Below are 224,100 nucleotides of genomic sequence, written 5' to 3'. Positions count from 1 at the left end.
TATTATTATTATTATTTCATACACATTATAAAATCTAATCGAACATTGCGTATCGTATAGTATAATAAGATAAGTCTGTTGTAGCAACAGTTGTAGTGTATAAGTAGTAGTAATAGCGTTAGTGGGGGTAGAGGTGGTATACCACTAGTGGTATATATTGGTTTAACGTGTATTATTATAATAGTAGAGTAGTGTAAGTTGTAGTTGTATTTGTATTTTTAGTTTGATTACGAGTAGTAAATCTAAGGGCGCACGTCTGAATAACGTTTTATCATAGAATTGGCCTTTACATTGTACTCGGTGCATCTATAATAAATATGATTAGCTATAATAGTATACCGGCTCCATAATAATAAATATCGCCAGGTAAATTATAACCTTCGGGTTCATAATATGAAATCCGAACCTATATAATATTGTAATTGTTATATAGGTATTTATGCGACCAAAACCACCCGAATAATAATAATATTATAGTTTTTACCGTATAGGGCATTCACCGATGTCAATCGTGTATTCGTGTGTATTTCAACGCTAGTCATTCGTTGGATTAAATTATTGGATAGATAATAATATATTAATATATATATGTTTATACTGAGGTTAAACATTTGAACACATATAATATTATTGTTATTATAACATTTCACACAATTAGTCATAACATGTTAAATCTTGTATTTTTTTATAACAATTTATTGAAAACGAATATATGTTATCATGTCAATTGTTTGATTAATAGGTATCTTATAAACATATATGCATGCATAGATAATATATATATTTATATATTATATATATACATACATAATATTTATTATTGTATAATATAGGAGAAGGATTATTTTAATTTTATAAATTATTTATATTTTGAAATTTGTTTACTAATCTAGCTCGATGTTAAACATTTTTATTATTATTAATACATAAATTAAGTGTACCTATAGAATTTCCCTTAACTTAATTTTAAGTACCTAATCTAAAAGTATTGTTAAATATATAATAATATAATATATAATAGCTACCTACAATCAAATAGCATAAAAAAAATCAAAAAAAAAATCATTGGTGCGTTAAAATATAATAACAAGATTAATATTAATATATTATATATTGGTAATATAATTAGTTATATTTTGAGTAAAATAATGACTTTAAATAATACGAAGGGGTTTACATATAGTGAGTAACCAACCTGATTGTATACAATTCAAATAGTTCAATAGTATTTTAACATTTTTCTAAGTAAAATAGTTTACTTTTGTTAACAAAATACAAAGTGCATCATCTCTAGTTAGATTAATAAATTATCATTGACATTAGTTTCCGACCTATTTTAAATATTGGATAAAGGAAACTTAAACAATCTAATTAAATTGTTCAATATTATTCAATTCGTATTCTACAATATTATTTATGAATTATATATGTAATGTATACACTATAAAAAATTTACTGTGTATTAAACTGATGACTTGAATCGAACGTTATTTTGTTAATAATTATTCGGCCACAACCATACATTCCTGTGAACAAAACAAAAATAACAAACATTAAATTTATAAAAGATATATTATAAAGCAATACTAGTTGATAGATACCTACCTAAAAAATTGATTACCTAGTTAATTTTTTATCAATAATTTTTATTTGTGTTATGGATATTTGACCTTAGTTGAAAATGATTATATTAAGTAACTACTGCAAGATTATGTAGTTTCTAAAATTTAAGAAAGACCATGTTTTTGTTGTTTTTTTAGAAACTCCAGAATGGTGTTAAACTGTTAAGTAAAACCAATTATTATTGTATTTTATTCGGTATTATAGAACATGAAAGAGGAAACATCAAACAAGATTTGTAACTACCTACTATAATTTGTATAATACAAAAAAATCTCACGTCTACCAAAATGGAACATCTATCCGTGTCTAAACATAATATTGTACCTTGATAAAAAAAATATATAATAATATTAAACTCGACCAAACGGAAGATAAATTTAGTCCGAGTTGTGTTATTTCCATTGTTATACTATATCACATGTTTAATTATGAAAATAATTTAATCTGAATAACACAATACTTATTAGAGTTACTATAGGTAGTTAGGTTGTTGTAGGTACCTATTTCACGTGTATTGATTTAAAAGCATAAAGTGATCGTTTAAATTAATTTAAATTAAATTTTAAGGAAAAATGCATTTGTCACCAACATCATTAACATTTAAGTGGTAATTTATTTTTGGAATACAGCATTTGTGTCTAAAGTTTATTATAATATGGGTATACTTGTTACTCACAATGGATGTATGTTGTACCACAGGTTGATTTCTGAATTGCAGTCGTTATGTTAATACCTCGGGATTCCCGGTGGTGCAGCAACTAGTATAAAATAAACAATAATAATATTAATATACATTGAATCATACAACTTACGGTAATCGTCAAGCCGATAGAATAATTTGTGTTGTAAATTGTAATATTAAACACTTTTTATTGTTTTAACAATATTTCATATAGATTACAATAATAAATTATGTAATTTTTATAAAATATAATCCCCACGCTCAAATATTAAAGTGTATTCTGTCTTTTGCCATATAAAATGATCAAATTCAGATAACGTGTAGGCGGCAAGTGATGCCCTGGGATAGCATACAATTATTTATATTAATTTTATAAATAAGTGTATGAAATATATTTTAGAAACAAAAAATATCTCTTAGTTCACGGGGAAAATTCTTAACTTTACATTTTTTTAAATGCAATAAGTATGAATTATAACCAAATATTCGGGATAAAAAATTATAATAAATTTAATTTTTAATTGAATTATACATTTAAGCGTGATAAGAAGATTATACATTATACAGGACAATATATATAGTTTATTATTTCTAAGAGAGGGAAGGTAGTTTCGTTCTTTAAAATAATTAAGAGTAGAAATACGAGATAATATTTCATTGTAAATAACTGAAGGGATGGCAACAAATAATAACCACGAGTGGCACACCGTCCACCATTGTAACCACATAATACGTATAGCTATATTTTACTAAGTTTATAGCAGAGTGATTCTTTAATTTGACAGTCAACACTATTGTTATCTTAAAAAGTGAAAATTTTTTTTTTTAATATTTATCTTACATAATACCTATTTCAGTCACAAAAACTACACAGTTTGAAACAAAATTTATTATGTTTTTACTACTTTTTGAATCATCATTAAGTTTCTTACTTTTTTAAAACATTTATTTTTAATATTATGTTCCAATGCACGGAATATATAATAAATATATTTAAAAAAATGTTATGACATAAAATAATATTTTTAAACAGCTTGTTGATTAATGACAAGTACCTTAGTATATTTAAATTTTAAAATATTAATTAATGTAGTTGAATAATAAAGTGCAGGTACACGCTATATTATGTTGGTCCTCTTCTGTGATGTTAGATATGTTTGATATGTTTGGAATTAGATTTTTAAACATTAAAACATTCAAAAAAAAATTTTTAGCAATATGCACTTATTGAAAATATCTTTTGAAAAAATTGAAAACTTAAAAATGCTATCACGATAAAACTAGTAAAATGTACGATTTTAGTATAGTTTATAAATCATAAGCTGTAAACAGGATCTATGTAAGAATACAGCGAAAACTCTAAATACCGGACACTCTCAGTTGCTAAAGTTGTGTCTGTTATTCGTAGATATCGGCTAGGTAATCAGAGGATTCAGATTGTAGAAACTTCGTAGTTTGTTCCCTGAAAAACGTTCGCTATTGAGAGGAGTCCGTTAGGGGATGTTCCACTGTATTATTATATGGTACCCAGTTTATAAAAACAATATAAAAGTTTATTGATATTATTATTTTCGATCTAGAATATTAAAACGCATCCGATATCGTAATAATCTTACGACTGGACAGTATAATATAATATCTTAAAAGTCAATCGGCTCTCCGGAACATCTGTTTCCCATTATTGTATAGGTACTTACAGCATCATCTGTCTTAGATATTTGCCGAGATTGAATTTTGTTGATTTAATCAAATTCTCTTATATACTGGCATACGTCACGAGAATAAAGTATTACCTACCTATCAAGAGTTTCGTAAATATTTAAGGAGACTTACAAGATACGGTTGGCACGAATGGCTGAAGCAATTGTTGGTAAGCTCCCGTGTTCTGTTGAAACACCGGCATTCCAGATTTGTCACCCGCAGCTCGTTTGTACTGCATCATTCCCGGAAATGCCTAGAAACCATTAATATTTGTCTTGTATAACAACGTAAAACACTGAATTTCTGCACTTTAAATAATTATGGAGTGTACTGAGTGTAGGCACTTGCAGTCAGACCGATTTTAATTCGTCCGAATACGCAGTGGGTATAATATTATGTATGCTAAATAATTTATAATTTATAATAATAATTAAATAAATGTAATAAAATAAAAATTATGAACTGACCAACTGACTGCTAAGTATTAACAATAATTGAAAAATAATGTCGTTCATATTATATTATTACAATTATTATTATAATCCAAAATATAATTTGGTTGACGTTTAAATAAATTAACTAAGTTAATATAAAATATTTATTTAATGCACAAAATTTCATTTTTATTTTTTTGTAAATTAGACTATATAGTTCGTCATTATTCTGCTGATGGTGCATAATATTATTATAACGCTTTTGGGTTCATAAACGTGGGAACCCTTCGGCGAGCAAGATGGGACCCAACTCTAAAATATATACCTTCTTAACACCATCACTATCAATCAAAATTGAATAAATCTATTTATTAATTTCAACTCTAAATAAACATTTTTTATTTTTATTTAGACATGTATTTATAAAAATATTATAAAATATTACACAGTATACATATAAGAAATGTTTTGGAAAATCTAAAAATAAAAAATACTATTATCTAAGTAGAAAAAGTATTTTCAGATCATTTTTTTTAATTCTGGCTTCTTCTGAAGGAATCGTTTTATAAAAACACTATTAAATTTTATTTTAAATGCTTAAAAACTTTTATTTATTAAGCTTATTATTTAAATTCTTTTAGAAAGTGTATACTTTTTATTTTCAGTTTATACATTTTAGGCCAGTTGAAAAAGATTAAAATTGCATCAATCTACATATATATATAATATACAGATAACTTTAAAATGTAATTTTTCTATTTTAAAATAACTTAACATAAATTTAAAAAAAACAATTATTTATTCTTGATTCAAAATGATTAACTAAGAAACAATAAAATACCAACAGCACTGATGTACTGTTATTTATACATTTTTATAGATATTGTAGATTTATATTGATCATTGATCCACTTTATTAACTGCAGTTAACGATTATTATCGAACATTTTTCTGAATGTAGGTATGATTCTTAGTTATAATAAATTATACATAATATTTATAGTTTAAACCATTATGTAACTTAAATTACCTACATAATATATAAACAATTGTTGTTAAGACTTTAAATCAGTGTGGAATAATGACGCACCACACGTCCACACACCTCTAGTATACAAAGATAGTCATAAGTGTTTAAATTATATTATCTTGTGGGGATGAAATTTGTATTGTGAACTGCCACAGTGCAGTCTACATTTTACGCAAAACAAATATAATCATTATATTATAATATTATATAAGTTCTATTATAAAATATCATATGAGTATTATGTAATTAGGTACTTAAACAAAACGATAAAATATAATATTTAAAACTAATAGCATGCGTATTTTATTTTTTTTTATTTTGTAATGCATAGTTTAGTTAACAGCTCAAACCACGAAATAATAAAAAAATATCCAAATAACTACAGTGTGTACAAACTATAATTGTTGTATTCAATTCGATACATCTATATAACATTATATCGAAGACACGACGACTTGCAGTGCTTAAGTTGTAAAAAAAAATTTGTTTAAATTACTTTTTGTACCTTTAGGTAGATACTGATATAATTTGTTTTCCAAAAGATTTATCGACTTGTGTGTCATTAAGATAAATTAGAAGGGTGCGTTGAAATGTTTTTTTTTTTTTAAGAAGGAGTATTATAGTTCGCTACTTTTCAAATTAAAGCAATGGAGATAACTTTAAACAAGGGGTGCAATAAACGCGTAAATAATTGCAACTTTTTTTGGGCAGGGTGTATTGCGTTGTTTTGCATCTGTTGAAATGTTTTATTATTTTTTTTTATTTTTTATTTTTTGATAACTTTAGATCCATATTCAATAATAAGTATTATGTTCAAAGTTTTTACATTGAGTATTATAAAACTATAAAAAATAACCATTGGTATGAGAATGGTAGCTTGAACGTCATATGTATATTTTGCTGTTTTATTGTGGCTTATTAAAAACAACGAAACTCCGCGAATGAAGCGAATGTAAGAAAGCTTTGAAACGGATAGATTTTACTTAAGTTCGATTTGAACTTGATAATATTTTGAAAAATTGTTTACATAAAAAAATTATGGATTTGTTGTCATGAGAAGTGCATGTAAACAGGCTAAAATAATAAATACTCGTAGAAGCTTTTCTTATGTAATAGTAATTATAATAATTATGGTGATACTTTATTTTCGAAGTATTTAAATTTAATAGTATTATAATGGACAAACATAAAATACGACACACTGTGCATGGTGTGCATTTCAGTTTGAGAGTACCTACTTACTACCCACCTTAGCTCACTGTTAAGTTGTGCGCGTATAAATCCGACCGAGACGCAGGTCAACTTTTCTGCGGTGGATTGGGTACCTACATATATTAGCTTGTGTATGTTTCGGTGTAAGCGTTGTAACTTCGTTTAGGTTTATTAACGGGAAAAAATTTTCAAAAAAAATATGTAAATGACACAGTTAGCGAGAAGGAAAATATTTTTTAAACACATTGCAAAAACCGGACAGATAGCGCCACGGATTTATTCCTATTTCATCGCTCAATTTTCGGGGTATTGAAAATACTAAATTTGAATTTTACTTAAAACTACTTAAAACCTGTTCCACCACGCGGGTGTATTTTATAAATTGATATAACTACTTGTTAGTTGTTTGAATGACAAGTGAAATCAATTTAGTCTAATAAAATACAAATAGATATATTATACAATAATATGTATTTAGTTACATAATATATGAGATCGAATCTTGAGAGCTGTATAAATGTATGGCTACGTGGTTAGTTTGAAATAATTGCGATTATTTAGTTGTCTATGTAAAAAAAAAACCCCTGATGAAGCTGAAACAACTGAGGTAGCCTTGAGAGTAAAAATAGAAAAATGAATAATATGTTAGGTATTATATAATTTACAAGGGGATTTACCAAGCGTCTCTCCACTTTTATTCTTTAATAATGTATTTATTCAAATTATTTTTGGTATTTTTAGGTATAGGCACTTAAAGGCCATGCATTCAAATACTTATGTTTTTGTGAGTGTACGATTATTGGTGAATCGCCACGAATATCATACTTCCATACGAAAATTGTGCTAAAGATCCATAAATAATGATGCCTACAGTTTATTAAGTTTATATTTATACTAATATAGGTTTGAAAATAAATGATCGGTTTAGTATTACGTATATCAAACTTTTATATAAAAAATTAAAAACAAACTATGACACAAACGAATTAATATTTCTTAAACAGTCCGGTAAACAAATTACCGAAGTCCGTATTAAGTTAGGATAGTTCTCTACGAAAATGAAATGTCTCATTTGATTACTGCAATAATCAAGTCTGTTTTGAAATGTATTCCATGCATTCATCATCTGAGCACCGTGTTCTATAAATTTTAACGGTTTTCGGGGTCAAACGTGGAAAATTACGTTTACCGAAATTTCAAAAATATGAGTCTCTCCTTCATTGGAAACGTCCGGCGGCGAAAGGGTTAATTTATTAAGGTCTAAAATAGCCGTTGTTACTGTGGTTTTTGCACCACATTATTAACACATAAATCACCCCCTCCAACCTCCCCGAGTTAGTAAGCTTCAAGCAGATAAGCAAATGGTAGCAATTAACAAAATAAATAAGGCACGTTAAGCAGCATTTTCATAGTATCGATTTCCAAAAATGATTATTATGTGATGATATGAAAGCAAACCGAATACATGAATTAGCCCCGCATAAATAATAATATAATATTTTATAGACAATGATAAAAATCGTCACAAATTTTTATAGAGCTATTATTATTAATGTGTGAACAATTAGGTACGTAAGAACCACAACAATATATATTAGGCACATAAATCATATTTGTATTTGCAATATTTAGCTTGGACCTATTAATACTGCACGTAATGCCTCTCTATAATGCGTTATTCGATATCAAAAATATTATCTTTTGTATACAACACATTTTCAGAGCATTGGAACGTGAATATTTGAAATGCATCTTTTCGTAACAAAAAAATTGCACATTAACAATATCAACAGTATTTACAAGTTATTTACTTACAAAATTTTCGTAATAAAATGTTCCAACGGCTTTCATATCCATCTGAAACACATAACTTGTTGATAAACTATTTGTAAGCCTTAACACATTGAGCTGGGAAGTGGGAAGTGATTACAATATTCAATGGGAAAAAAATTATTATTATTATTTTACACTTTTATTTACAGTAATAATATTATTCCCTACATCATATTATGTAAGTAAAATATAGGTTATTTTACTTTCGATCAAATTATAATTAACATTGAAATCGCACAACACCGCTAAAGTGAGTTATATTATATTATACCTAAAAATTATAATGTCATACATTTGGACTTGGTTAGCTCAAAGTTGAAGTGACCGTCCAAAAAGTTCAAGTTATCTGAAGGTTCGAGTCATCTAATAAGAATATAACAATGATAGGAAATTCTAGGAGTGGAGATAAATTCGAGTCAAAATAGTTCGAGGTTATTTTGTTTTCGAGTTGAAACAGTTCGACGAGTTAACTAAGTTCGGTTGTATAATAATATAGTATACCTATATCGTAAAGCAGATGATTATTTTTATGATCACCCAAAAATCTCATTTTCTCGATTTTTTTCTTTCTTTTTTTTATACGAGTTGAGGACATTTCAACATAACTTTTTTTTTAAACAGATATATTTTTCATTAAAAAAAATTTTATTTTGTATAATGGAGCAGTGAAAGAGAGGGTATTATAGAAAGGTTGGGCTTTACTAATTAATTACTGGATCGAAATAAGGTTTTTAGATATTAGTATTCTAAAAATAATATTGTTCTTAAGAATAGGAAAATTAATTTTATCATTTGAAAAAGTAAAAACACTAAAAAAAAAAATCATAAATATATCGTTAAAATTATGATTAAATGGTTTTCAAAGCGTTGTATTGGACTTAAATTATGTAAATAAAAACAAAAAAAAAAACATACATTTATGGATAAAATGACTGAACTTATAAAGTGATCAAAAATCACCTTTTATCACAAATCCAACATTTATAGTTCTTAAACTTAACCTGTTTATTAAACACATATACCTAGTATATTATATAAACATTTAATAATAGTACCTAAAGGTACAAACCATATTTTTCATACGTTTAGTAGGTACCTCGGGAGAACCAATGTATGCCATCCATATAACTATATAGTCTATAATATTATGTGTATTGGCACATATTATACCTTACAATAAATTAGTACATAATAACAGTATTTATAGTAAAAATAATTCAGCATAAGTCTTTATTTTTTTTGATAAATCTTGTATGAAACGCTAGTTGTGCAAGCGTTTCAATTTTCGATACTATGTAGTCGATAATTTTTATCCTTTTATCCAGTTCTTCTGAATTTTGTCGATATCTTTTTCTCTCGAGTGATGAGCATCAAATTTATTTGTTGAACGGCGAACCACAATAATATTATATATTAATAATAAAGTCCCGTTGTGTACGAGTACGTATCATCGTGCTCTTTTCATTTCTTTTAAATTTAGAAATGGCTCGTTTTTATCAATTTTTTACAATAAAGTATTTCAATTGAAGTGGAAAAAGTTGCGTATCTGTGTGTTTGTTCGCTAAACTTTATTCACGATCATGCGCGTGTGCAGTTATGGGTTGTGCAGTTTTATCCTTTACGTTTTTCAAATAGCTACGAAACACGAAAACTCGTAAATTGTTCGATCGAATGTATTAATGCTATAAATCAAAAGTAGATGTGCTTCGCAAAATACACTTAGCTAATCAACATTTATGAGTAATACATTTGAATATTAAAATTGCTATCTCTAGAATGTGGGCTGCAGTTAATTTATGGCCTTTGGACATGGACGGAAATTCTGTGTAAAGCTTAACTGCTTAAGAAAACTTTTGGACTATACCCGTCGTAATATACTAATAATTCCGTATAGATATTATGTAACGTATGGATATTATTATTGTATATCGTTAAAATAATTTTCGTACCAGCCGTGTTCCATTATATTGCAGGCGACGATTATTATAATTACAAATTTCTGAGAATAATAAATTATTATTAATTATTATATAGTATACTGTATACAAACGAAATAATTATTTAGTTAACAAATACAAAACAAAATCGATGGTTCCAGCCTTGTTGTGCTGCGTAGATTCATTATTAGTATTGATTGCTGCTGTGTTCTGTTCTTGTATATATATATATATGTATGTCATCATATTATATTAAATTATATTATTATTTGAAATGGCTGTAGGCGCGTATCTGATGAAATAGTTAAATATAATTTATATATTATTATAATTATCATTATTTGTATATCTGAACATCGTGGGTTGGTGTATTGAACGGTCCGTCATTTCCCTGAACATCATTTAAAATTGTTGGAATAAAATTAATTTTCATTCAGGATACGCATGTAACATGATGTATTATTATATAATCGCCATATATACACAAGTTACATAGAAATGGAAACCTGCAGCAGATCGTACATTTACATGTTGACAAAATAATATACATTTTATTTACTATGCATATTATTTGTATTGAAATTCGTATATTTACTCGAAACCCAAACACGGGGGAACATGCGATTATCGCATGATGCGAACACGTACCTACCTAAACCGATCGAGCAACGAATTATTGCCACACAATGATTGTACTATACGCAATGTATGCGTTCTAGGTAAGAAATACTGGATGGAAAATATAATAAACTGCACATTGCCACATTGGGTTCTCTCTATAGTATAAGGCGACCAAACAATCAATGTTTTAAAAACACGGTTTTAAATTAAAATCTGGTACCTTGTTATAGGTATAAAACGGAATTCGCAACAAAATTGAACCTTAAAATTTCAGAGTTATGGTCAATAATATTGTTTATCTTGCACTTCGCTGCAACGATAAAGAAAGTTATTCCCTTGGGCTCGATGTTCAGGAGTTGTTCGTTACAGATGTGACGGAATATTTAACCATTAGATAATTATTAATAGTCAAATAAGGAACAAGCGATATTTTTGTATATTATATAAAAAAAATAATCATGTATTATTATAACAGTTATCCGTAATTGTTGTGTTGTGCTAATCTAGATAGGTAGGTATATTTTTATCTTTATCTTATCCAGATGAATGGGAAATATAGGTATTATGTCTTTTGGCTGTTATTGTCTAAGATAATTAATTAGAACATTCGGACAAAATTTGATTTTTAAATTTTTATATTTTAATTAATGACGATTAGGTAGGTGTTTTATTTTTTCCGATTACAATATAGCAAATTTATATTTTTACATATTAGGTACAAATATCACAAATTATTATTTTCATTATCACTTATATAATATATTAGTGTTATAATTTATTTATATTTCATTAACACACATGTATAATATATGTATATGTCATTCTTAGGTTATTAAATTTATCAAGTTCATATTTTAAACGTTCTTATATTAATACACTAATAAATAAGCGTAATAATTGGTTTTAGCCGCGGTGGGTTCACTCAATGTGTCAGCGTCGTATCACTGACCGTAACATACCTAGTCACGTAGAATATCCGCTTTCCGCTCTTAAAATTTGAATCGATTACAAACCAAAATTATTATTAATTAATAATCAATAAAGTATAATTATAAGTATTCCCTAGTATAAAATTAAATACTAATTTTAGCATTTCAATAAAATCTTCATAATCAATATATATTATACGAAACATTTTAATAATGTATCAAATTAAATATACCTATAAAATGTATAAGTTATAAACGGTATTAATCACGAGTTACACTCGCAAGTCGCAGTGCAAATTTCAAATCTTTGATAGGTACGATGCGCTTGTTGATAGCAATTTTTTCTCTTCAACAATAAATTCATCTCTTATTGCTATGATCGCCGATAGGTCGTCACGAGACTTATGTAGATATAGGTATATTATTAACTATTATATTTTTAAACATTCAGACTGCGGTGGTATATTATAGAGGTTGGTTTGAATAATTTGTCGACTGCAGTAATCGAATGGAATAAGTAATGATAACAACACGAACCCGATAATATTATATTTATATATCATTAATGGTTATATTTTATCCTCACACGTTGTACAGTCTCTTTAAAGACACTCTCACGCTACTACTGCAGTGTGAGCATACGCCACCGCGTGTACGAACAATCACTTTGGTTTAAGCTCGCATTTGATTTACGCAAGTCCGTTCGTATACTGCAATACATAATATACGACGTATGTCGTCGTCGTTTTTGTCGTTCTTTGTTCAGGATGGGATCCGATGGCGTTTTAATTAAACCCGGGTTAATTGGTCATCTCATACATTATATGTATATTGGATATGTGCGAGCGCGTGTGTGTGTATATATGTGTATATTCTGCGACCCTCGACGTTGACGGTCCTTCCGCATAATGCATAATGTATGGTCGTCGGTATTTTTAATTTGCTATTAATATTCTTAACCTAAACGGTTAATGTGACGCCGTGGCACGTGTTATAATAAATGATGAAAGGAAGTTCTCCAAGTGCGTGTATGCATATTTTTTTTTAACGGTATTTTACTCTTGTCGCGATAATTCTTGAGGTGGAACCACACTGAGCGAACATTATTTTTTATTATGTTCGTATTGCGTAATACGCATATTGCACTGCTGAAATTAAAAGACCTTCACGGTCGAGGGTTGATTTTTAACTCGAACGTCGAGCACACATTATCTTATTGTTATAACATACAATCGCTTTGAAAATATTATTTTCTGTGCTTTTTTCAATATGGTATTATGGGCGCCGTGTGCAGTCACTCTGTACCGTATTACAGCGGGTATATAGGCGCACGAAGAAAAATATTATTATTAATTAACGATAGGACGGCAACAATATATATTGCAGCTGCTGTTCGGCAGCTCAGATATACGAAGGTGTGAACTCACACGATTAACAAGTCAACAGAATATAGTATACAGTATACACAATACAATATTATATTTTACAATACTTATAATATTATGTAATTATGTGAAACAAGTCATGGCATCGACGGCACTGACAATCAGTTTCAAACGATTTTTTATTTGTATACTGTCTTAATAAGCCACCATTAATTTTGATACATTATTCGTAGATTAAATTTACAAACCTACACGACTCACTCGTGTGCACTAAATCTCGTCCTTGTCTTTAAATTGTTCCTTATAACCACGCCGGCTGTTTCTTAATGAGATATAATATACCTATTCTTATTTCAATTTTAAAACATCTTCTCTCCAACTATTATTAATGCAAGCCAATAAACACGTCTTAATAATAGCGTTTCACATCTCGGTTTCCAAATTAACGATTTTTCGTCTTGTGCATTGACACTCGCCACCAATGATTTGTCATATTATTTTCAGTATTGGTTCTGCTTGTTTATATAGGTATTACATCGTTTAACGGATCAATATATTTCCAGTTACTCGGTTATATATGTAGGTATAGCTTATTGAACATAGAATTAATATTGTGTATAGGCGTGTACGGTGAACGGATATATATTATATATTTATATAACATAGGTATGTATTGTATATTACACAGGTACAAGCTGAGGCCGAAAATGTATAACGCGTGACAGGATTTGACAATGTTACTTTAACCTAGCACGACCATAAAATCATGATCACTGAATAATGGATAACTGTGGTTAAATAATAATATGAAATAAAAATATGGAAAGTTTGTTCAAAACGTTAACACCCAATCAATCGATAGGTATATATATATAAATAAAAATTAAAGATTGCCATGTATATCGAGTATCTGAATAGGTGTATGTTTTTATTGTTCGAGTACAAAAAACTGGAATTAATACGACCGTCCTCCCGAAGGTGGAGGAATCATATTTTATTGGAATGCAGAAAGTCGACAATATTATATATTTATATTGTGTACCTAAATGTGTATTTGTTTTACCGATAAATTATGGTACGCGAATAATGTGTTACTATATCTTAATAATAACAAGCTAAGGGGGATCTGAAATCGAATTCAAATTAACACAACACCCATTTCGAAACCAACTATGCTATAAGCTGTGCAACTTCCCCGCGGTGTTTATAGATGAGCTTTAACGCTAACGTCTGATTGTTAATAGGATAAAACTAATTAAAGTCGTTTTTATAAATCTTTTTCGTGACCACAAAATCCATGGTTGAAGTAGCAGACCAAATGGAAAAGAATCGTGTGTGGAGGATACTTTAAAAATAACCCTCCCTCAACACACACACGCACAGATCCAGGTATCAGCGCTCAGAGGTTTGTCGATTAATTACTATTAGTTGTTGGTACTCGGGTAATGGTATGGTGGGAATAGGATTTCTGGTCGGCATAAGAGCACGGTGATAACAATACAAATATCTATGTGTTGCTCGTCGTTGGCCCGGGCAACAGATTCAGCCTCGGCCGCGCGACCCTCCCTATCTGCTGCACTGCAATTCAAACGTTACGGGTCGGAAAAAGTTACTAATGCCAAAATAAATTGGTGGGTTATATATCACGTGTATCGAGTCAGCATACCCAGGGTCACGTAAATAAGCCGGACCGGAGTTCATGCCGACGGAGGGTGTTGCTATATCCGTGGTGTGTCAGTGTAGGTAGACATGACCTATTTCGTAATATATAAAACGTAAGTTGCTGCGTAATTATATTATTGTCGTTGGCTTCAGTTTACAAATTATTCCGTTTCGCGGCATTATACCATTATAATATTATAACAATTTATATTATGTATACTCCGAGGAATTTCAAAAAGTTAACTTTATAGTATTACGTGAAACGTTTATTATAGGTGTATAGTAGCGTATTACTGCGTGTTGTGATTAATATTTTATTTATTTTTTGTTTAGTTCGTTATCGATTAGCTTTATGTGATAAAAAAAAAAAACAAGTTTACAGTAGTTGTCGGTTATTATTGCAATCTATTGTATAATACGATTGGGCGTTATATGTTAAAAAACATTTTTACGAGCTCAATCGAATATAACTGATGAAGGTGTGTTGTAAAAATTATGTTTTTTTGTGACGACATGTAGATAATATAGCGATTGAATATTGATTTTTTTTGGTTTCTCCTATACATTATAAGATTACTCATTTAATTGTATGTATAATATAAAATGATGATGGCTACGAACAGCAATTGAATTTATTTCTAAATTATTGCCGAGCCAGTTTAAGATAATTTTTAGTTACTATGTTATTTATGATTTACAAATTTATCAAAAGTCGTTTAATCATATTTAGGAATTATAACAATTCTTGACAAATATATAAATAAAAAAAAATATATATATATATATATAGAAAGAGAGAGAGAGAGAGAGACAGACAGAGAGAAAGAGAAAAAGAGAGATTTATAGTTAGAAATGGGGAAATATATCTCAGAATCACGAGTAAATTAAATTTTGGCGAGAAAGCAATCAACTGTAATTGCATATTAATGAGTAAACTATCTACGAGTAATTTTATGATCCTATATCGATTTACCTTGAAATACAGTGTGATTTATTTCGACTACAACTTTTCTCTACTCATTTTACAGTGATTTCAACTTTTAATTAATATTAATATTATTAATATTATTCGAACAAATGTACAGAATAGTCCGAATAGTATGTAGGTAATAGGAAAATTATGTTGACTATCAATCTCTCTACTATAAAATTAAAATAAAACGATAACCTTACGAACGCTTTCCGGGATAAGATTTACTTAAAAAATAATCATGCAGTATTATACGAAAGTACCTACTACAAAACGTAATATTTTAATATTAAACGAATGATAAATTATTGAATTTTAGATTTAGATTTAGATTTTAGACTAATCATTTTGACTCGATTGGTGCTAATAATACGTATACAACAGGATCGAATTATCGAGGTGCACTTAAGACGTTGGTGCAATTATAATTATGGTATTAGGTTATATGGCATGGGTCACAGAGCTAAGTTGATATTGTATAAAATCTATCTGTCCGCGATGCCTTTCTCAGATCCTCGTGATACGCATGTTAAAGTAAAAAGTAATTTTATAATAGCCACACGACAGTCGCAGTAACAATAGTATAGGTAGGTATAGTTATAATAATATTATTATGTATATATTAGTATGACAAAGAAATAAAAGGTGTGCGCTAAATTTAAAAACTTTTGTCGCATTAAAGGTAATTCGATTTTTATCAGATAAGCAATAGAAACATAACTTTGCCAACGGCATCGTACAAATCTACGAGGATGTTAAAAGTTCAAAAATAATAATAATAATAATAATAATAATAATAATAATCAAATAAACAAAATGTCCATCGGTTGATGCGAGTTTGTTTAGCCATACAAAAGTTATAAATGTTCATAATCAACAATCACTCGGCACTATGAAATCTATATAGTGTTATTAATTTTCATTAGTATTATTAGGTAAGTACTTATGTGTACCTACGTTCCTACTATAGAAGTAGTATATAAGTATTAGAAGTACGCATATAATAATATTATATATATATATATGTATACAAGATGTAATAACAGATAGAACTGACTTTTGAAATAACTTTTGTTCAAATAAAGTTTTTTGTTCTTTAAATGACCCTTGCGCTACATGTATAATGCATTTTTTTTATGTTTATTTAATACTAAATTTGCGAATCCGATTATAAAAATAATTTTGATGGTAAAAACTTACTTGATCTAAGTCAAGTAATTTATTTTTTAGAATTTTTTTAAAATTCAATGTTTTTTTGGATAAATTAATGTTGAACTCACCTAATAACTTTTTTAAAAATATGATTTTTGAGAATTTGCTGACGTGAGTATATTTCTGAAATTATTTATTTATCATGTAATATTAACAATTTTCGTCATACGTTGAATTAGCATATTTTTTTTTGTCAGGTATTTCTGTATTTCTGTTACACCCTTTATATATATATATATATATATATATATATATATGAGACTTTTATGTAGAGGTATATATAAATATGACTGGTGATAATAACGATATAATATAGTAATAATAATATATAGTCTAATAAATGTATAAAAAATAACAAAATCAACGCCACGTATTAAGAGTAATACGTTTGTATTAGCTAGTAAAAAAAATGTAAGAAAGGAAAAAAAATATTTTGCTAAAAGATCATGTATAATAATGATAATATTATAGTTTGATCTCGCGGTCATGCTTGCATTTTTTTTTTTTTTTTTTTTTTTTTTGATAATTATTAGTATACAAAAGTAGGTATAGTATAATATACCTAAATAATTAATAAAGATGATACTATAATAAGACTAGGTATGGTGAAAAAGGGTATTGCTTTTTATATTTTACTAACGTCTAGACGGTCGTTCCTAGGCATTTTCTGTTGTGTAACCATTGTCTGCTGCACGGCCATGGCCAGCGGATTGTTCGGGTCTGACGTGATTATCGTGGTCGGTCCAATCAACGGGCCGGCGGCGCTAAAGTACGGCGTGTAAGTGTTTCCGACCTGGGTACTCGCGCCAGGGATTCCGGTCAAATATGCTGTTGGCGTTGCCTACGAATGACAAAAACATAAACATATCAATATAGGTATTTTAATATTGTTATTGTATATAGGTACGTAGTAAAATATTAAAATTAATAATTATCGTATATGGTATAGGTATAGAGGTATAGGTATATACATTAATAGAATAAAATTAATATTATAACGATTATAGCTACGTTTAAAATATAAAATAATATTATATTTACGTAGGTACAATAAATTGTATTATATCATTATTAGCCGCAGGGGTATATTGTGTAGGTACATACAGTGTATACACATAATATACTCTGATTCCCCCACCAATCGGATTCAAATAATTCGACCTCTCACCAAATCAGATTCTTATCAACGACGGTCTATACTGAAAAGTATTCAGAATTTTTTATCGATACGAATTTGTTAAGTCTTTTTAAAGCAAATAAAAAGCCTTATTAAATATTTTGAATATAAAATCCTGTTAGATAAATATTTGACGGTGAGAAATTGTATCGACACATTGTATAAGTGAGTTACGATTCTTATAGTCTCTATCATGTTATATGGCTTCATCATTTCGATTTGGTGGTAAATCAAATCCGACCACAAATTAAAATCCGTTTATAGATCCTACCTGCCTTATATTTCTCAAAAGCATTCATAATTGATAAAAAATACTGTTTTTTTTATTCCACGTGAAGTTATGTATTACTCATAATACCGGAGAAACGTTTTTGTTTGCACGGACATAAGGGAGTATATAGCTTAAAATCAGGGGTCAGTAACCCGCGGCCCTCATTGTAATTATATGTGGCTCGCTAGTAAAATGTATAGATTGTGTAAAAAAAATCGCGAATTAAAAAAGTATGGACTAGAAACTCCGATTTAAAATGCTGTTTGTTTGTAGATACCTTTTTAAATAATTTAACCCAAGAGTTATAGGGACTTGAAAAAAAAACTTAAATTTGACATGAATATACATTTTTGTTTGGAATAAAATAATTTATTATTGAATTGTGGTCCGTGAAAAATGTTATATTAATTTTTAGGCCCTTGACGCATCAAAAAGGTTACCGACCTCTAGCTTAATCGTCTTATCAAAAACTCACCAAGCTTTTCGGGGATATAGATACTATACAGGGTGATTCTTTTATCAAACAACACTCATTATTTCAAAAACGAATGACTTTTTTCAAAATTTTAGAACCATCTTGTTCTAGAACTATATATTTTTTAAATATTTTCACCCTTATATTTATCAGGTTAATCATTATCAACTTTTGATTTTCAAATGAGAACCTATACTTAAAATTTCATAAACTAAAAAGGCTATTTTTTCAATGAATTTTCACGTTTAAATTAGTAATTGATTAAAGATATAGCCTCCCAAAGTTGGGAGTTTTTGGGTGGTGTTTGTGTGTTATAGGTGTATGTTAGGTGATACCATATGAATGTTGTTTGATAAAAGAATCACCCTGTATACTGCAGGGTGTTCCGCGAGGCTTTACCCATGGCGATATCTCACGAAATAATAGAGGTATCGAAATTATGGTTTTGTTATAAGACTCACAGAGATAAGAACTTTAGAACTACAATTATTTTTCTTATTTTAATTTATTTTAATGTTTTGGTAAAAAATTTTTAAAATATATTTGACTATTTCCAAAAATATTAAAGATAACCATTTTGTAGAGTTTATTTTTCTGAAAATATTGATGTTTCAACATTTTATTTTTATTAATTTACTAATTTTTAATATTTTTCCTAGTTATAAAGAAATAAAATATGATTATAACTATAGGCATACTGAATTCGTTCGGCCGGCATTACGCGCGACACGGCGTTTCACATATGTTTAACAACTATAACACTACGGTATTAAATAACTCGCAATTTTTCTCGAAACTAAAAAAAAACTTAAAAATCAGGAAATTAACGAAAATAAAATTTTGAAACGTCAATATTTTCCGAAAAATAAACTCTACAAAATGGCTATAATGGTGATTTTTTTTGGAAATAATTAAATATATTTTTTTAAATTTTTTACCAAAAAATTAAAATAAGAAATAATTGTAGTTCTTATCTCTGCGAGGTGAGTCTTATTACAAAACCAGAATTTTGATATCTCCGTTATTTCGCGAGATATCGCAATGGGTAAATCATCGCGGGAAACCCAATATAGGGTGATAATTATATGATTTGCATCCGTGGGGGAGGGGGGTTGAATCACCTCAGATGCAGAAACCCGCGCGACAAGGACGAAAATAACTTAATATAATAATATACCCATGGTAGGCATGGTACCTACAACATAGCTAGTTTATAACATATACCTATATACCGAGTCTCGGCGGTAACTTGATTTAAAGGATCGAAAATACAAACTATATTGGCTATTTTTTTCTGCCTGCGAACAATGCCGCTCGGCGTATAGTAGGAATGAGTTTCACTTTGGAAAAAACTTTTCGAATAGTTACCGGTTAGGGAACACACACACACACACACACACACACACACACCCATCTACACCCCACCCACAACACCCAAATGCGTGCGAATATTACATTATACGATCGTGTTTGTTATCGGCCATCGTTCGTTGTGCTGCGGTAAAAAATCGATTCGGGTGCGTTTTTCGCGTTTTTTTTTTTATATTATATACATTTTTTTTTATGGCCTCACAATGCCGAATGTGTCGTGATACTATAAAATATTATATCGTAAATCGTAACAATTTAATCGTATAATAATAATAACAACAATACATTACTCCGTCGACGGCGGCGCCAGAACTATATTGTAGCCTATAGTTGTCGTGGCGGATTTATTATTTTCGCGAAGCATCCACCGGCAACGTTTTTATATTCTATTATTATTATTTAAATCCAATATCCATTTAGCATTTAGCATCCTGTGGGTCACGCTGCAATATAACGGCGGTTGACAGTTACATCAAATCATATTCATAATATTTTATTAGTTCAATCTATATATCTCGCCGAAACTGCGTAATAATTTATTAAAGCCACACCCGAAGTTATTGAAGTTTTTATTTCTTTTGAACTTTGAAAAATAAACACGTTTTTCACAATACGATGTAATGATATTTGGAAACTAATGTTTTTAGTAGTTATGGTATTATAACCTAACTAAACCGACATTTATTTTTATTTATTTATACAATCATGCAATATATTTTATCAAGGTAGACCCGACGGGCGCCGCCACTGGCGCCACTGCGACAACGGAGCTCTATAAAAATATAATAACAACGCGACGGTATGCCGACTTTAATAATGAAATTGATGTGAGTGTGCGTGCGTATATACCTCTGCGCGCGCGTGTGTGTGTGTATACTGTAGTGTACTGTGCACACATTCCAAGCACCTAAAACCGAAAGTAATTAATACCAACTCGGCTGAAATCGAGCGCAGAAAACGCATTGCTTAAAAGGTTGCGTGACGCTCGGGCGTGGACGTATAAATCATCGACTATTCTCTCTGTATCTCTCTCTCTCTTTCTCTCTTTTTCGCGCACACTTTTGCCTCGCATTCCTTCTCCGGCGATTATACCAGCCGCATACGATTATTATTATTCGCGAGGACATTTTGTGCAATTATGCGAGGCACCGAAATCGCCGGATATACCGCCGTGACACGACGTAAAACTATAAACGACGAGAGTATTATTATTACGATGGCATTCGATTTGTCTGTCATTAGAAAAATTGAATATAGGAAATAGTATTGTATAATAATAATAATGATAATAGTCATTACTCATAATTCATAAGTCAAACCCTACAGGCTGTGTCTATCGTGCACACGCACGGACTGCTAAATTTGACAGGACACGTTGTGCGAAATATGATAACAATAATGTCGTGACGGATCCGTTTGAATATTAATAATTTTTTCTCTTCGAAATTTGGGCGTCAAACAGCATAAATCCCCATTTGCAGGTTTCACATCACCCTTTTATTATTATAAGCATACGACACGAGTGAAAGATCTAAATACAAGCTTGCTATGGCCGCAATGATGGCCACAAAGACCGGCCCTGCTTATATTACTAACATTAAATGTCGAAATAAATGGAATTTAAGTGTTGAGAGATCGATGCGCGTGCACTAATAAATTGTATAGCATTATGCATAGACGCATAGTTATTATATACTATAGTTGCAGACAATACTTTAAACTACCACCAGGTACTTCGTGAATCCTATATTTGAATTTACAGATCTGGTACAGGGCCTATCTCATATGATGGTCTTAACCACCATTTGTTATGCGGTCATAATAATGATACCACGTCTATGTGCACGCAATATTTGCATACATGTGACGAAAAATAATAAATCTACGTCACGAACCTAGATAAACTATAGTTATCTATGGTTTATTATCATAGTCTATAATTCACTTATATCGTTTCGTATAATTGTATATACGGTCTGCAAGTTAGCTTATTATTGGCAACAAAAGCGTCTAAGGGGACGTTAGTTTTACTTCATCATCCACTTATAATAATTCGTACGGTTTTTTTTTTTACCACCTGTGAGAAAGTACTAGCGAGTGATCATATTATATATTCATTTTATTTTAAGTTTGTATTTAAGACAGAACAAATTAAGCGACTATCAGGAAAGTAACGCGATGACATCCGATAAGCCCACATTTAGTATTGTTTAGTATTACGGTTGTATAAGTATCATAATAATATTTTTTTAATGACGATGACTATATTTCAATACTATTATTATTGTCGAGAAAATAAAGTTTATAGTGACATTACGATGCTCACGCGCTCAACTTTTAGATATCATCATCGTCATCGATGATACGTGTCCAGAAAGCAATACCCATTGTTACACGAGTAGGTATAATGTATTTGGTAATTTTACTATTATACATATTATTATGCATCGAATATTGTCAAGTGAAACGTCAATAATAATAATAACAAAAATGTTCGTTGGAACAACGGAAAACGAAATAAACATTTTTCAGAGCTGAAAAATAATACATATAGGTTATATAATAGGTACGTATAATATTGTAGGATGACGACGAAGACTAGAGAGTAGGTACCTATACCACCGACCATATTATTGGCATTTCATTTCACGCGTCGGATCGATAGACGGAAACAAAACAATTCGATAAATTTTTATTTTATATGGGATGATGGCACGGGGTTTATAATCCCGCAGTCGCCGTCACCCCGTTCGACGTCTGTGAAAAATCATGTAATCAGTGCTCGTCTATTCTATGTATTGCGGTCCGCGATAAGGGCGAATCTCACGTCCGGTTTGTTTTATTCGCTGTAAAGAAAAAAAAATAGTAATAATAAAATCTGGTATTTCGTTCACGTATTACGCTGACGGAGTCTGATTCGGTGGGCGCGAGGAGACCGTTTCCTCGACGAGTGTTCGCGAATTGCTCATGTGTGTGTATTTTGTATTCGGAGATCCCTCGTAAGACGCATTCATCGAACATTCGTCATATTATTATGTACACATATACCGCGGGGCCGCTCCCTCCCTTTCCCACCAACCAGTGAAACATCACTCGAATTTATTATTATTATCAGATACCATATTATAATAATTTATAACGTAGCAGGTATATTATACGAAGTGATTTGCCTCACCATTCAGGTCACACCATTCGCATGCTTGAATCGCAGTACGTTATTTATTATAATTCTGATTATTTGACATTTTAAGGAAGTGGGTAGCTACGCATAAAAAGATAATATAAAGTGGGTAAGTACTAAAATAAAGTACTCAAAGATAGGATTTTCAAATACCTAGATTTGTTACGGTATTAAAAGGCCGTAAAAGTGTAAATGTTACCTATATTGCAGTAGCATTTTTTTCTGAATGTAAGCCTCTTTTTTGTCTGTGCATTATTATAGGTTTATTTATTTTTTTTTTTTTTTGAAAACGGTCATGTAGGGACTTGATAAAATCAAAAAGATTTTATTATCGATATTCGATTTATCATGGAATAATGTCTACTAGTAGTATTTAATATGCATAGTGATTTTTTTTTATATACTTCAGTATTTAGACACTGCGGGAATAATATGCAGCAGATAATTCGTATGAGATTAACTTGGTCCTTAGATGTAGGTGTTTATTGTTTGATTGACAAAATAACCATAAAAACAAAAAAATGTAATACTAATTATTTAAATATAAAATATAATATAATATATAAAATTAATATGATCATACAAAACAAAATTATCTCTATACCATGACTGGACTTACGAGATATTGGAAATCGTGCATATACACCAGGTTTTGAGCATTTGTTACCATATTTATTGTTATATTTTTATTTTTACTGTTATCATCGTTGAGCCAAACATAAAAAATATTTGAGAACAAAAAACAAATAAACTGATACAGTTTAAAAATTATTGATCAACATCTTTTTTATGTTTTATGTATTGCCCATATGTACCAAGCTATACATAATAATGTTATATTCAAATATTTAATAAGCTATAAACCTTAGATCTTGGTATACATGCGTGATTCGTAGTAGAATGATTCAGGAACTATATTCGTCTAAATTTCGATTTCAATATACATCAGAATCTTCAAACGAACCATCTGTTTAAAAATTCACAAAAAAGGGAGGTTCTCATTTTGTTTTTAACCTGCAGAGAAATAGCTAGGAGGTCAAGTCTCTTCTCTCTTTGGTCGTCGTATTTGTTTTTTTAATCGAATATTATAATATTATCATAATATTATATTGAACATTTTTAGAATGTTATACTTAAGTTGCACAGATGGTAATTATAGTAAATATTTTCCTATTATAGGTAATTATTTTTTTAAACAAAACAAAAATGTTATTCAAATAAAATGTTACGTTTTTGTAAAGTCACTTTTATTCATAGATAGGTACTTAAAGATGTATATTGTACTCATTTCACTAGCATCTCAATTAGCTTAACCTTACCTAAATAGGTAGATATATTATCCAATGTCCAACATCAAAGAATGACGGCATATTTTAGTATTATTGTGTTTAATGTTCTAAACTTTGTTGATCACCAAACACATACTCGGGTATATTATTACAGATTTTAATTTTTTTTTTATATTGTTCAATAAGAAATGAAATAAAATTATGTTTTTTTTTTTTAAATAATAAATAGGACGGTTACCTTTAAAATGTTTAAATATAAAATATAACTTTCATAGAAATTGGGTGTATGACAATGACATAGCCTTTAAACCATAATTGATTGATACAATTTTAATTATTATTTTTAAAATTTAATTTAATTTAATATTATTATTAAGTGTCATCAATAGCCTGCAAACACTTCGACACAATTCAATAATTGAATAGACGCATTCACGACAACGTGGGGGTTCAATTAAGAGACACTATAATATTATATTATTTATGGACGACCGAAATAGACAAGAAAATTGAAAAAGTTGTCAGCTCGTGAGTTAAGCAAGATGGCCAACATCACTGCTGCAGTGTACAAAAAACATCCATATAATGAACAGTTAAAAAATGAAATATATTAAACGATTTCATGGATAAAATATGTCTAAGGTGAATTTAAGCAGTTCACAATCTGCTCAATTGTTTTATTTCAATTACGAAGCCGAGCGGCACTTACTAAGTAAAAATATTCGGGACGAATAATAATAATAAAAAACCATCGATTTGCGTGTCTCATCTTATTTCAGTGAGATATTGGTTTGTAACGACAACGCGTTGTCTCGTTTCATCGTCTTAGACACCAACTCGCATTAACGTCTATCAACATTACGCGTACTGGCCAGAACATACTGAAGAACGCCCCCCGAGACTTCTCGTAAAATTTAACATTATAATATAATATTATTTTTACATCTCGCTTTTATTTTTGCATTGTTCACATCGATTTAAGTCGTACACGGCGCTTCTGCGAAAAACGATAAATATTGCTAAGCCACCATCGCCGCAAGTCGCATCTTAATACCTACCGATATTCTTCCACCGTAAATTTTTTTTCGTCAAAATAAAAACAAATCGGGACCGTTTTGCTTCATTATTAAAATTAGAAATTTTTGGATTCACTTATTAATTTGAATAGGTACCTTACTAGTAATCATTTTATATTTACGAATGTTGCGTTCGATATATTTTTATGTGCAAGTAAACATATTATCAAATAGCATTAAATAAATTAAAATTAAAAATCATTGTGATCAAATATATTCAAATATTTGTTGTTAAAAAAAAATAAAAAATTAATTGTAATATAAAAAAATTAATATATACCAATTTTTCAAGTATAACACGATTGGGCGTGATAATCGATTTAAAAAAAATGTTTTACCTACCTACTAAAAGTATGGTTGGTAAACGATAAATATTTTTTTGTGAGTGCTGGAAAACTGTCGGTAAGGGGTTGAATGATTTCTCATGAATGTAACGTATTGACTTACTGAAGGTTAGCGACTACACCGTAGCCCGGAACAAAATATATTGAACATTTACTCGACAAAGATGAAATCGTTGCCACCGAAACGATCGAAATGATTATAAATCTATAGCTAGGAAGTGCCGAACGAGCAAAAACTAAAATATTATTAGTTATTGCTTATTACCATCGGTGCTACATATATATATATATAATATTATAGTAATAGGAATCGTAAATTGCACCAACTGAAACCATACGATGGTAAATAATACATTGCAGGCACAACATGCATTATGCAACCACGGCAGGATAACAATTTATAACAAATGCCATTGATTAATTAAAAACCAAACCGAGGTTGCTTTTATACTTTTTCCAACATAAATTATTATTGAAGTACTTCACCATCGTAATGTTTGACAATCGTAAAGGCATAAAATAATTCGTATTGCAAAAAAAATAAATAAAACGAAGTTTTGAATATATTGAACATCGGATTGTCTCCTCTGCATGTTGACCTGCAACTAACGCCATAAAACCACACCATAGTCCACTGATCTACTCAAAGCCCCAGTCAATATTATAATATTTTTTGATAACCGTTGACATTATGGTAATAATTTTATGCTGTATTAATGTTGTCACCCTTAATGTATGGGTAATATCATTTATCAACACGATAGACGAAATAAAAAACAAAACCTAAAACTTAAAAGGCATGAAAACCAAAACCAAATATGTATATATTGCCTATTAGACATTATTTAGTTCTAACCAAAAAAATATTCAGATCAATATTAGTTTTAGTTTAAATTTTATTTTTCTAAAAATGCATTTAAATAATTAAAACAATGTATAATTTGTGTACCTCACCATTTTTTTTTTTATACTATGACATATATTAAATATGACCAACTATTTATTTTTTATTTTAATTGTTTTATTTTATTGAACTGACCAAATTTTTATTTTCCCATCTTTTTATTATAAATCATGTGGAATTCAAAAAAAAAATTAAAAAATCTACTTAAAAATTTAATTTTACTTTTATATAGATAATTGTTTTGGGTTTTATGTCCTAGCTGTATTTCATTCATTAACTTCATGATATAATATTATTACGGGTTTACGTAACAAGTGAATCAGGTCAGTTGATAAATTAATAGATTGATAGTCAATAAATTATTTATATACATTTTTAATTAGAAAATTAGAACAAAATACTATGTCTAATGAAATATGACAAAATAGAAAAATAAACAAATTTGTTTTTTGTTTTTTTGAGGTTTTATTTCCTTGATTGTATATTCCATAATTGATTAATATGCACCTGCTAATAATAACTGTTATTTTTATTATTGCAAAAAGTACGTTATATCTATATCACAAAAACATCGACCCATTCAGTTATTATACGCAAATATACGCAAATAGATATATCTCTGATGCCACGCAAATACCTATTAAAATAATAATAATATATTATAGTACGCCGATTCACTAAATATCATCATATTATTTATTGACAGTTAAACCGATTACTGAATATTGGAAAATAAATGTTATTTATTCCGTATTTATGAACCAATAATAATTATAGTACTAGCTAAATTATAAATGTGCTCTAAATTGCAATTATACGTCGTTATATAACTGATCAGCGTAGGATTATGTAGATTATGATATTATCGTTAAACCATTCGTTTTACATTTAAAAAAAAAAAATGTTTATACCTCCGAAATGTAATTAAATAAATCGTAATTCCTTTGCAACAGAGTGCTCGTATATCATTTAGGACATATTATAGTTATATGTGTGTGGGTTTTTGTGCGCGAGCGCTTACGCACAATTATTGTGATAAGATAAACATTTTTTGATCTATTAATGCGAATGCATCCCGCCACGGACATATTATTTTATAAAGCTTCATTATTACATCTGTATAAATAATCAATTCGTGTACTTTAACTGAAAATTAATATTATACAAGTTTAATGAACTCACCACTGCTGTAGGAACTTGCCCCGTTACAATCTGTTGATTAGCAGCCATAGTCATTTGCTGCATTAATGCATTCTTTAGGGCCAAGTGGTTACGACCATTTATCAACAGCTGGTCCTTGAGATGCTGCGGTGGATGGAAATATTTGCACGGCGGTTTCTCTCGGTTACATCTGCCCTGTAATTCGTTAACATAAATAAATTAAGTATTGAACATTCGCTTATTGTGTTAAACAGAGGTAAACATAATAAATTAAACGGCGTACACAATTAAAATGTGTCTGTTTTATCAAAGAAGGTAGCTAACATAATTTACATGCGTTTAGCAACATATTATGCACGCACGCATGTGACATAGTATTCACACCAAAAATAAGGCACTATTAATGTCTCCGAGTTCACCAGCATCTGTACACAAGCCGCGGCTGTACAACATTTATACATTTTTTTTCCGCAGTAGAGGTATGCGTTCTTGGGTTAGATCACACAGATCAGTGGTGCGTAAGTTTTTTTGACCTACGGCCCCTGAATTTATTGATTTCGACGAAGTGACCTCCTACCAACACTTGTCTACAAAAATTATATACAATATTTTTTCATTTGGAGTTAAATTATTTGGCAACCATAATGTTAAAATTTTGTGACTACCAGGTTGCGCACCAATGACTCAACGTCGTTGTAATCGAGTCAAATATTACTTTTTGTTTGAGAGGAATATACATATTTTATAACGTGTGTGACGTGAATATTTTGAGAGATTTTTTAATGTTATAAAAGTGCTGATTAACTAACGATATTAATATCTCTTAAATAATTAAATGCTTTTGAAAATATGAAATGCATATACCTATTTAATACCTATAGCTACATATTTTAGTTAGTATTAAAGTAAAAGGGTGTAATCACTTTAATCGTTAATTTCTAGCTGTAATAGATTATATACAATAATAAAATGTCTCATAATATTTGGATTCAGTTTTTACCTAAATTTAATGATCTACTACATTGAACCACGCGAATGACGAGAGAGGATACCAATCGGATATTCAGATTGATGTGCGACTATTACTGATGTTTATCATTTTAGTCTTAATTCTTTCGTTACAGGCTTACAACACTGACGCATATTAGTATTATTATATTATTATATTAAACATTTGATTCGACTGATTCGTTATTATTATATTCGAACAAATCAGTTTTTTTGACGAAAACCAATCTAATATGTTTTGTCTTACGAACCAATAAAAATTGTAAAGTTATAAAATATTATTCGTCGACAACAGATTGGCGATATCTATGTGCTAAATTTTTTGCAACATAAATGTGTTGTAAAGTAAATAGTGGTTTTTTTAAAATCGATGACAAAATGTTTTCTATTCTTTTCCAAAATATCATCTACTTTCAAATTGTTACCCAATAATATTAATGTTTAGATAATCTGTCTAATCTTAGTCTATAATCAGGAATATACTTATACAATATGATAATGTCAGACCAGAGTCGACGTGTTCTAATGGATTTCTACAGAATTTCGAAAAGTACGCAACAAAGAACAACGGTTATGAAACGGAAATACCTGTAAAATATTTTGAGATTCTATTTCTTATTATGAAATTTTGGTGAGATGTATCGTCATTATATTATTGTTATAACAATATAATATGGGAATACCGTCGTAGTAGAATATAATAATAATATTGTACGGCAAGACGTATTATTGTATTTATATTGAAATATCTTATTGCTCATAGCAGCGAGTGATGATGCGGCGTCAACCCATTTTTCTATTTTGCATCAAACACCGCCGTCGTATACTAATGAATAATGATTTCTCGGCACTCTTACAACTTTAATCATCGTGATGATAATATCATAAAGATTTAATATGATATTATATTAGTCCGAGTGCGTGCAGTCTCTATAATAATAATATTTAAACACAAAGTCCTATATAATTATTTAATGCGTATAGGTACCTATAATTATTGTAACTGAACCGCATTGATGATAATATAAAATGATATAATTTTAATTGTTTGTTACGTTGTTTTATGTTATAACTTATAACTTCATAGTTGTCTCCTCGCAGTCTTAGCGTTCAGACGTGTTTTCTTGTGTCGTGCTACTTATCTTATCTCGCTGCGTATTATCGCTCTTATTTTAGTTGTGCGTTGGTTATGCCGTCGTCATCGGGCGGCACAAATCGTGCCGGCCAAAATCAGATTTCAAAAAAGCTTAAAAATCAACAAGTCAAAAACACTGCCGGCCCCGGTTACCAGATAGTCGGCAGGGATGGTAAGCCAATCAAAAATACTTCTTGTCCAATTTCACCAAGTTTTCAACAAATTATTGACAACCCGCCGACTCTAGATATATCTAGCTCCGCATTTAATTATAGCTCTTTATCTACACAAACCGCAATTACGCCTGGGTCTACGGCTATCGATATGGATGTGATCGTTAATGATCGTTCTAATGAGTTCGATACTGGTTCTACGTCTTCTTCACTCAATGCTACTTCTATTCAATCTACCTTCACTACCAACAACGATATGTCCAACACTAATAAACATATCAACTTATTACAAAAGTCGTTTGCGCCAGATTATATCGGGCCTATAACCATTCTTGTTGAAAGTACGGACGCTAATATAAATTTAGGAAACTGGCATCCTATTAAGGCCGCTAAATTTTTCTCTAACAATTTCACTGGTATTACTAATATTAAACCTGCGGGTTCAAAAAAAATAAAAATTTCTTTCGACACAATTTTTAATGGTAATTGCTGCTTGAATTCAAACATCTAAAAGGAGAATAACTTTAATGCAATTATACCTTCTACGCTAATTTTTTCTTACGGAATAATAAAATTAGACACTGCAGTCTCAGAAGCTGAATTTTTCGAAGGCGTCCGATCTTCAGTCAAAATTGATGCATTCAAACGCATCAGTATTAAAAAAGATGATAAAATCGTTCAAACCCGTATAGTTGAACTTAAATTCGTCGCTTCTAAAATACCATCCATAATCTCTGTATTTAATATGATTTTTGATGTCAAGCCCAGTGTCCGGTCTCCCGTTCAATGCAATCGTTGTCTACGTTTTGGACATACACAAAAATATTGTCGTAGCTGTCCCAGGTGCAGTCACTGTGGTGAAAACAATCATTCGGTTGATTTATGCCCACGCGCTCAAGCCACTGATCCTATATGTCTCTTCTGTAAGCAACCTCACTTAGCCACTGATCGTAGTTGCCGTGAATGGACCACTCAAAAAGAAATTAAACACATCATGGCCACCGAAAATATTTCCTATAAGGATGCCTTAATTTAAAAAAAAAATAATTGTTACACTACTGCTTTTTCTTTTTCCGATATTGTTAAGAGCCAGCCTCCAATTTCTGAAATATTAAAACCAAATATCTCCCTAGAGGAAGAAAACTTCCCCAAGCTAAATAATCACCATCATTATTTCAATTCTAGGAAGACAAAGCAAAAATCTCGCTCCCCGATTAATAAAGACAAATTAAATTTACCAGTTGAACCTAATTTTTCTTCACCTAATGGTTGCTGTTTAACCAATCTCCCTAATCAAAGCCTTACCGAAGACAATAACTCTGTTGATCTATCTTGGATCCATTCTCTTTCTCTTAAGCTCTCTGAATCTCTTATAAATTCCCCCTCCCTATTTTCCCCTTTCTCACCCGCCTCTCTTCAGTCCCTAATTGAATCTTCTCTAAATTCACTCCTTAATATTCCAGATTCTAATTTCACTTCTGATTAGTCTTGTATTATACACCAAATGTCCTCACCACAGTTAAGAAAATACTAAATATATTGACTCAATAACTAACATATTACAATAACAAAATAATTTAAAATTACCATGGCTTTTTTACAAAAATATAAAAACCAGAATATCTCAAACAATTATACTAACATTATTCAGTGGAATGTGAGAAGTCTCCCTGCACGTCTCCCATCCTTACAACACCTCTTATCCGATCATAAATGCTCAATTGCACTTCTCTCTGAAACCTGGCTTTTACCTTCACGTGCCCTTACAATGCCACAGTTCAAAATCTATAGATCCGACCGCTCTGATGGCTATGGTGGTGTAGCTATTGCTGTCCATAACTCCTTCAAATCCAAACTAATTCCTTTAGATATCGCTACCAGAAACAGATTTACCCACTGTAAAATTGACATCATAGGTGTCGAAGTGCATCTTATCAATTCACACCCTCCTTTAAAATTTTGGTCCTGCTACATCCCCAGTAATTCTAATGTTCCTTCCAATTTATGGCATGAATTTTTTAACCTGATATCGCATAATACGCTACTGGGTGGCGATTTTAACGCATTTCATCCTGCTTGGGGCTCTCAACTTGCATCCCGCCGTGGTTCTCAGATCTATGATTGCATTAACTCATTAAGTCTTTGCTCTCTCAACGATGGTAGTCCTACACATGTGGGTCGCCCCAACTCATCTAACTCAGCAATTGACTTATCTTTTTGTTCCCCTGATATAATCTGGTATCTATCTTGGAAAGTCCTCAATGATCCTCACGGTAGCGATCATATCCCCATTATCATAACAGCTAATTTTAACAGAATCACCGATCCTGTACCATCTTGTTCCGATTTGGATTCCTCACCTCCAATCTACTTACCCTTTAACTTCAATAAAGCCAACTGGTCATCGTATTCTCTTCAAATTCATAATTCTATCTCTTCATTGACAAATTCTTCCTCTCCAGTTTTTTCCTATTCTACCTTCACTAGTATTATAAGCAACTCCGCCGATTCTACAATTCCTAAGAAAAGATTAAATACCAATCCTTATCCACCCTCCCCTCCCTGGTGGAATTCTGACTGTACCGAAGCTGTCAAAAACAGAACCCTTTTTTTTAGAAACTTTCGTCGCTCGGGCTCCATGTCTGACTTTATTAATTACCGAAACGCTTGTGCCCAAACCACCAGACTATTAAAAAATGAAAAGAGGAAAAAATGGAAAAAATTTTGTTCAAATCTAAATCCATCTTTCCCCATACATCACCTTTGGTCAACAGCTAAGCGCTATAAAAACTGTATCAACCCTGTCAGACCTCCAGATAATGACGATTGGTTCGACTCTTTTTGTTTTAAAGTCGCTCCGTGCTATGTCCCTTCTATATCAGAGGTTTGCCCTTCTGATCACTCTCTATACTCTCCTCCTCATGTTCTCACTAATATTTTTACTATGTCAGAATTAAATTTAGCCATATCTTCACGGAAATCTACTGCGTCCGGTCTTGACAACATATCACCTATTATGCTAAAACACCTCCCTTCAAATGCTCTGGTTTACCTTTTATCTATTATGAATAACATTCTATCATCTAATCAGGTTCCTCCTTCATGGACATCTTATCGAGTCATCCCTATCCCCAAACCTAATTCTAATGTTTCTTTTCGTCCAATTGCTCTCTCTTCCTCTCTTTGCAAAGTTTTCGAATATATGCTGAAAACAAGACTTGATTGGTGGCTAGAATCCAACTCTGTTTTACCTGCAAATTTGTTTGCTTTTAGGAAGGGCTTGGGTACCATGGAATGCCTCTCGACTTTCATTGGTCACATTTACCATGCTTTTAATAATAAGGAATTCCTTGTCGCCACATTTGTTGACATCCGCGGCGCCTTCGATTCCGTGAACATTCCTACCCTCATTACCTATCTTCTCTCATTAAATGTCCCCCCTAAGTTCTGTAATATTCTGTCTGCTCTCTTCAATTTCAGAAATCTTGTTTTCTTCTCTCCCTTTGGATCGTCAAATACTCGATCCACTTTCACTGGCCTTCCACAAGGTAGCTGCCTTAGTCCAATCCTGTTCAATGTATATATGAGTATTGTTGAAAAGCATCTTTCCCAGTCTGGTCATGAATGTCTTATATACGCTGATGATTTAGTAATATTCTCTTCTAATAAACATCTTAACCTTGCTATTGATAACCTCAACTCTGCCCTGAAGGATCTGAATGATATCCTAATCAAAGTGTCTTTTGATGTTGCCCCTGAAAAATGCAAATCAATCATTTTCACTCGTCGTAGATATTTAAACAACCTTAATACACACCTCAACAATTATGTTATCCCTTTTGTTCCCAGTATTACCTATCTTGGCATCACTCTCGACCCCAAATTGCGCTGGATTCCACATATTTCAACTCTCACGGCGTTTGTTTCTCGATGGTCCAACTTCCTCCGATCAGTAACTGGTACTTGGTGGGGCTCTCACCCTTCAAGTCTATTATCTATATATTTGTCTATTATACGCTCCAAACTTGATTACGGATGCTTTCTTTTCGGATCGGCTTCCTTTTCTAATTGGAAAAAAATCAATAAACTCCAAGCCTCATGCATCAGAACCATTATGGGTTACATCAGTTCTACACCTTGCCCTGCTATGGAAGTTGAATCTACCTGCCCACCATTTAATATCAGATGCCGCTGGCTTGCCGGCAAATTTCTCTTGAAATCATTATCCTATAGCGATCACCGTATCTTTGACACTTATTACTCACTGTACCTTAATTGGCGATATGTTCCTAAATCTATGCCCGTATTATCAGTTATAGCACATTCTATCTCAAATTTCCATCAATATATTATTAATTCAACTAAACTCCCTCTTTACGAGCAATCCTACGACTCTCTTATCTTTTCCCCTCAGATTCATTCTGATAATAAATTTTTTGATCTATCCTCCAATGATTTTAAATTCATGTCTTCTTCCTCGGTCAATGCAGCCGTTTTGAATTATCTTAATGAACGCTTCCTTAACTTCATCGCGGTTTATACTGACGGATCAGTCTCCCCTCTCTCCGCTGGATATGCGTTTTATATTCCTGATCTACAACTCTCTTTTAGCAATAACCTTCCCCCTACGTCTTCTTCCTTTACAGCTGAGTGCTATGCCATCACCGAAGCCTTAATACTTATCCAAAATTTCCCCCCCAATAATTACTTAATTGTATCAGATTCCATGTCGTGCCTCCAAGCCTTAAATTCAAACCCATTTAACTCTCATCTGTCTCCACTTATTCTTCGCATCAAGTCTCTTATTTTTACATTAAATCAAATTAACTATAACATCCACTTTCTTTGGGTTCCTAGTCATACAGGCATATATGGTAATGAAGTTGCAGACCACCTGGCTAAATCTTCATCCAATCTCATCTTTCCTTCCTTTTATCAACTCCCCCATTCTGACTTCACACCTCTTATAAAACTATACTCTAATAATATTTGGTTCTCTCTCTGGAACAATCTACCTGCTGATTTCGCCTCAAGTTACAGAAATATTACACCAAATATCCTTAAAAAAACCTGGTTCAATAACCTACACTTACATAGACCATATATAGTACAATTTAATAGGCTACGCATAGGGCATCACCTTCTACCCAGCCACTCCTTTAAACTTGGCCTTAATGATTCTCCGTTCTGTACTCTTCACCTGAATGAATGCATTTGTGACTTATCCCATATTCTACTTGACTGCCCTGCCCTACAACTCAAACGCATTATTTTAGTTAATGAACTTAAGACTCTTGATATCCCCTTAAATATCCACTCCATACTTAATACAAAATCTACTACCGCCATTAAATTAATAATTACCTTTATATTGGATGCTGGCTTTATTATTTAATATGTATTATAATGTTTAATGTATAATGTGTTTTATGTATCATCTCTGTAATAGTCGAGCTGTCATAGTTGTATACTAATAGCTAATAAAAAAAAAAAAAAAAAAAAAAAAAAAAAACTTATAACTTAATGCGTAGTGTTACATCTTACTACTTTATTAGATCAAAAACACGGTTGATTGGTCAAATGGCACAGCAAAGGCTCATCAGATTAAAGGGCTTATGCGCATAAAATGTCATGTACCTACACACACTCTCATAGACGTTATACCTATACATCATATGTATACCCATAGAGTATAGTTAATTAATTTTAAAAAAAGCAAAGAGAAATTCTAACCTAACCTCTAATTTAAGATTTATGATTTATGAGTTGTCATAGTATATTATTAAAGTTTTTCGTGTGCAACAAAATGTTTTGAATTTATTTATGGTTATATCTTTACAAATTATAATATGTGTTTTAATGTCATGAAAAAAAAAATATCTTTATTGTTAAACGTGATGTACCTTGTACCTACCTATAGCCTAAATATTTCATTGGCTAATAATAATAGTGAATAATAATGTACTTTTGTTTTCAAACCTAACTGAATTGTTGTTAGGACGAATGATACAATATCGTTCGTTATCTATCTTATTGACACATGATACGTTTAAAAAGTTTTTAGAATTCTTTTTGTAAAAAAGTTCAGTTCGAGCTCTACCTGCATGGAAATTTCAAGAGTATCAATCTCTCTGGTTCGTCCACAAAAATCATGTATCGTAATAAAACTGATACCCATATTTGTACAAAAAATTTCGTCATACCATACCGTATTAAATAATATATGAATGACGATCGTCGTCATCCATCACCATTACTTTGGCTTAAAGTGCATAATTTAAGCATGTACCTATAATATCATATTGTGTGTAGAACGTTTCTCTAGAAAGTTTGATAACGTTAAATTCGTAACCGTGAATCGATCGGGGGAGAGGAGGCATTGTAATACGTGACCTGCAATGACGCACTGTATTGTAATAATATAACTAATATGCCTACATAATAATATACATATACATAATAAAATTAATCTTTGATCGGTGTAGGCTTTCTTATATCTAAGTATACACGTGATCCATGTCACGTATGTATATATTATTGTGAGAGTCGGCAAACATATTCGGACATGTATACTATACACAACTGCAACGATGATAATATTATAATAATATGAGGACTGAGGGGCAATGGCATGAGAAAAAAAATCTGTTGATAAGATTGATACCGCCCGAATGCATTAAGTACCTTAGGTATCTTTGGGTTAAATCGAAAATTAAAAATCAAAATTTTGGCCATGGTAGGTAAGTGTCAATAAAACCATAACCATAATAAAATATTGGTACGTATTATACCAATGAATATTAACGACCTGGCAGTGTTGTAAAGTAGGTGTTCAGTAGGTTGAGTATTATTCGTAGGAGTTCAAATATTTTTTTAGGTATTGAATATAATACATTTAAAAAACCGTCCATTGACAATAGTAGTTGTGTATTTATAAAATAGGTAGGTAGGTATTTTATCATATTAAATACGAGTATTATAGTAAATTTCTCTAAAATTTCGTTTTCCGACTTTTATCAAAATGTTTTATAATTTTTAAAACAAACACATTAAATAGCTCTACTACAATATTTAAAATTGGAATTTTTTAGTACTTATACGAATATATTAAATTGTATAATGTAACCTAACAAAAGAAAATATTTTTTCCAACTCTGTGCGGTCTTTGTCATAAATATATAAGTAATATCATAATATGGGTTATTTTAATTGTATTATTTTCTTATATTTATTGGTAATTAATTAAATCAATTAATAATAAACATATGTGGTCACCTATAAATTATTATTTTCGTAATCTGCAGTTAATCGAACAGAGTCCCTCTGCCAGAGTGCGTTGGTGTTATTGTTATATTGTCGGAATTTATTGCACGGTCGTACGATATGATTTTCTCGTCTTAATTTTAACGGATTATCCTGACAACACTTTTCCAGGAAATTCGCAAGTTCTACAAGTTGTGAATTACACGATTGAAAACTGAACGCTTTGGGTCGTTAATGTTTCTTCCAATAGTTTTTGTGAAGAAAAAAAATTGTTACAAGAGAGCGAGTGAATGTCAAAGAAATATTACATTATCAAGCATTTTTAAAAATATTTTTTGAGTTATTATCTGACTTATATCTACAGCATGATATCGCTATTCGAGTGCAATGATTTATAACCGCTTTCCATATCATAAGTTCGAGTCCTGTAGGAAACTTAAAATACTTCGTATGATTATAAACAATATTTTTCTGTTTATACTATAGGTATATTGTAGCCATGCACAAAACGCAAAATGTGAGTACACTCGTTATAATTGTTAATAGTAATACCGTAGGGATTGTAGCACTTTTAATCATAGTGGAAGGTACAAAGGTACCGTATCATAATGTTATATGATTATTTCCAAATCCGAAATTTAGATTATACAATCCAAATAACAGTTAGATTTTAAGAATTCATCAAACACATAAAATTCTATCTATAACTAAACATATTATAAACGATATTAATACTGTTTGTACCTATACTTAAATTGTGTACGCCTTATACGAAACGCATAATAAATGGATTTGTTGGTACACTCGTTAAAATTGGTAATGGTAATATGGTAATATATATTGTAGTCCGTATACGGTGGAGGGTTTGCTGCACTTTTGAAATATATTCATAGCGGTACTTATTTTGTAATACGAGTATTAAACTATTATTTCGAAATCTAAAATTCAGATTGTACTGTCATGCGACAATATTTTACTATTACCGATTTGTCCATTTACAAATAACTGTGCTTAAATATTAAGAATCCAACAACCACACCATTTCTCAGTTATTTAAATGATTTTTTTAGTATACGATCTCTGTGTTTCCAAAAACATAAAAGAAAAAAAAAGATTGTATAATCTGCACTTGGGATAATAAACATCAATGATTTTCTATTATCAAGCGTTCCTTGAACATCAAGAATAATTTTATGAATAGTACATGAGCTTTATTCAGCCTGGAAAACAAATAGTGATATGAAATATATAATTTAGTCGTCGGTAGAAGTCCGATTTATTATTAGTTCATAATATATTTATGCAAGCAACTAAATAATATTTTGAAAGAAATTTTTGTCGTCTACTCTTTACGGGACTATGTGGACTATGTGTAGGTACTACCTATATACTCACTTGGAAATATCAAAGCAATATTTAGAAAAAACAAGCTAGTCACGCAAATTATTATAATTTGACGTTGTTTCGATAAAGAAATTGAATATGTAATAATAGTGGAGCTTGCTAAAATATTATAACCTACCTGGTAGTAATAGGGTTGGACGATTCGCTCCGATGCGATTACATTACGTGAGACTATAATATATTGTAATCAGGCCAAGTTCACTTGTTAACCAAAATGTAATGACTGCTACGCATCCAAAACATAAAACTCTAATATTATGAACGGTTGCAGGGAAGCCATGTTTTTGGACGGTGAGTTTGTAACAACTGCAGCAGTTCAAATAATATCTGGCATGAGATCTTATAAATTTTAAATCATTATTACTGTCGGCTTGCACAACAAGTGACCTGCAATTTGCATCTGGTTCGCTCTAAAACGATCCGAATGGAATTATATATACGATAATCTATTATTATACGTATAGTAGTTACCTGCAGATGACGTCGCATCAGCTATAAATATTTTATAAGCAATTCTGTAATGGATTAAACGCGTTTATGCGTTTACGTCATAGAAGATAATAGTAATAATAATATGTTTAATTCATTTTGCATTTTTTTTTTCACATTCTTTCTCTGATAGCCTGTTTTCCGTAGAACATATATTATTATACGAGTACATTGGACATTCGAATACTTGCTAGAAATTTGTTTATACATTTTTTGTTTTTACACCTTTAAAACGCAATAATGGGTATCGGATTATTTCGGGTTCACTCTATTCGATTAGGTATTGACATGATGTTTATTTCCTATCGATATTGTTCGGTCCAAACAAATAAAAATGAATTTTATGAAATAATAATAGATTATTGCTGTTTTGTGAAATGAATTTATGTTCTACGTACGCTGATTTTTTTCCTACAGGCCATGCTTGTGTATTATATATTATTATGTGTGACACTCGAAACATTACGATTCAATAAACATCACCATTAGCCCGAAATCATCGAATAGGCGTTCGAGGGAGTGGGATTTTCAATAAAGAAACGGTCTAACGAGATGGCGTTTATTTTTTTTCCATAGGAAATCTTTTTATATTTTTTCTCAGAACAAATCCACGTTATTCGCAACAATGATCAAGGAAGCCCAGCATTTTGTACTCCAAGGACTATGAAACACTAAACGTATAAGTACTTATCCCACCACCAACACTATTTCCACGGCCAAAAACGGTTTACCGATTTATTTACGATTCACTCACTCTCAACACTCGTTAAATATTACAAACAATCTAAAGAATTCGTAAATATTATGGGATTTTAGGTATATATTTAAATATGCAAAAAATCCGATTTTAAATAACTTCATTATTGATGAAAACAAAAGGGCAAAGCATGCTTGATTAATCATCCTGTATACAGTGTCAAATGTCAATATTGTTATAGATGTTTAAGTCGCGACGTGACTCATAAGTGGATAAAGAGATCAAATAATTTATGATTATGTACCAAAATCTAAAACAATAACTGAAAATTATAAAAGACCTATAATATGTAAACACTCCCATAACAGCATAAAACAACGCCATGCCTTCACGCGTTTCCCCTAAAAATAACCGCAATTACCAAAAACCTATATCACAAAATGAGACCTCTGAATAATTAAATAGTCATCGTAACTGTACCGTGCACGTTATTACATTGTAATATTCTCATACATAATAATGATATCAGACCGATGGTTGGTGACTATATATAGCTACCTATACTACCTAAATTATATTTCGTTCGTTTCGTCGGGAAATAGATAAAATATAATAATTTCCCGTAGTTTAATTCTGCATTCCGTCGAAACTAACGGTCGGTGATAATTTGCGCCACCTATAAAGTAAATAATATAATAATAATGTGGTACATGTGTGCGTGGCTCCATTTTAACCCGACCGGAATGGCAATTTGCACCACCATCAAATCTAATAATGTCTTGTATATCATAATTGTCTATAGATTGTGTCGTTGTCATACATAATTTATATTATAATGTATATAAATATTTTGTATCAGATTATAAAATCAAACGATGATAATAATATTATTGCATAGATACGCTGTTTTTGTATTTCAACGTTCAAAAGCTGTCTTTTTAGTTTTTTTTCTTAGTAACTTTTGGAGCAATAATTTCGCAGATGTCAATAATGATATTACTCTTTTGCAATAATGTTTCCACTAGCTCCGTTAAACTTTATCAAATTCGCTCGGAAATAACCTGTCAATCAGGTGTGGATCTGTTTGTTTGTTTTTTTTTAGGGGGTGGGGATGCGGGGTTGGGTAGGGGGGAACATGTTTTTATTATGTTATTTTGTCACTAGCCCATAAATTTACGTCTCAGCATATGCTGACATTGGCCACGAGGGCAGTCCCTCTGTACCCCCTTCGAATCCACCACTGATGGTGGTTATGAACTTGTGCCTGCACTTGAACGCGAATGTTAAAATAATGTAATAATTTGTAGGTACAATAGGTACATATTAACATCACAAATAAAGTAAAACCAGCGGGCTGCCAAGACAATTAATATTTTATTTTCGAATATTTACACTGCGAAAAGGTAGAGATACTTCGTTATTTGGATAGTCGCACGATTATTCGCAATGTATCGAGCAGCCGCCGACGGTTAGGTTAGGCTAACATTATTATTATTTAGGTACTGCGTGTGAACAAAAAGTATAATCATTGTCTGTATATAATTTTAGCAGCCGCAGCTGCAGCGGCGCAAAGTAAAAGAGGAAAAAAAATCATCGTAATACAAAAGATAATATTTGTACAAAACCGTTATATATATACGAATGAATACAAAATATGTTTGCTCTATCTCTTTCCCCTCCCCCTCTCCCAACAATACACACACACACCCGCCGCAGCGAACCGGGAGCTTTTGATATTGTTTTACTTTCCTTCGTTCTTTTTTTTTTTGTAATTGTACACACTGCGTTTAATGGTTATTTAATTTTTTTGAATTACCGACCACAAAGTCTCCGCCGGATGTTCAATTTATATCTCGTTTGTTTCGTTTTAGCTGCGCTTGCAATTATTATCGACCACGGCATTGCGGCCGATGCGGTGCGATTCGAACTCGGCTAAAAACAAGTCTCAATTAATCACTATTGCAGCGTGATTATTGCATATGGGTACGATCAGATCGGCGTGTGTGCGTTTACGGCAAATCGGGGATACAACGATGACGGTGGATTATTAATATAAATTATATTATTATTAATTATTATATGTGCCACTTACACCTATAGGCGGGTGCTAGAGCATGCAGCGAAATTGCAGGTTTCGGGTGCCGAGCACCACATAGAATTTGATCAGATATTGTTAGTAATATTAATGAGTTTCTTCTTGATAAATATTTTTATTTTACAAATACATTTATTAGATCAATGGACGAAACAACAGAAAGTTCACGTATGGAGCAAGTGTCAGCATTTGTATGTTTTCAAACTGTAGAAAATAATCATTAGACGTATCTTCAGAAACTAGGTCCAGGATTGACTAATTCTCGGACTGAATTTTGGTTCCCGACTCAATTTTCACCATCGATAACAAACTCTCGTCGTCAGAGTGTTATGCGAAAATGTTCACATCACAAGTGACGACTGGCGAGTGATATATTAACTGCGGGCAAATGCATATTTCTGGACACCCCAAAAAATGTATATAAGTATTAAGTGCCAACATTTTTTTCAATATAGCTTTTGGGCCCATAGCAACTCACATTATCTTGCATTATTAAATATACATTATTACAGTAAATAGAAATGTTGGTCAACTAAAAATATAGTGGTACCTGGTAAAGAGGCCCCCCTCAAAAATAGACGAGATCAAACACCCGTTTAGGATCTATGTTCGCCAAGCCACTGTATATCACTATTATTATACTGATTGAACGGTTAAAACCTTTACACACTAAACACATTTTGATGGCGGGGAGGGGGATTTTCATTCAGACCTTCTGACGATTTTTTTCCAAGTCTTGGCACCCCATGATAGTATTATTTTTCTGTAGTCCATACGACGAATTAAAAATTGAGTCCGTCTTGCTACAGGATCTCCGCGGTCCTTTGCTACCGTGCCACACACACGTGTCTTTTTTGTTTACCATATGTTTAACCACACAATGTTAACGTTTTTTTCATTTTTTTTTTTGCGTTTTTATTATTTTTTTTCCCAACGTATTGCGTCAAAAATAATATATTTTAGTATACCTAATATGTTGTAGTGCTGCGCCAACGGTTAACCGAGATGATCGAATCGTCGAATAGCAGCCGCCGCCACTGCAGCAGACTGCGGGTTTAGTGCCTTCTAGACGGAATGGGATAAATGCTGGTGACGCGATTGGTATTTTTTATTTTTATCAAGAATCTCTTCTGTGGCCAAAAAGAACCGTTTAAACGAAAACCTTGATCGTTTAAAAAAAAAAAAAAAATGATTTTCATTATAATATCTATATTAAATCGAAACGAAAATTGTACAGTTTCATTATTCTATTTCCTATAGCGTTGATTAATTATTTAATTTAGAAAATAAAACTATAGGTAACAATTACATAACATTAAAATAAATAATATTACGATTTCCGCACTGTAAACCTACGACGTACTAACTACTAATTTAAATAATGTCTTTTTATTTGAACAATTTTTTAAATCCTTTTAGTTCAGTTCACGTTACAACCCCATTAGCCGCAGTAAATGTTTTTTGAAGGCGTGTGTTGCCATGCCCAAAGTAATATATATATATACGTAACTAGGTCACCTCCGACTACGATACAGAGATTTAAATAGAATGCTTTTTATGAAATATTTCATTTTTTGCGGGAAAAAAATCATATTTAAATTAGATTAATGCTGTAGTTGAAAATTACCTAAGTTTAAAATATAAAAATATTTCATCATAATATTATACGTAAACTAATTGCGGCCATTTATTTTAAATGTATGTACAGTCATTCTGCATTTATAAAAATGTTTTGCATTTTGGTCCAATGCCACAAACAACTATATATTAGCAGCTATTTTCATTAATCATTGATAAATATTAAATAGTTATATTCACGCATAATTAATTTGATAACTAGTTCAAAATACTATTCATATTCATGTCTCAGTTATGTCGTGCGATAAAAGATAATAATATTTTCATATTGCACGCAACCAGCCATACGACAACAGACAACAGAACATTCGAAAAATATTTCATTAAAAATAAAAAAAATAAATACTATTTCTAACATCCTATGGAAATATACCACACAATATCGTGATGCATTATACAATTGATGTGAACAGCAGGTAAGTTGAGTCAGAATAAAAACGATTCAGAAAAGTTCAAAAGTTATTTGTTCTAACGTTTCTTTTTTCTTTAAAGGCCTAATTGCAACCCTCACTATCAATGTAAAAATAATTTTACAAATTAAATAATATTAATCATGATTTGTTATATACCTTTACTTGTACCTTATTACTATAACCTCAGAAAAAGCACTCAAAAGTAATCATCATAAAATAGTCACAAGAAAAATGTTTGGAAAAAATTATATTCTGTCAATTCTTATATAGTACTCAATATAATATAGTTACATAGATACATATTTAGTTTTAGATTTACTGGTTGCAATTTGAAAATAAAATTTTTTTAAATCAACAACTGAAATATGTTATCATAACTATAATTAAATTAACATAAATACATTTTAATTGTAAATAATAATTATAATAATTTACGATTATTGCAATAAATAATAATCGAAATTCGAAATGGTTTTATCTTAATCTCGGTAAAAATATTTTACACTGCATAATGAAATTTAAAGTAAAACGGGAATACCATATTATCTCCAAAATATCGATTACCAACTTAAAATTTTGTTAGTGGTGCGTTTCTCACCTAAAACTACATTATAGGTAACTAGTAATCTTAGTAGTTAACCATAGAAGTTTGTGTTTTTACACTAAAGCAACATATCCGAGCAGGAGGTAACGCTTCCTTTCAAGAGACGCTCAAATTACTTTTTATCGATTTGCAAATTCAATTTTTAATCTTAATGGAACTGCGTGTAAGATTGGATGTATAGTCGGATGAGTTATTATTATTATTATTTTTTTGATTAAATTTAAATATTACATTGTGCATATTCGCGTATTAAATTTTCGCATTCGTCTGTATACCCAGGTTTATTTCTCAAACCATTCCAACATTTTATCATCTCCGTTAGTTATATACACATGTCATGGCCTACACTCCCTACCCATACCTTGTATCACTTCGCACTTTGTTAAAATTACAATTCCACACGTTATTATTACTTATTCATATGTTTATACTTTTACGTTTTTCTTGGTATTTATTCAGATATTCCACTGGCGCTTCCACTAGCTCTGGGTAGGCACTCCAACAATTATAACCTCTTGTATTATACATTTACCTAACCGACTCGTTATTAATTCTATCAACCTCACGACAATATTCACACGCATTATGGCCAGAGCCGTAGCTGGAACAAATTTTTTGGTGGGGCGGGGGGTGGGGGTTAAATCAAATAATATTTTCATTTTAAGTAATTAAAAAACACTTATTTAAAAAAAATCACATTTTACTATATTAATGCATTATAATTATTTTAAAGTAAATTTATATTATATTCAATATACAATATTATGAATTAAATTTATTAGTTGTAAAACATTTCGGGTGTGGGGGGTGGGGGGGGGGGTTGAACCCCTAAATCCCCCCCACGTATACGGCTGTATATTATTATAAATGAGTCGACTGCTCTACTAATATTTCACTGATCGTACCACGAACTCAATATCATCGAGTATCATATTATTATAATAATATATTGACAATCATACTCAGTATTCTTATAAACCAGAACTAAGTACCGAATAATATGATACTTTAGACGAAATCGGAAAATCTAATTTAAGCATCTTCTAATAATGGCAATGATTGAAAGTTTGATGTGTATCAAATACGTACATCAGTCAACTTGTTAGGTATGCATCAATAATAACTATCATTTTATCTGCCACGAAATGTTGACTTTAGTTTTGTCGTCCATCAATCTCAATGTAATGACTGTAAACTACTGCAATATACTGTAATATATCTACCTATTTTATTAATATATTAAGATTTCAGATTTTTGTGTAAGTACTGAAAATGCCTTAAATATGCAGTCGAAATTGTGAATATATTGTAATGCAATATGCAATGATCATTAGTCATTACATTCAAGTAATATGTGAAGAAAACAAATTTAACATTGTTTTAAATAACTAAAAAATAAATTAAAAAAATATTAAATAAAATATCACTAAAATTAACTTATTCCTAACCAATACTAACCTTATAAATAAATTTTAAAATTGAATAAATCCTACTCCATATTTTTAAGACTCAAACAATTTGTAAAAATTTGTAATTACCCTAATTTTCTTTTTTAATTTTATTTATATCTCTTTTACACTGCTGTAAACCTACTCCAGGCTAATGACCGGCGATGTCGAAGCCTTATTTCTAATAAAAAAAAAAACCAGAAATGGATTATGATCCATAAATTTTTATTAATAAATTATGACGAAAAACCAAATATAATGAAAATGAAACAAATATATAGGTATATTATAACTCAAAAATCGGACGGCAATTGCAATCACATCATAAATTCCTCGACACCAACTCACGGCCTCAAACCCATACATGGCGCATATTATTGTTTATACAATCCAAGCGAGCTTATTATGCACATGCGAAATAATGACCGGAGAGCATATGCGGTATTTATGCGATATATTATAATTTATAATATTATGGCGCCCGCACAGCGAATCGCGTGTACATGTGCGAATAAATTAGTCGACAGCGTGGCTGAACGTGCAATCGTATATAATAATTCGGATCGCGATTAAATGTCGACGTACTGTAAATTGTAATAAATTCAATTATAGGAGATGCAGTGGCGTCGTCACATCTGTGCCGCCGCATGACGGTCAAACTGCAACGTGGCGCCGGTACACTGCACCGGTGGCGCGTTTGATGGCTGGGGGAGGGGTGGAGACTGAAAAATGCATAACGCACGACATCGTACATGGAGTGTGACAATAATATAATTATTCGCCTTCACACACTATATTAATATGTGTATCGCACGCATAATATTTCATTATCGGCCCTTTTTTGACGCGGTCACTGCATTTCGGTGCATATATTATTATTATTATTATCTCTGATAGCGCTGTTCTGTACAGTCCTGCAGCTGCGGTGGTACTTACATATGTCGAATTTAGAAAAAAATTGTCAGAGACAATTTATGTACGATATACGTTATTTTTACCGAATAACCACCTACTCGCTCCGAGCAGATTTCCGTTTATTACCATTTACCATTCGAGATACTTTCACGATCTCGATTCCCCGATACATGCGATTTTTGTCGATGTACGAAATGCCTGCACCGGTGATTTCTATAAATTATTACAACTGACAATGTCATAATATCATTATTAACATGTGTGGATTAACGACATTTTAATTCTCTAATCGACAAACCTCCTTGTTGATACGGTAACGGGGAGGAACATGGAGGTGGAGGAAGAGTATACTGATAGTTGTGTATTATAAAAAAAAGTTATCGTGTTTCCTCCTGTGGTCCTGTGGTTATAATTCGTTATTATAAACCCGAGTACAGATTTGGCGATCGGGTGTTGGGTGGGGTAAAACGGACCTTCGAAAAACGTAAGTGCTGTGTGCGAATAATATATACGAAAATGCTCTTTACAAATTCCCGAGGGTCACATGCACGGCTGGCATTTGCCGTTTAAAAAGTTTTTTCCATTTCCATTTACGAAACCAAATAAAGACATACAATTTATTAGAAGTGATTGTTAATAACAAGTACAAAAGGTCATCGCATCGTGCCTGTTGTTCTTGGGGAGTGGTCTCTCTAGGAAAAGGCGACTCGACGGCGACTACGTAGTGAAACGAATTGGATGGCGCCAGTACGTTGGCAGACAGTATATCGCTGTCTATAACCATGGCAACATTAGTAGTGTATATGGTTTAAAAGTTAGATTACTGATTAAATACAATTATTCAAAGAGTTAGCGCCTAGCAGGGTGTATTGGGCGGGTCGTCGTGTACACGGTGTGAGGGTGCGGTTCAGGTGGATGTAATGATGGTGGTGTAAGTGGGTGAGGAGGGGTGGACATTCGTGTCGGGATTTACAATTTTTATCTATTTCGATCGGACGGCAAATAAAAAATAAAATAAAAACACACCCAAATAATAAACTTTAACAATACTTGTGTGGCGTGCAGGAAAGGAAATTATATATAGAATACTAATTTGGCGATTGTCGGACGGCAAAAAAATATATATACCTAATGATAATTGCGACGTAGGGTATACGTATTTGGACTATTAGGAGACTAATCAATCGTCATTCGCCATAATGTATATAGCTTTCGAATATATAAAAGGGGAAATAACTTTGGTAAGAAGCTAAAGAGAACTATAATACAGGACGAAGTCTAAAATATAATGACTTACAATACATAATCCCTCCTCATCACCACTATTTCAGGATTGATCGCTTCCTGATTTGTTTATATATCATATTATAGGGTCGATTAGATTTTTGATGTGCTAAGAAATTGCTTATAGTGGTCCTAAAACAAATATAGGTACTAACATTTTTATACGATATACGATACGATACATTTTTAAAATTATTCCAGGTATCTGCATACCGTATAAAATTGGCGAAAAATCGTATCGCATACCTACAGAGTGATTCACTATAAACATGCTCAATGCTCATCCCCATTTTTCCTTTTAATAATGAATTTATTAAAATTATGATTTATGAAACTTTTAAATATATTAACCTACTTAAAGACCATATTTTTCAATATTTGAGATTTTCTTTACCCACTACATAAGGAAGTGCCCTTGTGATGATACAAATTTCTATTTAAGTACAAGTTATACTTATATAGTAGAAAAAGTAAAGCTCTTCCTTTTTGAAATACAGAAGTTTGAAAATTCCAAGTATGTGATATCTTTAAGAACACATTTTAAAAATTAAAAAAATCAGATATTGCATAAATGCATTGAATAGAATCAAATATTGAGTATGATTGATGAATTGCTCTGTATACACAATTTATACAAATTCATATATATATGCATTATTCATACAAAATACTTTATTGATAAGGTTAATGACTTTAGTATACATTTGCTATTACGTCTATCGGCATCAGCTCGTGACTTTTTCCGAAAAATATGTATTTTTTGAGATATTGGTTATAGGTTTTATACGTGGTAGCATAATATTTACATAGGAATATCAAGTATTAGTAGAATAAAAAGTGATATCAGCCCATTTTATAGTTATATATTTATATATATATGTCGATACCACTGATACATAGTAATATATATAGCAGCTCTTAAATGATAAAAGTTTTATTCAGTAGTTGTTTATCTATTACAATACACAACTATGTCGTATATCATATACGGTATATGTATAGTTTACTTCCGGGATACAAGCAACTCTATATCACTGGGCTTATATGCACTCACTTTTTATCATATTCTTATCAACCCTAAAATTCTTCTCTCTACGTTACAGTCGAAATGCACCTACACCTAAGTAGGTATAACATAATAATATAGAAACGATAAGTTTACGAAATCCAAACACCGTCAAAAAATTCACTGATCAAAATATAAGTATAATAAGCCAAATCTATGTAACAATATATTTAATTATTAATTATTATTTATTATTGCTATACGATAAAATATGTAATCGTTAATTTTTTAAATGTTTTTTGTTTAAAATATCAGTATAAAATAACGGTAACTTTTCGAAAAACTTTTAAAATATGATTTAAATAGTTATTAACACAATTTAAATGGAGGAAATATTTAAGTAAAAGTATATTAAAATACTTTTAAACGCTTGAGCATATATTTGTACATTGTACATAAGTATTTTTTTTTTCAGATGCAATTTAAACAATGATAAATAATCATAAAATAAAATTGAAGTTTTTAGTATTTTTAAATATAAAACTACAAAATATGTATTCCGAATAAATTTTTTTCTGAATTTGCCTGTTTCAGATGCATTTGAAACGATATGAAAAAGTACACTTCTCAAAATTCAGAAAAAAAAAAATTAATTGTAATTATAAGTATATTTCTGTAGAACACGCATAAACGCATAATAAAATGTGTACGGTGCATGCACCGACTACAATGCACTGTTGGTCCAATTGAATCTCACCAGCAGTTAAAAAAAAAAAAAAAAAAACAGCAGTTTCGTCCGTATGTGCATGCATTATATTGTATAATAAATATTTTTTTTATATTTTATTATTTCAGGTGCAGCATGCTGGTCCTCGGCCAGATTTTTATAATGCGCGTGTCACAAGAGCTCTGTTCACACTTCGCTGAACTTACCGGTACGGACACTTTTCCGACAACGGTCAACAGTTTTAATAGATTCCGATTTGTTTTGCATATATTATTACCTTCCAATATATTAATGTCCTGTGGGCGGCCACTGCAGTTGTTTAAATATCGTTACATAATGTAATCAGATGGTAAACGATTTCTAACGGCGAGCGCGTTTATCATATTTTTGTTTCTAAATAAAACACGATGCGCACACCATATACAACGTGTCAACATCTAAGTACAAAATTATGCGGTCCATACGCTCATACGCTACAACAACTGCGTGGTGTTGCTACACATTATAATAAATTACAATATTCACCGGAATGTAATGTTTTCCAATTGAATCGTTCTAGTCAGACGACCCGAAAACCACAAGTCATAATATCGTCGTTGTCGTCATAATAATATAATACATTCTGCTGCAGAGTGAGTTAATTTTTTCCGTTTTATCGCTTTCGTCTAACGATAAAACGCAGTGGCCACCCTATAGGTATATGCGCACTGGATGATTCATCATGACGTATACTCATATTCGAGTTTTCTTTCAACTATTCGAAATTTCTATTCGTATTTCTCTAACTTCTTTGAATTCTGATTTTTGGAATTTTTAATCATACTAAAAACTGTATATTATTATGATACCTATTCTCGAATACTAAATTGAACTTAAGAAGCATACCGAGGAGGTGCAAAAATCTATTTCTATCAAAAAAGAGTCGATCTTCTCGGCGTTTTGGTATAAGTAATTCTTATGAAAATTTTGACGGCCATAAATTTAAATGCTAACGAGATGATTCATCAGTGCATAAAGTACCTATATATGATGACACTCCTCAAATAAATGATATAATTAATATGAATACTTGAAAATATATAGTCTTAGTCTTAAAGTATACTAAACAATCATGGTATTCCTAAGATCAGAATTTGAAAAAATAAAATTCGTGTAAAAAATCACACATGCTTTAGGGTGATAATCATGTTATATTACATTATATTATATAAATCTCAACACAGAGATAAAAAAAAAAATCGTATTAAAAATATGCATAATATATTATATTGAAGTTGGATCCTACTGGTTCTAAATTTATACTTGTGACCTCAGCTGCAGTATAGTATGCTATAAAAACGTTGTGCCGCGTTAAAATATGCAGTTTTCAACCTCCATGCGTGCAGCTGTACACCACACATAAATATATATTATTTCATTGTCATAACGAATCTCAAAATATAAATATCATGTCAAATTACACAGTTAAACAGCGTTGAACGTGTCTAGAAAGTTAGCGAATTTTGAATATTGTGCGTACACTGTCACCCTCGTGACAAAGTGCAGCGATTTAAACTGAGAACGAAAACTTTCTTTATCTTGAAGAAAAAATCAAACTGTTAATATTTTCATAATAATGCAATACAATGTATTATGTCATAATGGATATGGTTATAATAATAGTATTTATGTATCTGTACCGACCACCTACACGATGACAGTAAGTTATCAGTTATCGTTGTTTTCATGGTCGTCGGGTTAGAGGCTTTGTGTTTACAAACTTTCCAGACACACCGATACCCTGCACCTCGTTCAACGATTCCGTCCGAAACGCGCATTAAACCTTATCCTATTAATATTACTACTATTTTACTACATGGCATTATTATTATTAGGTATATCGCATGAATACAAGTTATCCATTTCCTGCATTCTTTCGGATTTTGTATAGGTACTCAGTCTTATCAGTTATCTCGGCAGTGATGTGGATTTCATATGGACCATAAAATAAAAACCAGTGACTTCATATATACGAACACAACCTCAATTTTTTTTTATTCACGCAGGTTTTTACGATTAAAATACGAAATTTTCGATTAATTTTTTATTGCAGCGTCTTAAAACCACTCATGCATAGTACCCACATATCCTCATACGCCCTTCGATCCGATGCGAAACACTGGGTCGAAAATATTTTAATATCGCGGGCAGAATCAATGCGGTACCTACTAAAACACGAATTGATAATGCGAGGATATTATAAAAACGATTGAAACGCTACGTGTAAAATGTTATGTTCGATGTGTCGTTTCCACTTGTTTCCACGGTGTTAGGTTCACTGATATCAAAACCGTTTATGTAAGAAATATTACTTTTTTCGTCGACTGTCGACGTGGTTTGCTCAACGCGACGCATTTCCTGAAGCTTTATAGGTTTACATAAGCTTAATGGCTGTTGACGGACTTGATGTATGCAATATCGCTGCAACGTTTGTGGGTGCGATAGGATAATATTATACGCTCCCGTCGTCAATACAGTATACGACAGCGATAATATATCGAGAAGGCTACTATTATTATTAGTATTGTTGTTGTTGTTGTTGTTGTTGTTGTTGTTGTCATCTGTTTGCCACGTCGACGATCACGCGTTGGTGGTGTGCAGTATATGATATGGAGATGAGGCAGCTCGTGATTTGTATCAAAATATATACGCGTATAATAATATATTAATATATTATGTTTATGCGATTCGCATAGAATTCGAACCGATATCAAAAAGTCCTATAAACTATTATAGCTAGTATACGCGTAATAAATTTGGACCGGAACCTAAAAAGTCACATTGCGACGATTTGAACCATTTCGGTTCACAATAACTTCCCTTCCACCCCGCCGCACAGACGACGACCGTATAATATTATGGGAATATCTCTTAAAATTCGGTGTATACGAACCCCTCTTTTCATGGACGACATTCGTATTTGGGGTGGCGCGTGTCCAAACGTAAGCGATTTCTAAATTGACACGTCAAAATAATAGATATTGTCAAACGCGCCTACGTCACATTATTAAAATATTTTAATATAATATTATAATCAATATGTGTTTTTTTTTGTTATCTATACTACTTTACTCCAATTACATAATATATTATGTAACAGTAAGTATTATATCTGCCTATATAGAGCCACGCGTATATAGCTGGTGATTTGGTAAGTCAGTGAGTTAATCGTCGATCAAACATTTTCGAAAGTATGTTTTTAAAAATTTAATATCATTATATCTGTTCATTCAATTGATTGTTATATAAACCAACCAACGGGAAAAGACGTTTTTAAAAATATTTTATCACAGGCTCTCAGGGGTGCCATCGTAACACGTAGATGAAAAGAGCATAATAATATACCGTAGTCCTATATTATTTCTTTAAAAATGCATAAGTTGAAGTCCGCTAACATTTCTGAAAAAAGGGCAGGGAACTCGATCTCCATACAGCTTTTCTCAAGCAAGTTTATAACCTAATATAATATGTATATAGTTATAATGTGCCTATTACCGATTACCGTTAACCACGTGGACCACGTATCGCTATACTGAAAATATAATCTATGACAAATTACATTATTTTGGTTTATCGAAATATTAGGCGTTGACGAAACCACCACAAGCAAATGTTGACAAACTACACAGTAGTGGTCCTCTATACAATCTTTCACACACCTGCCGTGGCATATTTACGATTTTAGACGATTTTATCACATTTATTATATTATTAGTATGTTACACGCATCGTACGGTTTGAATCTTAAGTAAATACGTAAAGTAGTTAAACATTCGATTATGATAATAATAATATAATGGTACCTAAATGTTCGCTCCCATATTTTATTATATTACGACGATAGACTATGAGTAGGTACCTAAACGTGTTATCTGCAGCTAAGGTTGTGACTAATGTTTAGATAGGCTCTTACCATTCCATTTACATATTTATAATAATATAATATTAAAAGTACGTTTCGTTGTTTTTCGCTATAGGCCCAAAAGATACTGTACTGTTTTCCATAAAAAAGTTGTACATATCAATAAATTCTTCGAGACTCTGAGATTGTTTATAGCTTATTTTTACAACCCTTACAAGTTGCACAACCCATAGGGTGGCTCTCACAAATAAATTCAGTTTTCGTTCATGGAAATCGAAAATTTTTTTGTTTTTATAAATGGTTGCATTTGTCACAGATTTTATGACTATTTTAATTACTAGAAATGTGGCACATAAAATGTTTACAAATATATTTATTTAATACGCGCAAGATTAATTTAGAACCGCGAGCGAGCTCGAGTACCTATCACTGCTAGTGTAACGTGAACGTTTAATGCGTTTTTAAAAATAATATAATAAATAGGTAGGTGCTAAGAGTTTAATAATAAATAATAACAGTTAACCTAATCGACTCGACATGGCGTAATCTTACGCGCGGATGACAATCATTTATGGGCGTGTGCTGCGAGGTGAAGCAAGATCATCGACAGTCTATATATTTCTAGAGATGTTTAATTATATATTTACAATTTACATTGCTATTAGTTACTTAATATATTTAATTTAGTAGTATACACTAGCACGGTAGTGTGAACTAACTTTGACCAAAAACAAATCGCAAAAATTCTATAATAGTATTAATAAAATTTCTTACGATATTATTGTAACTGCTATTAACTTTTGAGTCGATACTGACAAATCATAGAACGAAATGAACAATAAATGTGTGGTATAAAAAGCTTAAAATTAACCCAAAAACGTTTAAAATAATATTATTTATAGTAAAATGTAATAACTGACGGAACAAATTCCTTCAAATATCTATGATATAGTTTGAATTACATAAAAATAACTAAAATCGCTCTTTTTTCGTTTGAATATTAAATTTCAAAAGAATTTAAAAGATTGCGAATAATAGTATGTGTTTTCGATATTTTCAAGTCATTCTATAACAATATACTATGATTTATATGAGAAACTTTATATTACATTTTCATTCCTCGTGTTTTATGTCATATAATATTTAACTGGCACTCATATGAAATTTAAACTATACATATATTATGAATATCAATAAGTACTTCAAAAAATCTAAAATTGAAAATTAAATTGTGATTACGAAAATAGTGGGTATTGTATAATATAAACTCGTTGAAAACTCCAAGTATTTACGATTATTCGTTTTTTAATATAAATCGCATCAGATAAAACCTAACCGATTTCGTCAAAAACTGTTACATCGTCCCGCTCGGAGTCTAAAATTTATTTTCGAATCACCAGCTGTGTGTAGATGCTAAATATTATAATATGTACACTGTACAGTGACGCCGCCGCGGACTATGTACCTACAGCAACAGGTACGGCTAATAATAATTTGTCCCCGAGGACTAATCACATCCGATTCCGCATCAAACACTACTAAATTATACGAGAACGATGCGCATATATACATAACGATAATAATAATAATATATAGGTAGGTGCCTACTGTCTTAAAATAATAATTATACATGGTCATGTTGGATGTATAATTTTGATTTTAAGATAGGTACAGCACGTTCCGTCTGTACCCTGTAATTTTTCGGGTATTGAGCACACCAACTGCCCCCTCCCACGCCAAAAATCGAAATAGTGCGTTCAAATAATATTTTCAAACGGTTGCGATTTCCTTAACAGTTTTTCTTTGAGGGTGCGAGGAAAAACAAAGAACACAAACCAAGTATATACCGAAGGAAATAAAATCAATATTTTACCGTGCTAGTAATAGTGACGCGTGGCATCACCTACCCTCGATTTCTGTTGCGTTCTAATACAGAACTAGAATATAAATCCGGACGAAAACTATTTTATTACGTACCTATTTCAACTAGATACATCTGTATATAGATACACTGTCATAGTATGTCGGTTTATTGATTTACATAGCACAATGTCATCATAAATCATTGCGAGTGGAATTATATTTTATTTCGATTTGCAAATTTGATCGACGGCAAAAACGGAAAAATTTAATGACGACACACGCGCAAACGATTATTCTTTTGATGTACCTAGCGGGGAAAAAAAACCAAATATCTTCGTCACATCGTCACTGCAGGCTGTATGTACGACATATAAAAATAAATTTATTGCACGCGTCGTGGTGAAGCAGCGGCTAGATCAATGCAAAACATTGCGTGTTTCATTATAAACGAATGTAAGCACCATGGTTTCTAAACACTCGACTCGCCTTCAAGGCCTCCGGATTTTTGTAATATGTGTTGTAAGTGATGATGGATTCGTCGAGCGGAGATTTTTGAAAGTGTATGAAAAAAATGGAAATTTCTTTTGATGAGTGTATAGTTGACAATATAGTGATTGATGGTTATAACGTTATGAGTAGAAAAACGAGTCGGTCACCAAACAGTGAACGTTTAATATTAATTTGTAAGGGGTAATCCGGTTATATAGTTTTGTACAGGTTCTTAGGTACTTTTACCATACTTTTACCTTTTTACCATCATACACGGGAGAACTTATTCGTAGTTTCAGAAATGCCTACACAATATTAACCGTTCAAATAAGCGACTGGGTAGTGAAACAAATGCTGCAAAAGATACGACTTCGACGAGACCATTGCACGATCGCGTTAGTGGAATTAATTCATTTCGATTTCATTATTATTAAACGACTTGTCATAATATATAATTCACAGAGTTCACGACTTTATATTTTATATTCACGGAATGATATGTATGTAACAACAAATTGTACGATATAAATTTTATATATGTTATGCACGATTGAATTGTAATAAATAGAGTTAGGATATTTGTGACCTTATAAAAATACTGAAAAATGCATGCAAATATGCACAATAAATATCGAAATATGTAAAAAATTAAACATGACATTTTAAAATTTTATTTCTAATCCGAAATGTATTTAAAATTAATTTACAACTTTTTTATAACTTTAAACTTAAATACAAATATATAAAAATATGATATTTTGAAATTAAAAACATGTAAGTAATAAAAATAAGTTGATTATATACTACGGGTTTCATATTTTCTCATATTCGTTAAATGTGAAACCGACTGTGCCTACCTATGGGTTTTTATTGAGTTTTATATTGTATTTAAGTTATTTTTTGGCAAAATATGCATTTATTTACTATAGTTTTGGCCAAATATGCATTTATTTACAATTTTTTTCAAAATATGCATTTATTCATAAAAATCCCTAAATATGCAAAAATATGCAAAATAAAATTGAATGTATCTGATTCTATGCCGCACAAAACAAATTTGTTGCATTGGTCTGCAAAGTGCACGACTAAAAGAAAAAATATGCAAAAGTCATAAACATCCTAACCCTAGTAATAAATTAAGCACAAACAAAAAAAGAGTTAGGCACGCTTATATCATATACGGATCTTTGTTCGCGAACATCAGATCAGTAGAACATTAATAAGTATTATTTTAAATTTTCAGGTTTACTATTATACTCGATATGGATCGCGAGATATAATTTTGGATTAACTTGAATATAATGTGAAAAAAATTGTAATTTTTAGTTTGTTATAATTTATAATAATTGAAACCTATATACGACATGTCGATTAATATTAAACAATTATTATGGTGCACAAAGGAAACATTTGTTTTTAATCATCACTCACGTGTTGTATAAATTTCAAGTAACCGTTAGATACCAGATAGATATACGTAACCATGCTAACTTTAAGTTAGGCACGCATATCAGTTGCGTTTTTTGATTGAAGTTAAGGTTAACCTACTTTTATCTATAAAATTTGGGTCCAACACTACAACGACAAAGTTAGCATTGATTCGCACGGAAGGCTAATATATTGTAAACAAACTCCGAACAGCAAGTGGAAATAGTGCGGAATACACGATAATCCTCTCAAGGGGAGAATACTAATTGCATTGCTTTTACCCTTTTTATGAATAACACTCGTCCGGTCCACGGGTTAAGTTGCCCCCAAAAAGGTATATAATATAGTTGCATGCGGATTATATTATTTTAAAATGATTTTTTTTTTTTTTGTTATGATATTACGATTGAGCACCACACCAAAAATAATGAAATAAAAATACATAATATTGTCTGTAATGGTATATCATTAAAAATGAATAATTTATACCTATGACAAATAATATGTATATATTTTGTTGATATTTGGAAAAAATGCAAAACAAAATATCAGTCCGACGTTAAACGTCCACTTATCGTACTATTATTAAAAGTAATTAAACCCATGGGCGTAGGTAAGGGGAGAGTTTTTGGGTGTTCTAACACCCCCCGAAATTAAATAAATCAATCTAACCTAACCAAGAAAACAAATTTTATCTTATAATTTTTTTTTATATTTTTAAATTTGTAAATTATATGGACAAAATATTGTATTTATATTATAAATAATTATGATTATAATTATATTATTTAATACATACAAATAAATGATTCTTAATTTTATCATATTAATATAGATTTAGACAAAAACCCCCTCCGAAAATATTTCCTACCTTCGCCCATGATTAAACCAATATACATTTATTATATCAAATCAATAAATCAGTAGCTGGTATAAATAACAATTACCAAAAATAACATATTTTGAACAAAATTTGTGAATTCTGGACAAGACTGTAGTCCACAGGTTCCTATTTCTTTCTCTCTATGACACATCCCCAACTATAATGAATTTTCATGTAGAGAGAAAGAAATTACCAGGCATTGAAAAAACGGCTTAATTTTTAATACTAGTTCCATTAAACAGAAGTTGTTTTTACCTTAGGCCTTATTATTTCTATGATATACATCATCGATTTAAAATAAATGTTTCATACTATAATATTGTAGTATAACGATAAACTAAATAATAATTTGATATTAAGTAAAGATAAAAAAAGACGTAATGAGTTTAAACACGAACGTTTTTATAAAACTGAGTGGTAAAACGTATTTATATAATACTCGCGTTAGATTACTGCAATTTATTATTTGGTATTATTATAATTGAAATTAATTGTTTTTTTTTTTTTTTTTTTAATTAAAGAAAAGTTACAAGATATTCAAAAGGGTAAATCATATTTTAAAGTTCTAACCGGGAACACCGACTCAGACGTTGCGGAGCCAATATTCGGAACCATAACGGGAAGACAAAAAATCCAAAAACCGTATTGTGTTTTCGCCACACCACCTGGCGCCGTGCTCTTCTACCCCGCCACCGCCACAGCGTTACGAGTTTGCGGGGATATTAATAATATAAATAGTAATACTATTTGAGTATATACAATGTAATATAATAATACTCGGTTGTAATATTACTAATAATAGTAATAATAATCGCGTGAGCATGACAAGTTAAAGCCACTATCGCGGTGGCGATGACAGTCTGCACGCACAGCAAACCAATCAAACGCGTCAATTTTTGTAATAATAATAATCTACGACGGCGACGACACGGCGCGACGGATTTTGCCCGTTAGCCCATATAACTATTATATCTAGCACGTAGCCTGACGTTTTTCAATAAGGAACCTAACATCCTTTCGCACCTCTATGTTTTTTCTGCCCCCTACCTTCCTTCTCTTTATCAAATAATATCTGTAAAAAATAATACTATTTACATATTAAAAATGGCGTATTGCGTATTGGTTTATACATTTTAATAGTGTCTTCCAGTTTTCAATCTATTAGTTGACGTATTATTGCTGTAGTGCTATATAAAATTATTGGGCGACGAAAATATCTTATGAGAATAACATTACGATTTAAGATTGTTAATCATACAGAGTATAATATCTATAGTATACATATGGGATTCTGGACAATCAAATGTTATAATATTTAAAAATACAATTGAGTGGAACAGTTCGGCAGCCACTGACTTTTCTTAGGAGGACAGACCTTCTAAGCCCACCTTGATGACGTACCTGTACCTATTTACGATCGATACATACAAATACATTGTATAAAATATAAAATGTTTGTATGGTTATATATTTTTATATTTTTTAGTAGTGATAATGTTTTCATAATCACGTTATTATTTTACGACGTCATCCCAGCTGGGTATTCAGACAATAAATTTAAATTACCTAGATGCATTATAAATGATTGCAAATGGAGTATCAGAAATATAAGAATAGTTGTATAGAAGTACTCGCCGAGATGTGTACGAGACTTCCTCAGGAGATATCATAACAATATTAAAACTATTTAACTATTTAAACTATACTATGCCAACTGCCAAGTCACATAATTAAAGATTAAACTCGCAAGGATCTTTGAACGCGATATCGTTTAGACCTCTATAAATACTCAGAAGCATTCTCGGGAATATTCTATGATGGTGTGTGGGAGGGAGGATGTTAAATATTTCATTATGATATGCTTGTGAGGTGCGGCACAGTGGCGACGATTCAGTTTCAAAAAGGGGAGGTAAAAGTTTTGACCAGCCCATTTGATTGAAAAACGCACACAAATATTTTCCACTTACATTTAACATTTAACTCAACACAAGTAAAATGTTTAAAAATGTATTGACCATTAAATTTTCAGATTAGATCCACGAATTTGAATTGTTTAATAAATAAAAATAAACAAAATGATGAGGTATATCTCTATAAAGTATAAACTGATATCTAAACCTTTGAGTTACAGATTTATGTAAAAAGTTGATGCACTAAATTATTTTTTAGTGTGTGACAGAAATATATAGATAAAAAATGAAAAACTGTCCTTATGGTCTTAATATGAATGTGTTTAAAAAAATGAAATTCGGGGACTGGCGTAATGTTATACCATTGTTTTACCGCTGGGACGATCAATGTGTATAGTATTTCTTCGGATTATATGTAATTACAGTAACGCTCGACAGACTGCCATTCTAAATATTATAAGTACGTACTAGAATAACAAATGAAAAAACATACCGACGTCTTGGAGTTCACTTCAGATGAGTGGCTCAACACGAGTGACCTCAAATTATTCACACCGACCCCATATACAAACGAAATTAATGGACCCGGATCTCTTACGATCTACGAATTTAATTTTGATTAGGTAAAGCGCCTGCATAAAGTACTAATCAGTTCAGAATTCTGTCGCCCACCCACCCAATTATATTGACGGTTTGAGAACATCACACACCTATAGTGTACTCTGTGAGTTGAAACTTTTTGTAATAGTTGTGACCATACTCACAATTTGTCATAGCCACCACGGTGGCTATACTTGACTTGCTCCTTTTGTTTAACCTATTTGTTTGAAAAAAACAAATTGAAAATTGAAATTGTGGTCTGTGACTAAAAAAAATAAGTTATGGTAATATATTATTTTATAAGCGTAAATAGTAACTCAATATGAATACATATTGCGCCTTTGTGAAACGGTTTTGAAACTATTATGCTAGAAATGCACAATCTTCATGACTTTGATTACATTGAATTTTTCAGATATATCATAACAACCACTATTGGATAAGTTTTAATTACTTTTTGTTTTCAAAAAATATAATTTTTTTTTTTTGTGTAAATATCTATCTGTTATTAGTATTGATTTTGTTCTCATAAAAATATGAAAATAAGAACATTTAAATATCTGTGTCAATGTACTAAATTACTAATTGCAATCGTATTATTTAAACTTCGAACTATTCAAATTTATTCTCAGTATTCGATTAGTACACAAAAAGAGGTTTTTTTTACAAAATAATATTCTGAATAATATCTAATTTGATGTTATTTTTTTCAAAATGAAATATTTTTAAAATTTAAAACTTTTCCTCTAAAAATTTAAACAACGAGGAAAACACCTTATAAAAAATATATGCTATAATTTTTAACAAACAGCTGTAATGAATAGGCACCATTATAATATTATGTATATCGGATGCAAGCCCCAGTGCCCCCTCCCACTATCGACATACACCCATGAACCATGACTGCAGTGACACACACTCAACAACAGTTGCCGGCAGTCAGGTCATATATTTTCGAACAATAATAATTATCACACATTAAAATATTATCGTGTAGAATTCGATAAAAACCGCGCGTGTCTGGCATATTATATTAAATTATAATTCGTGTAGTGAGTACTAGTAAGTATTAGGAAGGTAACGCCGCACCGCAACACGATTCTGTAAATTTATAATATATTATTATTATTTTATTCCTACAGCAACAGCATTTTTCGTTATTTTTTTCGTGTACAAACAATATAATACACGGTTATAGCGTATTATTATATTATGTATACATGTATGCGTATAATTACAATATTATACACAGGGAAACAGTCATTAAATTAATGACGCCGATGGCGAGGATGGATGTGTACCTAATTTTTATAGTTTTCAGCTTTTGTTTTACGGGTTAGAGGGTGTTAACTCCTTCGAGACGATATCTCCCAAAGTATAAAAAAACCCAAATGGAATGAATAAATTATAAAATCGTTCGTGAACGACGTGACACACATTTTTTATTGTGGACATGCGACAATAATTTTACATAATGATCGCTATTATATAATATATTGTAATTTTAAAGTCAATGAAAATAGATTTGGTTAGCTAAATACCATTCATACCAAATGTATTAGTTTAAAATACGAGCGTCGATAAAAATAATTTAATTAGTCGAAAAAATTGTATTTGATCAAAATTTGTCACATTCATATCGGCGGTCGTACAGAGGCGATCGTGGGAAAAACGTTCGGAGGGGGTTCATCGATGAGTAAATACATTTCGAAAATATTATTATCTTTTTTAAGGATACATAGAGTAATTGAGAATTATTAATTGTTGCCAGTTACAGAAATCGATTGGGGCGTAGATGATATTTATTGATAATTACTTAAATTACTCATACTATATTATAGTAATGATTGAGATTTTGGAAATATATTTGTATAGAAAGCCACGTGCACCAATCTATCATGGCACTTGGGTCTTATGATAGGTCGACGGACGTTTTCAAATCAAATACAGTATACACTTAGCGAACGTTTACAAAATATTACGAAATGCTAGTGCATCATAGGACCCTTTCCGGTACTCCGAAGATATGAGTATGTCCTGAATGTAGTTTCATCTAAGCCAGCGGTTCTCAAACTTGTTTTTTCACGTACTACTTAAGTATAATATTATCAATCAGTCGCGTACCACTGATGATTAAAAACATCAACCATTATACCTATACGATATTACGATATCTTATTTATTGACGTATTTTCCGTGAAATCTTACCTTTATTATCTGAATATAAAAAAAAAAAAAACACACGACATTGTAAAATTATCGCTACGCTAAGAATCTAATATTTGTTTTTAATTTTCCATCCTATCACCATGCGGCCTTTCACGTACCACCATGGAGAGTGGTACGCGTACCACAGTTTGAGAACCGCTGATCTAAGCTATACCTTCTTCTACTTACGGACTTTGTCGGATGGGTTCTTAATTCTTATCTATAATGTATCTAATGCAGACGGAAGGAACTGAATCTTATTGTGTACCTATACACCACCTTTGGGTGATTTATGAAACAATCAAATTTAATATAATATAATCTATATGTAATCTCAGAATTAATACCTATGAAATATAATAAGTATATCTACTAATATTTACCAACTATGTATGTGTTTTCAAAAAAATTTCGGGTAAAAACAGATTATTCCGCGCAATTCCCCCCCCCCCCCCAAAAAAAAAAGCATGCACGATTCTTTGTAAAGCATAAATCGTTCAAATATTATTATTTATTTAAACATTTTGATCTCTCTCTCTCTATGTATATAGTATATATCAGTGCTTCTCAACCTTTTTTGTTATAGGGGCCCCTAAATTTGACGTAAAACTGGCCCCCTTAACAGTTTGATTATTATTTAACAACAGTAATCTAACATTAGACTTTATCGACAATGATTATTCATATAGCCGGTTATAATAGGTATAATTAAATAACCGAAAATATTTTAAATTAAATAAATATTTTAAGTTCCCCCAGTCATATAGACACGGCCCCCAGGTTGAAAAGCACTGGTATTTATGACATCAGATGTCTCCATATCAGACCAATAAAAATAATTTAGTCTGTATATACCTACTTATAGTGCACACAGCACGTGAACACAAAGACTCTAAGAGGTACCGTAAACTAATAAATTAAGCTGTATAATATGATCTTAGACTAAAATGAGGTTTAGAAGGAGAAAAGGAATGCCAAAATAACCCATTTTGAGAAACTTAATAATTGTTTACCCTTTAGACATATGCGCCAGTGCAATGTAATTTACTAAGTCATTACGACCAACCTAAAAATCTGATTATAACACTTCCGTGACTTGGTAATTTATTCAAACTTAACTTATTTATACTGCACTTGCGAGGTAAGATAAACAATTAGTTAAGGTAAGAAAAATCATAAAAAATAACTGTCTAGAAATGGCAACGTCGAGAATACTTGAGTATAAAATAAATGAGGTTAAAATATTGTTAAAATCTAACTATCCATAAATTTCAACTCACTTTAAATTTATTATATTGTAATAAATTATAAAAACTTTTCATACCAAATTTGTCTAAAAAAAATATAATCCTATCCTAATCTGTAGAAAACAATTATCGTCGCAAGTAAAAAAAAAAAACAGCCAACCTGAAACTGTAGAAAAAATTATCAATATTATTAAAAAATATAATAAGTGTTTATTGCGCATACCTTTCCTAAAAAGGTTCAACATTTTTCATTTGAAACGATTTAATCTTTTTTTTCGCCTCCTCATAATCCTATTTCAATCTAAGTAGGCCATTCAACTAAAATCTGATATATTTATTGGTAGTTATCAACGTGAATCACATGGCATATGTATATAATGTACGTTCCCCATTTTCGAACTAAATTCAATCCCGATTAGCAATATACATGTAATCCGTGGTGTAACTGTTTGAGGGTCGTTTAGGTATCTAAGCTTTGTAGAGATGATCGGTCAAGCGGCCACCGGAGGATAACAGAATAATCTCTTATGTGATCAAATTTCATATATTTCCCTGAAACCGGAATGGGATATTGGGTGTACGAAACGTTACCGGATACCTACGTCCTACATAATATTATAAGGGGTTCAGTTGATATGAAGATAAAACAAAGAACCGAAATAAAATTTAGATCTTCATCGTCAAACGTTTTTTGTTGTCCAATAAGCTACTATTATATTATGGTGACGAGAGTGTAAGATTTTTCAGAGAAGGTCCCATACACGGTATTATAAAAAGATCCGTTGACCTATTTTTGAAATATCCACACCTCGAAGCGTTTACCCTAAAGCTATTTTTAATTTTACATCTAGGTGCATTGCGAATCATCTATAGACTTTTGTATTTCTACGTAGAAAAGAAAACAATAATAATAATAATGGAAAAGATAATTTTGGTTTTAGGGCTTTAGATATTTTGATCATACTACACTCGGGTAGTCGGGTTTAACTTTTTATAAACGTAGGTATAAGATAATCGTTTTGATTTCCATAAATATTTCTGATTCGTGGAGAGCGTATGAAAAAAAGCTAAAACAATATCGGTGGTGACACATTATTATATATGAAGCCAGTTGGAGCGGCAGAGAGGAAAAAATCGGATGAATCTACAAGCGTATCACCATTGAGAAAAATTTCAAAAAATGATACCATCGAAAAAAACTGACGCGTGCAAACTGCTATTATATTCCATATAATGCGACGACAGTAGTTGTAGACGATTCAAGATATTACGCATATATATATATAGGTAGGCAGTGTTGATAACGTTCCTTTTATATAGAAAATATAAGTATTTTCAATTTACCATCCCTTTAATATTAATAGGGACTCGATTCATTCTTCGTCTTATACCAAATTCTTTCCGCACCCGCTAAGTACAGAATATTCGTACATAATTTAAGTAAATAAATTAACATTTTACGATATTTCTCGTCTCGTTGTATGTTAATTTGCTTGGTATACGAATACAATATTCATAAAAAAGAGTATTAAAAAAAGATTTTTAAAGTATATAATACACATTTTTAAATATTGATAAAATTGTATCTTAGTTCGAGACAGAATACGTCTTATAATATTATGTTAGAAATAATGAAACTTCATAATCGTTGTAAAATAATAATACTAATTCTAAATTATTATATATTGAAAACTTAGTAAATACCTATAATCGCATTGAACTGGAGAGATAAATGACTAGAAATTGCGATTAAAACCTTTCAAGTCGAAAAATTCTTCGCCCTAAATCATAACGTTTTTTGAAAACATATCAAGCGGGAGAAAGAATTACAATATTTACGTAAAAACGAGGAAATAATTCAAGTTGCCATTCTTTTGAAAAACAATGGAACCCGTCGTCCCTTCCTGCAGCGCTTCTTAAAAGACGAATGGATCCTTAACAACGCTGCTCGCGTGAAGGTAATACGCTCGCCTAAATATATGCCATTATAATAATACGCGTTCGCCACATTAGCCCGTATAGGTAGTACTTGAGGAATTTCGTTTGCGAAAAGACACCGTATAATATTATACAACGATCGTTAGGTGTTATTATTTCTTTGTTTTCGTACCCGCAAGAAGTTGTGCCAGTTCAAACAGAATTCTACACACATCAACGTGAAAGTGTGGTGTGTGCAGCTTGCGCGATAATTGGCAACGACTGTCAACTGCTATTAACTATATATTTTTTTTTTCATGCAACTTTTGCACTCCTATCGTCTTGATTACACTTAGGTCTCAGTGTCTCACACACACGTGCGCGCACGTGCATTCACGCCCACGCTAAGATGTGCGCCAAATAAGTTTACGTGCTTTTAAACGGTTTACGCTGATGGAGAGGAGGTGAGAGGAAATTGGATACAACAATATAATATTATAGGTATCGTGGTCCTACGTAATAATAATATAATTTTCCGTCGTCTAAGTATAAACGCGTTTATCATGACGTGTTTGAGTTAATAATAATCGTTAATGTTTTATACGTGTAGTGTCTTCGACTCGGGGCTTGGAATCGTAACTAAAAATACTGGAATTTGGGACGGGCAATCTGACTAATATTAATTAATTTTCTATCGGTAGCGTTTTTTAAATTGTGAAATCTCTAAACCCGTCTGTTGTTTTGGTAATTATAAATAGTAATTTTTTATTTTTATGGTAAGTTCCTAAAAAATTATAATCACTGTATAGTTCATATGTTATTTTGTCGATTTAATATTTTAAAAGCAAATTATGAGAGGTAATTAGCACTGTGTACCTGTAATGATTTTGTATAATTGAACAAACCGTAGAGGAAATCGCCGTGGGCTATATAGGTATTATAAACCGTATAATTATTTGGCCTATATTTGTCAAAAATAATTTTGTATATTTTCATCTGTTTACATCAGACACATACTAAAACTAAAATTGAAACCATTTTTTTTTCTGATTTTAAAACCAGAAACTTAAATGTTGAAAACCTTCACAGTATACATGTTGGCCAGCATTTTTTTGTAGTGTTGTGATCATAAACGTCCTAACCCTAGTTATAACTCTTGGATACAGCAAACGATCTAGGTACGAATTTACATTGGAATTTGGACGGGATATACGAAGGGTTCAACGTTGAAATAAAAAAATTATAATATAAAAACCATTAAAGCTACTTTTGGGGACGACGGTTCGGCTAAAATGTACGCTAGTTATACGCTGACGGTAGAATGAATTAATAATATATTGTGACATGAGTCACCGATTACGAGTGGCATTCGAAAATAAGAAAATAATAATAATTGCGATAATGGAAATACGAATAGAGTCATCGCATGCACATCCGTTTTCAGATGAAATAAATAATTGTTATTCGCGTCTTGTCACAATAGTGCGCCACAGAGTGTCAAAAAAATATTACAATGTCATAATACGAGTCTAAAACGCATCTTTACAATATTCAAAACGTTATATTTTAATAAGTATTAGGTATTACGCGAATAATGGAATAAGAGAAAAATGATAAAATAGGTATAACAATGTAAGTTACTTTTCGCGGACATTTGCCGTCTGTTGCCATATATCCATATAATTATAAACGGCCAGCCGTATTTGTAGTAGTTTATGTTATTTTAGGACGGGTCTTCTAAGACACCAACGTTCAGGCTTGAGTAATCATTTTAACAATGAAGAGTATTAACTTTTTGAAAAATGTGAGTTGCATTCAATTATGAATTATCTGCCATATTATTGGCTTTGCTATGTCTTTTAATACCAATATATTAATAACATGCTTTAATATGCTTTAATGCCAACCTATCGGCTCTTAATTCTTAATTTGCATCAACTATTTCTGATCTATGATTTTAGGCATGTAGCATAAAGCAGACGATTTTACTAAGTATACGATTGTTGTTTATATAAATAACGACTTTATTAAACGGACTGCCCACCATGTAGGTGCCAAAAAATATACATATTCAATATTGATGTACATATAGGATTGTTATAAAATTATAGTAAATAATTAATTAATAAATTATAAATCATATAATAAATATGTATAATTACAGTTATTATAAAAAGGTAAAATATCTACTTGGTAGAAATGGCGAAGATTAAAAAAAGGAAGAAAAAATATCGATGAAGTATTGAACTAAAAGGTTTGTTTTTTATTAATAAATAATTAAAGTATATTTTATGTGCCTGAGTGTCTTAAAATGATTGATGGTACATCGCTTTCCCTTACGTATTCTTTAAAAGTTTGAATACGCGTAGTTGATTTGTACTTAAAACCGCAACTCTATAAGTCAGTAAATATTCTTTATGCCGTTGGAAATTAAATTTAACGTGAAATAATAAAATGTATTAAACATTTCTTTTTGTATTATTATTATTATTATTACTTCTTTTTTATTTTGTTATTAGAAGATATATACAATAAAACTACTTACTAGAAAGTCAACAGAACTTAAATGTAAAATATTGTATGTACAAATGTACATGTATATAATATAATGTATGTGAATGCGCGTATAGCAGAAGTTTGCGAAAAAAAAGGCGAAAAAACGTAGGTAGGAATCGAAAACTTGGAAGCGAGGCGAATGCGATATTATAAATAATTCCGTGTGTGCGATATAATACACGTAGGTATATAAAAAATAAACGGACTTTTTGAATAAGAACTACCCGCTGTGTGTGTGTTTTTTTTTAATTCCTTTGAATAAATAAATACTTGTATAATGATTCATCTCCAGAGCGTACCGATTATTATAATACGCACGTAACATATTTGTACGTTAAACTTTTGTATGTATACAGTGCAATGTCGTATTATGTATAATATCCACGTGTCGAATGATATGCGATTAACGGAAAACCGGAAAATAATTACGACCGATGTAATTATTTATTTTTTGAGTATACGAGAACTGCTCTTTATAACAACAACGAAAATATAATACAAACATAATAACATACAATATGTATCATTAAGGCACGCGATACACAATATTATTATAATAAGACGCAAGTGATGCGTAAATGAAATGATAAATATTATATGTTATAATATTTTATGTTTTTTAATATATACTTATTATTATTATTATTATCATCATCATCGTCATCATCTTTCCAGGGATGTTATTCAATGCGAATTCTCCAATTTTAGTGGAAAAAAAGGAGAAGAAAAACCATATGGGCGGGAGGGAGTGGAACGCAGCCATACCGTAGCGCACACTTATCATATTTGGGCTCTTGAGACCTATTATGAGTTTCATATACCTGCTGAACTAACGATGTACTGGAATAAATTTATATTTCCATAAAAGTAAAAGACGAAACCAATATTTTCCGAAAAAAACTCGTAATGATATACCCACACACACATATCTACCCGCGCAATAATATTACAATAATAACAATGATGATGATGATGATACCATAATTTATTCATGCGGTAACCATAAAAAGTATACGTTTGTGAACATAATAATATTTTTCTTATACAATTTTTTGGCATCTTCGACTACGCCATGCCACCCTTAACGCTATACACCTACCTACCTACCTACTGTGTATTATATATTATGTATTTTTTACTGACATAACTATTCATTAATCGGGGCTTATTTATTTCCACTGTCACACTTGTCAAGACATTTACAGTTTGTTCAAATCCACATTCTACTCAAACTTTTTGAAATATTTTATGGTTCGTCTATGCACTGTTATACCTTTGCCTACACTATCAGGACACCGGTGTAGACATTATGTATTTAAATTTAGGAATATAAAGCGAGTTAAATAAGATAATACAAGACAACAGGATAAATTCGGTGAAATGAAACAAAAATCTTGCAGAACGAGTGTGAAATAATCTTATGAGTGCATAATATGATATTATATACAATATTTAAATAATATTTATACTTTAATTCGAGTCCAAGTACGTTTAATTATGATTATTAAAAAAATAAATGTACTCATCTGTTCAATGTCAAACATCATAGAAATAAATGTCTTCGTTACTTTTATAATTATTTCCAATGAAAATGAACGTCAAGTGCGCATAATAACGCCACACTGTAACAATTGGTAATTAGGAAAAAATAATAAAATAAAACTTACCAGATGAAATAGAATATTATTGTCGATTGACACATTAAAAAATAAATTAAAACGATAACAACAAATAAACATTTATATAATATGATTATTTAATACAAACGTTGAAACATTTAATAGTTTTTGTGGAATTATTGGTCATGTGGAAAAGAGAAAAGTGAAAATATGTACTTTATGAAATATAATAAAAGTATATTAACTTCGCCCTGATCCTTGTATTGTCTTAGACGATGTTTCAAATAATTGCTAAAAATAATATCCATTCTTTGCCAAGAGAATATTATTTTTATACTTTATTATCCATCAAATGAGTGGAATTCAGAATAGAAAATTATTATAGCGATGGAAAAATGTCTTCTTAAGGTATTGTTTACTTTTTAGTATTGTTATAATGTTAAGGTGACTGCACAACGTCATGTTATTTGAAAATTTAATAATAATATTGAAAAACCCTCGATGGATGTTTTGACGAAGAGGAAAAATCCGTTTAAACATACATGTCGAAATTTCCTTTTGTACATGCAGGAGCATTGGCATTATTTCCGTTGGTATATTATTATTATTATTTTTATGTGTCTTTATTGAAAAAAAAAACATATATACATATATAATGTACTATATAGGAGCCCAAACCACACGATTTTTCGGTATGGACCAAAAACCAATTTATCCGAAATTCTGTAAAGGTTGACGTGGACATAGTGCTCTCAGAAGTCCCACGAGAAACGTCGACCTGAGTCAATCGCATATCCCACTAAAAATAAAAATGAAATGAAAAAACAACCACGCACGGTGTCGGCTACACACACACACACATATACACGAGTTTTCACAGTTTTATTTGTTTTAAGATGAATGGCACAAGCAATTTCGCTGCAGAGATTAGGAAGATAGGTAGCTCACGCCGGTATAAAGGAACTTCCTATAGGCGTTGAATATATACATCCAAAATAAAAAAAAAACCTTTTTTACTCGGCATTTCCAATTTCGCGACAATGTTCTCGCGTGACTTTTGAATTTCTTATAGTGAAAATATATACCGCATTAACTTCTACACACAAAATAGGAATAGGATGGGACGCGCGTGGTTCTACTCTGAAATAACTTTGTTTCGGTGAAATGTGCGGTGGCTATATATATACATATTACATATAGTACACACGGGTGGCGAAGACTGAAGAGTATAAATTAGTACATTATAAATTATAACATATATATTATTATAATGTACACGCGTCGTGCACTTATCTATTTTTAACCATAAAAACCGTCAGATCGCGATGCTGGTGGTTCTCGTGTGAAGTGCTCTGTATGCGCGGGTAACACGTTTAAAACACGTTTTCGATAAGCTTTTATAATACGTTTTATGTTTATCTTCCTATTCAAATATTTGACTACGGCTGTATACATATATGAGCGAATAAAACACTAATAATAATAATAATTAATCAATGAGAAAATCATGCACGGTACGCAGCGACGGGGTTTATGCGGCTGCCTTATCTCGTTGCCGTGTGCCCGTGCGTGCACCTACGTCTTAAAATTGTTTATAAATATTTTAAACACACGGCCCAGGTTAGTAGGTTTCTGAACGCCACCCGATTGGCGGTTAGGTTTTCGGTGGTCTGATAGTAACCAAAACTTCGGATTATGGGTATATTTACTCTCGTGTTGTTATTGCCTCGTAGACATTATGTTTATCCGTTCACTCGTCACTAGGGCTCGGCGTATACATTTGCCACTGAGGAAAACCGCCATTATTGTAAGCACATTATATTATAATATCCGTTGCCTGAAAATCGTTGGAATACAACAATATTGTGTACATAAACGCGATCCTAAAATAAAATATAATCACCGGACATTTTCCACGAGTAGAGATGATGTGATAATTAACAGTATTTTAATACTAATATTGTTTTGTTAGATTTTTCGTCTCGTCGTTTATTTATTTTATGGTTGAATTGGATAACACTATAATATATTTATGAATTTATTATGTGGTTCAGTTTATGTTTAGTGGTTTATAATGATAAAAAAATTAAATAAGCGAGAATTCCATCCATATAGGAGCGGATTATTTTTGCAACCCAATAATATTTTTATAAGTTTTTCATAAAATTTGTCTCGAAACGTTACAAGTCGCTACTATTTTATAACGACGAATAAGAAATGTTTGTTTTTATAATAGATTCTATTAACAAGTTTGGATAAATACGAGTATTTGTTTGATTGTAATAACAAATAACTATATACATTAACAAATATCTAGCTTTTAAACTCTAATAGAAAAAACATTTGCATATAAATATCAAAAATAATGCGTAAAATTGGGGAAAATCTCGATTCGCTTTTTTTAAACAATTTGAAAGTTTTGTACCGACGAACTTACCTATAACGAAACGTATTTCTATCGAAACCGGCGTTAAACGTTATACGGGTGGCACAGGATAGATGTGTGCTTGCCACACAGTATGTCGTAAACTTTCAGGTTAGACTAAAATATACAACACATTTATGTATAGGTTATAACATAATATAACAGTTATATATCTATATGATACACCTATAAATCATCTAAATAAATAAATTACGGTAACGTTTAAAATAAATCAATAGTCTTCGTTGTTCAACCTATTCTTCAAAGCGTGTATAAATACAGGATGAACATGAACGAAAAATATTGATTAAATATACTTAATAACAATATATAAATAATAAATTTAGTATGCATTATGCGTTTTTAATTTAATATATAATTATTCACTATTTAATCATACATCATATTGTAATAATAATATAACTACCACCACCACCACCGCCACATAGCGTATTACTATTTTATTAAAATTGAAATCAAGTGTTAAAAAAAAAAGAGTATGCCATTTTCACCACCACCCAATAACGTAGAATAACGATTTGTGCGTCTGTTGGGTGAACGGTCACCGTTAATATAAGTTCGTAATATAATTTTCTAACATTCTGTTTTACAGTAAGCCACACTATACAGCTGACACGCAATGCGAGAATCTTCGTGCCTAAAAAAAACTGATGCTGTAATACAGCGTTCAGCACAGAAAATCCATATTGTAGTGCCCAGCAGGGGAAATAATAAAAAGAACAACATTGCATACAGGTGAACACAATATTATTACTATTATCGATAATTATATATTTTCTCATATTTTCTAGCTCAACGACAGCCAAACTACTGACTAACACGCCACACTATACGGCTTTGCGAAGACGTCCATACCATTATTGCGGGTATACCTATATAATATATATATATTTATCGCGAACTAAGTAAACGTAAGGCTAAAAGCGTTATATTTCCGCTCGTGGCGCAGGTACATTACGAAATTTATGCATAAAAGCGTATACCCACCTACGTATATTATATTATTATTACTATTATTTTCGTAATAAAATAATATAAAATAATACACGAAAACGGATAAAACGCGCATGGGAATAATAATACGCCTCGACACGTCACGCCGACATCGACGTGACGGTGCGGGTTTTCATTACACTAAAATATTATATGAATATCTGACCGGAGTTATGTGACAGATTCAAAAAAAAAAAAGTAAAAAAAATAAATAAATATTAAATAAAAATTTGTTTCAAACATTTTCGTACGCCTACAACAAGTGTGCCTATACCCAGTATAATTTATATGTTTTGTGAGTAAAAAAAAATAAGTTTTTTTTGTCGACAAAGAACTATTGGGTTTTTCACCGGGTGTGAACTTTAAAAGACACAAATTTTAATATTATTCAAAACTTTGCTACAGGGGTGACAAAAATAAGCAATACTTTCGTCTGAAATCGCAATATATATATATTCCTACCCGCTCGCTAACCAGTAACAAGATATTGTGTTAAATTAAAGTAAAGCAAAATTAACTTATTTTCGAAAATTATTTTTGAATTTATTATTAAAAAAAAGCCTCCGTAGCATACCAAGCAGTATATATTATATGTGTTTTATTTTTTTATTTTTTTTTAAAACCTAAACTTTGATTACGCACAGAATAAGTAAAGCGAAACATTATTATAAAGTAAAACTCAACGCGTGCTTTTGTACATCAAATGATATTATGTTTCGTGTTTTTATTTTAACGTGTTTTTTTCTCCTCGCAGCAGTAATAATACGTCCAATAATGTACGACGAAATCGTGAAGAAGAGTGTAATGTATAATTTATCGATCTCGTTCGGGTTTTAAATTATCGACATACATGTTACTATGTTATGAATCAAACATTTTAAAAGTTTGGCTATTAATGTTTATGGTATTTTCGTTGGCGAAAGTTATCTATACGTAAGTTTTTTCGGTGGCAATAGATTTATTATACACACAATGCACTTATGTGCAATGCGCATACATAAAAAAATTACAATAAATAAATAAAATATAGTTAGCGCTGGCTGGGCGAACAGAGACGGCAAATGAAAGCAATATTTTACGCGTGTGTAATATTATCACAGAAAAACTTATCCCTTAATGGAGACCTCTAAACAACGGACACTTTAAATAAAATCTGGTGGTTAGTATCGTTTTATTAAACTAAATAATAAGAGTAAGGCTGAAAGGTTTTGAATTTTGTCTCGTGATGTACATTACGGAATTCACGTTTAAAATTGTATGCGAATATAATAATATGTATATTATTATTTTTTGTAATAAAATACAATAATACGAGAACGAATAAAACGTGCATGGGAATAATAATGCGCCTCGACGCGTCACGCGATATAGTGACATGATGGTGCTGCGGGTTTCATTATATATAATATATAATATGCACTAAAATATGGATAGGTATACGTGATAGATTAAAAAAAAAAATATATATATATATATATTTATTAATTAAATTTTAAAATTTTCATATGTTTAGTGTATAGAGTAGTAGTGTACACGCATTACGCTTAGTATTAATTAAAATAAGAGGCTTCTTATTTTTTTTAACAAATTACAAAATTCCTACAAACTCAACCTCCTGAATAGTGGACCAAATTTCAGCGACCAAAAGTGTTAGGTATATAGACGGGTTTCGATGTATACATATAAACATATTGCGCATAAGGGTTTGAAAAATAAATGAAAATATCTAATTTAAATCGTTTTTTAAATTCAAATTTTAATACGTTATTATTTGAATTTTTAATAATATAGTTTATTGATTTTAATTTTTTTCAGTTATTTCAATATCGCTAAAAAGTTTTGATTTCAACTTTCGATTTCAAGCCATGGTAATAAATTTAGGTACTTACTGCAGAATACAGGGTGACTGAGACGTGCGCGCACATAAACAATACTACTGTAACAGCTTATAAGAAAATGACGACAGTAATTATTGAAATAATAATAATATTGCGTAGAGCGTGGAACCAGAAAAATTGATTAGATCATTAAGATTTGTTCTCTTCCCGTCGTTAATCGCAACAATACGACGACGGTATTCATGTACCATATTATGCTATTTGCGAATTGTTAAGTCTTAAACGTACAACAATGCGATGGCGGTGGCGAATAATAGGACGTCGTCGTCGCAGGAGCACAGAAAGAATTAAAAACGATACAATAATAATACATAACGATCATCATCGCAACATTATATTATATAATTTTTGTAATAATTTTTGCCGGCGTGCACTTAAAACGTGACCCATCTTCATTGGTCCTTTGGTTCGGTTATTAAACCAGCCAGCGACGACCAAACTGCAACCATTTCGGTATGTGCTCGCATAATTTATTATATTGTATGTAAGTACACGCGAGTCGTGTGAGATGTCACGTTTTATTTACTTGCGACAGTGACACATAATTATTAATATATATTACATATATTACAATGAATTGCGATCGTTGAAGTTTATTATATACATGACACGTGATAACATTAAACGCGCTTGCGCAAGAACGGTCAATATGTATAGCGAGTAAAGTCAAAGTTAATTCCAGTCGAGGTCGTCACGAGCAGTAAGTTTTACTATTTTGATTGACAATTATTAGCTTTCGACTTAACATAACTCGAGTTATTTTCTTCTACCATATATAATGTTATAAAAATTAGGTATAAAATATGTGCCACCATAGTATTATTGTACGCGATGTTCCGAGTTATTTCGCAATCAAACGATACTTTATCATAAGTTCAAATTTATTATACTATTATTATTATTACTGTTATTTGTCGATAGAATTGTTTTCATATTTTTATTTGTTCAATTATGTGAAATAGGTATAACATAATAGAGAGCTATTAAAAATGAATTATCCGATTCGTTACCGCTGCAGGCTTCTTATCCTTCGCTGAATCTTACGTAATTTTCTCTTGGGGGTGTATTTAAGATACTGTGTACGCACCATCATTATCATCGACCATCATAGATGAGAAGCTAAAACATTATAGCAAAGTTAATTATAACGGATATGCATGGAATGCTGAACAATCTGATGTCGTTTGTGTGACCAAAGGAAGTCGCATAGGTCATATATTATTTTATGACCTCCATTAAATAAATTTGAAATATTTTTCTTTTATTTCTTAATTATAATGTGTCGTATTTAACTCTTAACCCAAAATCTAAAAATATAAATAAGCTCCTGAAACAAGATGTTGAAATCCGTTAAAAGTCGTTATGGGTATGTCAATCAATTGATGGAGGACGTGAACACTTTTTTTCAGACGTCGATGGTCTAATGATGAATGAACATAAGTCTGCAGACATATACATAGTCTTTAAATCTCGTAAGACAACGTAGTCCTAACCTACTAAGAAGCGAAATTTAGCGATTCAGCAATTTCAGATGATAAAATATAATAAATTATTTATTCTACGTGAAAATTAAAAATCGTTAAAAACAGTTCAAATACTTTGAATTAATAGATTGGCTTTACAAATACATATATGAAGCTATATTATTATTATATATATGACGCTTGATATAATATATTAAACGATGCTCGTAGCAAAATGTTGGAAGGTGAACCGTATACACTTTAATTTTTCAGATATCGATTGATTATTAAAAGATGGTCGTGTTATTCGCAGAAAAAATGTCTAACTCCGAGAATATACAGTCAAAAATGTATGATGTTTTAAAAAAAAATTGAAAAACTTAAACGTGACGATAAAAATACGATAATTTTTATTCAAAAATATCGTGTTAATAATGATTTCAAATTCGGTAAATAACACAAAAATGTTTTCGACAACATATTATTAATATGTTCGCCGAGGAAACAACTTCGTGATTAAAGAATCGGCCTGAAGTACCTACGGTACCTACACGGTTGTAGGCGTTTAAAACGAGTCACCGTCCTCAAATTACGCGGTCCGTAAAACAATTACACATAGGTATGTATATATTATTACGTGTATGCGTGTGTAAGTAATATACGGTAGAAGGGTCGTCGCGAAGCGCAATGTGTCCGACCGCTAATCCGATTTAGTCGATATACATAATATATTATGTTATTATACCCACCAATTATTACGTAACGTTAAAAATCAACGGTCATAAGTAATAAAATAGAATCCAAACGGGTGCGTAACGCAAACGATGGGCTTTCGGTGAGTTTCGAACAATGTATAATTAATATAATATCCGTTCTCTAAATATTGTATTGATATAATATTATGTTATTATACGAGGTTGTCGTTTGCTGCAGTCTCGCGGACAGACACGAATCAATGCAGTGTAAAATAATATATTTTGTAAGTATGCGAGTTTTATCAGTTCATATTATCCACTAACGTTAATACGTTCAACAAACCAAAAAAACCCATCCACTTCCAAATTTACAGAAAAAAAAAAATAGGGATACTTAAAACTTCGTTTTGTTCGGATTAGAATTTGATAAAATGAGTGCTATAATTGGAGAATAACATGACTGCGCTTGATGAATTTGCTCTAAGCATGATAAATATACTATATTGTAATAACTATATCTAGTAATGAAATCAGTGGTATTGGTATACAGATATTGGAATTTCAGGGACAGAAAACAAAATAGGTAGGTATTATGTAATCGATTATCTGTAGTTTTCAGTATTTTTGGATTGTATTTTGTAGATAATCAAAAAAATACAGCGCTGAGTATATTGAATAAACCCATTTATAGGTGTAAATTGAGTTTTATTGAATTTTTCTGAATTTATATGTTCCCAAACTTAGAGTGTCGTTAGTGTGTAGCTTCTTTTCTGTCACGTTTTCCATTGGGTTTTTATCATTTTGGAAAATGTATTACAGTAAATATCCACAAAAGAATATCTTCGCAAAAGTATTTTTTGCCTGATCATCATATTATATACACATACTATAGAATTGCTAGATTACATTTTTTTTTTTTTTAACTTAATGATAAGGTTCTTGCGACTGTCACTTACACGTATATGTTCCAGCAATATTTCACTGGAACAAAAGTGATATTTTTATAATAATACACGCGTATATTACATAGGTTATAACCTATCTAACATCAGTTTTTGTTGACGGCGTGTACTTCAGTGGCTGTACCTTACAATAATAATAATAATAATAATATATGCTCATGAGAATAAGGCATCATCATAATAATTATAATGGTAAGCGATTGTGATAATCGAGAGAATTTGAGGATAAATGTTTCGGTTATGTTGAAACTTTTGTCATGAATATTTAAACGCACGACAATATAGTACGAGTATCTATAGGTTTCATAGATATAATATACCATCACCATAACGCGGTGTATAACATTATAATGTTTGATAAAATAAATATACACTTTGGCGAACATCGCATATTATATAGTATTTATATATATATTAATATATATTAATATATATTTATAATGTTATACTTTAAATGTGTCATATCATGATCCTATAATAATAATAATTTAAATATATTACACCTTGACCTAATTACACTGCCACGTGTGCGATGATATTATTTATCATCGAATCAACGAACATTACAGTTTTGTCAAAATGTATTAATATGCCACCGACGCACATTTTAAGATCTACACTTATAAATTAGTTTTAATTTCCTTATTAAACACACTGCATCAATAGAAACTTTAGACTCGTGTCCGTTTCGAGCGAATAAAAACTCAAAATATGTGTCCGAAACGTCAATGAAACGCTTAGTGGATGGTAACAACAACAATTGTTATGCAACACATTTTTTTGATAGGGAATCAAACGGAATACGAAAAACATCAAAGTATACGATGATAAAATGTTGTGACTCTTGACATTTCGATGTAGACTGCACAGCAGTGACTTCTGCAGCAGTAACCGAATCTCGTTGACTGTTTAAGGTACGAAAATCGTAAAACGGCACAAATGTTGTACTATTATTTAATCGTGAACAATATTTTACCACATGACGATTAACCCAAATAATTTATCGCGATAAACATTTACTGAGTCTATATTCATAGTAATTTAAAACATCCTATTGTAGGTGTTTAAATGTTGGCGATCGAGCAAGTTAATGAAAACAATTAGCTCAAAATTGATAAAAGTCAACTAACCGTACATTTAATTGATAGGTAAAAAATTAATGTGGAAAAAAAATTTGCTTAACTCGGTTTAAAATGAAGAAGTCAATATACTTAAAAAAAAATAGTAAGTGCTTAGTGCATCATAATATAAAAAGTAATTGTTTTCTTCCCAAATTATTGATTTTATCGTGATGTACAATGTATTCACCTTTTTTACTTTACAAGAGTATTAAATATTTAAACTATACACATTTTAATTAATAATTTAACAAATATTATTTTTTATATCAAATAACAACTTTAACTCATATAATATTATCACCCTTACTTATCTAATAAAATAAAATATATCTAAATAAAATATTATTTTGCCAAGAAAAATAAAAAACATGTTTATATTATTATAATATCATAGTATGGGATTATTTTATTTTTATTTTTATAATAATATTTATCATAATACATTCATAACAATATCTTAAAAATCAATTTTTACTTGAATTATTTTTAAACAAACTCTGAAAAATAAACTTATTTCAACTGTCAATTAAACTAGTGAAGTTCTTAAGTTGGTTAGAATATTTACAATAAGATTACTATCATACCTTGCGACTTATCATTAATAATTTTGCAATCAATAAATTGTCGTTTGATGAAATGATTGCGTTTGATTGTTGTGCGATGAATTATTTATAATCTTTTGACGTCTATCCACTAATTGTTTTGAAAACTGCAGTATCCATAAATTATAATAATTATGTCTATCAACTGACGTTCCCGTGAAAATGTGAGTATGTTTGTCATATTGTTATAATTTATTTTATACGAAGCATGGAGAACAACTGATTTTCAAATATAAAAAAAATAATATTATTATACGCTGAAATAATTATCAACTGTTTTTGTAAGTTTATTAATTATATTTCAAAAACAAAAGTTCACGATGAACTCGACGAACTCGACGTCAAAAACACTTACACGACATGCACGTCATATCCACAAATATGCGAATATTTTGCGCATAATACTATGATTACATAGTAAGACATAAGACTGCGCTCGATTTGCATACCATCCCTTATAAAGGATCAGTTCAAATTGCATACCATCTCTTAAAATGGTATGTTCAAGTTTCATATTATGCGAGTCAAGAACATAAAATAGACTAGTTAATGATTATATACATATATTACTATCCCAGCTAAATTAAACCTATCTTCTTCTGAAGCTATTATTTTAGAAAACCAAGCATTTCTTAATTTTTTTTGGAAATAAATACAATTACTCGTATCAATAGCCAATAACCATGGCTATTACTTGATCTTATACTATCCAATTTTAATTCTCATCTTGTATCATTAAATAAGGATGTTGTAGTGATTATTGATAATTATTATCATCCTCCCAATAATGCCAGTTATACTCAGTTATACACACCCTATCGCCACTATCTTTTTTCTAAGAAACCTATGTTAGGTTCAATTAACTGGATCAAATTTTTTACAACTAGTAACATTCATTACCGATGCATTTTATTCACTTCTCTTCTATACTATTAGCATATTTATACCAAAAAAAAGATACTTTAGATCTAAATTTCCGTATCGGTTTTCTAAAGACTTAATAAATCTTATCAAATTAAAAAAAATACCAACATTCTATATTTAAGTTGTCAAACTCTTATGATGAGTATCAACATTTCTCTTCCACGGGTGCACAATGTAAAACCAAATGTAAGTAGATTAGATTACTAGATTACTCCCGATATTGAAATAATATTCAAAAATCCTTTAAATCCCATTAATTATAAGAAATGTTGGTCTTTTATAAATAATCTAAAAAGTTTGATTGGTTTTCCCAACTCATTGTCATTATAAACCAAAAGATAGCTGAAAATGGTCAAGAAATTGTCAAATTTTTCAGTCAATACTTTTCGAAAGTATATAATGATATAGCTCTTAAAAAAAATGATTTCTAATCTAATATAGTTCAATCCATTGATCCGTTAAAAACACTTCATATTTATTTTCCTTAAAGTTTTCAATGAATTAGATACTCTCTCTAATAAAAGTATTATCGGTCCTGATGGTCTCTCTCCTATATTTTTATTTCACCGAAAATTTATATTTTCTCCACCTATCACATATCTCTTTAATATTTTTTAAGTAGTGGCTCATTCCCATCGCTTTGGAAATCCACTTATATTAACCCAATTATTAAAAAGGTAATAAATCATTTATCTCAAACTAACATCCCATTTTAATAATTTCTATCTTTCCGAAAATATTTTCTAAAATAATAAATAATAAACTTACTCCTATACTTAAAATATTTTAGCTTCACAACAGCATGGTTTCCGTAATAATAAATCATGTCTTACTAATTTAATAACTATATAACATCATATAATACAATATTTTTCCAATGAACAAAAAACTAATGTAATTTATGAAAATTTTGAGAAAGCCTTTGATAGAGTAAACCACGCCTTATTAATCAAGAAACTTCAAGAAATTCACTTTGCCTATCCTCTTTTATCATGGTTTAACTCTTTCCTAAGACATCGGACTCAATTTGTTAAATATAAAAACTTTATATCGATACCTATTAATGTAACTTCTGGAGTTTCTCAAGGTAATCACCTCTCCCCTTTTCTATTTAATTAATTTATAAATGATGCTGTGTGTTCCATTACCCACTCCAACATTTTATTATTTGCCGACGATGCAAAAATATATAAATTAATAACTTCCCAAAATGATATTAAACTCCTTCAAAGTGATTTCGCTGCATTTAACGAATGGTGCATTTCAAATGGTCATTGAGTATCAACAAATGCCAAATTGTAACATACTCTAAATGCATAATTCCTATCATTTTAACTATAAATTATCATATAGGTACTTGACATAAACTTGCATCGCTCGACCTTGATTAAGGATTTAGAGATTTTATTTGATTCTAAGCTATTATTCAATGCTCATTTATATGAGATTATATGAGATCTATTTATCAGAGATAAAAAATAAAGCCTTAGCTATATTTGGTATGATAATAAGAAACTATTCAGACTTTTATGATTCACTTGCTCTCAAATGTCTATAAACTTCACTAGTCTGTTGCTAATTAGTATACGCTTCATTAATTTGGGACCACGACAATGCAGGATATAATGATGAACTAGAAAAAGTGCAAAATTAAGTTCTCAGATTTATATTTCATAAATGTAATATTCAGAGAACTCCTTATCCTGGTAACAAATACATCTTAAAATTATTAAACTTAGAACTTTAAAACTATGTAAAATTCTATCATACAACACTTTTCTCTCCAAATTGTTGAATAACGAGATTGATAACCCATTTTTTATATTAAGTCAATTAAATTTCAAAGTTAATAAACACTATACATTCGCAACAATCAATTATTTTATATTCCTCACTCTACTAAAAAGTATATATCAAACGACCCAATAAATATTTTTATGTATTCTGGAAATAGTTAATTACTTTAATAAAATTATATATTGAATTTTTATTATTATTCTATGTAGGTATTAGTCTTATTATCTTTTATTATGTTGTATATTATTATTGTTATTTATACAGATATATTGTGAATTGGTTATTTGTCATTATGAATAAATAAATAAATATTAATTACTTGAAATTTTCAATTATTAAAGTAATTGCGTTATTATTCTACAAACATGAATCAAACAATTATTATATACTATTAAAACTAAAATTTGTAATATAGGTAATAGTTTATTTTTCTAAAAATTAAAAAAACAATCTTTTTTTAAAGTAATTTCATACCTCAATTGATGATTCGCTTATTTCTCAAACTGACTCAAAAATTATTTTTATTGGCATTGCATTAGATTAGTATTGCGTTAAGTACTGGGAAAATATTTTAAATTGGAAATCATCACTCTGAAAAAATTATTCACAAAGGTGAAGGTTCTGTACAAGGATTCAGTGATTTTATAACAACCTTAAACAATAAATTATTATGAGACTTTAATGTCATTGAAAAGTTGATCAAAAGGGTATAGGTACATTTTGAACATTATTTCACTGATTATATCGCTGAATTTCTCTAGAAAATGAAACTAATTGTTTCTTAAATTATTCATCAAATGGGATGTTTTGAACAGAATACGTTGAAGATAAAAATGTATTTCATTTATTATTATTATTGTGCCTTACTCATAGAGTAATGTCAAATCACATTTATACAATCATAATAATGAACCAACATACTGATTCAAATTTAAAAATAATATATCTATGATACATTTCTTTTTTATTATTAATAACGCGTAAAAGAATTTTTACGAGTAATAATGATCAAAGCTTATAACGTGTAGGCAACACACATACTTCATTTATTATAGTTTTGAACATGATTAATACCCCACATATGTTTGAAATGGAAATAAGTCACTGTCAATTAAAAAAAAAAATAAAAAAAAACGTAAGGAGCACCGTTTGTTTTTACTGCGTTTAAATTAATCGAAAAAAAAATGTAAAAAATACCACTATCCTTTGTACAATATGAGAACCCCGTCGTTAATGATGTTTCCAACACATTTAAATTTTTTTCAATACCCAAAATTGAAATATACCGAAAAGGTAATCTCGTGGTATTGGTTTGTAGGAATATAATAAAATTATAACATCATTCAGCCTATAATAATATTTCAGTGGTCGGCGTGACTAATATCCTAATAATAGGAACCTCTGGTACATATATTTTATGGACCACGGTAGTATAGTTTGATCGTTATTAATGTTGGACAAAACGTACGACCTTCACACGTGTGGCGTCTACGACACGTGTTAGGCGTGTATGCTCTTATAACATGACGTATATAATGACAGTAATATAATATCATCGGAAAACATTAAAAATCCCTCTTTGGACGAAAATCGATTTAAATCGCGGTGGGGATCGATGTATGTAGGCGCCTCGTCCACCATCAGGCACGCCCATTTTCCGCGGCGCTTGTGATAGTATTATAGAAATAATATATACACAAAAAGGTCGGCCGATGGTTTTTGAACTCTCTGCCACCACCAGAACATAATATGTATAATATTTCCTTATGTAAAAGGCAGCTGGTATATATTATACAATATTTGCGCATTCAAACCGTCTGAATAAAGCGTCTGATTAAATCACCACTACAAAGGTATCGAATAACCTAGGTAGGTAGTTGGTTAATCATTAAGTCTCTGCTTTCCAAAGTCATTCGCTTATGTCGCGGTGCCTTTAATTTCGAAAATTGGATTACACGCGCTTCGAATATATATATATATTATGTATTATGTGTATATTGGAACTGCGACGTGAACTCGCGGATAAATTAGCGGGCTGACTCGTCCATTGCATACTAAATTTTTGTCGGATATATACGTCACACGTACACCCACCCAAACGTATATATATATATATATATATACAGCGGGTTTACCATACACCCGCATACACGTGTTCGACTATACTACGTTTATAATATTATATACGTACCTATACCTATGTGATATATTGCACGACACCATCGCACTCATATTACCTACGTATATATTATATTATATTATATTATACATAGGTACGTGTGTGTATGGTGAATGTGTAATCATATACCGCAGCGGCATTATAATAAATAATAAATATACATAAGGGCACATATATAAAGCATAAATGCGCGCCAGTTGTGGGAGGGGGGGGGGGCACGGAGACTTTTTCAGCTCCCGTTTGTCATTCACTTCCCGACCCCGCTTCCAATTTTTCAAAAAAACACGTGAAACTCTGGAAATTTGTAATTTGAAATGCGATGTAATAATATTATGGATTTATTGAAAAAAAAAAATACACTAATAAATTTAAAAATCAGGATTGACCTATATGCACAAAAGTAAAGGTTACTTTAAATGTGTATGAGTGTTTTTTAATAGGATTTCAATACTCCATCTCCAATTATTTTAAGTCACTTAAAACTTTGGATGTGCTTTGGGTTGAGTGCACCAACCTGTATTAATTATACGATGCGATTATACGTATTGGTACAACGGAAACTTGCTAAATGTACTTATTATTGATTTTTTAATTAATAAATAAAATTAATTAATATTTACATAAAAATGTAAATAAAACTTTAAAATATTTCAATTGAAGTTACTAAAGTTTTGTTAAATGTTTATAGCATTTTAATTTTAATTTCAATTAGGATTAATAGTATTTTTGGAGTAATAAACGTATATAATTCTGCAGATTTTGTAAACATAAATTAAAAATATATGAAACAATAGTTATACCCAATTCTTGTAGCAATTTCACTTCATTCAATTTAATTGTAATTGGTCGTTATGAAAGATAAATAAAAGGCTTATATATATATATTTTGTTCAACGTTCAATATTAAATTATGTATACCAAAATTATTAGTAAACTGTAAACTGTTCTGCTTTCGATAACGAAATAATATTTAATGGTAATAAATGAAAAGGTTGTCGTATAAAAAGCAAAAAACAACTTATACAATTCAAAGGTATACCGCTGCCATATAAATGGTCGGTACATAATATTATCATAATAACGACAGATGGACTATCGTTGACGGGAAATTTCGAGAGAAAAATCTCTCCTCCGAGGATCGAACAGGGTTGCGAGGCCGGTGGTGCTAAAATCTTCGGGACGAATTTTACATATATATTGTCAGAGGAAAGCCGACCATTGTGCAGACCAAGTGGCGGTGTATCTATAATAATATACACATGCACCGTACACACACGTAGCTATATATATAATAATAATATGATGGCTTAAGTTTTCGCTGACACGTGAGTGCAGCTTGAACCTAACTTGTGTCGCACGGTATCTTATTATATTATACTATTTTACATTCAAATTTATCGACAATATTATCCTATCCATTGTGGCGAAAAGATTTGTACGATTCCTACACATATCTACGAGTATATTAGCGTAATAATGTAGGTATAGGTACACAAGTGTCATCGAGATTTGGTCCAGTTATTCCGCGTCAACGCGTTTTGTGCGAATTTCCGCGCAGTTTAAATATTGTAATGTCTACGTGCGTATTACTGTTCGTAAAATTACAATATGTTTACCGAACACGAGCAAACATGACTTTGCGATCCGAGTCTATACTACACATCGTTATCGATTAATCGGAATTTTCGCAGCGTTACCACACGCATTGTTTTGTTTGATTTGATTATAATAATTTATTAAAAACAACCCCCGACATAATATATCCATCTACGTATTTGAATAGAACCGTTTTGCAGTTGTTTGTGGATGTCAATCACGACGAGAAGAGTGCGTTGGCTGATAGTACGGCGGTCTTATAGGGCCGGACACCACAAAAACAGAAGTTAACAAATACGACGAAGAAAGCAAGCACATGTGCTACGGAAATAATTCTGTGTTGTTCGGAAAGTGGTTTACTTTTTCTATGAACACGCTTCGTCCAATAACACTACACATTCGTATTTCGTAGATGCCCTCCCATTCCGTATGTACAATAATTCTCAATTATCTTGTCGAGCCCCTCACAGTGTTATAATGTCTGTTGTACGAATGCGCGATCGCGGCGTTGGCCCGCTCTAGCCGCTTTCAAGTCATCACCCGCAATAATGTGGTCGGCATAAGAACAGACGGAGCAGACGCGCGTCTTTAAGCAAAGCCATTTTTCAAGTCATTCTTAAAATCGTATTAATCGAAAAACAAAAACCACATCGCCCGGACACGAATATTTGCCACTCGGCGCGGGGCCGACAAAGGTCATACTGCAGAAAATGTCGTTGGGTCAGTTGACAAAACTACTGTTGCAAAATATAAAATTGCAAAAAAAACTGCTCAGGCCAATAATGCGTATGCATATTATACGGAGTGAATTTTATTCGCACCACACGTCTTGATATTCGTATGCCTATAATATTACTTAATCTATGGTCCAACCGATGGGGTTAGGTTAGGTTAGGTTAGGTTAAGGATATCGCAGAATCGACTATTATACACATATCACGTCGATGGACAACTATCGAAGTAATAACTATAATAAGCATGCATTTATGATATCGATATAGTAACGTCAACGTGCCAGAGCGAAAACTGCGCTGCAGTCTCCACTCTTCCCCCGAAAAAAAAAAACAAAAATAATAATAAGCTAAAATAGCACACACACACACACAAACACACAACTTTCAAGTACCTTTATGCTGTCGTAGCAAGCAGTGACGCGGCCGTTTTGAACCTCCACATTGGCGGCCGGATGCGCGAACTTGCAATCCGTATCGGGTCTGGTGCACTTGTTTCGCTGGTATTCCCTGCACACCTCCAACTGCAGCCATCTCGAGTCTTTGCCGTTCAGCAGATTGTTCATGTTCACTACGGCCATGTTATCGCGGTTTTTTTTTATCACGGATTTGCGTTAACGTAGAAAAAGCAATCTGTCGTAGATATTCGGCTGCTGTGGGCCGCGGACGCGCGTACAATTTTATTACACTCGGAGGAGTATAATATTACGACGAAACGGTCGTGGCGGCTCTATACGGATAATATATCCGGTCGGCGGAACTACCTGTCGCGCGCGGTGCAAGACTCGCAACAATGAATGCGATCGGAAGACGCGTGCACGGCGTACGCACACACTATGCCGACTGCCGGACGTTGTTTTAGTTTATCTCCGTTGGACCGACTGCGACGGTGTCAAGCGAGTGCTGCGGCGACGATTCCTCCCTCTCCGGTCAGACGTTTTCTCCGTTTGGTTTTTCGGTTCACTGGGCGGCTGTCCCGTGGCCGTACACCAGCTATATTATGCTATACGCTGCAGGCAGGCACACAGGTACACAAAACGACGGCCGTACGACTCGCTCGAAATGACGACGTGCGTACAATATTATTTTAATATTATCAATGATTTGATGGACACGGCGAGAAGCTGCGGGCGCGAACGAACCGTTTCCGGACGAGCGTGGCGTGCGTGAGCTATCTGAAAAACAAAACGTATCGATATAGTAAAGGTTAGGTAAACTCGTAACATCCGTGTATATGGATTATAATATTATGCTATAAAAATATTATAATATTATGATAATGGCAGTGTAGTAGTAGAAATATGAATTCAAGACACTTTATTATTATTATTATTATTATTTTTTAATTCACCCTCGGCGACATGGGCCGTTGGGTTACAAGGATTATTGTTTCCTGTATTATTTTTGTTGCTTTATGTGCAGTGTGATGACGTGTTCTTTGATATTATAAAAAAAATAAATCAACCTGAAACAATTTTCCCCGTAACTGGTCGGGGAGGGTGGGAGTGTGAATAATTTACTCAATATACCATTTACTAGTCCACTACACTCCGTCGGTGTAGCAAAATAAGTAGTATTGTCTAATTATTTTGGCGAAACCATAGCACTTATATAATACCTAAATGTCATCATTATTATGATTACGATAGCTATTATATTATGCTTTACAGTATTGTTTTTATTTAGCTACCTATACTTATAGTAGATAACTACTGTAAAATATTATAATTTGGCGTGATTTTTTTCTCTCGATTCTCGTAACTTACTGTTAATGACAACTATTATGATAAAAAATACGCTTATCCGCCACACCCACCCAATATTTTTTATTACATCGTTGCTGGACGTGCTAATTACCGGCACATGCTATGCATATACAATACACATAGGTATAATACGTGTCTATATTACATGACGTAATTAAGGCATTTGACTGCAGTAAGTGTATATACTTACTGAGACGTCGTATTATGACTACCTCATCAGTCATCGTTTATAATATATATAGCGAGTTCCGTTTAATAGGACGTGTTCGCGTTTGTGCGGCTCATTTCCCTTCTACAAAATATTATATTATACCAATTGACATTATAAAATACTTTTTTTTTTGTTTTTTAATTATCTCATGTCGTAAACGTTCGCGTTAAGTTTGCATTGTTTTTATTATTCCCCGCAGATCGTGGAAATGCACGCCATCGTCATCATAACGCTATAATAATAACTTGATCTCGCCTCCGAGTCGACCGAAATGTACCGCACGAATGCGCATTTTGTACAGCTAGAGGTTTCGATCTCACTAGAATTCCCGAGTGTCCTCAAGACGTATACAATCGTACGACATTCAAATCGACACACTGGCAATTAAACTGTTTCGCGGGTACAGTTGTACCGCGTGCGGATCTCACAAAACGTATTTCATTAGTTCATTACAATGGTGCAGTGTACATATTATCATTATTATTTCGACGAAAGCTATACGTGTGGCGACCAAAGTCCACCGACGTTACACCGCACGCCCAAACAATAATATTATGAAGGTAGGTATTTAATTTATTATTATTGCAGACTGATTTTCGTCATGATTTTTCAAAAAAAGTTGCCGGACACAGTTTTTCCGCCGTCCGCCATCGAGGCGATATTACAAAGTTATTATGACGTAAAGAGTTACATTTAAATAATATGTATTTATGCACATACAAGACACCTAGCTACCACAACTGTCTCGTATATTATACAATATAAGTTGGTAATTTATAGTGTAGAGTATGCGTGTAGGCGCGTATAATAATAATAATATTAAAATTCATTAATTTCGCATGGTGTAAAAGGACGTTTTTTTCATCACATCGACCCACCACGAGTCTTTTAAGTTTTGAAACAATCCTGTGTAGTACAGTCGGCACGTGGTAGGTTCGCCGTCCCGGGCGCATATATATATATATATACATATAATGTATAAAAGCAACGTCAGCGTTGGCGTTGGACTGTGACGACGGGTTCTTTTTTTTACTTCTCCGCGTGAAAAGGACCTTCGTTGCGGGACGGTGGTAGCGGAAGGAGAAGGACACCGCTGCAGACGGTGGTCGGCGGTGGCACATCGGAAGGAGCGTGACGCGAATTATAAGATTGCGGCTAAAACGTGTGTACGAGAATATAATCATTACAAAAGGGACGTGGTGGTCGCTTCGTTGTCGTCGTCGGTGGAGCGTGCTCGAGAATTATTAAGAGCCGCCCAAAGACGTGTGTGTGTGTGTGTGAGAGAGAGAGAGGGAGCTATACACACGCACACAAGCAGTAAATCCGTGTGTAAAGTATACCGCAAGTCGGTGTAATGTAATAAGGTGTATATGTGGTAGAGAATAAATAATATGCGGATAACAAAATAATATAACTATTTCGTGATGCAAAGTCCGCGACTACCGAACTATATAGGTAATAAGTAATAATATGTGCTAACTTGCGTAAGTTTTGTCCATTCAATATGTGTACGAACAACTATTTATACGACAAACCCGTCTTGCGATTGATGCAGTAACCCAACGAGGCACATCACTCGTAGTCAATTTTTATAACTGTGAATTATAATTCATTTTTTTTTTATATATACCGGGTGATTTTTTTATCATTGAACACTCATTATTTAAAAAAGTATTTACTTAGTTTCAAGTTGTTAAAAAACCAACGTTTTTATTAAAAAATTATATTTTTAAATATTTTTTATCCTTATCATTTTTTAAGTTTTTTACTTTTTTGAATGACAACATAGAGTTTTAATATCATATTCCAAAGCAGAATATTTTTCTAATTATTTTGATACGTAAAAATCGAATTTTGGACGAGTAGTTTATGAGTTATAAGTATATAAAGTTTAGATTGGCGGAGTGGAGTGGTACGGGGTTACCCCGCAAAATGTTTGTCCACTATTCCGCTTGTCTAAACTTAAAATAATACTTATAACTCATAAACTACTCGTCCAAAATTCGATTTTTACGTATCAAAATACTTAGAAAAATATTCTGCTTTGGAATATGAAATTAAAACTCTAGGTTGTCATTCAAAAAAGTAAAAACCTTAAAAAATTATAAGGATAAAAAATATTAAAAAACATAATTTTTTAATAAAAACGTTGTTTTTTTAACAGCATGACACTCTGTAAAAAAATATTTTCAAAAACATTGATACTTTTTGAAATAATGAGTGTTCAATGATAAAAGAATCACCCGGTATTATTTTGGTTACATTAACTACATATTATGTATTGTGTTTTATAATATTCATATGTTCATAAGGTTTCGTACTGATAATTTATATAAATAAATAAATATATTTTCATTGCAGATGACTGAGAACTAATCATATACCTATACGAATAGTGGCGACTTCACCAAATGTACACTTACACGAATTAAACAATATCGCAGGTAATTAAAATAATACTTATATTACAATACTACATCAACTAGGTCCGAGGGTAGGCTATAAAAGCTAATTCATATCCCCTTAATGTATTATTATCTCTTATACAATTGTTTTTCATCTCGTTGATGAAAGATAATAATATCTACAAAAGTAGGTTTATTTAGTTTAACGTTATATTATTATAGCCTCCTACAATATATTTTGATGTGCTTATACGGTTATTGTCTGTCACTATTAGGTTCTGAGCGTAGTGATAAATGTGTTGATTTTTAAATGAGTGTTTTCATAGTATTGTAGAGCTTTAATACGCTTTATCGATCAGAAAAAAAATTCCATCAACATCGAGGAAGAGGTTTATAGTAGAAAATTGGGTCTAGAATAAAAAAGGTTGTACTTTGGTAGTGTCGAAATTTTTTAGTTCTTTTAAAAGACCAACAGCATAAAAATACGAAAAATTGTTTAAGCTTTCAACTGTAATATTACTTTAAAAATAATTTTCGGGTATGATAACCTCAAAAGTTAGAACGTCTGTCGTGTTTGTAGATAGGTATTATAGGTAAGTATAATTTAATTCAAATTTTACACATATATTACAAGTGTTAAGATACACCCGACAACTACATAACTATATAGCAGAGCGGTTATGTAGTTCAATTTTTAAAAACCACAAATATTCAATTTAAATCATTATAACAAGAGTCTAGTATTCCTCACTTTTTCATTTCTAGTTACAATTCTATGATGTGAGTAACCCACGTGGAAAACTATACACCATAGATTTAGAAGATTCGAGACAAGGCACAAAATAATTAAATATTTAAAATTAAAATTATTTTATTACTATCCAGAATATTTTATTTTACTTATTGATTTGTTTTTATATTTATGCAAGAAATCCTAACTAAAATGTTCAGGTCCGTAACGCGATAGTAAAAATAATCGTTTATGGAAAATTTCATTTAAATATATTCACCCCGAAGCAATAGAATAATGACAACAAAGTTGAGCAAATACATTATACAATTATTGGTAAAAATAATAATAATAATAAACACACCCAAAACCATTATAGACGATTACATCAATGCGTTTATACATGTTATGTATCAATACGGATTATATCAAGACAGCCTGCAATGTTTCAGCAGTACACGTGCTTTAAAGTTCCGAGAACTGTCGGGTCGAATATAATACCTATTACATGTGCCCATCATTATTAGGTTTTTCGAAAACGAAATACAACCCGATTTTCCGGGGATATTATCTGACGTGATCGTATACACCGACGTTCGCCTCCAAATTATGATAATGTGCACCCGCCGATGAGTCGACGACCTCTAGCTGGGTCGTACCGCCTCGGGTGGAAACAAAATCATTTGCATTCATTACCTGCTCCATAGTTTTCCCTGAAACGCTGCGCCCCTAATCCACGCCGACACGGTTGCACAAAGTATAATTATATACTTCTTTTATTTTTTCAGGACAGCTATAAAATACGTATATATTTTGTCAGGTCTTCTGGATCAATGTCGTAATGGTTGTACAGCAGAGTTCCTATACACCTACCATTTCTAGCTATCGTGCAGCAAAAAATAACATGTCCAAAAACCAAGTCGATTAATAACTAAATAACGTTATTTACGTGTGACACTGATACATTTTTTAAAGGTGTCGTAGATATAAAATTTGAAAAGTAAGAACTAAGTATTTATAACTATAATATTAGAAATGTAACAAAACGCACAATATTGTAATGGAATATCGATAAAATGTACAAGCAGGTACATACAATTTTTTCTATAAATCCAATTTTTTTCCTCTTAGAGTTTCGAGGTCTACTGTAAAATTGCTATATGAAGTGTGCGCAATGTTAAGTATACAATGTTCAGGGTGCTTAAATTGTTGATAGTCGCAGATAATGTATTATATAGCTGTTTTTTTTAAATATCTGTTTAAATATTACCGACTACTATTTATAACAATTAAATTATACGGATTTATAATATTATAGTGGAACCTCGATAACTCGAATCGGTTGGAAGCGAAAAAAAATCGAGTTATCGAAAATTCGACTTATAGAAGTTCAACTGTATATATATACAGTCTATGTTGTACGGAACTCAAAAAAATAACTTCAAAGCACAAGCAGAATAATTTTAGTCGTGGTCAAATTTCGTGTGGACCTAAAACACGACAATCAATTGTCTGCAGAGTACCCCAAGTCGCAATATTTGGAATTTAAAAAATTTCACTGTTGTTGTTTTCGTGCGATGAAACTAGTCAACGTGACGGCGGCCATTATAATATACCTAATATTCATCTTGCTAAAAAATTATAATACGTTTTCCGAGGAGTAAGAGACTCTGATTTTTTTCTGGTACTTACTACGTATTATATACAGTGAAAACTCTTTATAACGAAACTCGTTACAACTAAAAACTCTATACTACGTAAATAATATTAAGTTAACTTATAATGGTTGGTTTGATTTAAAACCTATTAATTACTCTCTATTACGAAAACTCTCAATAACGAAAGATATCACATGGTCCCTTCAGATTCGTTATTGAGAGTTTTCACTGTATTATAATATAAAAAGTGACTACACCGATTGATGTGAGCGTGACACGAATCGAAAATGAGATGAATAAAAACAATGATGAAAACACACAACATAAAAAAAAAAAAATGAAAAATGTACTGTCCGGCCGTTATCGGTATAAATATTTACATATATATGTAAAGTTAATTGTTTCAAACGGGCTTTTTCACATCGTCGATGATGGTAATATAATAATATTATACTCCACGCCAAGCTCAATAAAATAAAACCCTTGGCTATTCTTCTCATTACCAAGACGCCAGGAAGTAATTTTAATCAGACTACGGATGGGTCACTCATGGGTGACTCATAAACACCTTATGAACAGATCTGAACCTGACCAATGCCAAACTTGCGGTGAAACTTCCACGGTTGAACACCTAATATGCCACTGCCGTAAATTCACCGATATCAGATCTAAGCTCAATATAGAAGACAACCTGGAAGAAGAAGCTCTAAGTCCACAGCCGATCAACATAGAAAAAATAACTAATTATTTAAAATTAACTAAACTATACCAACTAATATGATCTAATGATCTAGATATATTTCAATCTCATTATTTTATACTATTATCATTATTATTATGTAATGTATATATCATTATTAATGATTCAGACTTGGGTTCAAAAATATTAACGTTTGTAGCCAATAACCTTTGTTGTTGAGGCTTAGGAAAAAAAAAATATATATAATGGAATTATAGTCGCTGGCATTCATCATCTACTCTGAAGAGAATATAAATTACCATGACGATCAAATAATATTTAGTATCTTTGTCCTAGGGCTAGAGTTTTACAAAAAACGATTATTATTATTATTATTATTATACTGGTAAAATCATATATTACCAGCTACAATATGTTAGGTCAATCCCTATATTATGTGCTTCACATGCATTTGTTTCACATTGCACCGATAATGAATAAAATGAAATTATTTTTTTACGTAAATGGATTTTTTTTTTTTTTTGTTCTTTGTTCTGAGTCTAGAAAATAAAAATTACGTTTTTCCATAGGTTCGGTAATATAATATTTACTGCACGATAGGTCGCAGGGGAGTTATATCCGCAACTACCTACCAACATCGTCTCTCATCCCTCATATGCGAGTACCGATGTATTATATATAGGATTATGAGTATGAAATATTTCACATGAAATTTTCACTTTGAAATATTTCAAACTTGAAACTTTCAGCCTTCTTGAAATATCGAAAAATTTAATATTTAAATATATTATAAAATATCTTGTTTTTGATATGTTTGACAAAATCATCACTAGACGCTGATTTCATATAGCTGATTAGTAATTATCGGTTCACGATTATATTTTTCTTTGATGTTTTTAAATTATAATGAAAATGTATAATACTAATATAGTACAATATTATTTATATTTATATTCATAATATATTAATATACAAATATGATATTATATTTGCCCTATATGCTGTAAATTATAAATTATAATAATACTATTATACTAAGGATTTAATAAATATAACATTTTTATTTTATTTTAATTCAAATAGGAATACTATGTAACTTTTTAACTATATAGATTATTATAATAGGGAATCTGGTTATAACTATATCTAATTAGTAAATCTCTTTTCGTAATGGTTATTAAAAAATTCCACGAAGAAGTGACTTGAAAATGCGTAACCCTGCAAAACTTTTATTTGAATTTAATTAGAAATATTATTTGGTTTAAAACTTATTTAAAAAAAAAAAAAAAAAATGTAATTGACCAATAAATTTATTAACTTACTTTTTAAAATCCATTGTTTTGAATTTTTATGGGATGAAAGCATTTTTCGGTATTTTTAGTGCTTTAAATTCCCAGGTGTAGGTATTATCTGTAGGTTTATACTCAAATATATGTATTTATTATCATTATTCATTTATTTACAAATGTTGTATAGATTATATTATAAAATTCAGAAATCAATAATAGTACCTATATTGCAAAAATAAGACGATAACACGCGTGGGCGTGCTTGAGTTATAACACTAATAGTTATATATTATACCATTCTCAAATAAGTACAAATTACCTGCGACGTACGGACTCGCGCGAAGGGTATAAAATTGAATTTATCGAACGTCCGCCGAAACGATTACTATCATAGAACATAACGGTATAATATATTTACTTGTACAGGTACATTGTCTATATTGTTGTTTATCGAAAAACTTTTCTCCGGTGGGGGGGGGGCTCTCGTGTATGGCCTATAAATATAATGATAATATTATTAACTCGAATAAATATATTATATAGGTACTGTTACAGCTACAACCGGCGCTTATATTATTATTTTATGTATGACGTATTTTGTGCGCGAATGGTGTCCGGCGGCGGTGTAGGAGTTAGGGACAGCGGAGAAAAAAAAAATACGTTGCAGCACAAAATCGTCAAGGAATAAATTCCTGTAAAGTTTATGGGCCACGCTCGACCGTTTTTCCCCACCCGCCGCTCGCTCTTTCCGAGTATGCATCTATTGTACCGACATAATAATAAACGCTTATAATTAAAACAAAAATCCCTCGACCGGAGGATAAATAGGGTCCAGCGCAGCAGTCCCGGCCTGACGACATCGAGAGAAGTCCATGTAAGCCGAACACACACGTCGGTTTTTTTTTTTTTTTTTAAGGACTTTGCAGTATGAAACACGCCAAACAAGCACAAATTACATTGGATTTATTTTTACAGAGTCATATGTGGCAGGGTGTGCGTGTGTAGGTTATTCAAAATGAGTCATCTAATATCCATTTCCAATAAATATAGGTCACCTGATCTTACACCAAGTGCGAACACGTATTCGTTTGAGGACATGTTAAATATAAAATACTTATGACTGTACAACCACCATAATCGTCAACCCCGGAGGAGCTGTAGACAATTAAGTCCATGTCTAAAGCTTAGAAAGAATTCGAATTCCGACTGAATGGTTGGTTTAATAGAAGCCAATAGTATAGCTAATATTATATAGGTACTCGTATTTTATAGATACATCATAAAATAAATTTTCAAGATTTTTTTACTCAAAGTACCTATATCAAAATATATCAATCAAAGAATTAGAATCTAAAAGTATATTAAGAGAATTTGAAATCAGGTGAATCATTTTTTAATAACCTTGCAGCTAGTTTAACGAAAGCCGACGAGGAATTTATATCTCGGCTTTATTTCGCTGCGATTTTGTGACTAAACGGTTTTGATATTGTACAAGAAAAATATATCAGCTGATAGCTTAATAATGATTATACGCGCATCTACCTCTATACAACGGACATAATATTGATAGGTACTGCTGATAAATGCTCTGCAGAAAAAGGCGTTGGAGGAGAGATGAGCACACCAAAAACTGATGACCATGAAATTATATACTCTCGCACATTTTACAAGTAAATATAAATATAATATGGTATAGGTATTAGTAATCATTAATGTTGAAAAATAGTAGTTAGAATAAAATATAATTTTTGGTGGACCTTATACACTCCAATGAGACCCATCTAGCTCACGGTAGTGAAACATGCATAAATAAGAAAAATAACATTATCGTGAAACGGTGAAACCAATACCGCTCCGCTTCGTTCGGAATTTAAAATGTCTAATGTAACGTATATATAGTTGTGGGTGATGTGGGGAGGGTGTACCCTCGGGTTATTTTAAGTAAAGCGAGTGACACAACGGGCGGCGTCTAATATATTTCAGTACAATAAAGATTTTTCTTAAAACGTTTGCGGATCGTAGGTCGCATAATATATTATGTTAACTTATCTATAACATTGTGGCTGAAAATGAACAAAATATAAGCTGGCAACAAAGTATCGTAGGTATTCAATAGGTAAATCGGTTGGAGACATAATATTGTATTGATTTAAATCGCAAGAAATATTGGACGTTCAATATATTTTAATGTCAAAATATATTGTATACCGTTGAAATAATAATAATATTATTGATCCTGCAATCGAGACGTTCAATATCACCGCGCCCAACACGCTGTGTATATTATTTGGTACATAAATATGTGTATCAAATAGCAGGTGCAACCTATGAGTATATATAGGTGCCTAATATATTAGTATATTACCTTCATATTGTCAACTTTAAATCCAAAAATTTTTTGCAGTACAATAGTCGATGATAATATACATATAATAATATATCCTTCTCTAGAGTTATTATTGTTTCACTTTTTATTGTTCAATAATTTATTCGATATACGTGTAATACTATTTAACGTTATCTTGTCATGTCTGGTCATTTTGATTTTGTTAATTTTTAGTTTTTGTTTTTAGACCATGACAAGTGACGAGATTTTTGAAGAAATAGTTTACTCGTTAAGGTTAGGTTAGTCTGACCTATAAGGTATACTATTCTGTGTTTTTATGTTAACGTCAACAAACTGTTATTCCCTCTCTGCCAAAACAAAAAGATAAAACCGTAAATACGTCGCTGTAGGACTCTTATGCGTATATGTATAAACTTAACAAGATGCAGACGAACAACACAATATTGTCATAAAGAAGTCTTACCAAAATGGCTTACGAAAAAAAAGCTCTCTAAATATAACTCAAAATTAATGTAGGTTTTTTTCAACGCGACTACGTATTACGAGCATAATATATATATTTTTTTTATATTATCGTTTTTCCTCGCACTGTATAATATGTGTATACACACTATACACTGTATGCGCGTACTTAAATTAACATTGTAATATTATTTTATTTATTTTTAACCCTTTTTGAGAATCCTTTCCTATAGTGCGCCCCATCACTAGTGCCACGAATCTATGATGAAGATTTGCAGCCTATACGGCAATAACAATACAGTTTTAGCTGTGCGTTAATAATATTATAGTCATTCTACGGGCTCAGGACGTATTTTTTCATATTACTTACAATGTAACATAATATACAGGCAGAATGTGTTCGGGCGAGATGCACCGTTTCGTGACGTTTGACAGCAGAGCAGACGCGTTAACGTTATGACGTCGTGCTTATTGTATTATTAGCTTTTACAGTCCACGTGTTATCCGATGACTCGAACGCAAAACTATTACATCATCAGCTTACGGCTGCATCGATGGACTGTTATTATACCCGTGTATCGACTGAGCGTTTATATATTTGTGATGGCCGCCTATTGCGATACCTGCAAGTCGATACTGTATATATATATATATATATATTCTTCGATCACACGGTGTATATCTAATATATTATATATATGGGCGAGTAACACTCAAAAGAATCGATAATCAGTTGCCATCCGTGGTTGGTTGAACGTCGCCTGTACAGGAAAATAACGTCATGACCGCATAAGACGCGTGCGGTATACGGTCATATCATCTATATATATATATATATATATAGGCACATATAATACCTATGTGATAAACGAAGGTACCGCCTACGCCCATGCACCGATGGCATTCTATTTCCGATTTTCCCTTTTTCGCTTTGTCATCGTACGGCATTCGCGGATACTACACGTCATGCACAGTCGGTACTTTGTCGTCCACTGCTGCAGCGTTTGCGCATCAAAAAATAAAATAAATAATAATAATATTATATTTAAATACAGGATGATTCTTTTGTCTTCGTTGCAGCGACTGGCGACGTGATAATATCATCGATTAAACATAAGGAATTTTTCCATTTGATTTTAACCTCAAACAACACGAATACACTATTTTACATCAGTATTTTTGATACTTTATAAAATAATTCTCTGTGTTCACAAACATAAAGAATTTTTTATGCTTCCCACGAGTCCAGATAAAACGATTAACTTATCATTCTGCAGATAAACTATTAGGTCAGGTCAGGAAAAACATTGTTATTTTAAAGGTATTAGACTCATAATTTCTTCAAAAATTATTTTAGAAAAAAACATATTTTAACTATTTTGAATTTTTAATTTTCTTAATGTTTTGAAAGATAGCATGCAATTTTCATTTTACATTTAAAAAAGCAGAGTGTTTTTATTAGTGTTACAAGGAAACAAAATTGAACCTCCAAACGCGTATAATACGTAGTTAATTAGTTATAACTTATAAATATCTATTTAAAGTTTAGGTAAGTGGATTGTAGTGGACCAACATTTTGCTTGGTGTCCTTGTCCGACTACACTGCAATCGTCTAAACTTCAAACACTTTTATGCATTGATGTTTTTAGAAAAAATGTTATTTGGAAATGTGAATTCAATATGTATGTTGTTCGCTCAAATAAATAAAAAATTTATAAAAATAATGAAAAATATTTTGTTTTTTTTTTTAATATAAAAAGAAGGACTTTAAATCATATAAAAAAATATTTCAAAAATATCAGAGACACTATGAGTAGCTTAACTTAAAAAGAATTGACCTACTTGTGGATTTTTTTTTATTCTCGTACAGTTACCTCTTCACGCCCAAAACCAAAACGAATCTACCTATGTAGTATATAATATGTATGATAATAAGCTGAAATTATACATGCGAACTGCGAAGTGATATTATATTTCTATCAATTCGTTTAGGATATGCGTAACACACTATATAACTATATTATAATACAAATAAAATACAAATTATAACTTAAAATGTATTTCTAATTTCTAATTAATTGAATATAATGATATTGCAGAGGTGCAGCGTCCATCCGAGACGTTTAAATTAATAATGTATACACAGCAAAACAATATTATATTATGTGAACGAGACATTATTATGCGATCTTCTTCTCGATACTTTCAGGAATTTCATGATAATAAACTATAAGTGTTGGAACAAATTGTCTGACATATCACGATGATGTGTGTTTTTTTTTTTTTTTAAATCCGGCGGAATGATAGCATTGCTTCCTCCATTGTATTTCTACGACTGACTTTTCGTTAGACACTGCTGCAGGTACTCTCTGCCCGACATTATTTTCGTCGTAATTTTTCTCTATTTTTCCGGAAACCATTAAAACCGTGTGCTATGTGTGTGCAACATCTGTGGCCGAATTCCAATCTGTGGGGAGGTGGAGCTGCACGACGAAGATATTTCGTCGCCCTCAAAAAGTATGCGATTAATCGAATAACCGAGTGAAAACATCCCTTAGATGTCGTGGTCCCCACGCAAATCGTAGCTTGTTCGCGTTGTTCGCTTCGCCGAGAAAAAAAGTTTCGCAATCATTCATAATCAACATCATCGCGCAATATTCCGGTCGATCGCTATAAATCCGCGAAATCATTATATTTGAATTATGATCGTTCGCGAGCTCAAGACGTGTTGGCGCCGCGGGAATTTTTGCATTTATATTATATATGTATTCTGTGTTATGCCTTGTCAGATGATGCATAATGTTTAATACAAAAAAAATATAGTAAAATCGTGTCAGATGGCTGGCCAATATATACCTGCGCGGACTAAGACGAATGCAGATTTTTTTACAATATTACAGAAATCTTTTTCGATCTCCGTTCGAAATTGTATGTTATTAGTGATGTTGTACAATATAGCTATAATATAACCATCGCTTTATACGACCGTATTGTTATAAACTATATTATATGATTCCATCAATGTGCTGTTGAATAAAAGTTTTGTTTTATTCGAGTATATAATAATATAAACTGTGCTTTTTTTAATTTGTTTTCCTTCAATCGGATGAAAGTGCAGTGTATCTATAAAATGTTTATTCGAGCAACTCGCATAATATTATTACTTAATAAAATATAAGTACCGATAAATTGGTAATATTATGGCGTAACGAGGTTTTGAAGTCGCCCAACGAAATTAGAACTTAAAACTTGTAGTAATGAGGGTGGACATAGGAATTGTGTGTGTCTCCCACCGTCGCCACTAAATATGCCACTGATGCCTTTGTTTGTAGATACTAGGGTAATATAGCGTTTCGAATACTGTCGTCTGTCACCTGTAAAATGTGAGCAGAAACTATATATAATATAGGTACACACGAAATGCGTACATATTATATTATATACAGAGTGTGTCTGGGGCGTTGGACAAATTACTCTGAAATTTCATTTTGATATTGTTATGTCATGTCATTCAGAAACACCCGGTATACACGACGATTTCATTTAAATATTATACATTTTTACGATGAAACGACAACCGTGGGCTGCGGTGGTGGTGGTGCAAAGCCCGCGTATACGATACAATCGTGTACAACGCAGCTGTTACAATATTATACATTTATGAATAATAATAATAATAATAATAATAATAATAATGATAATGATATACCTTCGCACTGGCTTAACATTTTACGCGAATCAAAGAATAAACCAACATCATATATTATGTAAATTTAATAATGTTCGTATAATAAAATGATCTTCATGAAATATTATTATTATTATTATGTTACATTGTACTGGCTACCGTCTACTAGTGTAATATACAGTTGTATTTATTGTTAGAATAAAACACAAATTATACTTATGAAGGTAGACCGCGCAGGTATAGGTTGACAGGTGGCAAGTGGGTATAATAATATTTGAATCACAAATAATGTGGTATAATTTTTTTCAACACTATTCTTGGGCTACAAATTCAATTTTATATACTGATTTTTGTCAATGCGTACTGTGTAATAAACATGGCTATCCCGATGACTGAAAGAATTAAACTGTATACCTATGCTACCCCTCCAACCACTTCGAAAATATTCATAAATTGTCAATGGTAAAGTCATTTCATGGGTATATCTATAGAAATTCCCCAATACTTAAATATTACCTACTATATAAGTTTTCATAAAATCAGAATGAGCAACTCCATTAAATTTTAATTAATAGGTACCTACTACAAAGAGACGAACGAGTGACGAAAATAAATATATATTTGATAGAAATTCATAATATAATGAAAACAATAGTAATAATGTCCTATTATACTCAAGCAGCCTACACATTCGCACAATAATGGTTGGGTCAGGCTTAATAATGTTTTTTGTTATATACATTTAAAAACAACTTGAACTGTACAAGGTGCAACCCTTTAGATTTGTTTTACAATTCGTTTTTTGGTTCCGTTCAACGATTGTGGAAATAACAGGAGCGAATAATTAAGAATATATATTTTTTTAATTTTTATTAAGATCTGATGTATCTTCGTGATATTATTCATGATCCGATAAAGATGAGTAATCTTATCGTCAAAAAATTAATAAAAGTATGCTAGTCACGCACCACGACCGAAAAAGACATCTCTTGACACAATAATTAACAAACGTAAAAAAAACCACAAAATCTCGTCCCTTCTCAGACGTGCAGTACCTAAACCGCAAAACGCTATAACGATATTATTATTATCCAGTCGCAAAATATATAATATTATAATATATATAAAATCGGGCCTGCTGCTCTATCGACCTACCGGGTTATGGAAACAAGGACGTCATGCTCAAATAGTACAGTGCACTTATATATATATATATATATGTAATATTAATATGGATTTCTGGATGACCGCGTGCTCTTTCCGTACATATATAACACATAGACCGCACTAACATATTTTACGCACGTCGCATATGAATATTGTATATATACCTACAATACATCCGTTGCGTATATTATATTATTGTTATCATTATTACATGTCCTACTGCGCGGTGCCTTTAATATGGTCGGTAGGTGTACATAGGGATATGAATATAGTATGAGTGAGTCGGTGGGTGCAGTGTAAGGTGCGCGGAAAGTAGCCGAAAACCACACAAGACGAAGCGGTTCTTATAGGCATTTTCGGTAATATATATATATATAATACATGTACTGTATAATGTACTTAACTTCTGTTCGACTAGGTGCGTGTAATATATATTATATACATATATGCGAGTAGACCGATCCTTATAGGCAACACGCTTATTGCGCAGCGAACGACGACGACAAAAGCTTCAAATAAAACAGTACATCCCCGATGGCGTTTCGCGTGTACGGAAAACAAGAACCGACTAATGTGTGTTTTAAATAATGCTTTTCAAAGTTTTCGTCTTCTTTCCGAATCCCAATGCCAATTCCGTTATCAGACTATAACCAAACCACGAACGCGGTCACAAGACATACAACTCATATACGCGTACAATATACATTATGTGTGTGTGTGTGTGAATTTCTGGCGAGCGTAAAAATAATATTGCGAGGTGGACATCAAAAGAAAGTCAGCCATAAAAAACAACCGCCGTGGTGAACGGAAAAAAAAAAAAAACTTTTACGGATAAACGACTTTATAGACACTAGGAATCCGTAAAAAAAGTAAAAAGCTATATACTGCAGAACCATCTCGCCCACGCGGGAAAAGAGAGGCAACACACTGTGCAGCGTCGGTTATCTCGCGTACATACGTACAACTGCAGAAGTGTATAGATATACATAGGGCAGTTCAACATTATTATTATTATTATTATATATAGGATCGGCGCTATAAATAAAAAAAACTTTTCGTCTCGCGTGCGTTATTAAAAATAACGAAACGAAACGATTTATGCTCGCGCTTGACTTGTCTTCAGCGGCGTTATACAATATTATATGCTATACGGAGTGATGCATTTACACGGCTACTACATACACTGTGCTGTGTTTCTTTTATTCGAAGTACTTATAAGCACAACATTATTTATACTATACAAAAAAAGAAAATGTTTGACCATTACCTAACAAGTTCTTATCATAATGGTTTTTTGTGTTTATTATATTATTTTGATCACAGCATGTAGGCATTTTCAAGCTTAATACTTGGTGTTCTAAAAAAATGTCGATAATAATTTAACGTCGGATAAATAATAAATGTAGGAGCACAAGAACTTTTCCGGGTTATAACAACCCTTCCCATTTATCGATATACGCCTTCCAAACTTTTAAGACCGCTGCTTGCCAAAAATAAAAATAAAAACTATATTCAACACACCTGAACAAATTGTTTAGAGAAAAATTTTGTATCTGATCAAAAAGTTCAGGTTGTAATTGAAAATTCAAAAATCTAAACTGCAGCTATATGAAACAAATGCAATTATGCTTACACAATCAATGTATTATCTGTTGAAACAGATCACTCTGTACATTGTGCAGTATAATAGTTATACTGTGCATATACACAACTATAAACGCGTAATATGTCGATCGATATACGACATGAAACAATAACATTATCATTACCTAGATATATAATATTATCATATGCATAATATATAATATGTGTGTGTGTGTGTGTGCTGCATATAACAATAAAATACCGAATCGATAAGTCCGTCTGCGGCGTGCACGCGTACCTACCTACCTATATTATGTTATAACTTACCTATAACATAGGCATGGCTTATAAAAAAGAAAAAAAAACGAAATAGTTACGTAGGAAAACCTGCGACGACGACTTCGCCGTCGAGAATAACTCGCGCTCAATAAATTGATAGTAAATTAATAATTAATTTTCTGTTTTTTAATGACAGATGTTTCGTTTTTTTTTTTTTTTATTCTAGACGAGAGACGCACGTAGCACAATACGTATATAGTATTATAATCCATACCACATCACTTGGGAGTTCACCGGTTCAACTATTACAGACATACGCATCATATTTTTATAATAATATATAAACACTGATTAATCAATTGATCAATCCATATACAGTTTTCAATAGTTTTGTTTGATTCAGGTTAAAACTACTCCTCAGCGTGCGCAATAAACGACCTTCCTACTCATTTCAATCGATTCGATTAAGCCTGGCAGTCGAAAATTGGTCGATAATATTATTAATATTGTACGAAATTTAAGACGAGTCAAACATTATTGTGTCAACGTAATATGCTATATGCTTAGCTATATGATAAAAACAAACCTCAATACGACCAATTTGATATATCATATAAACGCCATCAAACTTTAACTTCATTAGATTTATAGTTTATTATTTTATAGGTATATAAAAGGTACCATAAATTAGGCATACTCGTATTTAATAGGTACTGCTTAACAAGGGTCGGCCAGTCGATACTTCCTATAATATTGTTTCCGCTTTACTGTGTATTTAAAAAATAACATCAATATTTTATAAATTTTTAATTGACATCCAAAGAGAAAATTATTCGCAATTTTCGCCACCTAATAATAATTATAACTTAAACTGATAATTTTAATATTTCAATAAGAATAAATCAATAACGTGTCGGTCTTGTAGAACGAGATATTTTTATGGTTATTTTTTTTGCACTATGTGTGAGCTGGTATCTGTCACTCGCACAAACTTGGATTTGTGATACAACATCATTTACCTATATAATATGATATAATTTGTGATACAATAGGTACTTGTGTATCTATATACAACAATACAACCGACGACTATCGTCAAACTCTCACGCAATGTTCGGAGTTAGTGGGTACACAACATTATACCTAACCAGATAATACTATTAAACTGCATTATCCCAGGGGCCTGCACCGTCCGTTCGAACGATAATAATTATTTTATTGTTAACGGACAGTGCGCTTGCGCATTGCGGCGCGAACCGATATCGATCTAATTATTAAAAATTAAAAAAGATATTATTGTACCATTATAATAATAATAATGATAATAATAATAATAATAATAATGATATTAATAATAGTTGTAGGTATATAGCCGCGATATTATTACATGCACGCAAACACCATATTATTATGCAGTCAGGCCCCAGTAGCAGGAAGGGGTAAAAAAAAAGGGGGCTCAGAGGGCTCCTTTGTTGCAGTGTTTGTGAAGTGTAATATATTTAAATTATGTTATACGCGTATGACTGTAATAAAAATACACGACATTACACGTGTGTTATGCAAAGCATACGTTGGGCACGCGCTGTCGAAGAACTGCACTCTTTTGATGGTGACGGAAATCGGAATGCATTTAAGATCCTACTGCAGGCTACTGTCATAATTGATGCAGTTTCGTTTGATTACATACTTACACAAGTTTCCAACGCAATATTGTTGCAGATAATTAACTTGTCGTATCGATTAAAATTCACGACATTATAGGGCTCTTTGACATATTTTCAAAAGATTACGATAGTAATATTGTTTGCGTCATTTTTTATGAATTTTTAAAAACAAAAATATATTTAAAACACAACGAAGTTCATTACACACTATCAGATATAATTTTTTTTTCGTATCAATGAGTACGCCCGAATATAAACTGGAAAATTATGATTTATTTAAAAATGATTTATTCGATAAAATATAAAATATAATATATAATATGATGATTATAGAGAATTAGACTATTATCCTATAGAGAATTATTTAGTGAGGCCGGTTAAATGGATATTACATTGTATTATTATATATCGTACCATAATGTATGTAATAATAAAATAATATTGCATTGCATATTATGATCATCTACAACGTGTCACATATTATATATCAGTATAATACCTGCATGCACACTTCTAGGTCAGGATTAACGTGTACTCAATTAAAAAAAAATCCTCGAGTGTCTGTCCGACATTTGAATATTTTATGATTTCTATAATATATTAATACTACCTACCTGCTTCGCATTAAATGCGCCCAAATGAAATTCGGTGCACGTTTAGTGGAACCTATACTGTTGGAGAACAATGGAAATGCATTATACGGAATTCAATAAAATATATTGTTGTGCATTTATCGCATATTATATTCATCATGTGTTTTTGAATAGGTACAAACACAGTATAAGAGTATAATATAAAACGTATAAAAAAGTATTTAAAAATCACTGTGAAAAGTAAAAACTTATAAACACGTTAAAATATATTTATATAAAGGTGTCTATTACGCTAATACTTAACGAACAAAGTGAAAAATAATAATAGCATTTTATTTTATGCATTATATTATATAATTATTTCGAAAGTTAAGAATTAAAAATGTTATTGGCAAACCGTGACATTATAGTATTTTATACAAAAGCAAATTTAGACATTTTAGTGTCTATTAATTCGCAATGAATTATATGATATTGCTTTTAAAGCTAACCCACTTATCACAAGACGTACCTACAGTTAAATTACAACAAATAAAAAAAATTCTAAAAATATTTAAAAAGCAGTAATAATATTATTATTCGTGTATATAAACGTTTCTTTACTTCGTTATCGGAACTGAAGCGATATAAAACATAATACGTATATTGAAGATTATATAATTCATCAAGTACTATCATAGTGTACCTATTATTATTGGCAGATAGGATTATGTTTTAAATATTTTTAAAAGTTGTTTGCCTGTAATTATAACATTATATACTTGTGATAAATGTGAATTTTTTTACACCCAAGTCGACCTACAATGTATGTTTTGATAGTCTTCCAACAAATAAATTAAAACAATAATAATATTTATAATTAAAATGCATCATAACTACATTTTATACAACGATTTCACGTCCACGGTAACAATTACGCGGATATTGTTATGTAAAATATTTTATTTCACTTTAACGTAAAAAGTCTGAAATTGGTTTTACTTTTTATATAAATAAAAAGTCCGGATACGCTGTATACTCGTATGTATGTGCTCATCTATATAGGTAGGTACACGTACAAGTCGATCCCACGGTAGAGGTAAATATTATTTTTTAAATCTACATTGGATATGCATCCGTTTAAACATTTTTTTTACGACAAGTACACTATATTTGGTCCTAAAAATACACGAGTCTGTAAACCGAATATACAAATTTTTAGAATATAGTGGTTTCAGGTTAATAATCGTTACTCGAAACGAATTTAACGAAAAACCTTGCCCAACTTTTAGGTTTTTCGGATGTCTATTTACCACATCGATATGTGTCAATAATAGTATACACAAAAAATTACGTATAACAACGTGTTTTAGCGATCGCGAATTGTGTACGAACGACGACGGGATCGGAGTGGCTATATTTAGTAGGTCACTAGCATGACATCTAAATCGTGATCTAGACGGTCGCAGATGTTTGTCGTTAAAATTCTTGATGGTACGTAATAATATTATAATAATATACAGATCGGATAACCTTTTTTTTCTCTTTTCGTTCAGCGGAATCTGACTGCAGACACTTGAACTAATACAACATGCAGCTCTGTCGAAGAATTTATTCGAAAACTGTTTCTAGTTAGATTTCTATCGCACCGACAGACAGACAGATGACACATGGTAATATTATACACACGCCAGTATAGCGATACGACACGATCAAATAATATATTATATATTTAATATATAACAGAGAGGTCTGCACCATGCAACATACCCCATTTTTCCACACTTTAAATTCAAAGAGTGTAATCGAATTCTGAGTTTTAAAATTATCGAGTATGTACTTAAACTCCATAATATATTATAAAACCACTTATTATTTTAGAATAAATTGGTATAATTTTTTTTGTTTTGGAATCGGACTATGTGCCGGTACACCCACAAAGCTGACATGTGTTCGTTTGTGGATTTATAAAGTTTAGGGGCTTCAGCAAAATCAGTAAATGATCTAGCAAAATCTAACGAATTCCTAGCAAATATTTGATGTCAGTTTTTTTAATCATAGCTTAATATGCCGGCGCCAACTTGATGGACATCATAAGCATAAAAAATGTACAAAAGTACAGAATGTTGAATGACACTAAAATTATAGGTAAGTAAAAAAAATCATCTGCTTAAAAATTTATCGAAACAGAAGAGTGAATCACATTTGAAAAAAAGAAAACTGGTATCGTCACCGAATACTTTTTATATGGCCCACAAATCTAATAAAATTATCAGAAAATATAATTATAGTATTTAGATACAAATAAAAAATCCAAAATTTAGAGTTTGAATGAATTTCCATATTGAAATAACAAATCGTGAACATCCTGTAGATTATTATTATTATTACAGCTCGTAATGACATCATGTCCAATAATATTATACACATGACGATCGTAATACATTATATTATTTTGTATGTATATGTATAGGTACTTGCGCATTCGAAAAATGTTTTATTGTACGCATGTGTGCGATTAGATTTTATGGCATCGGTCCGCTTAACAATAATAATAATAATAACAATAATAATAAATATAAACAACCCGTCGGATCCGAGACGATAGAGAATAGAGTTGGCCAGACAAATGCTGCGTGCAGTGTGTTTGTCTGAAAAATCGCTGACTGCACATCCGATAGAATAATATTATTAGTTATTATATACGTTATGAGCCGGAGCAGACAAAAATGTAAATAAAAACACTAGATACGAAAGTGGTCTATGGGGGGGGGGGGGGATGAACCGAAGAAATATTATAACATTTAATTCGTATCAGAACGAAATCGTTGTTTACATATAGATCAGCGACGCGTACACAATATTATTATATTGATCGGCCGGTTTTTTATATTATAAAAAAAAAAAAACAAGAGAAAGTGTGCACAAAGAAGCCGCGTGAAGTGTAAAAAATAATTATACATCTTACTCTTACATACAACTGACAATAATATTGATAACAAATAATATTAATATCGTGTATGGTGTATGGTGTACGGCCGTCAGGAGGATTCTGCAGTAATCGCGACGATAAATCTTCCTTTTTTTCCTCTCTAATCGTTCCTCGCGACGACCGCGACGTAAATACTCATCGGCAACCTTAATCTGCATACCTCAGATAGCTGATGATAACTAAAACTATTCAAAATTAGACATCGTTCTATATAGTTAAAAAAATTAACATTTCGAATTTTTGAACCTAATATAATCATCAATAATTATCTGATTATCTAATTAACTTAAAAACTTAGCATCGACGAAGTCATATCCATTGCCATTGATTCAGTTGATTTAAAAAATAATGCGTCAAATTAAAATCATTTGTAACTCGTGTTATCTATATAGTTGGACTATAAAATCGATTTAATTTTTAATTTTATCACTTAGTACACAATAGATTTAAATTTAAATAAACAAATAAACGCATTCAATGATTTATTAATGAATTCAATTGACACAAATTTACGTAATATTTATATAGCCCACTACAACAACTAAACTGCAGTAAGTTTGTAATAAATATAATAGTAGAAGGCACTGTAAATAAAATGTTTAGCTAGAAAGATTGGTATACTATTAAAAAAAAAAAAATCCTAAGCAGCATAATCGCTGTGACCCAGGTGTTAAATAAAAACGCGAAGCAATGAACTTATTTTTAACTGAAATAAGTTTCTGTTCTAATGCATATTTTAAATTTTAAACTTTTAGAGTTAAATAATATATTATTTGTTAAATATTAATTTATAAATAAACTGTGATACCGTTGACTTAACTTAATTAACTGTATTTTTTTTTTTATATCTATATGACGTTAAGCCATAGGTAAATGCAATACCGTTTATTTCGATTAAATATATATATATATATATTATAAATATTATATTGCTATTTCAACCGACGTTTGATCTAACGGTTGAAAACCCTTTTCTGCAAGGATGGACACATTTTATAGCGTCAATTTAATTACCTATTAAAAAATATAGGTTCTTTAGCTGAGAATTTTTTTATTTATCAAAGACTTTTACTTCTACGATTCGCTATAACTAATATAAACAACTCTATAGATCACCATAATTCGGTTACGCGATGATATCATTTACTACCACACGTGGCATAAACTTATTTTTAATTTGATGACAAAATGATGCTCAATAAAGTTGATTTATTACTAAAATTTGACCCACTATGTAGGGCGTTGTAGGTCATGTCAAGAGTTTGTGTATAGAATAGACTTTATGCAAGATTTTGTTTGTGATGGAAACTAAAAAATAATGCAAATTTGCTTAATCTTGTTTATGATTGAGTTTTAAAAAAATATATAAACTTCTAACTAATTACTTAATTTATGTTACTTTTTCATTTACCTACATTGAATAGTAATAACTTAAAGCTAATCAAGTTAACATTTCTTTTAGAATAACTTTACCTAATTTAGTTAAAAATAATAAATATAAGCAACCACGCTTTTTCGCAATGTGCCCTTCGTCTATCTTCCAAACCAATTGACATAAGCGTCAATAATATTTTGATTAAAACGAAAAATCGCATATATTTAAATTAGTACGTATAAAATTAAATAAACCCACATTACTCGCTATGTTTGTCCAGTAACATTATATATGTTTGGAAATCGCGGGGGAGGGGCTAACTTCACGTCTCCACACATATACACAAACCACGTGACAATTTTTGCATTTTTCCGTACTCAAATTCGATAAAAACTGACTAGGATGGCAAAATGTCCGTGACCTCGCACGGCAGCATCTTCAGACATTTTATATTCGTCGAAATGGATTTCTACATACATCCAATGATTTCAATCTACATAATAGGTGGTGAGAAGGCGAACGCTGTAAACCGGGATGCGACGTAATGAATAATAAAACAGGAGAAAACAATTCGAATTCGACAGGAGATCGATATAGTATAATAATATATAGGCATATAGCTATATGTTTATGTTTAACGTCGAATCGATAGGTACACGATAAATGTCATTATGTCGAGAACGGGTTGTCTCGTACATTTTCTTCTTAATCTTTATCATTCAAATACATATAACATTATTATTACTATATTTTGTGACTATTTGCATATTATATACATAATAACCATAATATTATTGTGTACGTCTGCAGAATCGCCCGGTGTGCCGTTTAAAATCGATTTATTTCAGTGTCTTTTTAATTCAAGTCTCGAACGCTTGATGTGTATTGTAATAATATGAAGTGTCTTGCTCGTGGAAATTACCATTCGTTTACAGTACAGCCGACTAAAAGAACGGCCAAACGCAGCACGAGCTCACGAGAAAACGTTAACGAATTCAAACGGCATTACCAACGAAAAGTACGTGCTGGGTTAGCCCTTTTATAATAATAATAATAATATTGAATTGTTATTGTCGTGTCCTTTGAACCGCAGTTTGCATGCCGTTGATAGGTTGGAGGGGACGAGAATGGGCGTGATCAATTGAACCAAAAACGGCATTACTGCAGTGTACGTATTTTACATTTTTACATTTCATTTACTCGGTTTTTATTTTCAGTTTTCACAATTTGTGACAATATATTCGGAAGAAATCTATTAGACACGAACTCTGTACCGATCGACGACGGTGATAATAATAATAATAATCGAGTAACGGATTCTGGTCGGAATACGACACGAATAATATGGTTATTGCATACATTGTAGAAACCTGTCACGGAATAGTCACCCATTTTTTTTTATTTATTTGTTTGTTTGTTTTTGTCTTCGTCGCCGTTGTTACTTAGTGACTATTGTTTAGGTATTTAGAATATTTTTATTTTCCAAACGCAAGTCCTGCAGTGATTAAAGAGGATTTACTAGGTTTCGTATAATGACATGCATTGTATATTATTATACTTTGTACGGCTAAAAATAGCACACCGGTCGTGGCTCCGAGAATTATTATACCCAACCGACCGTGTATCGTATACTATACAAAAATCTTCGACTTGAAGGACGGTATATTTCGTCGACCTAACCTACGAATTACGAACAGTTCATATAGGTAGGTACATACAAATATATAAAATACATTTTGATCAGTGGCGTCATTTGTGGGGGGGGGAAGCAGGGTGGGCATTTGCCCCCCCTTACAATTAGCGAGCCGCTTTTAGTCCGGATATAGGCCGCCAGCGGCGCAAGCCCGCTAGAAATAAATTTTTCAAATAAATTTATTCTTTATATTATATTATGAATTATTATTCTATTTTCAATGAGTATTAATGTACGTCCTATTACTCTATTATATACCTATATTATCTATGATTATACATATTATCATCTGTTCTGTGATACTATTATCTATCTAATCAGTTTTACTTTTCATTGTTTATTATCACACTATAAAGTTTAAAATTTAAATTACGAAGTGTAATTACCTAATGAGTAAAGACTTAAGAGTGTTTAACACGTCATATTTTTAATATTAAAACTAATAAATATATAAATTTAAGCCTTAAGGATGGAAAAAAGAAAAAATAATTTAATGTTTTATTTTAACAAAAAATCAAAAACAGATCAAAATGAAAGTAGCAGTAATCGTAATGAGGTAAATTTTTCTTCTTAACATATTATGTTTTATTGTCTTATGATCAGAAGTATAGAGTAAAATAAATTAATTTGTATTAAAATGATTATTTTACAATATATTTGTTGCATATACTTACTGTAAAATAGTATGATACTATTATATATTATGTTTAATAATTTATATTATTTAGTCATTGTCATCCTTCAAAAAGTGAGTTATTTATTATTTATACTTTATCTCAGGTAACCGTGATAGTAACTAATATTTATAAAATTATGTAAGAAGGCTATTTGTATTGAGACAAAAATGTTTTTGTAATGTAAGTGTTAGCGAGTGTTTTTTTTTTTTATATATATTATGGGCTGGTAAAAAATTTTGCCCCCCCTCTCAAAAACTGAAATGACGCCACTGATTTTGATGTCAAATAAATTCGAGGATATGAGTGGACAAGGGCGCGTATAAAACACACGTGCCATGAACATCATATAAGCGTAGTCCAACCTTTGAAAATCATGAATTAAGATAAAATGATTGGAAATTCACAGCTAATAAACATTTTTTAAATAATTCTTTGACCATGGCCACCCGGGTATATCAAATAATAAAGGGTAGGTAGTATTAACCCTTTTGGTTGTATTCCATTAGGAGGGTGGAAGAGGCGGACAGATCGTTTTTGGGGACAACCGCACTTACGGTATATTACATTTGTATATCATATTATTATTACATTATTGTAATAAATTACATAACATTGAATAAGATGTGACGATTTGTAAATATATTATTTATAAATAGTGTTGGAATTAATAGATAATTAAAAATTAAATCAAAACCTATCTAGATGACGATAAAATATAAATACTTTTTTATTTAGATAAAAAAAAGATTTTTTTAAATATATTTAAATCTTATTCTTAAAGAATAGCCCTATTGAATACGGTTTAAGCATAGATTATATTTTTAAATAAAAATTTATAGTAGACATCATTATTAGCGAAAAGTATAAAGTAATACATTTTTTAATTAAATATTTAATAACTATAACGGTATAATACTGAATAAAAGAACATTTTGTTTGATGTTGAATAATATTATTATTATTTATATGTATAATAATTATTATTTATAACGTAGAAATATTATTATTTATACAAACGAACTTATTTAGATGAATTTTATTTATCTTAATTAACTAATTAGATAACTTGCAATTATTTACCAAGATAAGATAAAAGATAACTAAATATTTATCTAGATAATTCTCAACACTGCTCGATAAACTTTTCGATGACTACATTTTCAATGGCGACCGAGAGACGATGAAGATTTAGACATAAATACGCACGCCGTACGTTCAGAGTGTTATTTCGTTCAGTATAAAATACATTTTTCGTGTCTTAACCACAAAAGACCGCTTTCGCCATATTATATTATGTGAAGTGAACAAATAGGTACGCCAATGAATTATTTTTATTTCCGACTCTGCGCTTTTCGTACACAAAAATGTTTATTGTTTAAAGTTTGCGAGGCTATATATTGGAACCGTAATCAAGGATAGGTACCGATAATTCAGGAACCGGAACCCGATCGGGACCATTATATATTTAATCATCACTGTACTCTGTGTACCATATTAACTTTGGCGATATATTCTGATGAATGTTGTACTGTAATATATGTATAATATTTGACTTTATACGAATTCTTTGCTTTATGTTAATAGTAAGTCAATTGAATCTCGGATACTGATTTCATTCTTTTGATACCGCAGCATAGTATTCACCAAAATTCTTTTAACCGTAACTTTAGGAAACAAAATCGACAATCTCAATCCAGAAATTTAAATTATAAATATCGAAAGACTATTAAACTTTTGAGGATTTCGAGCATAGTTTTTACGTCAGTTACATCACATCACTTAATAATAATATAACATAGTACAATTATTATTACGATATACTCCTCACTCGTATTATATTATGCATAAACGATTTTCGAGGCGTTTGTTTAGAGGGCTGCATTGTTTTCGCCTCCGCTACTGTAAGATCGATCTCCTCCCCATTTGGATGCGCACCCCAAACTTCCTCGTTACATACACATAATATACACTTAATTAAATGATTAAAACTAACGCGGTATTTTAATGACTGTCGTATTTATACAACTTTCGCACGTTTCGTTTTTTTTTTCTAGAATCTTTTGAATCCAACTATAATTATGCATGAGACGAAAGCTTGATAGGGATTTAAATAAATTACAACCATGATCACGATGATATTTAAAAATTTTTTAAATATTTAAATATTAAATTATCATATTATTTGAATACAACACATTTATAGCATATTATACTAACCACGAAAATGTGCTTCCATTGATCATGATACATCTATGATGTTATATTTGCATAATATTTGCATAATATATAAATAATAAAATTAAATATTTCCAGATAATCTTTACTCAACGGATAACGCTTGTAATGTGGAGCGTTGAACCAAGAACAGTCTACTGCGCAATACTCGAGAAAATAGTACTGGATCCAAATAATTGCATTTTTGGATTTTAAGATCCAACTTAAGTCTTTTTCATTTCACGCATGCTATTTGTAGGTATCTGAGCTTCATCAAATCGAATTTCTTTTATACACTTTGAACGAACGAGACGAAAATATTTTGTGGCGAATAATAATTATGTTATGGTGATGTAATAATAATAATAGTAATATGTATATACTTAAGCATATCATTATAATGAAAAAAAAAAGAAATACTATTTTGCGTGTGTAAATAACATTACTTATGTGATTATTCATAATTTTCCTACCATTTTGATAAACGCCAATGTTACTGATTAAAAATACAATTTTTCATATTTATTCAATGCGCGAGTATCATATATATTATACTAGCTTTATTTAAACACTCAAATATTAAACGCTCATTACACAGTTGTCTGATGTGGGTGTATATAACCAAATAAACAATATATAAGGAAACTGAATAAAAGATTTCACGGTACTTCGATCACAAGTAATTAGTTTAAGTTATTTTATAGATGAAATCTTTATGTTGCGAAATTCGTGGGTATGAGGGGAAGGGATTATAGAGAAATATCTCCAATAATTTTAAACGAAAATCATATTTCCGAGCGCAGGGATAGAACCTAATAATAATAATATAGGTAATTTCTTCGTTTCCAATATAAACAAAATAAAAATAGTAATTAACTTTGTTGACAATATTTTCGTTTGATTGTACAACAATGATAATAAACAATAATATAATAACATACTCTCCAACTCTATAATTTTCTCTTGCTCTCTATCTATCTCTTTCTCACTCACTTACTGTGTATATTTATAATATATATATGTGTATAGGTTAAACATATTTTTGATAACAATAATATAAAATTACCGAACATAATTTATTTTCCCCTCGGCTAATATATAGCAGCTGGTTACAGTCTAGAAATCAATTTCCAATATCAGAATATAATTTCATAGCACACCCGAAAACTTGTACACGCCAATAATTGCGAAGATCAAATAAAAGTCTGTTGGCCGAGAGTAAAAACATTATTACGCTCAAGGTGACAAGGTGTATAATGTAATATGGAATTATTTTTTGGAAACTGATGACCACGTATTACAACAATAGCTGCCGTATGTTATAAGTTAATTTTATTGTTTTTCAATTATTAATCAAATTCGTGGAACACGACGTGTGGCTTAATAATAATGAGAAAAAAATCTTTCGATTCCCACGGGATATGGAGAAGGAAAATCGCAGCTCGTTGACTGATGCCGCGTGTTTCGTAGAGCACAGAAATACATTACCTATCTATTACAATTTCGGATGTTGTGATCATCGATAAAGCAATAATATTATTAATTATTATGTTTGAACGAGGAAACACTTGTATTCACGACGGAATAAAATCGTCGACGTTTATGACGGGGAAAAACAATGACGTCGTGTATAGGATACGATACAATATGCAGACATGTCGTATGTAGGTACATTATATTTGGTTTATCCGCGGAAGAGCGAAAAAATAAAATGAATGTAATGTAACACGAGGAGATTTCCTCTGTTTTTTAAAATATATACATAAAATACTTGTGGTACAAACTATGTGTATAGAATAATCGCCCGGATATCTCTGTCTCTGATGCGTCGCATTGAGGATAAAGTGTGCGTTTTCTCGAATATTTTGATTTTTTTAAGACGCTCATGCCGTGTTTATCCGGTCGTTCGCAAATATTTTATCCCCCAGACATAAGACAATTTAATATTCTTTGTGCGTTGCAAACCTATTTTACCGTTAGTGAAATCTCATGGTTTTGATAATATAATATGTGTATCATATATAAACATCATAATATTATATACCTCTGATATGTACCTATATTGTACCTATACCAATTACCAAGTATGTGTCTGCAAAGAGATTTCATAATATATTAATCACGCGCACTCTCGTATTCGCAGTGCATGATACAATAGGGTAATAATATTATAGAGCAATTGTAAAGATGTGTATAATGATAATAATGATAATGATGATGATAACGATGCATCATGGATTTATGGTGATGGTATTAATAACACGTATATATGCATATATTATTAACTTCGGGACGTTTTCGAGTCACCCAGTGATATAATATAATTATAATTAGATAATCGCAACTTTTTGAGATCTTTCATAGTAAGATCGTCAAGTATTGAGTGGACATGGACATGGATTTTAGAACCAGGGTTGACTAAATGTAAAAAAAAAACAACGACCAAGATTTGTGAAATATAATTTGAATTAATTAAATCAATTAAAATCGATGAAAAACAGAGATCTTGAACGTCTGACTACTTCACTAAATCACTGACCTATAGTCACCTATATAATAAGTGCCTGCAGGCCTACCATACGATGTTCAATCGCATCGATGGCCACGATGCATAGAAATCGAAATTTTTTAATGCGATAATACATTACTATGCACGAAGACAATGTAAAATACTAAAATTATTACTAATGTATTTATATTATTAATAAAACTTAGTTGCAAATGAAGCCATCAACATTTCATTAAATTAAATTTAACTATAACCTCAGAGACACTCAAAATAATCATCCACTAAAACAAGAAATAAAACTGAAAATCGGAATAAAGTAAACTTAAAAAAAAATCAAGATATCCTTTTATTTTAAAGGATATATAAATGTAACAATGATTACTCGCGTTAGAGTATGTTCTATAAACATTCATTTAACTCACTTCTATTTCTCATGAGAAAAACCGTGGCCTAACATGTGGCATTTGCAAGGAAAACCTTACGATCAATCACATTGTGACCTAATGCCAAAAACACACCGAATCACGAATACCTCTCAATAACCAAGCCCCAATCCAATAAGCACTTAACAGAAAACACGAAAGAATAATGTATTTTTTTTTTCCATTTTATAAACTTAAGCCAAAAATTTAAAAAAAAATGTATTTTGTTTCACTATAAACTTATATCTGCAGCAAATTTAAAAATAAGCCTAATGACCTAACCTAACTTGATCTAATGATACATAATAAAAATAAAATATTGATTAATAAATTAATGATGAAAATATGGATATAATCCATTCTGGTGATACCAAAATTAGCATAAGCAATAATACTTTCATTTTTACGTTCTCGCGTATTATGATAAATCTATTTCCAGATTTTGTCCAATTTTTTAATCCACATAAATACATTAAAAAATACCCACAGACAGATGCACACTAGCTGCTGCAGACACATCAGAAGTAGATATGTTTATGGTGTGTGGCGACTGAATACATACCTAAACTTATTCAACGGGCTAAACTCATTGTTAGATTTTGATCACATGCCGCTTCGATGAACTAACCTAACCTACGATAATGGCGCAATCGCCAATTTATACTTTTAAATTAAAATTTTACTTTTTACGATCACCGTGGTAACCAAGACATCATAATAACGTTTTCGGAATGACCTCCAGTCATACGACATATTATGCAGGTCAATATAACCCTTCAACCACGTGCATAACAAAATAATAGGTAGGTACGTCATGTATTCACTATATTATGACGGAGAAAAATTAAATTTTGGTGCCTGCGGTGCTGTGAAATAATAAACCAATAGCGTTAGCTGCAGCTGTTACGACTATTACACACGTTTACTATCGACAGATTAATTAATATAATGCATAATAATATATCGATTGATTTATTACATTTACGAATTTAATTTTGGTACAAATTATATACTACCGACTGGACTATATAGCGACGGAGGTAGTAACACTGTAACCGTACCCATAGTACAGTTCAGTAAATACAAAACTGAGGGATTTCAATTCGTTACGGTTGTCAGCAGACACAATCATAATACCATTGGTACAAATAATAAGGAGTCGTGTGGTGTAAGGTAAACCAAAGTACAACAAAAACATAATAATAATAAAAATAAAAATAATAATAATATATTGTGATAAAAGTACAGTGCTGGATGTACAGTATGTACTCACACGCGTAATATTATACGTATATATAACTAGTTTATAGATTAAAGTGTATTTTTACCTGTAGTTTTGACGAGTGAAGATGACACAAAGACGACGTCACAACGCGGTTTTCAGCCTTTTCTGAAAATAACAAAATATCATTAATTTATATATAATACTAGACTATTTGCAACAAAAATACTTTTATTTTAGTATGTGTAACATAAGGATATCAATATCCTCCACACAAAGGTTATCGGAACGCAAGTAGGTACTCGATTAGAAATATTCCATTGAATATTCGTTTTATGATATATTTTATGAACTACGATTCGACACGTTGAAGAAATCAAACTACGCAACGTTACCTAAACTAAATTTTATATAGTTTATCTTTTTCTATAATATGTGTCAGGTACCCACTACGCATCAGCTCACAACTAACCAAAAGCTTTTTTTTTCTGGACATTGACGACACTGCTGCTGTATAAACGCTTGCGCATGACTTCAACAAAACCTAACGAAAAAAACACCAGGTGATTTTAAATTGAGCCCACAATTAGATCTACTTTAAACACTGTTACTTTTAAATTTATTTATGTATAGTGTATACAATTTATTTTTAATTATTATTAATGCTCTTAAATATTATACGATTAAACTAATGAAAACAACTTTTACCTACCTAATATAATAGCCTACTCAATACTCATAGTATTATTATGTTTCAATTTTGTTTATTTTAATCACACAAATCATTTTTTTTTTTTTTTTGAGAACAGTGATAGTCACCATTTCTGGATAGTGCTAAATTGCTTTCAGACAAATAATATTACTTATAAAATTATTACTAATTGTTATCTTTGTCGGTTGCAATTTACTGCATAGAATTAATTGTATAGCTAAAATTTATTTTTCTCTTCGCAGCAATTTTGTGTGTACATCTTTTCATCATATTCCACCCACATAATTCGTATACCTATGACTCAGCAGGAATATAAACGGATTTCTTGCGGTAGACAAATATTCAAAGAATAGAAAAATACATCTGCAGATGCCGGAATCAAAATATTATAGCATGGATACAACAATATTATGTCAATAATAATGCTATTGCTATTATTGCTTTGTGTTAGGAATTGTATACACTCGCGCGACCGTTCGAGTTGTATTTATTTGTCAGCTAGAAGGTGAAGGTAGTTTTCAACCGAAGAACACAGACTTGTTTTACACGTACAAAACGAAGTTATTCGATACGGAAAGGGTTTTTCTCGAGAAACACAGTATAGTTATGTTTTGCCCGTCATACCCATACACACCGTTTAGTGAGAATGTGATTATATTATGTAAAACGAAATATTATGAAAACACATTATACCGTTTTTCTGCAGAAGTGAGCTCGATATCAAGTGTCATATTTTTTATGATGTCGACAATTATTCATATCCTCTTGTTTCCCTTAAAGTTGATACATAGGAAATTCAGAAATTTTCAAGTAAACTGCAGATGTAGAAAAACACACGATATAAGGATAAAAAATATTTATAAACATAATTTTTTGATAAAAACGTTGTGTTTTTAACAACGTGAAACTTATTAAAAAAATATTTTCAAAAACATTGATACTTTTTGAAATAATGAGTGGTTCATGATAAAAAAAATCACCCTGTATATCGACGCCACGCGGTGTCTACACAAGCCAATTTAGAAATCTGCGGCCATCGATCTGGTAATAAAAATAGATTATTTTATTTGATAATTAATATGCATATATAGAATACACGTCGCCGTGTAAAAAAAAAAAACCATAATATATTATGTAATATAATAATTTGACTTTCCGATACCCGTCGGTTGTGTGCCTACAAAGGGCAGGCTAAATCAATATGATATGACGTATTTCCTACTTTGTACAAACAATAATGAGTAGGTACAGTGTAATAATATGTATTTGTTGTGGTCGTGTACTGCACACTATTTACAGACGGCTGCATGTGCCGGGTCGACGCCTTTGTGCCACACCGGACACCGCGATGAGTATAATATTATAATATTGCTGCACCATTATAATACGTTTACAATAATGGTAATTATACAATTTATAACAATTATTATGTATATGTCTCTTGGAGTACTAGCTGTCATCTGACCTTTTATTCCGTCGAGCGCGCCTAAATCGACAACATTTTCCCAGTGCGCCTATCATAATATAAGCACTCGTATCATTCTTTACATTTTTTATGACGTGATAAATCGGTGTCACAGGAACTTAATGAGCCCGGGCATCACGTAACGGTTCATGAAAGAAAAAAATTGGATTAAGTTATTCTTATATATTGATCTGTTCAGATCTATATAAAGATTTGTGATCGATATCAGATGACAAGTGGCTGTCTATAGGTTTATAAAATATACGTTAAATACGTTATATATATACTTATTTATATAAGTTGGATAATGGACTACAATACTCCACGTCTGAGCAAGCCGAGCAAGGTTTGATTAATTGAGTACCTACTATTAGGTTAGTATCAAAATAATGAAATGTTTAGGTAAACAGAGTCTCATATAAAAAATGTAAAGCAATAAATCGAGTTCCGGGTAAATCCTACCCATATTTTAAATTTGACGGGAGAAAGGTCAAAAACAGTTTAATTTTGACTGTGTTTACCTATTTAAAGAGCAAATGAACCACTGAATTTCAATTCATTTTTTCGTATATATTCGAAAAAAATGTATAAGTTTTTAACTATTACAAATGGATGTTGTTTTGTTACATTTACCAATTCAGCAATACGCTATCTATTACAAGCGTTTATATAGGTACATTATATATATGTATATTGGACGTATATTTTTATGTGAATAAATATACTCAATGGTATTGACAGTAACGACTGCACATTATAACTAATTAATTGATTAGAAAATGCATATTTTGGTTTGTTTAAATTGCAATAAAAACATCTTCATCATGCTATAAAATCGTTAGAAAAATAATATTTCATACGATTTTTTTAATGTAGGCACTTATTTATTTATTTTATTATATAATTATATTTCCAATGAAAATGTAAGATTTAATGGAATAAACCATTCCAAGAATCATTCAATCGTAATCATGACTAATACAACTGTATCATATATTATTAATACGTACGCTATACACAAATCTTTATGCATATTGCATAATGGCACATAGATACTATAATATTATTAAGTGTACCTAACTTAAATTATATTATGATATTTATTGATAAACTATAAACAGTATTACCTATTATTTAATATACTATATTAATTATCGTTTGCTATTCATCAAATATTTTATATTATGATTTTTCTTCACAATTTATTTAATCACGGGTTGTGAAATTGGTATTTAATAACATAATAAAATATAATAGAACTAATAAGACGCATTATTTCATATCATGTTAATAATTGTTGGACAGAAAAAAACGGGAAATATTGGAAATTAGTTAAAATTATTTCATAAAATGATGCATTATATTGTTTCTATTTAAATGTAATAAAATGAAACATTTGTTTTCTTATGAAGATCCGAGATTATATTACAGTATAGCAATTATTATATTTAACTGAATTTTTATTATTTTTAGAAATTTAGCAGTTTTTATTTTTTCATTTAAAGTGTGCAATTATGGCAACTATTTTATATTTTTAAATATATAATTTACATTAATATTTACTTTAAATATTCCTTTGAAATAAATAGTTAAAAAGCATGTTGTCGCTAAACAATTCAGAAAAATGTAAAAATTATAATAATAATAAAAAAAACATACTTATATTATTTTTAGAAAACTGTTGATTTTTAACGACTCAAAATTTCGCTAGGATATATTTTCAAAAATGTTAACAGAATTTAAAGTGATGCGTGTTTTACGTTAAATGGATCACTCGATATGATAATATAGTATAATGTATTATGAAGAAACGAAAAAAATCCGATGCTTAAATTCATAAAATATTTAATGGAAAAAATTATCGCTGTCTTATGATAAAATGATATTACGACGTGCAGCGGGTGTATCTAAAAGTGCGGCGGGCCGCAGCAGACGATCAGAGAAAGATTCGAGATTTGATAGTGTGAATTTCCGATGCGTGGATTTGTCGTGTGCCCAAGCATACCACAGTCGAGGGTTGCGAAGAGTGCATTCTGTCAATGGGTAATCTCTATTTTTTTTTATTTTTTTTTTTTTCGAAATGCGATCGCGATGTGAGAAATGCAAGGGGTTATGAGGTACAGTTTACTGACGATCATGTCAACTGGAACGGTTCCATTTTTTTTTTCAACCGCAACGTTTTTGTTTACTTCATATATATATATATTACGTGGTGTATACAGTAAAGTTGCGGTCCGTGAATGCGTATATTTCCGAAATTCCTGGGAACAAAAATGTTTTAAAACTACTCCCTATATATACAAACCCGTAATGAGAATATCGATAGTGTTTAATGTATATTTATGTATACCACGATAAGGATCGATGCAAGTATTGTTTGAGTAGACACGCGATTTCCGGTTGGTGACATTTTGACAATTTTGCCGTTTATGGTGGTGTATACATTATACTTATATAGGTAATACAAACAAATATATTTGTTCTTCATTGTATCATGCATTCATGCTTCCGGTTACTTCCCACTGTTATATTATACTTTTATTCGTTCAGATAAATTGGTACAAAATATTTTTTCACGGCCATAAATGCTATTATGTATAATAGGTCCACATGCGATGGATCTACATAAAATTACTAAAATTACTACATTTTTAATATTTTAACATAATTCAATATTATTTAATGACGTTTTATGCATGCAAGTAAACAATATACAATTTTAAGTCTCCCCCCTAAAAAATGTCAAAACTATGGCACTGGTACCTATACATATATTACTGAATTTATAATATTCCCTGATATTCTTCGTAAAAATAAGACTGTTTAAATATGTTTACACGTAAGAGATTCAGACGTAGTATTTCGTTAAAATAATGTAGAAAATAAATGGGACTAATGAAGATTAAAAAAAAATCAAACATATTTAAGTGAGCTTACACTTCGCATAATATAATCTAAAATAAATTGATTTTCAATTTCCAGCATTATTATGTCCAATATAAAAACAAAATAATACTTTAATGTTGAATAAATCTATTTTTGATGATGACCATAATACAAAGTAGTTTGCAAATTTCAAATTTCATCCTAAAATAAAATTAGGTATGCAATAAAAATAATTAATACCTCATACCACGATCAAACAGATAAAAGGAAAATGTACAAAGTAAATAGGAAAAATTTCAAGTCAAGTGTTTTCTATAACAGTTGGCTTCGATGGCGGGTCGATATCACGTTCACCATGGCCCTGTAGTTGGATTTCGTATATACAAACAATATTTATAGCCCGTTTATTTAAATCGTCCAATCACAGCGAAACACGTAGTTCGGGTTCGCGAAAATCCGCTGAAATCGATTTGGGTTCAATATGATGGACATGATTAAAACGATGTCGAGAAAATTCCGGTCGACCGATGACGTGATGTATAGAAGAGAAATTTCAATCTACCCTATAGCTGGTTTGTACAATATATGTCTGTGCGCAACATATACGTATAATATACGTATGAGTGTATATATACGTTTGTTGTAGACGACAGGCCAAAAATCGTAGATTTTCCTACAACAATTATTTCGATTATATAGTACGTGTATAATATTTTATCGCTTATGCGCCCATTTAATATAAAAGTATAACTGTAAAAGACTATATATACATATGGAAAGTACATAATATATTATTACAGGTGTAGTGACGATTATTCGTTCGCTTGTTTCATAATTCTATGATAATTTTATAATAGTTATGGAAACGTAGGACGATTTTTTTCATTGCGCTGATAAATCGAGAAAATCGTGTAATATAAATATATTATTATAAAATGTGTTCATAATAAATTAGTAAATTAATAAGCCTCTTTATTGACGTTGTAAACAGATCCCGGATTTCGTAGACTAAAATGATTGGTAATTATAATTTAAAAAAAAAATAATAATAATAATAATAATAATGATTTAGTACAAAAATCATAAAATGCTTTTTTAATGCTGTAGTAATATAACGTATGCAATATTTTAGATTACAATGCTTATTATAATATTGAATAATATATAATCAATAAGAGAACTATACAAATTTGTAATCATAACAAATCATAATAAGATATGGTAAACGTCCCAATATTTATATTGATAATATTTAAAAATTTACAATATTTTTGAAATTATTTAAGCGAATACCTAACCTATAAACTCTTAAAATTAAAATAATTTTAAGTTTTTTTAAAGTCTTATAAATTTATTAAATATCGGACTGATAGGCACGTGAGTCAATATTGTTTAAAAATATCAATGACAAAGTGCACTAGCTGCTGCAGTGCACGTCATAAAACGAGCAGCGGTCTTTTCACTGTAGTAGGTATATAAACAGAGAAGAGTATTTTGTTATCATTCACTATTTATTTTTTCTTCATCTCTCGTTCTCGACGACGAGACGTATTTAATTTAACGCAACTCTTATTTTTTACAATACGTTTTCTCTTGTTTTTACGCGAAACGATTATTTTTATGTTTTTTGTCGTCGTTGACATTGAACATCGCAACACACACATACACACACTAACGTATAGGTACGTTTATAAATATATAAATTATTATTATACGGTGAAGTGACTTGTCTGCCAAATATTTAAATTGCTTTTACCGCATTTTTACGGATCAGACACAACGCCTGCGCATACGTACCTATACGAATAAAATAAAATAAATTATTGTTAAATGTATACATTCAATTTTCTATATTGTAATTCGTAACGTCATATAGTGAGTGTGTATTTATTTAAAATCAAAATTAGTAAAAGGCCAGTTGACAAGATTAATAATAATTGTTATTATATTATTATACACAAAAATGAAATTAAGTTTTGTAATAAATAACCATGATCACATATACACATATACACGATGAGGCCATACCAGTTACTACTCGCATAAACTAAATGAGGAAAGAAAAACAAATTAGGATTTCGTCGACGCGAATGTATATAAATTCACAAATAATAAATGTATAAATATTAATAGTCGACAGCGTCATCTGTAGTTTATATTATAATAACTTGTATACGCCGATTGTAAAACAACGCAAACGGTAGGTAAACAAGTGAATTATTACCATTATAAATAAAATATGACGTGTTCTTAAATTATTATATTATTTAATATTATTAACATAATCGTCCGACGAATTGCGACCCATTCTGCGGTGACGATGACGCGTCTTTATTATACGAATCTCAACGGGTCCGCGAGAAGAGGTTTTAATTTTGGTCGTTGTATATATAAATTATTATCGGCAGCTGAGCTTGCCAAGTTGAATGTGTTGTTAAATCAAAAAGTAAGTAATTTCAGATATCCGAGACATCGATGATGAAATTGAATACGAAAATTCAATCGCTCAAATTAATATTGGGGCGTCGGAAGCCGTTTGTTTGGGCTGTCGATGTTCACCTGAGGACGAATATCGATTGTGAATAATGATATTTAATCATCAAAATATTAATATGAGTTACAGCCGATGGCAGGTGCGCACTAAGATGGACCCGAAATCCATTTCGAATGAAAATCCACTCTGTCGCAGTGTCACTTGTCGCCAAGATGTCTGCTTGGGCTCTCATCACGATCGTCTCGCAACATCAGCGCAGCCGCCGGCGAATTGAATGTAATAATAATATGCGCCTTTGAAGTGAACAAATATTTTCTTATATTCATAACGTGTACATAGCTTTGTATTATTTTCTCACTTCGGGTTTAATACGAAATTCTGAGAAACTCGAGGCTGTACTCGGCGTTGGACAGCTGATGCTTTGGTGAGGGGTTAGCGTAGGAAATCGCGACAGAAGATTTTACGCCCATTGGCGGTGTCGAGAGATTTGTCAGTGTGGCTGCCGCGCAATGAAATCGGAGAAAAAACAATAAAGACTGCATGTACGATTTTATTTTATATTCTGCGTATGTGCACCTACGGCTATCACACCATAGAACTCAAACACCGGTTTTATGACACGATTGAGAAACTTTGTGTGCACGTCACTGTAGGACACAGGAATACGACTGGAAAAAATTCTCGAATGGATCTCTTTTTCAGGAAATATAATATAGAAACAATAGAATGAGTCGCGTAAATAATTAGGAAATAATCTAGTTATAGTATTTGGCCAAGAAGCACATAGGTATATGGAAAAACATTTTCATAATAGAAAATTGATGGAAATATTTAGACAACATTATTATACAATCATATAGCGCATAATATTTGGTTATGAAAAGAAAATGTGTATGCAGTTTTTTAATCAAATAATTATTGTTCGATCACTTCAAAATATATTCACATAAAATACTATCATTTCCAAATGCAGTGCGTGGGATATAATTATATAACAATATAATATTGTACTATAACATGACGACTGGGCGATAATTTATTTTTAGGGTAGTGAAAATAATTGTCTACACACACTCTTTTTTTCTTTTCTTATTTCCCTGGAACCGTCGGCACACGCGTCTATTATGGGCCATAACAGGAGAGAAGCAGCAGCAGCGTGTACACACACATTTTGCACGCAGACCTCATCGTTTTGGACGCGCGTTGGCATCTCAAGCTCGGAATAAATTTAAGCTGTCGAGTCTGCCCGCCGCCGCCACGCACCGCACGCACATTGGCGTTTCGCGGTGGAGGCGCCGCCGAGTATTATTTTTAAACTCGCGGACGAGCTGCCGCTACAAGCCTGCTGCTGCGGCTGCCGCCTCCGAGAGGCCTCGACGAGTCTCCGTGGGTGTACAAAACACGAAGCGACTACATGGTACATGGTCACATTGTAAATTGTAATAATAATAATAATAATGTTATAACGTCGATAAAATTGCCATTCACAAAAATACACTATGATATCAATCGCCGTCGGTCAGGAAACCGCGTGTGCATTATACCGAGAAGTGCACATTACGAGGTGATTATGCAGCTGCATACCGCGCATACCTGCATCATCATCGTAATATTATGGCGGGCATTGCGATGCTGCAGTTTCATCGTCCTGACAGTATATTATAATTACCTATTATATTATCATCGTAAATTATTAATAACGTAGCACGACGCATCTCGCCTGCATAATAACAATATTGTTGCCATCATTGTTTTTTTTTATCGACATAGAATCACGTGACGTGCCATTGTCCCGCATCGTATATTATACCACTGCGACATTATAATAATATAATAATATGTATAGCGGTGCAGTCGTTTTAACATAACAACAATATTAATGTCGATCATAAACGGCTGTTTGCATTAGCGATCGACGACTTACGACGACGCGCGTACTACTATACCGCTGCAGTGACATAATACTATGGTAATAATTATAATGACAATATAATTTAGACCTAAAGACGGCGCGGGCCGGAACGCGTAGGTAGTTATGTCGTTAGCATTGTAACAATGAGAGCCCGGATGAATGTCTATAGACGCTCAAGTAATGTCGAAATTCGGTATCGTAATAAAAAACTATAGAATGTTATCATTATTGTTCTCGTCCGGAATTAATAGTGATATAAAATACCTACGCCCCCCACTCCTCGCCCACCACGCGACTCTGGTTAGGAGAAAAAAAAAATATCATCATTATATAGTTGCGTGTGATCCGAAAAGCAGATGTTACCTAATTAGTTGGCCTCGCCGACGGATAGATCTATCGAACCGTTTGTTATTATGTAGTAGTATAACGCCCACCCATTGTTGCCGGTCGAAAAACTGCCCAAAGTCGCGATGTATTAACCGCGGTTATGGTCACGTGAACTAGAGCCGTACACACTGGTAAGAACCGGTTGCAGTGCAGTCAGAACCTCGGTGGAACTATTGTTCAAATATTTTAGCAACCAGAACCAATATTTTGATATATTATCAACGACGATAATCGATCGATTTCTTCCTTTTTTGTCTATAGACATGCGCATAAGTTGTATCGGAACTGGTTGAATATTGCAGGAAATCGGAATCAATCGAGACAGATAAGATATGATAGGTTACCTTTTTGCGATTATGTTATGAGTGCGATCTTCGTTATATTTTAGACGTTCACAACCATATAACCATGGCAATTACATTTTCATCCACGTGGTAAGCCATATACGTTTTTTACACTTGATTACAGGGCTGACTGTTGAGCAATGGTACTTTTTTTCTGAATTTTGTAGTTTTTAGAAAATACTTAAAAAAAGTTATAAGTTAATAATTTAACAATTTTTTTCTATTAACTTGGTTATAAGTGAAGAGCTATAGGTACCGTCCAAGTCATATACCTTGATAACAATTAACTCACTGCATTGATAAAAGTTAATTTTCTTTAAACATACAAATAGCCAATAGGTAGATAGTTTATTTTAAAACGCCCAAAATGTATCGAAATGAAATTATTTCAATTGAGCTATTCTAATGGCTAAAACAGCGAAAATAAGTAAACTTAAGAATATTGCATTTTTAGTTGCCTATTATTATGATATGGTAACGATAATCAATAATTTATTATTCAACTATGCTCAATACGGTGAACTAAATATTCAAAACGACCTATAGTCAAACAGTTATAATAAAGTGTTAACAAACACTATTTGAACTCGATTATATGCACTCAACATAATGCTTAATCGTAATAACGTGCCGTATAACCGTGGGGCATAATTTTCATCTGAACAGGTACCTATCATATATTAGAAAGACGTATGTGTCCTTATGACTTAATGTTCATCTATAACAATACAGTATTTAGACATTTTAGTGCACGCCCGCAAGGCCGTCGTCGTCGCTTATTATTTTGCGACCGATACAAGAGGGTATGCAATGGACGCTTTGTCTGGATTAGCCGCGTATACAGCTATATGTTATACACCTTTTGTTGTACGATGGAGGTAGGATGGCGTGCACGTGAAATCGGAAAACAAACAAAACGAAATAATTTTAAAGTTACTAAAATATAATATTGTTGTTGGATCAAAAGTATGATGCGTACAATATATACCATTATAATTCGTGATAGGTACATATAACATTATGCGCAGATTTTAATACTATATAAGTAAATGTACAATCGAAATTTAGTTTTACTCAGTCGAGATTTGAAGTTCTATTCCGGAAGTATATATTCGTTTCGTTGTACACGATAATAGTCCATTTACGTTTATGAAAAACGATTATCGCTCTCGCAGTGCGACTTATTAAATCGGAAATTTCATAGTGTTTATTTCGATGGCACTCGTTATGTATTGCGTCAATATTATTATAATTTTATAAGTAACGTAAAAAAAAACAAACTTTTTTTAATAACCAGGATATTTTAAAAACTAGAGTTAAATGAGATAACATTTTTTTTTTTTTTTTTTGGAATATGTCGTCGGATTTTAGAAAGGTAGATTCCTGCAGCGGTACAAACAAATTATAGTTAAAACCGCGGACCGCTATACGCTTTGTCCAACCATAAATCTAAATATTTCGGACAATGCGCTGCCATCCCGATTATATGATAATATTATTATGAGGGACAATTCTGCGGGCGGTGCAGTATATTCGCATCTAGATTATAATTATTAATTCTTTCGCGAGATTTGAACGGAACCAGTGGTTTAATTAGGTCCGAAATATCACTGCAGGTCTCGTTTCCGGCCTTTTGCCACCACCGTCAACACAATAAAAATAACAACAACAATAATAAAATAATATCATATAAAACATGTTGGCGTGCGTATAACGTGTATAATATAATATCGAATAACATGATATATATATATATATGTATATATGTATATATGTACCCGCCGGACTGGCCCTCGAAAAGCCAATATCCGCGAAATATAAAGGCTGCGCGCGCCGACCGTTTGTTTTTATTAGGGCGATGAAACGACGTAATACTATTCGCAGCATATAAAATCCGAAGCAGCCGCCGCCGCCGCCGCTGTCGACGCAAACAACTGTGTAATAGTAATAATATAACATGACGAGGAAACGCACTCTCTTTTCTCCGGGACACATTTATTTACATTACACTATATATATTATAAGCCTGCACACACACACATAAATAGTGTGTATCATATTATATTATATATTGTGGTCGGGGGTCGTGTTTGTTTGGCGCTTGAGGGCACACAAACGGATCGCGCGTCGCGTTTGTGTATAATAGGTACTTCGCGAGATGTGTTGAAAAAATGTCGAGTGGCCGACGAGTAACCTAACCTTCGTTAAACTGTTATTATTATATTTATTACTGTCATCACAGTGCAGTCGCCGTTTTCGTATAATAGTTTGTTGTCTATATACTTAGGTATATAATATTATTGTATATACAGGGCGATTCTTTCACCGGTTAACGCAATGTTGGCTAGATTTTCGGTTGAATTTTTTTATTTGAAATTGTAATATCCGACATAACCACTCGCCAAAGCTTTAAGGTTTTAATATATTTTCCATAGGGAGAGGGCGACTCGAGGGACGGCGATATAACCTAACCACGTATTTCTAAAAAAAAATGTTTATCGTTAAAATCAAAATCACGAAAAAAAACAACGCAAAATTATATATATATATATATCGAAAATTTGTTTGAAAATCATTACTTCGCCCCCCCCCCCCTTCAACCATGTGCCTGAAGACGTCGCTGACCATATTCATAAACAGTTATAGAAAATGTTCACTTCCGGTTTCAAATTCGATTTGTACGAAGGTTAGGTACAAAGGTTAGGTCATATACCGATGAGCAAATAACTATCAAGCGATACAAGGATCACCTTGTAAAGCGAGATAGGTAGTCCGACGTATATAAATATTATGATGATGTCACAGTATTATTAAAGCAGTTTTCGATGCCAATGGATGGCAATAATAATTATTGCCATCTCATGGAAGTTTAAGTGCGAGAACAATAATAATTATCTCTATCGTTTGAAAAAAAAACAACGAATTTCACGTCGTTCACGTACGACAATTTATTTTTACGAATAATGTCAACATATTTTGTATCATATATATATCATAAGATTGCTGTGACGAAAGTAAAAACTGCAAACATTCAGTCGGTCATGTGTTACAAATTAAGTAGCAAGTACATACCTACCTTGGTGTGTAATATAAAAAATCGACACGACGTGTGTATGCGCCATAACAATATTGTAGTTAACCGACCCGTTAAAAGTATTACACATTATACGATACAATACAATCGATCAATATAGTAATAAACTTTAGCTGCAACGTATTGTGATTTATCACTTTATTTTGGTACAGTATGATGATGATAGACCGGAATTTTCAGCATATTTTCCTCCATTCGTGACAATAATATATTATATTACCATAGTTTCAGACGGCCGTCTTAGAATCGCCCGGTTCCGAGTACCCTATGTCATGTCACAACGAAAGGGACAAAAACGATTATTGTCCGTCAGTTCCGGTCGCGTTTTACTCAGATTTCCGCAGAACCGCCACCAATAATAAATCGCACTACGTTCCGGTTCCGAGTCGATCCCGTTGTGCACTTCATCCGTGCAGCGCTGCAGTTTATATAACAATATTATACGATGCATCACCTAATAACACTTCTGTTCCTGTCTAATTACATAATATTACATTGTATCGCGCATGCATTCACGCCCGCCATATAGACAAAAGTGTGTCTATACTTCGTCATCGCACTGCACCGGCAGAACGTTCGAGAGCAAAAGTGAAAACAGATTAAAACACGATTTGAATATTTAAATTATACCGCACACACAAACCAATGAACACTCACACGTGTAATGCACCATACGATAACATATCATGTTGAGTGTTTGCTTTTAAAACACGTGTATTTATCTATATATATATATATATATATATATATATATATATATATATATATATACATGTATTTGCACAATGTGCACCGTTTATAATTCATTTCGCTTGTTTGCATAATACAATACATGTATATTCGCGCACATGTTTCGGTGCATTCCGAATATAATTTAATATCATAATATGTGATATAGTATACGCAGAAACTCTATATAGTAGTACTAGTAGTAGTAATGATAATAATAATAATTATTATCCTCATCGTCGCGTTTATTATAATATACAAGACGATTATCAGACCACCATCACACGGTTTTTATATTTAATACAATGCGCCGCATAGTTATTCAAAATCTGACTTTCGAAATGATCGAATATAACACTTTTTTTTCTATCGCACACTCGACATTTTTTTATACCTTTTAATAAATGTTTGTAATATAAAAACGGTATGAAAATATTATTTCCTAGGAAGGATTTGTATTATAATGATTCGTGCTTGATTTTTTATTAATTTAAAAAAAAAATATATATATATATATATATATATAACAAGTAAACACTATGGACATTTACAATTCGTTATAATTGTTTGATCAATAACTACTAACAGCACTACACGACTAAACAAATATTAAATTTACATATATTTATATATACATATATACATATATATATATATATATTGTATAGCTATAGTTTGTGTTGGTATATCATCGAATATTATCCATGGTACATAATGTTTAATAAGTTGGAAGCTACTGATTCAAATGGATGCACTTTATGATTTTTAATTATTTTTTTTTTATGTGCTCTAAGAATATTTAAAAATTCAGAAATTCAGATTTTTAACAACTGCATTGCTGAAATTATTATCGCTGGTAAAACACCCTGCACTACATTACACTTATATTATATCACATTATCAGCTATTTTTGCCATTTAGGGATCGGTATCAGGCACTATCAGCTATTACTGTTGACGTATGTTCGGGCGTAGGTATATATTGCAAAAAACGTGTACCTAATAATTTGCCGATCGATCACGGGCAAATCTTTACACCATGACGTATTATTCGACTAGAAAACATTTTACGGTGCGGCGATGGATGCGGTGGTTTCAAAAACGACAAATCGCCAATTTATAATGTGATGGGGATTATTGTAATTGGCCGGATATACGTGTATATATATATATATGTACTTGGTATTGAGCGATTTAAATTATCGCCGAATAAAAACTCGAACATCTAAATAATTATATATATATATATATATTATTATAATTATTATGTATTGTAGGGCATGGGAGATTTATTATTATTATTTGTTAGTTGGGTATATATGTTTGCAGTGACCCGAAAACCGCTTTAGCACACGATGTGCCATTGTATAGGATATTTATAATATAACATTGCCTCAAATGCGATAATTTAGTATTGTTAAGTTTTTATAATAATTATGAATTGTGCGACGAGTGGTATATTGGTCGTTGCAGAAGTGCCCATAACAATCGCGCGCTGAAAATCTTCATAATAATATTACGAAGGCGATACGCAGCAGCGTGTAGAAACGAACAATTTATCATACCAGGTAAGAGTGCACGTATACGAGTTGAGTGTATAAGAAAAAAGCTCGTTAAACTATACACGAGTAGATAAAAAGAAAATGTAATCTTAATGATTGACCTTTTTTTTTATATTTTTTTCCCTATCAAGTATAGTGATAAAAAAAAAAAAAGCGGCGGTACAAAATAAAAAGACACAGACGGTATTACTGTACAATGGGAGAAATTGGCTTAAAAACTCTCAACAGGACACCCCCTCAAAAAAAAAGAACTTCGCAACGCCTTATTGTACATGTTTATATATTATATAAATATATTGTACACGATTACAACTAAGGGAAAGCGTTGAATAAAAAGGTCTAAAAACATCCGTTTCTTCGGATGATAAATCGTATACGCGACGATGGAAAAAAATAATATATATTCCGATCATTAAGGGTAAAACTTTCGACGTCACACCTATCGCAAAAAACGCACAGCGTTGTGTCGTTATTTATATCATATTATATGTATCTGTATATAATATGTTTATAGTTTATGACGTGAAAAAAAAGGCCAACGTTTTAGGTAGGTTTGGACGAAACGAGTTTAGACATTTTAATGAAATAAATCACGGTTTTAATATACACTGCTTTTGTTTCGCACTCACAAACACGGCGGCCGCTTACATTTACACGTATTCATTGTGGACGCGTGCAATTTGTTATATAGGATTGTACCGAAATAATTATTGAAATCAAATAATATGTCACATTCAACAACACAATGTATGGTTATACGCAGAATAAAATATTTATTCTAATTCGCAGTTTGCGTAAGCTCGCTTTTCGAAATATTCACGTCTGAGATCATAACGTCATAATATATTATCGCTATATACATGTGAGTAGGAGCGATTCGTGCGCGAACAGAGGGGCGTTTTAATTAAGGGCGATGAACATTTTACAAAATATCGTTGAATCAATATGTAAGTATATTATTATTATTATTTTTTTTTATTAATGATACCCTCGGCAACATATGGAGGTATATTGTATGATATGTGGTATATGCAATTGCTGCAACTATAGCAGTGCATTTACAAAACTCGTTTCGTTTTATTATTTCCACGACGGTTACATTTACGGTATTATAGACATTAGGTATAATAGTACGATTATTGAGTTCTAACGAACAATTATTAATATTAATCAGTCGCGGTGAGTATGTATATGATATAATATTTGGTTGTTATTTTACAGTGCGAAAAGTTTGATTGAACTTCACGGGGAAAGCGAAAAGAGATTATTATTATTCTTTATACGACGTCCATGATGACCCGATTTGACAATATTAACCGGCCCGGTCGATAGAAATTATAAAATAAGACTAGACCGCACTGCGTCTTTGTCAATCGATTCGCGGTGTATTATCGAACAAAGAAGTAACGAAGATTTTTCTAATGCGTGTTTTTTGCAGCTTTGATGGAGAGAATGTGACTCAATATTGTCTCGTGTAAAATTGTGTAAATATTTACCCGATAAATTCTACAAAAGCGTAAACAAGCTGATCGGATCTGGTAAAAACTTTATACTATACCGAACAGACGTGTTTAAATCGATTAATTGCCGAGCAAAAATTATACTTTTTATAATATCATAATATATATAGGTATGCATCACGCAATTTTTTTCGGTCAGATAATGGTTTTTATTTAAGCCTCGCCGTGTATTACACACTATACGCGCATATGTATATTTTTTTCCCCTAAACTTTTCACTTCGGCAACCATCATGCCGGTGGTCCGCGCGCCTTCGAAAGTTTCCGAACTGTGCATAGTAGTTTTTTAAAGCGTGCTAGCGACGGACGGACAGACTGCGGCTGAGCAGAGCGTTTCGTATGCTGGGCAACAACGAATAGAACAACGACAAAATCATAATAAAAAAATAAATAAACTGACCGTTCGAAAATCCACGCAAAATGTCTCGACCGTTTTGCCACGTAGGTATAGTTATATTGTAATGGGAATCTGCGCCGCAGTTTTGAATTTGACAAATTACGCGTATTATATTATGATACCACGTGTGATACGCAGCAGAAGTTCGGCGGAGTGCGTGCGCGAACGTGATGGGTGTTACTACGATGATATTGCAGTGACGTCATAACGTTATTCGTATACAAATATGACTAATACAATATATAACAACGATGTGCAGTTACTATCGCCGAGTGTATCGACAGCACAGAAGTTGTTTTATGTAAACAAATCAGTTCGGATGACGAGAAAAAAAATGACAAACACGATTTATAATGTTTGAAAAAAAAAAAAAAAAAAATGGAAAACTTTAAATAGCTTGCTGTCATATTTGATATTTGAGACATATGACTTTTGGTGATATTATAAGAGCGAAAAGCCGTAATAACCTCGCTGCAGACTTGGCGAGGCAAAAACTTAATCTCCGCGTATTATTAGCGGAGGATTGTCGCCGAGAATTGATCATCGGCCTTAACCACCGACGACGACGACGCCGCCGCCGAATTCGAGTTTCCAAATTACATGCGTGCGTGTGTAGAGCCTTATTCGCGGGGTTGGGGAGGAAGGGGGTTGGATGGAGAGGGATGGGTAGGTTAAGGGAGCCACCGATGAACTCGCGTGGCGGCGGGTGCGGCACGGTACGCGGGCGAAGGGGTGGCGGCGAGTCCTGCAGGATGTATACGCGACAAGCGTACTTATAAGGAAATAAGCCAAGGATATACATCCTTTTATTCTTCGTCGCCAAAAATCGATCGTTGTACACATCGCTTTTCGTCACGTCGGAATATATATATATATATATTATATACAAATAAACTGTCAATATGTCGTCGTCGTCGCCTTTCATTGTCCGTGTCGTACATCACGCGACAATGTTGATTTATCATCGTCTCGTAGCTACCAGCTACCTAAAAATGTATATATATATATATTATTATAACGTGTACGGGCGCGCCACCGATATACTTTGTATCAGCAGAGCTCTTCTCATACGCGATCGTCTGAAGTAAGCTAACCTATATCTGTGTGCATAATATTACATATACACGCAAAATGTATCGTATAATAATAATATACAAAGGTTCGAAGAGCCAACTCGAATCGCGTGTCTCACCGTTTAAACATCGGTGCAGATGCTCGTACCGCGTATATTATGATATACGACAACACGTGTGTGTGTGTGTGTGTGTGGGTACTATAATATTACACTATTTATGCTGTACGGTTATAATATATTTGTCGCGAAACGCACTGCAGACTGATGATATATTATATGTAATATACATGATGTTACGTGCATATTTTTATCGTAGTTGGCGGCGACTGCAGCAGTCGTCTTATATGCAGCTGCAATAACCAAATAGTCACCCGCGGCCGTTTGCTGCCATATTGTGCGGCTCAATCGATTTTTATTACATAGACGCAGTGGCGTAATTAGACATTTTTTCTGAGAAGGATTACACCCAAAATACAAAATTTTTAAGCTACGATGATGAGATATGCGGTGACTGAGAATACTATTTTTTCAAAAATCCTAAAGCTAATAATTCATTACCGAAAAATTATCTTAATTATATTTTGTCACGATCTTAGCATCACGTATAAAGAATCGTATGATCCACCTCCCCCTCACCTCTTAATTACACCACTGCATATAGACGTACAAAAACGATCGTCGAGTGTGCGTGGTTATATATAGTATGATATAGGAATGACTTGGCCATCCATATCCCATTATTGTCCGTCAAGTTGGCACCGGCTACAACCTTTTGCAACGCATATAATATTATGTATACATTTTTTGCAATGAATTCGCTATACATTTTGTTATTATACTTGCAACTCGTTTATCGCTATACTTTCCACGTGCCAAAAGCACGCTCGTATGATATCATAATATATGTAGACTTGACGATAAAAATACGCCAGGGAATTGATATCGACGATTTTCCTGCAAATAGATTTAGAATTTGATCCGGTTAGATTTTTCCAGAACCCCGCATATAGAAAATTTTCCAGCACTGATACTTTGTAATTAATTTGAAAAATGTCCATCAAACTTTTGACATTTAGTTATTTTGCTAGAAAACCGTGTCGAGTATTTAATATTGTTTAATAACTGCACATGAATTTGGCCTTTTGACTTTGTCATAAAGATCCCGTGCCAAAAACTTATGCCAACATTTAGGAAACTACATTAAATGTTCAAACTTCTGCTTTACGGTGAAAATATAAACTGTTACAGACGACTTAAGGTTTTTATAAGTATTTGAATAAATTAGTTTTGTTTAAATTATGTGTTACATAACATGTCTATGTTTATAATAGTTTTTAATTACTGTCGTCAACATAATAATATTATACCATTTGTAATCGGTGTCACAGATAAACTAAAATATTTACGTAAAATTATTATAATGATATTAAGTCATGAAACGCCCACAAATTGGACATCTGCAATAGGTACGACTGTATCCATTCTAAACTGATAAACTCTTCGTACAGAGTACCTATTTTGGTGTTCTCACTTGCGACGAGATGCTCACAGGTAAATTCGACGATCGCTTTTTTTTTAAACTATAATTTAAAAAAATCATTATCTTCGATCACTACATCCGTATTACAACTAAAAAATTAAACTTAAGTAATTCATCAAATGTTGTTAAGAAGGTATCTACGCATCATGTACCGATGATATTATTTTAAGTTTAACTTTAATGTGAGAAAAACATATTAACTTAACTTAGTTTAAAAAAAGTCATATTATTAATTTTTAATTAGTATTCTAAATCGCAAAGAAGTGACGCATGTGTCTAATCTAACAAAACATACCAATACAAAAAAAAACTATTTTATGAAGACAAGATAAGAAAATAAAATAAATAAAATAAATATTTTTGTTATTATTGGATTATTTCAATTTCATATTAATATGTATTTACGTATAAACGAAAAATTTCAAAATATTTTTTATTTGATGCATTATTTTCAAATAAACTGAGAAAATCTAAGCTATTTCAACTGTCAGTTAGACTAATTAAGTTCACAAGTTAATTATAAAATAAACTATCTAGTTAAGTTAAAAAGTTTAAAAAAATTAACTTGGCCACCTTTGGATATTACAATATTACCAAAAGTATATTACCTAACCTACGTGAAATCGTGTGTCCGGTGGCGTTTCGTACAAATCTATTTCTTTAATATTAAATATCAGTGCTAACAAATTTCGTACTACTCAAAATTATCAAACGTTTATTAAACATTCTACACACTGACATATACCTTACCTATAGTACCTATATATTAATATATTATATGTATAATATTTTCATGTATACATGTATATATTTCAATCTTAAACCTCGTCATGTATGAAACACGATTGACCATTTTCTGTCATTTTGAATTTGGCATAAAGATTATATTATATAATACGGAATGAAGTATACTTTTTGAAAACATGGGTCAAAATAAACATATAATATTACATCATACCATTGTTGTTATCATCTCCAAGTACCTACAACATAATAGAATCCCTTCCAGTCGAATGTATTTTTAGTATATAACATTGACGGTTAAATGAAATCAGCATAAATGAATTCGAAAATTGAAAAAGTTTTCAATGTGGTATGGTCAACGAAAGTTAATAAATCAACGTATTTTATTCGTCAATAAACAATAATGAAATAAAACCATTTTTGTTTAATAACCTAGTGATATTGTAATACTTATTTACCGGCGATCCATTTAAGAGCCTACGCTCATTGTTTCGAAAAGTTTGAGCTTTTTTGAAAGTATTTTTTTTTTTATATATATATAATTTTGTCATAATATCATAATAACATTTCTGGGAAAAAAGATTACGTTTTTACTATTTTTTATCGTTATAAAAGTATTTAAAGTTTAGATTGGAGTGGAGTTGTAATGATGGGCAAAATTTTGCGTGCACCACTCTACTCCGCTCGTTTAAACTTACTTTATACTTACAACGTTGTGTGACTAATGATTACTGTTCCGTCCGAAATTCGATTTTTAAAGATTGGAATACTCCGAACAATGTCTCGTTTCGGAATCTGGTATTAAAAAAAAATATCGTGTCCTCCGAAAATATATAACAAAACTTCGATAATGTCAACGATAAATAAATACAAATAATATTTTGTTTTCTTCAGAAACGTTGTTTTTTCGACATATGTCATCGAATCGAAACTTTTTGAAATATTGATGGGTGATGTATACATAATATGTAGACATCCATAATAAACGAATATATCTACCTGGTACCTCCTACTCATATATAACATAATATATTGTGTTAGAACTGTACATCATTTCATAATGTCATTTCAACCGTACCTATACAAGACGCGTACTATATAATAATACGAAGAATAAAATAAACGCTAAAAAAAGCTGTGCCTACGGAGAATATTCGTACATAGGTAGACATACGCACACGCACACATACACGCGTATATTAACGACCAAACTTGTGCTGCAATACATTATGTATACACATATACATAGCGTGTAGTGTACCACGGTGGCGCATTGTTTGTATTATTGAAATATTCATTACGAGACGTCGCGCGTCGGCGGCGAGTTGAACAAAAAAAAAAAAAAAAAAAACTAATAAAAAAAAGCGCAATTTCTTCGTCCCGAAGATCCTAGGGCGGTCGCGCTCGTCGGCCGTTAAGCTCGCCCGCGAGTTAAGACGCGTTTTAAAAAATTCACGTCAAGACTTGAATCCAACGCGGTGCACACACACCCACACACACACACATACTTAAGCATATACATGTGTATTTTACGCCAGCGCAGTGCGGACGAATCCTATTGATTTTCAACCGTGTATATACGAGTGCACCAGCTTTTATTTTTCGAAACCGTGTGTCTATATATAGGTGCCTATTTATATTGTATTATTATTATTATTATTATTATGTTATTTATGCACGAGTGTGTGCTTTTACACGCGTGGGTTATGATACGCGAAAATATATAGGACGTAAACGGAGCGGAAAAAAATACACAAAAAAAAAAAAATCGTCGCTCGTGTACACACTTGCACAATACGCATATCATGTACTGTGCGGTTCGCCACCGCCACCGGTTAAAACTCGACGAATTGTATGAGTAGAGTTCTAGAATTTCATTGAAATCTATTGAAATATTCCGCAAAACTTTCGTGAAACATAAAAAAAAAAAACAATCAAATCTTAATCTAAAAACTATGATATAGTGTAGGAAGTACAGTAAACACATCAACCCGTCAGTGAAACGTTACGCGGAAAACGTTATAGAAATATCGCATATAATATTATATCATATAATATCTTCTCTGCATGATCGTGACCGGAAATCAAATCACGATAATCACTATAGTTATGAAATCAGTCTTAACGTCATCACCACAGTGGCGATTTTATGAAACATGCACAAAAAAACAATAAATTTAAAAAAAAAATATTGTTTTCAATATTTGAAGAAGGGCGAAAGTTTCAAATTTTAAATATTTCATACTTCCGCACATGAAATATATCATATACGTGAAGACAATTATTAGAATATTATATTAAACGCGAGAATAATATAATATTTGCGTTCGGACGAAATGACGAGGGTGCAGCGTGTGTATGCACATATACTTTTGGCGGCTGACAGCGGGCGAAGACGCGATGAATATATTATTATATCTAAACAGACCGGACACACGCATATTGTTATAATACATATAACAATAATAATAACACGATGCGATATCTACTATGCGAAAAATGGAATAAAAGGATGAAAACAATTTCGGCACGAGTAATAGTAAAGTATTACGCCCTGTCCGTGCATACGACCTAAATCTAATAATAATAATATGTTATTATAATATTACTGTGATACGATATGCGCTCATGATTGCCGGAACTGCAGAGATTCTAAGATATTATCATTGAGGTCAAAACCGCTGACAAACGGTGTTTTTTTTTTTTTTAGATTTCGAGCGAAAACATTGAACGTATGTTACGTATTATATTGCATCAGTACAGTGGTGTATATAGAAATTGATTTCGTGGGGGGAGTTTAAAGTCCAAAATCTTTACCTATATATGCCACTGCAACAGTATGCAATTGCATTTCTATTAATAGCAATAAATTAATACGCGCGTGGTGTGTTTTGCTTGTTTTCCGTGATTTGAGTGTGAAATTAGTTAACTTGTTTGTTTTTTTTTTGGAGGGGGGGGGGGGTTGAGGGGGAAGAGTAGTAGAAGTGACCCGCCGATTACCTCTTAGAAACTTAGATACCAGGTTTCGAAAAGGAAATTATATTGTGTATGCTTAAATTGTACACTAAATAGAGGCAGGCCAACTTTTTGATTTTCTCACGTTTTTGTGCTTAATGCCTTTAAAAAATCCATTTCAATATAGTTTACGACACTGGGTATCATCGCATGATTTTAGTTAATTTTTTTTAACCATCAATAATTCACGTAGGTAACTGATTACTCGAATTTCTCACAAATAATAATTTTTAGGTAGTTTTGATTAGGATTATACATATTGAAATAAAATCCGAGTTTTTAGAATATTGTTATCTATTAAATTTTCGTTCAGAGTTTCGTCGAGAACCTTTTCTTTCTGTTTTTTATATATACATATATATATATATATATATATATATATATATATATATATATATATATATATAGGTACATATTGGTATTATGGCTTCGGAGAATGGTGAGTGACATCAAAAAAAAATTCATTTCGTTCCCGGGCGACGACGATTATTTATTATAGTGGCGTCGAGCGAAAACGTACGTCGTATTCTCATTGTCACGACAAACGCGTATATATTATTATACGGTACAATATAATGTAGAGTAGGTAACTACACTTCTGCAAAGTGTCAATCGCTTTACCGGCGCAATATAATGTTGAATGTCTATGCAATACCTGCAATGTAACGTTCGCGTACAAAATGTTATTTACACTCACGCACGCCTTTGCGTATAAAATAAGTGCCGGTGAACATAAAAGGTGGTTCGGATAGGATGTAAACTCGGTGGATGTGATGCTATATAATAATATTGTGCACACACACATATATATATATAGGTATCTAAAAGGCGTGTTTACCGTGTAAGGATATAGGTACGTGTACAGGATGATTATATAGGAATTTATTCAGGTTCTGATTTTTGGAATTTTCAAACATGCGCATTCTCTTACTCAAAGGTCATATTTCAAATTCACAAGATTTTTGTGTACAGTATTTGATCTTAAATATTTGGTACAAACTTTTGTTTTTAAAATAAGTTCTAAAAACAATTTTTTACACCGTACACCTTTAATCAATATCGAAGTCTGTCTGTTATTAAAATGTTTTTACTAAGGAATAAGGATAATAGAAAATAGTTCTTAAAAATGGATTTAAAAAAAATATAAAATTGCAGGATTATAGTTGTACAACAGTATAATATTATAACGCGAGGACAGGGTCTTTGAAATCAAATTTTATATATACAACTAAATTATTGAAGAAATAGAAGAGGGTTATCAAATTATGTTGAATTTTGAACATATTTTGATTTGTTAAATCGAAAAATTATTAAATTAAAACGATAATGCACCTTAGCCGTACGTCTACCTACGTATTTTATAGAGAAATGTAATCGATTAGCTGCAGCAGTGAACAGCAACAGCTGCAGTATTTGTCCAGATTATTATCTATTCGACAACGATGATATTATTATGAAATGTCGCCGTTCAACTTAACGTCAGTCAGATTAATTTTCATTAATTTTTCATTGAAATTTTAGACGTATTATTTTATCATTAAATGTTTCGTAAACGGCAATATAGTTAAGTTATATACGTTATAATTAATTGTACTAGATATATAGGTACACTTAATGAGAACGATTTGAGCGCGTTTATTATTTTATAATTATTATGCGAATCCGATCTTTTACGGATGTAAAATATTATATCATCGAAAACAGTTTGGTCACGTCCCGGTCAGGTTTAGTCACGTGAAAAGTTAAAAAAAAAAGATACCTACTCGAGTGGGTCCGGCACGCGTGTGATGTGAGAAAAAATGGTTTACCGTTTAAAATCAACCGATGATGAGTACTATCTATATTCTACACACACGGACACTCATGAATATATGGGATATGATGTGTACTCAACTCGTCAGAGGTCACTCGTAAGTAACCAAAGCAAGTATTTTCCGATTTACTATTACATTTTTTTCACCCCTCGAGTGCCCAACGAGGTAATATCGTGGCTTACTTCGTGCTTGTATAGAGTGCGACGTTATCCCTAAACAAATCCGCAGAATTCGCATAGGTATCGTATTTAAAGGTGTAATTTATCATAAATTGTATAATATTATGATACTATATCGACGGTTATAGTAATTGACGGTTAAAGTATTTTCCGTCCATAAACATCAAATTGTATACGTATAAAGGAGCAGATTTACGCTTACGTGCAGTTTATTAAATGAACATTTACTATTACAGGATAAAAAAAACAAGCGGATTTACACTTGGACGATATTTTGATCGTGATGGCATTGGAAATGATTGAACCCACAAATTTACTCGTAAAACGATTTCGATAGAAATTGGACGTGTGAGTTTGCAGGCTTCATGTCAGACGATTTATAATACTAATATTATGTACGCGTATAAAAGAGGACGACTGGCTGGCTCGCCAAATATTTGACGCCTAACGCGTCTTTTATTAAAAAATCGTTAGAGCCGAGTGTTCGACGCGAATAATTTCAGTCGTGTGTAATTCACATAATATTTGAATAGAAGTTAAATAAATACTCGAGCCACTCGCAGCGGAACAGGATACAGATGAATGCCTATACAGTGAATACGATGATATTGTACTGCAAACTAATTACAGGAAACTAAAACGAACCGAATGAAAATCAACTATTAAAACCTATGGGTATTAATGTATAATAGTGATACGAATCGTAAATATGTCGATACCAGAACATCTCTAAACATTGTGGATCACCTATATGAAGCACTTGGACCCTATTTTGAAAATTGCAGGAACATCGTATAACGTTTCTAGTTTCTACAAATAATACTACCTAAACTGTATAACCTTATATAATATTATATAACCTACCATAATGTAATAATTTAAATTATATATTATAATATAGTTTAATAATGTATCTTTAAAATGCAAGCCGATAACCTAAGTTGTCGAGGCTTTTAATAAATAAATAAAAAACTAAAAATCGTTTCCCACCCGAAAACCCGAGTTTGAATACTATTTCAGACGTTCTTATATCTTTTATAGGAACTACGCACTACGTGTCAATGAAGTTTAATTAAACCGAATAGTGCCCAAGGTACGTATATATATATATTATTGTAATCTTTGAGTTATTCCTGGCTAGAATGAATGAATGTAGAATCGGCAAGCGTATACCGTCGTACCTCACGAATTAACAGCGTCATTCTAATTTATTTTAGAGACTGTTATTAGCCAGAGAGTACGGTACTAAGGCGTTGTAGATTTAATTGTGCGTCCGTCGATACTATAGTGATACAACAATATGTAGTCATAACGTTTGTGGCGTATGAATGGCGGGTAACGTAGTGGTCATAGTCGTAGGGTGGTAAAATACATTGGGGGGGAGGGGGGACTGCAAAAACAAATAATAATAATAAACACTATAAACTAAATGAAAATAATATATATTTTATTTGTTTCCATCACCTATAATTCCAAACGTTTATAATTTTTTGAGTATACATTTAATATATCATTTGGATCAATATTATATTATTTAAAATACAATGAAAACAAATAATTCTGGGGGTGCTTATATTCACACTGTTGGGGGCGGAAGCCTAAAAGCCCTCTCCCCTAATGATTGTGGTGCAGGTCATGATTTATTAGTATTTTAGCTGGTATTCGAACGAATACGATGGTTGAGTTAAGTGGTGGACGCGGTAACTGAATCAGTGTTACCCGTAGTACCTCGGTGTTTGTATAGTACTTACCACTCCGTTCAAATACGTATCACTCACAAATCATATATAATGCACACATCGTGGAAGCTGCGGCCGCGGTGCCAGTCGAACTGTTCGACTTGTTTGAAGTAGGTAATAGCTGTGGCGTAGGTATTATACAGACGTCACACTCGGAGTCCGGTATAGGTATATTATTACTATCGTGACCGGTGCTCACCCACGTCATATAATACCGTTTGTAGTTTTGAACTGTCAATATGGTGTTGAGTTCAGGACGAGGGCATTTGCCAGTGTCAGAGTATTATTGGTGTTTGCTATTTAAACTGATCACATTATTATAATAATTATTGTGCTGATTCCGACACACACACACACACAATTATTATACATTATTATTAGCTTACTTTGACTGTTTATTATTATTTTATACTACTATACTTAGCGCATACTCGCACGCCTATAATATTATATAAATACATTGTGTGTACCTATGAGTCTGTCACGCGACCACGATGAGTGGGCTAAGTGCGCAATATAGGCATACTCGATTATAACGTTATCCGCACGCAGGACACAACGTCATCTCATAGTAAAACTAGCAAGGCTGGGCCGCGAGATAATGATACTTGTTAACTGAGTTCAATTAAGGCGATAGAACAAAATTATTGTTAATAAAACGTTTAGAGGACAATAGTTTATTTATTTGTTTTTAAATCATACATTATAAACATCTAATATAGATAGGGTTTGAAATAATAAAAATATGAACATCGTTGACGGCAGGTAATACGCATTTTTTATTTAATACACATATATATAAAACTAAATTTGGAAAATATAAAGACACCGATTAAAAATAAGTTATTTTTGTTGAGTGATTATAATATTAAGATTAAGAATTAAATTTTACTTTCCAATTATGTTTCATCAATACTTATTTTATTATACTAACGTATAGATTAACGTTATTATTGGATTTTATTGAAAGCCGATCGTTATTTGTTATGTTAATATTGATAAGAATTAATTAATTTAATACAACTAAATTTAAAAATGTTAAGTTTTACACTTTTACTTATTGACTAATTTAAATGCAGCATTCAAAATTAATACGAAAATGTCAACGCCCTAAAAGACTCACAATAATACTCTAAAAAAGCATTTATAAACTCAAAATCCCAAAATTGTTTTTCACAGTTTTTCATCTGTAAATTTGTCAAAAACTTTAATCTGTGATAACGCCTACCGTTTATACGATTATAAAATGCGCATGAATGTTGAATACTGCAAATTACGATATAAATCGTAAATGGAAAAAGATCAATTTAAAAAAAATCATTTATTTCTCAAATGGAAAATGCTCAAAAACTTTAAATTAATACTTGTAAAAAATATGGAAAATACAAAATTTAAATCAGTCATTTAAATCCGTATGCAGATTTATTGAAACATGTTTTTAACAAGAAAGGCGTCTAAGATAATTCGTCCAAGATGGTGGCTGGAAAACTTTCATTCTCTCCACTTCCTTAAAATAATTCTAATTCTAACAACTTTAAGAAACAACAAATAAACAGAAATATATGGTTATTATGTCGTTAATAAAATTCATAATTTAATTACGATACATTTTCTACCATAACCAATATTATCAGATTGCAATTCATAATTAACAAAATCAAAAAAATCTCTGCCAACGTCGAAATTATAGTCATCCAGGCGTAAAATTATATAATGTGAATAATATAATAATCTGAATGTGTGTCGTTTAACAATACTTGAAAAATACATAAAATGCATACGATATAATATAATATGACATGGCCAGACGAAATATAACATAGGTACCTACAATAATTATAATTTATAATCTACAATAATTCAATCATCGTGTGCCCACAGTCGTCCGACTTTTGCGGCTCGCGACTCCGACCCGTGGGCATAGTAGTGCAGATTTGTACCCAGGCATATGACACGGCCACATGGTTATCTACTAAGAGTTTATTAAGGTAACCGCGGCGGTATAAACCATAAATAATACTTTAGCGACGCAGATCATCTCGGGCAAGTGATAAAACTTTCTGCGCATGATATTTTACTATCTTGTAAACACAATATGGGTGCTACGATATATATATATATTTTTTATAATATTTTACGTTTTCAAAACTTCATTAGAAAGTATATGTATAAAGCGAACTCGTATACAGTACAAAAGTACAATATAATATAACTGACAGCTGCCACGGCGATTCTCGTTTCGTTTTTCTCTCCCTTCCTCCTGCGCATTTCCGACACGATTTCCGAAACTTTCCCTCGCGCCAAATCGTCTATAACAAATACGCGAGTTCAAGATGCGATATGTTTCTTGTAAATATATATGTGTGTGTGTTTGTGGGGTAGGGTATTTATACAGAACGAGGCAATATATCCTTCAAGAAAATGACAAATTTCTCAGGGCCCTTTCCATAATTGCTTTTGTTCTCGGTCGAAGCGATAGTGTTTTATCTCATACGCATTTCTACGGCGCACTCACACTGAGACACGGATCGTTGTTAAGCATTATAATTGCGGGAGTTTCATTAATAAGACATTGTATTTTTATTTTGTTATCCTCATCTACGTAACAGACGACAATTATGGGAAACCATATAATATTTTATTGACTTTCCCGACAGACGCCACTGCTGCACATTGCAATATCATCTACCCATTTATTCGTAAATATCCTGGTTTTCCAATATTTCTTCAGTATTTCTCTTTTTAACATTACGACGTATAAAACAACTCCACGTTATACACAGTTGTAGCCTACGATACACGACCTATATTTACAGACGAGAGTTGTATATTGTGACGAAATCCTGCAATCTAAAATATTATATAATATTTCGCCGAGTGGTTTTATTTTTCTCGCGACTCCCGCACTCTCACATTGCACTTATCGGCTCGCAAAACTCTCATATTATACTCGTTTTTCACCCTCAGGCCCCGATTTATGTATAACAAGTATTCACAATAAGCAGCTTCAGCTGCTACCTTTATATTATATACATTATATTATATACGGCGCATTGTGTGGTGGGGACTAACACGGCCGTTGTAGAAACCCAAAGGTACGGGTTGTATTCGTGTGAATATATACGTGTGTTATGGATAATGTAGGAAATAATACCGTATGGGTGATTTTGGCCTTTTTTTTTATAGTATGGATAAAATTTCTTAGACTTGTTGGCCGTGACTAACTTTTTTTTTCTTCGTATGTCGCTATGTCTGGGAGTAGGCCCGAAGGCCTAGTTCGGACGCCTGTTTGGCAGAATTTCTATTGGGGCACCCGTAGGTTTCTGCCATGCCCCGGAGTGGGGGATGGTGGCAGTTGTTCTCCGGACACCGTGACTTGCCAGGAGAAAAATGCCGCCCGATGGTTGGGGATCGAACCCTGTCCGGCTGAGCCACAGCCGACGCGTTTAGACCACTCGGCCACCTGACTAACTTAAAGAATTGAATGGTATTTTTGAGTAAAAATTTGATTTTAATAAAAACAAAGTTGTTTATACGAAAATATTTTAATTTTGATGACGAATTCTTTGAATAACATTATACATAATATAATATGTATAATATAAATACCACTTAGAAAATAATAGATGGTGTTTTAGACGATTCTTTCACCCCTAGTTTGGATGGGGAGGGATTTGATGTATAAGCAAAATGTAATTATTAAAAGTAGGTATAGTTCTGAATAATCAAAGTCCTCCATTTGATTCACTGATTATAGATATAACGATTGGAATGTTTACCTATCTTGGATAAAGAAAGAAAACGATGATCCGTACGATTCTTTGACCACAAACGATATATTATTTATTGTACACATAGTTTACATTGCCCGTGACTTAATAAATTTAAGCTTAATCTAAACCATTAAGTGAATCCCATACATATTGTTACTGAGCATACAGACGTACGTACGCAAGACGGGTGAGTGAAACAAGCGATTTATACATATAGTTATTTTAAAACCGCCCCCATTTCACTGCCCCACTCTGTATTGCACGAGTACATTACATCGACATATATATTATATACACATAAGAAGATGTAATGGAAAGGTCCACAGGCATGTATACAATAATACAATATAATATAGAGTAAGTGCTACTCGTGCGGTAATACAGTTAGCCCCTTGGGGTGCGCCGAATGTCCGACGCCTCACCGGGGCGGTAGCACCATCTTGCAGCATACTTTACAGTATCGAATTCTGTGAGGTATCAGGACCTCAAGACTGGAGAGAAAAAACCATCAAATTTTCGGAGAAAAACGGATTTCGGTTAATTGGTTCGAATTACCTCCCTACCGGAAAGGTTATCCACTATATACAGTATACACACCAGTGGACAGAAGGAGGGAAGATAAGGGATAAGCTGTTCACAATGCGATGGAACCGGACGAAAACGATAAAAATAATTAAAAATACAAACTCCCCATGGAAGTCAATACATGCCGGGGTTGGTTCAGCGGTACGTTAGCCTGCAGACATACAACATGAATGGAGTGAATATTTGGTAAAAAAATCGAATGAAAACCACATTGTTCTAACGAGTTCCGACGCCGCCTTTGACGAAAAGAGGTTGTCGACAAATTAGAGACGAAAAAAATTGATGACGGATTACGCCGGAAAGGCGGGTCAACGGCGACGTCAGGCGTTATGATTAGACGACGCCGACGGACGCAAGCGGCCGGAAATTTCGTAAATCCTTCCACTCGCGTGTTTACCTATGAATATAATATATACTCGCGTATATATATATATATATATATACGCTATTATATAATTTTCCACTACTTAAGATCCGACAGCGTTAATTATTATATGATCGCAGGAAATTGGCGTGAGCGTTGGAGGTAGGTAATTATCGCGGGAAAAATAAAATTATCTCATCCCTGAGGAAAACAGAGAACACGTTATTATGGTTATGACGATGCATTGTGTTGTGTTGTAATTCCGTCCAAACTTTATTTTTAGGATAGCGATTTCATCACGGGTGGTTGTTACACTTCGAAAAATTAAAATAATAAGAACAATAAAACATTATACTTAGTATATTTAATGTAATAAATTAATGTTGATGACTATAGAATTATGCATTGAACTTGAGACATAAATGATAAATAGCAGAGAAACTGAGAAAGATAATATTATTATCGCATGAGATTAAAATACAATACTCGGCTGGTTATTAAGTCTGAACAATGAAATTTGGCAAGAGATTAATTATCAGCATTGTGGTAATGTGGGTAATTAGTGAGGCTGATACAATTCGATGGGTTGATAGGAAAGGAAACTAGATACAATATTGGTAATGTTAATGTAAAAAGTGGAGATTTTCATGTTGAGGAGGGGGCAACATTATTTTACACATAATTAGTTAAATTTACATTCATATTAGGTAATATTAAATTTTTTATATAAATTATATAGGTACTATAGCAGTAACAGTTGCCATTTAAAAACTATTTAAAATGATTCATGTTTAAATCATTTATTAAAAATATGTTTAAGAAACTTTTGCTGTGGCTGTACAATAATTATAATTAATACATTCAAGATATATGGGGGAAGTAAAATTAATCTCTCAAGGGTGATGCACTTATTGTTTCTCCCTAAAATACGCAACTGTATGTAATGATTAATTTATGCTGTTGTTTTTGGTTACTTCCGCTGTTGATTTCATCTCTAGTAGAGAACGGGGGTTGGATTTGAGAGGGATATCTGGAATTTTATTTTAATTTTATTTTTAAGAATAACGTATAGCGCTTTCAATTCTAATTACCTTAAAGATTATTGGACAACGGGAAACCTTGGTGTTAAGGTGGGATTTCCATATACAAAATGATAATTAAGATTTTTTAAGGGGGGGGGGGAGGCGAGAGTTATAAATTAATGGCGATTTAAAGTTATAACACGGTAAAACAAAATAAAACAGTTACAGTATAAGTATAAGCAGCATACAGGTTCTGTCGGTTGTGAACATGTGGCCATAATATGATCTTATTAAATGGGTAGAGAGATGAAGCTGTTTTCGGGTATAGAACAGGGAGATACTCAAAACTATACTGTTCCAAAAATGATCGTAGCATCTAGAAACCCATTTAAAAGGAAAATAACAATAACTATTGGTCTGGTATAGTGCGTTGTGAGAAAAGAGTTTCATTTCCGTAAGATTTAATTACGGTTTTCGGAAGACTCGGCTGTTCCTCAGACTATATATGTTTATATCACATTACATGTACCTATTACGCGCAATTTCGTAAACAGAGCTAAAAGGTTCACGGGTAAGCAAGCGTACACGCTAGTGGCGTGTGAGTTATAGTTCATCTCGGGCATAATTGTGCCCATAAAGGACACGATTACCGCTTCTGACGGTATTTAATTTCGGCTCTCTCCGGTAGAGAGTATCATCTCGGCCATTAACACGATACAAATCGTATTACACGTATATATTATGTATATGTACCACGGTAACACGTATATTATATACCTGTACAAACCAAACGTGCAGGTACATAACACGATAACATTAATGCATACTTATGACCCGCAGTGTTTGCGAAACCAGTGTAATACAAGTCAACGCAGATTATTGCGATTTACATTCACCTATTACATAGGTAACCATGATAAAGGCGTATCGGTAAATTATAATTGTCGTTCACGAGTTCGTCACATGTATATTGTAATTATTAAAAATATAACATGATTGTAGGTGTACTTACCTATATTCGCGAAGTGTATTTATAGTAATAATATCGTTGAATTTCGCTTACACACATCTTAAAATATGTTTTATACAAATAATGCATTAAAGTTCTGAATTGTGTATACCTCTAATCGAAGTACTTACTTTATACCTATACAGTATCCGTCTTATTGTTTACGCACGACGTAATAAAAATAATTCGTAGTTTTAATAAAAGGATTTGGAGAATGTGACCCCAATATAAGAATAAAAGTATATTGTATACACTTTACATGTATGTATATGTATGTATATGTATGTATATGTGTGTATATGTATGTATATGTAATGTATGTATATGTATGTATATGTATGTATGTATGTATGTGTGTATGTATGTATGTATGTATGTATGTATGTATGTATGTATGTATGTATGTATGTATGTATGTATGTATGTATGTATGTATGTATGTATGTATGTATGTATGTATGTATGTATGTATGTAGTCACGTAGGTTATACACGGACATATTATATATACACCATTACACCTGCAGGCTATAGGATATATATTGAATCCAAAACGAAGCGAGCAATCTATATTGGTTTCGCGGTATAGTGATGCGTTTTATTTTTCATTTTTGTATGTAATCGGTTTTTTTCCGGTAGAATAGAGAGCACTTCGAAAGTTTCATTAAGTAGCCCTTCTAATGCAGATACAACAAATCGAACACAGATGCGATAGGTACTTTAGTGGTATCATTGCGATAGGTAGTTTTCCGGAAAATTGCGAAACCCCGAGATTTTGCTACGGTGAACCACATTCGCTGCAGGTGGTCCAGGGTTCAACTTTTTTTCCCCATCGGCAGGGAAAATGTATTTTAAATCCTACTTAAAAAAAAAACTTATTCATATCGATTATACTGATAAAATATTTCAGTCAACGCGATGTCATAATATATTAAACTTTTCAAACATATTCACAATTTTATTTGAATGTATATCTTAAAACTTTTCAAATTGTTTATTATTTGGTTATTGATATCAGTTGATTTCGAATGAAATTTTTTTTTTTAATCACTAGCGTATTATATTAAAATGTCAGTAGGTGTATTGATTTTTCGAAAGCATTTCTATATTTCTAACGATGATAATACAATAACTATTATAAAAACAACACTTGCTATACGTTTGAATCGCTTCAAGGCTAGTGACACAAAATAATGACGACCAATGAGCATCATCGTTCATCCGTATACATTTTTCTCAACACATTTATTGTTGAAATAGGTCACCTGCAGCCTGCTATCTACAACATAATTCACTCGTAGTAAAAATGATATTATGATGTCTACAATATATAGTTTTTGCACGAAACAATAATTCACGTTTATTTATTTATTTTTTATCGCGCCGTTGGTGTTTGCTACCATGCACAGCACACTTTTCCTAAACCGTTTTCGGCATCGTTTTTGTGTACCAGAGAGGTATATCAGAGTATACCAGAGAGGTAAAAAATAACAATTCTAAACTGCGTGCGTATCGGTCGCGCAACGAACACGGATATTCGTTTGATCGTCGTATACATGTACCTACACCTACTTCATTGCCTATATATTATGTATATAACACAATGGCATTACGAGTTTATAGTTTTATTTCCCCCTCAATGTTTTCCAGGATTTATCGCGCACGTCCGCCCCCGGTTTCAATATTCATTCGAATGTGTTTTATGGAAAATAAACCCCTATAAAACATTTGGGAATTTTCCGTGTTTCATTTTTTTTTTTTTTTTTGAATACTTTAAGTCCTTCGTTTATCGTGAACGTGAAAAAGTGTTAAAGTTACAAGTGAAATATTTAGAGATGTGCGCGCACAACATAAATCGGCGGTTACATTATTATAATACATCAACCCGCCTAATGTGTGTGTACCGTATAGATTTCGCGGTGCTAAGTGACTGCCCACACATTTGGTGGGTAATGCGTCCTTCGGGACGGGGATGGGCGAGGAAATATGAAAACTAAGAACTCGCGGACGAGCGTTATCGACGAAAAACAGTCGGATTTGTGAGAGCAGATAAAAAAAAACATTCAGAACTTATAAATCGAGATTTCTTTGCGGGATTTAGTAAATGTCGTATGGACGTAAGTGTCCAAATGAAATAGATAATATCTATTATCTTTAATATATCAACGTGAATTAATTTAATTTAATTTTAGTGGACGAATCGTCGAAAAATATTATTTCTGCACATGTGTTTTGAGGTGTGATTTGCTAGTTCATATCACAGTATTATATAGTATGATCAATAAAAACATTAGGCATTTCAAAAACAATTATCATTATTATTTTTTTTTTTAATTGGCAACATGCATTTAAAATTCATGGTTTTAAAACAGAATACTCTAAGAGTACTTTGACACACAGTAATCGAATTGTTTCGAGTATAGCTATAATGAGTTATAACTTTATAATTATTTAAAGTTTATCGAGTGTAGTCGAATGTAACAGCTAAGGGTAGGTACCCCACAAAATGTAGGGTACTGTCCAAACAATACATATAACATCTAATAAACCGTTTGTTCAATTTTGAAATCATAATATTCTGCTTAGGGCATTTAAAGTGCAAAAAGTTTTTTAAAAATATAATTTTTTCCAAAAACGTCGTTTCATAACGAATTATAAAATCGTGAAAAATAAATATTTTCAAAATCGTTAGCTGTTTTTTTTTTTTTTGCTGAAATAACTCTATTGTCTAACGTTTAATGTATTATAATAACCACCTAATGACAAAAAAACAGTTTCGCGCCTTCGCTCGGATTAAACACCGGTGGTCTCATTTTGTGACATTGTTGACCGTCGCGTATGGAAACCTAACCCACTTATGTGCCTAAATAAATTCGTTAGTCATTATTATCAGATACGGAATATTATAATATCGGTGTGTAATGTAGTACGTCACACATTGTACCTATCGGTTCACGAAAATCAATTTACACGATGTATGATGATGTATATATATTATGTATATTATATATAGTGTGCACACTGTTTGGGTGTCTAATACAATATTATTATAATATACGATGAAAACCCGGCTCGATATAGTTAGGCATACCCATTCTGACGATATCCTATTATATCATAATATTATCACATGCAGCAAACGAACGATTTTTGCTGTTTAAAGTGGATCGGGTGAATTTTTCCTTAAGTACCTACCTATATATAGTAATGAATTTATTCAAATCCCATTTCTTCAATTCCGTATTTTCAAGTGTATGCCTTAAAGACCTCGTTTTCAAATAATCGTTTTTTTTTTTTTTTCTATTAAATTCAATCAGAATTCAGTTATGAAGAGTTTGAACTTATATTATGGGCACTTACCTTAACTATTAAAAACAAAGTGTCTCCCTATATTATGTATTTTTTTAATGTGGTAAGAACGTTTTTTAACCACATGTATCATGATAACGAACCTTGTATTCAATTTTTAATCTCTTATCATATGAGTATATTTTTGTTATAATAAAATTTATTTGTTCAATTAACAACAATATTTGCACTCTCATCTAATATCCAGACATTTGATCATTGGATATTATTCAAATGATGACTTATAAGTTGTTTTTTTCCACGAGGTGGAAGCGGGTAACCACCGATTGACTACTAACAGCTGCAGAGTGGATGATAATATGATGTTAGCGGCGAGCAAAAAAAAAACCAAAAAATGGTTAAAATAAATGCAGACTGCAGTCATGTACATAGGTAGTACATAACGTGATATATAAATACATATAACATCTATAAATATATACAGTGTATATATATATATATATATATATATATATATATATTATATTCATGTTTAGAGGGTATGATAATATATTATACGAATAAACGCGTATATAAGTAAGGCTCACGGGACGTCGTAATTCGAGCCCGGACCACTTTCGAGGGCCGCTGGTCGTAGTCGCCTGTATATAATATGCGTGTGTGTTTATATGTACATACAATATTGTATAGGTGAGCGATGCTCTCCCGACAAAAGGAAATTCCCTTGAGGCCCACCCGTTCACTATATATCTGTATAATATTGAGTTTAAAAAAGGTGAATTGGAAATTCTATAGAAAACCGCATTTTTTTTTTCTTCAGCCGTCCGTCCGTACGTGCGCGGCCCACTCGTCCCGTATTATTATACACGTACACAAAACTCATATCCGGCTCGGAACACGTCGCATTTCTGGATGGGACTTCGTTTTGGAGATCGAAAGTTTTCCGTGGCGCACGGGAACGAGCGCAGTATAATATATGTTGCAGACGTCACAGTCGATCGTCTGATTTTATTGCAATGTCATACATCATAACAGGTACACATTGTAATACGATAGTAATCATAATAATAATAATAATATTATACAGCAACCAAACTGCATTATTATTGTATTTCGCGAGAGCCGCATTGCTGCATTAAAATTAAAATTATTTTAATATCGATCTGCATCAAATCGAATATAAGTATCTATATAATATCATAGTTGGAATTCGTACTTATATGTAGTCGTCTTAAATCCGTTTATTCAATTTTAACACAGGATTTATTTAATATTTCAGAGTAAGTTGGCACCGAGTACCTAATTTTATTTATAAAATTTAATGTTCGATTGTGAGTCTTATGAATATTTTTTTTGGATTATACGGTCGCACCGATGCTGTTTTGTCATCAATCATATATTATTATGAGATATCATTTTATTTATAATTCGACATTTTATATGGTAATAATAACGGTAATACAGGTAAATTAATATTGAAAATATCAAATTCTTAAGATGCAAACAACTATATACAGGTTAGAAACCCCATCATCTTACAAGTGAAATCAATCATTTTAATAATATGTTATACTTAAATATGAATTTTTTTTTTATAACTAAACTTGTATTGACGGCTGTCGCTCAATAGAAATCGTACGCCACACATTAATGCGATTTAATCGTGCGATTTTTTTTTGCACAAAAATTTATTCACTCGATCTTAGATGACGTGTTAAATTTTTTTTTCAATCAAAATTCAACTATGGTGTGTTATTCAAACAGCATAGTCGACTGTAATTCAATATAATATGTGTTAACATTTAACCCGTAAAGTTGTTGATCTTTAACTCGGCCCAATTAAAAAATGAATCAATGAAAAAATAATATATATTACATAGTCGGTCGGTCGCTATTCGATGGGATTTTTGTACACTGCTTACCGTGTAACGTCGTTATTGCGTTGTCGGTACGTATATGTTATACCTAATATATTTTACTTGTGACAATAATCACGTTGTTATAAACGATACTGCGTGTGTATATTATAATGACGGTTTATAACGCAAATCGACGATTTGTTTCTGACCTATAGGGGTTAGTCTTTTTTCCTCCCACGTAGAAGTACAAGAAGCGTTTATTAATGACGGTCGCGTTTTGTGATGTATTATGTGCGACCGACCGACATAAAAGATGGAGAAAAAAAATCAAAGGCCTCGCGCATATATCGGGTCAGTGACATTTCATCCCCCCCCCCCATACAATCAGACGGAATAGTTTTCGCGAAGAAAACGGGACTGTCGCGCGCGCGACCACCATAGAGTTCTATTGAAAACCAAGTGTGTGAAAGGGTTTCCGGTCCAACGGGATGCGAAACGAGTAAAAGGCTTTCTTGAAATCATAATGTGTGTATGTGTATGTACATATATATATATATTGCATATATTTTTTCTGAACGTATATAATAACTGACGGGCTATAAAAATACTATAGAAAAATCGTCGAAAACCACTCGCCAAGCACTGACGAGTAATACGCGCGCCCGATTTACTTCATGCTGCACTGCTCGGTGGGTGATGGCGAGGGGAGGTAACACGATCTGTTGGAAGGAGGAAGTGAGCGCGGGCGAACGTGTAAACCCGATGGCGAAAGCTGCGGAGTAAAAGACAACGAAAATTAATAATTTAACGGATATAAAATAATTTCGACGACGCGTAGATAATGATAATATTATACTTATACATACGATGATCATCCTAACCAATCATCCTGGGATGCAATCACTAGTTCTAATAAACTTAAATTAATAAAAAAGAAAATAACCAAGTGCACATATTATGGTATATCCTGCCAATATCTCCAGACGTTCTGAAGATATTAATACAAGAACAAGGATCGGCCATACAAACATGAGGAACAGCCACTCTGTAGTCAATGCAACGAACTGCAGACTTTTCGCTCTTCTTCAACGCAAGAAACATCCTCAACCAACCTTCACCGATTGGAGAAACACTAGTAGAACACAACACACATCTGATCCACAACAACTTCAAATCCATTGCCATCGACTCGAAAATTTAATATTAAGTTTAAACTGTACTGTGTGTAAATATATAATTCTGTAAAAACTACTAACCCAATAATGATGTAGTCACTAATCACAACTAAAACTACCTTTATTAACAATAATATAAAAACCTATAACCACAGGCTAACTGAGCCCAGCTGTTGAAGCCTTTATATTCTGGCAATGAAAAGATAAAAAAATAAAAATACGAGTATCGTGATCAACCAAACTCTAAAATAATACTATTTCGTAACCGTCTTCGTCCCGTCTTATGTACGTACCTTATATGCCGATGACGCTGTCGCCACCGCACAACGTAACATAATATCGTTATATTATTAAATTATTTATAATACTATATACGCGTGTAGGAGGCCACATCGACTAGCGAGGGAATGTGTGTGTCGTCCGTGTAGGTTCGGTCGCGGTTGTGTCCAAAGGGGAGATTGACTCGGATCTACCGTATTCGTAGTCCACCGCAGTAAATATAATATATACGGTTCGTGCACATCAAACCAAGCGAAAAGTGCGCGCGAGCTCCGAGATACAATGCACACACACACACATATAATACATACCTAACAGTATACAGATATATTTTAAGGACATTCGTGTGTGTGTGTGTGTGGATGGTGGACGACAAAAGACGTATCTCTCCGCGTTTATATATAATATGTGAAGTCCCCGAGTATATTTTTTGATCGAACTTTAAATTAAAATGTCCGTATACGTTTATACGAATTCACTATATTATGGTCTATAGTATATTGTGTTGTTGTGTGTACCTTTACGAGATTTATGTATATATACACCATATATATTCATATAATATATATATATATATAGTATATTGCACGGTCGGATGTGGGTACTCGTCTACGCGATCTCCAGAGACAATATAAAAATAGTCACGTCACTCGTCGTTCGGTGTGTATGTTATATAAATTGAATATGGTGTCTGACTGTATCTATAATATATACATTGTGTTTATTATGTTGTCCATATAATATTGTTATTTTTCTCGAATAGAACGCAAAATCGTAAAATTTGCAGATAATTTTATTGTTGTACAGGTCACATCCACGCGATGGAATCAATAGTACTGCACTGACACGAACATATTATCGTAATGTGTCCAATATGTATAATTAAAAAAATATAAATATTTCACTGATACCGGATATACCTGTATTGTGTGTACGCCACCATGTATATATATACATGACATGAATACATACAATTTATTAGGGTTGGGATTTGGATGCTGCTTTGTATCTTTCTCTATATAGCTGTCATCGTGTACGTTTTGTTACGAAATCTGTTTCGTGCCGTATTGAATATTTTATCGAAATATATGGTTTTTAAAATGAAAAAATTCCATTTTAAAAGAAACACAGTTTTCTCATTTCTAGAATATTTTATTCGTGAATTAAAATTCGAAAAATGTACTTCGATATTATAATGGAATTATATACAGATGACAGATGGACCATTCCATTATACCCATTTTATTTCAAACACCTTAGATATACGGTATTTCACGAAGGAAAAATAATTTTCTTTTCACGTCGACCAGTTGGGTTAGTGGTTTTTCTCGCGCAGAACAACAACAACTCATCTGATACGGTAATATAATATATACCTATGTCCTATATTGGTAAATGGGATCTCGGAGCTGCTAAAAAAGTACACACAAACATCAGTCAGCGTGTTGTGCCGGTTCAAAAAAGGTCAGCCCGCCAGAACTGGCCCTAGGGGCGTCGTACGTTGGACACCCCCCGTGGACTTTTGAGGGAAAACCCATTGCGCGGCGCCCCCGCCCTGTTAACATTACGTAATATGGCATACACGCTGCACATAATATAATAATATATAACATTATGTCGTTTATGTTCTCACCGACGACAATGTGGCGTTGTTGTATCCCTGCTGTTGCAGAGTGTGATAAAACGTTACGATCACTTCTCGTGGAGGTGCGGAAGCAGGGAGGTCGCTGAGTTGTGATATATATTATATATATATCAGTATACACGCACACACACACACACACACACATATATAAAAATAAATCTATTCTATATATAAAATATATAAATAATAACCTCATACACTATAATGTCATTGATTGAGCATAACATTATTATACAGAGTGATTCGTAAAACATCATGTTCGCCCATTTTTCTCATTCAATTATGCAAATATTCGAAATCTGATTTTCGAAATTTGTATATATATATATATATAGGTAACTATAATACTTATATAGACTTCATACTCGTAATTTTTGTGATTTTTTGTACCACACATCTTTGAGATTAGTGATATGTGGATGTTATGTAACTTTTGTTTTTCGAATCAAAGTTCCCTCCCTTCTAATTTTATTTTTTAAATTATAGGTATAGCGGAAATTATTGATTTTCTGAAAATGTTGACACGTATATCAAAATCAAGCCTCAAACGAGTAATTCAAATGAGTTGTTTAACTTAGTGTACTGAGGATAATGAGTTTTAACGATATGAGTAATAAAAGAAAAAAAAATCTCAAAGAGTTAAAATATTGTATTATTTAAGTTAGAAATTATTCAAATTAAGAATTCAAAAAATCAGAATTTGAATGAATTTATGATTCAAGAAAAAAATAGGGTTGAGAATTCTTGGTTAGTTACTCTTTATACACCAGTGATGGATTTTCAACATTTTTCTGGGGGAGGATTCTAAAATATAAAATGTATTTCAACGGTTTTATTTTTATTTTCATGAAAACAAGCGTTTACTGTATTTTAATGATTTAAATATCATACATAATGTTCATGTGTATAATGTGGAATATGGAGTTTATAGTATTATCATAATATAGTGCATTAAATAAATTATAATGAATAAATATATTGGCGTCTTGGGAAGGGACAGTCACCATGGACCTAATACAAATTATTTTGCTGAAACTTTTAATACCTACCTAATATTATTCTTTATTTTTATGATGTTAAGTGCGTTAAGTAAAAATGTAATACAAACATTTTTTTTTAATAACAAAAAAATGTATTAAGAAAATTAGTGGAACCGTGTAAACAAATATAAAAGTATAATGACTATATATATTGTATTATATTATTATGACGTGTTTTGTTTGAATTCTGCTCATGCATATTCACAATTATGGCAAGAGCGGTAATTCAGTAAATTGATAATAATAATTTTAATTTAAAGAGTCAAATTTTGTACACTCGCATAACGGCGATAGTTTTGTGTTGGATGAAATGTATCCGCGATACGAATACCGTCTATTATTTTGGACGTGGCTATACAGCAAAAACACCAACTCTCACTTATTCACTCACATTTTAGTGGTTATACACTTTATGAGTATTCTTTAATCAAATTCAACTAAAAAATAAAAAAAAAAAAAATAATATTATATATTGCACTGCATATTGAATTTAAAACGATTTTTACCGGCACCGAACGAACATTATTTTACGGGACCACTTGTGAGGTGATTGATTATAATATACTATAACCGAACGGTTGAACCATTAATAGGGACGCTCAGATTGAATATGGTCCATTAAATTTTAAATCAAAACCGCTTTAGTATGAATACTGATGAGTAGGTAGGTGTAGGTTTTAAAATGCACTTAACATTGATTTTTTAAAATTAATTACGACCTAGTACTGGTTTTGTTACAAATTCATTTAATGTATTTTTTACCGAATTTACACAATTTTATTTTGCATTTTCAACATTTTTAGTGTTTATTAATACAGCTAAATTCGATTTCTATTTCAACTTTTTTCGTGATATAATATTTTTCTTTATTTTGTATATGATATATTTATGCATGTATTTCAAAACAATATATGATATAAAATAATTAAAATAATAATTCAGTGATTAGGGTCTTTATGGTGATCATTTTAACGTTAATACACTCAAAACGATGCATTTTATTATATTTACATATTTTATAGTAATGTACCATTTAACTATCAACATAAATTGTGAGACCAGTTTAAACTTTCAAAATGGTCTATTTACATTTGCAATCAAAAGTTTTTTAATGCTTTAAAATTATTTTTTACTGAACATGAATATTATTAATTTTGTTTGTAACACCATAACATTTCTATATAGCAGTTTTATAGTGACGATCGCAACGATGATGACTGGCGCGTGTAAAAAAATATTTAAATGTTTATCGATCTACCTATATCTATTTAGATAAATAGACGGTTTTAGAAGTTAGAACCGTAGTATAAAAAGTCTTAACGTGTATTTTGAAGAAACATATTTCAGTGACAATATTTTTATAATAAACCATTTTTCAATAATTCGATAATATCAGGTGTTACAGTAATGCTTACTATAATCCTTTAATGGAATAAAAAACTATTTTGACGTGTTCACACGAATGGTTTCTATTACGCTTGCAGCAGTGGGCAACATTTTTGATGAGCATATAGAAAAAATTGTCAACATATGCGTCCGTGGTGAAAAAAATTCTTCTCGAACATCGGTGCCTTTTGATAATAACCATAATAGTATTACGGTTTGTAAATATTGTAATGAACAGTAACTATAATGACTTACACATTTATTATTAGAACCTATCATAGTCCTGAACAACATGTCATCTTCCACCGTCAGTCCACACTAGCTATTATTGCCACACTCTATTTCTTCATTATGACGATAGTATTATTCATATATTGATTTGATCGCAGTCTATCGCGTACAATACAGGTCGCGCAATTTAATAGAACATACCTACATAGGTAGCTGCAGTAGCACGCGAGTTGTTTGTGTTTTTTTTTTTTTGTCGTTTTCGCTTTAACCGATGCATTTTTAAAACAATTTCCACGGCACACGGCGGCCGGCGAGATTAAATATTATAAATTCATAAAAAACAAAAAACCGAAACCGTTTTGTATCCGACCCCCGACTACACGGTTGTGCGTAGTATAAATACAGTGTGATTCACCGAGCATACTCGCCTCCATATTCTTCAAAGATTCATTTATACAACATCTGACTATTGATAAATCGATCCAATGTAACATGTATTTTATATTTTAGTATAAAAACATTTTAACAGTTGAGAAAATATATTAAGTATATCAACATTGTGAAAAAGAAATTTTCAAATAATTTTCAGACAAAAAGGGGAGTTTTCATTCGAAAACAGAATTTTAATCGTCACCCGGCACTCTTCAAATAGTTTTAAAAATGTCATGCATTTTAAAATGCAGTTTTTTAGTTTACATTTAAAAATAAGAATTCGAATAAACTCATTATTATAAACGAAGAAATGGGGCTGTGCGTGTTTGGTGAATCACCCTGTATGCATACATATTATATATGCTTACCAACGACATTATGCCACGCAAAGGATTATATTAGACGATTTCAAATCGGAGAACTCTCGCAGCTCATACATATTTCAACGTGCATTAATATAATATGGTCGAAATACCCGGTTCACACACGCGCAATAATATATTAGGTATATTAGATTTTTCGAATCGTGCGCGCATACGCTTGTATTTCGTTACGACATTTTTCGATGTGATATGTAACATAAAATAATGCAATTATTATTATTATTATTATTTATGTGTACAACCTACTGCTGCAGTAGCAGATTCGCCGACAAATAACAATTTATCCATGAGCTTTATTCGTCTCGGGTTTGGTAGAAACGAAAAGTTAGAAAAAACAAACTTTTAGGCCATGTCAGATTTATCAGATTATGTAACGAGAATCGGAAGCAATTAGGTACCTTTCTTCCTATTATGAAATGGTAATGATTGGCAATTTTATCCATTTTTTTTTTTTTTACTATATTATATTTAACGTGGGTGCTCTACTATTACAATAATCACAATAAATATAATGGATTTTGTAGATTAATAACTCAATTATTATTGATTGATTTTATCCCAGACATCGTTTTGATTCGGTAAGTGTGTCACGTACTCATGTACCAGTGAAGTATGTTTAACCAAATTATCTCCAATAAATAGTGATAATAATGCACTTAAACATTGTTATTTGTTTTAGCGATGCTTTAAAAAAGAAGTTGTTTGCTTATTGGGTACTAAATGGATATTCATGTTCTGTCAATACTTTGTATATCCGCTATATAGTTACATAATATTTTTTTACAAATTTGTTTGCTTGTTTTTATTTATAGTTATTATTTTATTGCAGTCGATAAGAGGTTATAACGTTTTATATAATTAAAAATGGCTATACAATCACCTTAGACGATATGTTGGTAGCAATGATATGTAACTCAAATGCAAAAAGATTCACAAATAAAACTGTAGTCGCCAGTAAAGGAGAATTATTACTAATATATTCAGTAAAGGAAATAAGTTTTTCAAAATAGTTCACATTTTTATATAGAGGTATCTGTTTTTATGAAAAGAGTTATAGTTTTGATAAAGTATATTTTTTTCGATAATAGCAAAGGATAATAGAGAGTGAAGCATAATATAATATACCTATAATATTGTGTGAAAATAATAAACAAGCACAAATGATTTATCAGTATTGGTAAAAACAGTATAGCGTAGGTACAATAAAAGACAAAATTATATTTTTAAGACGAGATGACATAAAATTTTACTGTTAACACACATTTGGAGTGAGAATAGTATTTTTATCTACCAAAAAATTGTATTAACTAATAAACGTTATCCAACGAATAATTATCAATCTTGCGGGTAACAATGAATGTATATCATGAAAAATAAATGAATAATTCCTACTGATCAATTCGAAGACCGACCTAACCGATTTATAACGAACCTTAAAGATGATGTACAGGACACGATAGGGATGAGATTTTATATTCTATTATATTATAAGAGCGAAAATGGAGCAAGATCTACAAGCTGAGCATAAATAATTAAGAATTATATTACGTATAATAATTAAAAACACAAAATAATCTAAAAAAAATGTATCAGTTTTTGAAAAAATAGGTATATCATAGAGAGACATAACATTATCTAACCATTATATTTAGTGGGCATAATTAGTTTTTTTAAAGATTTGTTTTAAAAGTTATTATGGATTTTGCGCCTATGATTAAATACGCACCTTGGATCGCGCGTAAACACGGGTAACAGTTTTGTCCCACTGATCGGTTAGGTTACGTATATACGGAGAAACATAAAACTGGATTATTCTTCATCATATTACATAGGTAGGTACGCTAAATTATATAGACCAAAAAGAGTACGACGATATCGTAACGCGTGTCGGACGGAAAGCGGAGCTGTTCATCACACACGTTTTATAACTATATAGCTCAGCCAGCAGGGCTGTAAATCACATCGGAGGCGAAGTAGGATGGAAATTATTATTATACGAAAAGTTATGCCCGCGCAGTGTTATAATATTATTATTATACTCTTCGTGCAGGATACTCGTCCCGCAATAGATGACTGCACCGCCTGCGCCTGGTGTAATGTATATTATTATAAGTAAAATTATACGTAAGCGCTTCCTCTCCGCGGTTAAGTTCGGATGATGATTGTTTAATACGACGTACGTGCATAAATCAAAACGATAATATTGTATACGATAATAATACAATATTATTATTATACACGGAAGTCGTCGTGTGCTGGTGCAATGTAAGAGTCGAACGCAAAAACGTAAAAGTATTAAATACGCGTCTACGGTGAATGTTATATTATATGATATTAATGCATATAATATTATAATGCAGTAATAATTCAATTATTATAACAATGTACAGGTATTGGGAAACTGCACCGCAGATAAAGCAACTGCAGTTGGTCTTAGACAAAAAACATCAGTCGTTATTATAGTTTATACTTTATGCCGTAATAAAGTAAATAGTTACGTTGAATGGGATCGGAATATTTGGTCACCACGAGGAGGGTCTCATGGTGTGTGCGCACGCACACACACACGTACCTACCCGATGCTAAACTCTGAACTTCCATTGTATGACCATAATCACGAGCTGCAAATTGCAAAAACAACACATTGTGGTCTTGCACGTCTGTCCTGCAAATTTTACCGTGAGGCCAGAAACGAATAAATTCCATATATCAAGTGGGTATTTTCCAGAAAAATTGTTATACAATTTATAAAACCAACTGACCGTTATTTTCTTTCAAAAATATGTGACGTTTAAAAAAAAAAGAAAAATTGATACGTAAAATCAAACTAATCTATCGTAAATTATTGGACGTAATATTATAGCTAGTAATGTTGCAGCATCATACTCGATGGTCGTTGCTCAAAGTAAAAATAAAAACAAAATAGGTGTACGATATACATGTTTCTTGATGATACCAGATCATATAATAATGACTTACGTGGGAGGTACCCCCCCCCCACTTGGTGACCGTTATGCCACTATTGTGGTTTTATTACGGTCGATCGAATTTTGTTAGAGTACGAGCTGAAAACGATATCGCGATTATAACATGTTTCTCGTTCTATACAAGTAGGTGACATAATATATGGCATACGCTCGTGGTTGTGATGACTTATGGGTCAAAACATAACTCGCACCGCATAATATATTGTATTATCCAGGGCCCAGCGCCAGGTCTAATAGTGACGTATTTTTATTTTTATGCACACTTTACGAAACGACATCATTTAATGAATATTCACTTTGCTACTTTGTTGTTAATCTATACTGACACGGTTCTATATATTATTACATTATTATTATTATCATTACCTGTCACTATAATATAAAGTTTCTATTTACAAATACACATTTTTTTTTTTTTTTTTATCACAAGAGAATTTTTTTCATGTTTCTAGACCAAACGTCATAAACATCATAATTTCGCCTATTATTTTGGACTATAAGGCTATATACAAATGAAGTATACAGGTTTATCTGGTTTTTTTTTTAATTTTAACCACAGTGCCTATTTTGAATTCAAAAGTTCTATAATTTCGATAACATTTAATTTTGAAAGACCATTGTCCTACCAAACCAAAAAGAGTTGAATTTAAAAACCAAAATATATAAGATTCAAGATTGATTTGAATAAAATTAGAATTAAAATATAAAAACGGTTCAGGTCCGATTTCTGAAAATAAAAGTTAAAAAGAAAAAATTGAAATATACTACTGTTGAGTCAAAAGTTTTGGAAATTATATTGTTCAGTTGATTAACTTCAAGATTATGGCTAATAGTACCAGTCTTTAATAAAACCTTAATAGTCATTATAGTTCACGCTTTAATGAATAATATATTGAATAGTAAGTTATACTTTTTTAATCGTTGATGTATTTTAACGAATATAAAATAATTTTGTTGTTTAATGGTTTTTAATAAATAATACTTCTTCAAAGATCAAACGTTCGAAGAACTACGTTGTTTTGGGTTACTTATATTAAACATAGAGCATAATAATGGTTTCAACTTTTCCAGTACAATAGATATTAAAATCGTTTAGAGATTAAAATATACGTCTCTCTTTATGTTTGCATAGAAACAGCCGAAAAGAGAACTTTGAAAACAATATTATAGATATACTACATCTAATATATAATACAGTCACGGTGCCTTCGGACTTTTTAAGGTTTTTAGAGCCGAAGAATTGTTTGTGTTTAAAATTAAACAATAGAGCAGATCAGGTAATGATTGACGTGGATAATTTTTTATTCATTATTCTAGAATTACAGAGTTTGGAATAAGTTACTAACCTTACTACCTAACCTAACGTACGCAGGAAGAAGATCCTTTTATGCACGCCATATTTCGTATAATTATAATATATTCATCCGTTCCCTTTAATTTATTAAGTACGTGACTAATGGGGAAATGGTTAATAAATATTTCGTAAAGTAAAAATAATAATAAAATAGCGACAAATTCTGTCAAACGAGAATTTGATCGCTTTTGCCGGTCGGAATTACACCAAATTAATACTGACAATTCGCTTTTAAACGGTGTGCGAGGTCGTGAATGGAAATAATTTAATTATGAATCCCGTGGTGCGAGCGTCTAATATCTGAAACGGGTATTGGACGGTGTTGGACGGTGTTGAACTGTTATCTATTTTATATTTATGTAAAAAAAAGCAGTTTTTGTCTGACCTCAAAGTACCTCATTGTATTAAATTTCATAATTAATAAGTCGCGTTGAAGTATCGAATAACTGAGGAAAATTACAATAACAGTAGGTACAAAACATATCATATATATTTTATGTATACAACAACACCACATATGGACGTCCCTTCGATCAAACGATTAAAATGCGAGCTGGTTTTAAAACGCCCAAAAGATAATATACTTAGGTGGACACGTTTATAATATTACATTACAATATTGTTACAGATTATGAATAATTATTACTATTAATGTATAATATCAGGTACATGAATAGTGCGATATATTATTTTTATCGATCAGTTTTGGAATTACGATTGCAATTATAGTCAGCAAAAATATGTGTAAGACGTGCTCGTTCAAAACTTATCTGTGAGTCATGACATATTTATACCTATCTCAAAACATTTGTCCTTTTCGATATAATTTAAGTGGTATATACAGAGCAAAATATAGGTTGATACTCCCCCACCCCCTCCCCCCAACAGTCAGTATTTGTCGAGCAAAAGACCGACCGTTAAATCTGCCACCGTGATCGATACCAAATACTTTTCCTACTCGGTTTATAAGCCGACAAAATCTTATCGATCAATAAACGCTATCTTTAGCTACTTGTCCTTTTACAACTATTTGCAACTTTGTCCGTGAATAATAATAATATAGTGACCAAACCTCAAGACATCAGAGTAGCCATTTTCTACTCTAAAATTACTAAAACTCATACTAGCATTTGTAAATTTTACAAAAAGGAGATTGGAGATTTTAGGTAGAATTATAACTTTAAATATTACCTAGATATTATTATGTAAATAATAGTGAGCAATACATTTCCACTGATATACCTATTAATATTTTGTGTAATGTGATAGACAAACGGATAGGAATCGTCTAAGTATCTCGAATAAAAAAGTTAAACCACTTCCCTGATAAAATAATGTTTGCTAATATTATTCATTTTTCCAAAAACTCAGGACGGAAAAACATAAAACTAATGTTTCTGCATCGATATACCATAAATTACAATATTATGTAAATATCTAATGCGTTCCAGAGCTTTTTCTTTTACACGTCAGAAGGTATAAACTATAAACACGGTATAGTACGGTGCATATACCTATGATGTACATAATAATATATAGTATTACGTTATAATGAAAGGGACTAGAGAAGTGGTGGAGCGAATACGAATAAAAAAATGTCTCGTTTCAAAGGATAACGTAATTCACGCTGCCGCAGAGGTGCTACCGTGCAAAACAAAGGTCATATATTAAGGATAATTTTTAGGTTCAAATCCACCCTTGAAATTGAGTTTATATCCCGAAATATATACCCTCTTTTGGTGTTCTTTATGAATAAATGCGGCGTAAAAAAGACGTGTCATTGGGCGGCGGTGGTGGCGTACACTCTGCACGCTGTAAGTCTCGTTTATACCATCTGTGTGACTGTCTCTCCGGTTCATAACAATATAATATTATTTTTCTTTTCGGCTATTCAACATAACGTTATAATACCACCGACGTTGTCTATCATTTATATCAGTTTATAAGTATCAGTCTATATTAAAACATTGCAGTCGGGGAGATCGACCATTGACAGGTAAAAATGTAAAATGTAAAATAAAAAATAGTTTATACGTCCATTCGAAAAATATAGAATTAATAATAGAATAGGATCATCACACGAAACGATGAGTTGAAGATTTCAAGTCTCGTTAATTTTAACTTGTTGGCTTACCTTAAAATGATGACAAAATTTCGGTTTTTATGGACTTGTTTAAATTTTTAAAATCATATTATTATTAATTTTAGGTATATATTTTTAAATTATTATTTTAACGTGTTTGAGAACTTTTAAACGTTAGTGCAATTATTGAGTTTAACTGCAGTTTAAATAAAATATTGTATACAAATCATAAAATAAATATTTTCTACCTATCATATTAAATTGTTTTAATTTATTTAATTTGTGTAGATGGAGTACCCTTCTGCCCAACATCGTTGCCCACTTTAGTAAAATTAATGCAGTGTGAACAAAATATATAATAGGTACTATGCTTAATTTAAGTTTTATTATTCAATATTCTTACACAATATTATTTCAAAAATATAATCAAATAGTACTCTTTGTCTCTTTCACTCGCTTAAGTGTATTTTATTTTTCCTCGACTTAATCGAGTTAAAATCATTTATAATTTAGGTACTAATAAGGGATATACATTTTTAATATTATTATTATATTATACTTATATATTATGTATACTTTATGCGCGTACACTGGTTAGTAATAAGCCTAATTGTGTGGGGCTTGTTGGCTAAAGTTAACAAAATAAAATAATTTAACGATTAATTAATAGGTAATATTTTGGATTTTATCTGCGATGCTCACCCTTCCCACCCGCCAAGAAACCTTACGGATTTTTAGAACCTGCTATTTTTTTTAATAAAACATTTTATAATCATATCATTATAAGTCAAAATAGGTCAGGTTAAATAATATACATACACCTAATTTCTCGTGATTTAACACTGGAGTTGTGACCGCGGCACTCATAAAACGTATAAAACAATAACAAACAATCACTTATATACGTTAAATACAATATTAAAATATACGAAATATCGGATAGGTAGGTAGACGATAACTGTATAATAGTGAATAGACGAAAGAGTAGGTAGGTACCGCGTGTACGAATAATAATAGTAATAATAAAACATTGTATTCGGCAGTCGTAACTTTTCTGCACACGATAATAGAATAATATTCTTCCTTTGTGCTCACCCGCCAGTATATTCCTTGTTCCTATCCACCTATCTACCTACCCTCCAGGCCCGCCAAACCGTTACCGTGGGAGGAGGACTGTCGTCGTCGTCGTCGTTGGCTCACGCGTTGGAGACGCTATGGCTGCACGCACCGGGTGCCAAGACCGCCGACGTCGTCGTTAAAAACGGTACGACTGGGCGACTATTGCAGCTGGCAACCGTATTGCGAAGTCCACGGACAGTTTTTTTTTTTATTTTACTAAAAGCGAATAAGTTGTGTCCCAAACACGGAAATGTGTCCATTGGGGATTTCGAGAGTTGTGTCCTGACGGAAAAAAGACGATTTCATTTAAGTACCTATTACTTTGTCATGCATATACCGAGAAATTTGTCCATTATAATACTATTATAAATTTTAAACATGAATTCAAATATTATTTTACTCCATAATATTTTAATGTTTCACCACGTTTATATAATTATTATAAATTAAAAATAATAATTTTAACACACTGAGCAAAAATTGAAATGAAACAGTGTTTTTATACGAATTAAAATCGTGAAATTTGTTCATTAAAATATTATATTATAGATATTACAGACATATATTACAAAAGAATAAAAATGTTAATAATTTTTTCATGTTATGTTTTTTATAATAAATATAAAAAAGTAAGAAAAAATAAATACGTATTTAGTCAGAAATGCATATTATGAAACTATTTGAATCGACTTTTTTTCAGAACACTGCTCGTTAACTACGTTTTATTTTCCAACGGTGATTTGACATGCTATTATATTATAACCGTAGCGTTGGCCTATAGGTGTCGAAAGTACACGCATGTTTGTAAAAAAAAAACGAAATCCTCACCCTCACAATATAACATATACATATTACATGTAAAAAGTATTTAATACTAAGTATAAGTAGGTATGACGTAGACACGCAGTGGTGTATACATATTTGGAGTATGGGGAAAGGGAAAAACTTACCCCTTTTTAGGTGCTTTTTCTGCCAGTCACCTCTATAAAGGAACACTGTTTACTTATGTTATAGACGTTAAATAGTATTGATTAATCAATAATAGAAAACATATTATGTTTAACTTCCAAACAACATAACATATTATTATTGCAATAAATTTAAATTCCAATTAATATACGACTGTATAACTTTACAAAGTCTAGGTATCTATAATCACTCTTTTTTTTCCTGCAGATTTTTATACGTCTGACGATAAAGCTGATCCTGCAATTATTATACGATTATCTTGATTCCATTTCTGACATTAACCGTGTTTTTAGTCTACCGTAGGTTACGTTAGGTTAGTACAGCCAGCGAGAAGGATTCCAAAAGATAAAATAAATAATTTACTGCAGTAACATCACTTTTGAGCGGTTAGCGACAGTGAGTAAGCCAAGGGATTATATAAAAATCTAATATAAGCATCCCATCTACGATCAACGATTATTATTTATTCTATCTATACAACGCTGTGGTTACAACGATATGGAACGGTAGGTAAATAAATACAATTAGCTTACGATTTGATTACGGGTATATAACACATATAATATAGTATACTTATGGTGTGTATAATGATATGTATAGCTCTAAATCTGAGAACACTGATCTCTCTCTCACTCTCTCTCTCTCTCACACACTCTCACTAGAATACTCTACTGTAGGCATAAACGTTACAAAGTCATCGTCAAGTAGTGCTGCAGTGGCAATGTTGGCCACGACAACTTGCTCGACTTATACATCACGTCGTATGTACACAAATTATTATCATAGGTATTATATTATAAAAATAATAACGTGACTGCAGCGCTAACGGATTAAAAGGATGCATACGATATGACGTGACTGCCGTGGAACTATTCGACAACATAATAATAATTATTGTTATTATGCTTACAAAAACCGTCATAGTCAATCTAATAGAAATTCGAACTTTTTTATTAATATATCAATGGATTCGTGTTTTTAAGATCCGTGAGACCATGTTCTGTGTTATGAGTTTAATAATAATAAAATAACTACATGTTCACTTCGCAGTAAAAAAGTCAAAATGGCATCATGGTCTATATCTAAAATCATTTGTTATCATTCGGTCTATCTGAAAAGCGAAATATTATATAATATCAAAATTTTAATCTCACGAATATCTTTATACTTTAGTAATTTTTTGTAAAACTATCACGGTCTAAAGAACGACCAATCTCAGATAACATTCAGATTGTTGATTAAACGGTGGATATTTATTTAAAAAAAACGTCATGTGGTTTTGATCAGGCTGTCTAATATACATTTTAGGCGTTCGTCACGTGTAGGTATATTATTGTTAACGTGGTTGATTATAGGTTAGTGTGCTATCGAAATCGTTGTAATTCTTCGTCAATTTGACGGCCATGTTGCATGTACCCCAAAACATCTCGAACTGGCATTTGAATAAGTAGCATGATATTATAAACCGTGGTGAAAAATATTATATTATATAATTTTACATAATACCTACCTACTATATAAACACGCTATCGCCTCTCTTTGACTTCTCCTCACTACTCGTAATCAATATCTCGCCGAATCGATAACAGTTTTCGTTTTTCCGGAACATTTCACTAATTTATTATTTTTACATTGACAAATTGCACGTTGTGAATAGTATATATTATTTTCGATTACATTTTTCAATTTTTTCATCTACCCGCACGATACTGTTTTCAACAGCCAAAATTATATAATCACTTCGTGTAATTATGTAGTAATTATAAAATACCTTCTGGCAATAGGAAATATATAACGAAGAAGCTTTTTTCACCATTAAACATTAGGTAGGCAAAATGTGTTAATTTTTTATTATTATTATTCACCTCATAATATAATGCAAGACCAGACAATGCATTACCACTCTGCAGAACTCGTCCGCGGTTGTGGTCATATTCGAACGAAGTCAATGTAATCACAATCAAAATTATCACTTTGCGTCAAGCTATTAGAAAGAAAAAACCGTATAACCATACTCAATGTGTGATAAGTATACCATATAATATTATTTATCATTTTCTGGAGAAAAAAATTCTGAAATGACATCGCCGCGGTCATAATAATATTACACAACTCGCGGCATGGCATTTTAGTAGACAGCGGTGGAGATAAGAAATAGGAATCGGGAGGAAAACATAAAATAAATAAATGATAGAAAAAAAAATCCAAAACTGCATTCTCATATTATCTGTGCGGCATTCGTCGCTTTATGACGATCCCGACGCCGCCACAAAACACTCAATGTCGTTTCGCACGCAGCAAAGTTGTTTTTAACTATTATATCATATTATTATTAATATTATTATATAATATTATAAGGTATATATAAAATTCACTTTGCGCTATAAGCTCGTTTTTGTTTCACTCGAACGCGAACACACAAACGACACTGTTTCATATACTCCTGTTATTAGACATATATGATATACTTAAGTATTAACTATTAAGTAAGTATGCGCATAAATATTATTACCCGTGCAGTATATTTTATATGCAATATAATATAATATTCAATAAACGGGAGACTACAATATTATAATGGCAGTCTTTATTATAATAATATGTTTTTCCACTACTGCCATTTCCCACGGGTTTCTCAGATTATTTTTCAATTTTTGTTTGTTTTTTCTGCCAGGAAAAAGGCAACGCATATAATATTTTCTTAGTCACATTATAATAATAATAATGTACGAAATCGGTCATATTTCCGTGGCATATAGTTCTTATCCCGTTCGCTTAAATAAACGCTCGTATTGTGTGTGCATCGTCGATTGGAAAGTTTCTGTACCGTGATCGCAATAATACAATAATAATCCGTTTAGCATTATAATATTATATTATTGTTATCAATGAGGTAGAGCGAGCGCCTCGTTAAGGACTCTTCTCAAAGCACTACAAACTTCCAATACAATTTTTTCCCCCGTTTTAAAACGTGTACTTAAATGATTTAGTTAAAGATTTCGAAGAGAGATTCAATAGAAAATTTAGAACAATGTTATTTTCAAGTTATAAAATATTTACAATGTACATAATACTATGTTTTTCACCGTAATATATTGTATCATTAAAAACCAAAATGTAGTAAAAGTGTACAAAAGTATTAAAAAAAACGAGAAACGAGTTAAACAAAAAACAATGAAATTTGTTTTTATAATATATTGTTATATGTTATTATTATTCCATAATACCCTTACTGTACATTAAAATTAATAAATTCTTATTTCTTATCAACTCTGTTATAAACATAATACGTATAATATAGAATTAACATCAACACGAGCTAATAAAAAAGAAAGATTATCATGCGTTTATACGTCATATTATATTATAATATAAACATAATATTATTATTATTTTCAATACATATATAACAAGAAGATCAAGTGGTGCAAGTTGTATGCGTAGCGTATATACAATACGATTATAATTCAAATAATTATAATATACCTACCATGATTGTTATAAGTGAAAATGTTTATATATATTTTCATTTCAAACAAATGTCACGTAGAAGTGTAAAATGACGACGTATAATAATAATAGTAATTATTGTGTAACAACGGGTTATTATTATTCTCGTGTTTACTGTTATTCGAAATCGATGAACAGAATATCATATTATTATTATCTCATATTAAATGAAAGCGTTGTTTTATCTCGACATCGAGCCTCATGAATCAAAAACAGATCCGAATCTACGAGTTAATTAATTTGGGGTTGGATGTACGGGTAAATTATTTAGAGATATAGAGTGGTAGAGAAAGAGTGAGAGAGTGTGAGAGAGAGAGGGGGGGGAAAACAAGCAATAAATAATAATCACGTGTGACTGTACTAGCGCGCGCAAAAAATTTCGATACCTCTAAATTTGCTGTATAATGAAAATTTGCTGCGAAAACACGATAATAATATGGCATTTAAGCGTATGATTGTCGTAATTTGCTACTGCGATCGAAAATATAATAATACCTATAGGCTATAATTGTACCTATAGATTAGGACGGAATGGAAAGGTTTTGACATTAATCACAACTGCAATATTCAAACAATAGGTATCTGTGGGAGCTGTTGTATAGTAGGTACTTGTATTTTCTATACTACGAAAAGAAATCTTAATCAATGGAAATAGCATATTATAATATAAGTATAGTAATAATACGATGTGGATGCGAACAAAATTATTTATTTGATCTAATAATATTATATGCATTTTGTATATTATGTTGTATATACATATTACATAACAATCTCAATATTAAACTTGTTTATTCATACTTCTTTTTTTGTTTATTCTTTTTTTTTTCGCGCATAAACAATAATATTACTTTTCTTTCTTTTTTTTACTTGAATTTTTCCACGGACGGGTGTTCAACCGGTCCTCAATCATTCGAATCTGAATAAAAGTTTTTTTCACATTTGTGAATTTTAAATGGTCTATTGTCGTTTATTTATTTATTTTTTATCCTTGTGTCACTGTCGCGCACAGTAGTCAGGTATATATACTCTCTTTTCCTGTCTCTCTCTCTCTCTCTCTCTCTCTTTTGAACCTCATCATACCCCAGCGGAATCTTTTAACTCGAAAAACAAAGCTGTAGGTACTCGTATATATTATAAATCCCACAGCGTGCGCATACGATCATACAAACCGAGTTTTTCATGAATTTTTTTCTTACTAAAGATGCGCCAATATACATAGAATATCGTTAAGGACATCATTAGAATTTAAACGATAAAACGGAATACTGTAATTTATATGGTTTCGAGGAGAATAGCAGCAAATGTTTTTGTATTCCCCCCCCCAACACTCACCATCAACCTGCCACCCGGTTTATCGTATTTACCATTACCGCGAGTAGCATTGAATAATGATATTATTATTATTTATCGACTCTCGCTCACATTAATGGGCATTATTAGGCGTTCAACAGCTGCTGTGCGGGGCGTTATAATCGCATATACCGTCTTCACGTTATGTTTTACGTTCGGTGGTCTATGTAGAGTAGTTTATTTAAATACTTATAACACAGTGTTGTATACCTACTTACACACAACCAATGCAGTCAGATTTAACATTCAAAATGAGAGTGGGAAACAAAAAAGCTTCTAACTACAGTATTGGAATTCCAAAGTTTGCGTTTTGTTTTCGTTAAAGGATTCGAAAAATAGTTTATGTAAATTAGGCAAAACTAAATTTACCATCATTTTTTTTTTTTGTTTTTTTTTGTAATAGAGGGAGTGGAGACGTCAACCACGAAGGTAAAACGAAAGCGAGTCTTATTGATTTTTAGAAGGAAACGACCGTGTAAGAAAATGGTATCTATAATTTGGAGGAAAATGGTTACGACCGGAGAAATAAATAAAACGCAAATGTTTGCAAAAACGGGATACGTTGCTTATTTTTACTGCATTCGGCTATAATATTATATGCCATATTATACCACAGCAGTCTTGGCAGTGAAGCCTAACCGTATTTTATTTGATACCCAGCGATTACACTGGTATAAATGTATGGCTCGACTTGATTTTACATGTTAAAAATGGTTCGAACGTTTCGCATAAAACATTTCTTTCATCAAGGACAATAAGAATTATGTTTTTCCTCGATGAATAGAACGGATGGACCAGATGCCCATTTCAATACGTGGTGGTTGCCGACGACTGCTCTATTTCTGCCGTTTAAGAGATTTAAAAACGATTTATTCATTTTGTTCGTATCATTGCGTACGCGAAGCTTAAAAATATTAAATACACGATTACACAAAATATATTATACATTTATGCGCGCGCGCGCGCGTGTGTGTGTTGTATAATATGTATTATAATATGACTATATGAGTCATGATGAAACTATACAGCACTGGAAATACGTCGTAAATATTATTATTATTATGTACATATATTACTGAAAAGTTTGGTTTTACTACCGTCTTCCTAATGGAATTTTCGGTTTTTGTGCTCAAGTTATTCGTGGGAATGGTAAATTGTTAGAATTCATTGAAAAGTAAATACTGATAAAAAAAGTTCAATTTTCAAAAATTGTACATCAATAAAAAAGTGAAATGCATATTATGTTCAACCCCCTTTTTTTAAGGAACTCGAATAATAAAATAATAATATGGTAGATGTTTACGTCCTGCTATTGTTATTGATATTTATTGATGATCTGTACTTAAATATTAATAAATTTATAACAATATTCATCACATATTATTTTAATATCTAATTTGATATGTTATAATAAACCAATAATTATTTCCATAAAATAAGAATAAGTTTGTTATGTATCAGTTCAAAATCCAGTAAATAATTCAAAATCTTACAAACGTCTCGATTGACAAGATAAAGTCAAAGAATAAACGAATAAACTTTGAAGTTGGAACACTCAGTAAATTCCAGAGCAAATTAAATTTGAAATAAACTTTTTATAAGCTATAAACGAATTCCAAGATTAATACATACCATAAAAATAAAATACATTTCTCAATTAACGTTTGACTGTTTATTATATTATATTAAATAAAATATTTGTGTATACAATTATTGTGGATTTATGCATTTTAAATCGGCGCAATAAAAAAAAAATTATTTTAAAATATAACAAATCGTTATAAAGACGTAGTTATAAGTGATAAATTAAATATAATTAAAATTTCCGTTTTACATTAGCATTAATAGTTATAGTAATATCAAAAATAAAATGTGTATAATATATTATTATAACTGATTATGACTGATGACTCATTATAATATATAATTGAACTAATGTGAGTTTTGGTAAATGGTCTTATTAAGTTGTAGCGTACGATTTGGAATAGCTATGCTTAATGTATTCATATATTTTTACAAATTTAATGATCGTGTTTATTTTATTAAGTATTTTAATTCCACCATCCCTTATATGTTAAAAAAGTAATCTAAGGGCTGAATTATTCAGGTATATATTTACATAATATTGTTTTGTATATGTGGTGAAATTTGATTAAATCTAATATAGCCTGCTATATTATAATATACAAGTCGAAGTATCTGCAGAAAATTTACACTTATGACGTTCAAAAATGTTAAAAATAATTTAATTATGGTAATAAGTAATAAAATTCACAGTCTTTGAATTACAATAACATGAAAGCTGTTTTAACGCGTTTAAAGAATTAAAATTGTCTAGATATAATAAGATATGAAATACAGATACTTAGCATATTTTAATGACATAATGATTTTCATGTTTGAACACAAATAATAATGTATGATACAAATTCTTTACCTATAATTAATTCATTACTATTCGTTATAGTATCATTACAATATTATAATTACCTATAGTAGCAAACAATGGTCTCTTATAAACACGCCCTGTAGTACCTAACTATATTATTTTAAACTATCATATAAAATAATATTATCTTTGATATTAATTATATAGGTAAGTGTATATTATAAAATATATCTTAAACTTAAAGTCCAAATCTTTATTAGTATAATTAATAATAAAAAAATTGTTAGGTTTGTTGTAGTATACATATATACGAGTATGTCATTTATTTTAATACCCACATAAACTATACTTTATTCTTTTTTTTACTGTTAAAATATTTGGTGAGGCTAAAAGCTTGTGCTCACGTTTCATTAAACAGATAACCTTTCTATATTAAATTCACACAAAACCACCCTCGAAATACGATTGGTCATCCAATAATATCCTCGAGGGTTAACAACATAATCAATTCTGTTGATTGATATCGGTTAAGACAATTCGGCTATTCAGAAATTAATCAGAAAAGTGGATCGCGCACAACACTGATGAGGGAGTAAGAAATACTGTATTATCAAAATTTTGAAGTGGGGCGAATGTTTTGAGGGTAGAATATGATATAAAGAGGAAAGTAATATCGAACAGTGGTTGCGGTGACCGCGGTATAATAGTGACTGATAAATGTTTCCTTTTACCATCAATACAATATGTAAAAGTACCTATACCAATACAAAACTCACGTATAATATGTCAACATTATTTCTTAAAAAATATGATTTCAATCAAGTATATGTTTTATACAGATATATAATTTCATCTTTACTGTACACACAACCGATTCAGCAAAATCAACAACCCCTGCAGTGTATAATCGTAACAGTGTTTCTATATTATATTATTTGATGATTAAATGTTCGTAGTGCCACAAAAAGCGCAGTTAGATCGCAAAAATTATTTTACTACGGTATAACATGGTAATTCGTCATTTTTAGAACTTTCTTAAAACGTTTATTTTTTAATACTGCCAAAAGCTAATGAAAAAAAATGGGGTTACTCCGCCCGGTATTAAAATGGCCTAAATAATTTTCTATACATATACATATAAGTTTGTGTGTATGTGTGTGTGTTCAGGATGTATAATATACTCGATATAAAGTTTTTATATATAGATATTCTGGAACTTACAACTTCCTATACTCGGCCAGCCAATGTTTAATAATAATAAAACACTATATAGGTCACCGGTAATTTTTTTTCAAACTCCTAACTGCTATTTTAAACTCGACCATACAAACCGTACGACCGTATGCAACAGTACCTAAATAATTTGCTGTGCTCGGCTGCATACGGTGGGTGTCCTAAATGTATATATGCAGTTGCCGTGAGAGTAACAATTTTGGCGAGTTAACATTAAATTACAAGCGTGTAACATGCGTACCTACAATGTTTTAATAGATTGCACTGAATCTAGCCCTAAATTTAAAAGAAATTAAAAAAAAAAAATTAAATAATGCACACCTCACGCAGAGACGTGTGAGCTGGGTATTTTAGATTAGTTGGATTTAATATTTAACCTAAACATATTGTTCACTTTTGAGTGGACCGCATTGCACGGTAATATTCTAAATAAAGTTAATAAAGTATCATACATTTATGTACGGTTTAAAATAATAATACATCACAATAAATACTGGATTCTATTATTTCCAATACAGTAATATAGTATATATCTTAAACAGTGCTAATATAAATTTTCTTTACGACTTAAGTTTCAAATTGAACAGGCAGTGTTTTTTTTTTAACGACTTACGGTTTGACACCGTGTCACCGTCTCATTATAATAACAGTGATAGTAAAATAATAGCGGTCGACTATAATATGACAGTAGCGTGGAACACGTCAAGTCTCACGCGGGTCACATGATAAAAAAAAAACTAATTATAGATTTGCAGACGTTATAAGAAAAAAATGATTTGAAAAATCGGAAAACGCTACAATTTTTCATTTAATCGTCCGTGACGTTATCTAAACCTCATAAATGGCAATAATGTTTGTTTCGTGAGAACTGTTATGGAATTTTTTTTTTCATTTTTATCAGAATCCGTGTAATAAAAACACATACACACATACCCACACTCGCACGAAGCGTGCCGCGCGATAACATGGAAATTTGAATTCTATATCATAAAAATTATTCAACAATAATTCGATATAAACGTGTAAAATTATTATATTTTATACAAACACGATTGCTATTATTATACCTGGCCCTTCGTGTTCAGTATATAAGGCATAATAACATAGTGATAATAATAATATTGCCTTGTATCGGTACAATTTATTTTAATATTATATTATACTTTATACGAATAATAATGTTTTTTATAACTAATGAAATTTCGTACTTACCTATATGTTATAACTTGTGCGGGCGGTGCAAGTACAGGTGCAGTCGTAAAGTGGCGTCGGCGGGTTGCAGTACCGCGGTGGCTGAACGGGACCGGTTCTCACGGGCTAACGAATGAATGACAAATATACGTCAGAAAAATTTAAGCTGAGAGGGGAAAAAAAATTTTTTTCTCAAAATTTTCGATGCCTCGAATTTTTTTTCGAAAAAAAAAAAAATTATTTAATTATGAATGTGAAATTCGGCGAGCTTACAGGAGCGGTGGGGATGACGGCGGTTTAGGTGTCTCGCGACGGGCGGCGTGTAAATGTGTGTGTGGAGGTGGTGGCGGCAGCGGCGGCGGAGGCGACGGCGTCGAGCTGCAGTGTTATACCGCGCTTGGTATAATGCTCGTGGCAATGGTCTACTGCAGTTGTAGTCGTACGACGGACTGTCGCGCGGTCTGCGTGGCGGGTCCGCGCTCGTGTACGGGTTGCGACGCCGTCGAGTGGCGCGGCGGCGGCGGTGGCGGCGGCGGCTGTTTCGGCAGAGGCGACGGCGGGGTGGGCCGAAGCGATATAGCGAGCGTGGCGATCGGTGTCGGGCGGGCGAGGGACGGACGACCGCGGCAGACGGGCAGACGAAACGATATTATGCCGCCACGGACGTCGCGGGCGCGCGCGGTAAGCGTGGGCGGCGGCGCGGTTGGTATCGCCGCCGGGTGGAGCGCCACCGTCGCCAGCGCGCCCGCTACCCACCGCCGCCGCATCGCCGGCGATAACTTGCCGACCGCTTGCCCGCCCGCCTGACATTCGCACCAACGACATCGCCGCAGTAGTTTGCCGGCCGGCCACCAGAGGAACGCAAAGGACTCGACTGGCGCCTATCGCCACCGCCGACGCGACGCCCGAAAACCACACCGACTGCAAGGTCTTGCTTCCTCCCTCGCGAGCGCTTCGCCCGTCCAATTCGCAACAGCTAGTTTTCGTTACGGATTTTTTCTTCTTTTTCATTTCACTACCATCCCTACTCAATACCCTCCACCCACTTCCGAATGATATACCTGCGGCAAAAATGAGTTTCCATTTTTCCTTTAACGATGGACGACATTTGCCTATAATATGGCACTACCTTGTACCTATGTATTATATAGCTCGCTTTCGGCTGGGATCTCATTACCGCACGACTCGCTGTGCCGCTGCTGTCGAACATATTATATAGGTGTGGGTGTATCTATCTTTAGGAATATCATTTTACCAGGGTGGTATAAAGATTGTCTATCATCGCACAGAGTGGAGGAATCCACACTAGGTCAGGCACTTCCCACTGATCCATCCATCCATCACTCACACACTCTCGCCCATTTACCACCATTCACACAACACCACATCACATTTCAATACAAATTTTCTCTGTAAACCATTTTTTTTTCAATTTTCATTTTTTTAAATTTGGATCACAATATCATACATAAGGATAACACAGAACGTTTCACACCAATTGTGTGTCGTTAGTTTGATAGTTACTAACTAAGTGAATTTAGCTACATACAACTTAAAGCCTAATGGTACGATTGTCATCTGTTTTAGTACCTTACAAGTATTGGTTTTTTACAATATTTTGGTGATCAGTGAGTTTTGAGTACCATATGTACATAGGTACTCAAAACTCGCTATATATACATAATATATTGGTAATATTAAAAATTTAAATTCAACAATAATTGTTAAACAATTACAGTATTGTAAAAAATAAATGTACCAGACTCCGATAAGTGTTTGAAGCAAATTTGATAAAGTATTGTACCTACGTTTGTAAGATGGTAAGATAATAATACACGTGTGAGTGTAACGGCCTCGTCGGCCTCGTTATAAGTTCGACAACTATTAGCTGAACCGTTTAAACTGTTGATTGTTTCTTTAGCAGTTACCCATTGGTATGTTTCGATAAATAATAGACCAAATATATATTCAACCTATTTGCCCTAATTATATATTTCTTAAAAGTAGGTTTCACGAGTCACCGTAGTGTGAAAAATGAACGGTCGCTTGTCACCGCTGTTAATTGGTAATGCGCGAATAGTATGACTAATATCTAAAAGTATTGTAAATGGTTGTTTTTATTATCATCAATTAATAATAATGATAAAAAAAAAAAATGCAATTTTGGTAATATTATTATTCCGCAATTCGTTTTAAAGAAACTTGAGTGAATAAATCGATAAGTACATAAATATTTCGATAAATTTCTATATTTTTTGATATATTTCGATAAATATAATATCGAAAATACCTTCGATTACCGAGGTATATACATATAATATGTTGGTGAAGATTTAGAATTTGCATTAGGTATGCTTATTGTTTTTGCACATCAAACATAATAATAGGTACTATATTATACGAGTGACATTCGAAATCAAAAAGCAGTACTTGCGACGAAAACCATCTTTAGCTGATAGAATTGTGGATGCTTTTATAATAATAATAATAATAATAATAATATACTGCTGCAGCTGTTGTGTATAGGCTGTTGTTCGGAGGCAAATAATTATTATTTTGCAGGACGTCTTCAACAGTGACACGTTGATATCGCGCACTTTCAAGTGTATTCCACAAGATGTTGAAAATTAATAGGACACCGCAACACGGCGTATTGTCTTTGTCATACTGCACTCGAGCATATATACATGAGACATGACACATTATCACGATAGGTTTCCGTACATTTCGGTAGATTATGTTATTATTATACAATAATGCGTGTTCTGTGGAGCGAATTTTATTTAGTATTTACATAATATATTCTTAATTAAATACATTTTAGTACATTTTTGAACAAAATCATACGCATGGCACTAAAAATTAATTAAATTGCTCAAATCGATAAGCTCAAATTTAATGCTCAATAATAAAATATTTACAATATGTTTATGTTGTATAATGAACATAAACCGTACTTCCACTGACGAGCTACAGAAAACAATTTATCGACGAAGACACCGCAATATTATAATATGTGGGTGAATTAGTATAATGATATTATAATGCATCGAAGAAATCAGCGTTACAATAATTGTAGGTGGTGTTTAACTAACGATGACGAGTTGCAATAAATCTATTATTATTACTATCAATAGAAAAAAAAAACTTACCTTAAAATTAGATTAATACGAAAATCGTGAGAAATAAACAAAATTATTGAAAAAAATAAAAATAATCATTTAATTTATACATAAAAAATATTTTACCTAGAATGTCAATTGGATTTATTTAATTGTATTCTCATATACATGGTACATTTTTACTAATAAAAAAAACTGTGGCTATAAAGCAAAACGTCAGAAGATATTATAGGTATTCATTATTCAATAACTTTACAATTAAAATTATTTCATAAAATTATGTTACTAAAATAAATGCCTATATTGTGGTCATATTTACAAATATAACGTTGCATTATACAAACAACTGTTAAACTAATAAAGTAATAAAACGTATCAAACATATTGTACAATTAATAACCTTTGTTTTTGTTATTTTGATGATGAATTGTGTGTTCGGTAATATTCATATTTAGTCCATTGACGTCATTAATAATTTGTTGATTCTTTTATGTTAAATTGTTGATTTTGTTATAAATTAATGTTGTTTCAGTTAATCAGCTTATATAATATTGCAAAACTGTAGTTTGCACTAATTAACATTTCAAAAAAAGAAAATTATTAGTTTTAGAAAATCGTATGTCTTATCGAATTGACGATTGAAGCATAATTGCTGAAGACAACGAATCCAACTTACAATTCGCACATTTGTCTTCCAATAAACCAATATCAAAGTTGTTTCAATTGCAATTTTTTTGTTCATCAATAAACCGACTTTAGACGGAAAAAATTATTATTGCCAAAATGGGCAACGAGTCAAAAAAAATTAAAAATCACTGCAGAAAAACATATTATAAAAAATAGTCTATATATAGCGAAAAAAACGATATTTTTTTCAAGATTTTAATAATCAACTTTTTTACGTAGTTGCCAAAACTGGTCTGTCTTTGCCAGTATGAAAATTGCATTTATTCTGAAATAATGGACCTAATATGCAATAAACTAACAATCAATAACAATATTATGTATTTATGTATACCATTTCGGAATAATTACCACACCCACGGTAGCGACAAACTGCTCAGACGGTTCATATTCAATAATTTAAATGTACGCCAAATTTTTTTTTGTATTTTTTGTGTTTTTGTTTTTAAATATATATATATTATGTCATAGGTAATAAGAATCAATTTATATATTTTTGCAAACATTTTAGGCAACTATCCATCATTTTTGCTGTACCATATGTATTATGGGTTATTTTTATGATAACCTATAATTTTTTTAATTTCGCTGTAATAGGTAATTATTACTAATAGTAAACTGTACTATCCTATAATCTTGTGGTTACAATGCCATTATATCATACGTAAAACAATCTTCAACCATATCATGACTTAAAAAAGGAAGTCCAAAAAATAATTCAAAAAAATTACTTATATCCATCATATTATTGTTTTTGTAATCATTACTTAACCCCAGCTGCTGTATTTTCCTGTACCAACTTTGACCAAGGTGAAATCTGCAGCATTTTACTTCAATGGAAGGCCAAACATGTTTTGCAGTATTGTGAATAGCCTTTTCAAAATCGGGATACAACCGAATGGGACTGAATTGTGAGTTATTTTTTTTTACACTCTATCACTGAATGTCGAAATGCCTCTAAATAGCATTGTGTAGTCTTCGAAGGTAGTAAAATATAAACGAGTGGAACATAAGACTGATTTATTGTATAATGAACGGTAAATAGTTGATGGTATAATTTCGGACAACTTTTAAATGTACCATCTACAAATATAGTATCCGAATTGCATAGCACTTTTAAATTGCTTAACGTAGAGAAACCTACTATATTTGTTTCTTTACTATAAACTAATAAAAAATTTTCATTTTTATTTGTTTTAAATTCCATGTTGTCAAGAGTGTAGTGTAATTCCAAAAAAGTGGCTGGTAATTTTGGTAGGATAGAACCTCGAGCATTGTGTACATTTCGTTTAATCAACTTTACGTCTTGAGTAGTTAAGGATTCGACATCAGCATTTTATTATTCAGAATGAATAAAAATCCAAAATTTTAAAATGACTTGTGTGATCTTTAAAACTATCTATACAAATATTATTATCATTCAATTTCAAAAAAACACTAACACGTTTTAACTGTGCAACGCACCAGCGCTGAATATAATTTTTTATCGTTTTGTGAAAATAAAATTTGAAACTACTTTCAACGTTTTATTCCTTTCGCTTTTCATGACGTCCATTTTTATTAAATTGAAAAAAAAAATGTAAACTGTAGAGCAACGTAAAATCTCGTGCGTAAGGTCTTCGATCAAATGCCCACTGCCTGCTAGTAATATATTATATTATTGAACATATTATGATTATCTACATCGATCGTTGAAAGATTAATACTTATCTTTAAATTGTACAACCGACCGGAAATCGGAAAATCCCAGGCCACAATTTACGTTCATTTCAAATATACTCGGGACAAAATTTACGTATGTTTTAAAAGTACATAGGCCTCAATTTACGTAGTATGTAACTATGACCTTTTTCGGGGGACGCAATTTACCGACCCCGGCTTGCACGGGTCCGTTTGCCCTTTATTCCACTCATCTAGCTGCAATGTAAATATATTATGAAATACTATAATTAAGATTATGAGTATGAACTATTTCACATGAAATTTTAACTTTGAAATATTTAAATGAAATATTGAAAAATATAATATTTTAATTTTTTTTTTAAATGTTTTGTTTTTTTTTATATTTGACAAAATTATTACTAGATGGTCACACTAATTTCATAGCTGATTAGAAATTATCGGTTGACGATTATGTTTTCCTTTGATGTTTATAAATGATGATAATTATAATTGATAATACTATTATAATATTATTATACAAATATGATATTATATTAGCCCCATATATGCTGTAAATTATAAATTATGATAATACTGTTATGCTATAAGGATTTAATAAATAAAACATTTTAATTTTATTTGAATTTAAATAGGAATACTATATAAAGTTTTAACTCATAGATTATTATAACATGGACTCTAGTTATAACTATATCTAATTAGTAATAATAATTATAAAATATAAAATAAATATGAATTAAGAAATTGATATTGGTAATTCATATGTTTTGAAACATTTTTAAATATAGGTTTATATGAATTTTATATAATTTGTATAATGTACTAGATATGTAAAAAATATTTCAGCAACATTCTTACTCTAGATTTAAATTAAAATGATTTTTATGATTTTTCATAAAAATGAAATATTTCAAAAAAATAAATTTCAAGAAATTTTAGTACCCTGATTATAATTTATATTGTTTATCTACCGACTTTAAAAAAAAAATTCTATTATGTGCTTCGTAAAATAATACATATTATCTTATCAAAAATACCGTCTGTCCGTCCAAACGTGTTTCCTTGAAATATTACTATTATTATTATTATTATGGAATGACAATCCTGGATGTTTTATCCGGTTTTTTTTTCGATATAAGCGAGTCCGTGCGTCGTCTCCCTCATTTACAGGTCCCGCAGAATTCTACAATTTTATATAATATTATTTTCACGTATTTTTTTCTCGTGTTCTCCCCTTTTGGCGCATTTCTGTAAAATATCCGCTCTCCCGTGAGAATTTTATTCGCGCAGATTTATATATATATATATATATTACATTACTATGGAATAGTATCATCGTTATCGCATCTGCAGCTGCTCCTGGCCATTTTGGAATTTCCTATAACATTCCGTAAAACAACTTTGTCAAAATCGGAAAACACTTAAACGAAATTTGTTTCGACTTCTTGTCATCGTTGTCATAATTATTATTATTGCGTTTATTATTTTTTTTTTGTCGTTCCTACTCCATAGCCTGTATGTACCTATAGATGTTTGCAAGCTACTTAAGCAAAGTTCCTTTGATGTGAACAATGTTAAATTATCCTCTTTTGATATTCTAATTTTTCATTAAATATATTCAATACACATATAATGGTCATAATAATTATATATACCTACCTTCACAGCTATCAAAAAGTAGCTGGTATAATGTCTATAAGGATTAAGGGTACAATGTATAAACCTGATTAGAGTTGAGATTTTTTTATAAAGATTTGATAACTAAAATATTTTTCAAACGATTTTAAATTATAAATTTCTGTGAAAACGTAATTATATGCATATAATTTTATACATTAAATAGATACCCAAATAATATGTTATAAGGTTATATACACAGCACATGTCCCTTTATTACACTATTAATAATTATGGCTCGGGTTTTAAAGCATAATAAATAATAAAAAAAGCACAAAATTGTTTTAAAAAAAAGCAAAAATGAAGCATATTTATTAAAAACAAAAGCAAGAATAAAGCATGACCAAAAATTAACATGAATTAGTTGTAAAAGTAAAACTAACTAAAAAAAATTTAAAAATTAATTCAAATGAAAAAAAAGAATTCACTACAATATATATTTGGCAAGATTTTCAGTAGTGCAACTGATTCTATTGTCTGATATAATATTTTATACATATAGAAAACCATGCAATATAATCATTTAGTCCGTACTGCGTAGGTATTCTGGATTTTATTATTAATTCAATTAATTTTTTTTACAACTATAGCATAATAAACATAATATAATAGGTACCTAAAATAACCGGAAAAAGCAATAAAAAAGCAAAAAAAGGCAAAAATAAATTGGTGTATTTGGAATGAGAACGACGTTAACAGATTACGTATAAAAATTAAATTTCTATCTTATTTATAAAAAAAGAAGCATTTGCTTTAAAATCGTAACCCTATAGTAATAATATAATATTAAAATATATAGTACTGATGGCCATTTTATGTAGGTATAATAATATAATGTAAAACACTAAAATTTTAATACGATTTAACGAACTTCAGCGATTCACTTTGATATTCACGTTTATTTTCATTTATCGTATTGTATCGATTCGTTAACAAAAAATAAAATAAAAACACAAAATGTGAAATAAAATATAATTCCCTGATTACAAAACATCATCCAACGTGTATATTGCATTCTAATTTATAAGTATCTATGCTGAAAGTATATATACATATATTGAACACACTATACAGGGTGATTCATGAAGCATGTCCCTTTGGGGTAATGAAACATTTGAATTCTGATTTGTTGAATTTCAGGTGTATAATAATTAATTTCAAAGATCGAGATTACCAAAAGTTAAATTTGTTCATACTACTTAAGAAGTTGACACTAATAGACGGCGATATAAACTTATTTTTTGTAAATGAGAACCAAGCATATTGCCGTCGATAGATAAACGGATGATTTTTTCGAAAAAATTGTTGATAACATTTACAAGTTTAAATAAAAATAAAGAGACATTTTAATATACGCATTATTATTATAGTAATTTAATACCAATATAAATTTCAAATCATCATAGCTCGTTTTGTTTGAGTTATAAAGACATTTTTTAGACGTAAATTTGTTGTTTTTGACAATGCACTCACTAGTTTATATCCCCTTCCTAATGACTAGAGTTTAATAAATATTTTTTTAAACCCATTAATGTGATTTTTTTTTTATTTTAAATGAAGCCATGACAACAAAAGTCATTGGCTTTGGATGCTAGCAATATATATTTACACATGAGAAACATTCACAATAGTTTGTTATAATTCAGAAATATCATATAAGATTATACAACTTTTTTCAATGTTGACCGGGTCAGGATTTAATATGAAATATTGTGGGCATCAATACTTTTTGAATTATAATAGCATCTTAAGCGAAATAGTTTTTTTTTTTAAGCTTCTACACCAATGATTAACAGTTGCATAATAAACACTTGTTGGGGAATATTTATGAAATTGTATTAAAAGTATATTATAGCTATTTGAATGGAAAAAATCAACCTACGTCCTGTACTCACAACTATGTACTATACACCCGCGTGTCACTAGAGGTTAAATACAGTTTTGTAAAGTACTTAAGTAAAAATATTGAAATACTTTTTCAGTACTTGAGAACGTATTTTAAATACTTTTTAAAAAGTAACTGAACAAAGCATTTCATATTCATTCTCAGCGTGTCTATATAGAACAAAAATTATTAAACATTTATTCGCTTTAGTTTTACTTTTAAATCACTTTATTTAATCACTCAAAATAAATAAACTTGTATAAATTTCAAGTGTCTATGGTAATTTGTCTTCTAATTACAATCGTTCTATTAGAAATAAAGTGAATGATGTAAAAATTTGAAATTTGAAATGCTCATAAAAGTTGTCTACTATCCAGTAGACAATTTTTTTTTTCACCAAGGTCAACCAACTTATGAGGAATCTTTTATTCAATTTTAAAATCTTAGACATAAAAAAAAATCTTTTATGAACTTCTAACTCGAAATATTTTGTAAATTTTAATGATTTTTACAAATTTTGTTACTGTAAAACTTCGAATACTCATACAAATTATTGTGGATTTACACTAACTTTTTTTTAATTTTCACTTACAAAACTTTATAAGGAATATTGTATTATACATTTTATTGTTTTATGACATAACAAAAAATTGTTTATTGGTCTTATTCAGAAAAAATTATAAAACCACACATTACCAAACATAAATAGTTCATCATAAGTCAAAATATTTTGAAAAATTTATATGGTGTAAATAAAATTTTATTATAAGCATTATATTGAAAATTCAAATATTTGCGGTTATTTTTTTTAAAGTGACACTACACTAGAATTGATTTTTACGAAAACCAATTTTCTTAAAAATTTACGTTTTTCCTTAATTTTTTTTTTTCCGACGCTTTTGAAAACTATTAAAAATTTTGACTCCTCGAAAGCACTAACTAAAATTTACTTTCTCACCGGAAAAGCTCCTGAAGTTGAAAATTGAAGCATTATTTCAACTGTTTATCGTATACACGCCTGTAAAAATGTTGTTTTAGTAAAGCGCGTTAAAAAAAAAAATATTTTAAAGCATTTGAATCATTTTTCAACTACACGAAATTTTGTTATGATTAACAGGAGCGGTCCTCTACATATTAAGGTTGAAGACCCTAGACCTCTGTCTTATGGTAACCATAAACCTATATTGACCTATTATTATGATAAGCCTGAGATTAGTGACATTAATCTTGCCAAGTTTCCAGTAGTATATTATCATTAAACTCCAAATTTAATTTCCAATTCAGTTCACAATGATAATTTCGATGATAGGCACATATGATACATGATAGGTTCTATCTTTTCAATGTATTTTCTAAGTAATATAAATATTTATTATTAATATTACTATTATTAATATTAATATTATTTTTAATTATTTTTAGTTCTAATTTAAAATTTATCTACATGGTATATAATTTTATAGTGGCAACATATACTGCAGCCTCTAATTCAATAGCATGGCTGCATCTAAAAAAAGTTAAGTGGCCATCGTGCTTCCGCATATCAAATAATGTATTGTATCATTACTAGTAATTTTGGGCATGTACCAGTTGCCCCCAAAAAGTACCTTTTTTATACCAATTCCCCTCAAACTACCTAGAGAAAAATGCACCAGTTGCCCTCAACTAAATGTACCAGTTGCCCTCACATGTTAATATATACACGATTACAATATATAACCCGTAAAATAGGGGAGGTGAATATACAAATAATAAATAAAATATAAAATTATTTATGAAAATAAAGTAAAATAGTATAAAATGATTGAATCAAATTCATATGATTGGAATTACATATAATATTGTATTAAATATAATATACGAGTACTATACAAATAAGATGGATAAAATTAAAATTTTTTTAAATAATAATAGCCTGCTTGGTGCAAAGCTGTGGATGAAATTTCCAAACGCTCATTAAAACTAATACGTGAAGAAGTTCAATCAAACGTCGTGGATATAAGTGATATAACATAAAACGATGTATAAAGTCCATTCGCAGAAGCATTTATCGTGCGAGAAGAAAAACACTTCACCACTACCAAAATCTATTTCTGAAGTTCACTCAGCATTAACACTGTTACAATTAAATACTTACAAAGGTATCATTTTATAGTTGTTTTTTATTTTTTTTGACAAATTATCACATTGAGTTTCATAATTTATTTATTATTTGTATATTCACCTCCCCTATTTTACATGCTATATATTGTATTCGTGTATATATTAACATGTGAGGGCAAATGGTACATTCGGTTGGGGGCAACTGGTATATTATTAAAATTCCGATAACAGCCGTGGGGGGCAACTGGTCAACACCCGTAATTTTAGTAGATTTACGTAATGTACGTTAGTAATTTCTAGCTTCGATGAGTTGATAATCCAACATTTAAATCCACATAAGAACGTCTAGATTTGAAATAATAAGGAGAGGAAACAGGAGAAATGGAAGGGGGTTTTATAGACTAAGCTCCCCTTTCAAATGTCAATATCCCCCTCAAACATTTCCTATTTTTTTTTTTTAAGATTATTCAATATTATTTTTATAGCAGCACTTTAACCCCCCTCCCCCCGCCCATCTAAATCGCAAACTAAATCGCTGCCACCGCCCACCATTCACCAGGTACCTATAAACCTATATCATTTTTAAATAGGTTAGGTTAGATTACCTATACCTTATTAGTGAATTAGTGTATACCGAATGTCGTTAATATGTTCGTGGTATGAATATTAGTCGAAAAGCTTTGAAAATGTTAAGTGTGCATTTAAAATAGTAATAATATACGTAATTCACAAAGTTTAGTCTCTAAAATTAGTGTTTTTTTTTTATAATTTCAACCAAACGACTGGAAATTAGAATTGTTAAAATAAAAATAATTATGTTACCTATGTTAAAATGTCCACTTATTACGAAATTTTTAATTTTAAATGTATAATATAAAACAATTTTTCTGATAGATAATTGATATTATATTAATACTGCTAAACGGGTAACACAAAAGTTTTTATCCACATAATTTGAAAAAAATAGACAATTATCAATTTTATATATTTTTTATACAGAGAAAAAATATTAAGAATTTTAATCATTTCATGGATTTGGTTTTTGTTACTTTTGCTTAATAAGCAAGGTAACAGTTGATTTCTGACTTCCCTCCTCATCATTCACAAAAGTAGTGTATAGATCACCAATAGTTTTTGGTAGTCTACCAAAAACTGTATCCGAAGTTGAAAACTGTAAAATGCGATTACTGGCACACTAAAAAAAAAAAACCCATTATATTATATAAAACGTAGGTACCTATAAACTTCACGCTCTTCTAAGAAATGAGAATCTAAAATTCTAAAATGTTCTGAAACCCACGACAAAACCGTGAACATAATAATATTATCAATAAAATATAATTATTGTCAAATCACTGTTGAATAACCATACATTTTAACGACGTATTGTTCATCCCAAACAGTAAGCCTTATATCATCATTATCATAGTTTTAGCTATTACATTATTATATTATAACATACCAAATTTATACGAGAAAAATAAATAAAAATTACAAACCGCATACGAAAGTTTGCACACATATTATTTTCTCCTCAGAAAATATTTTATAAATGTTAGGAATGCGAGCATTCTTCGCACGTCGCGTTTACGAGGATTATTAACGTTTTAGATATTAGGCCACTGTTTTTGTCCATCGTTACGGGTGGGATGCGCATACGGGTGTGTTATTTATTTCAAATGAAATTTTTATGCTACTATAAACGCATTCGAGAGACGATTCTGATCGGATCTCGATATTTATTGCCGCGTGTTTACGCCATTTGTCAATAAACTATTCTAATAGATACTAAGCATTATCTTTATTATTACCTGTATAATATTAAAAAATATATTATATGATATTATCGGTGAAAAAAATGTATTGAAGTTTAGTAGAAAAAAAAAATGATATAATATAGTGAACAATTCAAAATATTCAAACTGTATATCAATAATAATTAATATAATAATTTCCGTGGAGATTAAAATGTGTGGTGGATGTTAATTAATCATCATGTTAAAAATAAGTAAATTGTTTATAATTAGGTTGGTATCTACACGGGTGAACCGTGTTTATACGATCGTCTGTTTACATTTCAATAAACGACGTTGCATAAATATTTATCTCATATAAATACAGAATACATCAACTCGAACTCAGCTAAGCGATTATGCTATTGAACTTTAAAATTCAATTAGGGTCGGTAAATGTCAACCTTTCAGAGAAAATTATTGACTAGATAATAGCTTATTGGGGATTTACTATATAGAATAATATGATTATTATGATTTTTATTATATTTTATTATTTTATATACTATACAAATATGTATATTAGTCATACGTCAATTGTATTTCATGTTAACTTCCTACAACGCTATAGTGACTGTTGCCGCCATTTATTTTTTTTAATCTAATATTGTTTACGACGTATCTACAGTTAGAAAATAATATAATATGAGTCGGTATGGTATTGACCTTGTACCAAAATGTCAAGTCTTGATAAAAACAAAAATTAACAATTTTTATTGAAAAAATAACTGTCTAATCTTATACTCAATAGAAATCCTGATAATATGAATAGACGCATGCACATACAATTATATACTATACATATTAACATATATTATACAAGCTGCATAATATAAAACTACTGTACATTGAAATTGAATTGTTGGATCGTTAAACACAATAATATGAGTACCGTTTTACATGAATGTTGCACAAAACAATGACATTTTAAGATACCCATAACCTGAGCGGAGTGAGGAATGTATTAGTTTTACAATGATGTTTATTTTATTTATTTTTTTTTTTGTAACCACTTTTTCTCTATCTAAACTTGCTTAAAAGTATCAAGTGTAGCATCTTTTCTGAAAGGTAATATTCTTGAGCTGGTACTTTAGAGAGGTCATTTTTCGATTTTCTGTACGGTACTCGAAATAAAAGCGGTTAAAGAAGAAAAAACGTATGATTTCACGAATTACGGACGACGTTTTCTACCAGAAATATTGCTTCAAATGAAAAATGACAAGAGATCTTTTGTATTGTATTTTGGATTTTGTTCCTTACGGTTTAAAGTTTGGAAATGTTAGCCATTTTTGTGCTATTAATAGACATTTTAATTTTAGGAGTTTTTTGTTTTAATTCGGTTAAAAACATTCGTGAGGTTTTTCGTAATCAATGATATTACATCATTGAATTCAAATTTAATACCATCCATTACAGTAACCCACTTTTAACATACTGTACAACAGAGCGACATCCACTTACTTACCCGCTTTTGTTTGATACAATACCAATAATACAAATTTCCATTCAAATTTTTAAATCAAATCACAGACATATATTTGAGTTTTCAATATTCCCAACTCAACGCAAGTTAAAATATTTGATATTGTATTGACAACAATCGAACATTATTCATTTTAGTTAAAAAATAAAAACCACCTACACAATGTAAGCATGATATTTATCTCCACTTACCGAATAATTCAAAACAACGTGAACCATTCACGACACTTTTCTGTTTTAATCAAGTAAATTATGGTACAAAATTGAAAATAAAACCATAATTGTATAGACGTTGCAGTATTTCAAAATATCTAATTTTTCATTTTGTAACATCTTAATTAATATTTATCTCAAACTAATAAATTATTTAGGTACCTATTACACTATAATATTTTCTGTGGTATTATCAATATAGGATTTTGATAATATAAAATTCAAATTCACATTGATTATATATTACCTATAATTATACGTTTTAAGTAATTATAAATTGTAGTTACCAACTTGTCTTATTATGGCAGTCATATTATTATAACGATCACTGGATGTTTTTTAACATTGTCAAAACAGAAAAATACATCAACCTCTTGTCTCGTTATTTATATAGGTTTATAATTACCTAGTTAAAATAATTGCAATAACTTCAAAATTGTATGAAAATGAAACGATACATTGATAGTTGATACTAAAAATTATTATTATTTAATCGATTTCGTTTCGTTGTTTTATGGTTTAATGATATTGTGTATTATATTTTGTATGCGTTTATATTAAAATTTTCGACTGTACACCACTGACTCTAAGAAATTTCTTTGTCAGCTGGTATCTATATGATTGTACATACAATATTCGTTTACTACGGTTTTTTCTTTTTCAGAATACAATATTATACACGAATGATATAGTTATTATATTATTATCATGACCGATGAAGTATGGCAACAGTGTATATCGCAATATTAATAAAGGGGCAGACATTCCACTAACTATTATAGAACAGGACTTTGGGGAACTCACTTTTACATTGTAATCAGGCCAAAGCTATGGGACGTGAGTGTGTACATGCCTATAGTACCTACACATAATGTACGCTTTTAGTGTTGAGGTAGTTTTTTTTTCCTTTATACAGCCTTTTAATCATCTTCTTGTTGCTTACTCGAGTTTTATGTCCACTCTAAACTTGATTGCAGCGTATCCTACCTATATAAAAAGTAATTTTATTTCTTTCAGATTTTATAGTAAAGCAGGAAAAATGTGAAATTATTTTCTAAATATTAAACTGCTAAGAAAAATACTAAATGACGATAAAAAGTATAGAAATTATTTAATCCCTCAGCAGGTTTGTTAGTTTTATTTAGAGGTTAATATCTTGGATTTCATACATATACTTCGCCAAACCTTTCAATACATTTACCCAAGCGTTCCTACAATTTCATGTATAAAAACATTTTTGAATTTGAACAATTACTATCCTAGATATTATCATAAACACGGTGATTTTTACAATGTAAGCCATTCATTATTTTTAAAACTATCAATTTTTTTTTTATTATATTATTCTTAGTTACATAATTTTTATTAATTACAAAATAATCTCATAGAATTATATTTTAGCTGTTTTTTATCTTTATGAATTCGTAAGTTTTGAACTTTTTTTGTAACAACATTGGTAAAATTTTAATTATATACATTTCAAATTAAAATAGTTTTTGGTGTATTTCGATGCCTAAAATCGAATATTGATCGAGTTACTAATACTTAATGATTAGTACGTATTTAAGATTTGTATGTATAGATGAACCAAGACTTTTTGGTGCACTTAGGTATCTTTATGCGTTCCACATGGCTCATCTAATATTTTAACAAATTTGAGTAAAAAGATTTTATGAAAATTAAAAATAATGTAAAAAAATTTCCAAAACCATCCACACTTTAAAATGTTTAAATATTTACTTGTACTTTTTAATTTTGTTACTGTTTAATGTTATAAGAATCGCTTTGTACAAAAAAAAAAAAACTCAAGAAATCTTATGTTGATTACAACTGATATAATATAGTAATTGTAATTTTGTGAGTTTCATTGTTTTGGCTGCATTTTTTTCTTACCTATCAAAAATTGTTGGTAATAAGTCAAGTTTGTTGTTTAGAATGTTTCCTGTCTATAAATAATATTACTTATAAATAGGAGATAAGTTTTTTCATTAATTTATTACAATTATTGTTATAAATTATATTTTTTGGAAGGAAGTAGGTATAATAAAAAGCGCCTATAATTATGGTTATTAGAAAAAATGGTTATATTTTTAATAAAATAAATAGTCTTGAATGGTTTTATTAATTTGCTTATAAATATTTATAATTTTGACACTTATAGTATCATATACACTATATACACTATAGTATATGTAATTAAACATATAATTTATGTTTTATATTACCTATATAAATCTAAATAAAATGACGAGTTGATATTTGATGTCTATAAATTTTTTTCTCTATATAATATGTTAGTAAGCTTAATTAACCTAATTTATCCTGATGGTGAAAAAACATTTTTTTTTTTTTATAGACGGTAAACGTCAATGTAATGTATCAAGCCATGCCGTTTGTGTGTAGTGGAACAATAAATAGTTTGTTGTTCGTATAATAATTATGTGTCATAAGTATGTTTAGCACGTCTCCTTGATAGTCTTTCTCGGGCAATTTCAGCACTTGAAAAATAAGTAGGGGCCTGTGTTAATTACTTGAAGTATATTTTGAGCGTCAACTGTAAAATGGGTGTGGAATATTTTAATTATAATGGTGCAGGACACGATTTCGATAATGACCTGTTTATGCGATCTCTTCTCTATTGGTGTCAAAAATCAACTGAACATTCAAACATGCTTAGTAATGAACTTATTTAATGGATACGGTACACGGATATTAGAAATTCCGTTCAAGAAAGTGAAAAATAATTTTAATATAATATTGATTTATATTTCTGTCAACTTTTGTAAACATTGCACGATGAACTTCGGGTTCTTTTCTTGTTGGTCACAACCATAGGCACATATCACAAATTTATTGATAGTGTTTGGGCTAGAAATAGACAACATTACAGGCCGTGAGTCTCTTCAATTTTCAAAGTTGTTATTTATAGGTAGTATTCTTAAGTACTTACGGTACTAATCTTGTGCAAGAAAAATCTTTGAATAATGAAGAAAATATTATTATTCATTAATTTTCATTTCTTCCTTCAATGTCCAATGTTCAATGTTCAAGATTCGAATAAAGAACAAAAAGTAAGCGCTCTGCATTGCATTTACTAGGTAGCTTCAAACCCAACTAAAAAAATAGTATTATTAATAAAATCATAATAATAATAATAATAATAATAAAATCAAAGCACAGAACACCTTTTGTTTTTTGCTTAGGGGGTTATTTTAAGTCTGAACAGAGACAAATAATACAAATTAAAATATGGAAAATTGCTGGGCAGTATAAAAATTATTGTTACTAAAAGGACTCAAAATTTGAAAATTATGTCGCATTATCATTATTGTGATACCTATATGAATAAAACTATAATTATATTATTATTATTGTTTACTATTTATATTATATGATTTACCTAGTAGAATATATATGTTTTCACCCACATTAATAAAATGAAAAAAAAAAAAAATAAATAACTCAAAAAATAGCGTACCTATGTTTGACGCAATGTATACATATATGTCATAACGATATATTCCTGAAATGTATTGGGTGCAATTCACTACATAAAATTAAAAAATGTATATAGGTATTTTAAATATATTGGGCGTAAGGCGTAACTTAAAATGTTCTTCCGTCGAGCATAATTTATGTTTGTCCGTTGAACGTCGATGACAATACCTAAACCGTGTTCGTATCATTTTGACTTAATGCCTCAGTAGCGCATTACGTACAATATTAGGTGATTATTATTTTAAAAATATAATGTATTTTTATCTAAAAAATTACTAAACAGTTCGAATTTCAATATTAGCATTACGACCTCGACTAATTTCCATCCAAAACAATCCTAGTTACCTAAATCAACATTTTGGTGACCACAGCTTACCATTCAATGATTTACTGCATAATATATGTATTATGTGGTCATCAGATCATGGTTTATTGGCGTGTAGTGTATTTTAGAGTTTCACCGATGTTTAAAATTATAGTGCCTATGTATACATATTACAATTTCCAAACTTAATGTGTTTACAAGAATTATGCTTTTTTTACTGGTGGCCAGTGTCAAAGTGACTCATAACGAGTGAGAGGGTGCAAAAGTTTTGTACGAAATTCTACATGATATACACCTACAGAGGTGGCCAACATGAATAACGTCCACTGGCCATATGGATAAATACAATTGATATCAAGAGCCAACATATTTATAAATACATTCTATATTTTTTATAATATTTTATAGTATTTTATTGTTGATAAGTAAATATTGGTTTTATTTTTAATAAGACGTGAGCTGCATACGACTATGGCGTAAGCTGCAAGTTGACCCTTGGTTGCCCTACACATTATATTAAATATATAATTTTAAAAGGTAGGTAAGTGTGTGTGTGTATGTGTATGAGGGGGGTATGTATAAAACTATGAATATTAGGTGAATACATCTCTCGTACTATCCATCACGAGCAATATAAAATGCATTCTTGCTGTGTATGTTGCAATTAATTAAAAAAATTATTTTCCTAGAAAGAATGAAAAACAATCTTATTTTATTTAGTAACTTTATGTAAATTAATGAGCTTGAAAAACTCTTCATGGAATAAATTTAATGATACAACTATTTATAAAGACCATAATTTTTAGACATGATAATTTATTGTAAATTTGGTTAGGTACTAAAGCATTTTTCATTGTTGTAACAACCAAACTATTCTTATTCGTGTTTCTATAAAAAATGCATAGGGTGGGAAAATCGGTTTTTAAGCATAAATTATATATATATATAAATAAATAAATTGAAAATGTTTAAGTAACATAATATTACCATCATTAAATCTTGTATATTACTGCTATATAATAATTGATTAAGTCCATATGCTTGAACGGGAAATAAGTAATATACAAATCGAGTACTGGGTTAGGAAACTAATACTATACGAATCAAGTCCAAGATTATTTTAAGTAAAATATAAAATCAACCATCCAGAGTCCAGACACAGCGGAAATTATGCCGCATAGCCGTGCAGGGTATAAAAAGCCGCTCCAGATATACCTATATATTATACTAGCTGATCCCGTGCACTTAGGGATTCAATTCGTTATTTAATAGTCGGTATATTATGGTGTTCAAAACTTATCTTAACTTTTCCGTTACCTGGAATAAAAATTCTGATTCACAGAAGTATATTATCAAGTAGGCAATCTACCTGCGGTAGATCGCGAACCTCGTGCTGTTTATACGTAAGTGTATGATTTAACTCTAAAGTAATACCAAGTTTGTCATTTTTACATAATTCCGCTAATGGACGATTAATATGCTCAATTAAAACAAAATCCTTGATTATGCTAGCAGTATATTTCTATACATATAAATAGATACCTTAATTACCCGGCGTTGTCCGTGGAAAAATAGTGAATTATACTGTAAGTGATAGTCACTTTCTTTCGTCAAATTGTTCATTGTTATAATGCTAATACACATGTTCAGATGACAACCATCTCTGTCTGATGCATATAAAAATGTAGGTAACGCATGCGCATTAAAATAAAAATACGACTGACAATTAATAAAACTCATACCTCGCGTTTTATACTAAACATAAAAAAAACTATGTTTTTTGAAAAGTAATTGTTATTATTTTGGAAAAACGCATATGCAACATTATGACTACCGATTAACCAATATTTCTTTAGAACAATATTATCAGTTTTTTCACCAAGGGCATATATTATGTATAAGTTTTTTTCTAAGCTTACACGGGAGCAGGCAACATAAAATTGTCCATGAATGAAGCAGGGATCGCTGATTCCTGCAACTTTCATTGTCTGTCCTTGTGCCATATTAACTGACATAGCAAAACAAAGTATAATATGAAATTGGATACGCTTAAATTGGAAGGGATACTCGTTTGTTATCATTAGTTTATTGGTATCCTTGAAATATATACAATTTGACTATTCACCGAGTTGGTAAGAATTTTAGCTTCAATAAGGTTTTTTTCAAAAATAATATTTTTAATCTCGTTCCATTGCACAATTTGGGAGCATTTAAATTTCGCATGAGAATAATAGGCGAATCAATTTTTAAATCAAGTTTATGTGGGGGAAAACCTGATGGATTTAATAAGTTAAAAAAAAAATGAAACCCGAGCATTATAAGCATAACCGTCGGACACGCTGGGTGGTCAGGGAGGATCGAATTGTAATGATTGTGGAAACCCAGAATGCTTCAGTCATGTTGCCAAGTCTACGTAACAGGCCATTATTTATAACAATTGATATTGACATTGTTTATTAAATTAGAGAATTGATCAAATATCATAAACCTTTTCTTGATCCTGAAACGGACCGTTATCTATCGTGGTGGTTTGTACCGTTACAAGTTTAACGATAAAGTAGTAAGTTATTGAAGCTCAGTCTGGTCAACTGATCCTATATCTTATAATGGACAAAATACACTCACAAAACTACTACAAATATAGTAAAATAAATAAAATTTGGTGATTCACGCATACACTTAAAAATAATAAAAATATATATGATTTAGTTTTGTGATTCGTTCATTTATCCTAAATATAAAAAAAAAAAAAATGAAAAATAAGTAATGTGACCCCTTTACGTAGCGAGGGAAAATTAACCGTAAACACGTGGGCTGATATTGGGATATGAACTTGCAGCGACAGCTGATGATTCGAGTTACGGGCTTGCTACTTACAACATATACATTTTTAATACTATCAAAAACTGAAAATTAATTCTCGTACTGGAGGTAAATAATGTATCAATAATTACAGTTAAGGTTCAAAAGAATAAGAATACAAAATAAATAAAAACCGAACTCTGTAAGTTAGTCTACTCAGTGACCACCGATTCTCAATCACCCGGTAGTTGATATGGGAGACTTCAATAGCAACGATCACAATTTAATAATGTTAAAAATAGGTAAATTTCATTGCTTGGTTCTCGGTTTCTTACGGAGATAAATAAATGTAACAGGTAGACATCATTCAGATGGTAAGGCTTGCAGCAAGAAACGTTCAAAACAATTTTTTTAACCGTTGATTTAGACTTTTAACATGGTCGGCATTGGTTAGGGAGACATCCACGACCCGGAGACCGTTGTTTGACAATAATACAGCTGTTTGTACAGTGGGATCAAATACTATTTAAGAGTATCAACACTCGATTAGTAGTTGAATTTTCTAAGGTGTAAGTTTCCATTGAGTGACTAACATTCAATACTATACATATTCAATAGAACTGTGAAGTTGTCATGATAATACAGTTGTTTACGGTGAATAATTTTAATACAACCTTGAATAATACAGAAATACAAATAATATGCATGTAAATAACAGTAGTTTAAGAAACGATGGGAATTTCAATAATTTTATTATTATTGATTATAATGGCTTTATTTGAACATCTTTCAACTTTTCACTTTAACAATGGACTTATATACAATGGTGAAATATTCAATAGCGATAAATATCCGTATATAATGTTTCTTAAATTTAAGAATGGACCTAAGTCGTTTAGTGGTTGCACGGGCTCATTAATACAAAAATTATTTGTATTAACAGCAGCTCACTGTTGTCATGGTCATGAGGAAATTGACGTAGAAGTAAATATAATTATTTTGTATTTTAATTTTATCTTACACATATTTGAATTCTTAATTGCAACTAAATTTTCCATGTCTTTATAGGTTAGTCAAGGATCACCATTAATTATTAGCCCTATTCATAAGGTGGCCAAAATACACCAACACGAAGACTATAATCCAAAAGTAAATGTATTTGCTCCACAAGGAGACATCTGTGTGTTACAAGTATTGTATTCCTATTAATCTGTCATAGGCATTTCAAATCTACATAACACATATTTTGCTACTTTTTCATGTGAGTTATATTAAAGTGTGACCCCCCAACCGTCCAATACTCCAGTTTTTTTTTTAAATTAGGTTTTACACAAAAGCTCAATAAAATTAGTTTATTTAAATGTACACAAAATTTATTAAAGTGCATAGTTAGCCTACAAACAACAAAAACATTCTAATTACACTTATACTCGAATTCCTAATTTGCAATAATATGTATATCATAAATTTTATATTTATGATTTTACATAAATATATGTTATAGTTTATTATTATATTATAATAATTTATACTTATTTCAAGTAATTCATACTTATTCTTAGATTTCTGTTTTATTGTATATTATAATTCTTAATTATAGCTAGAAGAACCATTCTCAAATATCACGACATTTATGAAATATGGTGGCTCGCCTAAAGATTTTGATGATGGCAAAAAATTGAGTTGTGCAATGTTTGGATTTGGTCGTACTGGAGATAATAAAACGAAAGGTAAATCAGGATACATGATGACTAATGATGTTGTACATGGTGAAAAAGCTTGTAAATTATACGAAACGTAATACACATAAAAATTTAATTTAATGTTTATAATATAGTTTTTTATCTACTTAAAATAGCGATGAAATAAAAAAATCATGGAAACAGTATTTATGCCTGGTACCAAACGGTCAGTCAACAACATGTAGAGGAGACAGTGGAGGTCCGATGATGTGCGGCGGCATACAATATGGGGTATGCAGTTTTGGATTTCCCTACGAAAAAGGTGTAGGTGGATGTGGTCTTCCTAACCAGCAGGAGATTTACACGTTCATATTCTATTATTTAAATTGGTTGGATAAAATAGTAAAACCGAACGAAAAAAAGGAGAAAAAAAAGAAGAAAAAAAAGAAGAAACGAAGTTCTGGAAATTTGCTTAAGCCACATCATACATTGCATATAATTTTAACAATATTATTATGTAATATGTTAACTTTTATTTAAAATTAGTAAGTAAATTAAAGAAACATAACTTTTATAAAAGAAAATCATGCTATACTATGCATAGTTAGTACAATTTTATAGTAGCTATTAGTTGTACACCCTAACAAAAACCTCATTTTGGCCTTTGCCTGATGTTTTTATTTATTTTACTATGTTTATTTGTTTAAGTTACACGATAAAGAGTTTAAAAATACTTCGATTTTCAACTTCAGCATCTTTTTTAGTTGAAAAGTTAATGTAGTTACTTTAAGCAGATCAAAATATAAAATTTCTAAGATTTTTCCAAAGCGGCAGGAAAAAAAAAAGAAAGAAAAACGGGGATTTAGACCCAAAATTGTTTGTAATGTTCAGTTCAGTTGTGCATTCGTTGGTTAAAGACGGATGCGTGATCATTAATAATTGGCTATTATTGTTTATACTAATGTGTTGTAATATGACGGTGTATCCAAAATGTGAAATATCAATCCCACTGAAAGAAGACAGCGTTCTATGTCTTATATGTTATACTGTACCAACCAAGTGAAAATTGGACGACATGAGGATCTCCCAATCTAAGACACTCACAAGACAAAAGAAATAGATATAAAATCAATTATCGATAGATTGGATCAGGTGCTAAGAAACTAGGTTATGACAAATAACTCACTAAAGGCATTATATAAACGTGTTATTGAATTGGAAAAATCATTGACAGAAAAAAAATATAATTCAAAGCCTGGAGTTATCTTATGATACACTTTGGAGGAAAATGAGAAATCTATTTATTTAGAAATAAATGGCATCCAAAAAGAAAAGGAGAAAAATGTTTAAAATGAAGTCCGTAACATTGCTAATACCTTAGATATAGTTATTTATATGTTTGATGGTGAAAATGATTATCTTAAATCTTTGAACGAAAATTTGGACAACCCTTTGATAATTTTCAAATTGGTTTCGAGGAGAAAACGTAACGATTTTATAAGAAGCTAGTTAAGGTTGAATACTTGAATACAAAAGTAATCGAAACTATATTATAAACGAAAGTCTTACAATAAAAAAATGTTTTGGTAATGAAAGGTAAAGAACAGGACTATCGTATCACTTGGGCAAATGAAGGCAGGATATTTTGCAAAAAAATACAAGAAAAATTAAAAAAAATTTTTATTCTATGCTTTAATTACATCATAATATTTTTTATCTTATATTTAGACACATTCTAATTTAAGATACCTTCAACCAAGATTTTTTCTTAGATAATTTTTTCATATAATTATATAAATAGGTCATTTTAATCATACATAATAATGGATTTACTGCTTATCAGCAATTATTTCATATTTCTCTTATATCAACACACTGTAACATTATGCGTCTAATCGAGTCATACAATCCTACCAGTGTTGTAAAGTATTTGAGTAAATATATATTCAAATACTTTGATAGTATTTAGAATACTTTTTAGTTTAAGTATTCGAAAGTATTTTAAATACTTTCTTAAGCATATTTGTATTTGAAAATTGAATGCTTTTATACAAATACTTTTGAAAATTCGAACATGAATTTTATTATTCGTCAGCTGTCACAATTTTTTTTTTTTGGAAAATTGTTATAGTATTTTATTTATATTTTTTTCGTTCATAAATGTTGAGAACCCCTGTTCCTAACCTATGTCTGGTTCGTTTATGAATGTTATTACTGATTATTACAAAATTGTAATATCCCATTAACAAGTGTTTACTATTTAACTGGGTACCTATCTGACAACCTAATATTAATGATTTGCAAGTTTTATTTATTTTAATTTTTCAGCGTACATTTAAAAAAATGGTACAAATATTTCTAATAATATCTAATTGAATGTAACAGAAGAGTAAAATAAAACAAGTATTTGAAATGTATTTTAAATACTTTCTGAATGGATGTATTATTATGTAATATTATTAAATGTATTATTATGTAATTCTGTATTTTAATACAATTTCAAAAGTATCTTTTACTAGACTAACTCCTACTCTTGCAAATATTACAAATAATATACGCTGATTCGACAATCATCAACTCTATGTAGCAATCGTTTTGTAATAACATATTCTTGTCAAGGTTTATTAATTATAACAATTAATAACTTATTAAAATATCCTTGATATACTAAGCAACTACTTTTACTTTTTACTACTTAAATATCATAATTAATTGAAACCAAGTTAGACTTCATAGACTCTTATACCATAAACAATGACATTTTTGGCAGAGTCTAGTAAAAAATGTATGTGAGAGTCAATTCAATAATACCAATCATACAATTAATACAAATCAAATAAAAATACAATAAATAAAATAGTGATCTTGATGATAATTCAGTGTTGGGAATAGATGACAATTAATTAAATAAGATCAGATAATTTAAACAAAATATTATATAGATAAAAATATACATAATTATAATTTTTTGTTTAAACTTATTTGTTTTGTTGTTTACTTTTTATTTATTGAGTTAGGTATTTATCGATATAATGGCACAATTAAATCACTATATAAATAATATTTATGATAACAACAGATTGTGCTTTTTATTTTAACTATATACGTATATATCTGATTTTTTTATAATATGTAAAAAATAATTAATCTAATCACATTAATTAAACCAATACTCATAAACCATCTACAAGTCTTGTTTCAGATATTATTTACTAAATATTAAGCAGAATTCCAATACACAACATAATACTATTCTTAAATTTTTTTGAAACTTACAAATTGTGATCGTATATAAGTTTTAAATGTTTACATTAATTTAAAATGAACTAATGACTATAATATTATACTGAGACTTATCGATCCGTATACATTTATTGATATTTTTAACAATTATTAATCATGTAAGTTCATCCATTTGCACATTTTAACGGTTCGCAAGAATGCAATATACATTAACTATGTGGTCAATCAAGGGCATTTTGGTACTGTAGTCTGTCGTTTACGGTCGACATATGGACCAAGTCGATGGTGATTTATTATACGGTACTTAGATTTAATATTGTCGTACTTCGTTTTCTTTTTTTCCGGTACACAATACGGTACTGTTAATCGTGGAATATTATGCTGGTGTTTTCTAGCATGGCCCCTTAACCAGGGTTTCAAGGCCACCGTGCCAATGATAATAGTAGATTTGAAGTATTCGTTTTTCTCCTGTTCCCAAATTCGTTGATACTCCATGGACATTAAGTAGAACACATTTGGCTTTTCACATCGTGTGTCGTACGACGGTATAAATGATTTGATGTCAGTGTAGTCGGAACTTACCAAATTATCACGCCGTTTCAGTGGAACCGTGCGTTCGAATGATATTTTTTTTTGATATCCCATTTTAAAACTAATTTGAAATTTTTATTTGTATTTTGGAGTATTACAATTTTATAACGTTTCTTTTATGATGTTTATTAGTAAATAGTGTTTCAAATGTTTGATTATTTTCATTTTAAGAATCGTATTAGCCAACAATAACATTAATACAGCCATACAGTGAATATTTAGTTTTGAATCATTTTGTTCAAAAATGTTAAATACTTAAATTTAAAAATAGTTTGGTTAGTTACGATATCTGTGTTTTCCTCAAATAATAACAATTTTTATTGTTCGAAGCCTCGGTAATCACAATTCACATTGTACATAACAACCGATATAAATGTCACACCGCAGCTATTCTGAAACAGCACATTGCATATTATGATTATCACGATATCAACATATAATTTTTACAATATATTTTTATGTTTTGTTAATGGCCTTTTAGACCATACATCCAAACATAACTGTCTCCATCCTTCACGATTTTACGTAAATATATGCCAATCTCCATACGGGTAGAAGTCTGCTACCTACAGAATTTCTCACACATTCCCTCTCATCACATTCGGAGTCTTTCTAGGGGTCTTTTCCCTCTAGGATTGTTTTGTAGAACCATTTTTATCATAGTATCAATTTTCCTCCACACGTGGCCTGCCCATTTCAATCGTTTCATTTTTATCACCATTACAGTATTATAGTACCATTTTATTTAATAACATTTTTTACTTTGAAGAGAATTTTTTCAAGAAGGGGGGGGGTGGAAGTCAGATAAAAAATATTTAAAATTCATTTTACGTATTATACGTACAAATACAGATATGTCTACGACACCACTTCAATAATGATTAACCACCAATAAGTGTAAGCGTCTAAAAAAACACTACACAATTATATTTAATATCATTCCTTGAAATAAGGCCTGTATCCATACAAATTTTCAGGTGGGGAAAACTAAATTTTAAGGGGGCATTATGTATAAAAACAATATTGATTTTTAATATTTTTAGAGTGGGCAACGACTTCTTTTGCCTCCATAGCTACGGGAATGCTTGAAAAAATATCATGCAAAATTATAAAATGAGTACAACTATAATTCTGTATATAGCTTGAATTTTGATGTACGTCAAGGGAAATGAGTATAATTTTGAATATCTTTTCATGAATTATGTGAATATGTGAGTCTCCTATGATTCTCCCATAAAGTTATAGGCTTATCGTAGTTTTATAACAATTTACAGCTACGGTCTTCCGGATGGTGGGTGACGTACCTAAACGGTCGAGTAGAAAATGCTGTAAATAAGGTTTAAAAAAAAAAATTAAAAATCTGCGTTTTTTATTCAAAGCCATTTTGTTTTGTTCAAAACCATCTCTTAGCATAATATGTTTGTTAGTATGTGTTAATAGTCATGTGTATAACAATTTATATTTGCTGTCCATGTCATAGACACCTATAAAACATAATCTTCTACACAATATTAATACTATAATAAGCACAATGTTTATTCATGTTATGATTGAATATTTAGTGAATAAACGATCCATTAGAAAACATGATAATTAATATAAGCCATTTAATTTTAATTTTTGTTTTTTAAATCTATTTATCTATTGATAAATAGCATAGCCATTACTATATAATATGTATTTAATTACGAGCACTGTTGATTTCACAAACATGCGCTTTTCAAATTCATTACACGCATAACAACTCTATAGTAAGTCTTGTGTGATATAGTTACAAAAGCTTTAATAAAGCCATTCATCACAACATCCTTTTTTGCTCATAAATAACAATGTTATTGCACTGATGATCTCCGAGTGCAATTAGAAGTGATTTTACCAAAACATTTCGACTCATTTTGAACTATTTATAGACATTTGATATAATTTGTTTTTTTCTAAAAACGTCAATACCAATTTTCCTTGATTAATAAAGCTCAAGCTTTCAATTGAAAACTGAACACAAAGTTCCTCAAAATTTAAAAATATTAAAGATATATATTATGCACATTTTTTATGAACTATCGAAGTTTAATGTTTTACAACATTTGTTAGTATCACGAATATTTTAAAATTATTATGTAGTTGAAATATGCATAGTATGCTCAATTTTTATAGTTTAGAATTAAAAATTTAAAACAAGGTTTCTCATAAGTATATTGTAACCAAAATATTATTTGTACACAGATATTTTTATAAAAATGTTCAATTAAAATTTGGGCAAAATTAGAAATTTAAAAGACAGACAATGTTAGTTGTGTTTTTATATAATTTAAAAACATGGTTCTTAGGAACTTTCAACGTTTATGTACCTACATTATATTATATTTTACTAGTTCATTACACACAATGCCATTTTTAAAATATTAAGATTAATAAGTTGTAAGTTATTACTTATTTAGATAAATATAATAACTGTAATATATTAATATTACAGTAAATTATAAAATATTCTTAGTAAGTGATACTTACAAGCTATCTCTGATCTTAATCGTTTTTTGTATACATTAATTATCATTGAATTCAAATTTAACACAATTTAAAGTACATTTTGGATCCCTGCTTTATAACAGAGGGCCCTATCACCCATCTTTTTTATTTAATATTTCTAAACATGGTATTTTTCGTTGTATTTAAAATTTAAATATATAAAAATCAAACTTTGGACGATTAGTTAGTTAATAGTATGTATCCAAAACTAAATTACTTTCAGCTCATAATTTTTTAAATAATAAATGAGAATAGACGATGACACTTCTGTGCACGTTTAACGCAAAACGTTGATCAACTATACTCGCTTATCCAAAAATCGAATGCTTATAACTGCTTTATAGAAATTTGATTTTCATAATATGTATCGAAGTATCTCGAAATTATTTCTCTCTGGAATATAAAATTAAAATTGTATATTTTCGTTCAGCAAATATATATACATATAGGTATTAAAAACTCAAGAAATTTAAAATTGTATTAAATCAAATTTGTAAAGGAAAGATTATTTTCAAACAATTTACAATTTTTCGAAATAACGACTAGACTGGACGAATGGATCACCTTCTTTAGATTAAGTACATTTTAGCTCTAGGTTTTTGCAATGATAAGGTGCACTACTGTTTTGGTGTTCCCTCGTAGCAGCATTTGCGAATTCTCAGTTTATCAAATCTTGGCGTGAAGTAGATTTATATATATATATATATATATATATATATATATAATTATACATACACAGGTATATTATATATGAATATGTTGTGCACTTGTGCAGCTCATAACATGCTCGTAACAATAGTATAAAATATATACAATATGTATACGTAAAACTAATATACTTACAAGATTTATGAACACAAAATTACAAAATTATTTAGTTCATGAAATAATGTTTTTACTGCAAATACGTTTGCTGAAGTAGGTGGATACCTGTACCTACTATTATACCACCTTACCTGCAGCTAACCACATAAATAATTTATGGGAATACGTATATGATGGCAGACAACGAGGTTTACCGTTTTCATTTTTCATAATATTGTTTGTATAAAATGCAGGTGCATTTTATTGTTGTAGGTGTATTATGATACAAATAAATTCTGAAATAGTGTTTGCAAGGTACCCGTGTATTATAATACCTGACTAGACAGAAATGACCATAGTTGCCAGTTGGCATAATAGTGTGTACCAAAACGCAATTATCAGCATTTAACCATACATATATTTTTATTGTGTACCTATGTTACAATTTTTTATAACGTTATATATTGTACTGTTTATGTTTATTATATTGTATACTCGCTAACCCCGCGTACTTCGTAGTTGGGCGTTAGAAATCCCACTTCGTTCAATTCGTTATTTTATTTTATGTGTAGGTAATTGTGTTAGAAAATTAAAAATGTTCTTCAGCCATCTAAAACTTCGAAATTTTTAACCATCACTTTAAAAATCGTATTTTGGAAAATGCTTTCTTAGTACCTACAATCTAACATTGTGGTACGATGATGGTACCCTGAAAATTGTTGATTAAAAGCTATCATTTTATTAGCTTTACTGCGTGTGACTCAGTCAGGCAATGTTGTTAAGTAGATACGTACGAAAAAATTGCGGATTGTCTCGCCCAACTCTATTAGAAAAAACAAAAGCGCAGTATAAAACTGGCACTATGAATTTTCAAAGTTAAATTTAAAAATTAAATCTATAAAAAAAATTGTTATTTTATAATACAATATAGTTAGCGCCTTTAAAAAAAAAATAGTGATCTGATAAATCCTTGACTTCACTTTATTAACACAGTTAGCAATCTATATTTCTGTGATTATAACCATCTCTTTCGTCATCGCTTGTGATACTCAATAGTGATTATGCGAGCAGTATATTAACGTTCAATTTTAAATTTTAAACTTATAACACTTGAGCGTACACAAACTACTTCATCTACACAAACTCCTAAAGACAAAATTTAAGCGGCACACTTCTGATACACAATGGCTGATTTAAATGGACAGTGATATATTAATACGTAACTTGGTAAAAAGAATATTTATTTTAGAAGATTTTGTTTATTTTAATTTTGTATCTTTTAACAAATTTGAGTTCTTAAGACATGTTTTTTAAACTTTTCTTAGAATAATTTTATAACTTGTTTTGGAAGCAAACGTAAATAATTAGTAGTACATGTTCTAATGAAAACCTATATATGGGTAAAAGTACAACAATTAGGTAGGTAAATAATACCTAGTGGTAAAATATAGTGTAAATCTTTGTGCAGCTATACAAGCGCACAACGACCAACGGTTTCCAAACCTATGTTAATATTAATTTGGTATGTACCTACAGAACGTATTAAAATTGTTTGCTTAGTTACATAAACTGATAAAACAAGACTAATTTTAAAGTACAAACTGTTTTTCCCAAGTGTTCTTGGCCATTATCTTTATGATATAATGTATTTTTCTCATTCAACATCAACCCTCTATATATAGCTAAGAGTTTTTTTTTTCAGATTGTTTTATATAAAATCATAAAACTGAAAGTACTTGCTTATGTATAGTTTGAATGTAGGTATACATTAATTCGTGATTGCTGCACTTAAGATAATGCAATTGAGATTTGAAAAATAAATAATGTTTTAAATTTTAAGTGATAAAGACACTATTATAACAGCTAGTGAACAAGTCACTTTGTTATATTTTCACCTCGTGTTTGCAAGCTCTAATTCGTCGTAAGTTCGTATTATTATTTCAGGTGTATAGTAAATATACAATTTATTTTAGAATTAACACTGATCTATATGAAACAATCAAAAGACAAATAATTACATGGCGTGCTGATATAATATGAAAAATCATTGAAATTCGATTCCTTATAATGTGCGTACTTGTTCAAACAAAAAAAAGCAACCGTTAAAATCCTATCATCAAGCTTGGCCATAAAATAATGATAGATATTTAAATAATTGTAGATTTAGTAAAGCTCTTTCGCCATCAGGATCAATACGGTAGGTAATGCAAATCAAACTTGCAGAGTAAATAAGAACAACGTTAAGTGTATGGAAACATAACTGAAAGGGTTCAACAGTAAATAACAACTCAATTATGCGTAGATATTGTATTTATAATAAACAGAAAAAAGACAAAAACCGATGGTGCAACAAAACAATTGACCCGAAATAGCAGAATCGGTCAAGTCGGTGAGAGGAGCGTAGGGCTGTAAAAGTATTTGAGCAGAATTATGAAATCCAGAACTAAGACCGACAAAAAAAATAACAACGCGAGCAACAATGAACCCAAATCAACATTGGAATGAAAACTTTGTGTCAACAATATAATATTATTATATAATAGCATTATAGTCTTCGAATCAACAACGTTTGTTTTTTCATTTCTGTATTTTTGTACATTACGTAAAGTCGTGATAGACAACAATTGTAACTTTTCTCAAGAACAAAAAAAAGTCTTCTGTAGTAGTGATTTTTGATACTGAAGTAAAGTAATGATTTACAAAATCGAAGATTAATTTTTTTATCGACTTCTAAAACAATATTCTCTGGATGGAGCGACCTCTATAGGTTTAATACCATTTACTCTAGATACCTAGGCCAAAAGTGGAAAGAAAGTGATGATATTCCTTGACAAAACAACCAAATTCAACAATACAAGAAAAATTGTATATCATTCATAATTTATGCGTAGGGGTCACACAACTTATTGTTTGATTTAAATACAGAAACAGAATCTTAAATACATTGGTAACATAGTCACTAAATAATTATATTATAATATAATATAACAGATTTATTGTCATTAAATTTATTGCAAATAAAGATGATAACGATATTGTTGACTGTTGTTTTTAATTTTAATACATTGTTTTGCATTGTTAATGATCATCGTATTCAAAAATAAGTACGATTAATGTTCACTTAATATAATATTGTGATGACAACATTCTGGATCTTTTAAATCCATTGTCCCAAGGAGTAGGGAAGTATCCACCGGCCTTCACGAACCTGAAACCAGAATAATTATGTTCTATGTCGAATCATGTAATGAATAGATCTACTGTTTGTACAAGCCGAATAGCGTAACTGGATTTAGATTTGATTCCGGAAGTGAACTTGCAATTACCTACAAATGAAGCACTATAACTTACAATTTATTTGGGACGATTTAATTGTAGTCTGTAGGAAGGGCTGCCGCACAAACTTCAAAAGCTTCCCTTGGGTATGCGGTCAACTTACGAATTTCGGGAGAGAAACTTACAATTACTTATATACGAAGCTCTATAACTTTCAATTTATTTGAGAATGTTTGGCAGGGGAGTAAGAGTTCACACATTTAATTTATATGTAATATAATGTATAGAACAAATAATCACCGATTTAAGTAAACCGGGCACTGTGTCAAAGAGATGGCAAATTAGTTGTGAAAAAAACATTAAGTTCCAGTATAGAACAAAAAAAAAAAAAAAAAAAGTACCCAAGTATTAATAATAATAATAACATAGTTTTAGATTTAGGATTCTAGATAAGCTATATACGAATTATTATACCATATTAATTTATATTATGATGTTTACCATACTTTATGTTTGTAGGTATACCTACACTCTTACAAACTAATTTTGTATTTGAGTATTTTATATAATTTTAAAATAGAACTAGAAACTATTTAAACTCATTTAAAAAAAATTCCGTTGAATAATATTATTGAAAGAATTGGTGAAACTAAAGGTGAATTACCCAAACATAAATTTATTTTTTCCAATTTTATTAAGAAAATTTCACCACACTGTTTTTATCTCTTGCCCACGTGCAATATTATGTAATATTTTTGATTATAATATTATATTTCAGATCAATTTGTCTAATTAATATGGTCTCAGTACAGTATATTAATATGTTTGATAAAAATGTATTTATATTTACAATTTTCCATTTTATTTTTAAAGTCAAATAATAATAACATGAAAAGTCGATCATAGGTTAAACCCTCAAAATTATTATCTTTTGTTTTGTTCTAAAATTAAGTTCTCTAAAACTGTTTTATATGAATGCATCTTATCTATGTTGCACGTGAGTGACAGAGAAAATATATTATGCTGAAATCCTCTTACATATTATTATAGTGACCGTTTATTAGTATTTTATTACATTGCTATTGTATTATTTTTAACTAGAAATTTATCATCCGCCCCCTAAAAAAAAAAAAATAACCTAGTTGCACTTTTAATAGTGGATACTATTTTGTCTATTTTATTACTTAGAAAGAAATACTTATTGATTATGCTTCTACTATTAATACATTTTTTTATTATGTACCAAATCATATTTTAGTATTGTCAATAAAACATTAAGTTGATGGCAGAGTACACTACCTATTGTAACTATAGTAAGTTTCAAGTACTGTAATCAACTTTTCAGTGCATAAACCATAAACGGTAGATACTCTTCAACCAAATTTAGGTAGGTATTTATTGTAAGCTATTTGTTGCTTGTGAAAGATCCATACTGTCTGTTTAACGATTAGTCGGTCTGACAATTTAAATATGTAATTGTATGTTAACTTAAGTAAATCTTTTCAAATGTATATCTATAAATGAGGGTTTCCCTAAACTAAACCATTCTCAACTACATTAGTTGTGTTAGAGTCGTGCCTGATAAATTAGGGAGGGGAGTTAGGGTGAATTTAATATTGAGCATACAATCAGTTTACTAATTAATGAATCAAGAACATACGATTCAACCGCATTAAATACATTAATACTTTGGTATCAATAATGAATAATGATACTAAATTAATCGTGTAGGTATATTTTACGCATGTAAATGCTGTTAACTGCATGTTATACAAAATTATAACCGCCAATTTTTACATGTTTTCATGTATATTAGTTTATTAGTTTATTACATACAATTATAAAACAATTATTATTAAACAAAATAACATTGTGGCTGTAAAACAAAAACATATAGATAAAACATTTTCCCAATGACTTACAAAGAATATTGTAGAATGCAATAAATTAGACTTAAGAAACAAGTTCAGAAATAAAATTACGATTTTGGTTAGAATTAGAAAATGCTTCTAAGCAATGTCTGTAATAAATACCCTAATGCAGTGTAGTGCCAGTAACAAATAAAACAAAAGTACTAGGGAAAAGGTCATAGAAGGGATAACTGCCCCATTCACCTACTCTAAGGATGCCACTGGATTTAAAAACAAAATTTATTATATAGTTCATATATTATCGTGTTTTTTGTTTGTAAACCTTTACATGTGTATTTAAAAAGATAGGATGACAATTATTCTTCGTGCGTTTGGTAGAACACTATTGTTGCAGTACCTTAGTATTAACTATCTTCAACGGTCACTGCACAGTATAAATTGCGAGTAAAATGATCCCGAGTTCGTTTTATCATGTAATTTATGATCTCATTGTACTACGAGTTTGCCCGTGTTAAAAATGTAAATTATACTACACAATCATACTGAATTATGAGCAATACCTATGTTTTAAAATGTTACGAATAGTGTCAAAATCAAAATATTAGAATCATAATGTATTTATTATTATAAAATAATATAATAGTTTTAAAAATATATCCAGTAGGTAGGTTCTCCATTCATCATTTATAATTTATTACAAATGTAATACATTTTGACGTATGTTGACGCATGGATATAATAGGCAATCAATGCATTTTAATAATATGTGTAAGTAATACATCTGGGGTTCATACAATAGAATACAATTATTAATGTGTATTTATATCCTAGGTATTGTATTTATTGTGTGGGTTTTCATATGTGTCTAAAACTCTGAATTCACTTTTTGAATTAAGCAATTATTAGATTTTTGACTTTGAGGGTTGTTTTAAGTGGCAATTAGGATCTAATTGGTGCATATTGCGGGCTAAGGATGTATATCAAAATAAAAAAAATGGTTGGCTAATGGTTTAAAAATATTTGGTGAAAAAATAAAAACAACAGCTCGCAACAAGTTACTCTTTCTCTATTATCATCAATATCGGGCATTGAATGTTTTCAGCGTTACCGGTGGTTTATTTGAAGTCACGTTTATTATTCATCGTATTGAATATTAATATTCAAAATATTCGTGTTTTATACAGATGGCGTTGTAAATTTTTAATGCCAATTGCAACTCTCCGCACTTGCCTCTTGCATATACATTCACGACCACTGATAAGCTTCTCGCTTTCAATCCATTAGTGTATCACATTATATTCACAGATGTAGATAATAAACTAGGTTGCCAACTGTGATAGGTAATAAAGCGAAATCAGAGATTTGTTAGGCCGCCATTTTTAAAAAAGGGCACCAATCATATTATATTATAATTTGCCAACTTTTTCAGTTGATTTAATTTTTAAATAGATTCTTTAAAAATGCATAGTGCCAGTTTCATGTTTTGCTTTTGGTTGTTCTAATAAAGTTGGGCGAGACAAGGTACAATTTTTTTCGTAAATATATCTACTTATTTGGTCAAATCTATAAGATATAGATCATGGGTATATGTTATAATAAATAACTATGAATAGGTGACTATAAAATAATACGTAAATAAATATCATAGTATATAATATAATAACTTATACCTATGACATACTTTGTGGTATGAACATAGAAATATATATGTCTATGGTTATGAACGCCAAGCTGTCCTTACTTCTTTTTAAAAATATTACTTTCTTCAATTATCCCCAATACTGATAAGAGCAGTTAGCAATATTTATTTATAATATATTTATATCTTAGTCCATGGCGGTTGCTGCTGTTTGCCACTATCGTTTTATATTGATGAACCGTCGTCATTATTACCATCGCTCCTTCACCTTCCGTTGATGTACCGTCGTCAATTCGCCATCATTGTTACCTTCTTACACGGCCGTATAATATGATTAATGTTATTGTTACAACTTTATATAATATTGTTATTTTTCAAAGCTAGAAATCTATGGATATTTATTCATTGTTATTACAATATTATGCGTGTGATATAGCGCAGTAAGCGTTCCCTTCAGCACACACTGTAATCATAATTTGTCTT

General features: G+C 31.0%; 3 protein-coding genes and 1 pseudogene across 5 annotated transcripts; 3 read left to right on the top strand and 1 right to left on the bottom strand.

Annotated features, from left to right (window-relative positions):
- Positions 1–1,062: 1,062 nt before the first annotated feature.
- On the bottom strand, positions 1,063–187,201 carry LOC107169459 (splicing regulator muscleblind). Of its 3 annotated transcripts, XM_089215648.1 has the most exons (10): positions 186,992–187,193; positions 186,740–186,844; positions 122,540–122,601; positions 89,203–89,982; positions 28,502–28,675; positions 17,872–18,072; positions 8,498–8,539; positions 4,139–4,259; positions 2,300–2,381; positions 1,063–1,526 (listed from the first exon to the last, which is right to left on the bottom strand). In XM_089215648.1, the coding sequence occupies exons 4-9, from the start codon at positions 89,386–89,388 to the stop codon at positions 2,350–2,352; spliced, it is 756 nt and encodes a 251-aa protein (XP_089071774.1). In that variant the 5' UTR covers positions 89,389–89,982; positions 122,540–122,601; positions 186,740–186,844; positions 186,992–187,193; the 3' UTR covers positions 1,063–1,526; positions 2,300–2,349. The 3 variants fall into 3 exon arrangements, with proteins under 3 accessions (XP_089071774.1, XP_089071773.1, XP_089071775.1); XM_089215647.1 differs by having other exon boundaries at positions 186,740–187,193; XM_089215649.1 differs by lacking the exon at positions 8,498–8,539 and having other exon boundaries at positions 186,740–187,201.
- LOC149062591 (uncharacterized) lies at positions 31,528–33,081 on the top strand (annotated as a pseudogene).
- Positions 34,235–36,233, top strand: LOC149062590 (uncharacterized). Its single transcript, XM_089216055.1, has one exon. It carries the CDS (start codon positions 34,380–34,382, stop codon positions 36,189–36,191), a length of 1,812 nt encoding a protein of 603 aa, XP_089072181.1. The 5' UTR covers positions 34,235–34,379; the 3' UTR covers positions 36,192–36,233.
- Positions 187,202–208,793: 21,592 nt separating the features above from the next.
- Positions 208,794–210,448, top strand: LOC107167596 (kallikrein-7-like). Its single transcript, XM_089215365.1, has 6 exons — positions 208,794–208,811; positions 208,865–208,969; positions 209,054–209,176; positions 209,586–209,782; positions 209,844–210,056; positions 210,376–210,448. Exons 1-6 carry the CDS (start codon positions 208,794–208,796, stop codon positions 210,446–210,448), a joined length of 729 nt encoding a protein of 242 aa, XP_089071491.1.
- The last annotated feature ends 13,652 nt before the right edge of the window (positions 210,449–224,100 follow it).

Source organism: Diuraphis noxia, unplaced genomic scaffold (genome assembly GCF_037042655.1).
Source record: "Diuraphis noxia isolate RWA-SAM2 unplaced genomic scaffold, SU_Dnox_SAM2 contig0001, whole genome shotgun sequence".
In the NCBI taxonomy this organism is placed as follows: domain Eukaryota; kingdom Metazoa; phylum Arthropoda; class Insecta; order Hemiptera; family Aphididae; genus Diuraphis; species Diuraphis noxia.
The sequence above is the reverse complement of the archived record's forward strand: the minus strand, read 5'-3'. Positions and strand labels throughout refer to the sequence as shown.

Excerpts from the sequence above, each read along its gene's own strand:
- LOC149062590 (XM_089216055.1), top strand. The coding sequence starts at position 34,380 with ATGAGTATTGTTGAAAAGCATCTTTCCCAGTCTGGTCATGAATGTCTT.
- LOC107169459 (XM_089215647.1), bottom strand. The coding sequence starts at position 89,388 with ATGGCCGTAGTGAACATGAACAATCTGCTGAACGGCAAAGACTCGAGA. Across the intron at positions 28,676-89,202 it reads CTTGCTACGACAGCATAAAG|GGCAGATGTAACCGAGAGAA; the intron begins GTACTTGAAAGT and ends AACGAATTACAG. Across the intron at positions 4,260-8,497 it reads CATTTTATTACGAAAATTTT|GCATTTCCGGGAATGATGCA; the intron begins GTAAGTAAATAA and ends AATGGTTTCTAG.
- LOC107167596 (XM_089215365.1), top strand. Across the intron at positions 209,783-209,843 it reads GCTTGTAAATTATACGAAAC|CGATGAAATAAAAAAATCAT; the intron begins GTAATACACATA and ends TACTTAAAATAG. Across the intron at positions 210,057-210,375 it reads ATATTCTATTATTTAAATTG|TTACACGATAAAGAGTTTAA; the intron begins GTTGGATAAAAT and ends TATTTGTTTAAG.